The sequence below is a fragment of the Elgaria multicarinata genome, chromosome 5, assembly GCF_023053635.1.
Source record: "Elgaria multicarinata webbii isolate HBS135686 ecotype San Diego chromosome 5, rElgMul1.1.pri, whole genome shotgun sequence".
Taxonomy (NCBI): domain Eukaryota; kingdom Metazoa; phylum Chordata; class Lepidosauria; order Squamata; family Anguidae; genus Elgaria; species Elgaria multicarinata.
In genome coordinates this window covers 73,710,327-73,991,091 of record NC_086175.1, presented here as the reverse complement: position 1 = coordinate 73,991,091, position 280,765 = coordinate 73,710,327, and the positions used below count along the sequence as shown (strand labels likewise).

The 280,765-nt window shown below is 41.7% G+C and overlaps 3 protein-coding genes across 4 annotated transcripts; 2 read left to right on the top strand and 1 right to left on the bottom strand.

Moving 5' to 3' along the window:
• Positions 1-10,062: 10,062 nt before the first annotated feature.
• CLIC6 (chloride intracellular channel 6) lies at positions 10,063-35,254 on the top strand. The gene is made up of 7 exons (XM_063127698.1): positions 10,063-11,038; positions 11,234-11,667; positions 24,786-24,895; positions 30,544-30,669; positions 31,065-31,171; positions 34,255-34,436; positions 34,938-35,254. The coding sequence occupies exons 1-7, from the start codon at positions 10,063-10,065 to the stop codon at positions 35,097-35,099; spliced, it is 2,097 nt and encodes a 698-aa protein (XP_062983768.1). The 3' UTR covers positions 35,100-35,254.
• Positions 35,255-66,237: 30,983 nt separating this feature from the next.
• Positions 66,238-277,505, bottom strand: RUNX1 (RUNX family transcription factor 1). Of its 2 annotated transcripts, XM_063127570.1 has the most exons (8): positions 277,413-277,505; positions 277,098-277,216; positions 159,350-159,606; positions 149,227-149,383; positions 123,304-123,408; positions 108,331-108,522; positions 71,071-71,232; positions 66,238-67,145 (listed from the first exon to the last, which is right to left on the bottom strand). In XM_063127570.1, the coding sequence occupies exons 2-8, from the start codon at positions 277,153-277,155 to the stop codon at positions 66,652-66,654; spliced, it is 1,425 nt and encodes a 474-aa protein (XP_062983640.1). In that variant the 5' UTR covers positions 277,156-277,216; positions 277,413-277,505; the 3' UTR covers positions 66,238-66,651. The 2 variants fall into 2 exon arrangements, with proteins under 2 accessions (XP_062983640.1, XP_062983641.1); XM_063127571.1 differs by lacking the exons at positions 108,331-108,522; positions 277,413-277,505 and having other exon boundaries at positions 277,098-277,333.
• Positions 233,950-234,519, top strand: LOC134399505 (formin-2-like). Its single transcript, XM_063127569.1, has one exon. The coding sequence runs from the start codon at positions 233,970-233,972 to the stop codon at positions 234,441-234,443; it is 474 nt and encodes a 157-aa protein (XP_062983639.1). The 5' UTR covers positions 233,950-233,969; the 3' UTR covers positions 234,444-234,519.
• Positions 277,506-280,765: the final 3,260 nt, after the last annotated feature.

Here is a 280,765-nt window from a genome sequence, read left to right as displayed (position 1 = left end):
GGTCAGTACTGCGCCCCTCTGAGGTCTGCGCCCTAGGTGGCTGCCTAGTTGGCCTAATGGTAGTGCTGGCCCTGACTGTCATGTTTTATTTCAACCACTAAGAGCCTGAATGGGTTAGCAGCAGCAGCAGAAAAAAATGTAAGCATTTTACACCAGGCTTTTGCTTGAGGAGAATTACATTGTAAATATGGTGAACTGGCAAAATGACAGTTATTATTACCACTGGGAGATGAAAATGAAGCCAGGTTCAGTCTATTTTGTTTTATTATGATTTTATTAGAATGTAAGCCTATGCGGCAGGGTCTTGCTATTTACTGTTTTACTCTGTACAGCACCATGTACATTGATGGTGCTATATAAATAAATAAATAATAATAATAATAATAATAATAATAATAATAATGGCACCATCTGATTCCAGAATAACTAAACATTCTAAAGATGCCCACTGGTCCAAAGTATACACACAGGTGGGGGATGGAATGTTGGCTACCCCAAAGCTGATTGGCTGGATGGTTCTGACTATAGAGAATATAAAGAGATATGGAGAGACATCTGGATGGGAGGGGATCTGTCAGTTGGAGTCTGACAGGAGAGTTTTCTTAAGGAAGAGTTGTCAGGAGGTGTCTTCGTGAGAGGCTGGGGAGCCTGAAGAAGACATCAGTTGGGGAAAAGGAGCAACTACAAGACTGGAAGGTGGGCTGAGAGCACATGGGACAGAAGCTGGAGAAGTTGAAGAGAGGAAGACTTTGGAGGAAAGAGCTGGAGCCTGATTGTCAACTGGTGGCGGTGGTCTGAAGACTAAGCAGTTGCTGGACCAGACTGAAGACTTCAGGAGAAGCCAGGTGAACAGCCTTGAAGGTTCCAAGTGGAAGAAAGAAGACTGCCTGTCAAGCTCTCACTGTTAGGCCTGTGAGTTAACTGGAGTGGTGCTTAGGAGAACACTGCTGCCTTTGTTTTTATGTTGTTTCTTCACATCTCAAATAGATGATCAAACACTACCACCTACTGGTTGCTAGTGAAGGATACTAACAAATGGAAATAGTTTACAGCAGGATTTTGCTCCATAGAATATCATTACAGGCTTTGAATGTGCAAATGACATTTCCTGAATCAGCACAATAACATAAAAATGTGACATTGATTTCAGTAGCATTATTTCTACACAGTGCATTTAGGCAACAACTTACAATAGGATAAAATAATCTAAACTAAGCTTCATTCACTTTGCCTGTATTTAATTCCCCATATCAAAGACTCAGGGAAACTCACAAGTGAAACCTTCATGCAATTGCTCACAGACCAATACCTTAATTGTATCACATGGGAGGGGGGATCCTAACTAAATAAATGTCTAGGGTAGATAAAAGTCTGAGTGAGAGTGTTATCAAACCTCCCTCCTAACAGTCCTACATTCCACCTGATCTTCTTACTCTTGCAATATCCTGCTGAACCATTCACCTCTTTTCCTGCTTTCTCTCTGCTCTTCTCACTTACTTTTTCCTTCTGCCCATGTCCCTTTTCAGCCTTTCCCAACCTGTTGTCTTCCATACGTGTTGGACTGCAACTCCCATAATTCCCAGCCAGCATTGCCAGTGCAGTCCAACACACCCGGAGGGTACCAACAGGCCTGTATACAGAGGTGGAGTGGGCTGGACCTCTCTAAATTCTCTCTTCCCTCTTGAATTTATCTACAAATAATTAAAAACAATTTACAATTTTGTCTTTAAATGGCCAGATGAATTGACCCCTACCTTTTTGGCAGCCTCCCTGCACCTCTCTGAAAATTTAGGCTGGCTATGGGCCTTGGCATCAGGCCTTGGCACCATTTAGTGCACATTTAGCAAATAAAACAAATTGCACTGCAGCTTGGTTGAGTGTTTTCAAAGCCTTTCACTAGAAGGAGACAGCTCCCTCTGCTTAGCTATGGAGAGCTTTAGAACTGTGCTGGTAAACATAAAGCCATTTAAATTAGTGTAATGTTAAAAGCAAAGAATACCTAGTGTATTTGAAATGTTGTACTTGCTAATTTCCCTTCATGCTGCTCCACCAGTCTGCTTCCACTTTCTACTTACACAAATGCCTTTCTTCCATCTTATGAAGCAGGCTCCTTCTCAGCAGGATGAATTTAAGCAGCTGGGAAGGGAGCTGATTGCCCCTAATCAGCTTACTGAGGGGGAGCTGAGAACTCTATACACAGATGGCACCCTTTTTGGCCTTGCTACCTGCTTTTTCATAAGAGAGATTCTAGCTTTAGTTGTTTAGCCAAACTAGACCACTAATTAAACATAACATGATGGATTGCACCATTAAAAGAGTCGGAAAATGTAAGGTTTGGATATAAGGCACTGCCCAGAGGGTTCTTCGGGTATAACAGCCCAGTTTTCACTCCTCGCTGTCTAGGCAAAATCAGTGTGCCAGACAATTATACAAAGAGGGAGGCCTGTGCAAGAGTCCCATTTCTCTGGCAAGCCCTATTCAGGTCACTCAAGGAATGCAATCCCCAAACTCGTGTTCTATAACTGGACAGAGGGTCCCAGGCAATCATTCCCTGTAACGGTCTGATGTGATGTCTGCATGCATATCCTTATGCACTCCATTATGCCCTATTCTTCATGTGTGGCCATAGCATGGCAGTGGATGGGATCAAACCCATAGTAAACATTACATGCTGTTTGTCCATTAATAGCATGTTACTTTCCCTGCCTAACACCCCATGGCCAAGGATATAATCTCATAGTTGTGGGCCATTTTTCTGTCTAACAGATTTATTATTAGAGTTCACTTCATTAAGGCTTAAAATACAAGAGATACAATCTCTGATGTTTTTATGCAAAGCTAAACTTTATGTAAGATAAGCACAGTGACATTTACAAAAGCAGCCACTGGAGATAATATAATCTTACTAGCTTTGGTAATACTTATAGTTCTGCTGTCTATGCAAGACAAAAGGATTCCATGCAAAAGAACAAACTAAAATGTGATACTTAAAAAATCACAACATTTGGAGGACTGTGGGAAAACATTCCAGTCTCCTAGGTCATTGTGCTATTGACCTGAAAGTCAACATTCTTCAACAAAAATACTTCAAAGGAATTCTTTAACATGAAATAGCTCCTCTAGAATTGATCAGCAGGTTTGTTTGTATTTGTTTGGGGCTCAATGAGAAGCAGGTTTTTGTTGTTGTCCCACTACAGGTGTTAAATTGACATTGCAAAGATAAGAACATAGCATTATCACCAGTTACTGCTATTGTGAATGGTTGCTGTGCTTCTCTTGTATACTTTTTAGCTTTGCACAAAGATGCAAAGCTAAAGGCATTTCATGGCCTTTTCACCTCATTGTTTACTTTTTTGTTTACTGTCTGAGTCTGTAATACTTTAGGCATCTGATATAGATGGCTCTAGTCCATTAAAGCATATGGTATGATGAATTTATCAATCTTTAAAGTGCTATAAAGACTAATAAATTCATTGTGGCATACCATGGACTGCAAAAAAATTTTGTGAACCGCCCAGAGAGCTCCGGCTATTGGGCGGTATAGAAATGTAATAAATAAATAAATAAATAAATAAATAAATAAATAAATAAGACAAATAAGTGAGTTCTAGCACAAATTAATCCAGAACTCCCACTAGAAGCAAAAAAGTTGAAACTGAGTCTATTATACTTTGGACGTATAATGAGAAGAAACGTCTCATTAGAAAAGACAATAATACTGGGAAAAATTGAAGGCAGAAGGAAAAGAGGAAGACCAAACAAGAGATGGATTGACTCCATAAAGGAAGATATGAACATGAAGTTACAAGAACTGAATAGGCTGGTTAACAATAGATGCAAGTGGAGGTCGCTGGTTCATAGAGTCACTGTAAGTTGAAGCTGACTTGAAGGCACATAACAAGCTGAAGTGCCACAAGACCTTTTGCCATTTTTTAAAAAAAATCTTGAAATCTTTTTCTGTTCACATTTAGCTAGTTATGCTTAAAGAAGAACCAATGATAGGAAAATCCTTTGATAAAGAAATACTAAAAACGCTTCATAATTTTTAATTAACAGTCCTACTACTACTATATATGCAAGTCGTACAGCCAGCCCAGCCCTATCATTAGGCAGTGAGGCAACTGCATCAGGTGGTGGATGCAAGCGGGCAGCATTAGTGGTCCCCCAGTCATTCTTGCTGAGCCCCACAACCATTTCATGCTCTTGGAGGACAGTCCGAACTCCTCCTCCTACGCTATCCTGCTGCTGTCTGGTGTGCTAGAGGGCCCTGTCCTGTTGCCAGTGTTGAAGTAAAGTTCAACTGCCAGTGCATTTGGTTTCTGTATGTGACATGGTAGGCAGCACCGTTTTGTCCTTTGCCTCAGGCAGCAAAATGTCTAAGGTTAGCTACAGATTTGCCTTTACCACTTAAATATGCTTACGTCTTGCTCCTGTTGCAGCAGAAATCTCATGTGACTCAGGCCAGTGAGCAAGTCCCACTTGATTTTTTTAATATATGGATAAGGCTACACCTATTGTTGTTCAAATGCTTCTTTGTTGGCTTGATTGATTTCCTTGTAATTCCACCTTTGGTCAGATCAGGGGTGGCCACGGTGGCACACAGGCTGAATGAATCCCTACCTGACATCCTTCAGGAACTGCTGTGGGATCCAGCCTTGTGGTCTTCTACATGCCAAACATGTGCTCTGTCACTAAGCTATAGGGATGTGCTCCGCTTCTAATCGGACCGGAGAAGCAGGAGCGGAGCAGGGGGCTTCGCCTGCCCTTAAGGCGGAGGCGAAGAGGATTGGGGGGCCGGCAGAGCGTGGCGAAGAGGATCGAGGTGAAGGCGGATCCTTCGTCTCGATCTGGAGCTCCGCCGGAAAGGTAAGTGGGGTTTACCGGGCCCTGCCGCTGTCGCCCATGCGGCGACGGCGGCAGGGCCCTGTAACCCCCCTCCCCACCCTCCTCTCCCTTACCTGCCTCCATCTGCGGTCCGTCGGCGTCTTCAATTGAGCCCACGGTTCCACCAGGAAGTCTGGGGGAACCTTGGGCTCAATTGAAGACGCCGATGGACCGCGGATGGAGGCAGGTAAGGCCCCCCTCTCCCTTGGTCCCTTACCGGGCTCTGCCGCTGGGACTGACTTGAGTCTTGGCGTGCGTATGTATCCCTGGACAAGCATCATGGTGGCGAGTTTGAGGTTTCTAAAGTGCAAATTGACGGAGCTATGGAAAGGGGTGTGAATGGGGTGCCCGGTTTTCATAAATTCCCCAAAAATCAGGGGATGATGGGATTGCCTTGAGTCTTGGCGTGCGTGTGTATACCTCCATGAGGTGTCATGGTGCCAAACTTGAGGTTTCTATCTTTAACAGAAAAAAAGTTGTATACTTTTTTAGCTTAATGCAAGCCTATGGGGGGGGGGGGAACGGAGCACCGATCCGGATCCGGAGCTCAGAGCAGAGCGGAGTGGACATAGGCGGGGCGGGGGCGGGGCGGAGTGGCCCGATCCGCAAATTGTGGATCTGGAAGTGAAGCGGAGCGGGGGGTCCGTGCACACCCCTACTAAGCTACAAGCTTTCCCCTTGAAGGTTTACATACAAGACTCAATAGCAATAGTGGCACTAGAAGAATTGCATTTCACCTCTAACTTTCATATTGCTGTATGAGTGCCGAGTTCCCAATAACAGTAACTTAGTCTGGATGAAAGACCTGTGTGTCTCCTGCAACAGGCAGCTTTGAAAAAAATGAAACATTGTCTTCTATACAAGCTCTTAGATCCACATTCCACCTGGATATGACATTATTTACAGAAAATCTGGGCTCATCCAGGAAATAGTCCCACTAGTTTCCATAGGACACAGTTATCCACCTGCTTAACAATTGTTTAAATAACTGGGTCTTAAATATGATCAACTTTGGCTTGATTGTACCCTGTTAATATATTATGAAACCAAAATAACCTCTGTGAAAAGTCATTAGCTGAACTCTCTGTGACACTGTCCTACGTTCTTCTCCTTGGTTCAAAGATAATTTAACAACTCCTTTCAAATATCACTTTGCCTGACTCTAAGAAGTATTTGTAAAGCTAATCTAGTTTCATGAAAAACTCCTGAACTTTCATAAGCAAATACTACTTATCTATGTAACATTGTGTGTCTGTGTTTGTCCTTGAAATTCCCTGTCTCATTTGGTACCTACTTTTTTGTTAGTTGTAGTCTTCATATTTATAGGTAAGGAGCAGATTTTTTTTAAAAAAAATGTGTGTGATGTCAACTAATTTAGATCATTTATGAATTAGTTGCATTTAAGTAGCTGCATTAACATCACTGAAGCCACGTGTAAGGCAATGAGCTCAAGTTTGTGGCCTTTCATGTTCCTCCTCAGTGTTATTGACAAGCCTACTGTGAGGGATTCAGAGATAACAGAAAAATGAAAATCACATAAATATCTTACAATCTGATTTTACAGGTCACTGTTAATAGAAAAGCAGTGGGAATTCAGTAGGATGATCACTGTGCTAGCACAGTACACAACTTATGGTAGGTCACGTTGCTCAGCGATGCCATTCTGCTTGGCCCTATGAAGGGAGAGCTGGGGAGTAGCACTTCTGTAGCAGCCACTGTCCATTGGATGTTGTTGCACCATCTAAGAAACTATAGACACAAAAGCTTATGCCGTAATAACAGTGCAATCCTGTGGCATCACTCAGTGGTAGAGCACCAGTTTTGCATGCAGAGGGTCCCAGATTCAATCCCCGACATCTCCAGGTAGGACTGGAAAAAACTCATGCCTGAAACCCCTGGGAGCTGCTGCCAGTCAATGTCAACAATACTGGGCTAGATGGACCAATAGCCTGACTCAGTATAAGGCAGCTTCCTATGTTCCTTTGCATTATGACTCAGAAGTAAGTCCCATTTAGTTCAATGGAACTTGTTCTCAGGTAAGAAGATCCTCCACCTGTTAGTCCTTAAGGTGCTGCTGGGCTCTACTTTGTTTTGAAAGAACAGGGGGGAAGTGATGGGAAAAGCTGGAAAGAGTAATAAGTGTGGCTATGGAAGATAAGTAGAAATAAGTGTGCACCCATTTTAAGAATATGTCTGGAATCCCAGTGCTTCAGTGGATTTATTATTTATTTATTTATTTATTTATATAGCACCATCAATGTGCATGGTGCTGTACAGAGTAAAACAGTCCATAGCAAGACCCTGCCGCATAGGCTTACATTCTAATAAAATCATAGTAAAGCAAAGGAGGGGAAGAGAATGCAAACAGGCACTGGGTAGGGTAAAGAGGCACAGGGAGACCTTATTTAGTGATATATACTAAATCCCTGGGAAGCTGCACCATTTCCCCCCTTTATATATGATTCATTAGCCTTGGCTGTAGGGTTTGTGTTCCTTATTGTATCTCACATTGTAAACTTTATGAGCCATCATATTCTGAGAGGTGAACTTTATTTCAGATCTCTGGTGTGTGGGGTGGGTGTGTGGGGTGGAGAAGGGGGCAGTAATCCCTTAAATACAAACTGCTATAAATCAACACATCAAAGGTTAGGTACAGTCTTTACTGCCTAAACTACAATCCAAGTATTTGGAGAGACTTTCATGTCTATAAGCTGAGATATGGTGATCAAAGACCAAAGAATGGGACTCCTTCGCATGTCATAACCCAAGTTCTTCTGCTCATGGTGATAGTGATGAAACATACAATCCTATACATATACTCATGAATGTCCCACTGAGTTCAATGGAGCTTATTCCCAGGTAAGTGGGTATAACCTCTAACCCTAAACATGCTGACTAGGGTATAACCTAGGGATGTACAGATTTTGTAAAACCTATTCCGTCTGCATTTTGCAGATTGTCAGGTGCCTTTTGTTCTGTCGCCCGCTCATTGGCAGAATTGGATTTTTCCATATTTCCTGAATTTAGTGCAAATGTGCAACCCCCCAAAAAATATGCAACCCCCCCCCCCCAATGAGCAAATCACTCCCACCCAAATGTACATTTTCATGTTTAGCCTATGGAGTAATACCCATTTTTGGCTGGTATTATTTTATTTTGCTTAAGTTTCTATGAAATTTGTGTAAAATTCCAGAAAGTAAAGAAATGGTCCACAAGTCCATGGAATCCATGAGACTCAGGAAAAGCTGGTCCTTTGCTGAATCCATGAGTTGGATTCATAGAAATCTAACCTCATTTGATTCTGTTGCAGATTTCTCTGACATCCCTACTGTAAGCCTGAATGGATACTGTCTTACATCAGGTCAAATAATTTTGCCATCTGGCCTAGTATTGCCTACTCTGACTGTCAGGTGCTCTCCAAGGTCTTAAACAGAAAAAGGTCTTTCCCATCACCTGCTTTTTGAACCTTTAAAAATAAAAATAAAGAAACTACGAATACCAAGGATTGAAGCTGAGACATTCAGCATCCAAAGCATGTGTTCTACCACTGAGCTATGGCCCTGCCATCTTCCCACTGAACTTTCATAGGACTGCACTGTAAGAGATTGACCCAAAATACAGATTGCCAATAGGCTTGTGTTGAATTGAGTTGAACAAGCAGCCTGAACCAAGACAGTACACCAGTTTCTGATATGCCCTAATGGCTGTATGCTCATTGTTTGGTTAAGCACAGGCTTACCAACAATCTAGCCTTCACCAATAATCCCCCTGGAGCCATGACCACACTCTCACAGGCAATGCGCATGACCAGATTGGTGTGCAATCAATATTCAGCTACACAGAGGATTTTGGATACTCTTTATTGGCTATCCCATTTTATTGCTACTTCCCATTTTATTGCTTTCTTCACACAGTGCATTATTAAACTATGGAATTCACTACCACAAGATGTGGTGGTTGCCACCAATTTGGATGGCTTTAAAAGGGGGCTGGATAAATTCCTGGGGGATAAGGCTATCAATGGCTGCTAGTCATGATGGCTTTGTGCTACCTCCACTATCAGAGGCAGTAACCTATATACACCAGTTGCTGGGGAACATGGGTGGGAGGGTGCTGTTGCAATGTGTCCTGCTTCTGGGTTCCTGGTCGATAGCTGGTGAGCAGAGGGCTGGACTAGATGGGCCCTCGTTCTGATCCAGCATGGCTCTTCTTGTGTTCTTATATGCATGCAGGGGGTGGGTGGGGGGGAAGGCTCCAGCTGGAAGGCTCCAGCTTTGTAAACTTTCATCATTTCTAACTGTGAGGCTTGTCAGAACCTGGCCCTGCTGTGAATGTGGGACAGGTGGAGTGCATTTACTGTGCCACCACAAAGAACTACCACACAGTGGCCCAGTAAAGCAGGTGTGGCACTGTGAGTTGAGTGTGGATTAAAATGAATGCATGGACAATTCCACCCATGTCTCCTCAAACCACCTTCAGAACATGGCATGTAGATTGGTGCCCTCTAGCCCGGTTTCTATCAGGACAAAATTCCTGCCTCAGCTCCTACAGCTTGGCATAACTTTTCAAAAATAACAAGGAAAGAAGAAGCATCCACAACAAAGCATAAGAAATGTGGAGGAAGCTCTGTGTATACCAAGCTCCAGGATCAGGAGCTGCTCCACCTCTAACCCTTCTGTCCCAGTTTTGCCCATCTGCTCCCTTTTGTTCTTAGCCCTTTGCCACCTGTTCTCCTGCCTCTCCCAGTTGGCCCGTTTCCCTCCGTGTTTTCTGATGCCCTCATTTGAATTTCCCCTGCAGTTTACATCCCTCCTGGTTTCCCCTTATTACGTCTCCAGATCGACAGCACGTTCTTCTCTTCGTCCTTGTTTCTCCTCTCTGCTTAGACCGGGTTGCAACATCCCCTGAAGGCGAGGCAGGAAGAGGGCGAGGGCAGCAGCCTCATCTGTTGCTCTCGAGCATGCGCGCACCGCTCCAGCGTGTTCCCTGATGGGGAGTCGAGAATGTGACCCTTGGCGCTGGGCAAGTCCCAGACTTAATCCCCCTCGGAGGAGCACAGGGAGGGCAGAGTCGCCATAGCGGGAGCAGCCCGAGAGAGCTGAGGCGCCCAACGCAGCAGAGCCCTTGACGCGCACCTGTCACCTGCAATCAGCAAAACCTTGCCCTGAGGAGGTCAACATGGCAGAGGCTCAGGGGCCGCTTGAGCCAGCAGCGCTGGCACCGGATGCCGAGGAAGTGCCGGAGCAAGGCGGGGACGAGAACGGAGCAGTGATGGGCCAGGAGGCTGCGGTGGCGGCGGCGGCGGCGGCGACGGAGAAGCCCCCTGCCGCTGCCTCTGAGGTAACGTCCGAAGAGAAAGCCCGCGAAGAGAAAGGTGGGAGCCACGACGAGATGACAGAAAGCAGTAGCCCCGAAAGCCAAGGAGGCGGAGAGGCGCCCCCGAATACTGAGGGGAAGGAGGAAGAGGGCGGCGAGGAGAGGGCGGCGGGAGGACCTGGAGAGCGGGACGCGACGGGGCCAGCAGAGGGGCAGCGCGCGGAGGGCACAGCCAGCGCGGGCAGCCCGGCAGAAAACGAGCAGAGCGCGGGCAGCCCGGCAGAGAAAGAAGAGCGCGCGGGCAGCCCAGAGAGCGAGGCTGAGAGCGAGCACGCTGCTGAGGCGTCAGTCCCTGGAGAGGCTCCAGGCCCTGGGGAGCCCCTTCAGCAAAACGGAGAGCTGGAGGCAGCAGCGGGGCAGTGCGCGGAGGACACGTCCACCGCGACCAGCTCAGAGGATAGGACTGAGAGAGCGGACAGCCCCGAGGATAAGATTGAGAGCGAGGACACGGCCGAAGCTCCAGTCCCCAGGGAGCCCCCACAGCAAGAGGGGCAGCCTGAGGCAACAGAGGGTCAGAGCGCGGAGGGCACGGTCAGCGCGGAAAGCCCAGAGGGAAAGGCTGAGAGCGAGGACGCGGCCGAGGCTCCCGTCCCACAGCAAGAAGGAGAGCCGGGCGAGAGCCGGAGGGCAAGTCAAGAGGAGCCCGTCGTCGGAGAAGACAGTCCTGGAGGAGAGGAGTCCGTGACTGGAGAGGGCGCAGCTGAGCGAGAGGGCGAAGTCCGAGGGGATGCCGAGAGCGCTGGGGACGAGAAAGAAGAAGGGACGGTTGAAGAAGAGGGCGAAAGAGGAAAGCCCGAAGACGCCGAGGGAGAAGGAGAGGAAGGAGGAGGAAAGGGGGAGGAAGAGGAGGAGGAGGAGGAAGGGGGCACACAGCCGGGGGAGCAGCGGGAGCCTGCGGAGGAGCCAGCGGGAGAAGAGACTCTCAGGGGAGACAGCCCGCTAAGTCACGCCCGAGTCGAAGACACTCCCGCAGAGGAGGAAAGTGCTGCGCAAGGAGGAGACGCGAGCGAGGAAACCCAAGCTGAAGAGGACGCCAGCACCGCCGCAGAGGAAAGCGACGCTCGGGGAAAGCTGGAGGAGGCGGAGGAGACCCCAGCTTCGGGAGCCAAGGAGCCTCCGAGAGAGGAGGAGGCGGAGGAGACCCCAGCTTCGGGAGCCAAGGAGCCTCCGAGAGAGGAGGAGGAGGAGGAGGAGGAGCACAGCACCCACGGACAGGACGATGCTGCTGAAGGACCTGCCGAAGGGGCTGAGGACGCAGATGATGCTCTGGGGGTGAATGGCTTGCAGGGAAGGGAAGGGGAGGAGGCGGCGGAAGAAGAAGAGGAGGCAGCAGCGGCAGAGGAGCAGATTACACTCGCTGCGCCAGGGGAAGATAAGCAAGAGCATGACATTTCCCTCTTCGTAAAGGTAACGTAAGATTCGCTTGGAAGAGAAGTATTCAGGTAGTTGAATATTGGGGTTATTGGGGTCCAGCCTCTTGGAGAGTGAGCATCAGAAATGCGGATGCTTATGGGCTTGCAGATCCATAGTTCAACACTACTTGTGCACAGACACGCCTTTGGAGCAGGGGGTGCAGTTTGGTAAATTTAGACTCTGTACTAACGTTGCCTCTGTTCAGATGGTAATGTAGATCCCTTCCCTTTCTTCCAAATATGGCAAACCAGAGTGCTAGGTTTGGGGGCCCTCCCGCTTATTCTGCTGAGGGACCCTCGGACTTCTGCCCTATAGTCCCTGCCTTCACTGCTTTGTATTTCACTCATACTTGTAGTTTAGAATCCTCATTTCACATGCACCAGAAAAACCCAGCTGATTACTGTATTTGGAGTACCGCAGAGTAGCTTGCAGAATGTGAAGAAGTAAAATCCATTTTGCAGTGATCAGGGAAATGCACCCCAGTGTAAGATTCTGAAGGCTTCCACTGTTGTTCCTGATCACAAGAGAAAGAAAAATCACATAAATCAAACAAGTTGGACCAACTTTGGTTACTGAGCTTCACGAAGCTCTTCATCTTCCCAACAGCCCTCAGAAACGTTCCCATTCTTTCTGATCAACAGAAATTAGTCAAAAATCATTTGTATTTTCCAGTTTTGCCATCACAAATGGTAAATTGCCTCACCTGTATAAGATTTCTGTATAAGATTTCATTGCTGATGAATGTATAATAACCAAAAGATACATAGATCTTTTGGTTATTATACATATTATACATAGATCTTTTGATTATTACATTTGCTAAGCTAGTGCTGTTTAAATGTGCCAGGCGAAAATCCAGTTTTACTAAGATGATTTCATTATTAAGCCCTGAGATAAATCTACTTTTGACTTCATGATTAAATGGGAGCCTATTACGGAGTTGTGTCTCATTCTCAAAAGCACTACTTTCTTTATATAGTAGATTTGACAGGTAATATCTACAAAATTACAAACAAGAAGTAGAACCTTACAAAACTAAGTTATATTGCAGATGCTTTCAATATTACTAACTTTACTCTAAATGTATCAGGTTTTTGTTCTTTTTCATATGAAAAAGTACTCAGGTTTGAAATATAGTGTTTCTTTATTGAGCATTATTGCTTCTGCTGGTAGCTGTTACATTTTAAAGGTTAAGATGACTGTGTTATTCTGAAGCACAACAGATTATACTTTTAGAAGCTTATTGATAGTTGGAAAAAAATTAATTTGGGAAAATCAGAATTAATCTTTTTACCTGTAAATCAATGGTGCTCTGCAAAAGTTCTACATTATCAGTAAGCATCATACTGAAGGTTTAGGGTCTGAACATGCATGGCAACTTGAAAATCTAGTTTACTTTGGAGTGAAGACTGCAGTCCATTAAAAAGCAGAACAGTGGTGAAATATATGAAAATTTTTGACTAAAACAAGCCAGGTTTAGAGCTACTTCCCATGTTATATTTTAAAGTCATGTAAATCACTCCTTAAGTGATTGAAGAGAACTTTTTGGGAAGAATTACAGTTCACATGTCTAGCTGAGATCGATTCCCTGCCCCCCAGAGATACAAGAGTGTTATGTAGGAGTCATCTCATACTGCTGTTAACATGAGAAGTAGCCGTGAGAAGACCTATCAGAGATACTCATATTCATTTCTTATTTATAACACATGTAATATTAAAAAAGCAATAATAAGGTCCTGCTTGCAGGCTTACAATAGAGATTGGTCTTCTGCCTCCTATGTGACATTTAGGGTAGCTGAACACATTAGATGAATATGGCAAAAACTGACTGGAGAGACAATTTAGAGCACAGAAGATGTGGGAGTACGTGTACTCCCTCCACCCCCCTTCCCGGATTCTCTGGTCCATATCAACTCCCTTTAATTCTCTGTGGGTTTCCACAGGTGTACTATCTCATTAGAACTATAGATGTTTTCCAAAGCCCAGTGTTCCAGTGTAAATGAGAACAAAATAAAAATGTAAAACTCAGCTGGTGGTGTTTACAGTCATCCCAAGTGTGAGGAAACATGGAATTGGGGGCTAGGGAAGAAGGGAGGAAGAAGGCTCAGGAAGACCATCCAAAGATATTTTGCTGCTTTGGGCTACAGGAGCATACAGCAGCAATAACTCCCTCCCAGTCAAAGTGTATAGTACCCAAGATCAGTCAAGCTACTTTGACACCTGAGACAGACCCCCCCGCAGGGGTATCCCCACATCTAACAGTAAACATACAATAATAATCAACTAAGTATGTAACAATTCGGTGCCCTTTCATGACACCCATCATCAGTTGCCTAAAGCAGCCACCTTACTCTGCCTAATGGTAGGGCTGAGCACCATATAGGCCAGTACTGTGCATTTAGGGAGAGGCACTCTGTCATTGCCCTCAATGCTGAAACAAATCTACGAGCATACATGTCAAAAATCTGAACAGGGCACTTTTTCAGGTTTCAGTAGGAGGAAGGGTGGACAAAGAGATGGAAAGGGAAATTCTCTGCAAGGTTTAAAATCCTGCTCTTGGATATTTTCAGTATTAAACTACAGGAAAACTAGGGTGAATGTAAGCCTATGCGGCAGGGTCTTGCTATTTATTGTTTTACTCTGTACAGCACCACGTACATTGATGGTGCTATATAAATAATAATAATAATAATAATAATAATAATAATAGATATGGGGGCACAAGTAATTAGGACTGAAGCGCAATTTGAAGCTTTACGCCATAGAATATATCCCTGTGCAAACTGAGGCCCATCTTCATTGAAATGACCTGAGAGCTTCTTTATTCTGCGCCATCTGGTCCCCTCTAAAATTCTTAAGGCTCAAAATATGGCCACTATTTCCTTTTAGCATTTTCAGGCATTAATTTTCATGCTTCAAGTTAAAGGAATATTGAAAATACTTGTAACTTGCAGAACAATGAGAAGCAGAATGACTATGCTATATATCATAGTACAAAACCAGTAACTTATGGACAGAGTGCTTGGATGTCTTTGTGATTGTGTGGGTGGCCATCTTCAAGGGAGTAAAAGCAGAAGAGTGTGGCATGGGCCATAGAAGTATTGATCCCCAAGAATATAATTCAGCAGAAGGCCTTCATGTTGTTTAGCAGCTATCTACTGCTGGTGAGAAATGGACAACTGGCTCTTTGCAGAATCATATTGCCCATTGTTGGCAAAAAATCAGATATTATTTCAACAGTGTATCTCCTGCTTATGTTTAAATTGCCAGATGTGCCACTTTTAGTATTAGATTGATGTACATTGATGGTGCTATATAAATAATAATAATAATAATAATAATAATAATAATAATAATAATAATAGATGTACCTTTGCCCAGAAAGGATCTAGATAGGCTGCTTCTGATAAGTTAAAATATATTGAGAGATAAGGGGATCTTGCAAATATGCACACTTGCATAGTCATGTTGTTCCAAGAGGCTGTAGTTAATAGTCAAAATGTACACAGATTCACTCAGTAGAAGAAGTTTTTACTCACTCATGATGTTTTATTGATCTATGAGAGAGCAGCTTGCTTCAACTCAAAGCTGCCTGCAAACAGTTGCTGTTCCTTGACAATATTCTTGGGTCTGTTTTGGCTTTGGTTGTTTGCAGTTGCTGATCATGTTTTGGGCTAGCAATGCTTTTTGTTTAGTTTTGTTTTATTGCATCTAACTCTTGAGGGAAGTGGTTTTGATAACAGAATAGGAGTGTGAACAAAAAACAGCCAAACCCTGAAAGAAAAATAGAACAACTCCACATCACCCCCACTTTTTTCTGGTGATAGATTTTCTCTGACATCACAAAAGAAGAAAAATGGAGCATTAGATATTATATATTTATACAACTGTCTTTTTAACCCAGTGAGGACTTTTGCTTCCACAATAATTCTAGTGATATTATTTCAAATGGTTACAGCTCTAACAATAGAAAATCTTTGATTTCCAGCCTAAGTTGCTTAATATCTAGCCAGTTTTCTTATGTGTAAAGTCTTTGTAAACCTAAATAGCTAAGTCTCTCCTTGCCCCATAGATGAATTCCCTAGCCATTTTCCTCTCTGGGGAAAAAGAGTTTGTTTTAAAATTGTTGTTTTTTATTTGCAGTTGTTGCAGCATTACAATAGAATTACTTTATTTCAAATACGAAAATTTCATTGCAAGCATTTTCATAGTAAGTGAAATGAGAAAGCTCTTTTGCTACGAAAGGGGTTTGGAAAGTTCAGATAAGCCTTGGTGCTTATCCACAGTAAAGAAGATCCTTTGAGGTTTGCCTGAGGTGACTGGATTTTTTTTTAAATGCAAAACCAGGACACATCACTAAAGAAGCAAAGAACATGTGATGACAACGTTTTGAGAGGAGGCAAAGCTACCTTCTCTACTGTGAGATTGTGGCAACAGACTGCAGTTGAACTTGATTTCATAGGAGAGTTGAGACAGATGTTTTGCCTGTTTGGGAGTAAAGTTGCTTATTTATTTATTTATTTATTATTTATTCATTGCATTTCTATACCACCCAATAGCCAGAGCTCTCTGGGCGGTTCACAAAAGTGGCAGATACTTTCAGATGACAAACTTAATTAGCAATTCATTTTCTAATAATATAAGTTGATCAACAGGGATCAGACAGCCTGAGGGAATTCTAAGTCACTCTCCTATATGCTTTCTTGCTAGCATGTATTAAAGAAGGGTTTGTGTGCAGTCACTATCAGACTTGGCTATTTTTTAATGGACACACACACACACACACACACACACACACACACACACACACAGAATTATTTGGGAAAGGTGTGTAGCACGGGGGTAGAGAACATGCTTTGCATGCAAAATGTCCTGGGTTCAGTCCATGGCATGTCCATGTAAGAGTGGGAAAGAGTACTGTCTGAAACTCCGTAGAGTCACTGCTAGCCGATGTAGATTATACTGAACTAGATGGATCAGTGCTCTGACCTGTATACAACAGTTTTCTATGTCATTGTATTCCTGAGAATTTACTACAGACCTGTAAAATTTTATGTTAATAGGTAATAATTTCTTGCATTTCTCAAAAATATAATATACTGAGCCAATGTAAGTAACTCTGAGTATCAAACACATCAGGAAAGCTTTCTTTATGGCTAACTTTTCACCAATGTCCAGCCTTTTAGCAGTTTTATTATAGGGAGAGAATGCAGAAAACATGAAGTTCTATAAAGCAGCTTAAAAGAAGCTGGAATTATAAATTCCTTTCATAACTCTTCTACTAATTTTTGTGTTTTAATTGCCCCTCTCTCCACAGCTGATTCCTATAAACTCATTTGTTTATTAAATTTGACTCATCTTCCAATTGGTATAAGGACCACTTATTTAACAATCTATTAAAATTTCTTGTTATACATATCTATAGATAAGTTCTGGAAGAAAATTGGTTTTTCCCCCTACGCATTTGAAATTTAGGCTGCAAGCCTACACACTTGTCTGGAGTAAGGCCCTATGAACTTACTGGGCCAGTTCAGACAACACTTTGGTTTTTGTGGTTAACATAACCATGGCCAGCTGTGGTTACGCTAACCACATGCAAAACGGGTGCAGACAACACCATTAACCCTTTTGTGGTTAAATTTTCCTTAACCACAAAAGGGTTAATGCAGCACCTGAGTCCTCCATCAAGCAGAAATCATAGAGCCTGAAGTATAGAATGGTCGAAATTGCTGCGGCTGCTCTATACTGTGGGCTCCGTGCCCATCGGGGGTGTTCTGGGGGGCGGGCGGGGAGGCATGGGGTTTGAAATGAAATTGCCCATCGGCAATTTTGGCCACTCTATACTTCGGGCTCTATTATTTTGGCCCGTTAACTACAGACACGTGTCAGATGACACTTTTATCCATGGTTAGTGCCGCTAACCATGTTGCAGTACGTGTTTAGTGAGCCTAACCACAATGTAGTTAACGGACCAAAATTTTAGCCAAAACGTGTGTCAGATGACACACTAAACCATGGCTAAGGATTCCCTTAACCACTTTGTGATTAAGCAGCATGGTTTAGCATGTCATCTGAACTGGGCCAATGTAGCTTACTTCTCAGAAGACTTGTAGAGGATTGCACTGCACTGTACTCACTTGATTCTGCAAACCTCAAGTGCTGAAAAGGACAACTAAAATCATCAAGGGGCTGGACCAACTCCCCTGTGAGAAAAGGTTATAGCAGCTGGGATTGTTTAGCTTAGAAAAAGGGCAAGTAAGGAAAGACATGCTAGAGGTGTACAAAATTATGCATAGTGTGGAGAAAGTGGACAGAGAAATTTTTCTCCTTCTGTCATAATACCAGAACCCAGGCTCATCCCATGAAGCTGATTGTGGAGGGATTCAGGACAGATAAAAGGAAGTACTTCTTCACACAGCACATAGTTAAACTATGGAATTCACTTCCTCAAGATATAGTGATAGGCACCAATTTGAATAGTTTAAAAGGGATTTGGACAAATTCATGGAGGATAAGGCTATCAATGGCTACAAGTCCTGATGGCTATATGCTTTCTCAATAACTGAGGCAGTATGCCTATGTACACCAGTTGCTGGGGAACATGGACTAGAGGGTACTGTTACACTCAGGTTCTGGTTGTGGGTTTCCTGTGGGCTGTTGGTTGACCACTGCATGAACAGAATGCTGGATTAGATGGATCCTTGTATGTTCTTATATTTCTGCTTTTCCCTCAGGCATACTACCCATCTTAGTCCATGCTGTTTCTGTCAGCCAGAACCTTTGTGCTTCTCTACACAAGCTTTTATTGGGCACTCATGATTAGGCACTCATAGACATTTGTGGGTCCTTTACACAAAGTTGTCAACTTCCAGGGCTTCTCCTGAGTTTTATAACCTTTATCCTGACTTTTTTAAGATTGGAGGAAGTGCAGGATTTTCTCTAGAAGTGCGATAATCTGCTTTAACAGCTATGTGAACTTCCATAATTGTGCTATATCATAGTACCATCTACTGCTTGTATAATGAAACATATAGAACTTGCAGAGAAAGACACACACCCCTCCATGTAAAAGGGACTAACTTAATTCCACATGGTCTCACATGTGGTCCTGAGAACTTATGAATTAACTCATGGTTGGTCATTATGTGCAAACCTGGTCATAATAATCTGCAGCCTTTGGGCCCCCAGTTGGCTATGACTGCTATTGAGCTATGCATTCTTGCTCTGTATCCAGTTCTCTGAGGGGATCACACAGCTTTTGTTCTCAGAACTAAGTCATTTTGATTTGTGTTATAGAATGACATATGAAGGTTATCTGATTTTTGTGCTGATAATAAGTTCCCATGATGCAATAAAGAACTGTATGCATTTCCATTTGCCATGTTTGCTTCTGTAGCTGATGAAAGAGTTATGTGCCAAAAGATTACTAAATCATCACTTCAGCTGCTAATCAACTTGTTTTTCTTCTGCCCTCCTCCTGGGAATAAGAGTTCAAGCTCCAATTCAGAAGCAGAGGTAGTGCCTTTCCAATAGAGCTTAGATCCTACCCCAAGTGTCTCTAGACAGATGAAAAGTACTTTTTCCTTACCACTCATGCAATAGAGTTGGAGACCAAGAGTTTTATCCAATGTGAGTCTAACTTAAATCCCATTTATTTCAAAGGGTATACTCTAAGTAGGACTAAGATTGGCTAAAACTCTAAGGATGCAGGTTGGTTGTGCCAAAGAGTGCATCGTTTAAATTTATCATGGCAAAGTGTAGTCACCTCCTACTGTTGAAGCTCTTTATTCATAACAAGTACCCAAGGTATTTTCTATCTTAAACTTAAAAGTCCTGTCCATTAAGGGGAGAACAATCTTTTTAATATATATTTTAACTTCATCATTTTCCCCCAAAACAGGAATTAGGATTATCACTGCTAGATTGCTTTTTTCTCCATCTCATCACTGCCAAGTTTCCCCAGTTTCCTCCTACCCATGTTATTAAAAGTATTTGTTCATGGCAAATTATAGATTTTTATTTTAAATGTGGCTTCCATTTAAAGTAGTGAGAAAAATACAAAATGTGAAGTATCATATGTTTAACTGTAAAACAGGATGTGTAATTAAAATACCAGTTAATCTGCTTTTCCCACCCCTATACTGTGTTCCAGAATATAATGCTCTTTTGTTAAAATAATTCCTCTTAAGAATTTAACAAGGCTATCAAGGTTTTTTTCTTATTGATGTACAATGTTCAGTTGGTCTCCTGCCATGTTATTAAATAAGGATTAGAAATAGCATTGCCGTATTGAAACCATAATTCTTGTAACAGGATAAATAGCAAATAGAATTTGATTGGTTGCTTGTGTACTTCTGACCTTGTACTCAGTTTAGACAAAACACAAAAAGAACTGGCAGAGCAATCCTTTATATTGCTACCCAGAAGTAAGCCCCATTGAGTTCGCGGGACTTGTTTTCAGGTTCATAGGATTCATTCATTCATGGGATTGCAGCCTGAATCTCTCCAGAGAGTTTCCAGTGAAGAAGAATTCACTTTTGAGCTATGTAGGCTAAGAATATCACACCCTTTAATCCAGTGATCTGTTAAGGAGTACAATACCCAAGATTGGCAGCTACATGCAACACTTCAGAATTCTGAGTCAGGGGTTTGCTTGTCTACATTTCGTTTTGAAATTAATAATGAAATAATGCGGGCTTTTAGTAGGAATTGCTCTCTCTTTTCCATTGGGTATATATATTTAGCCAGTGATTAAGGCTGATTGAGTCACAAAGGGCTAAGGGGGATTTTTTGCTTCACATGCTGAGGAGGCAGGCACAGCTTGCATTAGGGGCCTGCTACTTATACAGTGGAAGGAAAGGAAGAAGTGCTTTTCTTCTTCTTTTGCCAGAGCAGGAGTATCTTTGCTGCCAGCATGTTCTTTTATCCCCACTGATATAATTCAAATGCCTGTGAATAAGCTGAAACACTTTTTAGAAATATCTGTGGAGAGCATCTAGCTGCACTAATATAGTATAGGTTAAGGTCAATAGTAGCTCTAAAAATAAAGGCATAAACCTGACATATCGGAGAGGAGGTTTTGCACCTGAAGATACTTTTCTCCAGAATAACAAATGAAAGTTGCCATTATAGTTCTCTAATATAGCAAATTTCAGATATTTCAGCACCACTAGATGGCACTTGGTTTTTTGTTTTTACAAAATCCAGGTGTTTAATCTGTGAATGTACATTGATGGTGCTATATAAATAAATAATAATAATAATAATAATAATAATAATAATAAATCATGTTGCTTACCTGGGGCTTTATGCCTCCCAGGCCAACCATTTTGTGGTGTTACCCAGGATAGTTTCTCAAAAATCCAAATTTGCCCATGGTCCCAAAAGGTTTGCCTATATGTTCTCCAAAGATGGATGAAGCTGTTTATGTACACTTTTTCTTGTCTGATTCAAGAAATCTTTTGTGTTCAGTCCATCAAAATGCATGTTCTAGTTAATGGAAGTTTGAGTCATAAATTGTAGTCCAGGCATTACAAGAAAAGGCATAATAACCCAACACAATTTATAGTTAATACCCATTGTCTGGAAATAGTACAGGAAATACTTAATTTAAAAGCCTGTGGGAGCTTCCAGATGGATGGTTCCTAGTGCCAATAAATAATTGCTCTTCCACTGTAAGCTACAAGTGGAATTTCAATTGACTTTCCACACTATTGGGGGATATTGTGGGTTTGTTGTGTATATCTAAGGTGACCATATGAAAAAGAGGACAGGACTCCTGTATCTTTAACAGTTGCATAGAAAAGGGAATTTCAGCAGGTGTCTTTTGTATATATGGAGATCCTGGTGAAATTCCCTCTTCATCACAACAGTTAAAGCTGCAGGTGCCCTGCCCACTTTTAAAATGGTCACTCTAATATAGCTCCTGCAGCTTTAACTGTTGTGATGAAGAGGGAATTTCACCAGGTTCTCCAAATATACGAAAGACACCTGCTGAAATTCCTTTTTCTATGCAACTGTAAAAGATACAGGAGCCCTGTCCTCCTTTTCATATGGTCACCCTAGTATATCCCCAGTTAAGTTCCACCCACACCAGTACCCTTAGCGTACCAGGGGCCTTGGTTTTGATGTGGGTAATGACTTAGTAGGCAGGTAAAGCTATTGCAGCCCAGCACCCACCCACTATACCCTTTGCAGCAGACACCATGTTTATAATTCACTGAGTGCCACATGTATGATTATCTGCCTGCTGGGCAGGAGTCATGGGTGTGTGCTCAGTGTAATGAGCTCCTGGCTCTCAGGGAACAGGTTTGTTCCTTTGAGGCCAAGGTTGCTGATCTGGAGAAGCTAAGAGAGGCAGAGAGGTTGATAGATGAGACCTTCAGGGACCTAACAGCACAGTTGAAGACCTAAAATATCTCATCACACAGTTTCTCCCTGGCTGCTCTGTTGAGTCCCTTACAATTACCCTACTCTAGGGTACCAACAAGTTAATTACCGAGCAAGTAGCCAAATTCCTGAACCTGGTCATCCTCACTAGCCCACTTATAATTTGCTTCCAAATCATACTCCTTGTGGAGACAATTTTACTGTTCAGTTCCTTAATGATTTTGTATCACTCATTTTATTAATATGTTTTAATATGTCTATATTTTATATGCTGTACTAGTGGTCTGTTGACTGTAAATAAAAGTTGATTAATTGAGTCAATAGTTAAAGAAAACCAATAATTAGTTATTAGTTCATTGGGTTTTGCAGTTTAATAATTAAGGGTGCAATCCTACGCATATTTAGAAAGAAAAAAGTCCTACAGTTCCCACTATGCCCCAGCTAGCCATGCTGACTGGAGATACTGGGAGTTGTAGAAGTTTTTTTCTATCTAAACATGCATAGAATTGCACCATAATTGATCCGTATTCTACTTTGCTTTTGCATTTGTTATGGTAACACATTCTTCATCTGTATATCTGCTTTTATTTATTAATATTTACACAGAAAGGAAGGTAGAGATTGCAAGAATGAAGGTAGCGATTGAAACAGCACCATCTAGTGGCAGAATTAATCCCATGATTGATTATTTTTGATACTGGATTACTGTTCTTGGGGTGGGGGTGGGGGTGAGGGAGGGGGAGATTTCCATGGGCAGGTGTGAGAAATGTCCTGGAAGTTGACGGAGTGATGTAATAAACTCACAATCTTTTGTGAGTAGCCAATCATAATGTGTAATAAATTGCTCATGTAGAGAAGCTCAGTAGAAGGAAGGGGAAGTCTGGATATAACCCAGATAGTCCTTTAAGATTCTTTGTAGTAAAAAACAATATGATTTACAGTTGTTTATGGTAAAATTACTGTTTGAAATTCTTTGTAATTATTGCTGATGGTTACAGTAATTCAAAAGAGACAGAACTTGGTTTTTTTTTCTTATGCAAGTCCCTAGAATTTAAATCAGGTTTTCGTTTTGTTTTTAGCTGACACCAAATAAATCCATTTCATTCTTGTAAAACTCAAATTCATATTAGACAAGTATGCACACTAGTTTTTGAACTGCTGCAAGGCAATGCTGGGAAGGAGAAAGCCAGAATGACAATTAGGCTGCGTGATCAGTTTTCTGGTTTTTCATACTTGACACCTACAGAAAAGATATCATATCTCACATCATGCCTTTTTAGGGCATCTTTCTCCAACCTGGGGATTGGGAAACTCCACAGGCAGGATTAGGCCCACAAGCTGGAAGCTCCCTGTCCCTGGTATAAATGAAGAATAACAGTTGTTTAATTTGTTCCATGGTATTGCAACTGTAATGGTTCTTGATGGCAGATGAGTAAAATGCAGCTTTTATTTCTTAAAACTGTATTTATATCCTATCTTTTCTCTAAGGCGCTCAAGGTGGCATTCATGGGTCACTCCTGTCCATTTTATCTTCACAACAACCCTGTAGGTATGTTAGACTGAGTGGCAGTGAGTCATGCAGTGAATTAGGGCAGTGAGTCACTGCCCTAAGTCATGCAGTGAATTTCAAGGCTTCTGTAATTCAGGGGTCTCTGTATGGGGTCTCTGTAAAACATAATTTGTGGAATTTTTGCCTTCTATTCAGTGCCTTTTGGAGTGTGTGCAAAACATATACACTTATACTGAAATGTGCATTAAACAATGAGCTGTACCAGTTATCAATGCCACTTTGTCAAAGCAGATCCATCACTTTTTGGTGTGGGGGTGGATGGAATGTTCAGAGCTTTGCTACATGAGTAATTTATTCACGTTCATGATTGGCCACTCAAAGAAGTTTGCAGGTCCTTTACATGATGCTGTCAACATCCAGGATGTCTGCTGTGCCTTCCCCCAGTAATCTCGCATTGAAAAACCTAGAGATAATGGAGTATTTAAAATAATTGTGGGATTAATTCTACCACTAGGTGGTGCTCTTTCATTGAACTTTATGGACCATTGACCAGAGAGGAAGTTTTCAATTACAAATCAGGTCCTTGCTGTTGGTCACTATCTAAAAGAACATGTTGTGAATGTGGAAAGACCCTGGGGGGTGGGGAAGACAGGTAAGGATCTGTTTTTCCCCCTTAATGTAGAGATGCCCTCAGTCAGCTATCAGTGAAAGGGGCAGGGAGCACCTTCCCTTCCAATCTCCCTGCAGGAAAGCAGGGATCCAGTGCATTTCTACACTCTCAAGTGAACATATTGCCAGCCCACATAATTCCCTCCCCTAGGCTCAGGGTACAGGAGTATCTGGAAGCAAAGTAGCTAATACAGTAACAAATTCTCATCACATCCCAGGATGAGTATTTCTTCTGGGTACACTATGGAGCAGGATACAGAACACTGGCACTAGATGCAACAGGGTTTTACAAAAATCACACCAATGGAAGTGGCTGGAATGAGGCAATGCGAAGATGCATGGGAACCTGACTAGGAAAATGCTAGCACCTCCGGTTTCATCACTTTTTGACTAGAAGAAGGATGGAAAGAAACTGCACTGAAATACATTATTTCAATGAGATTTCATTTGCTTATAGTAGGCGTAAGGTTTTTTTGCATTTTCTCAACAATTGATCATTTTCACATTCTTGTCAATAGTTTAATTAAAATATTATTTGTTGTAGGCTGGTAGCAATGGGGAATGTATTGGAAACTGTCCATTTTCTCAGCGCCTCTTCATGATTCTTTGGCTAAAGGGCGTCATTTTTAATGTGACCACTGTGGATTTGAAACGGTGAGTTATGGTTTATTCTCTTTTTTAAAATAAAAAAAATGTGAAGTCTTTTAAAGCCCGCACATCAGGTATTGACAGCTCAAATGAGTCTGAGAACCACTTAGGGCACAATCCTATGCACATTTAAACAGAAAAAAAGTCCTACAACTCCCGCTTTCTCTAGACAGGTATGCTAGCTGGGGCATGCTTGTAGTTGTAGGATTTTTTCTGACTTAACATGCATAGGATTACACCCTTATAGACTTTTATTATGTCAAGATTACCACATTGCTATTTTAATTGTGGGAAAGCATTTTGTGACAGTTTTAAATTGATTTTGTTTTTAACTCATTTGTTGCTAGCCCCATTTTCCTCTCTGTACCCTGTAGTAGAAGTGTGCACTCCACACCAAAAATCTGGGGGGTCTGATGAAAAAAACTGAAATTTTAAAAAAACTGTCGGAAACCCACAGTGCAGCTAGAAGATTGTTAGAGCCCTAAATGGATCTGTAGTTATCCAAATGTTTTTTAGGCAACGTGAGGGCACGTTTCCTGTTGATGGACAACTAATTGAACACTTCCATATTAGGAAGATGCTGTCACTGGTGGGTGAGGGAGGGGTAGTTTTGAGATTGACATCTATGGCTAACCTATAGCCATAGTCTCCTCCCTGTCCCCCTTCCAATCACAGTGCTTAGAGGGACGGATTGCAAATGATATAAACCATTTTTCCCTGCCCTGGAACTCATTTGTTTTACTCCGCATATGCACTCCATCTTCTCTTAAGAGAGCTTGCAGCACTTTCAGAAACTCACCTCCTACAAAAATCGAAGTCCCCCATGTGTGTCAACATGATACCATATGTTTAAATTATGGGAGCTGTGTCTGAACTAGAATGAAACTACAACCAATTTTCCTCACTTCTTGAAAAAGTGAAGTTGGCTGAAAGGAAGGGTTTAGGGAAAATAGCTCACATTATGAAAACCATTCCATGTAAATGAGTTGTCCCAGGAAGTGATGATGACTGGCAGGCAGTGTAGATCCATACAGTCTCACAAGCCAATATTAGGCTACGGAAAAGAATCTTGTCCCAAAGGCTGATCTGTGTACTGCAAGTATGGACGCAAGTCAGCCGGGCGTAAAATCAAAAGAAGTTTGCTATTGCTAGTACTAGTATATCTCCTGTTTTGAAGAAAGGAGTCAAGTTTATACGCTTTGAAAACATATATAAAAAATAAAGGTATTGTATTTATGTTGTCTGATCTCTCATAGGAAGAGCACACACACTGCATTTCACCTCATTAGAGCAAACGGTTAGGGAACAGATCTAAAATACCAACTGCGCCCTTATCTGGACAGAGATAGCCTAGCTACAGTTATCCATGCTCTGATAACCTCTCATTTGGATTACTGCAATGCATTATATGTGGGTCTGCCTTTGAAAACGGTCCGGAAACTTCAACTGGTACAAAACAGGGCAGCACAGTTACTAACAGGGACTGGCCGACGAAACCACATCACGCCAGTCCTTTTCCAGCTTCATTGGCTGCCAGTCCAGGTCAGGGCCCGATTCAAAGTGCTGGTATTAACATTTAAAGCCCTAAACGGCTTGGGGCCAGGCTATCTGAAGGAATGCCTCCTCCCATATGTACCTGCCTGGACCCTAAGGTCATCCTCAGGGGTCCTTCTCCGCGAGCTCCTGCCAAAGGAAGTGAGGCAGGTGGCTACCAGGAGGAGGGCCTTCTCTGCTGTGGCACCCTGGCTGTGAAATGAGCTCCCTAAGGAGGTTCACTTGGCACCTACATTATACGCCTTTAGACGACAGGTGAAGATCTTTTTATTCTTCCAGCATTTTAACAGTACATAAATACATTTTAACTTGGTGTTTTAAATTTGTAATTTTGCATTGCTGCTGTTTTTATCTGATTGAGCTTTTATATTGTATTTTATATTATGGTTTTATATTGTTGTTTTATACTTTGAATGGTTTTAATTTTTGTGAACCACCCAGAGAGCTCCGGCTATTGGGCGGTATAGAAATGTAATAAATAAATAAGTAAATATTTTATAAACTGAAGCAGATCTCTATTTTTATAAACTGAAGATGCACAATTGTGCATCAGCAAAATAAAGGATAAAAGGTCCTGCACGGTTTCATGTGTGTGTGTGTGTGTGTATGGGAGAGGGATAGTTTGAGGGGGATTGTTTTTTTTTTAAAAAAAATCCTAAAAATCAAGGAATGAAGGGATCTACTTTAAACTTGGCATGGATAAAGCCCTTTTTAAGAGTTACCAGGGTGCCAAGTTTCATCTCTTTACCTTTAAAAAAATAATGGAGATGTATGGATTTATGTTAATTCCCATGGATGATAATAGTGTGGTTCTCTGAAAATGGAGTGGGTTTCCAACAAGTAATCCAGTGGTGCAGGGAGACATAGCCACCCCAAAAACTGGGGTGGGGAATCACCTCATTGGAGCTCTGCCCTGAATTTAAGTGAGGAGCAGACCCGCTCTGCACCCCCTTACCCTGCAGCCTTGTCCTGTCTCTGACCTAATATAGATCTTTCAGAACTTCTTTCTCTGCTGCCTCTTTTTTTCTCCTTACCTTGTCCATAGAACTCTCTCCCTGTATCACCGCTAAGCATTTCTCGTTTCTGATTAACACTTGTTTTTTGTTTTGTTTTCATACCCAAAGGTCTCTCTGAATCCCCATTTTTCATTTATGCCTCTGTTTGAACATATATAGACATTTGAAGCAGAGTCAAATGAGTGCTTGGCCTAGCCCAGTATTGTCAGCACTGACTGGCCACATCTCGTCAAAGCCTCAGGCAATAGTCTGTCTTAACTCTGCCACCAGTAGTCCTTGAATGGGGATGAACACATTTAATTTAATTATTTCTCAAATTTATATAACACATTCCACAGAGGGATCAAAGCAGTGAATATAAAATGCAATGGCATTAAAATAATAATAAATATAACAATAAAACACAATCCCAATTAATCAACAATAAAACTGCACACTCTACCATGTTATACAAACCATAGCTCGCTGGGTCGCACTTCAGGGAAAGCCTGTGTGAAGAGATTGCTGAAGGAGACCCTACGGATGCCACATTGGGGACCCCTGTTCCAGAGGGTGGGTACCGCAACACTAAATGTTCTACTGCTAAGTGCTCTTGAGGCAAAATTTAGGAGCATGTGGCACTCTCAAAATTGCTCCCTCTGATGATTGCAAAGATCAGCATGGGCATAAGGAATGAGGTGCTCTCTAAGTTAACCTGGTGTCCAATTGTTTAGGCATATTCAGTCTTAGCACTTCCAAGGCACCTATGGAGCTGTCTGCAAACAGGAATTGCCCTGTTCTTTTCAAGTTAGCTATTGCCCCAGATTAGAGTGACCATATTTTGGAAACCAAAAAGGAGGACAACATGGCCGCCCCCAAGGGGGCGTGCCCACCAATATGTCCAGCCCCCAAGGGGGTATGCTCACCCAAACCTGGCCTTGGTCACATGTCTGATTTCACAGCACATAATTAAGACAAACCCGTTCTACATAACATCTTAATGTTAAAATCACTGGAATTAACAATCTTTTTTTAAAAAAAAATTTGTATACTTTTAATGTTTACTATTTTTAATTGTTGTAAACCACCCAGAGAGCTTCGGCTGTGGGGCAGTATATAAATGTAAATAAATAAATAAATAAATAAATTCCCCATCACCTTTCTCATGCCCATATTCACAGATTCAGCATACTGCTACCACTGAACAAATGAAGCAGTTGACAAGTACAGAAAAATCTAGTACAACAACCAAGCATTCAGAAAGAGTATAAACTACTATTACCCTGCAAACATTAGCCATGGAAGAAAATGGACTAAAGGCTAGCACCTCATAGCTTGTTTCAACTGCATCGAGACATAACAGTAAAAAACAACAAAGAAAAACATGCCTACCTCATTGACATAGCAATAGCTAATGACAAAAATGTTGCAAAAAATAAGAGGAAAAGAGAGGAAAATATACACCACTGGCTATGGAAATTAAAGAAGTATGGCAACAGGAAAGAGTTACAATTATTCCATTAGTCACATCGGTCACCAGCATCACGTCATTTAGTTTATTATTATTATTATTTTTACAGAAAACCTTAAGAAATTAGGCCTACCAAAATACATGACCGCCAACATCCAAAAAGCAGTCATACTAGTCAGGAAATTTCTGAATCAGTAAAAGACAGCATGACTTGGCAAAGCCCATCATGTTCATCTAGAAAAACCACCATGAGCAAGAAAAGAGAGATAAATGATGATGATGATAATGATAATGGCAACCCTATTAATTTTTTAAAAGATTTTTAAGAATGTTGAACAATTATCTGCAATTGTTACAAAATATATGTCATGCCAATTATATCAAACAAATTGGAGAGGAAGGTTTATGGGTCCCTCCCCCACCACACACTACCAACACACACACACACATCCATTCAGACAAACAACCAGGCACCCCATTCATATATCATCATGTCAATACACTCATCCACTGCCAACACACACACACACATCCATTCAGACAAACAACCAGGCACCCCATTCAGATATCATGTCAATACACTCACCTACTGCCAGCACACAAACACACACATACACTCAGGATCACCCACTACAAAACACACACAAACACATCTATTCAGTCAAACAACCATGCACCCCATGCACCCATACACTCTCTCTCACACACCTCTTATCTTACTTTACTTGCTTCTTCTCTGGGAGGCGCCGGGAGGGGAGGCACAGGAAATGCGTCCTTTGGGCCTGCTTCTTCTTGGTCAGTGCAGCCGGATCGGCGTGGGGAGGGGCTGGGGGACACGTTCCCAGAAGTCTGGGAATGCATCCTTCTAGGCCCTCCCAGTGCCGATCCAGGCCTTCTCATTGGCAGGCACAATCATGCCTTTCTGGGCCTTTTCCTGGTAAATTGGGCCCCAGCCCCGGTTGCCCTGGAGAAGCCTAATTTTTCCGGAGGTCTCTGGTGTTTTCCAGGTTGTCTGGTCACCCTACAACAGATACAGAACATTCCCCTGTATTCAAGAAAAATAGGCCAGGCCTACTTGCTTCCTAGATTCACTGAGCTTTGAATGAGCACAGCCTGTCCCATTTCCTTCTGCACTGAGGAATGCTCTATATGCAGAACATTTCTCAACATTGAGAAAAACAGGTTAGCTCCTGTTTTCAGGGGTTGCGTGGGTGCCTGGGAATTGGGGTAATGAGACATACGTAAATTGATTTTTTTCTCACACAGGTTGCAATCCATGGAAAACAAAGCTAAGAAGTTAACCTAAAGCAATGAGATTTAAGTTCTGCATTAATAATTTTATTAAGCTCAGGTCAATTTAAGCATACTTGACTTTCTCCAGATTGCTCTACATCTGATTATCTAATACCCTCAAATCTAATTTTTAAGTAGTATGAAGTGCAGAGTAAATCTAAATTTGTCTTCTCAGAATTCAATGGGATTTACTCCTGGTAGGTGTGCTTAGGATTGTACCCTTACTCAGTTATATAGGCAACCAATATTTTTAATGACAAAATAGATAGCTAAGCTAAAAATGGAAGAATGTACACAGCTGGACAGGTTCTTTCTCAAAATGGACATTTGCCTCTTTCTAGGAAGCCTGCAGACTTACAGAAGTTAGCTCCAGGAACAAATCCTCCATTTATGACTTTTGATGGTGATGTGAAGATAGATGTGAATAAAATTGAGGAGTTCCTAGAAGAAAAATTAGCACCACCAAGGTACTGTACTCTGCTGTGCTGGTTACAATGGGAGCAGTCTTATGTCACACAGAATATATGTTGAATGTTCTCTTAGACCATTGGATGTTATGACACCATGGTATACAGAAGGTTAAGACCAGCCTTTACCAACCTGGTGTCCTCCAGATGTGTTGGATAAAACTCTCAGCATCCTCTTGTGGCTTGAAGGGGATGGCTGGGGGGTGCTGGGAGTTGCAGTCCAAGACAACTGGAGGCACCAGGTAGGTGAAGTCCGGTAAAGATGGTTAATGACTGGTAAAGAGTTATAATTGACACCATTGAATCTTACAGAAAGATGAGATCAGTTCAGCAGTCTCCTAAGTAAATTGTTGAGAAATAATTAGGATTAAATTCTTATGTCTTAATTTTTTCAGATATCCTAAACTCGCACCAATTCATCTAGAATCTTACTCTGCAGGAAATGATGTGTTTGCTAAATTTTCTGCATTCATAAAAAACACAAGGAAAGATGCCAATGAAAGTAAGTACTTATAAACTTTGCATATTTACTGTTAACTATTTGTGTGTGTGTATTATATCCCACCTAACTGGCAGGTTGTTCACAATCATAAAAACAACAAACCCAGTACAGCAATAAAATAACCAAAACAATAAAAACAACAACGAACATACCAAAGTATTACAATATTATAATATTAAAAGTATTAAAGTTCAAGCTTAATTCAGAGCACCAGATTAGAAATGAAATGCCTGCTGGAAGAGGAAGGTCTTAACCTGTGGTGTCTAAACATATACAGGTGGATCTCCCTGGAAAAGACATTTCAAAGACAGGAGGCCACTGCAGAGAAGGCTCTTTCTCTGGTATCCATCCATTGCACCAATGTGGTTGATGGCAGCGAGAGATGAGCCTCTGAAGATGATTTTAGCAATCGGGCAGGAACATATAGAAAAAGCACTCCTTCAGACAGACTGGCAACTTGTGTAATTACACAGGAGTGGAATAATATGTTCAAAATGGCCAGTCCCAGTAAGCAAGCTAGTGACATGCCCATGGTTGTTCATCTCTTTGTGCTCACATTCATTTTTGACCCTTTGATTACTGACCTCTTCAGCACGACAGTTTGTATCTCTTCCCATATATTTGTTGCTAGGCATGCAAATATGTATGATATGGAGATGGGGATTGGTGCAACACCTGCTGGAATCATAAAGATACAAATGGTTCCTTAAAAGAAGGGAAAGCAGTGATATTGTTTTTATACTGTTTTTATGTTTTTAAAATTTTGTATACTTTTAATGTTTACTATTTTTAATTGTTGTAAACCGCCCAGAGAGCTTCGGCTGTGGGGCGGTATATATATATATATATATATATAAATAAATAAATAAATAAATAAATAAATAAATAAATATTCCCTATAGTTCCTAGGGGAAGGGACATTAGGGGTAGGGTTGAATGAGTTGATGGAAATTGCAGTTTCCCTAAATACAGTATTACCTTCTCCTTCTCTGTTTCCCACTGGCACCTCAGTTGCTCACACTGGCAAAGCAGTTCAGGAGAAGAAAACAGACAGACTTGCACTGGTATGGGTTATTTATATAGAATATTGTTGCTATAATTAGTGTTACATAATCCTACAGTAAGCCACTTTGTGTTATCTTTTGTAAGCTGCCTACTAGGGCTCTGCACAGAAAACCCCAATGAAAAACCTACAGCTGCCTCATTGGGTAGGATGGGGGCTGCTTCAGTTCAAATCCATGGACAGACCTTGTGTTTCAGATCAGATCTGAGGCAGAGCCTCATTTCAGGTTTTCCCCAAAGCTCTGGATGTCTTCTCCTTTAACTGTAATGGTGAAATCAACAAATGGGTGTAAAATTTTGATTTACAGGGAGAATTAGATAATATTGGCTAGCATAGTTGCCCCTTCTGTGGGGATGAAGCATGGCAAATTTCAGACAAATAGGTGTAGGAGGTTTTGTGCAAGGCACTTTTGACATTTGAGCATTTTTAAGGAGGGGAATTATTTATTTATTTATTTATTTGAAATAATTTTTAGATATACGTCTTTTAGGCTGCCTTTAAGGGTAAAGTCCTCTCATTGGGAGGGGAGAACTGCTCTTGCCACCTCTGCCCTTCCCAGAAACTGCCTTGGGGGCAAGACAATCTTTCCTATGCTCTTGCTTCATCCTTGATGGAGCGGATGGATAGATTAAAGTCTACACCGATATATGAAAGTGTTCACTAATGTTGTACCTGCTGCACACTAGCACACCTGAAGAATATGTAACAATCACATAACCAAGAACACAGAGACAGACACAGAGTGGGACATATAATAGTATATTAATAGTATACTCACAGTCACAGACCAAAAAATAAACACGGAAACTAAATCGTGTGTGTGTGTGTATGTGTGAAGGGAAGTAATTTACTTAATATGTAGTATAAATGGTTCCACAGTATGTCTGGGGTATTAATTGTGTTTAACACTTAACTTTAAATAATGCAAGTGGGCTCTACAACAAAATGTTGCAGTGTGAAATTCTCCTGTTCGGGGTGCCAGCCAGCCAGCCAGCCAGCCAAGCTATCCTCCAGGATACACCATCTCCTCTGCTCAGTTTTCTGTTTCTCCTTTCCAACTGATAGTATTCTGTGGCTACTGAGCTTGGTCAGTCCAGTTGTTTCTTGGGGGCGGGAGTTACCCCTTTAGTTGTTATTAAGTGTTTTGTGCCCTACACAAACCTCATACATCCTCTCTGTCTTCTTTCTTCTCTTTCATCAGTCAATATAGTTGTCGTCCCCACTACAATTTGAGCTTTTGTATACAAGGCTGTTAATCAGCTGTATGTACTTTTGGTTTCATCACAGAATTGAGATCTGAGCACTACATTAAGAACATTTGCCTGCTTTTCTGCTACATAACATCTAGGTGGCACTGTGGTGTAGTGGAATAGCAGAAAAACACAAATGAAAAAAGCAGTTTCTTTTGCTTTCACAATTAAATGCCACATTTTCCTTGCTCTAAAAAAACTAGGCAAAAGTTCATCATGTAAAGAACTTGTAAACAACAAATAGGGAATTATGAGCACATGGTACACACCTCATCTAGAAAACCCCTTTGAATCCAGCTCATGCTCTGAGCGGGCTGCTTGGCTGAGTCCAGTATCAGAAGCAGTAAGCCTCTGTATACACTAGGTGCTGGGAAACATGGGTGGGAGGATGCTGTTTCACCATGTCATGCTTGTGGTTCCCTGGTTGACAGCTGGTTGGCCACTGTGTGAACAGAGTGCTGGACTAGATGGACCCTTGGTCTGATCCAGCATGGCATTTCTTGTGTTCTTATGAGTAGCCTTGCGCTTCTGGATTCAGTCTTTGTTCCTTCCACTGCCCTTTCATCATCACATGCACAGTCTTGCCATTGGGGACACCCCCATATGGGTTTATTTACGCGAGATCTTTCTATTTCTGCCCACCTCAGGGTTCCCCAGGCATGTTGATTCCTTCCACTTCTCCCTCACTGGTGTCATTCTGGCTACATAATAATCACAACAACACTCTTAATAAGAATGATATTCTATTATCCCTTTTCCTTTGATTCTAGATTTGGAAAAAACATTGCTTAAGGCTTTAAGGAAACTGAATAGCTACTTAAATACCCCCTTGCCTGAAGAAATTGATGCCTATAGTACTGAAGAACTCACTGTTTCCTCAAGGAAATTCTTAGATGGTGATGAACTCACGTTAGCAGATTGCAATCTCTTGCCAAAACTCCATATCATAAAGGTTTGGCTTTTCTTCTCTTTAGTGTGCTTGCCTACTCTTGCAATAGAAGGGTAGCCAATAAAATGTGTGTCCTATACATTTTGCTTTATGGTGACTGAACATTGCAAGCTCGGCTTATATGTATGTCAGTGTAATGTTTATGCCAATTTTTCCAATAAGTAATTTTAAGGAAAAAAAAAATCTACCTAGATTTATATAAAATTTAATCTAGGAGGCATTTTTATATACTTATTTTAACCTTGTGTCCTATCCTATCCCTTTAGGATCAGGCCAAGTATTGAATGAAAATGTGATGTGCCATAAATTGTGAACTTCCCCTTTCTTCAAAACATCTGTTTTCCTAAAAACAACTACTTAGTGCTTTGTTAAAGATAATTGCCTATTGTTTTCCATCCCCATTTTTCTGCTTTCATACAATAACATATTTAAAACTGGAAGAAGATTAAGCATTTTATTGATTACTCATGTGTGTAATGATTTCCTCCTTTATTTTTTTTAAAGGTTGTGGCAAAGAAATATAGGAATTTTGAATTTCCATCTGAAATGACTGGAATCTGGAGGTATTTGAACAATGCATGTGCTAGAGATGAGTTCACAAATACTTGTCCTGCAGATCGGGAAATAGAGTTCGCCTATTTGGATGTTGCAAAAAGAATGAAATAAGTCAAGAATCTTTTATTTCTATATTTCTTCAGTGAGTTTGATAACAAAAAGAAAAGGAAAAAGCCAAGAACAAATGAAGAGTCCACTCAGCAGCAAGGTTTTATGTCCTGAAACTGATCAATCCCTGACATAATTATTTTATTGATCAAATCATTCAATCATAGTATAATTGTATATGTATTAGCTTGCCAATTTGTGCATATATATACACACATCTTATGGGTGTTATATATGGACAATGGATCACATCTCAAACATTTGCAGCAATATTAGAATCAAGACTACATAGTAATTGCATTTTTTAAAACTTTTATAAATTGTTAAAGATATGTTACTGCACTTTGAACTCCTGTGAAAAGGCTGCTGTATAGGAATGAATGAAGCTATACATGCTATTCTACATGTAATATGTATTATTGCAATGATCATATATAGATGTCTGTTCAAGTTCACCAGCCGTTGTGCACCAATCACAGCAGATTTCTATGCAAAAACTGATTTCCATACATCAATCAGTCTATCTTCTGCTGAACTCAGTGGGAGAACACCTACGGATTTTAATAAATGTGGACTATAGTATTTTCAGGGTCAGAAACGCTTCATATGATACAACAAAGACTGCACATGCCATCTCTTGAACCTCAACCAGGAGTAGTAGCTCTTACGCATGGGTTTATCATATCTTCTAGACTCCTTCAAACATTATGGTTGACATGCTGCAAACATCTGTTTACATATTGTGTGGCTTATAGCCCTACACTTTGTGTGTCAGCTCCCAAGTACATAGGATGGGACATACAACCAACGATGGCAATGCAAATCACAGAACATGGCACTGTAGCAATCTTACAGTGCAGTGGTTAATTTCTAAAAAGAGTCATGCCAGTGATGAAAGTTACCCACAAGCCAGGCCCTCTGTCCTCAAAGCTACTTCTAATTCCATATATTGACTGTAATAATGGTTATTTACTGGTGAGGGAAACTCATATTACATACTCAAAAGGGCTTATTACTGAAAATATTGCAGTGGTTGCCTGTCACATCCAAACAGGCCCAGGAGCTGAATTCATAAGTCCTCTTGCTCTGCCTGCAACAGAGGTAGCTGCTCTGCATAAACATTTTGAATGGGGGTAAAAAAATTCTTCTTTCGCATAGTTGTAGGTGTCACAATTTTTGTTTTATTTCAGAATTATTGCCAAATTTGTTCATTGACTGAAGTCTTTTACAGAAGAAATCAGCTCGTTTCTCTTTGAAGATGCATGTAACCCCCCCTCCCCGCCCAACACCTGTTCACAACATAATCTCTATACTGCCCTACATAAATAATGAAAAATAATAATTGAAATTATCTGGATACAAATCAAAGGGGTGGGTCAATTTATATTCTGAACACATTCCATCATTCATGAATTTCCCCATCTTTCAGTTGAAAAACTGAATAGATTCTGGATTTTGTTCCAGATTTAACCATAGAGTCTATACATTTCATAACTATTATCCCATCCTAGTGATCTAAGGGATTTTTTTTCTAAGCTAGCACAAAGTGAAGATCACAGACTAAGGGCAGATGAACACATGCATATCAACACTTGAAAACTTACAGCTCAGTTTATGAAATGAATGCAGTGAAAAGCATACTGTTTTAACATGATGCAAAAGTTCTATGTAGTTTTGCCCTATGTAGGCTTATTCCCACATGCTGCAGTCATCAAGTGACGAACATGGATGTGTCAACCAGGTCTAACTGAAAAACGTTTCCTCTAACTACTGAAATGTGATTTCTTCCTATCTGCTCACCACATTGTTTTATAACATTCACAAATGTGGCTCATTTCTGGAACAGGAGTCAACTAAGCAGGATACAACACTTTAAAAATGTTTTGAAAACTGTATATATAATGTGTCCTGGGCTTGAACAGTTGTCAAAACCATTATAAACCGTTATAAGTAGTAGTGTAGATCCTGCCCCAGTGGCCCCTGAAGAATGTGCTTTGCCTAGTAGCAAACACACTGGCCTGATTTGCACTTAATGCTAAACCATGCTATAGCACTATGTGCTGAAGCATGAAGAAGTTGCCATGAGCCTTGGGCATGCTCATTCTCCCCTCCTCTCTTTTACTCTTGTGTGGCTGGGAGGCAGACTTTGGTAGAGCTTAGTTTCACTGTCCACAAAAGCTGGGTTGCCATGTATGAACCAGAGGTCATGTTTTAAAATAAACTAGTTAAACAAGTCAACTTCATCATGCAGCATTTGAAGTTGGCTTGTTTAGTTCATATTCAGCATGTAAAAGAATTTAATGATCCACATCAACTACCATAACCCAACTGACTGGTTATACTGTGGCTGCTAGGAATCATTTCCTTTCTTAAATTTAAGAACGACTATTTTCTCTGTATATGATTGACTGAACTGTATATTTGCTAAACTGAATTTATTTTAGAATAGGAAATCTCTTTCATATCAAGATGTCTACTTTTCTTACCAATTTTAATACAGTGTAATTTTTTTTACTTATAAGATTTACTTCTGCACTGTATAATCATGAAAATATTCTTTGTTTATCTTGTTTCATATTACTTGTGATTACTTTTAACATGGTGTTAACTGTTGATTCCCTCCCCTTAAACTGTTTCACAATACAAGATTTAATGCGGAGTTTGATATTTTAGTACTCAAGATACAAATATTACTAATTGTTATACTCCATCTTCTGGATTATATATATATATATATATATATATATATATATATATATATATCTCGCATGAAATAATTGTAGTTATTTAATTTGCCTTACAAATTTGAACAGAAAATATACAGATTCTGACTTAAATGTGTTGTTCTGTGCTTATTTTAGTTTAAGCATGTACTGACATTAGTGTGCACTTGAGAAAGGGATAAAATCAAGAAACCATTTGGAGCACAACTCTGCCAAATTTAAACATTTTGTTTATTGATTTGAATGGAAGCATAAGACATTTGCCCACTGTTCTTGCATTGGAATCAATGGCACTTAAAAGTGTCTAACTGTAGTTTAAGGGTCCTAGTGAAATGGACACGGCTCCTTCAACTTTAATGGCTGTGTAGAAGAGAAAGCATTTCAGCCAGGGTACCTTATCATGCATAGAAACTGCACCTGTTGAAATTCCCTCTTCTACACAGCCATTAAAGGCACAGAACGTAATTACTTGCTTTGTTAGATTGCCTAGTAACAGATCAGATAGACCATTACTTTGGTCCAGTGTATTATTTTTCTTTTTTGGTGCATATTCACTGCCTCAAGGATTGATTTTCTCTCCACACTTCCTAGACTGTTTGGATTAGAAACATGGGGATCTGCATTATACTGTGTCAAATAATTGGTCCATCTATCCCAGTATTGTCAACACTAACTGGTATCAGCTCTCCAGAGTTTCAGGCAGGATTCTTTCATAGCTGTTCTTGGAGCTGCCAGGGTGTTGAATCTGGGATTGTCTGCATGCAAAGCTCTACCATTGGGCTATGCCCCCCCTTAATGATTACATTGCCAATTTTAAGTACATGGGAGATACAGAGGAATGATTGGCTGAAGCTGACCAGCAGGAGACTGGGAGCTTGGTTGGCAGTCACTTCCTAGTCAATAAGCTGTAAAGCTCTGTGAGTCTCGCTAGTCCTGTCTTAGGTTTGACAAAGAAACAGGTGGTAGCAAGAAGGGACTAAAGGAGTGGAGGCTGCATGGGCTGTCCAACAGAGCTGGGCTGGAATGACACTCCCACCAGCGATGATAACAACACCTTTCACCGCACCCATGAAGGATAACTCATCTTCACCTCTTATCATTGCTCAAATTCCCAACTCTTCATCTTTAGAAGATTGTGTCCCAGATCCCCTTCCCACAACCTCCCAGCAAGGTTCGTATGCTGCAGATAGCATTACAAGTTGTGGCTGATTACGGGTGGAGTAAGAATTCAACATACTTGTACAGACCACCAATTCCATAGTCTAGTTTTAGTGTTGGTATTACTTTCACTTAGATTTCTTATGTCTCAAACTCTTTGGCCTAATCTACACCAGCAGTATATTGCACCATGAAAGTGGTATATAAAAGGCAGGAGCCACCTTAGTGCTTTATAGCAGTATTGAAGTGCACTGACAACTGTTGGGGCCCATTGACACATACCATTTATAGCACTTTCATAGTGCTATATCCTGCTTGGTGTGGCTCCTGCCTTTTATATACTGCTTTCATGCTGCTTTCATAGTGCAATATTCTGCTTGGTGTAGATTAGGCCTTTGTTTCAGTATCAAGCGAAAAACAGTGAACAATGGAATTGATGTACATGAGAATGCACCATCATTCCATTGGTGCAAGTAGACATGCTAAGAGAGTTTCACAGCATCATCTACAGGGAATCTCAATCCTGGAAAAGTATAATTAGAAGAAACTACCATTTACCTTTCCTCCCAAATATTACCCACAAATATATCTTCCTGTTTATTCCTGTAGGTATTCCATTTACATAACATTACTTGTATAAAAATTATTTTATTATATTATTCTTGTAAATAAAAAATAACTGACATGAGTCTTAAATAATGACACAAATCTCTTAAATACATATATGCCCAAGGCAAATACGGTCAAATAGTTATTTTTGCTAATCACTGCTGAATCTTCACTCTGGAAAAAGTCTTCATATTTTGAAGATTTCATTGTCAGGCTTGAATTTCTTAATCACCAGAATGGTTCGTTGATTTGACATACTAAAATACTATTTGCTTTGCACACAGTATTTCCAAAAGCATGCTGGAATAGAACAAAATAGCATTTTAACAAAACAGTTAAAACAAGACTTATAAGAACTACTCTCTAATATGGGTCTTTGTTTATTCTGGGCATACTGTAGGTTCAGTTCACCACTATCTACCCTCCCCTCTCTCCCCTTCACAACTGTTCTGTTAATATTTCATTGTAATAGGTTTACATCTAGGGCCATTACACATTGCATTGTGACTTACCGTGCATATTCTCCAAGAGGAGAATCAACCAGTTTTTTGCTTCACCTCAGCAGTTCTACAGACTGTGCAATATGAGGCCCCAAAGTTGAATGTCTGCAAGCTCCTCTCACATTTTACCTTAAGGTTCTGATCATGAAGATGTCATGAATTCATCATCTAGTTAGCCTCCCCACCCCCTTCTCCTTCCCATGCTCTGCCCCAGCTATTCAGCACCAGCTCCAGGTTTTGGAGGGCTCCTGGGCAAAACACCCTCAGTGGACTCCTCCCTTAGTGAGTCTACCTCACCACCATTGCCACCAGCTGCCATTGCTCCTCATCCTCTTTCTCATCATCACTGCCACTTGCTTGCTTGACAGGCAGAGAGCCAAGCAAGCAGTGGTGTCCACAGCTCCTCCTTCTCACCACCACCCTTATCTGAGCAAGAGCGGGAGGCAGCTGAAGAAGCAGGCTGCCATGGTGAAGAGGAGGAGCAAGTCAAGGAGGAGGTTGACAACGGGCCCCTGCTGTACAGGGGCCCTCAGCAGGTGCCCGAGCATGTAATGTCTCAAGTCTCTCTAACGAGGATGGGGAGAGGCAGATTACAATCACTCCAGAGACCAATGGAATATATATTTAACAGAATTTACTTTAAGAAGATTTAAGAAATACTGAACAAAACAATTAACATCACTATGAATCAACTCTATTCAACCCTTTTCTTCAACCCACAGTTCTTTCAGGTGCCAGTGCCAGGTTTACTGGACCAGCAACAGAGGTGTATCCCTATTTGCTTGTCCCTCTTGCATAGGTACACTCTTCAGCAAACTGCAGCCCTTGATGTTGGCCCTGATGGTGTTAACTGTTATATTGCCTTCTAGTCTTTGCAGTTAGAACAGCTCTAATTTCCCTGTATAACTCATTTAGCAACTAATTGTCTGTTATCATGCATATTTTTGTGACCTTTGCGTTGGCCTAATAAGGATATTGCCCTAATTTGGATTTTGGAATTAACCAATGAGGCTCACTGTAGTATTTTCACTGACGAAAGCAGAACCAACTGAGCTCCATCTCCATCAGCCTGCCAGCAGTGCAAGGATGGGCAACTTGTGGCCCTCCAGATGTTTTGGCCCACAGCTCCCATCAGCCCTAGCCAGCACAGCCAAGATGAGGGATCATGGGAGTTGTAAGCTAAAACATCTGGAGGGCCACAAGTTGTTCACCACTGGAGTAATGGTACATGAGGTTTTTGTTGCCAGTGCCTTAGTGCAATACCATCTGGGACAAAATGGTGATTCGAAGATCAATCCGTCTAGTCTAGCAAGAAGCTTCAGCATTCTGTTCTCCATACTCAAAAGAGCTGGATTGTGGCATAACTGGATTTTAATTCAAGTCTCCATTGTTTTAGGCATCTACCTGGCACAGTCAAATGCAAAAAGGAACACAATTTCCCTGCTGGCAAACACACCTCTTTTCTTTGATTTTTTGGAAGACGGTGGTGCTGCTTTTCTGAAGTTTTTCCCACTTAAAGGATTTATTTTCAGGAGATCTTTGCTTGGTTTAGCAACACCTTCTTGTTGAGAAGTAGAAGGCCTGGCCTGGCCTTCATCTAACCCATCCTGTCCAGAATAAAGCACACAAGAGGAAAACAGGGTTTTAAATTTACATATAAAATACAGAAATGGGAGCCAGAAAGAAAATTGGAAAAACAACATCAAAACATTCTTGACCCAATGGTTGTTATGTTTTTGTTTCAGATTGTGGGTCAATATTCTCAAAAGTCTGTTCCATTCCAATCAATGGAGGGAACTGCTCTGCGTATATCTTTTGCATGCCCATTCTCAAGGTTAGCTTTCCTTAAATAGCCCAAATTCATAAGGACTCCATGTGTTCAGGGGGCCTCACAGGGAGATCTACATTGGGAAATTAATCTTTAAAGATCTCCCTGATAAAAGGGAACAATTATTCTGGAAATGGGAATAATAGTGGGAGATATTTTTTTAAGCTACCTTACCATTTTGATTGTCTTTCCAAATATCTTGGCATAAGCTGAAATACAAATGGGAAAATTATTTAGTAGATATTTCAAAGAGCTACTTCCACTTTATAACACACATAGCCACAGCCACCATGTTAGAGTGTTGATTTCAATGAGAACTAAGTACATCTAACTTAGTCTGGATCAAACATATTTGGAAATAATTCCTATTTATTTCAATAGATCTTAATGTTCAAGTAACAGATACAACTTGACTGGCAGATAGTGCATCCAAGTCCCACATGAATTAAATATATGCTAATATGGTTGGGCAAAGTTGAGCATTAAGAATAGTTTCTTTAACTATTAAAGCAAAGAAAAAGTGATAGCAAGGTAGAAGCTAGTCCTCAATTTGCATCTCTTTACTCATTTTATTTACCATTCAAATTAACTGGGACTGAAAAGTAGCCATAAATTGTGATGGAAAATAACTATAAGCCTGGTATCTAACAAGGAACTATGTCTTGTGTCTCCCTCAACAAGCCAAAGTCATAAACTATAGATTTGCTGTTGGTTTATGATTCTGGCTTGTTAGAGGAGAGAGAAGCCAGAGTTCCTTATTTAAACAAACCACAGTCAGAAAGTCTGTGGGTTGTTTAGCTGCTATCCCCTGTAGCGGGAGTGATTGGGCAGCATACACCAACATGCTGCTTCCTTCATGATAAGCCACAATTTTACATAGTTACATGGCGACTTTGATTGGCTGAACAAAGCATTTTTTTGGTACTTGTAACTATCTAATAACTACAAATCAGTGAAATCCGCTTGGGAAAGGTTAGTTTTATAGAAACTCTTTGAAGTTTCCTCAAAACTTCTCAGATGTTTCACCTGAGAAGAAGCATTAAAATTCGCTTTAGGGATGTGTGAACAATTTTTATTGAAAGGTCTTGGGTGCTTTGCCTAAGGAACACCCAAACTCATGATGAATGTTACTTTGGAAGCAACTTCCATGCTACCATTTGGATCATTGGTGCCTTGAAACTAATGATGTTCTGACCTCATCTGGGTTCAGCCTAACAAAGCTGAAAATTCCTCTTTTATTTGGCCTGATGTTTACCTGAACAGCTTCGTTGCCTTGACTTTATACCCTTTGCAGATAAGTCGCATTCACTGCTGCTTCCCATGCCAACTCTTACATTTGGTGTGATTTAGCATAGTGGTCAGTGCACACAGAGTCACATTCTTCCTTTCAAGATATCCAGTATCTCAGCAATAGGGCTACCATCAACTCTTCAGATAAGTCTGTGCACAGCGATCTGTTTGTACACTTTCTGTTCCCCAATTAAGTGAACACAGACTTCTCTTGCTTTTGTGTTATTATGTTAGCATGGGAGTAGTTTGATAAAGAATCATACATAAATATTGAACTCAAGTTGTCCTTGTAGCTTTATAATTTCAGTGTGCCTTATAACTTTTAAATGTGGAACTATGGAATTGGTTCTGGACAAAATATCAACATACGGTGATACAATGCTTTAACTCTCTCTCGCTTTCTCTCTCTCTCTCTCTCTCTCAAAGATACAGCACACATATGAGTTCTCAAGCAATAATTGCAATCTGTTATTGTAATGTTAAATATGCTTTGAATATTGCCTATATCCAAATTTGTCAAAACATGATGTATTCTAGTATTTGATACGTATTATATCATTATACATATATTATTATAATTATTATATTATACATATTAAATCAACTCACTTTTTTATGCAAGGACCATGAATAATTGAAACATGTATGTAAGACAAATAAGGCACTTGCAATTATTATTATTATTATTATTATTATTATTATTATTATTATTATTATTATTATTATTATTTCCTACTATATGGAGCAGACAGAGGGATAACAAGAAGGCACTGGTATTTGCCAGATTCATTTGGATTATGTGGTTCATTGTTTACTACAGAAGTACTAGTATAGTGATGAACTCTGTATGACACAGTTCTATGAAATCCTGCACTGACTTTAAGAACTCGAATCTAAAGCAAGACTTGGTTACCAGCCTGTCAGGTGCTGTCAGTATAGACAGAACTAGAAAAAAATCACTTAATGTGCCCATCATTTGGAAGTGTTTCTAGCTGTTTTCAAGTGGTTCATTATTTCAAGTGGTTTATTATTATGCAATATTAATTAATAATTAATTTAATTATTTTATTGTAATATAATTATTTTATATTGTAATATAAACAAATCATGCACTAATAATAGATCTGAAACTTAAGTAGTGAATTACCTTTCACGGACTGTAACCTGCTTGAAATAATAAATTAGCAAAATGTTCTTTAATATATTACAGATAATTCATTATGGCTTGACGCACCCATTAAATTTACCTATTATATGAATTAACTAATGCTTGTTTAATTACCTTGAAGTTGAGTGGACTTGAGAACAGAACTAGGGTTGGTACTTTTCTGTACCTCATCAAATGCTGATAAAAATTCCAAGATTTTCCTTTGTTGATTAGCTGCAGACTCTTTCACTGCTCTTTGGGTTTTATCTGAAAAACAAAGGAAATGCTCCATGGTCTCATGCACCTCTTGAAATGTTCCAAAGTGGGGGAAATGGTGAGTGATTTCATTCATATATGAAAAACATGGTAGTAAAATCCATATTTGTGATGTAATTTATATGGAAACAAATCTTTCTTGTACAAAGTCTGTTGGTATGAAATGTAATTGATAGAGTTCTATAGATTTATTTATTACATTTTTATACTGCCCAATAGCCAAAGCACTCTGGGCGGTTCACAAAAATTAAAACCATAATAAAACAACCAACAGGTTAAAAACACAAATACAAAATACAATATAAAAAGCACAACCAGGATTCAGTCTTATCTCTGCTACATGTTGCTTTTTGCTATAATGAAATCATTAAAACAAACATTTAAACCTTCCTTTTCTCAAAGCATTTAATTTCGAAAGCCATTAAAATTACTGTAGTGGGCAAGGCATTAAATCGAACTGGATCTTTGTTATAGGATTTTTACCTACCTCCGTGATGCTGTAGTTTGTCAGGCATCATTGAAGGAGCAATTGTCTGAACTGCTGAAGAAAAGGAAATTATGACCAAGAGTCTAACTAACAAGATGCTGGTTTCCATTGTAAGAGATTAAGAATGTTTGGGTTCCCAGATCTATGCCGTGATCGCCTTTCCACAAGGTTTGTCGCGACTCTTTCATCCAAGTTTTCTCTCTGGTCAAGTGCACTGCAGTAGCTATGGACTTTTAAACCCTTGTTTCCTTTCGTTAGCCAGAAAATAAATTCCCAATCAAATTCCACTTTACTAACCTGCGTTTTGACATTTGGCGACATGTCTCCCTGTCTTTTCGGAGGTTTGCTTTGTGCCCTTCTAGTGATAGTCTCCAACGTCAGAGCCCTTTTCTCTTCTTAAGCAAACACATTAACTTTGCGTTATCACTGCTTGAACAGGAGAAGCTCCAAAATGCGTACACAAACTTTGGGATAAAGTGGGAAGGGGAGGGGCGGAAGGCCAACTATCAGAGACATAGAAAATAACCTTATGTTTTGCATTGTCTCCATCCTGACTCTTAATGGGATGCTCATTAAAAAGCAACGTTTTGAAACATGCCCGTGACGCCAGCAGGTGACCTAGCAAACATCCCAGAAATTAAACAAATAGCAAAGACTCAGCAGTTAGCCACACGGAGAACAGCGCTAAAAGAAAGGAAATGAGATAAAAAGTAGGATGATTAAGTCAGCCCAGAAGCACTTGTTGGAAGTGGGTCCAACTCAACAAACATCCGGCCACATGCCAAAGCCGCTTCACCTTTTCTAGTAGGTCTCCCTTACCATGGTTTAGAGGTATTCTGAGGTCAATGCAGGGTTCCGAAGCCAAAATGTTGTCCCATCTTAGGAATCTGTATAACGTTAAAGGTGTAATGAGTGGCCGCCTGGCAGGTCAGCTGATTCTTTAACACCAATGATTGTACAAAGATGCCAAAATTCGGTTTTGAAGGTACAACACCCACCCACCCCTGTTTGCCAGAAAGCATTTCTCTTGTTAACAGGAGAAAGTAATCCAGATTGCAGGGAAGGACTCCATAGATACTGAATCTCTAGAGCCTTTCAGATATTATTCTAGGGTTAAATTAGGGTGACCATATTTTGGAAACCAAAAAGGAGGACAACTTGGCTGGCCCCCAAGGGGGCGTGATCAGCATGGCAAAGACTGAATTGCTTGTTTTTCCTCCTAAACCTTCTCTTCATCTCTCATTCTCTCTTACTGTCAATGATGTTACACTTACTCCAGTCAAGGAAGCTCGTAGTCTTGGCTTTATATTTGATTCCTCGCTCTCCTTTATTCCTCATATTGAGGCAGTAGCTAAATCCTGTCATTTTTTCCTGTATAATATTGCCAGGATTCGATCATTTTTGTCTGTCTCTTCTGCCAAGACTCTTGTTCATGCATTGGTTATTTCTCGGTTGGACTACTGCAACCTTCTTCTCACCGGCCTTCCTTCTTCTCACATCAGTCCGTTGGTTTCTGTTCACCACTCTGCTGCTAAGATCATCTTCTTGGCTCGCCACTCTGACCATGTAACTCCACTTCTGAAATCTCTTCATTGGCTTCCAATTCACTTCAGAATCCAATATAAACTTCTCCTGTTGACCTACAAAGCTTTTCACTGTCTAGCTCCTTCCTATCTCTCCTCTCTCATCTCACACTATTGCCCCGCTCGTGCTCTTCGCTCCTCTGATGCCATGTTTCTCGCCTGCCCAAGGGCCTCTACTTCCCTTGCTCGGCTTCGTCCATTTTCTTCTGCTGCCCCTTATGCCTGGAACGCTCTTCCAGAACATTTGAGAACTACAAGTTCAACCGCAGCTTTTAAAGCTCAGCTAAAAACTTTTCTTTTTCCTAAAGCTTTTAAAACTTGATTTTGTTCTGACTTTATACTGTTAGTTTTACCCTACCCAGTGCCTGTTTACCCTACCCTGTGCCTGTTTGCTTTCTCTTCCCCTCCTTATTGTTTTATTATGGTTTTATTAGAATGTAAGCCTATGCGGCAGGGTCTTGCTATTTACTGTTTTACTCTGTACAGCACCATGTACATTGATGGTGCTATATAAATAAATAATAATAATAACAAGGGGGCGTGCCCACCCAAACATAGCCTTCGTCACATATCTGATTTTATAGCACACAATTAAGACAAATCTGTTCTACATAACATATTAATGTTAAAATCACTGAAATAAAGAACAAGTGAGATATTCAATGTATCTGAAATTGACTTCACTTACTCCTACTTTTGTAGCTTTTGCTGTGTTTTGAAGCTTGTGCTATACTCTGTGTGATACAGTCTCTCCTTCCCTCAAATATCGTTTCTGACGGTATCCTCACTCCGCTGCAAGTTGCTGCTGCTGTTAATGGGGTTTGCTGTCGGCTGGCTTGCTGGCTGGCTTTTTTATTTCTATTTTTAAATTTCATTTTTAAAAAAAACTTGTGTATGATTATCACAAGTTTCTCTTTTGTAACATTAGGGTGGGTGTTGTGGGTGGCGGACACTGCTTCGCCCATTCACACTTATATACATTAGCTTCTCAAGGCTTATGTGTTGGCACCACTTCGCACATCCAGACTTTAAACTCCTGTCTACTTTCTTCACAAACATGTAACTCCCAGACACTCTTCCTAATGCCCTGCGTTTCATGCCAGCACCATGGGGCTAAGTTTCAACAGGCGTCTCTGAGTTGTTTGTGCAGCCTCTGTTGTCTCTCTCTCTAAGGCCATTGCTAGACAAGGGTTTAGCCCAGGCTGATTCCCGGGCTCACCCCTGTGCGTCCAGATGACACACAGGGGATCCTGGGGTCAGCCTGGGCTAAACCCTCCCTTGGCCCGGGATAACTGGCACTGGTTGTGGCCCGGTATTTCCGCAGCCCCGGGCTCAGCCTGGGGCTGCGGAAGGTCTAGCCCGCTCTGCAGCTTTTCCCGGCTACATGGCTTGCTCGCGAGTAGCTGGGAGAAGCTGAGTGCTGTGCCCATCGGGCTGGGGGGGGGAGGAGGATTGCAGGGGGGAGAGATGGGGGCCGGGGATGGGAGAGCAGATCTGATGGGAGAGATGGGGGGGAAGAGCGGAGCCAGGGTGGGGAGATCACGGCCGGGAGTGATTGGACATAGTGGGCGGGCGGGCATGGCGAGTGGGCGGGAGATCGATTGGCCGGACATGGCAGGCGGGCAGGGGAAGGAGAACAGGGCCAGGGGGGGAGTTCGTGGATGGGGGGAAGGAGAACAGGGCCGGGGGGAGATCATGGATGGGGGAAGGAGAATGGGGCCGGGGGGGGGAGATCGTGCATGGGGGTAAGGAGAACTGGGCCAGGGGGGAGATTGCAGACAGGGGGTAAGGAGAACGGGGCCAGGGGAAGAGATTGTGGATGGGGGGGGGAAGGAGTTTTAAAACAAAAACAAAAAGCCCCCCTACTTACCTTTCCTGGCTCCTGCGCTGCTGCCACCACTTTAAGAGTAAAAAAAATGGCAGCCGCGATGGCTCTCCTCCACAGCTCGTCATGGCTCGCGTGTGAATAAGGGCTAGATCTTGCGTTATTCATAACGCGAGGTCTCCCCTCCTCTCCCCCGGATTTTCCACCAGGTCTAGCAAAGGCCTAAGTCATTGCAGCTAAATCAAAGCCTCCAGCCTCAAACAATCTCCCTCTCTCTTTGCCAAAGTCTTTTGATTGTCCAGCCAGGCTGTACACTTGTGGCCGGGGGTATTGTAGCTTATTGCTTGGTCATGTCTGGTGAATCTTACTTTAAAAACCTCCACAACTAGCTGCCTCCACCTCCTCTCCTCCTGCACAATCGCTCAACTCTGATACCCTCTTAAAACACTCTGGGTGGCAAGCTATAGGTGCATCTGGGTTGCCTTCAGACTCTCTCTGCCTTATGCCAGCCAGCCCACGTCTCCAGCCTCAAACAATCCCCCTCCTCTCTCTGCAAAAGTCTCCCAACAGTCCAGCCTTGTCGCTGGGGGTAGGGTGCCAGATTATAACTTGGTCGCATCTGGTGACTCTTGTTTTAAAAGAGCTACACTCACTTTATTAACCAGAGCTGAAGCTGCCACTGACAAACAAATGTGGTGACATCCGAGCAATTGAAAAAGTCACAGTAAAACAACACTTTGAAAAAGTGCAGTTTTGTGGGGAAAAGCCTGATGTTGCTGCAAGTTGGTGACTGCATCATTTAAACAATGGGGCACAACTGCACCACCACAACAGGGTATATACTGTAGGGCATATAGACAAGCCCCAGAAGTATCGAACCCGGAGACAGTTCCACCACATATGGGCTAGTGTCCCAACCCTCTCACATTCCCTCCAGCAAAGTGGAAACAGGGGAGGGTTCATCGGATGAAGTCTGGTTCGAGTGAAGGGCCACCTGTATATTGCTTTAAAAAGAACCAGGTACATTTAATCTGCAGGTATTCTTCCTTTTGATTTGGGTTGCAATATTGGCGAAGAGTGCCCTCTGGTGATGCAAGTGCAATCTACTACTTAGAATTAGCCTTAAGGAAACAAGAGCCAAGAGGTGTTGAGAGTTTCTTGCTGGGAAGGATAAATAACTAGAGCAAGGGGGCGGGGTGGGAGCAAGGGCAGAGAGGAGAATGTGAGCCCAAATCCTACAGATTTCTCTTTCAGAGCTAGTAAACTTAATAACTATTTTAGGTACAAAGAAATCACAGCTTGCAATGGATAAACTGCTGTGTGAGGAAAAATAAGTAGGCCAGGCCAATCCAAAAGGCTCTCATTACTAAAGCCAAAAGGCATTTGCGTGTGTGTGTGTGTGCGTGTGTGTGTGTGTGTGTTGTGTTCAACCTATATCCTTAATTGCATGTATGGTATGGATTTATGTGTCATTGAAGCCAGGTGACTAAAAGGGATTTCAATGAGAAATAGAGGTTTTTAAAGATGGGCCCTTTCATCCTGTTTATTTCCAAGGCCGGAGGTGGCAGCTAGGGAGGGGGCAGCAGAGAAAAATATTTGGATTGGCAATCAGGATGGAAAGTGAGCTGAAAGATTAGAAACAGAAAGAGAAATGAGTCAGGGACTTACAGTTAACAATTTAAAATTGGCAATGGCTATTGTTGCCAGATGTCCTCCATTTTGTCTTCACACTTCCATTTAGTTTCTGAGCTTGTCTGTAGTCAAAAAGCCCATCACAATCCTTCTGTTGTCATGAAAACCTAACCCTAGGTTACCTGAAAAGTGGGCTCTTTTCATTATTTCATGGAATGAAAAAGCTCAGGAATCATTCAAACCTGTTTGCTTTCTTGGGATGATTTAACGTCAGCTTTGGTATAAAAATTGATTATGTTTCTATTCTGCAGGCTGTTTTTAATTTGTGATTACATTTGATTTTAAAATATTATAGTTGTGAGCAGCATTCAATGTTATTACATATCAGTCAATATGATATCACTATGTATTACGTAAATAACAATTTAATAAGTTAAGTTGGCAGGGGGTAGACAAAGATGCCCACAAAGTCTGGCCACTATCTTCTGTTGTCACGAAAAGGGAGTATCCTAGGGTAACCATATGGAAAGGAGGAGAGAGCTCTTTTATCCTTAATACTTATATAGGGTAGACAAAGATGCTGGATCAGACCAAGCACTCTGTTCCCACAGTGGCCAACCAGCCATTTGCCAGGGATGAACAAGTACAACATGGTGCAACAGCACCCTCCCACCCATGGCCCCCAGCAACTGGTGCACACAGGCCTACTGCCTCGAATACTGGAGATAGCACACAAACATCAGGGCTAGTAGCCATTGCTAGCCTTCACCTCCAGGAATTTATCCAACCCCCTTTTAAAACCATCCAAATTGGTGGCCATCACTACATCCTGTGGTAGTGAGATCCATAATTTAACTATGCGCTGTGTGAAGAAGTACTTCCTTTTATTTGTCCTGGATCTCCCACCAATAAGCTTCATGGGATGACCCCGGGTTCTAGTATTTTGAGAGAGGGAGAAAAATGTCTCCCTATCCACATTCTCCATACCATGCATAGTTTTATGCACCTCTATCATGTCTCCCCTTAGGCTCCTTTTTTTCAAGCTAAGCAATCCCAGTTGATGTAACCTTCCCTCGTAGGGGAGATGCTCCAGCCCCTTAATCATGTTAGTTGCCCTTTTCTGCACTTTTTCAAGCTCGATAATAGCCTTTTTTAGGTGTGGTGGCCAGAACTGTACAAAGTATTCTAAGTGTGGTCGCACCATAGATTTGTATAAGGGCAGTATGATACTGGCTGTTTTATTCTCAGTTCCTTTTCTTATAACGCCTAACATGGAGTTTGCCTTCTTTACAGCTGCCGCACACTGGGTGGACATTTTCAGCAGGTGTCATTTGTATGAGTGCAGCATTTGGTGAAATTCCCTCTTCATCATAACAGTTAAAGCTGTAGGAGCCCTGTCTTTTTGACCAGATGCAAAAGAGGGAAGAGCTCCAGCAACGTTACCTGTTGTGATGAAGCGGGAATTTCACCAGGTGCTGCATGCATACAGATGATACCTGCTGAAATGCCCTTTTCAGTACAGATATTAAAGATACAGGAACCCTGTCCTCCTTTCCATATGGTTACCTTACCTAAACCTAAGTGACCTGGGCTACAAGGAGAATTGATTTATTTCAAGCCCATTTAAATCAGCAGACTGAAGAACAGGAAAATTAACTGCTTTCTTTCCATCCCTCCTGCTTGATACTCTGGCTTGCTTTCTCCACTCATTCCCATCCTTTACCTGCCTTCTCTTCTCTCTGCTTGGACACCACTGTGCTGCCCTGATTCATTGCTGCACCTTCCCTCTTGGATAGTTTTCAGTTACTTATGGGAGTTGAGGTCCAACATAGCAGGAGGGTGCCAGCTTGGCAAAGATGTGTTAGAGCATGCAAAACAAACAAACCAACCCTGTGCCCCTACCCTGATATATAAAAAAGCAATACTCTGAGCATGTGCAGTTTTGTAGTTTAAACTCACTTGAATCACATCACTGTCATGACTACTGGAAGCAAACGGTGTTTGCTTCTGCTGTTCTGATGTGAAACATGTTTAGGAATATATTTCTTACTGAGTCTGACCCTTGGTCCATCTAGCCCAGTATTGTCAACAGTGACTGGGAGCAGCTCTCCAGGGTTTCAGGCAGTATTCTTTCCTAGCCCTACCTAGGGATGATGGAGATTAAACCTGGGGCCTTCTGCTTGCAAAGCAGATGTTCTACCACGGAGCTACGGTTGGGAATAAGCAGTGCTGTACACAAGAGAATCTATTTTAAAAGTTAAGCTAATAAAACCAATATCCATGCCAATACCCATGCCCATCCAGCCGCTCCCAAGCATAGAATGTCTTTTTAAAAACAAGGAAGGAAGATGCTGCACAACCAGCATTAGTCCTGGTCAGCCCCAGCCTGGCCATACTGGCCCAGGCGCTGATGATAGGCCTCTTTGCTGCTGTCCCCATCAACTGCTACTTTCTGGGTGGTAATTTGGGGTGGGGTGGGGTGGGGGGCTGGTCTGTGAGGTCCTGGACTTTGGCCTCAAGGTCTGCCAATTCTAAGGAGGCCACAAGGGCCCAAAGGTAGTTGGGGTGATGGTGAATTTCACCTTGATCAACTAACTGGGCAGCTGCTTCTTTGGCAACAAGCTTCTAGACATTTGTTGTTCCTCTTTAGAATTTTTCTCTCCTTGGATCTTTTCTTCCATTTCTCCATTTGCCTCATTTAGGCTTTGATCCTCTGAAATAATTTGCAGTGAATTAATAAGGCCTCCTTCCAAGTCAATGTGTTTACAATTATGGTGTCAGGGCCTGACCCACATCTCTTTGTGACTCAGCTGGATTTGGAGCTTTTGGACTGATTTTAGTGGAATCGTAGTGACATAAAAGCAGTCTGTCACATCAGAGCAAACGGCCACCTCTTGCTCAGCATCCTGGTTCTCACAGTGGTTAACCAGATGCCTCCAGGAAGCACACAGGCAAGACATGACGACCACAGCCCCCTCCCTCTGGCTCATCTTCCCAGCTGGTATTCAGAGCCAGTGTGGTGTAGTGGCTAAAGTGTTGGACTGGGCGTCGGGAAATCCGGGTTCTAGTCCCCACTCGGCCATGGAAATCCACTGGGTGACTTTGGGCCAGTCACAGACTCTCAGCCCAACCTACCTCACAGGGTTGTTGTTGTGAGGGTAGCATGGAGCAGAGGAGGATTATGTACGCTGCCTTGGGTTCCTTGGAGAGAAAAGGGTGGGATATAAATGTAATAAATAAATAAATAAAAAATAAAGTGGCTTCGTAGGTGGAGGCTCCATACAGTCATGTGAAAAAGGAAGTAGACCCTCTTGGAACTGTATGATTTTACATATCAGGACATAATAACAATCATCTGTTCCTTAGCAGGTTTAAAAATTAGGTAAATACAACCTCAGATGAACAACAACACATGACGTATTACACCGTGTCATGATTTATTTAACAGAAATAAAGCCCAAATGGCGAAGCCATGTGTGAAAAAGTAAGTACACCCTTACTGCTTCCATAGGAATTCAGATGCTAAGTAGCAGACACGTGCTGCTAATCAAATGCCTGTGATTAATTGATCATCAGCAAGTATGACCACCTCTATAAAAGCCAAAGTTTTTTCAGTTTGCTGGTCTGGAGCATTCAGGTGTGTGTTAACACAATACAAAGGAGGAAAGACATCAGCAATGATCTTAGAGAAGCAATTGCTGCTGCCCATCCATCTGGGAAGGGTTATAAGGCCATTTCCAAACTATTTAAGGGTCTTGCTATTTACTGTTTTACTCTGTACAGCACCATGTACATTGATGGTGCTATATAAATAAATAATAATAATAATAATCATCATTCTACAGTGAGAAAGATGATTCAAAAGTGGAAAACATTCAAGACTGTTGCCAATCTTCCCAGGAGAGGACGTCCCAGCAAAATCACCCCAAGGTCAGACCGTGCAATGCTCTGAGAAATTGCAAAAACCCCAAGAGTTACATCTCAGACTCTACAGGCCTCAGTGAGCATGTTAAATGTTAAAGTTAATGACAGTACAATTAGAAAAAGACTGAACAAGTATGGTTTGTTTGGAAGGGTTGCCTGGAGAAAGCCTCTTCTCTCTAAAAAGAATGTGGCAGCACGGCTTAGGTTTGCAAAGTTGCATCTGAACAAACCACAAGACTTCTGGAACGATGTCCTTTGGACAGACGAGACCAAAGTGGAGATGTTTGACCATAATGCACAGCGCCACATTTGGCGAAAACCAAACACAGCATATCAGCACAAACACCCCATACCAACTGTCAAGCACGGTGGTGGAGGGATGATGATATGGGCTTGTTTTGCAGCCACAGGACCTGGGAACCTTGCAGTCATTGAGTCGACCATGAACTCCTCTGTATACCAAAGTATTCTAGAGTCAAATGTGAGGCCATCTGTCCAACAGCTAAAGCTTGGCTGAAATTGGGTCATGCAACAAGACAATGATCCCAAGCACAACAGCAAATCTACAACAGAATGGCTGAAAAAGAAAAGAATCAAGGTGTTGCAATGGCCCAGTCAAAGTCCAGACCCCGGCTCCCTGGGAGCTGCCTCTGTTGGGGCTGAGGGAGGGGAGTTCGCCGGGCGGGCCAGGAGACCCTCGCCCCAAACCCAGATCGGCAGCATGGCCGAGTGGGAGGAGGAGGTGAAGTTAGGCAAGCAAGGGGCTGGCAACGCGAGGCGGAGCGGGCTGGGGGAACGTGATAACAGCAAGAAGAAGGGCCTCCTCCTCCTCCTCCTCCGCCTCTTCTGGCCAGGATAGGGGAGGATCTACAAGATGAGTTTCGGGGCGCACTGCAGGCGCACGCAAGCACCTTCACAACGATGTGTAGATCTCCCCATGATGTAATATGCCATGTGTTGTTGTTCATCTGAGGTTGTATTTACCTATTTTTTAGACCTGCTAAGGAACAGATGATTGTTATTATGTCCTGATATGTAAAATCATACAGTTCCAAGAGGGTGTACTTTCTTTTTCACACGACTGTATATTCAAACTACAGTTAGGCAAGCAAGGGAAGGAGTGTCAAATAAAGAGGAAATATAACACCTGCACAAAGAAATTAGCAAATAAAATGGGACAGAGAGCCTGAACTTAGCGGTAAAAACATTGGTGGGAGAATCATTCCTGCCTCCAACAGATTTGTAGGAACTTGCTGATCCCAAAGGATTTTCCAGGCTGTATTTTGGGTTTGCTTTCCTCTCCCTAAATCTTGTTGTTGCAGAAATGGCAATTCTCAATGTGAGATCCAGCTGCTTCTGTAAGGAGACAAGAACACCTTGTATGTGCCTTGAAAATACAGGGGGCGGAGTGCCCTTCCACATCGTAATCAGCGCTACAGACAGCACAGGCTGTGCAAGGTGTGCCTCGACATTTGCTAAAAATACGCCCCCCCAAAACACACACACATATTTTTGGAAACTATCAATGGGGAGTCATCAATTTTATTGTTCCTTTAACAGGCAGAAAGCCAGCAGGTAAAGTTTTTCCCAGCAATTCATGGTAATTGATAAGAAGTCCTGGACTTGAAACTGTAGTCAATCATTTTGCAATAGCGCATAAGAATTAGTGCATTCAACTTCTTTAGAACTACATACTTCTCCTTTCCCTTTCAGTGAGTGACAATCTAATCAGCTGGAAATGGCTATACTTTAGATACACAACAACATGCATTGCGCTACCTAGGCATACAGGGCCCAGGCATCTCAGTTTGCTCTGACTTCCCTTACACTAAGAGTCTACCTTCCTAGTTCTGCGTACACTGGTTAAAAAGTAACTGTTTTCTAAAGAAAGTGTTCTGTCTGTGTAATCTGTATATCAAGGAAATGCTTGTGTAGTGACTCTACCTTGTTCAAAATCTTTCCTGTAATTTGAATTTGGCTAATACATGCTATATTAAAACGCATACACCCTAGATTAATCAATATATGACTTATTTCAGAATATGTGGTTAACATGGCAGTTTTAGTGTGAGATATACCATTATTTTTCTTTCAGAGATCTTAACATGTGGGACGCAGCCTGCCCACCTAGAAATATACTTTGCTTCTTCTGTGTGCACCCCCCCCCAATTTTTTTTCCTGGTGCCGCCACTCACAGAGGCCATGGCTAGGGCAGGCCTATATCCCAGGATCGTCCCAGGATAATCCCTGTACATCCAAATGACACACGGGATACCAGGAGCAGGCAGGGATGACCCCTTCATTTGCCTGGGATAATCCTTAGGTCTAGCTAAGGCCAGAGAGAGCAAGAGAAATGATTTAGGAGCCCTGGTTCCAAATGTCACCTCTGTCCTGAACTCACTAGGTCGCCTTACGTGGTCTTGTGAATTGCCCAGAGAGCTTCAGCTATTGGGTGGTATAAAATGTGATAAGTAAATAAATAAGGCTTTCTCTTTCAGCTCCCTCTTTGTAATATGGGAATCATAATACTGACCTACATGACAGTTATAACCATAATAAGATAATGTATATTTCATTTATGTATTTAAAATTATTTTTAGGCCACCGTTAAGGGTGCAACCCTCTCAAGTATGTGAAGTACAATGAACATTTGAAAATGCTATATAAACACTTATTAGTAGTAGTATAGCAAGGGGAAAGCTGTAGAAGAGACAATTCTACTCCTAATCTAAAGCAGACATTTGAGTGATTTGCCCAAAATATTATCAGCTTGGTGAAAATTGATTTCCTTGCTTTTCTTTAAAACTTGTCAAGAGTGAGAGAGACTATGTACACAGCCTGATATGTCCAGATGTAGCTTGCGCTGTCACAGTCAGATGTCTGGAAGGAGCCTTCTAGAGAACAAAGAGTTGGAAACTATCACAGAACTCTGCACTTGATATGGTAATATTTCAATTGGCAAGGGAATAATCACAACTCTGGATTTATGACAGAGCCAATAAGGCATAATTGCCAGCAATTATATCATGCACACATATCAAGCCTGTGAACTCTGAAGCATACATGAGCTTCTTCATGAGCCCAGTTCTGAAAATCTCATATAAAAACAACACACCATTTTTATTTCTGTGGAGTGTAGTGGAAGATGACAGCATTTGGCATATCATCACAGCGGCCCTGTCTCTCCACAGTTGTGCCAATATAAATGCAAGTCTGCTTATTTGTTGGTTTGATGTATACCACTTAGATGATACAGATGTGTCTGCACAACTAGACAGACTAGTGGTTGTTCTGTTGCTGATTCAAAGATCCAATGTAGCCTACCACTTGTGCTGAAGAACCTATTTCCTTAGTGGGGAAGCAAGCACATGCTGGCCTAATTTGTACAAAACACTAACCTGTGGTTTATTTAACACATGGTTTCTTCATCTGCCAGGGTTTGTCTGGCAGATGATCAAACAAGCCATGGTTTGTTTTTTCAATCATTGGTTTGTTTGTTTCCCTCCTCCTTTGCCCACTCCCTCCCTGTATCCCAAATGCTTTTACCCTACCCAGTGCCTGTTTACCCTACCCTGTGCCTGTTTGCTTTCTCTTCCCCTCCTTATTGTTTTATTATGGTTTTATTAGAATGTAAGCCTATGTGGCAGGGTCTCGCTATTTACTGTTTTACTCTGTACAGCACCATGTACATTGATGGTGCTATATAAATAATAATAATAATAATAATAATAATAATAATAATAATAACAACAGTGCTGTAATCCTGGTATATAGAGCGGGTAGTTTTTTTTAGTTTTTTTTTTAATACCGCTTCCCCATCACCTCTGTAGCCTGGTAAAACCCATGGTTGTGGGTTCACCCATTATGACAATCCATGGTTTAAACAACCCAAGAACAAACTATGGGTTTTCTTTCTGGTTGTTCATGGTAAATAAACCATGGTTCATTAGCCCGGCTATGTTCACACATCACAATAATCCAGAATTCAACCTATACCATGAATTAGCTTTATGTGTGAATTGGGCCACTGCCATCTCCTACCGCACTCATAATGTAATCTCTAACAAGGTTTTTCCAGGTTGGTGTCAGTATATTTATTTATTACAATATTGATATACCGCTCCCTATTGAAAATTTTGGAGCGGTGTACAAGATAAAATGAAAATAAAAACAGAATAAAACACTTAAAACAGATTTTAAAAGAAGCAAATGGCTGGACATTAAGGAAAGGCTTCCTGGAATAATGTTTTCAGGAGGCGCCGAAAGGAGTACAAAGTTGGCGCCTGCCTGACCTCCAGAGGCAGGGAATTCCACAGAATTCTGTATATGCAGAAGCCTGAATTATGAAATACTTCCACCTCAGAAAAGAGGGAGAAAGATTGTACAATTCGGCCCGCCACATATATGGGCATCTATGGCCTTTTATCTTGGTTACTACTTTGATTTTATTCTCTTTTAAACTTGTTTTTATATTTTACTATGTTACTGTATTTTATGGTTTTAAGCTTTGTCTTGTAAACGGCCCAGAAAGCTTTGACTAATGGGCAATCTAGAAACATAATAAATACATAAATGAGTGAAGGGGCTGTGCTACACATTACATAATGAGCGTGGCAGAAGAGGACCCATCTACACACTTCTCTACAACAACATCTGAACATCTGAACGGGGCTAAAGTTTTCAATCCAGAATTCACTGCTTTTAAATTAAGAGTGCTTGCATACTACTCAGGCTCAAACACAATAGCCATTAGTATTCCCCAATATACAACATTATCAATATGAAATAAATAGTTAACATTCTCTTCCTTGGGAGTCTGAAATTAAATCAATTCTGGAAATCCAGCCTTTTAAAATAGGAAAAAAATCTTGGCCAGACATATTGAAAAGAGATGGGTTTTATTGCAATTCCATGATACCACATTTTTAAAAGTTTGAGACCAAACATTATTTATTCTATGTCAGAAAGAAACCTTCTTTCTAAAGCCAGTGTATTAGATTTTCTTTCTAATTTATTTTACTCTTTTCTTACAAACCCAAACAATTCCCAGACAATGACTCGTACTGACTAATAGTAGTCTGTGAAACTTTTAGATGTCCCTATAACTTCAAAATAGAGAGAAAACTCTTGAAGTCATAACTTAAATATTTCTGAGAAGACCTATATGGATTTGGGTTGAGGGCATGCTCCTGCCTCCAGCTACAGCAACAGCTAAGCAACAAGAGACTAAGGCCTTAGCTAGACCTAAGGATTATCCCAGGCAAATGGAGGGGTTGTCCCTGCTTGCTCCCGGTTTCCCCTTTGTGTCATTTGGATGTACAGGGATGATCCCGGGACGATCCCGGGATATAGGCCTGGTCTAGCCATGGCCTAAAGCACACTGGGGCGGGGTGTTGGTGCTGGGTGGGATGGTCCTTAGAAGTGCTTTTGTGCCTTTCATGTTTAAGTTGCAGATACATCCACTCTTAACACTGAACTGCAACAACCTAAGATCACTTCTCAGGTGTTTTGTGTTTGCATAAAAATACGACAGAACAAAATATAAATGTGCTCTGTCAGCTAGGAAGGATGATGAGTGCTTAAACCAGTGCTTTCCCATTTAAACTACAACAAAGTGGGGCCTGATCCTTTCCCATTTGCAGCTTTGGTGTGTGTGTTCCCCAAAGCAAGGTGTTATGAGAAGGGCAGACACAGAGAACTTAGGGGAAGTAAGAAGGTCAGCCTCTTACTTCCCCTGGGCTTTTGGAGACACTCAGAAACAGCAAGTTTCTCATTGCTTTTAAGAGTTTCCAAATTCCAGTGTGAAGAGAGAGATCGAGCCTTTCCTTTCCATGGGTCTTCTGTGCCAGAAGAATAAGGTGTGGGGGATAGGGCAACTTTAAATCATAGCTGGTAACCAAGGCCACCAAACATCTGTGGAACCTTGTGCAATAAAATAGTCTTGCAATATAATCCTATGCACATATCATAAGTAAGTCTCACTATGTTCAATGGGGCTTACTTCCTAATAGATGTGTTTAGGGTTGCAGCCTTAGGGAGCAATCCAACTACCTAACCCAAGTTCATAACTCAGTGAAAGAATGAAGCAATTCAACACTTGTATACTTCTCAGTTTATTTGTCATTCACACTAATTATAATATTGAATGTACAGAAGAAATTGTGGTACAAAGAAAGCAAGTTTCCATTAGACCAAATGCAGCAGTCCAGCTGCTCTGCATGCTACTCACAATGAATTCTCCTGGACACACTGACCTTGTTATGTAGAGGAAGTGCCTACTCAGATATAGCTAGAGACATGGTGGAGAGGGGGGGTGGGGAAATGACTACTGTTTTCTTCCTAATTAAAGAAAACAGCTATCATGGGGTGGGGGGAAATAACCCCCTTCTGAAAGTGATCCAAATGACAGTATCAGGAGAAGATGTGGCAATTCCAGTACACGGCGCAACTTGGTTGTAAATACACCGAGAAAATGCTGAACTCGCGTAACCAAATACATGTTCCAATGCGGCCCTGTTTGCCACTGTGTTCACCCATCAGATTTACCACACAGTAATTTCTCATTGAAATGTGTGTATCTTTCAGAAATTGTATCTGTTACCTTTAGAATACCACAAATAACCCACAGTTGTTTGCACATTCATTGTCTCCTACAACAAAACGGTGAAGAGCTTTTGATATGCCACACGAAACCATGCTGTAACTGTTTACAAAGTAACTAAAATAAGTTTATCTTGAAACCTAAAATAATTAAGTTGGAAAGAAACAAGTCTCCTACAGTATTTAGCAAAGGCGAGTTCAGAAAAGATGTAGCAAATGAAAAATGTCAAATACTTACAAGCATTAATAATATTTTTCTATGAAGCCTTTAAAATCTATTTACATACATAAATACAATTAAGTCTCCTGACACAACCCTTTTATGACAAGTGGAAAGAAAAATGACTAGAGGATAATATTGGCCAAGGGAAATCAAGAAAACCATCAGATGGTGTAACAGGTGTTGTAAAATAAAAGGTTTATAAACAAGACTTTTGAACACTGAATAATGAATGACATTTGGGAAAAATAATTACTATTTTGAGGGAAGATGAAATTACCTGCTAGTTCTGATTGTGTGATATGTCTGTGGGAAATCAGTTTAACCTATGTATTAAAATCTTAGTTGGCAGGAATAAATAAGATCCATTTGCACCATGAGGGGAAATGTTACTTCCAGAGTAGTATTAGAGATCATCTATCCAATCTTAAAAACATTCACGTTCTCATTTATTTTAGTAGGACTTGTTTCTTAATAAAAAAATTAGGATCTCATCTGTTTAACTCAACACTGAAGTAAAAGCAGGGTTGGGAAAAAAATTAAGCCAATTTAGTTCAGTCAAAGCCAAATTGATTTAAAATGCTTTAACCATGCTGCTTTGACTTAGCTCGGCTCCTCATTATTAACCTTTATCTGGTCATAATAGGTTTTAAAAGGTGATAATATTGCCAAACACAGTTATAGTTAACAAAAGAGAACAGCCAAACATCTTTCTTGGAGAGCAAAATAAAACAATAAATCGTTTAAACCGGAACATACTTTTCTTTCAGGATTTTTTTAATCAAATGGAATTCTAATATTTAGTTAGTTTGGATATACTTAAAGACAGAACTTCTCTTTCCCATCCTGTCTGTAGAGATGTAGCTCAGTTTGTACCTGCCCTAGAGCTACTCACCCATTCTTAGGGCAGCTCAACATGTGCAGATATGCTCCTATATTATGAAAGCCACAACTTTAGAAGAAACTGTGGTACCATTTCTGTGATAAGTGTGTTGCAGCATAAAACCGAATGTGATCAACACCTAGTAAAATTAAACTGCCAAGGAAGGAATCTTTTCTCCCCCCACAAATAATAATCAGGGAATGTGTACAACATTTTCAGCACTTGATTACCAAGTTCAAATTTCTCAGTCCAAAATACACTCTCTTCAAACCCCTGGCATTTATTTATGACTAACCACATTTAGGTTTATAATTCCAGAATTTACTGATGCTGGGCTATGAGGGGGCGGGAGGAAGAGAGCTTTTGGAAAGGCAAAACTGGTTAGTCTCTTGGGTAAAAAAAATAAGTATGAATTGTGGGTATCTGGATGGGGGTCAAGCAGGTTAAATATTAGGTGCAGAGTTCACCAGGGAAAAGGAAGACTTAGCATGAGGTGGGAATAAGTAACAGATTCTAGGGAGTGCTAAATAAACTTTATTCCAGGGAGCCAAGCAAAGTGAATGAAAGGTAGGCAGAAGGAAAAAGTGAAATGCTAGATGCCATTCTCCAGGCTGGTCCTTTATACATCAGTCCACTCCTTTTTAAAAAAATGTCTATGATATGCAAAAAGGAGAAGATGGAATGGAAGTAGAATGGATGTAAGAGGAAACCAGCACACCTGCAGAAACTGAATTGTAGCTCTCTGCCATAGCAAATGCTTTGCATGCACTGGAGCCTGGGAGAATTTCCTGCCATTTCCAGTTAAAAGAACAAGCAGGAGATGACATGAAAGGCTTTGAAAAGTAGCTGCCAGTAAGAGCAGACCTAGCTTTCCTTAATCTGGGGCACTCCATATGTGGTGGACTACAGTTCCCATCATTACCTGACATGCTGGCCAGGGATGATGGGAGTTGTAGTCTAACACATCTGGAGGTCCCCAGGTTGGGAAAGACTGGAATAGACAATACTGAGCTAGATGGACAAATAGTGGTATAAAGCCATGTCCTAAGTATCTACAAATTGACTGTACTTCTCATATGAAGATGACGTGCTTAGTTAAATGTGACCTTTTGCCTCCTGGCTGGGCATCTATGGTTCCATTTTAGTCCATTTGTAGAAGATAATGGCAAACTAGGCAAACTTAATTGGGAGTGAGACCCACTGAACAACGTGCTCACTCACACTCAGTGTTTGAGTGTGGGTTGTTTTGAACCATGGGTTGTTTGTTGAACTATGGGTTAGCATGTTGTCAGAACATAGCTATTTTTTTCTGCAGGGTGGTTTATCGTGTTGTCTGAATGCAGACAGGATTGCATGTTAATCATGCAGTGTGGTTTGTTAACCACCCTAGAATCATAGAATAGTAAAGTTGGAAGGGGCCTATAAGGCCATCGAGTCCAATCCCCTGCTTAATGCAGGAATCCACCTTAAAGCATTCCTGACAGATGGCTGTCCAGCTGCCTCTTGAATGCCTTTAGTGTGGGAGAGCCCACAACCTCCCTAGGTAATTGGTTCCATTGTTGTACTGCTCTTACAGTCAGGAAGTTTTTCCTGATGTCCAGCCAGAATCTAGCTTTTAACCCTGAACAATCCAACAACAAACTATGGTTCTCAAGGTGGCTTGTTCAAGAGAACAACTCCCTTCCTGAAACAAACTTAAATTATCCAATTGCAAAACACACACTAACTCAAATAAAGCCTGAATTACACCTTCAAGAACCAGATATTATACTAATCTGAACAGGGTAGAGATGTCATTGTGTGATATTTTGAGCTTTGGCTGAGATTAGCTGAAATAATTTTTTACTTGAAGTTGACCTTACTGATGACAATGAGTTGCTTAACTCTGTAACATTTTATACCAAAGTGCTACTGCATCAGACACACAAATAATGCAAAAGCAAAATCTACAAATATATATATAGATATAGATATAGATATAAAAGAAACAAGTATTTTAAATAAGTCCAGCTGTTTTGCTGCCTGCAGCCAAGGATCTTTCTAAACCGAATCCTTTATTAATTTTTTTAAAATACCCAACACTGATTTAAAGGCCTGCTTTCAAATACTCACAAGAGTTGACCTGCAATTGTTCCACAGATTTTTTTAAAAAGGTCCATTAATTAACAACCAAAAGATATTTCTAAATCTGTTGACCTCAGCAGTTTTCATTTAATGGGTGTATAATTGCATTCCGATCAAACCTCCACATAAAATAGTGCCTAATAATTTACAGTGATGTCTGATATGTTTGAGGTGTATTAGACAACAGTGAAAATTCCATAACAACAATCAAGTTGAGTTATTACGAAAGCAAAAAGTTACAAATGGGCTAGAGGGTGGACTATATCAGTCCACCTGCTTTGACCATTACTCCATTCTCCTTTCTCAACTATATTTGGGCACAGTTTTTTCAAGATGCAGCATATTCGAGTCTGTTCCAGAATCTAAATTTATGTGCAGCTGAACTCCAAACTGGATGTGACAAGTAATCCACCCACTCTTATTTTCAACCAAAAGAAACCTCAGGCGGATGCAAGTTTGAATGAAGGAATGGTGTAGGGGAGGGGCTGCCTAACCCTCCCCCCATCATTTTTCTAGTCAAAAGTGCCAAGTTCTTTTCTCACGTATGGTAGGAAATATATAGCTATCCATATCTTTTCTCTTACAGGGTGAAAAACAGCTGGGTATGGGTGAGTGGAAAAATGGCAAAGGGTTACAACCCCTCACCCATGCCATATCTTCACCCAGACTTGCAGCTACTTAAGCTTGCCTTTAGTTGTTGTTATTTAAAGCTGTGATGAAGATATTGTGACTGTGCCTCACATCTAGTGTAGGCCTCAGTCCTACTGATTTCAGTGGAACTTGTGTCCAAATGATTGCGCTGAGCCACAGCCTTAAATAAATCCCTACACTTCCAATTCAATCAGAGCAGAATGTCCAGCTTGTGTCAGATTCTGCCCACAATGTACAGACATGGAAGTATTAAGTAGAATTTTGGTATCTAGCTGGGTTTTATTTACTTTTTGCTTCTGTTGCCTTTAAGCAGGGGTGAGCAACTTGTGGCCCTCCAGACGTTTTGGACAACAACCCATCAACTCTAGCCAGCATGCCCAATGGTGAGGTGTTATGGGAGTTGTGGGTAGGGTGCCCACATACAAACTGGCAAAGAAGAGGAAATGCAACATCAAAAAAAGAGGACAAAGGAGGATACCGATTTGCATAAAATTTGCATATATAGATGCACATTTAGAAATGATTATTATAATTCAAATAGAAGCACAGTACATCTCACTGTAGAGTGGAAGACTGTGACCGGGTGACCCGTGTGCCTTGCTCAGTCTGTGGCCCAAGTGCTATTGATGAGCAGCTTCAAGGCCCAACTCTTCCTTCTGATGGTCCTTTATCTTTAAACCAGACTTGGACTGGACAGCCTTCTAAATAGAAGATGCTTTCAAAGGAAAGGACAGTCCTTCAAATAGAGGCTAAAACATGTGTAGGGCCACAAGTTGCTTATCCCTGCCGTTTAAGGATGTTGGTGCAGTATAACATGGAGTGGAACATCCAGCTCTCTTGAAACCTGAAGTATTCTTTCTTAGACTAATCCCTGCCTCTGGTGCCCCGTTCATGTTCCATAAAATGTGTTAAAACTGTTGGGATAAAATGGTGACAAAATGTAATACAATATATTTTTTAAAAGAATGGAAACACCCTGACACTACTTCCATCATACTAACAGTTAAAAATAATTCTAGGTTCTCAACTGGACGAAAATGACTTCATTGGGTATTAAATGACTGATGAAAGTGAAATGGAGCTAAATGTAAACAATACTTCTAAATAATTAAAAGTCACATTACCCATAATTATTCCAGCCATTTTATATGTGATAATTTTAAACTTTGGTTGCTACAAAATGCATGTGCTTATCTTTCAAGCGTATTTAAATAATAAAGGTATCACACACAAAAATTCAATGCTGAGCATAAATATCGAGCAACTCATCATATATGATTTCAGTAGTTGAAAAGGACTCTAGGCTGTCACTCTTTTATATTAAAGGAAAAATTAAATTATCTCCCTGGAAGGGCTTTTTTTTCTTTTTCTTTTTTGGATGCCTTCAGCTGACAAAGTATAAGAAAAGCAAGCACAATTAAAAAAAAAATTAAAATTGTTTTGCAAAATTTTAAGGTGCCAAAAATAAAATTTAAAAAATGATATGCAAAGAAGGATGAGTTGCATCCTAAAAATAATAACAAATAAAAAGAATTCCCATATTCTTTGGAACATACAACTTGGTTAAAAAAAAATTAATTCCAGGATATAAAACTTCTTATTCACAGCATTGCTAAATCAGAAGCATTCACAGTTTCTCTCTGAGAATCTTCCTATACTTCCTTTTAACTAACATGTCAAAATGATTGATTCAACCCATTAAGATTGTGTCAGGCTTTAAGCCTCAAAACTAGATGTCAAACAAAAACACTTTAAAAAAAAAGCTTTGAGGAGCTCCAAAACTAGTTTTGAAGGCTCAACCTCTGGAAACATATTGAGTATGCATCCTTCCCCATTTCTATAGACAAAGTGAGTGAGTAGTATACCATCTTAAAATGTCATCAGCTTCAGAAGTTCAGCCCTTGGAGAAGTGTACTTTTTGGGAATATTACCACCTCACTGAGCGAGATCAGTTGGATAACATCAGTACACCATTCCTAGAAACACTGACTTCTGGACTGTTTGCTTCTTGGTGTGATCTATAAACATGGCAGCATCCTCAACTGCTCATGAGAAAACCATGGACATCAGCAGATAAAACTTCTGAACCAATAATTCAATATGGCCGCCAAACTGCTTCTTCTAGCCTTGCTGTGGTTGCCATGTTGGTAGGGGAGTTGCTGTGACTGCCTTCTGTGTCCACAACATCATTTTGGTTTGGAAGGTTGGGATTGAGGAGAGTAGATCCTGTGGAAGCATTAGTGCAAGGAGGAAGGATACGTGGGGGTGACCGATCTCCTCCAGACATCATGGAGAACTGGTATGATCCTGCTGATGTTCCATAGTAGAGGTGGTAAGAAGGGGAGCTGGTCTGGAATGGGCCGCTTTGAGCCTGAGAAGAACCTGGGTATGGAGGGGGTAGATAAGTGTGGTATCTGGTGGCAGTGGTCATGGCAGACATACCAATTCCTATTCCTGAGCTGACAGGTGTTGGAGTATAGGTGAATGCTCCCGGATAGTGCATGCGAGGATCAGAAATCGAAGGAATGGCAGGGAAAGGACGATCGATTCCTACTCTTGGATCACTGAATGCTGTTAGGTCAGAAGCACCTGGTTTGGGCAAGAAGAAAGAGAAAATACTGTAAGACATAAGACTGATTTAATTGCACGTTAGAGTGGGGGAAAACAATGATAAAGATCTGTCCTGCATGAAAAGTACCAAAAAATTTGTGTTATCAAGAATGACACCTTTGCAATGCTCTGCATTTTGGAGATTGTGTTGTAAGTACAAATTGAATGAGCAAACCACATTCTCCAGGGTACAATATTTTTCTCCCTTGTATATTACGTAATCAAAACAATTATGTCTAATTAGGGTACTAACTGGGACTGGGCAAACAGAATGTATTTTACCAGTGTTGAAACACATGTACTGGCTCCAGATCCATTTTTTGAGGCCAATCCCAGGTCCTTGACTTAATCTTTAAAGCCCTAAAGGCTTAGGAGCAAGATATTTCAATGACCATTTCCTCCTGCACAGGTATTAAGGTACCCATTGGAAGCCCTTCTTGGATCCATCCATCAGCTGGGGTGAGGTGAGCATGGATCCAGGACAGTGCTGCCATTAGGGCCAGACATCAGGGCCAAAGTCCAGAAACTTGTAGCCTGGTTCTCTGCAGCAGGACCCTGTACTCCCTACAAAGAGTTAGGAACAGCTGATGGGGCTGCAGCAGTAAGTCACGGTGTATTGTGAGAGGTTGTTGACACCTGAAGAATGGTATGCAACACATGAAACAAACAAGACAGGCCATATTTGCCCTGTCAAAGTACAACCGACTTTTACCCTACAGTTGGATGACCTAATACAGGGGAGGGCACTTATATAGCTGTGTAGATAGAGGTGAAAAATTGAACATGTACAGCTTTTTAAAATTCTTACCTGGCAAGCTCCATCTGCCCAAATACTTCCACAACTGCTAAAGGTATATGAGCTCAATCCTCCCTTCCATCTAATTACTTAAGATGAGCTATTATAGGGGCAGCATAAGATAGTCAGGTAGTGAGAGAAAGCCCTGACAGGCTAGATTTTAGGGATGTGACAAATACTGAATACACCTATTTGGTATTCAAGGGAAAAATACTGTTTATGAGGAAGCTCTGAAATATTTCATGAAAAAATCCCAGCAACTGGGGATGTTCACCTCCCCCCATATTGCAGCCACTGTTCCTTGATTTTCTGCTCCTTTTGTGCATTTCCCCCTTTGAAAAGGGCTTTTCCCTCCTTCACTCTGATCTTGGCTAATCAGGCATCACACAGAGAATGTAATGACATCACAATCCTATGTAGCCAATCAGAGTTGGTTGTGTGCTGATATTGCCAAAGCCAACAAAGCTAATTTAGAGTGAGGGCAATGCTTGTGGACTGTTCAGATGGTTGTTCCTAACCAATCAGGAAAGTGAGGGCAAGGGCAGCCTATTCAGGGCAATTCTTCTCGAATGGCCAAACACTTTTGTTCATTTGGCATAAGATTGGCTAAGGAAGGGGCACCATTCGATGTAGATGGAAGTGTTTGTGAACATTGGGCTTCCCTCTCTTTTCCTGATCCTCCCAACCAGCTACAAATTTTATGTTGCCTGCCGCTGTCAGAAGAGACTGAAAGACTGAAGTATTTGGGATTGAAAATATTCCATATAACATGATCCATGTTTGAAATGATGGTTGAATTTCAACACTTTCCCTCTGTTGATTGAAGAACTTTCATTCGCCACCTCCCCTCCACCCCTCACAACAGATTAAAGAGATAATGGCCTCTTAAAAGAGAGCTTCTAGACAGGCTCCAATTAACAGAGACGGTGGCTCCTCTGTCTTGCCAGCTATTACAAGGCATTAAAATAACAATAAAGAAACCTTTCCTCATGGCAACACCTCCTGAGACGCAGTATAGAGTCTGCCTAAAAGGAATGTGTATGTTCAGAAAAAAAAGCCTCAGTAGGTGGGAGAAAGAAACAAAAGCAAGCTGCACTGTGCCTGGATTAAAAAAGGCACTGCAGGGACAATATGGTAGTGTCAGGTTCTGAAAACATGTCAGCCCAGCAGCTAGGCCTCTTTGACATATTTCCACAGTTTTCTCAGACAATGTCTGTGACATGCCATTGTCTTAATTCTGGATGTGCCAGATATAATCATCATCTGTCTTTCTCTTGAACCATGTAACTGAGCATCTGGACATCCCGCCCTAGCATATTAACTTTCAGTGTTGGCTGTAAAGAGTATTGCCACATTTTTTTACTCCCTAGTAGGTTTCCTCTGCCCTCAGAAGCTGTGTGATAGGCATATAGGGTGATGACGTTGCACAGCCTGGAGTACTGTGACAGAAGCTTCATCTGCTGATCGTCTGGTTGCCATGCAGCAGGTAAAGACCAAGAAAACATGCTAGAGAAAAGGCGGCCATACTATCTGCAAGGCACCTGAAGGATGCTTTATGCTGGCTGCCCCTCAACATCAGTGGAAAAGCTCACATTTCACTTCCTAATCTTGGTTAATTGTTCTTGACATGATCCATACTGTTTAATCATTCAAATATAAAAAGCTATGTTATGTCTCCTATTATTTAGTCAGTGTGTGAAACTATTTAAATATATATATATATATATATATATATATATATATATATCAAACACAAACTTCAAATTTGTGTTCTTTCTTCCTGCCAAAAGGAGAAACTGACTTTGGGTTATAAGCACTGCGAGACATTCAAGAGGCAGCTGGACAAGCATCTGTCAGGGATGCTTTAAGGTTGATTCCTGCATTGAGCAGGGGGTTGGACTCGATGGCCTTCTAGGCCCCTTCCAACTCTGCTATTGTATGATTCTATGATTCCATGATTCTATGAGGTGAATTTAGTGAGGGATTATGAAGATAAGAGGTGCTTAATGTGTGTACAAAATGGTGTTTAAAAGTCTAAATCATCATCCAGATGCAAAAGTGGGAGAACTTCTGCCCTGAAAGGCAGCCAAGAAATATTTCAAATAAACAAATAAAAGTTTAATTACAAAACCAGTTTCATTTGCTTCAGGACAAAACCCATCCACATAAAGTCTTAAAAGCAAGGAAATAGCAAGTGAAAAGATTTTTTAAAATTATTTTCCTCATGGGCAGATTCCATGCCTCCACAGGAAAATCACTTGTAAACATGCTACAAACTCACCATTCATCTGACTTATGTTGCAACTGGAAATAATTCTGGTCAAACAGAAGTGAGTAAATCCTAAAACTGACAGCTTAATATGAGGTTGGTGCGTTACCTCTTAGTGTTATTTACAATGTTTTCAGCTGTGTTCATTGAGGGAAAGCCAGCAGACAAAACAATGGTATACTGGGCATGAGTTTTGTGAAAGCATATTTTTGCATGTATTTATTGTTACATGTGTATCTCACCTTTTTGCCTTCAAGGAACCCAAGGTGGCTTACAAGATCCTTGCCCTCACCTATGAGGTAGGTTAGGCTGAGAATAAGTGACTGGCCCATGTCACCCAGTTAGTTTCATGGCCCAAATGGGGACTAGAACCCAGATCTCCCGAGACCTAGTCTAACCACTACAGCACACTGCTTCTCCATAAACCCTGATCTAAATGTGGAAGTAAGTCACTTATTTGGTTCCAGTTCAATGTGTTTTGGGTTGGGGTGCTAATCAATCACCACAGCTACTGAATACTTGACAGATTCAAGTCCAATTACTGATGTCTTTGAGATAATGTATATATTATAGTCCCCATAAATGAGGAAAAAGCAACGGCAATATACTTAGCTGTATTTGCTCTCATTCAAAGGGCTGGGGAATACAAACGGGAAGAATGGTAAAGTACTAAGACCACATGTGCCCATAATGATGCTTGAAGATCCATAAGAGAGGGATTCAGTGTGTGTGTGTGTGTGTGTGTAGGTAGGTAGGTAGGGGGTGGGGGAGTTGCCTGCTGCACACCTTGAGAATCCTGGGTTTAGCAAGATAAACCAAAAAAACTTTCCTAGACTTACTTGTCAGTCGGCTTGAAAGTTCTGCAGAGAGAGATGTCATCCCACTAGCCCTTCCAGGTGAAATGGGTGTTGCTGGATGAACTGAAGGAGTTGCAATTGATCCCAGATATTGATAAGACGGGTCATAAGGCCACGGAGGAGATGGCTGAAGTTGCCTTGTATCTGATATGGGGTGGGGGAGGTGGAACAGTATAAAGAATTGTTAATTTTTTTTAGCCATATACATCAGACTTTATTCTTTAAAGCAGAAGTGAAGCACTAGCAAATTTCTAGTGGACCACCGAGTGCCTGCTAGATGCTGAGATTTGTGCAAAGACCCTATGGAAAGAATATGCCTGCTGATTGCTGAAGTATGATACAATGTAGCAAGACTAGTGCTGTGCTAAAAATTTCAATTATTCCATTTTTGGCATTTCGTGGGAGTGGGGTGGGGGAAATGAAAATTCTGACAAAAGAGGTTGGGAGAGACGAGAAGTTTGAAGAATTCTCTCCTTGGGGAGGGGGACAGGGTTTCTACATACCTTTTTAAGTGTAAGAAGTTTTAAGGAGTCGTCTTTCTATTTTTTTGTATTTTTAAAAAACACCCCCGGCACTTGCAGGAGCCCAAGAGTTCTTCCTGAATGCCTATGGGATAAAGAGAGGTCACATGATCTCCAACAGGCATTCATGAAAAACTGCTGGGCTACTCCAAGTGCCAGGGTTTTTGTTTTTTTTTAAAAAAATAAAAAATAGAAAGAAGACCTCTCAACAAGCTGGTCCCCTCCCCAAAGGGAAAATTTGCCAAAATTCTCCCCCTCCCTGCAAAAGAGGTAAAAAACAAACTAACAAACAGGATCTTTTGCAGGGAGAGAAAATGTTCCCAAAAAATGGGGGCAGGATTCGGTACAGTACTAAGCAAGGCACTTATTTTCAATGGGCAATATCTAATGTGACATGAGTGCTAACGTAAATTCTATTGTGCCGACCTCTAGCACAATACCCATAGCTGGGCAATGGGTTCCCCCAGACAACTTATCACACCAGCTAATGCTATTACTTAGGCACTAGAGGTTGCTTATTGCCCATCAACTGATTGTTAGGATCCACCAGTCCCTTGAAATAACCTGAAGCTTGAAAGGATGTGGAAGAGAAGCCAGGCAACGTTATATAGTAGATTTGTATGGGAGGCACTATTGAAATGAGCTGTAACATGGACAGCAAAAATTCACTGATCAGAGATGCCTGCTCCCCCCCACCCCCACCAAACCTCTCTCTCTCTCTCTCTCTCTCTCTCCAGGTATCACTTTGTTGTATTTCTCCAAATCCGTTTCTCAGCCATACCTCAATCAGCCATAGCAAAATCATAGCAGATCCATTTGTATTTGCAGAACATGTTTTCTCGGGAACTGCTGTGCTAATCAGAAGGGCCATTGTTGATGGCATTGCACTACATAGTTCAATGGGACATTTGGACATTTATTTCTGTCCTATGGATCCAGGAATTTGGGGGCTATCCTTGCAAATTACATGTTACAAGTGGAATTACAAGTGGAAACAGAAGACCCTGCTTGGACAGATATCAAACACTGCGGTGTCTCTGGAAGTCTGGCTTGAAGAACTCAAAATTGCAGTGACAGCTGAGCAGCCACTTTGTGGTCTGCATTTGTTAGCGCTTCTGCACCACTCAGGGTGATGACAAACGCACGTCCTTTGAGCAACCCAAATCAAAGGAGCCTGTCTTGGGTTTGTGCTCAGTCCAGTTGTAGCCAGTTGTGACTACACTGAAAATCTATGTGGGGGTAGAAAGGGAGGGAGATTAGGCCAAGCAAGCTGCTTTTGTCAAAGAGAAGATCAGAGGAGGAAAGCCTGCATGCCAGAGTATTGGAAGTATCTATAAGCTTTGTTTTCAACTAGCATTGCTGGAGACCAGAGGCCTGCTGCCAAAGAGTGGCTAGTGATTTCAAACCAGTATGTGATAGTTTAGCTAGGAGTGGTCCATGCTCACCATTCACTCTCTCTTATTTCTATGTTAACCTGTGATTCACCCCCAACCCCACTCTCCCCACAAAAAACCTGCATGAAAAGTTATATTTATAAACATTTCCCTCCAGAATACACACTTTAAAACGTATTTTAATACAGTTTTTGAGCCTAGAACTCTGCCAGAACATTTGGGAAGTGCAAGAGCCAGTAGAGAAGTAAATTATGACCCATTTCTTAGAGCACTTCCTCTCCAAAGCATACTTTTCTAGGTGTATTTTTCTAGCACACTTTTCATTTGTTTAACTATCCAGGATCAGAGAAGTTTAGCCAATGTCAGAGGTCTTTTGAGCCAATCGGTACCAAGAGTCTTCTTCACCAGCATTGCTACAATATATTGAATACATTTTCTGACATTTTTGGACACCAAGCAAACAAATCAAATTAGAAGATTAACCCTCCCTCCCTCTCTTCTGTTGGCCTCATCAAGCACATCTTGTCATTAGATGCATAGCTAATGCATAATAACAGAGTGCATCGTACATTTCCCCCCCAATTTAAGAGCGATGAAAGTAATGGGATTGAGGCTCATTGGGTCAGACAGCAAAACAGGTTTTCAGAAAGGTTTAAAAGGAGATTAAAGGCACAGAGGGAGGGATCCTCTGGAGCAGGGCTGGCCTAAGGTATTTTGCCGCCTGAGACAAAGGACAAGATGGCATCCCCTCTCGTTCCATGTACAACAGCTGATTGGACTGGCAGTTGAATCTTTCTTTGACATTGGCAATGGGACAGATCATCCACCACAAATGAACAGGTCAGGCCAGCTAAGGGATGCAAGGCAGACCATGCGGCCCACAGCCCTCTCTCCTCCAACACCTTGCTGCCCCTTCCCACCATCTGCTGCCTGAGGTGACTGCCTCACTCTGCCTAATGGTAGGGCAGGCCCTGTTCTGGAGCAGCCTTTTTCAACCTGGTGCCCTCTAGCTTAGCCGACTGAGGGATTCTGGGAGTTGCAGTCCAACACACCTGGAGGGCACCAGGTTGGGGAAAGCTGCTCCAGAAGATCCTCAGAGTTACTGATTTGCACAATTAGCAGCCTATGTACACTACTCTCGGGGGTGTGTGTGTTCTCCGGTGAATGAGTGCTACCCATTTCTGCCTTTCATAGTGTGAGAAAGTCTATGTAAACAGTTAATTATTGCAATAAAACACTTCATTGTGAGAACTAAAGTACCATAATTTGCGCCATGCTTAGCTAGATACAAGTTCTCGGCCTCCAGCCTCACATTGAGCAAGCTATCGGATACGAAGTGCTATACCACCATTCATGCCTGGTCATGTTTTATCATCACAAAAATGTTGCGTTTGATTTCTTTTAAAAAAGCACACACACACACACACACACACCCATAATTAAGCAGTGCATATGTTGCTTAATATTTAATAATTTCACATAAGTTTTGATTTGTAAAATAAAAAAGGGGGCAGCTCCAAAAGTAGAAAAAAGACTTGTACACACTAATGTCGAAATCATCCACATTTTTGTACTCAAGATCAGAATAACTGGATGGAGGATGCCTTCCTTGCAAGCTACTGCTGCCTATGCCCAGCTTTTATGAGGACCAGTAGGTGGCAATAGAGAGCTTCTTGCACAGTCTTCTGCCGCTATTCAGTTGGCACCTAATCAATGCCATTCAGTACAGCAGTAGCTTCACAGTGCCACAACATTTATATGTACTTGATGTTTGCTTTGTACTACATTAAGCTTTAATCTGATATATCCACAAAGAGGGTGCTTTCATACATCCCAGATCTAATATGGCCAACCTCTGCTGTTTGGCATCCTAAGTGTAAGAAGGGGTTTGCTGCTGAACGACATGGCTGAATGGGATGAGAAAGCAGCACAACATGCCAAGGACGCATTACATGAAATCTCCCAGTGCTTAGAACTGCCTTCCCCATCCCAGCGCCCAACAGACATGCTAGACTACAACTCCCATCATCGCAAGCCAGCTGGCTGGGGAAAATGGGAGTTGTGGTTGGGGAAGGCTGGCTTAAGACATCAGGCTGAAGCAAAGATCTGAGTGAAGTTGGAGCACATGAAATTTGCAATCCAACAGAGAGCATACCAAACAGCAGAGTATTTGAATTTCACGGTTATTCAGTGCATTGTACCAGGGTGTGTGTGTTTTTTAAATCAACCTGTCAATGCCTTTCCTTTGACTTGTACAGCCCCATGCTGCTGCTGGGTCATGACTTACCCATGTACTGGTCATTTTAGAAGGAAAAGTAGTGGGAGTGGAAGCTTTTTCTGGAGAGAGATGGACTGTGAACTGAATACAAGACTATGTACTTTATCTTTCCTATGCTTAGGATATTTGTACAGCCTGAGCAGTTCAAAGTATGGTAAGCACTTTGCATAGATTCAAGATAATGGACTCTTAAAGTATGATGATGTGCAACAACATCTAAAGTTGTGCTATGCCGTTTGCTGCCATAATTTAACCGGGAGTTAAAATAAAGCCAAAATAGTCAGAGAAAGCCCAGGTTTAACACCCACCATCTCTTCCAGGCTGTCCCAAGTCACTTTGTTACCTGAGGTGAAGGACAAGATGGTGCCAAATCCCATTCCATGTAGAAAAGTCAATTAGACTGATAGCTGAGCTTTACTTTGACAATGGCAGGAAGAAGACTATTTTTTGGAGCAAAGAACATGCCACGCGGTACATAGAGCTCTGTCCACTCCCCACCCCTCAGGATCTGTCCCCTGAAATGATTGCCTTACTCTGTCTAATGGTAGGACAAGACTTGAAGGCACACGACCTCATCCTGAGATGCAAATTGTAAGAAGAGTAGTGAAGTGACAGTTAAATGTCTGCATAATGGGGGAAAACAAATATAATTTATGGCTGAAACAGCACTAAAGCCTTACTTAATGGGTTGAAAGAAGATTACACTACTCAGTATTTTAAAACTTTTCTCAAAATCCTATTTTTTGACATTAAAAATGTACAAGTTTAACACACACTCTGTGTATTTACACATCTACACATAAACACTTGAATGCTCTTGCTAGAAAGCATGGAGGCTGCAGGATGCATCTGGAATTCTTACTGTAGTGTGTGCGGCTTACAGGCTCAAAACAGAACCATAAAGAAGGCTTTAAAAACCCACGGGATTTTAAGATGTGACTTCTGTGTTGCAGCTCACAGTTCTGGCAATCTGGAGTTGCTATCAGTGCGCCTGTGTGACTGCAAGGAGAAGACACGTGAGGGCTCTATGAATGGCAATCTTCTGATTTCTTTGGAGACACAGGCTAACTTTGGAGCAGGATCATTTTGGCATTGGCCAGCTCACAGGGGTTAACTCCAAATCAGACACTGCCCTCTCCTTTGCATTTATAGCGGGTGAATGTGATACAATGTGATACAACACATTGTTGGAAGTATTTCTAAAACACGAGAAGCAGGATGTGAGTCAGTACTGAAGATGATATGCCAGTAACTGGCAAGATGACAGGCCTCCTTTGGAAGAGATTTGCGCCAGCGTAACATTGAAACCCATGTCCAAAGAAGCCCTGCAAAAAACACTCTTTCTCTCTCTTTTCTCAACGCCTATTTTCCAAAAAGGAATGTTCAATTAAAGGAGTGGGAAGAGGTGACACAAGCAAGCAATTAATTAGCCACATATCTATGTTAATTAGATTCCCTTGATAACAAGAGTCAATTGCTGCTATTATACGATTCAGGAAAATTGCAAAACTGTTTTCATCATTGTAAACCAGCAGAAATGCCTGCCAAACCCATTCTGCCAAGAACTGTAATTTCTTATTATCTTTTCAATTGTTTTAAAAGGAGGTAAAAAAACAAAACAAAAACATGCGTACCTCATTCTTTTCCTCAATCATTTTTTGGGTATCAGCCCAGTGATTTGTTTATTTGATTTATACTCTGCCTTTCAATCAAGAAAAATGGCACTCAAGTGCCTTGTCCAACTCCTAGGCCTCTCCCCATTTCATCTTCCCTCAGGTTTGAGTGGTTTAGCACCTTCTTCATCTTTTTATTTAACACCAATTGCTGGGGAACATGGGTGGGAGGGTGCTGTTGCACCATGTCCTGCTTGTTCATCCCTGGCCGATGGCTGGTTGGCCACTGTGGGAACAGAGTGCTGGACTAGATGGACCCTTGGTCTGATCCAGCACAACACTTCTTATGTTCTTAACCTACTTGGCTTCCTGCTGTTTCCTCATAAACTAAATAATACCCATGGCCAGGTTCTGCAAAACTTGGTGCCTACTCCTGCAGGTACTTCTCAGCACCTCCTGCCTTCACACCAAAGCAGTCATCTCGGTGCTATTTTATATCACAAATCTCAGGCTAAAATCTACTTGGTGCTCCAAACAATGTGTGTGAATTCTGCTTGCCCCTCCCCAACCAGAACTTGACCCCCTAAGATTTACAGTGGCTTTGGTTGATGGTAGGCTTGGGCACCAATTCTGAGCATCCGCTCTTTTCTTTCCACAACATCCTTCCATATGAATAATAAAATCAAGTCTGAATCCTTGCCTAATGCAGTATTTTGAGCAGCTGTGTCATTTTCCGGGAGCTAGATTACTCAGGGCTTCAGAGAAGGTGGGGCTTTCACCAAAGGACAACTTCATCTCTGGGAGCAGCAGACACACAGTACCAGCATTCCTCTTACCTTTCACAGCTGAGACACCAGGAGCTGGAAAATTACAGAGCCAGCAGTAAAATTCCACTCTCGGCACCTTTTCATTATGGAGGCTGCTTTTGCTAAGAACTTACAGCTTACGGTGGGAGGAAACCCCTGCTTTGGAGTTTCACATCACCTACCTGATATTTTATTTCCATATAAAAGTATTTCCGACTCGCCTTCCAGGCCCCAAAGGGCCCCTTGGTGATTTACAATTTAAAACTTTAGAACAATTTAAAAACTTTAAAAGAACTTCCCAATGGGAAATACAGATGGGTTGTGGGAGTGGGGCATAACGATTTATGGCTTATCACAATTGCTCCTTTTAATGGAAAATCCTAGCAGCTCCTGGGTTGCCTCGAATGGAGTCCAGCTGCAAATGAAACAGACACTGTTGGTGGAACAGAATCCTCAAGTCCCCCTGCAGCTTGCCACACACACCAGAAAACTGACCCAGAAGGTAGGGAAACAGGCTCATTAGGTCTTTAAAACTCTGACGTTCTGCTAAAGGTTGGGTTGACTCTTCCTGCTGACTCTTTCATATGGAAGTAGAAATCACTGCAGATAACCCATTAGCTACACTACAACTTCCACCACCCCAGCCACCTAGGTTGGCTGGGGATGATGGGGGTGCTAGTTGAACGCACCTGGAAAGCATCAGGTAGGCAAAGGTGCACTGATTTATAAAATTCACAGGACGTGGTGGGTTTTTGAAAAGTTTGACTTGCGTGGCAGCCTTGAGATGACCTCATTCAGCCCTTTGGTTGTGCTTCCTCATATAACTGAAGAGTACACATGGTAATGGTGCACATCAGGTTTCAATATCATTGCCAAAGTTACTTAGGCTCTTTTAAAAGGCACTGGTACCTTTAAGCAGTGACCTCATGCCCCGATGTTTGCTTTTATTTTAGAGCTGCTGTGGTTTTACAGAGGCATTAAAACCTTTTGAGAAGTCCTGGAGACGCTTGGCCCTTTGAAATGACTTTCACAGGAAACTGAAATTAGTCCATTTTAAATTACATCTAGAGTTGCATCAAGTCCTCGGGATCCACACAGCAAGCTATAACTGCTACGTTGCCTTTGCCTGTCATTTTACAGAGTCCTCCAGTATTTTGGAGATTCTTCTTAATGCTAGCTTTTTAAAATCACAAAGCTTGGAAAGTTTTATTGGACTTTCTAGTCCCCTTTAGTTGTGAAGCAACTCCTTTGCATCCTGAAAGTTCAAAGCCAAAAGCTTCACCATATTAAAACCTTAAAACCTTAAAAACTAGCAGGTTATATGGGAACACCTGACATGATCTCTCTCCACCGACTCCTGTTTTCTTTTCCCAGATCTGCTAGTACTGATGTGAAAACTGTGATTCTATATCCGGGAAGAGCTCAGACAAGTTGTTCTACACCAAAATCTACAACAGAAGCATAATTAATTTGAGAGGTATTTATTTACATACATTTTGTGTTGCATTTTCCAGTTCGCCAGGAGAGCTTAAACCATTACTTGCTGCAAAAGTCGTGAGTAACATATGTTGCCCAAGATTTCTCCTTATATGAGGGGTGGGCAACTTGTGGCCCTCCATATGGTTGTTGTTGTTGTTTTTGGCGGGGGGATAACAAATGGAAGACATTGTCAATTGGAAACACCTTCCCCATGCCCAGGTAAAATTCTGTGTTTGAAGCACAGTGATTGCACAATAATAGCCTAATCTGGAAGCACCACAAAAACAACGGCCCAAAAACACCAATAAGGAGGAGGCGTGGGAGAAGGGGAGAAGTAGCCTCTTTTCATACGTTCATTTTCAAATACATGGAAGAGAAGCACCTGTGCAAAGAAATGTACTTTGTTCTGTAGTGCTGTTCTGTCGGGGCACAGAACAGCTGAACCATTGCCAAGGAAAAAGAACATGAACAGAGTGTGTGTGTGAGATCCCTGAATGTCTGCTATAGTTATTTCTAATTTGCCACTGACATTGCAAGCTACAAACTGCAGCACTCACTGAGCTGTCTAAATGGCAATTTTGCAATGGATGTGCTGCTCTAGCAGGTTAGTTAGCTGAGAGGAAATATAAACCATCTCTCCCACTGACTAAGCACACTCCTCCTGCCTTGGTGTCTTGCCCTCCAAGGAGTAGGGCTATATTCTATGGAGACTCTACAGTCTTACAGTACCCACGCCACACAGGTGAGAAAATGGAAGATTTTCTCATTGAGATTATAATGTTCTTTGCCTTGATATTAATATTTAAAAAACTACTTGAATGGATCCTAAGGTTGAAAGGTCTGACCCTTAATGAAGAGCTGGAGTTCCAGACTCTTTTTAAAGTCCAGCACTTTTAAGATGCTCCCTTAGAATATGCTGCATATCTCGAAGTGGGAGACCTTGAGCCTAATCAGAAAGTACATGGATACAGCTGAATTATTTTGGTATATATTTATATAAACTAACATGTCACTAGTTGCTGGATTCATCTTGGGAGACTCTCTTTTTCAGAGATCTCTGCAGGCATTACTGCAGTATTACTTATGCTGGGCAGTTTGTGTGTGTGTGTGTGTGTGTGTTGTTTTTTATATTCAAGGATCTCTATTCTCTTTTATCTCCTTTGAAAAAAGAATAACAACATAAACTGAAACAACAGAATCCAGTCTTCGCCTAACCTTTGAGCACTGGATGAATGGAATACCCTTGGGCATATTCTGAAGTCACACAACTTTCTGACCAGATATGCCACATACCAGGTCTCCAAAACCTGTTGCCCTCCAGATGTGTTGGACTACAACTTCCACCATGCCTCAGCCAACTGTGAGGATGGGAAGAGTGCCACCACTGCTACAAAGCAAGCCCATAAGACAAACGACCCAGGAAAAGAACCAATGATTTGTTGTTGGGTTGTGAACTCTGGGTTGTTTGTGATTAACAACCCAGAGTTAAACCACAGTGCAGGGTTCACACATAACAACAACTAGTGATTTAAGAACAATCCAGGACTGAACAACCACCCATACTCAACCTGTACTCTGGCTTGTCAACATATATAAACCAGGACAATACCTGTTATTGGTCTTACTAGCCTTTTACATTACTGGGTGTTCAATTTACACATACATTTTTGGCTGAAGTCTTCAAAGAAATGATTAATTTTTAAAAAAGGGGTCACATCAGGATATTTGTAAGCTGGCTAGGTCTAGAACTTCTTTCAACAAAACTGTGTGTTAATTACACTACAAACAATTTGCTAACTAATTAAGGAACTGTTGGTCCAATCAAAGATGATTATCACTTTACTATAGTATATTGTATTGAGACACTTGCCCAGCATAGAACAGATAATTCAACTGAATCTACTGTCAAACAGGTTCATTAAATGACCTTGAATTGAAATATGAGAGAGGGAGCAGGAGTCGCTCTATCCGCATTCTCCACATCATGCATACATTTCAGCTGGAACCCAGTCACTTTTGTACATGCTTAGTTTGCCCTCAAATATTTCCCACTGCCTAACAAATCAAAATTCTTCCCCTTCACACCATCATTTCATCCACACAATCTACAGATTCTACAGCTTTGCCAGCCTAGTTGGCTAACTGGGGTGGGTGGGTAGATTTCAATTTCTGCCAATATATCCTACCCCAATTCTTGTCCATGATATGTAGTGTCAAACTAGTCATGTGGTCTCCCTCCCGACACAATTAACAGTTGCAGGAGAGGAGGGATCAAGATTTAACGTGCCTCGATTTTCGTCTTGGGGTTGGGTGGAAGACAGCATTAAGGATCAGGGCCATGGCACACATTACAGGGGTTTCCCTCTTCCTCCCATGAGGCAGTCCTGATTGAAATTGCTCCCCCTCTGCTGGCTTCAATTGAAGCCTCCAGGTCTAATAGTGGCTTATGGAGGATTGTCATTGGGACTGCAGTGGAGAAGCAAGAATTAAACTTCTCCCCATGGTGCTGGGCCCGATCTACACCAAGCAGGCTATAACACTTTAAAAATGGTATGAAAACGGTAAATGTAATGTGTCCTGGGCCTGAACAGTTGTCATAACCATTATAAACCGTTATAAGCAGTAGTGTAGAACCAACCCCAGTCTCAGTCCTGATCACTCCCTGCTCCTGCTGTTAGTTAGAAGAAAAAACAAGACACATCAAACGCCAAATCGCACTTAACATCATGTCTAGTTTGTCTTATGGACAACGTGCTTTGTGGAAGTGGCAGCACTCTTCCCATCCTCATGGCTGGCTGGGGGATATTGGGAGTTGTAATCCAACGTATCTGGGGAGCACAAGTTGGGAAAGGCTTCTATGGATGAAGGAATTTGAACAAAAGTCTCTAAAGGAAGTCATGAGGGCACACACCCTAGTAAAATTCATTGCACAGCGTGAACTGATTTGGAGCATATGTCTGAAGAGCAGTTAGTGTAAGGCTGAAAATCTCATGAGGTGTTAATTCCCTTAAGAAAGTCATAGCAGCAAAGAGGCTGAAGTGGATGTGAATAAATCTCTGCAGGCAAGAACAGAGTGATAATGATGACAACATTGCCTCAGGTCAGTGTCTGAAAGGTTACTCCTGAAGATGCAAAGCAAACTCATTACACAATATTACATCCTCTCGCTCATAAGCAAAAAAGGGTTGCTATCAACCTTGCCTTTCATATCCTCAGTGGTCCTCTCCCCCTTGTCTTCTACAGCTTTAATGTGGGGAAAAACTCCCTTTGTGGAATTTGCAGTGGGCTCATTTGCTACAAAACACTGACCTTGATGTGAACTAATTAGGATTGCAATAGTTAAATAATACAGGTTGGGAGTCGGAAACTTTGTGGGTATAAAAGGTGCCTTTGAACATAACAGTTACACTTTCATGATCTCATCCCTAGAGCTCAGGAGGGAAAAAAAGAGAAATACAAACCAATAAAGAGAACTTCATCTAGGGGCATTCTATACACGCAGCCGATTACCATCCCAGAAACCCTTATTCAGGGCACCAAATGAAATGTAACTGGATTCTTTTAAATTCCAGTATAGATCATGATAAAAATAAATCTTTTGGTAATAAGTAGACCTCTGATGATCTAAAGACATCCTGGTTCATTTTATTGACTTAGAAAAAGTAAATGTTAAATCAAATGCAAACTTCATAGTTTTAACAGCTGAGGTCACCTTGGGGCGGGGGGAGTGTTAACAAGCAGAGTAGTACAAAACTCCCTCCAGTGTTCAAGCTTGCTTTACAAGGAAAAAATAAGGTCTTCCTCAGATGCTGTAATGCATATTTTTAATAAGTTACTACTACTAGCCCACAAGTAAGAAAGGTCTGGTCAACTCAAGGAGTTTGAAACTGGGATATGAGGTGATTGGTTTAAAGCAGATAGCAGAGGATAAAGCGCATACTGTTCTGTAAGAGGTTTAAAGCTGGCATAACATTCTATAACATTCTCTGTTCACTTTTCACACAATCACTGAAAGTGTGCTGCAAGTACATTTAAGCATGGGTGTGCACTGATTACACAATTTGGCTCGGAATCTGGTTCAGTGCTTCAGAAAATAGCCCAATTTGACTTGCGCTGATCCAGGCTGTCCAATTTGGAATGAAAATCCCCCCACTTTGTGAAAAACACAATATGCTAACGTGGAGAAGTGCCTCCTTTCCACCACGCGATCCAAAAATTTATTTAAACTTCCCTTTTAGGAAATGTTCTCCAAAAGTTCTTGTTTAGCTCAAAACACAATTTTTTTGAGCTAATATAGAATATCAGAAATTCCTATGCAACCTATACAAGATCACACCACGAGTCATTAATTCTTTTTCAAATTCCAGAAACACCAACCCACCAGAAAATTTTCTTAGCGGAAATGTTCATAAGAAGTATGCTAAAAACTGTTTCAGTATATTTTGCAACCAGTTTAACCTGTGTGATTAGCTCACACTGTTATCTTTATGTCACTTTTAGACCTGATAATTCCTATGTAAAGACTATGTTGATTGGCTTCATGTCAGAGTATAGCTAAATCTTAGGGCCACGCCTGGTGCATGGAGAGTTACTGATGGGGAGGACAGTATACAGCTACAATGTAGCAGTGGGGAGGGCAGATTTTGGGCTTGCAGGATCTGCTTTGATTTTTATTAGAACTCTGAGATGTACCAACAAGAGCTAGATGCAAAATGGTGGTCCAGGGGGCAGTTGGAGTCAACAGGCTCACATTAGGTCCAAAGGCCAAGCATGGAAAATCCTGACTACGAATTTATTTATTAGTAAATAAATAAGCTGAAGATCTTTTTATTCTCTCAGTATTTTAACAACTAATTTTAACTTACATTTAAATTTTACTGTTTTAATTCTGTATTTTAATCTTATATCAACTTCTGCTGCGTGGTTTTATCCTGGTTGTGCTTTTTATATTGTATTTTGTATTTGTGTTTTTAGATTGTTGGTTGTTTTATTATGTTCTTCATGGTTTTAATTTTTGTGAACCGCCCAGAGAGCTTTGCCTATTGGGCAGTATAAAAATGTAATAAATAAATAAATAAATAAAATATTACATTTATATCCCAGTTTTGTTCTTCCTTAAGGAACCCAAGCCGGCATACACAACCCTCCTCCTCAATTTTATCCTTACAAAAATAAACTGGTGAGGTGGGTCGGGCTGAGAGTCTGTGACTGGCCCAGAGTCCCCTATGAGCTTCCATAGCTGAGTGGGGACTAGAACCCAGATCTCCTGACTCCTAGTCCAACACTCTAACCACTACACCACGCTGGTTCTCTAATGTGCCAGAAGATGCACTGGCCAAGTGGGCACCATACACCTGATCATCCATCCTTCATCCAGCAAAGTGCCAACAATCCTATTAAAGATAGCAGCACTGTTTTTTCTTCCACAGAAGTACCATAGCAAGCCTTTGCTTCATGCATTTAAAACTCTGCCCCTATTTGGGAGCTGTTGTCTAGAAATTTGTAAGTGGAGTACTTATACAATGCATTCTTTGTGTGATTACTTATTATTTACATGCATGTTATATTTTTAATCTTGGTACCAGAGAGACTCCTGTAATAGTCTTGTTTGAGTAATAGCAAAAGCAAGACATTAGAATCTAGAATGACCTAAAACAGGCTTCCCCAATCTGGTGCCCTCCAGATGTTTTGAACTTCAACTCCCCGCATTCCTGATCACTGGATATGCTGGCTGGGGTTGATGGAAGTTGAAGTGCAAAATATCTGGAAGGCATCAAGTTGGGGAAGGCTGACCTAGAAGGTTATTGTGTTTGCACTGAAGTACTTTAACATCCTTAAACACAACACTGTTTCCCTTGCCCTTTTACTTACATGTTAAAAAATACAAATAAGCTAAAGACTTGGGTTAGTATCTCTTCCAACTGGATTAAATACAAACGGGAGTGTTCCTCCCACCCCCGCCACCTCCTTCATTTTCAGAGTGCTGACGTATGTGAATCTCAAAGTCTCAGATAATGCTAAGATACTTGAAGGGAAAAGCAGACAATTACCATCCTCTGCAAGTATTTAAAAGATTTGGGCCCTGGAGCAAAATGCTGTTTACTGAAAAATGAATGTGCCACTTGTACTCAACACTGCCAAGTATGTCTGAACTCAAACATTCTGGCTACTGGCTACCAGTGGACTCTGAGAAAGGTTTATAGGTATAAGATAACATCGAACTCCTGTCTACATTTCATTACTCCAGGGCCTTTACTCTGTTTTAAAGCAAGAAAGTGCAAGTACCAACAGAGGTATATTATTCCATTTGTCTTTACGTTCACCTACTTCAGTGTTTAATTCCTCATCTATTGTGAGCATGATCATCTGTGAACCGCCCAGAGAGCTCCGGCTATTGGGCGGTATAGAAATGTAACAAATAAATAAATAAATAATTCTGTTGCTCTGGACACCCCCCTGCCCCGTCAAGAGATCCTGCTAGATCCTAACCCAGTGTACATAGGAAGAATTCTAGTGAGAGTGCTAGAGTTGTGCCAGTTGGTGTCCGCTGAGAATCTGGCCTATCGTCTTTGCCTATGCCATAGATGTGTATATTTTAAAAATTGCAACTAGTAAGATATTAGAGACTTGGGAATTTAAACAAAAAGAGTGACTCTCTCTCTCTCTCTCTCTCACACACACACACATCCCGAACACAAGTGTTGACATGATACTGGAAAGCAACTTGTGCATCCATGCATGCAGGACAATTTCATTCTCCAAGTGTCAAATAAGGGAAGGAGCAACAAGCAAGCTAAGGGAGACAAAGCAATGAGTACATCTTAATAATTCTACGCTGATAGGAGGCAATTCTAGGTTTTGGGTGAAACAAGTTCAGTGGACATCACCCTTGCCTGATCGTCAAGTAAGAGAATGCTGAATGAGGAAACAAATATTAGAAGGAAGCATTTCCTCTATCTGCTTTTTATATGTTCTCTGTCTCTTCCAAGCAAATGACAGATTCTTTCTTCTTCTTCTGGACATGTCTCTAACAAGGCTTTCATTGTTTCAGACAGGTGTGAAACTGGAACTGATTCACAGCCAACAATCCTGGTATCAGAGCCAGCTCCTGAGCTGAAAACATGCACCAACCATCCAGTAATACCAACATAGTCAGCCAGAGACTCAACATTTAAGGCTTAACACACACACACACCCGCACACACACACACACACACACACACACACACACACACACACACACCATAAATCAGATGATGGTGTGCCAGCCAACCGTCGGCTTCTTCAGCAGATGCCTGCAGACTGTCTGTGCAGATCAGACCCTGCCTGTTTGGGTTAGTGGAAACATTTCCCCCCCTTCTTAAGATGAGAGGCTGGGTGGAGCGACTAGTTCAGACACATCTCTGTTGGCCCTGTCTTGTCTCAGCCATCCTCTTGCGTATGCCTTTTGTGAGCCTCTGTTATTCACAAGTATGGCAGAGCATCACATGTACCTGCATTCTATTTGTATTTGCCTTCCAGAAATGCGGTTGTTTTATATATATATATATACACACACACACACACACACACACTGTATATATGTGTGTGTTGTTTGTTTGCATGTTTTTATGTAAATGGTTTATAAACTTTGTATACTGTATTTTTAAAGTTTTTAATCTTTGTAAGCTGCTGAGAGAGCTTCGGTTAAGGGGGTGTATAGAAATGCCAATAATAATAATAATAAGCCATAACTTTAGTAAACAGTAATGGTACATATACCTGTAACAAAACTAAAAATTAGTGTGGATGGGAAATTAATTCATTCATTCCATTTTTTTACTGCACAATAGCCAAAACTGTCTGGGCCATTCACAAAAATGAAACCTGATCCTAAACATAACCATCCAGGGGAACTGGCCAGGCTATCCAACAGCAACACTCCTTTGACTCACATCTGGGTCACCTAACTTGTACGTAACACTCTATGTCAAGAAGATGGATAGTTGAGCAGCAGGTTTCCCTACTGCATCTGCTCAGCTATGCTGGGTGACACCTGCCTGTATCATCCTGGTAGCTCCCCATTACATAAACTGCCCAGTCCTGTAAGCATTGTCTTGTCTGGTTCCTAGGTCTGGACAGAACTCCTGGACACCTTCACTGACTTCCCAACCTAGGGGCTTTCTTTGACATCTCCACTGGTTCACTTGCCAAAATTGTATCATACAGAACAAATCGACATAGCAGATCAGCCCAATTTGAGCTGAATGGGCAGTATACCCAGCAGGCAAAGGGAAAGCAACCACCCACCCCCAACACACACACACACACACACACACACACACACACACACACTGTTTCAAGGCCAATTAGGGCAGATATGGCCAAAAAACCCATCCTTCTTGGTCCCATGAAAAGTGACCAATTAGGTCACTTTTCATGGGACCAGAGAGCTTTGTGAACCGCCCAGAGAGCTCCGGCTATTGGGCGGTATAGAAATGTAATAAATAAATAAAATAAATAAATAAAATAAATGACCAGGCACAGCCCAGAGTGACCTTATCAGTGCAGCAGGTGGAGGATGTGGTACTGGTACAATGCTAAGTGGGGGAAGGACTTATACCAGCCTGTTTCCTATTTCTCACCTGAAAACTCAGGACCACAAGCCCTTGAAGGCCAGCCATCATGATATTTTAGGTTGGCCCATGACAGCTAAATGTTTCACATGTGAAGCATAAATATGGAGCCACCAATTCCTCACCCCTGCAACTATCTTCCCGTCCTTGCAGGCAACACCACTGAGGTGAATGCAACCGAAAGCACAACAAATCAAAGCCTCATCTTGGCTTCTCAAAATAAGAGCTTTCAAACTGACCCTTATACTATGAGCCCAACCCAAGCAAACACACATGAGAGCCAAGCTAGATCACACCAAAGGCCTATCTAATCCAGCATTCTCTTCCCACAGTGGCCAACCAGATAGCAATGGGAAGTCCATGAGAAGGACATAAGCACAATAGTGCCCTCCTGCCCAGGTTGCCTAGCAACTGGTATAGAGATGCATACTGCCTCTGATACTGGAGGTCATATATAGCCGACATGACTAGTAGCCGGTGATAGCCTTCTCTTCCATGGAAAATCATGGAGAGAAAAAGCAGCTGTGTGGTTGTGAGAAGCCCAATCTCCCCCTTCCTTCTAGAGATGTCTTTGAACAACCAACATGCTCAGACATCTTTAGGTTCCAAAATCTACTTTACTCCACATGAGAGACTTCACCCCCGGCCTACACCATGATTCAGCCTTATATTAAATAGGTACATGCTGGCTGGAATCAGCTGGAGGACACATAGTCAAGTCATCCCAGGCACTGATTGGTCAGTATTCATTTCCGTCCCTCACTGGGAGTTGCCCACCCACCTATAGAAATACCTTTGCTTGTAAACTCTCCCCTTGTCTTTGAATGACAGGCAAAGAGTCAAGTTTAAACTCTTCCATGCTGCAGAGTTCCAGGTATCTTCCACTTGCAAGATGCTTTGGTGAGTTATTCTTAGGATATAGGTTCCTGATAGTAAAGTCTTAATTGAGATCCAGTGTGGTTTAATTATTAGTTGGATTAGAACTGGAGAGGTTACTGGGTGATTTGGGGGCAATTACTGACTTTCATCCTAACCTATCTCTCAAGATAAAATGGAGAGGAGGAGGATCATGTATGCTGCCTTGAGTTCCTTGGAGGAAAAGGCAGAATGTAAATGTTACTACTACTATTGCTATTACTACTAATTCTGCACTTCATTTTATTTTTAAAACAACTGACCATTTCTGAACTTCTTCCTGCTCGGTTCTGGAATAAATATACCCATCTGGAAACAAGCTGATTTAATTCTTTGGCCTAGACTGAAGGTTGGTTTTATTCATGCCTAGAACTACTGGACATACACACTAATCTCATTTTTAAGGAATTCAAATAATGTGCTTCTCTTTTTCCATAAGTGTAAAAATCTGACTTCCCATGTGTCCAGGATAAGAGTTATCAATCATGTGGGAGGTGGTGGTTTTCCCTCTGAAAGATACAACAAAGGGAGTCCGGCAACCTGTCATACCTTGCAAGATTGGAGCTGTAGACTCCCCTTTGTAACAGAGCATGATCTGGAGCACAGCAGCGACAAGTGGGGAAGGGGTCAAGCATGCTCACATTCTGCTTTTCTGCTCTGCATCACCTCTCTCAAAGCCCTTCCTCACTATGTACCATGCACTGTCGAGGTTCATCCAACAGCTCTGAAGGATTCGCCTCCAGATCCTCAGAAGGAATCTCTTCCTGAGGTTCATTTGTTTTATTATATGATGATGATGATGATGATGATGATGATGATGATGATCAGTTCCCCAAAAACAAATAGGTTGTTTGCTGCAGCTTCCTCAACAAAGGCCTTAGCTAGACCTAAGGATTATCCCAGGCAAATGGAGGGGTTGTCCCTGCCTGCTCCCGGGCTCCCCCATGTGTCATTTGGATGCACAGGGATGATCCTGGGACAATCTCGGGATATAGGCCTGGCCCAGCCATGGCCTAAGAGAGATGATTCTTGTCCTCGCCAATAACAGAGCAACACCTCCCAGCTGTGGCCCTGCTGGTAGCTGTTTTCCTGTCACAGCCACCTGTCGGGTTTTATGATTTTTGGCTGGGCAATCACAACCACAGCTGCAAGTGTGGCCTGACATGAGATTCATGAATGGAAGCAGCAGGAGAGCCTCACACAAGTACTGAAAACTGTGAAGAAGATAAAAGTGGGTTTAAAGAAGTATTTGGAGGCAAGATTTCTTTCTTTCTTTCGGGCTGTGTTTATTCTAAAAAAACAAAACAGATAAGACCACAGTGCCAGTGACTGATGGCTAAACAAATATTTTTAGACAACATATGCCCGCGTATATACTTTGTTTCCATACACACATATGCATATATACACTTCTTTCTTCTGAGAGAGACAGATTTTTGTGTGTGGCATTTAAAGTCATTTTATTTAGTTAATGCAAGTTTTAAGATAAAACTGGGTTGTAATTTAAGTCACACACTAGGTAAATTCAGTCTCTAGAGGTCTGTCGCCACCAGCTCTAGCTTGCAAGCTTTTTGAAGCCAGGAAATGGTGGCTTGGTTCGGACGACACGATAATCAATGGGGGTGGGGGGGAAGAGGCAACTGTCCATTGAGTTGATTATTGTGTTGTATATGGGGACACACACACAATGCACAATATGGTATTTTGTTAATTTAAACAATGCGGAAAAACAACAGGCTGCTCCATTGCGTATCCAATAATCAACTGATTAAAATATTATGTGGAGGGCTCTGTTGTATAATCTCCTCCCGTTGAGTGCACTATTCGATAGGTCATAGAGTTCTCCTGCAGGAGCGGCCGAAAACATCCCGGCTGATCCTGTTCAGCTAGCAGAACTTGCAATGGCTGATGGGATAGGGCCAGGAGGACTGAAGGAGGAGGGAGGCAGGAGGACCAGCCACCCAGAAGGATGCCAAGACTTTCAGCCGTGCAACAGGAGGAGGGGCAACATGTCATGTGGAGAGTATCGGCAAAATAACTAACGATGAGTGTGCTATTCCCCCCTCCATTGCCTAATATGTCATCCGAACTCGGCTGGTATGTTTGCAGGCTGCGACATACCAGGAGATGGTGTGAGCCACCAGTGGAGTCGTTGCATTGTTTCCTATTAATGCAGAATGAGGGAACTACCTGAACAGAAACATGCCCCAGCAAGCCCATAAGACTTTGACTTTCCATCCACTTACTTTGCATGTCATCCAATTTACCTTCATGAAATTGCCTTCATGGTGGTGTGGACGAATGCTGGAAACCCCTATGAGCAGCAGATTCTCAGCTTCAGTGCAGCTTGTACATGGCAGTCACCACATGATGCATCTGTTGAGCATGGTGCACTTCCATGCCAACACCACCCATTTCTGGTAATGGCTACTTCCCCTATGTCCACCTTTTCATGCTAGGTGGAGGAATCACAGGATGGATTGTAGCATATTGGGCAGCACTGAAATGGAGCATCCATCATATGGAAGCCTTTCCCCACTATGTAACAACATAAGAAGAGCTATGCTGGATCAGACTAAGGCTCCATCTAGTCCAGCACTCTGTTCACACAGTGGCCAACCAGCCATTGGCCAGGGACCAACAAAGCAGGACATGGTACAACAGCACCCACCCACCCATGTTCCCCAGCAAATGGTGCACACTGGCTTACTGCCTCGAATACTGGAGATAGCACTTCCATGTGACAAAGATCATATCAGAAATTTTACGTGTTCTACTCCACCTCCTCATATCCCGGTTGTTTTCTGCGCCTCCCTGTTTCCATTTATTCCTGGGCCTTCAAGCCTCTCTCACCCTCTATTTTGTGCCCTAAGCAAGGTGAGCTACTTTCACCCACCCACCCCAAAATGCCAACTTTGATTTTTAAGAACAGATGTTTCCTGGGAAAAATAAGAAGCACAAAACTTGAAACTGTTAAATTTATTTTAAATTTAAAATACACACGCTCAGCATCACTCACTCCAAACAAACACACGCATGAACAATGCATTCACTCAAAGATCCCATGCACCCCATTCACCCATACATTCTCTCTCTCTCTCTCTCTCTCTCTCTCCCGGGTGCGTTCCGGAAGTCCGAATGTGGAGCCGCCCCACCCCCACCGTCCCTGGCTTCGCTTTGGCTGGGCGGGCGTGGGGCGCCATCTCGCCCACCCAGGCCCAGCTGAATCCTTGGGCCGGGCCGGCTCACAGCCAACGTGCGTGAGTGCTGCGCTGTGCCCGGTGCCCCTTTTAGCTTGGCACTCCAGGTGGCTGCCTGAGTGGCCTCTATGATAGCACCGGCCCTGCCTCTACTAGGCACTTTACCTTCTCTGCATACTATAAGATTCTCTAGTCACAAACACCTAGACAGCCACAGGGACTGCTACTATAGCAGGATTCTCTGTTCTCGGGGGAAGGGGACTTCCAAAACAGTGGTGGGGAACCAATTTCTGCGCAATGGCCAAATTCAATTAAGGAGGAGCTTTCAGAAGCCACGTTCCAATAGTGGGAGGGTCTGTAAGCAAGGAGGTGGCATCAAAAGCAATGGGTTGGAGCAAAATACCAGCATATTGTAGCTTAAAGGAGTATTTCAATCTTTTTAGAATGGAGAAAAAACTGCACAGTGGTTGGGGAAAGGGGCATGGTCTCTGGGGCACCCCAGAAGGCCAGACGGGGACCGATACAGAGAACCACGTTAGAAAGGGACACTAGCAACGGTATAAGACTAGTGTAGATCTGGCCCAGGAAAGGAAAAGCTCTGTGTAGAGTTCTGATCTTTATTTTGCAATGGAACCAAACATGGGTTCAACAGATGAGCACCCTTGTGTAGAAAAGCTGTCAGTGGTACCGTGCTATAGCAGAACAGCACAAATAAAGTGAAAAAGCAGTTTCTTTCACTTTTATAATTAAGTACCACAATTGCCCTGCTCTACAGAAAATTCACCAAAAAGTGCTCTTTAGATACAGAAACGAATCTGGAGGGTCACGTTGTCTTCCAAATAACTGATAAACAACATGATAAATGCCTCTTGTAGAAAAAAAAACCTTAAATAGTTATAGCAATTTCAGTTTACTAAATTGCCAATAAATGGTTATTTTTATGTGTCACCAAATATTGTGCAACATAGTTTTCAGTGTGTGTGTAATCTGCTAGAGTTGATAACTTTGACAAGGAGTAGTTTAAAATATATATTTAAATTAAGATAATGCAGTCCGACGGCTTTCATTCAGGAGAAATAGTTTGGGGTGCCTCTTTTTCAAGATGAACACTGAAATCTGTGTACATCTAAAAGGATATTTAGAGCCTTCTAAATATCCAACTCTATTTTAGACCTCTGGATTAAGATAAGCAAGTTTCTGAGACAGAGACTGAAAGAATTCACTTGAAGTTGATAAAACAACACCTAAAGGAAACAAAGCCAGGGATCTTTCTTTTTTATATTGAAGTAGAATAGGATTGCCAGCTTAGTTCACTAAACTGAAATGTGTAGAAATACTATACCTTTTCGAACAGTCCCAAACCTCACCATTTGGCACTGGGTCAGACTATGATTCTCCACCCTCTATTTGGATCGTGAACTGAAGGTTATAACAGAGAAAGAAGTCAGGCTATCAGTGGGTGGTAATCTAAATAATCATGTGTGGGCATGAATCTAACACTTACTGACTTCTATAGAGAGAGAGAGAGAGCTGGATTGATTTCAACAGGATCAAGCTCTGGTCAAGTTCTTTATGTGCCTGATTACTCACAGTGTACCCAGGGAGGGAGGGAGGCATTTCAAGCATGGCAAAGTTGTCTTGTGAATCTTGGAGAGAAAAACCGTACAAAATAACAAACAATGCCATACTTATGATTTTGCTTTTTCAAGTGATTATTTCTGTATCACTTTTCTTTGAGGGAGGGGATGGATTAGGGACTTAACTCTGTGGCAGAGCAGAAGCTTTATATGCAGAGGGTCCCATGTTCAGTCCCTGGCATCTCCAGACAGGTGGAAAAGAGCCCTGTCTGAAACTCTGGAGAGACACTGTTAGTATGGACAGTACCGAGTTAGATGGGCCAATGGTCTTATTCAGTAGATGGCAGCTTCCTATGTCCCAACATAACACATAGTTTTTGTCAGTGTGGACAGTAATGCACCAGCATCATTGCCCTCTCACAGACACGCCATGAATTTCAGCATTTCTCTACTTGAAAATTTCAAGGCTTAATTAATCCTTGGAGTATGATTATGCTGGATTGGATATTCTCAATCTGTAAACCTGAATATATCTTGATTTAAACATAGGGTATTTGTCTTCCCTTCTGATCTAATATGGACTGTTACTGGCCCTGCCAACTAGGGATATGGCAGGGCAGAAACCTAAAAAAAAAAAGTTTGAATAAGCACTAATGCCTATTGACATGAAAAGGCTTCCAGCTGCTGCTTCCTTCAGAAGAGGTAACTGGTTACATTTTGTTTTGACATCCCTTTATGTCAGCCTTGCCCAGCCTGGCACCCTCCAGATGTTTTGATCTACAACTCAGCCAATGCTGGGTTGAGGGCAGCTAGACAACCACCTGTCAGGTATGCTTTAAGGTGGATTCCTGCACTGAGCAGGGGGTTGGACTCGATGCCCTTATAGGCCCCTTCCAAAGCTACTATTCTATGATTCTATGGGGGCAAGCTGGCTCAGGGCAGTCATTGATTTTTCATGAGTCAGGACCCTCAACTAGTTGCCCAGTAAGATTACTGTAATGCACTATACATGGGGCAGCCCTTGAAGATTGTCAGAAGCTGCAACTTGTGCAAAATGCAGCTGCCAGATTAAGAACAGGGACCAGAAGGTCTGAGCATATAACCAGAAGGTTTGAGTGTATAAAGATAATTCTGGACCGCTTGCATTGGCTATCTGTATGTTTTCTGATGCTGGCTTTAACTATAAAGCCTTACACAGGTCAAGATCACAATACCTGATGAAGCACTTCTACCAACTTAAATCTACCTGGACACTACAATTGACATCAGAGACCTTCCTTTGAGTCCCTCCTCTGAGGGAGGCTTGGAAAGTGGCAACAAGCAGAGGGCCTTCACAGTGGTGGTCCCCTGATTATGAAATTGCTCCCCACTGAGGTTCACCTTGGGCCAGGACTGTCATCTTTTTGGCACTAGGTTAAGACTATCCTCTACTCCCTGGCATTTGATGACATATGATGGGGCATTTATATCAGTTGATTCTACCAGGTCCAATATCTTATTGTAAATGGTTTAGCTGTTTAAATTGTTTTAAATTCTGTATGTTAGAATTTTTTTATTGTTTTATATTGCGATGTGTATTTTTAGTGAACTGCCCAGAGAGCTTTGGCTATTGGGTGTATAGAAATGATGATGATGATGATGATGATGATGATGATGATGATGATGATGATGATAATATTGCAAATTGAGGCTAAAGTTGAAGACTTTCCTTTGTCTCAGCAAAGAAATTCTTCACTTAGCATTCTTGGGAATAATATGCAGCAAAATTGCTGGATCTAATCTCTATAGCTGCAAACCTTTGGAAGCACCCAAAAATTATATAAATCTAGGGGGAAATTTTACTTAAAAACTATTTGAACAGTGTTTCTATCTTTTACATCACAGACTATTTATTTTCAAAGATAAGGGTCATATGGATATGCTAGTGGTGGCGTTCAGAAACCAAACAAATCAAGGGCACCACGGAGCCCATGGAGCTCATAAGTTAGTTCTTTCGACCGTGTCCCAAATTGCCAAGAAAATTCATGCCACTGAGTGCTGTGTGTCAAGCTAGATTCAGTGAGTGTTTGCTTTTAAGGTAAGGCATTTTTATTTATTTATTTCTGTTGTATTTACTGTGGGAGGTAATTTGAACCCTGCTATCAAACTATGAAGTGTTCTGCCAAGAAGGGGATTATAGTTTTTTTAAAAAAATCTATGGAGAGAAACTCGATTTGTCAGTGAAAGACTAAGAGAGATTTTATTTACCAGAGTTTTGCAACCAGTACCTTTAATCTTCATAACAACTGGGTTATTCATGATCCTGTACTGTGCTTCAAAAGCCAATAAAAAAAGAACATTAATACTGCTGGCAAAAGGTCTCAAGTCTGATGTGTCCACAGCCCCTTCTGAGTGCGTCTGAAGTCCTCTATAAGAAACACACCTGCTTCTGGTTATATTTGCACAATAAGGAAAAATTCATCTGACGCTTTTATCCTACAATGAAGCAGTCAGGCAACATATTCTATTTATTTCCTCTTCCCCCACTTCCTCCAAAGAGTTCAGGATATATGGCTTGCCATTTTATCGTCACTTCAGCCATCTGCAATGGGTTAAACTAAAGGCCATGACTGGCCAGTGAGCTTTTGCAGAGGAGTGAGGTCTAATGCAACAAGGGCATTCATTAGCCATGGCTAAGGCCACGCCTCTGGATCAAGTCCTCCAAACTGACAGAGCGATAAGTGGCAGGGAGATCAAAAACAGAATGTTGTTTCTCTTGGTTCAGTGAACTGTGTGAACAAAACATGGGGGCAAACACTTTAATTTTTGGTCAATTCATGCCAACCTAAAACTTGCCTTTAGTTTGGGAGAGAACATAGTGGGTACAGAGCCGTGCATCCCAATCTTGACTTCTTTAAGGCTGCAGTCGTAAACATTCCTACAAGAAGGAGGTAAGCCGACCGTACTGAGCCAGTAAACATGTGGAAGGTAACAGTGACTAAAACTACTGTATTTATAAGCCTTTTATGCTGCACCTGGCTAATAGAATGAGGTGTGAGCCTGGAGGACCCATTTTTGAACCTCACGCCAACGTTCAATTGACTAGGCCAGCCCTCCCCAACCTGGTGCCATCCAGATACTGAGAAACCAACAAACAATGAGTGGTTGGGGAAAAGGGTGTGTGGTGGTCTGGGGAACCCCGGAGGGCCACATTGGGACCCCTGTGTTACAGGACAGTGAAACCTTCTGCTGGTGTTCTGTCATAGTTGTCTCAGTCCATTGTTTGCATGAGAAAAAAGGGCTTTGGGATGCAAAGAACTGTGGATTTCATCTCTCTGACTGTAGATTATTCCTTGACAGTGTCCTCAGCAATACTTTGCAAATTAATCAGTATGCAAATGATCATATTAAAAAAAAGAAAAGAAAGCCATGCTGTGGCTGTCTTCACGGCACTGGGTTGGTGCCGCCACCCTCTTCAACCCCTCACTTTCCCTCTCCCAGGCACCACTGGGTAATCCTGACACTGAGGAGGGTGTGTGGGGTTTCTGGGCAGCCATCCGGGTCCTGATGCTGCCTCCACCCTCTTCTTGGTGGAAGGTGACCAATAACTGGTCGCCTTCCACCAGACTCCGACCCCGGGTTGACTCTGGAGCAACATCACACGTGGAAGCGCCGCGTTGACATTGTTGCTTTTGAAAAAGTTGGGGTAAATCCTCAACTTTTTCTTATTGTGGCATCGCAGGAAAGCCCCGCAGTGGCTGTGAAGCTGCACTTGCATTATCTAACTGATGTGGCGCATATTCACAGCAACTGCGGGGCTTTTCCTGTTTATAGTCAGCCTCCTGGTCCATTAGAAAAAGGACAAAATTCAGTCAGTCAATAGTATCCAATGGTAGTCTAACTTGTCCAATTCATTCCAATTGGTCTACTTTAAGAAGGACTAACATTTTGACCAACTAAATATGCACAAAATTGTAGGCAAGCATTTGAGGTCTCTTCATTAGGCAAAATGTTACAAGAAGCAGGTGAGGTTTGAGGAGGGGGAGAAACGACAGACAATGTTGAAGTCGTGAGGTCTGCATGGTCAGAGTTCTAGGATGGAGCAGATGAGGGGGAGGCACAAATTTAAATGGATTAGGCCAGGTATCACACAGGTTTCATGTTACACCTGGACTGCCAGGGCAAACAAACATGTAATGGCTGATTTCCCAATTTTTCAAAATATAAAATCCAGACGTTATTCAGATTTGTCTCCAACCTTAATCAAAGCACACACATTTCTTGGCAAGCAAAGAACAAAGGTAAAGAGAAACATAAAGAGGTTTGTATATATATATATATATATATATATATATATATATATATGCAAAGCTGGAGATTAATTTTGGGTGGTGTGCTAGGTTAAAATAAAGTCAATAGAAGCGAAATTGGGAAGCTCTACCTAGCAGTTGAATGGAAGGTAGCCATCAAAGATTAAAGTCCATAATTAACTAGACTCTCAAAATGGAGAAAATTCTATAAGATCTGTGAAGAGGTAATCCCTTGTGTTGGGAGAAATCTCTTCTCACCTTGTTGCCAAACAATTAATTTAGTTTTCTCCAGCTGATTACGTGTAATAGCCTAAGCAGGAAGCAGAGTTGTTGCAGCTTGCCAAAGAAATTCCATCAGTCAAATGTGCACACATAAATACAGCAGAATGGCTAAGATAAATAGCACATGGGCAAAAGGTTTTCTAACCTATTCTTCCTGTGTCTTTTCAGAGAAGATGCTCCATTAATCATCTGCAGTATAATGCCTGCTGGGATATTCCCTGATCTGGCCATGTTTACTACCTTTTAAATATAGAGAAGAGGTTGTTCACAGTCCTGTTAGGAGGAATAAGTTGAAAGGGACAACTGTTAATTGCTTGTTACAATTCAGCACAGTGTTTGAAATGACAGAAAATTGCTGGAAGGAATATCTGCTGCAGACTTTTATTGATTAAGAGGGAACCTTTGCCAAGAGGCCTGTAGTCAACCTGAAACTGGAAGTCATTGGTTTCTATGGAGCATTATTTCTCCAGGGAGAAAGTATCACAGCAGAAAGCTATGCGCATGCTACTATGTTCATGACATTCTGACGTTTGCTCTGTCACTGACAGCAACAATCATCCCATGTAACCTTTCTCAACCTGGTGCCCTCCAGATGCGTTGGACCACAACTCCCATAATTCCCAGATGGTGAAGGGTTGGGGAGATGCCAAGATGCAGGCTGTGCTCCTCCTTCTGCTATTCATCTAACAGGTGCTCACCAGTTGATTGGGAAAAGGGAATGGTGTGGAGCGAGGCAGGCAGGGAGGGAAGATCATGAACAACCGAAGCGAAAAAACATACAAAACTCAAAGGAAAAAGTAATTCCAAGGAAAACAGAAATTACACATAATTAAGAGATATGATTTTAAAGTGCATATTAAAAAATACTTTACACTGCAAAGATTATTTATGAATGAAGACAGATAAATACCTTAACATTCTACTTTAGATGGAGTATGGTGAAACTGAACTGTTGATAGATATAACCTGAACCCTTCTGAGCACTAGCATTAACCATCTCTATCAAAATCAAGCAGATTCCAAAGCTAAAATATTTTTAAAAATCTATCAAAATAGATCAGGCTATGGAAACAACACTAGTTCAAATTCCTTGCGGTCAACCACACCAGTGTGTTTCTTTAGTTCATGGGAACTATGATAAAGATGGATGTTTTCAAGGAAAGATTAAGATACGGTAGACCTTGGAAAACCTTTCTTAAACAAAGCTTTTTGCACCTGGGAGGCAACAAGAAAAATATTAGCGTGAAAACCTTGTCCAATAAACTGATCAGCAAATAATCTATCTTCTTTTGATAGCAAAATGTCATTTTGTTTACTGTTGTTTACTTTTTTTTAAAAAAATGACAACATATGTGGAGCAAGCCTTTTAAAAGGCTTAGCAGAAGTGTAAAAAGATCCAGAGATATTGCATGTAATGAAAAAATTGGGTTTTTGGAGTGGTGGGGAAGAAATTAGTAGGTAATTAGTTGGTAGTTAACAGTTGTATTGGCAGCACAAATTTGTTTTCTTCATCTCTCTCTCTCTGTATAACATATTCAGAAATGTAAATTTTTAAATTTTCAAAACATTTTTGTTCAGAAAAAAACTGTGTAACTAATTCTCTAAGAACAAGGGAATTTGGGACTTATCTTTCCTGAACAAGCAGCCTGTAAGGGAAACAATTTTTGAAACTGTCAAGAGTCTCAAAATGGGTTTGAGATGGGTACAATGGTCAGCTGACCAAAGAGGGAACTGAGCAGGGGGAGAAGTTCACCATTTGACACACCTAGCAATGTATAGGATTGCACATTGGCCTAAGCCACTAAAGATTGCAATTGAGAATAGGCTGGGATGCTAGGGCCTTTCCAGATGACCCATAAGCGATATAACAAAAATAGTTTTTGTGGGGATCTGGCTGGGTACATTCCTAGTTGCATGCTAGGAATGTTGCATTTACCCAGCTCTCACCCACAATACAATGCTACAGAGCTACAGTTCTCTCCTTTGTCCAAGCTGACACATCCACTGCAACAGACAGTGTTGACTGGAACACAGTTGCACTATTACATAGAGCTCATGACTGCAGACACATTCCCCAATCTTCTGTGCCTCAAGCAGTTTTTTGGGGTGGGTGGGGCAGGGGGCTTTATGAAGGTTTCCCCCCCTAATGTTTTAGACTTCAATCATGCACACATTTATCTGGGAGTAAGCTCCACTGAAAGCAACAAGCTTTACTTCTTAGTAGAAATGTGTTTTGAATGTTTTCAGTCTTTGTAAACCGACCCATGGGGCGGCATAGAAATGCAATAAATAATAATAGGATTCCGCTTTTGGGGGCTGAGAAATACAGGAGCAGCACTAATGTCAGAATGATGGCAAGGACTGGTTACTTAGGCCTTAGCTAGACCCTAGATTTATCCCGGGATCGTCCGGGGGTTGTCCCTGCCTGCTCCCGGGATCCCCTGTGTGTCATTTACATGAACAAGGATGACCCTGGGATGATCCCGGGATAAACTTTAGGTCTAGCTAAGGCTTTCGTCTTCCTTCAGTAAGAGCTTAACTGTAATTCATTCCACTATGCATGGGGTGGATTTTGTGCCATTGTTTTTCAGTTAGAACTTCTTGGACTATCTCAGAAAGAGTAAAAAACACTTAAGTCATACTTTGGATTACCCCTAGGTTGATTGGATTAATCAAGTGCTATGTCAGGTCCTCTTTAAAGCTCCTTGAGTAACTACCACCAATGGCAAATTATTATTTTACTCTATATAAAGATCTGCTCGTAAAATCACATAGATACATACACACAAAATAGTTTTTCAACTTGAAAGAGTAGTTACTCCCATTCTCCTCTCCCTTGTGAAGACATAGGTTTTGAACTTCTAAATGGACAGGTGTATTTTCTTTCTTATATATGAAAGAAACCCTGAAGTCAATTATAGTAATTTATGGGCACTAACCTGCATGGACTTGTTTTCATCACACAAACTGCTTTCTGTTTGAAATTTAAAACCTGATTTATTTATTTTTTAAAAAGGAAGTCTATTTTCCCCCTGTCAGTTCTTATAGGTGGAGACCTCCACAAATAAACTAATTTTATGGTATGAAAATCTCTTGGCCTCCTCCTTAATTCATAAACCTACAAAAATATCCCTAAAGTGTTTTTATTTATTTGTTTTGAACTGCAATTTAATAAGGGCTTATGTTTTTGTGATATTTAGGAACTACTACTAAAAACTCTTTTCTATACCCTCTCTATGTATTATTTTTTTTTTAGGTTATAAAAATGCACAGGCATTTAAGCATGGCATAAAGCTAGAAAGATGCTCCAGCTATTTCATTTCTTTGGGGCTTTACTTTAAAGATTAACAACCAATCAGGAGTATCTCCTACACATTTATTTCAAATGGTTCGCTTGGCACCTACATTATATGCTTTTAGACGCCAGGTGAAGACCTTTTTATTCTCCCAACATTTTAACAATCTATAAATTTTAAATAACATGGTTTTAAATTTGTAATTTTGCATTGCTGCTGTTTTTATCTGGTTGAGCTTTTATATTGTATTTTATATTATGGTTTTATACTGTTGTTTTATACTTTGAATGTTTTTAATTTTTGTGAACCGCCCAGAGAGCTCCGGCTATTGGGCGGTATAGAAATGTAATAAATAAATAAATAAATAAATGAGTGGGAGTTGTTGCAAAGGCAATTTCTCATACTTGATTTAGCTGTTATTGCAATTTAAAACAAATCCCATTTATCCACCAATACACATTCATTTTTATATAAACCAATTGATTCTCTAAATATTTTAATAGTTATCCAGGGCATTTACCTAGACAAGTTCAATAATAATAATAATAATAATAATAATAAGTGATACATTAAATAATTTTACCGAGCCCTTAGAGACCAGTCCAACGGATTTCATCAGGCAGAGTGAGGTGGCTGTCTCAGGCCACAGGTGTTGGGGGTGGGGAGCACTGGTGAGGTGTTGGGGGACATAGCTATGTATGTGCCACGTGGCTGGCCCTGCACCTGCTAAGCTAGCCTGCTGCCCTCAGGTGGAGTGGAGGATACTGTACAATCATGAAGGTTAAAGGAAGATTCAACTGCCTGTCCTGTTGGCTTTTGTGCATGAAATAGTGATGGCGATGAACGTCTTGTCCATTACCTCAGACAACAAAAGGTCTTGAGCTGGACTTGATAATACATGATTAACTTCATGTTGTGGGTCAGTGCATGCAAGAGACCCCCAACATTGTTTTTTGTTTGTTTAAAAAATCTGCTTAGAGAGGGTGAAATTTCTAGTGGACAATGAACAATGAAGATACATAGACTGTAGTCCTGTACACACATTCCCGAGAATAAGTCCCATTGAACTCAGTGAGACGTATTCTGAAGAGACACACAGGATTGCACTGCTCCAATATTTCTCTACTCGATTTCAAATTGTGTCTCCCTATAGCAAAACACATGGACATTAATGTTCACATACACTAATGGGCTTCATGCTATCGTTTATTTTATATTTCCTCTATTTTCCCCTCTGAGCTTAACAAATAAGAGTTAGCTGTAAAATTTCAGTGAAAAGTACTTGAGTTTTAAACCATAGGAAGCCAACCTATTGCATGTTTGCTTCCTGCTGCATGGGGCTTGTAGGAAAGGTGCAAGATTCCCAGCCCAGCTACAGCATAGAATCCGGCTAATAATGTAGTCTACATGTGGATAGCCAGAAGTTACACTGAAATCAATATCTGCCCAGACCACAAACTAAAATATTCTGCCTTATTATATTTCTTCACCAACCCCATCATCCCTCAACAAGGTACAGATTTACAAAAAAACAAAAACCATCACCTTGACAATAACAATAAAATGCTATTCCTTGTGAGAACCTACTTATTTCAGGTTTCTCCCTACCTCTACAGGGCTATACCCTTTTATGGGGCTTAAGCTCTGCCCTCCCCCAGGTATTGCTTTCTGAGAGTAAGTAGGGCCACAGCCATTTCCTGAGCCACATAACACTTTAAAAAGCCTTCCTGTCAGATAAGCAAGACCACATTGCCTCAGTTATGCTAAAACCTTACCCACCAACCCACAGCTCAGTACAGCCCTCTTCAGGGACCCACAAAAAGGACATGGTACAACAGCACCCTCACACCCATGTTCCCCAGCAACTGGTGCATATAGGTTTACTGCCTCTGATACTGGATGCTAGAGGCAAAACTGTCACAGCACAAATATGTCCTGTATATGCACTGTAGTAGCCACTTTGGTAGCATTACCAGGTACTTTGAGTTGACTGGAAAACATTGGCCACCACTGTTTTAGACTTCTTTATCTCAATCTTCTTCAAAATTATTATTTATTAAGATTTATTTCCTTTCCTTACCTCCCATAGCTGACGCTCTCTGGGTGGTTTACAAAATGTTCTGACAGAATGGGATACTGCACAAAGATTACTTGCCTGAAGCTCTGACCACTAAAAGATATGGAATGATCATGAAGTAGCTCCTTCACCCTACCCTACTCTTTGCAATGGAGAACAGAGATCATGGCAGGTGCCAGAGCATATCCAATGAAGAATCTATCCAAAATTCATGGGGTTGAGCCTGGTGCACAGTATGATTCTCTAATTCTCTGCCAGTATTTGAGAGACCAGTGGAGATGTGTCTGTGTGAGCAGTCATAGAAGCGATATGACTACCACATATGTTCCTCTGTGTGCAGGCAGTGAGCCCTTTCTGCCATGAGAATACTTCATACACATTGCGGCTGCTACTGCGCAATTCCTGATCAGCCTTCCCTGCCGTTCCCTTAGGAGGCAAGAGACTAGATGGAAGGGTAGATTAGGAAACAAGCAGCATGCTGGAGGACCGAGGGAGGGACAGATTTCTTGCCTAGGGGCCTACAAAAACCTTGAATCTGCCCATGGGAGGCAAATCAGCTTCCTGAGAATGCAGTCTAACAACATAATTTGTACGCTTACTTGTAAGCCAAGGAACTGTACAACTGAAGTGCACTTAAAAAAAAAAAGAATAAGGATAGATGGACACTTGATGTTGAACCTAATTCTGTGGCTAATCATACAGTGTTCCAAAGCAGCTGAAGAATGCAAGATCTCCAAGATATTATTCTGCCCACATTGCTGCTTGCCGCTGCAGTTATAATATTGTATTTATTTTACTTGTATGCAACTGCAAGCATATAATACAATGGTAAGGAAAATCTAGTTTACTGTGAATTGGTATCAGAAACACAGTTTTCAAAAGATGTCCTTGTCCAAGGCCAGGACTAGGATCTGACATATATTATACGTATTTCATTGTATAATGCAATATATTATTAGTATCTTATCATGCCGCCACCGCCACGATCCTAAACATTTGGACTGGCTTATCTTTGATGCCTCTGTAATGCTACTAGAACACTACATGGTGTCTTCTAGTTTGGCAGTATAAGAATGTAATTGTTGTTACAGCTCAACCTAAGAATGTTATGGACTAGCACAGTACGTCACTGAGATATTTGCTACTTATCATAATGGGCTAAGGAATTAAAAGCTTTTCTACATGAAACTATTAATCTGCTGTGTCTACTTTTGGTTTCATCACAGAACTGAGATCCAAGCTCTACACAAAGAGCTTTTCTTTCCCTGCTTTTCCACTACATAACCTCTAGGAAGTGCTGTGCTATAGAGGAATAGCACAAATACACAAGTAGGAAACTACCTTTTGTTTCACTTTCAGAAATAATACCCCATTTCCCCACTCTAAAACAACAACAACAACACAACAGTAAAGTGCTCTTAAAAACAGAAACAATAATGGAGGATCACTGTGTTGGCTAAACAACTTGTAAACAACTGTGAGTAAAGGAATCATGAATATACAATAAATGTCTTGCCATAGAAAAGCTCTTAATCACAGCTATCTAGTATATAGAATCCTTCCTATATCATGATATTTATTTTTAAGTAAATTATTTGAACAGTCTAAATCAGGGGTGGGGAACATGTGGTCTTCCAGATGTTGGTGGACTACAACTCCCATCAGCCCTAGAATACAGAGCCAATGGTATGGGGTGATGGGAGTTGCAGTCCAACAACTGGAGGGGCACACATTCCCCAAACCTGGTCTAAATTTTGAGTTCATCTTATTTGATTTCTGGCTGTAAATTTTTAAAAGTTTTATCCACGACAAAAAGGGGATTAAAATATGCCTTGCGACAAGCAAATATCAAATTCTGACATAAAGGTTGGGCTCAGGCATGATGTAAAAAACCCTGTAAGAAGTAATTGTTCTGCCTCCACTGCGTCCCATACTGGTTAGTCTGCATCTGGAGTAGCATGTCCATTTCTGGGTGCCACATTTTAAGGAGGAAATGACAAACTGAAATATGTCCAGAGGAAGGTGTCCAGGATTCTCAGGGCTCTAGAAACAAAGGATGCTTCCAGACAGAATGTTCTAAGCACTACCCTTCAGGAGCCATTGTGCAACCAAATGCGTTTTACTATGTTTAAAGCATGCCTTGATGCTAATCATAGTACTTGGAAGTAGATTTTATTGCCATTGGTGGGGTTTAAGTAAACATTTTTATTGCTGAGGACTTACTATCCAGAATTGACCAAGTGATTGCTCAGAGCAAATAGCTTAAGGCTGCAATCATATATACACACTTACTTGGGAGCAAGTCCAATTGAATTCAGTGGGACTTATTTCGGTGTAGACATGCATCAGATTGCATTATAGTTAGTGCAACATAAGGGAATATTTATTCAGAAATAACTAACACTGAATTCCATGGGACTTATGTCCAAGTAAAAAATGCACAGAATTGGACTGCATATGTAATATGTAATAATGTTGTGGTTTGAGTTTTTTGTGTATTGTTGTGAACTGCACAGAGAGCTTTAGCTATTGGGCGGGATAGAAATGCAATTAACAACAACAACAATGCTCAAAACTTTGTTATACTTTTTTTGTGGTGGAATACTTCCAGGTTGGAATTATCACCTGTTTAAAAACATATGGCTGCAGTTTTACTACTCATGAATCCACTGGAATAAAACCTCAGATTCATTTTTAAGAGTTACATATGAGCATTCACAAGAGGATGAAATTTCCCCTGACATTTCAGTTACAGCAGTGTTATTACCATTTTGCGGTACTTGTATTCATGTGTGTGTGTTTGTGTGTGTATTTGTTGCTCCATCACCATCATCATCATCATCATCATCATCATCATCATCATCATCTTATGAAGGCAGTAGTAAGCTGATCTAAGAGACAAACTACAGCCATGTGACAAGAACTGATTCAAGGCCATTCTGGAGATTTTGTAATTAAATTTTAAATTAGTTTCTAGTTAAATACAGACGTCAGGGTGCTCTCCTGTTCTGACCATACAGTTGTTTACATAAAGTGGCACCTTCTTAAAAACAGTTTAATTATTCTTTTCATAGTCAACATAGTTAAATGGGTAAATAATTGGCCCATAGTAAATCCAAAGCAATTAGTTCAAATAAAATGGTGTGGCCTGAGGCACTCACCCCTAAAGAATTAAAAACTTTACCCATAAAAGAATGTGATGTCTATCTATCTATCTATCTATCTATCTATCTATCTATCTATCTATCCATCCATCCATCCATCCACCCACACACACACACACACACACACACACACACTTTTCCATTTGTTCAGTGCACCATTATGTACGGAGTAGGGAATGTGCATCCACTTCAGATATGAGCTGCTTCACAGCTATTCAGACCTCATCGGAAGCAAAGTGGAAGCTGCTCTGAAGGTGCATATTTGGGCTTTGACAGATGCCTTCATGCATGTCTTCAGAGCCTTTGTTTCCCCTCCCCTCCACACACAAAATATACATGTCAATGGAGGCAGTGCTGTCTCCAATAATTTAAATAGGAGGATAGTAAAGTTTGTACCCCCAAAATGGTTCTTGGGAGGGAAGCCCACCCTTCACCAAGGAGCCTTCAATTAACAGGTTCCTCGCTGTGGGTGGGCTTCTGTTTTTGGGAGAATAAACTTTATTTTCCATCAATGGGGACAGTGTTATCTCCATTGACTTACACAGTGGGAAAATAAAATCTGCACCTTCGAAAACAGCAGGTGCAGCGAGAGGGAAAGCAACACCACCATCAAGGACCTTCAATGCGAAGACATCTGAAGCTTTGAGAAACCAAAACAAGGCTCTGCTTTCATTCCAAAGTAAAGCAGGCATTGCCCAAAGTGGACCCCCACCTGAAACATGGGTTACAGAGTGAATGCACATCCCTTATTCAGAGTAATGACTGGTCAAACATACTCAATGGGTTCAATCGAACATGTGAAAAATGGCATGTGACTATCCCATTTGGCTGAGATTAACTATGGGTATTTCACTGAAATCCATGACCTCAATAAACATTTTACTCAAAAGTAGCACTATTGAACTCCTAAGTCCAGAGTAAGAATTTAACTAGATGCTACACAAAAATGCTTGTACTGAAAACCCGATGGCTGCCAGTTTTCCAAGAGAGAAGCAGCCATCAAGAAGGGAATTTGGAACTATGAAGTGATGGGAAGCAGGGGAATGTTTAGCATTTTCCTTGCCCACAGCTTCTCTGGTCAGAATTCCCCGCCTAAGGGTGAGACCCTATGCATGTTTAGACAGAAAAAAGTCCTACAACTTTCAACATTCCCCAACCAGCATGGCTGGCTGGTGGGATACTGAAGGTTGTAGGCCTTATTTCTGTCTGAACATGCATCGGATTGCACCCTACATGTGCTTTCCCTTAGGAAACGTAGCCATTAGGCTTTCATTGCACGTAACATGAAGCTCTACTCAAAGTTGTTTGAGAACAGAACCCTACGCCGCCTTTGTTACACATGTCTTTTGTAGTATTGTTGTGAAATGTTTATAATTTTGTTGCTACAGTGGCCAGGAAAGGGAAACCCCCACAACGGCTGGTGATCGTAGAAATGAAAGAACATTTGTAAAGGGTTCTGGTCTCGTTTCGTTTATGCTGTTCTTTACCAATGCTCTTGTACAGCTTTTTGAAACTAAGACACGCTTTTTCCATAGTGTTCATTTGCAGTTGCTGCCCCCAGCCCCCGCTCCATCCTCAAAACTGCTGCTATATGTGACAAATAAAACCCACTGAGGGGAAATAACCTGAAGTGCCATCCTGTGCAGCCGATTAGGCTAATTACAATCCCAGTGTCCGATGAATGACCTTCCCCTCTATGCCAGGGGCACGGGTGGGGAGGAAGTTCAGGTACTTACCCTGAATCTGGCTCTGAGGCTGAGGGTTAAAAGCAGTGGTGTGGTTCAAGGAAGCTCTTGGGTTAGGTGTGGGGGCTGGGTGGTGTGGGCTGACCCTTATGGCCGTGCGACGCAACTGCTCCAGTTCACTCAGACGTTCTGAAAAGGACAAACTCCCAGGCTTTGTCTGCTCGTCTATTTTCTGACGGTGTCCTATTGTGGGAAGGGGTGGAGGGGAAAGAAGATGAGAAAATGTCTGACTGACATACCAGATTTTGATGATCTGCACATAACCTGTTACTGGTTTTAGAAAGTAAACTGCCTGTTCTAGATTGGCTAGAAACATGAAGGCCTCAATCCAACTAAAATCCCATTGATTTCAGTGGGACGAGTATGACTAACTTGGGTTGTATTGGGTTGTACAAGAGCTATCCCAGTGTAATAGGACAATGTCCTGGCAATGCAAAGTAATAGGATCTGGGATTAGGTACCCCTACACACTGCCACACTTGTGATGGAAGGGATGAACACATCAGATGGTTTGTGAAGAGAAGGATATCAGTAAATCTTCTATCCAAATATGGAACTCATATCTCTTTGCTGTTTTCCTCTCTACTAATTCCTTTGATCTTCTTTGCTTAGACCAGTGAAATTTACTGTTTTTCCAGGGCAGCTTTTTGACACCACTCCATTTCCTGAGCTTCCTCTGTATTTACTGCAGGGGTGGGCAACTTGAGGCCCTCCCAACGTTTTGGCTTAAAGTTCCCATGATCTCTTACCATTGGCTATACTGACTAGGACTGACAGAAGTTGCTGGCCAAAACATCTGGAATGCCACAAGTTGTCCACCCCTGATTTTCTGCAATGAATAGTCCTTCCTTTTTGAGGAACTTTCATTCTGGGTAGAAGGTCCCTATAGTTTCTGTGATGAAACTCTTGAAGAGGGAAACTCATTCAAAAGACATCACAGAAATTCGTGCATCTTATAAGCAACGAAATCATTCCAGAGCCTCTGCCTCTCATTCTTTTGTTCCTCAGGGTTTCACGTAAAACTTGAACCCATCATTGCCATTTATTTTTACCTGAGGCAGGTCATCAAATGAATAGATCTGCCTGTCTGAAAAATTAAGCATGTCCCCTGCTCTGCAGAACATTCTTTCATACAACCCTAACATAATTTTCATGACAACATGAGATTAAAAAACAAAAACCAAAACCAAGAGGGAAAAGCACACACTTAAGAGCAAGCCGAGTAGCTGAAATTAAATTGTATAACTTGTGCTGAGATTCCAAATCTGAGCGATTCATCTCTTCTTCCTTGTGCCAGACCCTTTGGCATAGCTTGCTATGTCTCAGATTCCACACTGAGCTATAAATTATCACAGCAATGAAAGGGGAAAAAACCATAGGATCTAAAAGTGATTTTATCATTACACCCATTAGCCCACCCCACTTCCCTCCTGTTCTTATAAAAAAAGAAAAAGCAAGCAAACAAGCAAGAAGAACTTTTAGTTCAAATGCAAAAGTCTTACATTTGTCAGTAATGCAAATCTGAACTTGGACTGAAGACACTTGACTTGAATGCAAACACTTGGAGTCAGACAAGTTGTGTACATATGTAAAATGTCTTCTACATGGTGATTATTTTCAGCTTGATGGCCTGGGGCCAGTATCTAGATTCCGGTTTAAGGCATGCTAAATCTACCATTGTCATTAGAAATTATATCGAAAACAATTTGTATATTTTATTTAGCCTGTTCTGTCGAATGACTTCCTTTCATGTTTTCTTCAGTTTGTTTTTTGCAGGATGATTTTCATGTGGCTTTGGGAACTGCTCTCTTCTGGCAAGGGAATTTATCTACATTTCCTTGAAATTTATAAGGGTATGCATAATGGTTTCAATGGCCATTTAGCAAAAGTCTTGGTGACCATTGGGCATGCGTGTATGGTGCATTTTTACAGGATTGACCTCAGGATTGTTGCCAACTTTCTCCATTTCAGGCTAGAGCTGCTTCACAAGTTACCAAATGTACTTGTGTGAATGTCATGATTAGCTTTAACCAAGTGCACATAATCATATGTGACAATTACATGTGCTGGATGTTTTTGCTGCACTTGTACAGGGAGATGGTGCTTTGCTGCAGCCTCCTAGCCTGTAAATGCAGTAAAAATAACAGCTCCATGGCTATCATTGCACATGACAATCCACATGTCATTTTCACCACAGAACATGCTTCTTTGAAGAATGTTTAAAATGCATGAAGCAGCCAGAAGTGATAAGAATGCAATGCCACAAGCTGCTAATTGTCCTTTAGATCACCAATGCTTCCAAGAGGTAACACATTTCCTTTTGGTGAGAAATTTAGGAGTAAATAAAATTTAATGTGGGAAAAGCCCCCATACAAATCTGCAAAAATAGTATGAATTTGTTCACTTTGCTAAAAACAACAACAACAACAACAACAACAACAACAAAAATGTGCACATTTTTTCATATTCGGAACAGAAGAACATGATATTTTTTTAAAAAACGACAATGGGAGAAAGTGAAACTGGCAGATTCGTCAATCCCAGCCCAGGTTTTGAGTGTTTGCTCTTAAAAGTCGAGGTTTGAATCTCTGTGTATTCAACCACGTAAATGTTGAATTAAGGTTGCCACCTCTTTTTTCTGACATGTTCCCCATCTTTAACAGCCTCTCCTTGCTGGGAATAGCTATACCTACTGAATTTGGCTATTGGGGTGAGTAAATATTTCATTTCATTTCGTTTTTTTTTTAAAAGAATTAATTAACATTTCCAATTTTCTTTATATTTGGTATAGAAAGAACTTGAGATTTTTAAAAACTGAATATGGGAGAAAGCAAAAGTGACAGATTTATCCATCCCAGCAATGATGAGCATTTGGGGAAATTGCTGGCTTTTCCACAAAAGACACTTCAGGCATGATGATGAACAACAAACGTAGATGGGAGAGAGGAATTCCGCTATCTTCCTCACTCTTGCTGGGAGAGGCTACATATAGGTTGCATGTGCATAACTTCCAGAGGAGTAGCTGTGTTAGTGTGTTACAGCAAACCCAACAGAGAATCTTGCATATGTGCACAGGCTCTGTATATGCAAATGGGAAGGCAACTGGATAAGGCAAGATCTGTGACTATTATGCCTAGGCTCTCTCAGAAGTTATGCTGAATGCATGTGAGGGTGGGAAGAGGCCATCTGGAACCATCCCCGTTCCGTCCTCCAAAAGTGTTCATTGTAATGTGTGAACAGAGCTTCAGCTTATGAGTAGTATATGAATGAAATAAATAAAGAGTCCTTGAGCCTGAACTAGGGATCAGAGAAATCTGCAACAGAATGAAATGACTTTGGATTTCTATGAATCCATCCCACTGATTCTGCAGTGGACCAGCTTTTCCTGAGTAGCACAGATTCCATGGACATGCAGATTGAAAATTTAGTCCTAGAAAAATAGGTAAAACGATAACTTTTTTTTTTAAAAAAAGTACAAAATGTGCATTTCCTCCCCAGGCTAAAGAATGAACATGCACATTAGGGGAGATTTGCATATTTTTGCAAGTGCAAATTGATGCAAATTTGGGGGGAAAATTGTAAATCAGTAAATTTAGTAAAATCAGTAAAAAAAACCTGATTCTGCCAAGGAGTGGACCACTGAATGAAAGTCACCTGACAATCCTACATAGGCTGGCAAAACTGATTTTACAAAATCCATACATCCTTAGTCCGTACACCATTTGTGTAAAAAGGCACTGAAATGGCTTTTGGCTAAAGTGCAGTTATTTCATAGGTTCTTGTTTGGAGAGAAGCCTGTTCAATGATGTAAATCATGTGAGCAGGCTTAAAGAAAGTCTAAGAAACAGTTATCTGTTTGACAGCTAATTTAAATCTCTATCTCAGTCTAGATATAGATAAAGCAAGTATGAATGCCAGCCATATATATATATATATATATATATATATATATATATATATATATGGTTTGCTTACATTTTGTATCTCTCCACATCCGCCAAAAATTTGTTCTCAAGCAATAGCTAAATAAATGTGTAAGAACCAATCTCTGAAATAGACACTTAAAATCTCATCAGAAGCAAGAGTCACATGTCTCAGGAGAAGTATAGGGCAGTGCATGCCTTGCTCCTGCTATGGCATTAACCTTACATTTCAGAGTTTGCGAAGAGTACCCTGATTCATAACTTTGAAAAAGACACTCTGACATAGAACATCAAGAAATTTTCTTCAGGTCCGATTGTCTGTGGTATTGGAGTACTCTTTTTGTCCCATGTTGCATAGCAAGCCTGCTAGCATCACTTATACTTGGTGTTATTTTGTGAACTGCCCAGGGAGCTTTGGCTATTGGGTGGTATAAAAATGCAATAAATAATAATAATAATAATTATAATAATAATAATAATAAATGTTTCACCAGCACATTTGACAGAAAGTTGATTGAAATGGGTATATTGCTTTTCAGTACATTCTATGACCTGAATCACACATAATAAACAACCCAGAGTATGGGTTGAATATGTATTTTTGTTGAATTGTGGGTTCTTATTGAATTGTGGGCTATTATTATGTGCAAACTCTGCAGTATGGTTTAACTATGGGTTATTAACCATAAACAACCCAGAGTTCACAACCCAATAACAAACTATGGGTGCTCTTCCTGGGTTGTTGTTACATACATATGTTGTTACAGGCCTATAATCAGGATAACTTCCTTGCACTTTGATTCCTTCTGATTCTTCTGCCTATCTAATACCCATTACTGGTTGGTCAGTCACACCATATTGTCTGACAAATGGAGAATGTCTGTCCTCTGGACACTGCCTCCATTCTATGTTTTGAAAGGTGCCTAGCCCTTTAACGACATAGTAGAAATAACAAGAGTGGCAGCATTTAGGAGGGACTTTGTGTGAAAATCTTATGGTGCGACTTGCCTTAGCCTTCAAACAGTTTTAAATAATATAATATAATATAATATAAATAGGATTCATTTCACTGGTGCATTTCCATGAAGTTATTCAGAAGCCCTTCTACAATCTATGTGCACAGTTATTGGACTTCTGCATGCAGAATGAATCCTGCGGATGCAGTTTAAGTTTTTTCTCACACAAGTTTCTTGCCCAAGCTGCTAGAAGATAGCTGTCTCACATCTGGAAGCCTGTTGTTACATGCAAGATAGAATCTCTGGATCACGGCAAATGATGCCAGTCATTATGGTAGATTTGCGGCTAGGGTGTTCCCCAGAAATAGAACAAGTCTATTTCATTTCCAAACTGCCTTTGGAGAGTTAAAAACAGTCACTAGCTAAACTGATGTAGAATCAACAGGCGCTCGACTGATGAAAAGGTCCTCTATTCCATTGCTCACCCATGCCCTGAGTCATCAAAACTTTGCTTAACAAATGGGGTGGTGGAAGAAAAAGTGGATTTTCCCCTGCTTGAATGTTTACCCTTACAACACGTACCAAAATAGCCCTCTTCTTGCGATAAAACTAGTGACCTTCTCTCTCTCTCTCTTTGAAATAAACATCTTTGCATTAGGGACTGGAGTGGCTCAATATTTTCTCCTTTAACTTACTTAACAGTCTCTCCATTGTAGCAATGTTTTGTTACATACAAGCAGGACTTCAGTTCAATTCACTGTGATCACTTATGTCCTGAATGGTTCTGCTTAGTCTTATGCATGTTAGGCTATTTTCTTCCTTTTTCTTTGCAGCTGCAAAGAGATATAGTAAGCTACTGTAGAGCATTTTGAAAGCAGAGTGTCTGAGAAGTTTCCAAACTGCATACAGGCAGGTTATTCTTCCCCTTGTTTTCTTTGGCTTCATGTGAACAGCACAGAATGAGTCAACTGGTATTAATTTTCAACAGTGAAGTGGTGTGGTCAACCAAAACTGTTGGTGGCTATATTGAAAAGATAGGGTCAGCAGGTAATGAAGACCAGCCCAGAATGCCACATGTGTGGGTGAGTGGTAGGCAAAAAGTAAGCCATATGCTTTTCTATTTAGGTGGCGTTCACATGTTTTGTTTTGTATTTTGTCAATGAAAAAACAACCACTTACTGTTTCTGAATACTTTGTCTTAGGGGTTGCTGGGCCAGACAATCTGGTGCCCGCCATATGTTTTGCACTACAGCTTCCATGATCCCTTATCATTCACAATGCTGGTTGGGAGTGATGGGCATTGTAGTCCAAAACATCTGGAGGGAATCAGATTTCCTATCCTGAGCTCAACTCAAAGTGCTAGTGATGATCTATAAAGCCCTAAGAGGCCTGTCAATGTAACAGAGAGACCACCTCCATCCACATGTTCTGCCACAACCTTTAAGTGCCATATCAGGCCTTCAAGGACATGCAGAAAGGTATTCTGATGGCTACTCCCCACCTTAGAATTCTTTTCTTCTGGAGACTCCACAAAGCTCGAGCCTATATGTATTCTATCAAACTGACTTTTGGAGACCATTGGTGATGGCATAATTAGTATGTTGTCATCCATCCTGAGCCCTTAGGATGGGACCCAATGACTCAAAACTGTGTAAACATTAATAATGGTACATAGCCTCAGTGGATCAGAGTCAAGGATGCCCAGATTTAAAGCCCAGTTCACGGTGATGACTTTTTGCCCCTTACTAAGGCTCTTGTGACAAAATGGCTCCCAGGAAACTCTCAGGTTGGTGTCCTGGGACACAGGGTGGGTGGAAGAGAACCTGCCTTTGTCCAGAACATTTCCTACTCTGCTTATTTAAAAACTGTAGTGTTTTTCTTTCCTTCTGCTTCTCAGGTAACTGCTAGATTTTATATTTTCAAAAATCAGAAACTGAATATTTTCTTTGTCTCAGCGCCACAAGGTGTAACCGGAAACTTGGATAACACGAAGGACGGCTTAATCCAATTAGGGCTGCAGCTTCTTCCTATACTTCATCTTAGGACTGTGACCAATGGAGCCTTTATGGCTTTAATGCAAAGCCAGCTTCTCACCACCTGCCTTACTTAAGAACCAGGGGCTGATGAAGAGTTCCAGTAATCTCAAAAGTTTATTCACTCTTTTGTCACATTTCGGTTGGTACTTCCTTAAGGTGGATTCTGGATTTGTTCTTATGGAGGAACAAGGCTGCTTTTGCTTTGGGTGTGTTGCTCTAGTTATAGATCATTGGGGTACTTTCACACATAAAGAATAAAGCAGTTTTGTTTCAGTCAGTGTATTATACGTGTCAAACCTACACTGTCCAGGGTGTTCACTCATTCTATAAAGAGCAAGGCAAACACCTGGTGTTTTCTCTTCTGCATTATCAACAATCAGATACCCACATAAATAGCAGATGAGAGGGCTGCGAGGGCATTGAAGCCTCATATATGAAAATGCCCTGTTGAGCTCACTGAGAAATGGCCATTTGGACAAGTCCTCAGTGCTGACATAAGAACCTATTTGTAAATGATGTTGCTGTGAGCCAAATAAAGAGATCCAGGTGTGGAAGCAGGATCCCAGGTGAACATCACTCCTTTTATCAGGAACCATGAGCAATAAACCAGATGCTCATCTGAATCCAGAGGTTGCCTATTTGCATGGCATTACATTCGACTGGATGAGAAACCACTTCTATGCACAGCCACATCAATCTATATTCTAGCGCAACTAGGGCTAGATTGGAGCACCAGTGTTTGTGGATGGGAGGGTGGTTATGAGAAGGTGCACTAAGATTACTTACGGCAAATAATTTACTAAAAATGCACCTAAACACTCACTCACTCACTCACTATCTATCTATCTATCTATAATACCACATGCTCTCATTGCCTTCATTGGCTGAACCCTCAATTTGCAGTTTTGTATTATTTAAGATTTGGTGACATTTTTTGCTTGTTTGCAAAAAGCAATGCAGTGCAAAGGTAGAGAACTGGACATTTAATAAAAAGCGACTGGAAGCCACAGGGCCATGTAGCGAATAGAAATTCCAACCCCCATACACTGGGGCCTTTCAGACATGTTATTATATTTTCAAAAGCTGGGGGGGGGAACAAACAAAAAACAAACAAAAACAAAACATAAAAGCAAAAGAAATGAAGACTAGGGTCCTTGGGGTTCTGTTGTAATAATCTGCCAAGTTCCACAGGAGATTGTTCATTTGTGGACCTGATAAATCTGGCTAACAGTGCAATCCTATGGATATTTAGCCCGAAAAAAGGCCTACAACTGGGGAATGCTGGGAGTTGTAGGCCTTTTTTCAGGCTAAATTCCATAGGATTGCCCTCTAAAGGTGATTTTATAGTGGATTTTTTATACTGGATTTTTTTCCATTCATAGGAAACCACATTTAATATCAGAGTATATTTCAATAGCTAGAGAAATCAGTGTATGGGAAAATATGATTTCATCTATTTATTGAGATTTTTGCCATTTCTTTTTCCCAAGCACGAAATACAAGACCAACTTGGGCCTGTTACTCATATGAATCCTTCTTTAGTAATTGCACTTATCTCTTGATCATGGCAAGTATAACTGGCGGGCAAAACACGAAGCTTTTCTCTTTGGAACCTTTTCACTTTGCCTTAGCAAAGCACCAGGCTTTCATAAGCATTGCAGAAAGGCTAAAGAGAGAGAAAGAGAGCTGCCAATTGGGAAGGGGGGGGGAAGTGACAATAATGTGAGGAAAGTACGTCCGCTCATAGCCATCCAGGCTTCACGCTCTTTTACACCTTCTCTTGTCTCTCTCCACCCACTGGAACCCTCACCCATTTACCACCACAAAGTTTCTTTGTCTCCTGTTCTCCGCATCTTCACCACTCTCTGCATTTGAGTCAGGCTGTTTACTCACTGGCTGCCAGCAAGGGAAGCACTGAGAACAGAGAGACACTCTTTCCGTTCTGTGGTGCTACCGCAAACCTACTCAAAATGGGAGGAGCAATTTCAGGAAAAGGCTTACTAGGCTCTAATCCAGGGCCTGATCTGAATGTGTCTTTTTTTTTTAAGAAAATGTTCAGATACCTCTAGTGTGAATTACAGTGCGCAGAGGCAACGAAAAGGGCAGATGTAGACCTTAGCTAAATTGCAGAACTAATATGCATAGTGGAAAACAAGGATTTCTGGTTTAAGACCCCAAAAGTATCCATCATCTAAATTTACAACAGTGCCATGCTTCCCACCACCACCACCCCCATTTTCTGAACAAATATATAGGAAGGAAAGAGCCTTTTCGTGTGCCCACGCTGCCCCTTGCAACACGGCAGCAAAAGGATGCCTTTCTATGACAAAAGGACGAACTGTCTCCGATCTTCCCATGAGATCAAATCATACATAATAATTGTGCATAAATCACTAAACAGCACTCAAAAGCACGGACTGATTGTGGGTGGATCACACTTTATGTAAACTGGAAAAATAACCAACGAGCATTCTTCTTATTAGTAATATTTCCCAGATGTCACAAGGTCGAGAGCGTGTCTATGCAACTTATTTTTCCCGTTTGTTGTTGTTCTAGCCACACTCAGCAATTTAGGATTTGGAAAAGTGATTAGATGCATGCAAGAGAGGAAGAGAACAACAACCATATATGGAAATGAGGAAACAGGCTAAACTAACGTAACCTTGACTTATAAAACAAAACAGCCAACTCATCTGAAGAAGAGCAGGAAAGATGGGACCATACCCACCACACCTTCCCATTTGTAGAACTCAACAGTTCCTTAATAGAACAGCAGAATTCTCCCTCCACCCCATTATGCTTGGATCTATGATTTTCATTCCAGGAGAAATGGGAAAGTGCAAGACTGGATGATGGGAACAAATTGATCCAAAGGGGTGGGTGGGCGGTTTGAAAGCGGTATATGGAATGTGTCATGGGCCCCAACAGTCGTCAGTGCACTTCAATACTGTTATAAAGCAGTAGTGAAGATCCTGCCTCAGTGTGTCCTTATGAAGAGCATGACATGGAGTTGTGTAAATACTGCTGAATGAGGTCAGATGAAGGAGGTAGCATTCCTTATATTTGATACAAGGAAACATTTGTATTCTGCCTTCCCTGCAGCTTCTGCTGCAACTTTCATCCAAAGTTATATCGCGGATCCCGAGTAGGGATGGCCAATCACTGTGGGTCTGGGGTCTAATTTCCCCTGCAACTCACCAGAGGCTGCACCTATGCACCCCCCAATGCCAGCAAAATCAGCAGTGGGGGCCACAAAACAGACCAGAGGGGTGCGAGACATGTGTTGCCATTTTCATCTAAATGAAAATGAGCTCCAAATATCATACTTCCTAGAAAGATGTAAACATGATTAAAGCATTTGATGGTGAGCTCTCTAGCACATATATCTGTCTTGGTGCTTTATATTTTACTACCTTTTGCCCTTGGGATAGGGTAGTCTATAATTTTATTTAAAGCAGAGTGGTTGAGAGAGGATCCCCACTTCTGCTTGTCAAGCAGTTAATCAGTGATGGCAGTTCAGTGCACCATCAGTGTTGGTGGTGATTCAACCCGTCCAAGTGCCACTTTCTCCCAAGCCCCCCAAGGATACCTAGTGTACAGATTAGCAGTTCCTCTAATTCCTTCCCCACAACTATCTTTTGCACCCCCAGTACGGCAGATCTCTGTGAGTGGAACAACATCCATGAACAAATGTAATGGGTCATGGCAAAAAGGTTCAGAATTAAAGAGCATCATCACACGGGGTAAAATTGTGTTTCCTTACCATCGCTTTCACCCCCTCCCCGCTTCTTCCCCTCATTACTTTCTCATTCTTTCCAGCCAGGAAAGAGGAAGTAAACAAACACCATGTGGCCCATTCAGGAGCCGTTTTTATTGCACTGCTTTTCCTGCACACAGGAGGAGATTGCAGCACATTTTGTTTTTGTTTTTTAAAAAAAGTCGGATTAAAAGGGGTCTATTTTGCGATGGAAAAACAAGCGGAAGGAGAAAGAGGCGCGCGAGAGGTGGATGACATGTGCACATCCATAAGTGGGCAATAGTGAACGAGTGATAAAACACTCATCTGATGACACTCATAGAGGTTAAAACAAATCAAGAGAAGCATTTAAAGAAGCAATCAAAAGTCGGAAAATGCATTTTTGTTAGCTGACAGATACAATAAGTGAAATAGCCTTGGGGGGAATAGCTAATTTATGAATTCTCCTGTGTCTACTACATTTCTTGATCTAGGTAATGTTTTTCTTCAAAGAATTAGCTCATAGAAAAGCAACTTGGTTTCTGATTCAAAAGTTCACTATGATAGAAAAAGACCTTTTAAATTATACTGGCACTCCCTTGCCCAGAATATATCTAATAAATGCAAGATTCAGAAGCCTCTAAAATAAAGAGAGCATAATTTCATTTTTATCATCATCATCATCATCATCATCATCATCATCATCATCATCTGCATAGTTCTGTGTTTAGATGAGTTTTATTGAGAGAAAAAACCAGACTGTAAATAGATAACTACTAGTAATTTTACAATAAAATTTGTAAATTTTGGTGCCTCTTCACTTTTTCTACACCAAAAGGACATTTTAATACTCAAGCTTTTCCCTGAAATAATGTGAACAAAATGTGCATACTTGAAGGAAAAAAAGGGGTCCATTTTGAAAAATGTGTATGAAAACATGTATGAATTTTTATGCGACCTAAAAAGAACAAATTCTCAATCTGATATGGAAATAGGATGAAACCAATTTAGCAGAGGAAAAGTGAGAACCTGAGCAAAATTGAGCTTGGCAGACTCACGCATCTCTTGGGGCTATATGTGTGTGTTCCAGACAGCCATAACAACAAAGCACATGTTTATTTGTTTGTTTGTTAATGCTGTACTAGTGCTAGACCCATGTCACCACTGACTGTCCCAATACTATGTCCCAGTTTGCTTGCTTGGCTCATCAAGATCTGTTTAACCTATGATGAACTGTGGTACATTCATCATAGGCTGACAATTTGAATATCCAACCCTGATGGGGGCAGTGGGTTGCCAAGTCTTGTGAACCTGGCCACTATGGGTTATTTAAGGGTTAAACAACCCTTGCATAACCTTACCACAAATCAAAGGTTATGTGAAGATTGTTTAACCCTCATATAACCCATGGTGGCCAGGTTCACACAACGCAGCAGCCCTGTGATTGCCACAATCGGGAATTACATATTCAAAATGTCACTTGGCATATGCTGCAGCTCATCATGAGCTAAATAGTCCCCAATGAGCCTGGTGTGTCATGCAAACTGGGTTTCTGAGTAGTCTTCTGCAAGCAAGATAGCTATGCTGAGGAAACTGTTCCTTTAGAGAGGCACAGCAAGGAAAGACAGCAGCAGAAGTAGCAGGCTGATAGAACAGCAGCAGACCCACCTTAGAGGTCTCCTACTCATTTGTCCTTTTCCAAAGAATTTCATGACCAGCACTCTATGACGCAATTGATGTGCCCACAGGGCCACCCACAGGAGACAGCAGAACAGCCACCCTTTTCCCAGTAACCCTATCTCTAACTGTTGCCATTGCAGTAATCCCAAAGGGCATGTATGTGTGAGCCAGCAGTGGAAAGAAGACAGGAAACCATAATAAAGGGAAAGAAAAATGTCTGAGATGATGAGGACAGACATGTAGCTCATCATAACTGATGGATCCCCAAGACACTCCTGCAGCCGCAAACTGAACACATTCTGTTGTTTGTTTGCTTTTAAGTGCTAGAAGGTGAGAGGGTGGGGCTGCATGTTCTAAAGAACTTGATATTGCGGTTTTGGCTTGGGGAAAAACTATTCTGCACTAATGAGGAGTTCAATTTAAAAACATCAACTGGATCCCATGTAATAACTAAGCAACCATTGTGAATTCCAAATGCAAATACACACTTACATGGAAATCTATGCAACGTGTACAAAGAAAGGTGTGGTGATTTAGAAAGGTTGGGAACCTGGCCCATGCCTAAAACGAGGACAAAGAAACAGTTCTAAAAAATAACAGTGACCCAACAACAAATAAAAATTATATGTGCCTTCATAGCTCCATTTAAATCAGTGACACTACACCATTGATATTAGTGACTAAGGCCTTAGCTAGACCTAAGGTTTATCCCAGGATTGTCCTGGGGTCATCCCTGCCTGCTTCTGGGATCCCCTGTGTGTCATTTACATGAACAGGGATGACCCCGGGACGATCCCGGGATAAACCTTAGGTCTAGCTAAGGCCTAAGATTTCACACTGAGATTTTTATGTGCAGAACTGATTTAAAACTCAATAATCCCAACTTCCAATGATCTCTGTCCCATGGGTGTTTGCTCTCCCTGTTTTGACTTCTCTTAAGCTACAATTGCAACTTCTGCCAAATGTGAGCGGGGAGTAAAAGAAGAAAACCACAAACCTCAACTTACAAGAGGATGTTTCAATGCAAATATGAACATTCTACACTGAGGTTAATTATTGCCTTGGGTAATAATAAGGGAACATATTGCATAAACTCAGCCATGGGGTGGCTTGGGGGAGTTTCCCCTCCTCCAAACACTGTGCCGATGCGAATTTTCTGGATTTGTCTCTGGAGATACCATTTATTATTTACGCGTTCTTAATTGTTAAAAATGCAAAAATTGGCAGGCACGACTGTGAAATCTGTGCCTCGGTAGAATAAATTCCATCTGTCTGCTTAAAGTGCTGCCTTCAACAATTACTGTTTTCTTAAGTTGGAAACTAGCAGGAGATACAATACGCTGCATACAAGAGCAACTGGTTGTCGTCTTTCTGACTCCTCCCTGCCCCCTTTTCACTTCTGTTCTGTCTGCCAGTTTTGAGAGGAGTTAAAAAGTCTGAACTATTTTGTTTCTAAAATTAAAATTCCTATGAATAGCTGAAAGCCAAAGTGAGCAGGAAATGCTGAATAATATGCATGGGATTTTTTTTTTATCCAGCATCTTTTGTCAGCTCTTGCATATACTATATATAGTTCATTCTCTTCAAGTAGAAGGCATTTTGATATTTCTTCCTAATCTATAGTCTGCATCCAATCACAGCTCTTAGAAGCCCCAACAAATCCACACCCACTCCAACATGGTAGGGCTGTTTTAAAACTTTATAACTTCCAAATGAACTGATTTCCACAAACGTATATAAACATATGCTTCTGGATATTGAAAAAGAGGCCAAATGTCTATACAGTTGAACAGTGCAATCCTGTACATATATACTCAGAAGTGAGGCTCATTGAGTTCAATTGGGACAGTGAGTACAGGACTGCAGCCTTGGGGCAGTATCCAATAGGGCTGCTCCATCACTGCTGGTTCCACCATACTCATGGGACCCACCACTTATGCAATGGGACTTTTTTACTTCTAAAAATAATCCCAGAAATGAGTAGGAAAAAAATGTTCATTTCCGGATTGGGACATGTCATTGGAGCTCCTTTTTGGGAACTCTTCTGACCTGTACAGTTCTGCAAATTAACATTTCCACTGATTTAGGGTTATTTTTAGAACCACAAAACCGTGTTGAGCAAGTGGCAGAACTCATGAGTGTGTGGGCACGATGGGATGCTACCCAGAGTAAACTCAATTAAACATCTGAATCAAATCTTATTGAACAGAATGAAATATTTCATGTCAATTTCTATCATTTGGGATTAGGACTGAAACCCTATTCCGGCATCCCCCTGCTCACATGATTCCAATGGTTTGAGTGGGGGGGACGGGACAGCAGGAGTGCACTCCCTGATCCTATTGTCTCTGTCATATTACCCTCTCCCCCACGTATTAGGGGCTAAACATTTGCAATGGAGAGCCCTCTCTACTCATTTAGGCTCATTGTGTGATTTAGCACCCAGATCTTTCAGATACTAAATTGTGCCTATACAAATAGAGAATGCTCACGTTCCCTTCCGAACACATGGAAGACTTGGAAGCCCAGCATGTGATGACGGAAGTGGTGGTAACGGCCGTGTCCCCACTCACCTCCTCATTGTGTGAGGCTTGAACACCCAAAGAGAGCTATAGCATCATCCAAATACTTACTTCTTGGCTCTCGGGGTCCATCCACTGTTATCTTGATGGCTCTGTGGTATGTGGCTACTTGTGGAGGATTTGTGAAGACTGTGATAGTCAAAGTGAAGCTCTTCCCTGAAACAGGAAAGGACAGTTACTTTTATACCTGATGAGAAGGCATCCCTTATCTTTAGTTGCCTTTAAAAGCATTAGAAGTATTTAAGAACTCAATGTACGTTATACAGGTTAACTTAACTGGAAAAAAATCTCAAAGGAACACTCAAATGAATAGGTGGCGAATCAAATGTTCAGATAGACTGCAGTGCTACATTTGTGCTTTTTGTAGGACTTACATTGCTTCCTTGTAGGACTTACAATGGGTTCTGGGAATAGGAGTTTTTTTCCTAATGTGGAAGCATTGACCCTGTTCAGATGACATGCTAAGCCAGAGTGGTTAAGCATTTTGAGCTAAACATTATGGCTTAGCGTGTCATGTGAACCATGACTTAGTGTGTTGTATGAACCATTTCTAACCATGATGGCTACATGACCATGTTTTAAACACGCTAACTAGCCATTTGCTTCAAAAGTGTTAGCAGCCTAACCATAGCTTAGTGTGTCATCTGAACAGGCCCATTTTGTGGGGGATTTTACTGAAACCATGGATTGAGAGGGAAGGCTTAACCTCCAAATGTCCTGCAGTATTGATGCCTATGCCCCACCATGCCTCGTATTTAATTTCAAACAACAGCAACGTGGGTAGTTAAGCCCTTACTCATGCCCCAAATCCACAACTTCACTGGAAGTTGAGCATGATTTAACTTCTTTCTAGATCTGGGCCTAGGAATTTAAGATGGTCATTTTCACATTACCTCATATTTGTGACTCATTGATGGTGGTTTCTAGAATAGCCTGGCAGTTTCAGAACCATTCCACCCATGTATATCATGGAAAGCTGTTTAACCATGCAGTGCCAAAGTGGTTGAAGAAAGGAAGGTCATGACTTTTGTAACTATGTTTGAGCCCTCTAAGTGGAATGGAAAACTAATGTCTAGCTTGCTTAGATTTCCCTGAATCCTCACCTCTTTTCCTGTTTTATGTGGTACCTATCCCTAGTCCAGCTACAATACATTGGTACCTATCCCAAAGAGTCCAGGTACTTTTTGTCAGTTACAGAAACACAGACAAAGAGCATGCAAAAATATTCAACTAACTAAACAATTTAGACAAATACAAAACTATAACTTCTTTTCTCTGTAATTTTTTCTGATGACTCAGGTTCCCTTTATTTGCAAAGATAAAAGAGAAAAACTCAATTTAACCAATAACCATTTAGATAAGAGATATAAAGTTTAGATTTAAAATATAGAAAATTGATTTCAAGATACATGGACGGGTTGTTTGGTGGTTTGGAAAGAAAGCAGAAGTGGCAAGCACACAAGAGACAGGTCGCTTGATGTGGTGCACCCCCCCCCCCGTTAACTATGGGTTGTTCAACTCATATTTAGCCATTACATGTCAATCAGGGCAGGATCTACACTACTGCTTATAATGTTTATAATGGTTATGACAACTGTACAGGCCCAGGACACATTACAAATACAGTTTTCATACCGTTTTAAAAGTGTTATATCCTGCTTGGTGTAAATCAGCTCCAGGTCAATGAGTATATTAGCAGCAATGAATGTATTTTTGCTTTCTTGTCCTGAACTAAGAGCTGCCCACTCTGATCAACAGCAGCTCTTCTACCACACTGCCACCTGAGATATTTTTTACCAGAAGATGTTGTAGAGTGAAGTAGGGACTTTCTGCATGCAAAATATTAGGGGCCTTGGAGAAATCCACAATGAAACCCAATGTGTTCAGATTTTTATGGATCTGACAGACAGATCCTGCAGTGAACCAGCTTTTCCTGAGTTGCACAGATTCTGGGGACTTGTTGACCGGATTTCCCCCCTGGAATTTTATGCAAATTTAGTCATAGAAAAATATGAAAAATATAATAACACCTGCCAAAAATATGGGCTAGAGCATGAAAAGGAACAGGTGGGGGGGGGCGGGAATTGTGGATTTTCGCAAGTGTGAATTTACATGAGTGTGAATTTGTCCAAATGCAAATTTGGACAAATTGGGGAAACTGGAAAAAATCCCATTCTGTCAAAGAGTGGACAATGGAATGAAGCAGTACCTGACAATCTGCAAAATCCAGACGGATTGTCAGGTAGCCTTTTGGATGTGCCCCCCCCCCCCCGATCTACGGATAAAGCATAAGACTCCAGATAACTGCAGTTAATTCCGCCAACCTCAAAATTCAGATGGTGCCTCTGCAGCCAATGGGAGGCTGCAAAAGGTCTAAACATAGTTAAGCTTGGCTTCATTAGTAGCTTCAGTTGGGGGGCAGGGTGTGGTGTGGGTTGGGGTGGGGACAAGGGAAGAAAAGCATTTCAACCGCTGCTATTGAAATAGCAGAAATAGTTTACTCTTTGTTCATTCAGATATTTGTGAGATAAAGACCTAATTTAAGGCCAATTTACTAAAAACTTCCTTTGGCATGATGCCTGCAACAAACTGAATAAGGTCCTCTGTTAGTGTATTTAATCCTGTACCTATTAGTCTGGCAAGCCTCTTCTCATTGTTTCTTGGTATAAGTATTTATATTAGCATTTTTGAGGTCAAAGGCCACAACCCTGGACACAGTAATATGCACACACATCCCATCAAAACGATAATTGCTGACTATGCTGTGACCAAAATATTTTACAGGCTTCAGCTTGTTTATCACCACAAGAGTCATGTGATGTGGGTCCTCAACTTCATTCCCATTTTATAAACAGAGCCATCCCCGAACCAGCAGCTTGTAGTCACCTTTGGGTTTATGAAAAATAATTTAAGATTGGCAGATTATAGTGTGTAACTAATTTCCTTTAAAGAGAGAGAGAGAGAGACAGAGACAGAGACAGAGGCAGAGAGAATCCTTTTGTTAGCAGGCTTAACCATTTTATCAACAGGGATTCTTTCCACCCTAGACATGAAAAAATCTAGGGGGAAAAAGTGTGTGTGTGTGTGTGTGTGTGTGTGTGTGTGTGAGGAAACAAAATTTAAAACACATGGTTCCAACCCCGCCCCCAGGGATTATTGAAAAATTTGGAGAAAACCATTCCGCACGCACTAATATATCTGGCTCTTTTTACACACACACACACACACACACACACACACACACACACACACACACACGTCCCCCCAGCCCAAGCCTTCACATCGCTATTCTGCCCTACTGGAGACATGTCAAACTGGCACTCCTGAACCATGCATGATTTTTTTTTAAAGTGCATTAAACCAGAAATAAAAGAATTCAACCTCACAGAGAGCTTCAAGTTAATGATCAAATGAATATTTACTTCAGTAGGAAATTGCCTTTTACTGAGTCAGACCATGGGCCCAACTAGCCAATGATTGCTGACACTGACTGGTCATGGCTCCCCAGAATTTTGAGCAGGACACTTTCTTCACTGTACTTGGAGGTGGCAGGCATCGGCCCTGGGCCCTTCTTCATGGGAAGCATGTCCTCCACCACGGAGCTGTGGCCTCTGTTCATGTTTAAGATGCGTACAGTCCTTTCCCATGAATGTTCACTCAGAACTAAGTCCAACAGTTCAATGAAGCTTACTCCCAAATAGCGATGGATGCACCAGTATATTTCTCTGTTGTTTTCTCCTGGGTTTATTTATAATCCATGCCTACATTTTAAAACAACCCACATGAAAATTCATATACGAATGTGTTTATAACTTATATGTATTTTGAACATATTTTCTCACAAAGTACACATTTCTAAAAGTATTTTTATCCAAATGTAAGCATGTGTAAATGTGTTTCACCTTAATATACACATTTTAATTGAATTGTGTGAGGTTTGTTGATCCAAGAACTGTATTGGGCCAGTCACAGATTCTCAGCCCAACCTACCTCACAGGGTTGTTGTTGTGAGGATAAAATGGAAAGGAGGAGGATTGTGTACACCTCCTTGGGTTCCTTGGAGAAAAAAAGGTGGGATATAAATGCAATGATAAATACTACTACTAGTAGTAGTAGTAGTAATAATAATGTGATAACTGTGACATCTAAGAAATAGTTATGTTCTGATCTGCACATGAACCAAGTCAGTCTGCTTTGGAATTTGTAAAAGATTGAATTCCTCAAACATCCTTTCTCCTTATGCTTGCATAAGACTGCAAACAGAAATTAATCCTGTATTTTCAAACACTATCATGATCGCTCCAGAATCTTCTTCACTTCAGATCATGCACGTTTCAATGGTTCACAGGTTATATTTCTTCCATTTCACAAAATTGTCTTTAACTAGTGCAGGAAAAGAACACTTGTTTTGTTTGCCTATTGTCCTGCAACTGAACTTGGATGACAACCCATTATGATATGCTTGGTGACAGTCTGAACGTGTAATTCCCCCCCTTTCTCCATTACTTGCCCAACTGCTACCACTGCTGGCACTAGCATTGCTTTGCCCACCAGCACTGGTAATCCCCTTTTGAAGAAGAAAAACACACAATGGTGATATTGACAAATCTTTCTCCTGACCTAATCAGTTTTACCAGAAACTAGGGGGTAGGAAAGAGCCATGCTGCAGATGTCCATGGTCTTGGACAAAGAGGAAAATCCAGTAAGGCAGTGGTTCCCAATTAGCTACGTACTGTGGACCCCTTGTTTTTCAAATGCCAAACCATGGACCCCCTACTTTTGAAAAAATTGTTATCTCTATGGTAGTTACCAGTGCAAAGCAATTTTTTGGAGAAAATAAGGGGTAGCCCCTAATAAGCAAAGGATTTTAGTAAAAAGTGCTACAGATACAATGCATCTGTTCACACACACACACCCCAGGAAGATCAAAATGCACTTGTAAATGCACCTTTCTACTCCACCATTAACTGATTTAAAAAATATGAGTGCATTTAACGTGCTTATATGGGCAGATGTAAAACTACTTTTCTGTCTTTCACACATACACACCAGTCAGATCAATTAATACCTTAGTAATCTGATGAATATCAAATTCTGCACAGGCAAAGCAGGGGCGCCACACTAAATGGGAGTTTTACATTTTCCATACAGATTCGCTAATATTTATATGGCTTACAGCCAGAACCATTGAGACCATTAAGGAGAAAGAAATTTCCTTTTTGCTAGCGGTTACTCTATAATTCCCTCCCCCACATATTCATTTTAAAAAATCAAATAAAAAAGATGTCTGAAGATGAGCTGACTGGGGTTTTAATTTTTTTCTTTTTGTTTTTAGAAGAGGCTGCGATCCCAAGCATAATTTACTAAGCTGTAGGGCTCTACTGAACTTAGTGAGAGCTTCAAGGAAGCGTGTTTTAGACTGGGCCAAGAGAGCTACTTTTTAAAAGTATACTTGATTCAAGTATGCTTCTTTGAGGAAAGGATAAATACACCTGGGCTTTGTTGTAGTTCTCAAGCGCTCTGCCTCTTTTTAAGGATGAATTAGCATACTACTGGTTGGCTTCTTTTAAGGCAATAGAAAAGAAACAGCCTAAACCTGGAATTAGCCATTTTGGAGGATAGGTGGCTGCTACCAAAAATGGCAGCCCTGCATCTCCTTCCTCCCGTCTCTTCTCTAATGTCAAGTAAGACTACTTAAAGGAAACAGGGCTTTCGACATCCCTGCAACTTGTGGGGCTGTGGAAAACTGGAATTGTGATGACATCATATGGCATGTTTTAATAATAATAATAATAATAATAATAATAATAATAATAATAATAATGATAATAATAATAAGCCGAGGGGAGAGAGGAAGAAGAGAATAGGGGTTGCAGTTTTTGGCAGTAGTAACATGTCATCTGCAATGTCTCCAAGTTGCTCCAGTACGTTAGGAAGTTATAGAGGTATCTGGTAGCAGAATGCCCAAGAAAAATATCCCTTTGACCAGGCTTGAGTTCTCTAGCCACCACTGTGGTCTAACCGCCTCCTCAACTGATTAATGATACAAAAGAACAGCTACTTTGAAAAAGAATGAGGAAGTGTACTACGATATGCCATTGCATCCTTTTGTGAACTGTGCTAGGGAACACCCACAAGGCTGCAGGGTTTATTGTATGAGCAAAGAGACAAGAGGGAATATCCATTCTCTTCCTGTTCCTTATCCTTCTTTTTTCTCCCATCCGAACCCGAATCACATGCTTATATGCACTGAGCCTTAATGCACACAGGGCCATGTATGTATTCTCTAGTCAGGTCTCTATAAAGGCTACATTGTCTGGCAAAATTATGAGTGATCTGTGCCTCATCTGACTCAGTCTCAGAAATCATCATTAGCTAGTCTGCAGCTTAGCTGCAGGCTCCCGCCCTTCCACGTAATTTTTGTTCCCTGCAGCAGCATTACATAGTGAACTCTCACATGTGTAATCCGTACTTCCACTTTTCCCAAGACAGCCACCCACCAGCTCTTCAACTAAACAGGGAAAGCCTCTGCGGCTGATGGGGCCATTCCTTTGCTTTCCATGCTCAATTTGATCACTTCACTAATATTGGAAATGGATTAAAAAGAACAACAGGGCTTGGATCATTTTGGCTGAATTGTGAATGTTGCTTCAAGAGACAATGGACCATAGACCCTACCTTGTATAACTAACGTTGCTGGTAACAAAGCACAGACAACTAGAGTATCGCTATGAACTACTCCTCACCCCAGTTTAGTTCTGAAATTTAATTTTTTCTAAGAAGCCATAACAAGACTTATTCTTACCTCTAAAAGTGTTTGTATAGACAATTTTTGGAGCTAGGCAGCCTTTTGGGGCTCACTGGCACATGTGACCCTTTTGCCCACTGGCATTTCTTTCTGGGCTTCTAACCTTCTTGCCATCCTGTCTTCTACTTTCTCCCCTCTTCATCCACCTACTGCCATTCTGCTACAACTTCTCCTCCTCCTCCTCCTCCTCCTCCGGATTTCCTCAGCACTACTGCCATTGCCATTACCCTTTGACCTCCTTCACCACATTTGCTGCCCACCACATTTTCTGTGCCCCCCCTGCATTCCCCTACCACCACCGCTGTCACCTGCCATCTCCCCACCACCACCACCATGTTGGCACAAAAGTGCATTTGATGTACATGGTGGGGGATGAGGAAGGGGGACTTGATGGGTGCAGTCAGGGGCCTTGGTGGTGCCAGTGCGACTGCAGGCACTGTGTTGCCAATCCCTGTTCTAGACATTCATTTTAACCAAATAGCCTTTATATACCTGTTAGTCTGCCATAGTGAGATCGTTGTTAGGTAACCATCTGATTATTATTAAATAATCCATGTTTAGTTGATCTATGATAGCAGTTTGGCTTGCTTTCCAGTTAGGGTGTCCACGTGTCCTGCTTTACAGAGGTCAGTCCTCTATTTGCAGGGCTGTCAATCCTCTATTTGAAAGCATCCTCTAATTGAACGGCTGTCCCATCTAAGTTCTGTTTAAAGATAAAGAACCATAAGAAGGGAGAGCAGGGAAGGGCTTGGAGGGGGCCCATCAACCATGAGCAGCTGGACAGCAGACTGAGCAGGTGCACAGCTCACCTGATCAGCGCCTTCCTTACTATGGTGTGATGTATTGTTTTTCTTTTTTAAATGGTCATATGTCTGTCTAAATGTTCATATGCAAATACATATGCAAATTATATGCAAATCTGCGTCCTCCTTTTCATGGAGAAGGGGTTTGATACATTTCCTCTTCTTTGGTGATGCATATTTGTAGTCATTCTGTGACCAGTATGGAATGTGTGCTCTCTGTAGAGTCTGGATGATATGACTTTAAGGTGATGAAAATGTACGTTGTTTTTTTTTTAAAAAAAACCCAGCTCTATTCATTTGGTTACTTTCTCCACTGAGAGTGTGTTTCGGGTACAGTTTCATTTCTGCACTGAGGCTGTTTCACTTCTCAGAATCGTCATGCCAGCTAGGCAACACCGGCCTCAGTGATGGCTGCTCCAAAAGACCCTAAAGCTGTTGCTCTTGCCAGTCACTCACAGAACACAGGCAGCAGTACCAACATCTACAGGGAAGTTACCCTGAACATTTAAAGAACCTCATACGTTATGAATTTTTAAATACTGCTGTTTCAACAGATAAGCAGTTCTTTGTTTCATGTCAAGCTTGGCTAAGAATTAAAAGGCAGCACAATGGAAACAACTTGGATATATCATGCAAATGGCATAGGTTTTGTGGCACAACAGGAGATGACAGACCCAGATGTGATTGAAACTTAAAATGATTTACAAGATCAACATCTCACAGTTCTTTTTACTGAAATCTTATTCATTTTGCTACATTTCTTCTCTATCAACCCTAATTCCAGTGGTCAAGTTTCTAGGGCTGCTAAGACTCAGACCATGAAATGCAGGGCTTGTGACTGGCAGAGCAGGGAGTCTGGTGGGATCAGTACCCAGCCAAGTGGTTCCTGGCCAAGGGAGGAATCACCTGGCCAATCAGGAAGATCCTGCCTGGCCCTAGCACCTCAAGATGGAGCTTTATGGACGTGAGGTGGTTGGGCAGAGCAAATGGCAAAGGCTCACAAGGCAAGCAGGGAAAAAGCCCACTCCCTTGATTCTGCCTCCTCATCTGTGAAGTTTTACTCCTTCCGATGAAGGATCTGGGAAGAAGGCAAAAAGGCTGAAACTTCGGATCAAACCATTGAGCAGAGTGAGACAAGCACCTTTTCTAGAACTGCCTTGCTTTAAAGTGTGGCAGGATGCAGAGTGCAATCAAGTTGTCTTCTCAGATGCATCTAAGACAGGCATGTGGGGTGTATTTATTCTACATGACCAATTTCAGCCCCCTTTCTTTGTAGGCTCTTTGCTTTCCTGAGACGAGGCCTTCTTTGTCTCTCTTCCATTTCTTTTGACCTTCCTACCCTTGGTCGAAAGCGACTGCTCCATCATCCAACATCTACTCCGGTTTTTTTCCATGAAGGGAAGCTCAATATGGTCACACCTGTTGTTGTTTTTAGAATCTCTGCTTCTTCTCTAGTGCATCCAAAATCCTTAAATCGTATGCCAGCATTAATAAAAGCAATGTCTAGAACTGTGATGGGAAGGTGGCATTGATAAAACCTGCACAAAAGGATTAACTGCCTACACAGTGGATGGCACTAGCATCTGCAATACTATATAGAAGCTCAGCATGTGATAAGTTAAGGTTATTATTTCTGCCTAACTCCATTGGTGAGGATATCTGGATTTAATGAAAGCAACTGGCAGGCTGTATATATTTGTGTGAGACCTTCTTTAATTGTATCCACCTGCTTCCATGGCCAAGGGAGCTGCAGTTGTTAAGGCAGCCTCAACATCCTCCCCTGGTTTGCTTGTTTATTTCACTGTTGCTACCCCAAATCCTAAGGCAGGCATGGGGAAGCTGTGGCCTGTTGTTAGACTGCAACTCCCATAATCTCTGACCAGTGGCAAATCTGTCTGGGGCTGATTGGAGCTGGAGTCCAAGTGCATCTCCAGGGCTGCATGTTCTCCATTCTTGACCTAAGTAACAAGCCAAGGATTCCAGAACACAGTGAGAATGGATGAACCCTTATTTGGGAAACAGGCTCAGCCTTGAGACCTGGTGCCACTGAAGCCATTCAGACGTGTACTTACACCTTGATCATGTAGTCAAACTTGAGATTGAAAAGAAATATATAAAATAATAGGACTCTTCCATCTTACAATAACTGATCACATAAAAAGACCTGTGTGTGGCATGTCAAGGCAGGAGCATGGTGAATATAAGAAAGGGCTGTGAATGCTGCTCAAAACCAGGAAGAGGGGGGAAAGGAAAGGATAAAGAAAAAGAAAGATTCCCAACCTTAATCTAATAAACAACAACCCATATGAAACAAATGTTTAAGAATAGCTTCTTTGGCCAAAAGCCTTCTGCTTTTAGGGCTTAGTTGATTCTTTTAAATAAAACCAGCTCTTAATGGAGAAGCAAAGCAGCCTTTAACTATTAGTGGAGCTGCTTCTGTAATACAATGATAATAAAATTCTTTTAAGCATGGGTGGAGACACTAATTACAGTTCGAAAGGAATGTAATGCTGTTGGGTGCCCTACACCTCAAGAGCACCATGGCAGTACAAAAGGATTATGCAGCTTTATTGTTACTGTGTAATACCTATTGTGAAAATATTATTGAGGGGTGGAAGGCATGGGAATGATTCAGACATATTTGCATGATATTAATGTCTGAACAAGGAAGATGGAAAGATTAGCTAACAGAGGAGTTACTGTTTTCATGAAGAGCAGCCTAATGCAGTATAACACTGGAATGGATTTTGCATCAGGTCTTTCCCTCTTCCAGGACCTGAGGAATCCTCAGGTCTCAAGTCATTGACAGTGTGACCTGAGGATTCCTCAAGTCCTAGAAGAGGGAGAGTCTTGATGCAAAATCCAACAGGATGTGGAGAATTTCATTTAGCCTGCATTTTTAAGTGAACTGACTAACGTCTTACTTCCTTTACTAACATGCAGGTCAAAACACAGTTATTCTTTGGATTGCACACTTCAAATTTTGTGACACAGTTCTCAGCTCAAAACTTACGTACAAAATTGCAGGTATTAGGGAAAGCTGTGTATGAAATTTGTGTTAGGAAAATCATGTAAGAAAATAAATGTGACTTTTTTGTGGATTTAACAACAACAACAAAATAATATCCAGCTGATGAAGAGATTGGATGGAATTCAGATGATCGTAAATGTGCAAAACTGACATGGGCGAGAAAGAGATGGATTTGTCCATTCCTACAGTTATCCATTTGGCTTGGAAATGGCTGATCAGTTAAGTGTTTTAATTCTACAGCAATTCTCTAGAAAGCAAAGTCTGAAGTCTTGCTTTATTTGTTCAAGGCAGGGTTGTTGATTTGTTTTAGGATGGGAGGCCAGATGACCCCTGCCCATCCATGGGCTGAATGAAATAAAGTCATATCTCCTGACATCATTTAGTCCCTGGCTGAAGTATTGGCAGGGGCACCAGCTGGTGCTCTGGCTTCACTGTACACAGGCTTTTCCTGGATGGGGAAGGTCTGCAGGCAGCTACACCCACCTCAGCTGAGTTTCCAGGTGGCTTAGCCTGATAACTCACAGGCAGCTAAAGCCACCCGGTAACTCCCCTTTGAGGAGGATATGGGGCAGGCAAAGTCAAGGGATTCAGCTGGCACTTGAAGAAATAGCTCCTCCAGGCGGGGTTGACAAGGTGCTGGATTCTGGGTGAGATTCCCCTGGAATGGGGTTGACTCATAAAGGAAGCACCTGACTTGGCTGGGGCATGGAGGTGTGATCCTTCATGCTCTTCAGACAACAGACAGCAAGTGGTGCCATCCCTGTGGAAAATCTCACCCAGAATCCAGCCTGTGGAGGGGAGCATGAGGGAAGGACAGGGCATGGGAGGGAAACCTCTGTAGGCAAGACTGGGACCTCTGGTGGGTTGAATTTGGTCCATGGGGACAAGGTTCAACACCCCTGATTGCTCTGTTGCAATTCAAAGAAGCAGTACTGTTGCAATGCAGAGAACCCAACCAGACCTCCGGAGCAACCAACTGGGGCCTGTCTGGTCCTATTGTTGCTCCAGTCCTGACTTCTCGTCCTTGAGATAAGCTGCTGAATAAACTCCTTTTGCCTTGCCTCACCTTTTATCTGCCTGTCCTGAACCTTGACCCTCTTTCTACCCCAGCTTCCTCCCACTCCCTCCCTTGGATCATTGTCTGCCTGCTCCAGAACCTGACCACCGACCTGTCTCAAACTTCACTATCTTCAACTGGATCCTTGTTTGCTTGCACTCTATCTGAGCCACCAGCTGGTCCAGGTCTCCATGACTTCTTGATGAGCTTGGCCCAGGCCTAACACACAGAATCTTACCCTGTCACAACAATGTTGATGCCACAGCTAGCAATAAGGGCTGCATGGCTATGGATAAGATGGCAGAAGCAAGAAGCCTATAGCAGGCCTAGAATGGCTATATGCCCTCCTTTACAAAGGATAGTCTGTTCCAAGGGTGATTTAAAAATAAAGAACTATAAGAAGGGAGAGTATGGGCCTTGAAGCAGCCCCTACAGCCTTGACAGCCACCTGAGCAGAAGGCACATAGGTCACAGTCTGGTCATAGACTTCCCTACTACAGTGAGATTTATTGTATTCCTATGTAATAATATTATTTCCATATTTGTATCTACATATAAATTAGCAGGTGAAATATACATTTCATCTACTTTGCCCATGTGTAAGTGAAATATAACTGCATTTCACATTGTAAAATCACTCCCCCACCCGTGTGTGTGTGTGTTGAACACACAACCTTTGAAAGCAATGTTAATTTTGTTAAGAGTGAATCTCTGGGCAAAAGGTTAAAATCTCTTGATAAAAAATGGTAGCATTGTCCAGGAGGTTAGACAAAATTGCTTCATTGGCTGCTGCTTGATCATCCCAGAATTACGTTGTGCTCCTGGCATTGCTTTAAAAACAATAACTTCAACTGGGCCCGGTTCTTTGCTAAAAAACACAAGTATGTAAACGAAAGTGTTATTCTTTATCATAGCACAGATGTTAGTTTAAACACCTCCCTGTAGCCAAAATACTAATTATTTTATCATAATGGTCCTATTTTTAACTACAGGTCAGCAGCTGCTGTTGGGGTGGTATTTATTTTTCCCAGGCAGATCGGCTCTAGAAGATGACTTCACCATGGAGGCACACAAAATGCGGATCAAAAGTAAAACCAAAAGAAGCCGACATTGCTTAAGCAGACTATGTAGCCTATTGATTCAGTGAGGTAACTTGGGTTTTCATAAACACAGAACCTGCTAAGCTGAGCTGCTTTTACAATAACACAAAATAAGAAAAAAAAAGTTGGAAGATACCACACTAACTCATCCTCCTAAGCCTCAGTTAAAACAAAATGTGCAAGCACAGCCCAGCACAACGAAAAACAAGTAGATTTATTGTTATTGGTATTAGGGTAGCAGCTCAGCATTTGGCGTGATATCTGTTTACCCTTATAGTATGCCTAGAGACAGGAAATTAAAAAAGAAGAAGTCACTTTTCATGATTAAGATTCTCACAGTTGCAGTCAGCAGTTCTGAGACTAACGTGGCAAAATGTGCCTTCCCAGGAGAATTTATCTGGTTGGTACAGCATAAAAGATCTTGGCCATTATTTGTGGATAAGCCCTTTTATTCCCAGTTTAGGGAAAGATGTTTGTACGTAGGCAGAACAGCTCTGACATACTGGTTGGTCAACGAAAACATATATAGGGATGTTGACACTTTGGTTAGGGAGTCCTGCTGTAGAAGCGCAAGCAATAAATGTGAATTTAAAAGAGTTCTAAAGCATTTAAAAGAGTTACTGTAAGAGGCAGTGCTTGTATTCTTACATTTGATATATATGTAGATCGGTTTAGTAAAATGCCACAAAAGAAACAGGCATGGTTAAATAGGGCTAGGAGAATTTTAATCAGTTTCTAGATGATATCACCTCACTTAGGCCATAGCTAGACCTAAGGTTTATCCCTGGATTATCCAGGGGTCAAACCTGTTCATCTAGGTGACACACAGGGGATCCAGTGCTCAGGCAGGGGCGAACTCTGGATGATCCCAGGATAAACCTTAGGTCTAGCTGTGGCCTTAGACTGCTTATTAGATCAGACCAGAAATTCACCAAGTCCAGCATTCTGGATTAGATCCAAACTTAGGTCAGAGTAAATCCATTGATATCAGTCTGACTGTGCGTAGTCATGACATAAAAGTACCATTGATTTTAATGGGTCTAAGAGTCGGACTGAACGAATAAACAACAAACTCTAAGTACAATTCTGGCTTAACCTACACCAAGCAGGATATTTTACTATGAAAGCGGTATATAAAAGGCAGGAGCCACACTACTGCTTTATAGCAGTATGGGTCCATTGACACATACCATATACCACTTTCATACTGCTATATCCTGCTTAGTGTGGTTGCTGCCTTTTATATACCACTTTCATTCCACTTCCATAATGCAATATCCTGCTTGGTGTAGATTAGGCCTGAATCCAACCCTCAGCCTCTATAGTGGGAAGCAAGATGTCTTTGGGAGAGCAACATGGAGGCTATGATGGTGATGACCATCATCTTGTTTGGTCCCCAGTATCCAGTAGACTGAGATATGCTATTTCTGAATATGGAAGGTCCATTAAACTACCTTGGTTAATAGTCATGGATAGGCCTAATGTTCATTACATTATCCACTCCGTCTATAAGACATTTAAGCTCAAGACCATGAGTGATATGAAGAAGTACTTACTTATCTGTCTGTAACCTATTGCCAAATCAGTTAAATCAATGGCTCTGTCTTCAAGGATTGTAAGAAAAAGTGAGAGACAAAATAACAACACTGCAATCTCTCCACACTTTTCATAGTTTCACAGACTTCAAGTATTTGAAAACCAAAAAGCCCTTTTCATAGTTTCACAACAAACCTCTATTACAACCTGCCTTCAAGTATTTGAAAATCAAAAAGCCCTCCATATTTTGCTAATGTATCTGAATGCTACAGCCTTTCACTGCATTCATCTGTGAAATTACATTTTCCTTCTTTGATTCCAAATTCATTAATATCATTAGCACTTACTTTGTTAATGTGTATATGCTTATAAAGTTATTGGTTTGTAAACATATAGAGTAAGGTTTTCTTCTTACACTTTGCCTAAATTAACAAAATGGCACAAATAATTTCCTCTTTTTACATCCAATTCTTTTCACCCACTGAAAAGTCAAGACATACAAATTTGTTCAAGCAAGACAGACAAGGATTGGAGGGGAACTGGAATGCATTTCCTGCAATGAAGCCCAAGATCTGTATGCTCTGTAAGCCATCACACTAGCATAACCATAAAACCCACAGCAGTATCTACTGCCACCCACACAAAAAATGCACAGCTACCCTTTGAGGACACTCCAATAACACAGGCTCACTCTCCCTATTCCAAGAAAAGGAGTTGTATTGGAGTGCATCAGCGCAGTCCTGAGGATTTTATCCTTTGAAATTCTATCATTGATCAAGAATGGACAGACTCAGAAAATTAGCAGAGAAGAGGCAAGAAGGAAAACAGAAGACATACAACTCAAGATTAATAAACTGAACAGATTTAATTTAAAGCTTTTCGATCAGGAAACCCAACCAATGCCCCAAATATCATCTGTGAGTCAATTTGGCCCTGGTGTCCATACCAAATTTTAATCAAGGTAAGACAACAACATTTCATTTGTAAGGAATACACAAGCTGCCAACTTATGCCTTTGATTGTATTGCTCATGCATGTTCTAGAAAGGCAAAGGATCACAGTTCATTTGTCACTCAGTGGGATCTTTTCAGGAACACATTAGTTCCTCAGCTTCCCAGTCAATGATTTCAAATTCATGTGGTCCATACATACAAAAAAGGCCCATGCTACTAGGCAATGTCAACTTGATTATTCACTGATCATCCACTGATGAATGGGTTGTTTTAGACTACTTTCTGAAGATGAGCACAGAATTTGGCTAGCCAAGCTGCGAACCATAGCCACAATACAGATTTAGTCATATACAATGAAGGCTTGCACATAAAGGCTTGCATGGGGGAAGCCATGTGCAGAGTTCCCAGACAGATATGGATCAAGAAATAACTGGAATGACACACCTTCACCTGCATGTCTAGGTCTGCATATCTGCATGCAGCTGCACCCAGTGCTGAACTTCAGATACAGAAAGTTGATCTTTAGAGATCTGCTCTTTTTGCCTGTGGGAAGCAGAATCCAATGCAAGACTACATGTATAAAGCAGATGATACACATTGCTGGGATACACATTGCTGATTGCTGGGATGGTACCTTGTTATCTATCTATCTTTACTACATTTCGATACCACCGAATAGCTGAGGCTTTCTGGGTGGTTCACAAAAGAGAGCTAAAAACCATAAAATACAAGAATACAACAACAATAAAACCTGACGTAAAATCTAAAACAAATTAAAACAGGCACAGAATAGCGGCTGTTAAACAAAAGTAAAATAAAAGTAAAACCAACAGCAGTGCAAGGATCTAAAAAGCACTTTAAAAAAATGTACTGAAAAGCCTGAGAATAAAAAGCTCCTCACCTGGCACCAAAAATACACTTACGTGTCAGGTGAGACTCTCTGGGGAGGGCATTCCAAAATCAGGATGCCATTACTGAAAAGGCCATCTCTGTGGTTACCACCTTCACTGGTGGAATCTGGAGAAGGGCCTCAGAAGATGACTTCAGACTTTGGATAAATATGTACAGGAAGAGGTCCCCTTCAGATAATCTGATCCCAAGTTATTTATGGCTTTAAACATTAAATATACTAGGAAGTTACCACACCATGGATAACTGTACCAAAGCTATCTCCTTCCAGATAGCGTCACGGTACATCAGCCTAAACTGATTAAAGGAGCTTAGAGCCACAGAGGCCACCTATACATCCAGCAACATTGCTAGATCTCTATCATTTTTGGTTGTGTAAAACATTACATACATACATACTATTTGGGTGGTGCTCTATATATTTAAATAGCTGTTTAAATCAATCAATCAATTGGGAAACATGATTTCTTTCATATCTCTTTAGCATTTTAAGGGGGTATTTTTATAGGTTATTGAAATGCAGAAAAAGAAAAAAAATTGATCAGTCCAGGGCCATCAGAATATATGTGAAATTAGGATTTTTTGCTTCAATATGCTTCACTTTACACTTCCTTACACTGAACAGAATAGACAATGTCTCCCTTCCTCCCCTGACTCTGTGTCTTTTGAGTAACTCCTTAAACTGAATTCTAAAAGAATACGGAGTCAAGAGAATATGGAAATAAATTGAATTCATATTCACCTATCAAATCTTAACAAATGGATTGCATTTTTTCAATAAGCAGCAAATGTTTATGTCCTTAACCAAAGAAGATACATGCCGCAGGTAAACTTTTGCAACCATGAAGCCAGAACTAGCAACTAGAATCTGGAAATGAACCAAGACCTTGTGGCTATAAACATATTATGGAAATTTCAAATTTCAGCACCAGACGATCTTGAGCAACCACCATGCCTCTTGTGATGCATCTTTCTAGAACTACATTCTGCATATTTTATTCAAGCATATTCATGCTAGTGGTACAGACTCTTCCTTCATTTTGTTTGTCAGATTGGAAAAAACTCAACCTGGCATCTATTCCTTACAAAATTGTTGGCTTGGTTCTTTCATTTGTAAACCTATTTTATAATAATTCAGTACAAATGTATTTGTTTCTCACATGCCTCTATCTCATTAACTCTAGACTGGCAGCTACCAGGCCTTCCTCAACATTCTTCAGGATGAAAGAAAGGAAATGGTAGGTTTATTTATTGCATTTCTACACTGCCCAGTAGCTGAAGCTCTCATCATGGTCTCACCTGCTCCTGGCAAACTGAAGAGAAACAGTGGGTGGGCTGGCTTCATTTTCCATATGAAGCATGTGCTGTTGAAAGTAAGTGAAACATACTGCATATAAACACACACACACACACACACACACACACACAGAGAGAGAGGAAAACTGCTGTGGCAGAAAAACCACAAGCTTGGAATTTCTGTGAAGTAGACCACATGTGAAATAGACCACATTAGCATTCAGCCACTGACAACACCCACCCCACCCTTTAAAGGAAGCATAAGTACATTTTAATCTTTTTCCTTTGCCTTTCAAGCCTGCTTCTTTATACACAGGGACTATATTTGTGGTAATTTGGCTTTTATTTCAGTATGGGGATAAATAAAGAAAAGTACATGTAGCCAGACATCGGTACAAACAAGAGTAGTTTTCCACAAAGTTATGTAGTCATCACTCCCTCAGAGACCCCAACATAAAGACACATGCACTCAGAACTTTAACAGGATCAGAACAAGCAATGTTAATGGTAGGGATAGGAGGAAAGGGAATTTATCTTTAGTTTATGCCGTCCTAATAGACACCCAGGTGGGTTTGATGGTGGGCTTGAAGGAAGTGTGGGAAGGAGATTTTGGAAGGGAATTAGATGACATTAGCTGGAATAAATTATGGAATAATAGATCATTTAAATCAATATCAATTTCTATTCTAGAAACTTCTCTGAAAATACTACATAGATGGTATCGAACGCCAATACAGCTAGCACATATTACTTCAACATGTAGTCCCCTATGTTGGAGAGGGTAAAAGGCACGTATTTTCATTTATGATGAACTTGTCCACATATACAGGGATTCTTTATGTTAGTACATAAAGAATTGATAGTTATTACTAGAGAAAGGAGTAATGATCCAGAATTATTATTATCAATATACAAAGGATCTAATGTAAGTTTGAAATGTAAAGATTTATTATTATTTTTATTAACTACTGCTTGCCAGACAATTACACAGGAGTGGGGAAAATTGGACAATATGAATTTATCAGCATGGTACTGAAATATATGGTCAGTGGCAATATCAGAAAAAATAACTCATGACTTGCTTCTAATCTAAGGAAAAACAGAACCACTATCTTTTTATGCTATATGGTGGAGATTTATTCAACATACATCACAACTGGACCTACAACAATATATGCCCGCTTCAGCTTTGAGCATTTGGATATCATAACAACCAATGAAGATCATACAGCACATTTATTAATTAGTTTATTTGCTTATTTAATTAAAAAAGAAAAAAGGGAAAAATCAGTTTATACTGGAGAAATACAGTGGATCTAAATAATCATGTTGGCTATTAAAAATTTGCATAGCTCTTGCATTGTTCTATCACGTAAACCAGGGGCTGATTTTGCAGCAGAGAAATGGAAGCTCATATATTAGGGATCATACTGTATTTAGTGATTATTCTCTTTAGGAATCGAAAAGGGCTTTCAACTTGACAAAAATTTTGAAAATGTAACACTCAGTTGGCAGGTAGCTTTTGGGGGGATTGATTATTCTACAAAGATGTTGGTGAGCATCTAGTGACCAATAAAAATTTTCTATCCAAAACAGGTATTTTGCTGAGATTTGACAGGCTCGCTTTCACAATGGTTTATTTCATTGTAACTCATGTACCTTGGTTACCTTTTACATGATTGAGATGCAATGCACAGGTAATAAATAGTTGGTTCTGAAATCTATGTAAAGGAAGATGAAGTTAAAACCTCTGGAAACTAAGGCTGCTATCCTATGCACACTTACCTGGGAATAGGCACCACTGAACTGAAATGGACTTACTTCTGCGTAAACATTTATTTGAGCAATTTTTAAAAACAGTTCTTCAGCTAATTCAATTATTATTATTATTATTATTATTATTTATTTATTTATTTATATAGCACCATCAATGTACATGGTGCTGTACAGATTACACAGTAAATAGCAAGACCCTGCCGCATAGGCTTACAATCTAATAAAGTTGTAGTAAACAATAAGGAGGGAAAGAGAATGCAAACAGGCACAGGGAAGTGTAAACAGGCACTGGGTAGGGTGAAGCTAAACAGTATAGAGCTAAACAGCTTTAAATAGAGAGAGAGCGAGAGAGAGCACACTTCCTTAAATATAAGTTCTATTGAAATCAGTGGAACCTACTTCCAGGTAAGTGTTTAGGGACTGAGGTGCCAAAAGTACAACATAGAAAATCAGGTTTTACCAGTAATAGGCTAAACAGGGTGAGAATTGCAAGTTTCTGCCAATTTCTAAGCAGAGCTGTTTCGTACTGGAAGCCAAGCCAAAACTGTCATATTCAACATCTTTGCTTCCAAGAATCTATTCTCATCTTTTGGGTTTAATATGAGGAGAATAAAGTCACTTTTAAAATACATTAAGGTTGAATGGAACACAGAAACATCTAATGTTTCCAAAACACATGGTGCACATCCAAAACATTACACCAATAATCCTGTAGCCAATTATGCTTAAATCCATTGACTTTAGTGTGGGGATAAGAAACCTGTTTCCTGTCAAAGGAGTCATTCCCTGATGGGTAAGCTGCTGGGGGCCACATTCTATGCCCCCCCTCTCTCTAACACCCCAATAGTTTGTCAGAGGCTTGAACTACACTGGAAGCTGCACCTCTAAAATCAGTGGGACAGTGAATCTGCTCTGGATTTCAGTCAGAACCAGTCAAAACTCTAAAGAAGCTACCCTATCCGTAGCTTCTCAGAATGGAAACTCAGAACGGATTCACTGCCCCATTGACATTGGAGCCACGAGCCTCCACTGGTGAACTGATCACTTAAGGAGGGCTTTTGGAATTAAGCCAAGAGCCAAATGTGGCCCTAGGTCCACATTTTAGTGGGACAAAGCTTCAATGACATTAAAGTTCGACCCTACCCCCAGTAAGCTAAAGTTTGGGCAAATTAAATAGGGTGACATAGACAATTGATCAAAATGGGGGGGGGATAAAGAGGGGATGGGGGTGACTAAAATAATGGGGGTTGTTCTATGCTTAGCAAGAGCAGAAAAGCCAACTGTTTCAAAGCTAAATGTAAAATGCAGTTTAGCTATACAAGTAGATATGATCCAGAACTTGTAATATGCATTTGCTACAGTAAAAATACAGCTATTTTCTCAAATACACTAAACATGTGTACATAGATATAAAAGTTCCGCAAATTGCCAGTGGAAAGCAGATTAACAAGGGGAAAGGACTGACACCAGCCGTGTATTGAAGCACTAGCCTGGTAGCCATGGGCAACAAGGAATTGCCTGCTGGTGGATGAGCTGGCTGGCAGAGGAAGGATGGGTTCAGTGCTGGCCCCAGGTTTTGGGAGGCCCTTGAACAAGGCTCCTTCAATGGTCCTCCTCCCTCAATGAATCTGCCATTATCACCACCATTATCACCACCATTATCAAGAACTGCTATTGCTCCTCCTCCTCCTCTTTCAAATCATTGCTACCACTTGCTTGCTTGATAGCTAGTAAGAAAGCAAACAGTGGCATCATCTGCTCTTCCTTCTCACCACCACCACTGTCAGAGTGAGAGAGATGTGAAGAAGGAGGTTGCAGTGGTGAAGAGGAGAAGCAACTCCAGGGGGCTCTTGTCAGTGGGCCCCTGCTGGGGTGTGGGCTGTTGGCAGGTGCCTGGAGATACCTACCCATGATGCTGGCCCTGGATGTGTTGTTCCATCTCTCCTCTGTGCTCAGCACAGAAACCAAGCTGACTGCCAAAGGAGGCACCCTGCACCGAAATACAGAGGGCTGCTGCAAGAGGAATGGAATTCTCTGACCCTCCTTGTTCAACCCCCAGAAGGTTACTAAACATTTTTTGCAGGCTAGTAAGTTCTGTGGATTTTTTTCTGGGCTGTACTAACCCACTTACTTGGGCTCGTTCAAGTGTCACCAAAGTTGACAAGCTTATTCAAATTATACGGAAATGTACAGTGGTTGTGATTTATCACCTCCTATGGAACATTAGGCTAGCAATATGTCTGTGAGACACTGAAAGAGAGAGATGAACTTGCATTGCCCGTGCTTAAAATTGTTCTAGACAGCTCCACACAGGGCTCAGCCAAAACAACCCACTGTTTCCCATTAGCATTTTTGGCAGTGCCAAAAAATGCCTCTTTTGTTGACGATTTTTCAGCACTCTTTGTATAAAAAAGAGCTTATTCTTCTAAATGGCCTCACTGGTTTCAGTGGCATAATCATGCAACCAAAATATGGTTGACTACCTAGAATTGTGACATCATCACATTCACTATTAAGGATCACTGATTGGGTGGGATCACCCATGTAACTAATCCTGGGAGGAGGAGGAAGTAACAACCATGGGAAATGACACTGCTGATTAAGATGGACAAAAATGGGATATTCACATGGCCTAAGAATTTTTCAGGTGAAATTTCCACTTCATGGAAATCCCTAGATTTTACTGGAAATCAAAAGCAGAATATCCAACACAGTTTTAATTCCACAGCAAATGAAATCAACTAATTTCAGTTACAAACCAAAAACCATATGCACATACCTAATTTTCAGTCATCCTTTGGATCACGTTTTACATATTGCTTATTCTTCTTACTGCTTTTGAGCAGCTAGCTTCATATGCACATAAACATCACACAGCTCTAACAGAAGGTAGCGTTCGTGACCTTTGACGCAACTAGCTTAGTCCTCATGCTTTAAGCCAATGCAATAAAAGAATAGCAGAAACCATGCACTCTAATGCAAATAGCCACACCTTTAGGAAACAGTTCAGGATTGTATGAATAAACAAAAGCATATATTAGTCACTCACTCAAAATTGGTATTGTCCATAGAAATAAAACCTTCAGACCTGAATAGTTAGCATGCAATGCCTCCAAGATTATCTCTTCCTTAAACTTAACCTGACAAGTACAGTCAATCTTTATTTGCATGTCTGCTTTTGTACATAAGTCATCAGTGCTGTATGTGACTGAATGGAATTAGCAAAATAAAGGACTTATGATTTTCTTCTAAACAGCTCCTGTTTCTTCCTTGACTTTCCCATTCTGACCTTGGAAACTGCATAGACTATGATTTCGAGTTTCACACACAGAGCCAGCTACCAAAGTGCAGGCCTGTTTTTATTAGCTTCTCAAACACTTTGCCAGCGCTACATTTAAATCTTCAAAATGTTTTCTAAACACTTTGAATCATAATGAGAATTCCATTTACTGAAAAGGTGCAGCCTTCCATATAACAACTGAACATGTTTAATGACTGATCCTTTTATACATTACAGCATCACTCATGTTTTCAGTAAATGGATATAATTTTCTCAGCTTTACCCTATTATTATCATTCGTTAGCATCACCAAGCTACAATTCTAACTGCAGATATTTCTCCCCCAGCAATTATCTTCTGCACAGAAGAAACTCAGCTAAGTTTAAAAGCCATCTAATTCTGCATATCAGCCTAAAAATGCAGCAAACACATTTCAGAAAAGAAGGAAAGGTCTACAAAAGTGAGCTTTCTTAGAAAAATCAAATAACGTCTGCTGTTACAAATCAAAGGACGAATCCCAGTCCTAATATAGTCAGCACATTGGTAGGGAGCAAGAATCAGTGCAGCTATACAATCTTCGAAAATTATATTTGAAACCAGGAGGAGCCAATTCATGCAATGTTTCTTTGCCATGTGTGCTGTCCTAGTCTCCCTCAGGCATGTGCTCATGTGAACATAGGGTCAATTTAGTCGTTCATCAAACTGAGAATCTTCTCCAGAGAGGGAGGAGCAGGCATGCACCACCACCATCCTGCACATAAAGTAATGTGTGACCTGAATGTTTGATTTTAGGAGATTCTTCTTAAAATGGGGAAGATTGTCTAAATCAAATGTACGCACATATTGGCTCATGTACAGAGCACTCAGATCTTACATTACCATATAAAAGTTGGATGTGTGTATGTGCCTACTTCTCTCTATCACATGGAGAGAATCCTCAGCCAGATGAGCATTTGAAGAGCACCATAATGCCTAGTTCTCACTATCACAGATAAGTCTATCACCAGTTCCCATAATGGCAGCATCATTTTTCCAGCTGCCACTGTTATGGGAACTGCTGTTGACCATATCCACGAATGTCTACACATAAGAGCCAGTGTGGTATAGTGGTTAGAGTATTGGACTGGGATAGGGGAGACCTGGGTTTTAGTCCCCACTCGGCCATGAAGCTCAGTGGGTGACTTTGGGCCAGTCCGTGACCCTCAGCTTAACCTATCTCACAGGGTTGTTGTGAGGATTAAATGAAGAGGAGGAGGCTCATATAAGCCTGAGTTCCTTGAAAGAGGAAAAAAGTCAGGATATGAACGTATTAAATAAAATAATGTTTGTCCATGCAAATGTATAGATATGGTTGGCTGAAATTTGTCCCATAGAGAGAAAGAGAGAGAAAATACTGTATAAACCATTACATAGATTCCTTTTGGATCAAGGGAAATATACCTTTACCAGTGCCACAGACTGGAGAATTTCAGCATTTACTTCTGGACAATGATGGAGTAATAGTTAAAACAATTCCTTCATCACAACTATTATGAACACAAGATCCCCATTCCTTACTGAAGAGGGAAACCCAACTTGTACCTCCACTGATACATATGGCATTTTTATACACAAAATAAAAAGGGTTGGAGCCAGACTTACGCAGACTGCACCAATTAAAATCAATGGGACTGAAATTAGGCATGACTAATATAAGTCCCATTTATTTTAATTGATCTACTCCAAATATAAGTCTGTATTGAACCCAAACTATTACCATAGTACTAGTGTACATGTACTTCCACTGAAATAAAGGAATTTTACTTCCAAGTCAACATATTTAAGCTGAGGATGCCAATATGTCATTCTGCATATTATTAACCTCAGTGTTAGGAGTAACCCAGCTGAAGCTACAGTAACAAAGCTAAATGCATACTGAAATTTTGTAGAGGCTCTTAAACAGGAAAATTAATGAAGAACAATTTGATTTAAAATGCTTTCAATAGAAGATCACCAATGTTACAATATACAACAGTCTGGATTTGCTCTTTTTAGCAGTCACCAAGCATTAACCAGCAATGTCTTATTTTTTTGTCACTATAATTTCAATAATTTCATTTATTAAGCCCCTGCCAGAAATAGAGAGATAAGTTATCTATATTGCAGTAAATGTGAAATATTTTAAAGGCCATTATATCTTTACTTATAAAAGTGTACTAGTGTGTGTTATGGGCTTCATTTTAAAACCCTTTAACTACAAATAAGTGTTATCTGCATGAGTAGTCAGAGAAAATCATTTAAATTTATTACATAAATATGAATGAAATGTAAAATTATTTCAAATTAATTTGTTCTACATGAAGTAGTATAGTTAAACATTATTTCTTGCTATAGTAAAAATGAATTCAACAGAAAGGGTTTTTTTAGTTCTTTTGGATGATGAAGCGTAATCCATAACTATGCAGTTTATTATTCTCTATATGATGAGTATAACTTGTGAGTGTGAGACTATTATTTATGTGCTTCAGCACAAATGTATAGATTATACCATATATTCAGAAAACCTTAATCACAGAACATATTACTCCAACTCAATAGGATCCTATTGCTTCAGAAGGCTCCAATACGCACCCAGGGGCCACCATTTGCCATAAGATTATAACATCATAGCCAATTGAATGAGCATGTCTGAAACTATCAGAAGCAAACACTCTAATCTGGTGAATTCCCACGTGCAGGATCACCTCCATGCACACAATAGCTGGCTTCCCCATTCACTTCAGCGTGAGGCTTGTTCCTTGAAGAGTTACCTTCTCTGGGCCTGTTCAGAAGACACCTTAAACTCTGCTGGTTAAGCAGCAGGGTTCACGGTTCCTTGTGCGATGCATTTTGCTAAACCCTGCTCACTCACTAATCACAGTTGAACTGTCTGCAGCAGTGTTAGCGGCTCTAACCACGGCTTAAAGTGTGACGTGCAACAGCATGGCTTGTGGTTAGTGCTAACCCCATAGAACCAGTTTCGCTAACCACAAAACCTGAGGTGTCATCTGAACAGGCCCTCTGCTGAAGTGAATGAGCAGTCCACCCACATGCGACTTCCATGCATGCATCTGAGCACTCTCAGGGCTCTGTAGCTATACCATTGGACAAATAATAAGCAGATATAAATCATATACAAATCACACTGGTACCTAACTCGGCCAGCACATTCTACGTTCTGCAGTCATTTGCTACAACAACACCAATGTGGACTTAGATTGGCCTCATAAATGCTGAAAATCTCAAACTGCTTACTTAATATAATTCTACTGAAATGAAAGTGATGATTACAATAACAACAACAAAATGACTGAGATCTGCAGCAAAGAACTCTGCAAGCAGAGTTTTCTTCTAAGTCTAGCAGCTAAGGTATGACTTGATTTTGATATAATAAAAAAAATGCTTACCTCTTCCACTTCTACCCACAAATCTCAGGTCATTGAATCTTGCTACTTGATTCTTCATGGCAGCAGTGGCATTTCTGAGTTCTGCGGAGTAGTTTTCATCATTTCCAGCCATTACTGTGACCAAGGTCCCATCAGGGACATCTCCTAATGCCACTACCTAAAAGATTAAATGGATTAAATCCTGAGTTTCCAGTACATAATTTAAATACGGAAACTTTAAATACATTAATATGAAGAACCCACCTTGTACAAAACAGGAGTGGGTGGGGAAGCATTCAGGTGAATCCAGACTAAATTAGTTGCACTTAGGACCCACTGAAATCAACAGGGCTTAAGTGATGTCTAATTTTTCCCATTCATTTCAACAGAACCTAAGAACAAACTTAGTTTGGATCCAACCCACTGAATAAATTAAAAGTTGTGATGGAAATACAACTAGCTAGTACAGCAGAGCACAGTAAAACCCAAATCCCATATATATGTAATGATTTCATTTCAATAAAACTGGCATGATTGGTTGTTACAGAGAGTTCTTGCTATTGGGTGGTATAGAAATGTAACAAATGTAACAAATGAATGAATACATCAATGTAGTGTGGCATTTTGGAGTCCTGCACTGATGTGGTGACTAAATCTAGGATGTCATACTGCACTGCTACTATGCCAGCAATAGACTTCTGATGCCAGTTAGTGGTTCTGTACAAAGCTATAATGCTGCAAAGAAATGGCTGGAGAGAGAGAGAGAGAGATGACACAAGCAGGGGTGGCAAAAGACTGGAGAGATTGCCCATATGGCATCCTAAAGGCCTTCTACCTACAACAGATTCAACTAAATCAGCACAACCTCTGTCTGGTCCAGCAGATGATGTAGTGACTGACTGTAGATCTAGGTTCAAGTCCCTCTGTCAAGGACTTTCTGGGCTGGATCCAGGCTTAAGCATTCTTAGAGTAGACCCACTGAAGTCAATGGGACTTAGATTAGCAATGAATAACTTGTCCCATTTGTTTCAATGGGTCTACTCTAAGATTGTCTAAATCTAGATCCAACTCATTGGGTGTGGCTTTAGGTTGCTAAGGGACCAAAGAAGCCAGTTGTACATCTTCCCCATGACTGTGCTCTTGATGCAGGGGCTACAGAGCCCTCTCTCCTACACTTCTGCCCCCTGCATTTGCTATCAGCTGAAGCAGGTTTCCCAGCCTTACTTCTCCCAAATACACAATGGAGAGAAGATGGATCTGCCTCACCAGGCAAGCAGAAGGGTGGCTGTAAAGATCCTTGCCCATCAAAAGTGCAGTGGCAATGACTTGCAGAAAGCCAAAACAGAGTGTACAAAGCTGCCATCATGCCGCACTTGCTCTCAGAAGATGCTACTGCAGCTATGTTGGCATCAGCTGAAGAAGACACACAAAAGAATGATTCTGCTGCCTTCACTTGGTATTTTCTGTACATTTCCATTTATCTTTGATAATTTATCTCTCCCCCTTATTGGTGAAATAATGACTTTCCTCTTACTATTTTAATGTGTATATATAACCACATTGTATCTCAGTTCCTCTCTAACAGAACTGAACAATATGCCTTTAGAGGTGCTTGACTTTCCCTCCCTTGTTCCTGTTTTATTGCTTTAATCTTTAAACGTATTCTGTCATTACTTTTCTTCCAGCACGTTCCCCCATCATAGTGCTATTCCTGATCAGCCCTAGAAATGGTTTGCCTTCTCCTCTCTATACTCTCACCTCAGTCATGAACAAACTGCATGGGCATCCAGTTGAAATCCAAATCTCTTACTTCCACACTTAGAATCAGGGTGCTGAAAGGCCCTTAACTGCTGAAGGTCCAAAAATGTCTCCTTTTAAATCTGAAGTTACACTCCCCACTTGAGTTTGGCCCATATGTCTAAGTTGCAACTTCTAAAAAAACATTTTCACTTCTGCTGAACGCTTGTTTGTGTTGAAATTTCCGCTTAGCGTGGACATTCTACTTCCCTCCACCCAGTCATCTTTTGTCTTCCTCTGTCAACGGAATGCCACAATCAACTCACTTTTTCACATTCTCCTCCTCCTGTGCCCCTCTTTTAAACATTCACATTGAAGTTAGTCAAATGTTTATGAAAGAAGCAGGAACCAGACAAAGGTGGATGGACAAACTAGGTAGGAAAAATTCTTGGACATAAGATCCTTCTCACAGTGAACTATACACAACTTTACTGTAAAATGTGCCACTCAGTTTTAATTCTGAAAGTATACAGAATTCAAAAACCATATCTCTGCCCACTCGTGTCTCTGTTGCCTAAAAGGCCCAATTCAGGAAAGCATCCTGAATTAACTACCAAAGATGTTCAGGCTCTCCCTTAAACTTTAGGCAAGTATGCCAGAAGTGTTTGGGCTCCCCCCATCACCTGAAGCTTCTAGAAACTTCTTGAATGAAAGGCCAAGACAGTTCACCAGGTATGTTGTGGCATTATTTGTGCTCCCTCATTTATTTATTTTTGAAGAGGAAACAGGCCTAATGCTGTACCTATGTATGAATAAATCTGGAATAAATCTGACCTCAAGCACAGTTGGTAGAGAGTAAGCCCCCTCTAACACAATGTGACATATTTGAGTAAATGTGATCTAGCTGTCCCAGTCATAACCCTACTTATTGAAAAGAATGAGACATGCCTCAGAGAGACTTCCTCCCAAAATAAAATTTAAAAATGCATTGGATTGTACCCTTAATTACTAATTATTATTTTTCCTATTCAAATTATTTTAAGACACTATCAACAGTTTTGCAGTCCACCAATATTGCTCCAGATGTAATATTTTACTTTTCCAGTGGTGGAACAAATCATTGTTATATGAAGTCAATAAACTGCAGTGTTAGAAAGAAAAAAGGAACACGCTTTAAAGAAATATTATTTGACACTATGCATGTCTCTCTGTATGTGTATACTAGTGGTTCAAATAAAAACCTCAAACACAAGAGGAACAGTCTCTCTCTCTCTCTCTCTCTCTCTCTCTCTCTCTCTCTCTCTCTCTCTCTCTCTCCAGAAAAAGTACATTTTCAATTCTCCGTGTTTACAACATGATACAGGAAACTCTAGTGAACCACTAAAGAAAAAGAAATCTGTGGGCCCAGGAGAAAGCAACTGGTAAGTCAAGTTGTAAAAGAAGCATAGAAACACAAACATTTACATTATAAAACAGACTAAACAGATAAGTAAGAACTTGCTGAGGGGAGATAGCTAGTATTTTGCTAGACTGCTCGGTTTATAGAAAATATATTTTACGCAAGCTGGATGGAATATCAACAGTTCAAAACCACAGCACAATTAGATCTTACTGTTTTACCCCATTCAACGAGCAAAAAAAATATTATTTGAAATAGGAAGCAGATTGCTACCTTACTCTAAGTTATACTATTTATTACAATTCCTAAAATGTAACCAATAGTTATAGTTGATTTTCTTCCTTTTTCACTTAATTTATGCATTTTATTTGGATAGAAAATCCTGAATTTCCAAAGTGATTTTAGGCAGAGGTATGTGGCATTCTGTCTCTGAAGATGTGATGAGTACTCAGATTTAAAATGATTTAATCCCAATGAAGTTTAATGCTCTGCATTATTATTATTACTATTATTATTATTATTATTATTATTATTATTATTATTAGTATTTTACAATAATGAATAATTCTGCATTGTAAAGGTGCAGTGAAAGATCCTCAAGGAAATTAACTGCAGCAACTGGCAGAATTACCACCGACTGGCAACAAATCATGGGCAATCCAGTTCACAATCCAGTAAACAGCGACTGAAGTGTTATCCTAAATATACTTACTTGGAAGCAAGCCCTAATGAGTACTACCCAGCAGAGCTTTAGCTATAAATAAGTCATGTTGAATCCAGCAAAACTTACTTCCAAGTAAACATACTTAGAACTAGTGTGCAAGGCTGTGATCCTAAGCATGCTCACTTGGAAATATATGTTAGTGAAAAATAACAGTGTCTACCTCAAAGTAAGTGCATTTAAGAATGGAACGCAAATCCAAGTATTTTGACTTAGCAAGTTTGGGCTTTGTGGGCGGCAGCTATGCGGTTATTGTAGGTGCTCTAGTAAATAATAACAATGCCAGGAAACTTATCAGTAGTTTATTTAAGAGCAGAACCAGTTGAGTCCTTGACTTTACTAGAACTCTTTTACAAAAAGCTGATTGTTGATCTGCAGCCCTAGAACACTAAAAACCAAGCTCTTGTGGAAACAAGCATTTGAAACCATAACTAAGATGCCACAATTTTTCATCAAAATTATTCAAATGCTCCCAACAACAACCACCGCCTTTGTGGAAAGTATTTGGTTATACCTACAAGGAGGAGTTTATATAAGCAGTAGCAACAAAGTAAACCCAGGTACAGCCTTCTTGAGGGGGAAGGTTTTTATTTATTTTTTAAAGGTGGGGGATAAAAATATGCAGGATGAGAAGCTGGAAAGAGGAACTGCTAACCACACCACAACTCTGACTTTTTCTTTTTCTTTTAAACAGTATTCTGCTTTAATCTCTCTTCCCACAGATATTCTATCCTCTTTGTTTTCAGGTTGAAAGCCCATATTTTGGCCGTTTTAGTTTGCAGTCCTGTACATATACTTACTTTGGAGTAAGTATGCTTTGAATTCTATGGAACTTACTTCTGAGTAGATATTGATTTATATATTTATAGTACTTCAAAAAGGGAGAGACCCAAGACTAGAAGAACAGCAAAAAAGAAGACATTCTTCCCATACACTACACCTTCGCCCGGTGTGAAGGTTGCTTTCTGCAATCCTCATATGACTGATGAGAGTTTTGCTTTTGTTTTGTTTTTTAAACCTCAACCCATTTCCTATCAATCTTGTTCTTCAAAAGCAAGAACAAGCCGGGTGGGTTTGCAGTCAGCTCTCAAAGCTGGGGTAGGTCGGAGAGCAACACATTTCAGGGCAAATCAAAGGAGAAACGGGAACGGCGGTTTTGATGCCCCTCGGCTGCTACTGAAAACAGATCCGGGCAGGTAATCGGGTTTAATACCGCGGCCCTTTAAAAGCTCCGCTCCAATTCGAAGGTAAAAGAGCGAAGCGCGTACCGGCTGCTGCCAGCCTACAGGGGAGCGAGGAAAGTGAAGCCTGACCGGCAAAGTAAGACCCTCGCTTCTTAAGATCCCCTCGGAACAGAAAGGGAGTGCGGAACATTTGAAGTGGTTCAACGCGGCCTCCTAACAGAGCAGCTTCCCTGCAGTGGCCACGTAAGCTAGCTAGGCTAGCTAAATGGGGAAATAATCAGAGCGCGCGGGGTAGGTGTCCCTTGGTTCATAACCAAGATCCCCGAGTCTTGAAAGTGACCCCCGTTGAAAACCAAAGGCAGAAGGAACGCTGGTTTCTAAGGCAAGTGTCATCGACGAGTGTCCGGGGCTGCGAGGCGACACTTCACCCTGAAGGGACCTGGCTTTGGGTTGCGATTAGAGAGGCATGCCGTTGATCCCATGGACCTCTGTCCAAGCCAGTTTGGGGGACAGTTTAAAAGCACGGCATTCGCCCTCACCCCCACCACCCACCACTCCCCAAGCCCCGAAATCCCTCCTCCGCGCCGCAGTGGCACCTAGACTCGTGGCTGGGAGACGGCGATTCACAAAGGTCCAACGAAAGCACGCTTCGGAAGGGCCTCTGGCAGGCAAGCGGCCGGATTATTCTCCAGCCTGCCTCCGTTTCCAAAGGAGCTGCCCTGGATTTCAACGGGATTGGTGCTTGTCCCGAGGAAGCGCACTTAAGGCCAGGGCAACCGGGCCCTCTCGCACGTCCTTGCGCAGAAGTCAGCCCCGCTTTGCTCAGTGGGACTTTCGCTCAGCGAGTCCATCATGTCCACAGGGCTGCAGCCTTGCCGAGGAGGTGGGGGAAGCTGGTGAGTATCCTCCCGGGGAGAGACGCCTCCCTGCCAATTAGCGGCTCGAGGTGGCGCCTGCCCCGGTGTAACTGACTAAGCACCTGCAGCCCCGGGCAGTAGCATGGCGGCCAGGAGCGCTGCTCCCAAGGAAGCGTGTCAGGGAGAGGGCGGCAGCCTGGAGGAGGTTTCTGGAGGCAGCGAAGCGCTTCAACGTTTCGTCCGGGATGGTGGAGCGAAGCCGGAGTCACGCCGAATTAGGCAGTGGCAGACAGAGACCACGCAAAACACAAACGATCAGCAGGGTCTGATGAATTCGAGAAGTGTCCTGCTCAAAGCTCCGCCACCCCCGGAAAGGTCGGATTTTACGGGGAGGGGACACACACGCACACACGGGCACCTGGCCTGGGTCTTCTTTGACTCAGAGCTGGTTAGGGGAAATCGCACTAGCACCAAAGGATGAAGGTGGCCACAGCTAGACCTAAGGTTTATCCTGGGATCATCCAGGGTTCACCCCTGCCTGAGCACTGGATCCCCTGTGTGTCACCTAGATGAACAGGTTTGACCCCTGGACGATCCAGGGATGAACCTTAGGTCTAGCTACGGCCGGTGTCACCGGGCTAAAATGCCTTTGCCACTGAACTCTGTGAGCCGCCTTTCTTCCAAGTCAGGGAGTTCAGAATAGGGACACACCGTTTTTCTCTGGTGAGGCTTCTCCCTCTGTTATTAAGACTAAGGCCCGAGATCAACCCTCCACCCCCCTCGCACAAAATCAACTGTTTAAAAACAAAAACGCTGAAGTACTACAAAGGTCAAAGAAGTTATTCCAGGGGGCTTCCTTCCGCCATACCTTTTTGCAAAGTAAAACGCTCTGTTGGACTGATGCCAAGCTTTGGATCTACAGGCAGACTCGTTCGTCTGGCGTGCTTCGATTTAACTCGTTCGTGGGCGGCTGCTTAGTAAGGCCAAGGCAGCTTACTTACAGTTCCACGGGAATCAATGCGAGTTTTCCTCCAACTAAAGATATTTGCAGGGCAATCCTAACGGCATATCTACTCAGAAGCCAGCCCCATTGAGTTCAACGTGACTTAGGGCTCAAACAGACCTTACTTTAAATGTGTGTACTGCAGTTATGTCTTCTTTTCATTTTTACTCTAGAGTCCGCCGGGTGTGTGTGTGATCCAGCTCTTAAAAGCTTCCTCTACCTCCCACATTAGGGTCCCGATCCAGATCGGTGCTCCTGTGCCTGCTCTAGAGGAGAAATTTTAGAATAACCTCGCTTGAACTTGGTCCAAGCTTTGGATTGCAGGTGCCCTCAAACTGTGGGATTTAAACAGAATCAAAGAATCCGCGCTAACCCTGAACTTTATATGTTAATCCCTTTGGGTACACTGCTGCCACTGCTGCCCCCTCCCCTCCACAACTTCTGCTGTCTTCCGTTACAAAGAGGCTTTTGCAGGTGTTTCAGTTTCAGCCAGAATGCAAATAACTGGACCCTTCACAATCTTGAACTTGCATCCCAGAGAGAAACAAACCGGATCAAATAAATGGCATCATCTCTATTAATTTCATCTGCACGTGGTAGTGAATCTTCTGTTTGACTCTGGACTGAATTCAGGGCACAAAGAAAGCTATTCTGGACCTTTCAGGTGGAGGGGGAGAGATTGGGCTCCTTCATTTCCAACACCAAGCAAAACCCACACCAATAATTAAATACACCACCACCACCACCCCGCACACACAGTTCTTTTTCTACAGTACTATTCTTGCAGCCCAGTCTTATTAATGTTTCCCCCGAAATATGTTTCACTGAGTTCAGTGGAGCTCTTTCCTTATGTAAGTGTGCTTAGTTTGTAATCTTAGATTGATTTGTGAATGAACTGCAGGGGCTGGAAGGAATGTGTTCCGGGAGCAAACTTTTTCCTCCTACTCTAGTCTGAGTAGGCGGAAAGGACTATATGGGAACAAAATTAGAATTGGTATATGAAATAAGAGGGCCCTTGCTAGGTTTGGAAGAGGCAGTGAAAATGATTTAGGAAGCACTGGTGGAAGAAACAATGGAAGATAAATTAGATAACTAAAAAGGCCAGGCCAACTCCTGTGTGTGTTTGTGTGTGTGTGTGTGTGTGTGTGTGAGAGAGAGAGACAGACAGACAGACAGACAGACAGACAGACAGACAGACAGACAGACTACACTCATGATGTTTCACTTTGTCTAAAGAAGCATTTACTTGGAAGTAAGGACCTGATCCTAGGCACACTTGGAAATTTATTAGAATTAGTGGAATTTGCTTCCAAATTCAGGAATTTCGGTCTGATCTATGAGTAGATTCCATTGCCTACAATCGACCTTTAATCATTCCAGGCAAGCTGGTCCAGGATTAGTGTGTCAATATATATACTCCCCTTTCACTACCCCCACACTGTGAAAAAGTTACAGTGGACAACACTACTCCAACAAAATAGCTCACAGATTTACTACTCCATTTACAAGCCAGCCACACCGAAATATTGAGTTGTAACCCCTTTGAAAGTATGTGTGTGTGCGGTGAAAAACGGAGATCTCTCCCAGTGCATCCGTGGGAATCCGCTAAAGAGGGAGAGAAAACCAACTCTGGCCAAGTAAAAACAGGCCTAGGATCCATCTTCCCATGAAATATTTCCCTTCCAATCTATTTACTTACATGTGTCAATTCTTGTCCTCCAGGCACCCCTTGGCAGGACGTCCTTTGATCCCTCCTGCTGCTTGCTTGTGGCTTATTGACATGCCTGAAGGGATTTATTTAAGAAGGAAGTCCCATTGCTTCCAATGACATTTCCTTCCAAATACTGTATGCTTAGGACAGCAGAGTTAAAGGCCTCAGGGTCAGCGTGTTGGAGCTGAAAGTGTAAGATTATGATGGTACTAAGCAATAGGAGTAGTGGCAACATCTCAGTCAGGTCCAAGCAAAGGGGAATAGAAAATAGACTATGGCCCAATTCTGGCCAGTTTGTGCAGGACCTGTTTGCCCTGCAATTTGCAGGGACTCTTGAAAAAAGTGCTAGACTAGGTGGAGCTTGGTCTTGGATGCTACAAAGAGTTGGACTGGAACTTGAGAGATCTGGGTTCTAGTCCTTGCTTGGCCATGAAGCTCACTGGGTGACTTTGGGGCAGCCAGAATCAGCAACTTTGGTGAACTCTTAGCCTAACTTACTTCACAGGATTGTTGTGAGGATAAAATGAAGAGGAGGAGGATCATGTAAGCTGCCTAGGGCAGGATATAAATGTAATACATAAAGAAATCCTTACTATAGACTAGTCATGCCTTGGCTGGGAAGAGATCCAGCATATCCATTCCCTCATTTTCAAACTCCAAAAATAAAAAAGGGTGGATGGGGGGAGGGAATCCCAGTTTTGTTTTAAGGTAGACCAAATCAACCCACCCCTTTATTAGGGAATGGGAAGATGGGAAGTACCTACAGAGCAAGTTATTGCCCAGTAATGACGCATAGGACTGTGGTGTTAGGCTGCAATCCCTTGCACACCTTCTCTGGAAGTAAATCTCACTGAGCTGGGATTTATTTCGCTGGAAACATTCTTAGGGCCACCTTACATGGCTGCCCTGCTGCAGACACTTATTCGGGAGTAAATCTGGTTGATTTCGTTGAAACTTCTTCCATGCCCACATGCATGGGAGCCTGTCTACGGGCCCTAATTCTATGCCCACTTACTTGGAAGTAAACCCCACTCCATTCACTAGGGCTTCAGTCTAAGGAAACAAGGAATAGGATCTGGGTACATCTTTCTGAGGCCCTTTACGCCTCGGAAAACCTCATCTCAGTCCATCCCGGGGATACAGTCCACATGGCTGGGAAGTTAACGTCCAAACTCTGCAGGGCACTTTTAGGCTCCGACCCTAAAGCACGAGTAGTCGGGATAAGCACCATCAATCTCAGTGGGTCTTACTTCCAAGTAAACAGGCAGAGGCTGGGGCCGCAACGCTGCAACCCTAGAGGGATAAAAGGTCTGTTTGGAAGCACAAGTCAGGATGTCTCCGAATGGGGAGAGGGAATGCAAACTGATCGCTTGCAACGGGCATCGACCGCAGAGAAATCCTACTGGGATACTCTCTTAGCCACACATTGCTCCCTTTAATTCGGTTTAGTTGAACTCCCCCACAAGATATGTGCATGCATACACACACTGAGACCCACTATGCCAGCCCTGCCCTTCTCCCCACGCTCGTACCTTGAAGGCGATCGGCAAAGTCTTGTTACACCTCCAGTGGGTCGGCAGGACGGAGCAGAGGAAGTTGGGGCTGTCGGTGCGGACCAGCTCGCCCGGGTGATCGGCCAAGACTTCCACCATGCTGCGGTCTGCGCTTCTCAGCTTGCCCACCAGGGCGCCGCTGCTGTTCTCCTGGCTCACCAGCGGCAGCGTGTCGCTCATCTTGCCCGGACTCAGAGTGGTGGAGGGCGGCGTGAAGCGGCGGCTGGTGCTGGTATCTACGGGGATACGCATCACAACAAGCCTTTTGAGTGAAAAAGTTCCGCAGAGGGCTTCGGACAAAGCGAAAGGAGCGCAACTCTTCAGCCGGCGGCTCTCGGGAGACCCACATAAAAGGACAGAGGCTTAGGGTCCCGGAGCGGGAGGGGCGAGCGGAGTGAAGCCAGTCCCGAAGTGAATTCGGATCAACAGTTGGACAGAGCAGGGGGACTCTCTGCTTCCTTGTCCGGCCACAGTTAATCCAAGCATCCAGTTTCAGGCTGTCCTGGAAATGTGTCTGTGCCTCTTTAAAAACTAAAACAAAACAAAACACCCCAACCCTATAGATTTGGACAAGTTCTCTCTTTCTCTCTCTTTCTTTCCTCCCCTCGGGGATTACCAGTGTTATTAAAATCAAAGGCCCTTCCGAAATCCCACACACTGAGAGAAGTTTTGAGCAAAGGAAACGCAAGACATCCGTTCGAAACCACACGCACGCAGAGACAAAAGGAGGGAAGGAGCGAGACTTTTCAGTAGTTAATTTCCTATCATTTTCAAGAGCGAGCGATCTTCTTCCCCTCCCACCGCTGCGATAGCCGAGTTAGCATCCAGATTCAAGGCACCCGCCTCTTCTCATCGAGAGAGGAATCCGTTTTAAAATGAAAGGGGCAAACGGGCTTCAAAGGAGGCGACCTGAGGTTTTCAAAGGTCAACTGGCTATCACAGCTTTATATACGGTACTTCATCAAATATTTACAATCGACTCTATAGAGAATTTAAACACAACAGAAATCCATTAATGTCTCTTCGGCCTCCCCCGCCCCTTCTTCCCAAAGCAGCCTCGGACCCGTCTCAGTAGTTCGCTTCGCGCCGCCCCTTAAGTCCTGACGACGCTTTGGCCCCAAATTACTCAGTGCGGCTTGGGGGGGGGGGTCGGTTTGATCGGAAAGGGTCTGAGGCGCAAGTCCTTAGGATGACGCGCGCCAAGAATTTGAAGCGCGCAAGGCGGGGGAAAGAGAGGCGAGTCCAGAGAAGAAACAGAAAGGAAAGCGGGGGGCGGGGGAGCCCTTTGGGTTGGCAATGCTGGTTGGATTGTGGGTTCCCGCTGTGGTTAATGCGTGCAGCAACTTCTAACACACACGCACACGCCTGCCTCACAAGTCACCCAACGCTCTGCGGCCGCTGTGTGAGTCACTGCCAAACTCTGAGGGGAATATCTGAAGCGATCTTCCTCAAATTCAGCCACAGGGGCCGGCTTCCCTCAACTATGGTTTAACCACAGCAGGTGGAGCTCTGCTGTCCGGACCATCGGTTTCTCTCTCTCTCTCTCCCCCCCCCCCGCCTTCCCCTTTCTCGCTCTTCTGGCTTCCTTTCCTCTTCCAACTTCACACAGCACGAGGCGAAGCGAGAAGCCTCTTCTTCTGCCCAGTCGAGTCCGGCCTCTTCACCGCCGAACAAGAGGACTAGCAGCACGCGCGATAGGCGGTTCAAAGCAAAACAAAAACTCAACCCGAGCCGCCCTCTCAGATTCAAGAGCGGGGGGGAAAAAGGAGTCCGGACGAGAGAGAGCCTGCTCGCTCCTAGCGCGGTTCACGTTTCCAAAGCGAAAGAAGTCTTCACGTGTTCAGCAGACTCCACCAGCGAGCTTTCCCGATGGCTGCTGCTGCTGCTGCTGCTGCTGCTGCCTACAGAGGCCAGGCTCGCCAGCTGTGTGTGACCTTCTGTGAGGCGCTGTTTGTTTGCTCATACTGATCTGAAAAAGCATCGTTCCCGTTTCCCCGCCGCCGCCTCTGCCTCCTCCTCTTCCCCCTCCCTCTCCCTCGCGCCTTCTGGCTCTATGAATGGAGATTGACTGGAAATGAATTTGCTTTTACAGTAAGAGAGTCCGGAGGAATGTCATTCCCTCAGCTCTTTTGCATAGGGGAGGACGCGGGCCAATCACAGGCCTTTCCGGTACTAAGCAGGGCGCGGCTCCAACCCAACTGGGCTCCTGGAATTGGCCTGCTGCGCACCGCCGTTGGAAGCTACTGTAAGGGTGGGGGGGAAGAAAAGGCCAAAGAGAGGCCCGCGTGTCAGTGGGACGCCGCGCTCACCGCAGCGCGCGCTCATCGGGAGGCTCGGAGCAAACCGTGTGTGGCGGCGGCGGCGGCGGCTTGTGTGGAGACTGTGTGGCCGCGAAAGGCGGGGGCGGGGAAGCGGGCAATGGCCGTGAAGCGGGCGGGCGCGCGCTCAGAGCTCTCCCTGCGCGCTGGGGCTTCGCGGGAAACAGAAAAGGCCGCGAAAGCAGCCCTCGAAGGAGCCCAGGCGCCCACTGACTTGACGAGGAAGCCTGCCCCAGCCCCAGACTGCTCCCCTCAGGCTCGGAGGCACGGACGCTCGTCTCCGAGACTTTCAATCTCGCCACGCATTTCCATTGGAACGAGCGGTCACTTGAGTGACTTCTTTCCCTAACTGGAGGGAGACGCGTGCGTGCTCATTTGCAAGCAAATGCATAATTGTCACTTTGTAAAATTACTGTGTAGATATGGGTAAGAAACAAAGTGAGAAAGGGCACCCCAAGAATAGGGCTGCCTCCTCCACTTCTTCACCTCCGCTCCCCTCCCTCCCCCCAATTCCGGGCACAATCAGTGCTATTCTGCCTTGACCAGCTGCATTAAAAAAAAAAAAAAGCAAGCAGAGAAATTCAACACGTGAGGCTTTCTTCACCCTGAAGATAAAAGTGGTGGGCAAAGAGTCACCTGCTGCATTTCTGCCGGTTCTATGCAGCTGTTAAAGACACAAAAGGGAAAACACAAAAACATGGCAACCCAAGAACCAGTTACACACATACTTCCTGCCTCTCTTTGTGCAGAGACAGCCAAAGGGTGTAAAATGCAAGTGCACACTTTTCCATACACTCTAGGGGAAGGTCACAAAGAGAATGTTGTTTTTTTAAAAAAAATCTCACTTCATTTCTCCGACCTACTCTTCACATCTCTAGAGATTATACCCAAATTTCAATATGCAAAAGCCTGTGTTCTTTCTGAGACTTAAAGAAAAAATGCTTTCAAAGAGTTGGCCAGGGCAGGCGTAGTCACTGAGGCGTTTTATAGATCAGTTATACAGATAATGGCATTTTGTTAACTCTTCAGAAATGCAGTGCAGGCCATAGGTCACAGACAAGATGTTTGGGGACAGGGCAGCCTGATGCTTTCCTAATGTGTTGGGCTAAAACTCTCATAATCCCCTGCCCATGGTGGCTAGGGAATTCTGGGAGACTAACACATTGGAGGCACCAGGTTGGGGAAGGCTAACATAGGGTCCCTGGTCCAAGCTACTATCCTTCACTCTCTAGTCTAAGCTTTTTTTTAGCTATCCAGCCCTGGGTTTTCTCTCACTCCTTCCTTTCTAGAATTTATTTCTGCGCAAATACAATAGTAGGGCAGCCTGGAACTGCACAATTACAGTAAAACAACACACTAAGCTTTTCCCCCTAAGATCACATTGAACAATATAAGTGAACAGAAAGTATTACAATTACTTTTTGGAGAAGCTTGTGATCAGTGTTGGCATGGCAACGGGAAACTGACATTGTTCTAGTCAGGAGACCTAGACATGCCTACTCAGGAGTAAGAACCATAGAGTTGAATGGGACCGAGTCTGGGCAGGGCAGGGCAGTGGCCTCGCTGGCCTTCTCTGCAGGGTGTTTGAGCACCCTGTCTCCCTCCCCCTTCATGGCTGAGCAGTTGAGCGGACAACCGCGCTGCCCTCCTCTTTTGTCAGCGGGCACACACACTCACAACAAAAAATTGGATGGTCTGATATAGCGCAAGGACAGCAATACACGGGACAGAGGAGCAGATTTATTGAGCACAGCGGGGACAAAAAGGACTTTCCCTGCTCCAAAATAAGATGGAAAAGGGAGGGGAAGAAGTGAGATGAACACAGGACAGCGATGATGTCGTGTGAGTACCATGCTGCAAAAACACATACCAGGCATGCCGAGAGTGTGATAAATCACTGGTGTGATGGAGCTCAATGCAGTCCAGCAAATAAGAGGACAGGAAGTTGCCACAGACTACCCAAGAAGTCCATTTCTGAGGTAGGATGTAGATCCAGGTTTCTCAAGTTTTGGTTGAGATTTTTATCTGGCACCTGCTTGACACATAGGCCACAGCTAGACCTAAGGTTTATCCTGTGATCATCCAGGGTTCGCCCCTGCCTGAGCACTGGATCCTCTGTGTGTCACCTAGATGAACAGGTTTGACCCCTGGATGATCCAGGGTTAAACCTTAGGTCTAGCTATGGCCATAGTCTTCAACCATTAGAACCATATTTTTGACCAGGCCAAATGAATCCATACCAGAGATGCTTTGTTTTGTCTATATTATCTGAGCAGAGCACATATGAAAAGACAAATATCATTTCTTTAGTTCTCTGGCATTGGCTCTTTTCCATGCTCTGCTGTCATACAGCAGTAAGGCGGTTAGCTGAGGCTGAGTGATCGTTGACCTCATGTGTCAGAAATCTATGATTTTCTATAAAGGTTCTTTGTGAAAGCCTGTGTACTGGATAGAGCATTGGACTAGTAGTGCTGCTTATTTATTTCAGTGCTGTGTTTTTAATCTATTTATTTTTATGTTGTGGTTTAATTAAGATTCTGTTTTTAATCTGAATCTTATTGTTAGCCACCTTGAGTACCATTCGCGCCCCCCCCCCCCACCCAGAAAGGCAGGAAAATAAATAAATAAGTGCTGGGGTCCTGGGAAGATGGACAATTTTCCAATTCCCTTCACCCATCAAGGCCACTAAGGGACTTTAGGTCAATCACCATCTCTCAGCCTAAGCTACCTCACAACTACTAGAGAAAAGACCATGTACACCACCTGAGCTCTTTGGGAAAAGGGTGGGATAAAAATGTCAATATGCAATTGCCACACATGGGGTGTGACTATAACTAAGTGTAGAAGTCACGTTTTGCATGCTGAACATCCCAGGTTCAATTCCTGGTATCTCCATTTCAAAGTTCTGGAAAGCAGGTGTCATGAGTACTACTGTCAGTTGGAGTAGACAGTATTGGACAAGATGGACAAATAGGCTAACCCGGGTATGAATAAGACAGGTGATGTTCTCTTGTTTGCAGGACTGCTCCACTGGAAGGCCTGTATGTCTTAATATAGCCACTCCACAAGTCTCTTTGCCAGATGCAGTGTTTGTGTGTGTGTGTGTGTGTGTGTGTGTGTGTGTGTGTATACAGACACCCTGTTTCTATTTTTTCAAGGTGTGGTTGAAGGTGTTTTCTCACTAAAATAAAGCAGCTCTGTGTAACCAAAGGAAAATTACAAGAGAAAGCTGCTTAGCACTCACTTCCCCTATTGAAAAGGAAAGTTTACAGCCTACTGCTTTTGTTCCCCCTTATTCCTTTTGTGTTAAATTCAAATTATCTTCTGTTGTATCCCACTGTGACCCTTGAAGAGGACAGCATGTACATAAATTATAAGTGAATGTTATTTCATGAATTCATGGACTCAGCCAATGAATGACCTCTCTGAGATGACTTCATTCAACACTGTTTCCAGAGGGTAACACAAGGGAGGGCATGACAGACATGCTGCCCTGCAAAATTGGTGTGGGGGCTTGGGAGGAAGAGTTCGTTCAAAACTTAAAATCCAGCACTTAAAATCCAGCCATTCTTACACAAAACTCACAGGCAAAGCTCCATCACAGACACTACAAGCAGCTGACTTAGGCTCTCTCCTTCCTCATTTCCCCTTTTCTCAAGGAAGACCATTCATACAGGTCAAGGGTGAAATAAAAAAAAACTTCAAGAGTAAATAAACACCTGTTTGGTTGGAGGCAAAACTTGGTGTGTGGTTCAAGCTGTAACAAAATTGTTCTAGTTGCATTTTTAGGGTTGAATTAGTATGGCCTACCTTTCATTTTTGCATCGAGAAGTTGACCCATCTCTGAAAATCCTTCGGGTCTAAAATTTCTTCCCTTTAACCCAGCATTTGGGTTAAACATAGGTTAGTTTTACTGAATGGAATCTTGGTCGGATCAGGACTGTTAGGTTGGTAATTTTCGTTTTCCTGGTACAAAGTAGTTTCACGTTGGTGGTGAGAACAGATAAGTGTCCCCTCTGTCTCCCCTCCAGGCCTGTTCACTTCTCCCACGAGAGGCAGAGTAGAAGCCTAAGAAGACCAAGTATGTGTGGGGTGGGGTGGGGTGGGGTGGGGGGAGATGGATGGAAGAAGGGAAGCCTGCAACTCCCGCTTTACTCAATTTACTGACAGTGGGGGTGGAATGGGCAGAAGCGTATATGGAAAGGGGGAAATTGTTTCTCAAGAGAGTGGAAGGCACGTTAGTCCGTTGCACAAATCTGCAACATGGGAGAAACCACAGCGGTCTGGCGTGGGGGCAGGGAGGAGGGGGTGGGCTGGTGCAGTCGCAAAGAGGAAGCGGCGTCCTTTTCAAAGCTTGTTATTTCTCGGGTCTCTGGAGCTGCTGCCCACAGTTGGATTGCGCAAGGGCGTCCGGAAACCTCAAGCCCAGGCAGCTTGGGTTGAGCAGGATCCAACGCCCGGACGAGCCGCTCCTTCTGCGCTAACGCGAAGTGGACGCTAGAGGGGGCCCAAAGCCCTTGGCGGAGGCGCGCCGCGGTGGGCAAAGCCGCCGAACCGGGAGTGGGGGTGGGGGGAATCCCACCTGTCGGTGCCCCCTTGAGAGCCCGCCACTGCCTGCCTCTGCTGGAAGCGGCTTAAGTTCAACGGGCGCGGGGGCGCGGCAACATCTCCAGAAACAGACCTAACGGCTTTGCTCGGAGAGAACGCTGCGATTTCCAGGGAACTCTCTCCAGAAACGTGCGCTGTCGCAACTGCATCTCGCTCGCTCGCTCACCCCTTTCCCTACATCCGCCCCCGCCCAGCCCCATCAGTTCTGCATTGCCACACAGCAGCGCGCCAAAGCTTGGCTGGTTCACCCGCCGCATCGCCCCGGCAGAACCCGCGAGGCGAGGCGACGGACAGGGGCGTCTACTCTAGGGAAGGGACTTATTCATTCTCGCCCTGATCTGGCCTTTGTGTGAGATCAAATGGTGCAGCCCGGAGGGGTTGAAGTCACTCCTCGAAGAGCCTTCACGGCGTGGGACCAGGCAGCCAAGCTTGGGGGGAGGACAGATTTCAGGTGCGATCGTAACCCAACCTTCCAAGGCCAAGCTGGTGCCCTCCAGATGTATTGGATTGCAACTCCCATCATTCCCAGGTAGCATGGCCAATTGGCTGGGCATGATGGGACTTGCAATCTAACAGATCTGGAGGACGCCTTTCCCCTTCAGATCCCCTAAGGGCGCAAACTTATGCACGTTAGACAGAAAGAAGTCACATCGCACAACGCAAAGCAGGGCGGTCGAGCCCCCTGCTTCGGATTATTCCAAAAGAGCCAGACATCCCGGCGTAGCGCAAGTCGAGGCCGCGGTAACCGAGCAGCTCCGGAGTCAGAAGATGTACTTCCAGCTGACTGAGGAAGAATGTCCTTACTTAGACAATCAAATGAGAAAAAAGTCGATCAAAAACTCAGAAACAGCGTGTGGAAGAAGGGGGGGGGGTTCCATCCAAAATCTTTTAGGGCGTAATCCTATGCTTGTTTACACAGAAAAGAGCCCCACAGCTCTGGGAGAGTTTTAGGAGGTTTTTTTCTGTCTAAACAGGCATAGGATCGCGCGTAATCGCTATAGTGGGTGCATGGAAAGGACGCTTGAGGCTCTGTGATGTGATGCAGATGGGGGTTTCTAACAGGTCACAACAGCCCCTCGTTCATTGCTTGCGACGGGGTGGGGGTGGCGGCGGGGACAAAGGACTTTTTCGGTCCCGATCCTACGCACAACCGGCACGCTGAGCTTCGACAGAGCTCTTTCGTGGGTTCCAAGCGCTTCACAGACACGACCTAAGCGATCTCTGGAACTACTCTGGGAACTAGCGCCGTCTTACTATATGCCCAGAGAGCCCGTAGCGCAGGCGGAAGGAAGCAGAGCTGCGCTCTAAGGCCTCTGAGGCCACAGCTAGACCTAAGGTTTATCCTGGGATCATCCAGCGTTCGCCCCTGCCTGAGCACTGGATCCCCTGTGTGTCACCTAGATGAACAGGTTTGACCCCTGGACGATCCAGGGATAAACCTTAGGTCTAGCTATGGCCCTAGTCAGTACATTGCGTTACAGCCCCCCCCCCCCCCTCAAGAGGGCAGTAGATTTGACTAGAAGGGCTTTCCAAACTTTGGCGACCACCAGGCAGTTGATTTCGGGTGTTACGAAAAGGGCAGCAAATTATTATTATTATTATTATTATTATTATTATTATTATTATTATTATTCCATGTTTACTTTCAGGGCGAAGCATTTGGGGGATTTTGTGTGTCCCTATCAAAATGACTTGCCAAACCCGGAATTTAAATGAAACAAAATACTCTGAGCCCGTGCAGCTTTGCAATTCAAGTTCACCTAAGCACGACCATGACTGCACGAATAGCTCTGAGTTTGTTTCTGAAGCTGTTGCTCTTTAGGGAGCCATTCTATCCTCTGGGCGGGGTCTTGCAGGGCCCCCCTAGTCCCTGCACTTTGGACCCACGATCCTGCCCTCGGTGCAGAAGGTGCTAAAAGCCAAAGGAAAGCCAAAGCGAAGCTAACACGGCGGTCCTTTGGGGCGGCCAGAAGCGGCCCTCCCCACGAACGCCACCGCGGGATGCCGCTGCCCATCGCGGTGTTCGTCGGAACGATCCTTTTTATTCAAATTGCCTTTTGATTGAACATGTCCACTCGACGGTCTGGTCTGGTCTGGTCTGGTCTCTGGGGGCCGAGATGCCAGGCCAGGCCATGGTTGGTTTGGAAGCCCGGAGCTCAGCCTGCGGACCAGTTCAGGATGAGCCCCCTCTGCTTGCTCGAGAGACCTTGGGGGGGTGTGGGGGGGGGAGGCAGGACGATGGAAGAACCTTCATCCGGTTCAGACGGAAACTCTGTCGGCCTGGAGCATTCCCCGCCGTGTTATCCAGATGAACCCCAGGGGGAATTCAGGGTGCTCGGCCTGAGACCGCGGTGCAGCCCGATCTGACGCAGGTTTGCTCGGAAGCAAGGGCAGTGGGGCTCACTCCCGAGCAACCAGGCTTGCAGCCCTAGGCAGGGTTGCCGGGCCTCGATCCAGGGGCTCGCCCGGCCTCCAGCCCGCAGCTTCTTGCTGGCTAAACTACTTTCCTGTTATGATGGAGACCTGGCATGCAAGGCGCCGGCTTGCAAATCAACTTCACAGATCTCAAGGCCCTTCACCCCCAGCTGATCACGGGCGGGCAGAGCCAGTATTTCTTAAAATGAAGCTCCACAAAACGCACCGCCATTTACAACGACCCCGTGAGGTCGACCTGCTCCTGTCACCCCACCGAGTTTTGCGGGGGAGTTGAAAACTGCGCCCCCTCCCCCATCCAAGGGCAACAGGCGATCTTCCGACGACGGAAGAGATGCATTGAGCATTGAGCTGCACTGAGCAGGGGGTTGGACTCGATGGCCTTTTAGGCCCCTTCCAACTCTACTATTCTATGATTCTAAGATTCTATGAGCTTGTTACGGCAGCCAATTGCCCAAGCATTTCGGCCTCACTGAGCCCTTTGGAGATCGGGCTCGTGGTGCCTTTTCCCGGGAAACCGGACCGTTGCCAACGTGTTTGCGGATCGCAAAGGGGCGCAATTTGGCAGACCCGTCCATTTCGCCTTTGCTCGACCCAACCATTCGTCCGCATAGCCCGGGGAATTAGTTACGCTTCCGAGTTGGTTCCCTGTCCGCCCCCGACAACTCTTTTGAGGTTATTTTGATGAGCTTCCCTAGAAAAGATATAACCCCTTGTCAGTTGCTTTAAAGGATCGATCCGGCGCTCCTTTCGTTTTCCTTCGAAACTGGCAACGGGCTGGGATCTCCCAATCCTTTCTACTCCCTTTCCCCCTTTGCTAACTGCAAAAGATCCCCTGGTTCTTGACACTTTTTAGTAAAAGCACGGGCTAATCGACTAAGCCCGGTCCCAAGCGGGGTGCGCGAGTCTGCATCTACACCTATGGCAAAAGTGAATGTGATTTATGTTTTGCCTGTCGTGACGCCATTTCCCTTACTTGCAGGTTTGCGGTCGTGAACAGCGCGATTCCCTGTTCGCTTCCAACTGGCGCAGTCGGCGGCTTTACACGTTGCGGGATCCCTTTCCGATTTATTTGGAAGTAAGTCCCATGGATGGCATGGAAGTTACTTTCAAGGAAGCGTGGGTAGCATTTCAGCCTAAACTGGTTGCCTTTCAACGACTGAGAGCCTAAACTGAGATCTATGTTCAAAACCAATTTTGAGCCAGAATATATAAAATCACAATAAGCGCTGAATGAATCGAAATTGTCTACAGCGCTGCCCTTTCTCTTCAGCAATTTTTTTCCTTGCTTGATTTCCCAAGTAAAAAATAAATAAAAACCAAATGAAAATCATGAATTCGAATGCAGAATCTACATATGATCTATATTCCTAATGGGCCCTCCATTCACAGAAGCAGCTAAATTGGGGTGACACCCCAGTAAGAACATTGCTCAGCGCGATCGTGTGGATCGTATTTACTCGGACGTGAATCGCGCTTTGTTCAATGGGAGCTGAACCCAGCTGAGTAAGGGTGCCTGCAGCCTTACGCGGTTAACAAACGCACCTTCATCACACGCGTTAAATGAATGTACCCCGAAATATATTTGCACCTACTGAACTGACTTCCGAGAAAAGAGTCTTGTGGCACCTTAAAGGCGAATAGATTTATTGTGACTTAAGCCTTCGTATAGAGCCTATTACTTCATCTAGCTCACGAAAGTTCATGCCACAATAAATGTGCTATTGTTTTAAAGGTGCCACAAGACCCCTGTTTTCGCTGACTAACGCCGAACTTGTTATTTCAGAGAAATGGGCTTAGGATCCGAGCCTATTAAAGCTGTTGTTGTTTTCCTTAAAGAATTGTTTTTGACACACCTAACAGTCTACGATTTTTTATTTTATTTTTTTTATTTTATGATTTCTTGGAATTCAAGTTAGAAAACCAGATCGCTTATGTGGAGGACAGGAAGAAAATACATCGATTTAGAAATGATCCCTCCCTTTCTTTTCAAATACACCCCTCCCTGTCAACAACAACAACAACAACAACAACAATAATAATAATTTACCCCAAAGGAAGTTCCGTGGTGCAAAAGAAAATAATGAAGTAGTCAATAAAATCCCAGAATTTCAGTAGACAATATATTCCCTCAAGAATCTCGCGGGAATAGTACGAATGTAGAAAATTATTTTTTGCCATGAAGCTGATTTATGCATTTTTTACACTTCAGTTTCATTGACGTGCTGTACTTGTTTGACACTTCAATGCGTTTATAGCCTGTTGCACGTTGCAGAAGTCAGCCGGACTGAATTTATTTATTCATTTTATATATAAGCTTATTTATAGCCCACCCTTTAAGGCATACCCTATATTTATTATTTCCAAGGAACACCCTTACGTGGGAGTAAAGCCCCATCGAATTCAGTACGAGTTACTTCTGAGTAACTAGGCTTGTGCTGCAAGTGGGTTTACGATTGCAGGCGTATTTAGAAGCAGGCCCCATTGACTGCGATGGGGTGCGGTGGAGAGGAGCGCTAGAGCATTTGGGGGGGCGAGAAGGGGGCCGGTTCGAATCTCTCCGCCAAGGAACGGAGGCAGACCAACCCACACCTCTCAGCCTGTTGCACGATTGTTCAGCGGCTGTCATCCTCGGTCGTAACCTTCGTTTACCTGGCTGTAAATTGCACGCAGATATACACTGGAATTTACACCCAAGAACCGACTAGAAGAGGCGCGTAAAAGGGATTCAGCATAACAATTCGGATTCACGGCTGCGCCCCTAAACTGATCTATAATTCAGTTCCTCCCTCGCCTCCTATTTCATGGAATGTACAATGGAAAGAAAAAAAGAAAAGAAAAGCCACCCAAACGCCTGGCTCTGCCCTGAACATCACAGGGTTAAATGTGCAGGAAACAGCAGAGGAAGAGAAATTCATAGAAAACTGCAGAAATTGTCTGGAAAGCCGCTTCCGGTTTGATAGCCGAGTCGACACACCTTTCAAAGAAAAATAATGATATGCAATGGCAGCAACCCCCCACGTTTTTTAAAAAAAGAAAAGAAAAAGATTCTATGGGTCTGATGCAAGAAACCGTCCTGGTTTGTAGGATCTGCTGGTCTTTTTTTCCCTGGTCTTTTTTTCTTTTTTTAAACGAACAGCAAATTACCATTCATTGCTGAACAATTTGCATGCTTAAAACTGAGCTTCTGGTGTTGTAACTCCTGCCCTTCCAGCCTACCCATATTACAGTGGCCATTAAAGAATGCTTCTGTCACAGAGGGTTAAGAGGGTGCATATCCAGCTTTTTAGGTAACAAAGTTAAGCAAATCCTTTGGAAACGTGAGAGACCAACAAATGATGTTTAAAACAGGGCATGTTGCGCAGAGAGAGAGAGAGAGAGAGAGAGAGAGAGAGAGAGAGAGGAGCATGAAATGTAATTGAAGACTCCGTAATGACATGCCAATACTGTAAGGGCTGTGCTGCCATTAGGACGGGTATGGCATTGGATATATTATACAGAAGGAGCAAAGTAACATATCCCTTGCAAATTAGAAAACAGACTAAGAGGGGGAAATGATCCAACCTCAGGCAACATTTCTCTCTTCTCTGAAGCACATGAAAGTGTACAGCAGCATACTTGAGGCTTACAGGATCTACTTTGGGGTTTTGTGTGTGTGTGAGTATGGGCTTTTTTTTTTTTCCCAGAACCCCAAGATTCACCAACTGGACCCAAATGGAAAAAAAAATAGCTTAGGGGCCAGACTTAGAAATCAAAGGGACATAAGTTAGTCATGACTAGCTTAAGTTCCATTGACTTCAGTGGCTCTACTATACATATGATTAAATCTGAATCCGACTCGAACAGGGTATGTCTCAGCATAGGAATTTATTTTCAGTACCAGAACTGAGTGCACAGTGTTTTCATCCACAAACCCACTCCACTTTTCCTTTGAAGCATTGTTCAATTTGGGGGTAGAGGAGCCTTTCTTGATTTACTGCAACTCACTCAGAGACCTACCAATACAACCTGCTCTACCTTCTGCCGCATTCATGATAGTTTTGTTCCACTGATCCTGTTTGCATAAGGGGTGCGGGTGGGTGGGAACTGTGTTCTGGATCAGGAACCTGAGAGAATGGTTCCCCAGAAACTTATCAGGTTTCCTCAATCAGAAGAGCAGGAATGGTGGAAAAACTTTCCTCAACAACTTGCCGACAAATTCTGATCCTCCATTCACATGGTGCAATGGGTTGCCTGCTCCCATGGAAGGCAATGGGCTGCCATGGCAGATCTGAAGCCATTCTTTGGCAGTTGAGTCAGTATGATGTGTGAAAACTACTTCCTTGAGGTTAATAAGTTATTCAACCATTTGACAGTTTGCTCTTAAATTATTACTCTTAGCATTTAGCTCTCTTAGCATTGGTGTGTGTGTGTGTGTGTGTGTAAGTGATTCACTTCTCCTGCACTTGCTATTTTGGTAATTTGTAGGGAAATGGCATATGGCATAGGAAAGAAACATGCAAAATTTCAGAAGAATAGGTGCAGGGGTTAGGGAGCTATGATGAATGAGCACAATTTTAAACGTCTTTGTTTTCTGCTCAACTGGCACCAGAGTCACAGAAAATGCAACAGGACAGGGGTAGGTGATGGACGTGGAGCATACAGTGGCAGAGGCAGAAGGACTTGGACATCCAGCATTTTCCAAGCAAGCACCCAACGGTACACCCTCCCACTAAACCTCTTTTAACGTGCCTGCTCCTGGGAGAGAGAACTAGCCAAGAACAATGAACAGTCTTGCAATATATTTAATCAATATCCCTCTCCCAAAGAATTGGGATTGGGCAGCCCTGGTAAAGACAGCCAGTCACAAAGCTACACACACACCCCTCTTCTCCCTCCCCTGATGTTTTGCATATATGGAGAGCTTGGGGAGTAATGTATCCATTTTTGGAGACATGCTGACTGTCTCAGTGTTCCCCCAAATACTGAATCTCCAGGAGTGCTCAGATTTGGATTCTGCCCAGGAGCCTCACTTGGATTCAGCTGTCTCCTGAATCTGTTCAAATCAGCCTGATTCAGTTTGGGATTCAGCCAATATAAATATAACCAGCACTTTGAATTGTGTCCAGAAATAGACAGGTAGTCAATGAAGCTATTGTAACAAGAGAATCACATACTCCCCATAACTGATCCCAGTCAACAATCTGGCCACAGCATTCTGGACTAGTTGAAGTTTCTGAGCACTTTTCAAAGGCAGCCCCATGTACAGCACTTTACAGTAGTCCAGAAGGGATGGAACTAAGACAAGTGTCACCATGGCCAGATCTGACACCTCCAGGAACAGGTGCAGTTGGCACATGAGCCTCAGCTGTGCAAACACACTCCTGGCCTTTGCTGAAACCTGGGCATCTGCAAACCTGAGTTTTCCAGTGGACTGTAACCCCATCCAACACAGGCTGAATCCTTACACCCTAATCTGCCTTTTGATTAACCAGGTGCACCTCTGTCTTGCCTGGATAAAGCTTTAATTTTTTTGCCCTCGTCCAGTCCATTATGGTAATCAGATACTGATTTCGAACTGGAACAGTTTCCTTGGATTTAGATAGAAAGGAATGTTGGAGTTGGATGTCATCAGCATCCTAGTGGCACTAAAACCCCAGGCTCCGGACAACCTCTCCCAGCGGTCTCATGCATAAGTCAAATAGAGTAGACCCCCTGATTTGTATCTCATCACTATGCTATGCCAACCCTCTGCTCAAATTTGTTTCTATTTTGGGTGTTTAAATATTTCTAACCCACCTCATAACAGTGGATGTAAGGGCAGGATACAACCAATAACAGCAATTCGACTACCACCACAACAAAAATAAAATAAAAGATCCACAGTCTAATACATTCAATCAATAATGGTAAATCAGCACCAAGTTCTGGACCATGAGACCCCAAAACTTGGGTAGAAAGCCCTTCGTGCTGAAATGAAGCCAGCATTGGTGCTACCCAGGACCTTGGGGGGGGGGGGGGGAGCCAGTGGAGGCTGATGACTCCTATTTCAGTGGGGCAGTGAATCTGCTCTGGGTTTCTGTCTGAATCAGTCAGAACTGTAAACGAACTATCCAAACAGCACCTTGGATAGTACCTTTACAGTTCTGACTGGTTCAGACTGAAACTGGAATGGTTTCATCGTTCCACTGAAGTAGAAGCCATCAACCTCCACTGGGGCGGGGAGAGCATTCCATAGCCAAGAAGGCCCCCTCTCTTCTCCATAAAATATACAGCTACCAATGGTGAGATGCAGAAGTGAGACCCCTTGACAGTTCTTAAATACTCAGACAGGTGAATGCAGGCAGAGGTGTTTGTATCTCTGCCCCTTGTCTGCTCTGGCCACCCTCTAGCTCTTTAGTGCATGGCTCTTCCCAGAAACCCCAAATAAAGCACCTACTTTCTTCCCGAAACTGACTGACTGATTGGCAGGACTGGCTGAAACCACTTACATGCATGTTATTAGGTTTCCCAATAAATCCCAGGAATCGTCCCCATTTCTCTGGCACTCACTGCTATTTCAAAGGGTGGTAAACAAAGGCCTTTGAAATGAGAGCTAGAGATCACCAGCTCTCCATGTACTTGCCATCAATCAGTCAGGTCATAGTAGGTACCTGTCTCCACCCCAAACCGAATTGTAATATTCTATCTGAGGTCTAATGAGTGGCAAATAGCATGGCATGGCAGGGTTACAGATTTAGCACATCCTAACGCAGTTATATGATTTGGTACAGGCATCATAGTGCTGCTTCATCTTCAGATAGGGAATCACTGGTGGTTTTGTGGTGGCGAGGTGAAAGCAGGCTCCTCCACCTGGCAGATTGGTTCAGATTCACTATTTGCCAAGTGACAGCAAAAGCCACAGTGCTGCTGATACATATCAGCTCTCTGTTGCTTACAATACCAGCACATACATGGTTATAAATGACAGATGACTTCTTTTGAATGTCTGATACCCCTATTAAGTTCTATCAGGCCTGGGCAAAGATGGTAATAGGCCCTGGGCCAGATAGGAAATGTAGGCCCCATTTCAAACTGCTCATTAAGTATTTTTTAATCAGTTCTAAATACATATGAACTAGAACGATTTATAAAAAAAGGTAATGGCAAGCACTTTTATTCGAGATGTATATAAGACATCACTTCTTCACATTCAGAAATGCTTCACGTGCTTTTCTTTGGGCAAATTCATCATCAGCAACAGAAAAATCAAACAACTTTGCCCAGGGGGACTCAGAGTAGGCCCCCTCAAAATCTGATGCTATACTGTCTAAGCCAGAGGTGTTGAAGCTCTTCCAGCTCAAGGGTCAAATTCATTTCAGAGGAGCTCTCAGGAGGCTGCATTACCATGGTGGATGGAGTCAGAGGCAAAATGGGCAGGGCCAAAGTAAAAAAGGGTGGGGCCTAAGACCCCCAATATCAGCATGTTTTAATTTAGAGCTCTTACTGCATGTAAGTAAGTCTTACGAGAGGCCTTTTAACCTTTTAGAATGGGGAAGAAACTGTACAAAAGCCACAAAGCCACAAAATGATTGGTGGTTGGTGAAAGGAGGTGGAGCTGTGATGATTCCAAGCCCTCCCACTGCGGAAGACCAAAAAAAAAAAAAGGTCTGCCAAGTAATCCACAAAACTTTATTCAGCAAATAAACTTCTCTTCACACCTGAAGGGACTGTAAACAATAGGAGCTTTCCTAAAACTTGGCTGACTAAACTAGAGAATTGTCCTTTCAACAAAAGGTAAGTTTTTCCCTGAGCCACTTTTGCTTCAGGGAGGATTCTTCTAAAGAAGTCTTTGGAGTAGCTAGCTGAGATGATCGCTTCTCCCCTGCTTTCAGCTCCGCCCACTTGACCCTGTAGCAGACTCTAGGATAGGTGAACTCTGAAGTCCCTTCCCCCTCTGAGGAAAGCTGAGTTCCCATGGACTCTGAATTATTAGCATTCTCTCTGATAAAGTCTGGTGAAGATTCATCCCTGGCTCCTGAAGAGCCTGGGAGAATCTCCTCTCTCACTTCCTGTGTTGGCTGGTAAAATTCTAGTCCTGTTTCTTCTGGTTCAGAATCTGATTCCAACTGATAGTCTGAAACACCTTTCCCCACACCAGGGAGAACAGATCTCATCCTGACAGGGGCATGACTCTCTAGGGTATTTCAGAGGACCAGATTGGGACCCTGGGAGGATTGGATTTGGCCCCCAGTCTAATGTTCTGCATGTCTAATCTAGGCAAGCTTTTTATGTATACTTCCTGAGGCATAAAGGGATAAATCTTACAAAGATGCATAGAAAGAATGGTGCTTTGCTGATGAGCTGCTAAGAGGCCATTCTCAAGATCTTCACCACAACATCAGCTGTCTACATCAGAGGTGTGGTACGAAAGCCTCCCTGAAATGCACATGCCTATTAACCACGATCAACACCACTAATGCATTTTCAGAGACACAGTCAAAGCCGCAAGTTAATGTCATAAATCGTACTTTTTCCCACTTAACATTCCACCTGCAACTGACTACTCGGAGTGCCACTCTGATGTTCCTGGCTTGGATGATATATTGTGAGTAGTCACATTTAATAGCCATTTTCCTGTATAAGTCAGCTTCATCTGTTTGAAACTGGTGAGGTATATACCACAGGATTCAGAAGAGGTAGGACATGTGTCTGATCATAGAGATCCAGATGTCAAAGATTCTGACCATTAGAAAATAGTGACTCATTTTTATGTTTTGTTTTACAATTCTGCATCCTGAATTTTCAAGCGGTATTAGAGGTGATTGGTTGCACTCTAGCAGAAATTAAAATGTATGAAGTACAATCCAGACAAAGTTATGAGTAAATAAATCGCAGTGTAGTGTACAATTGTGTGCTGGATTGTTGGCATGGTCTGTAATAATATTTCTAACTTCATGGAAGGCTCTTTGAAAGAATTGTTTTTCAGTCACAGAAGGAAAGGGAATGTATAATTTATAGAAAAAGGGACTTATGCCAGATCTACACCAAGCAGGATATAACACTTTGAAAGTGGTTTGAAAATGGTATATGGAATGGGTCATGGGTCCTAACAGTTGTCAAAACCATTATAAACCGTTATAAAGCAGTAGTGTAGATCCTGCCTTATTCAGGTGGTTGCAACCCACCGATCCCTCTGTTCATTTCAATGGATTCTTACCAATCTCCCATGTACAAATCATTGACACTATGTTGGAACAGCTGCCATACTAGAGAGATGGCTCTCTAGCTCCTTAATCCTAAATGTATTTACATCCCAATTCCACTGAATGCAATGTGTCATACTTCCAATTAATCTTGCTTAGTGTTAGAATAGAAGCCATCCCATTACCTTTTCAAGGAAATGCCTCTTCTTATTGGGCCTTTGGGCCCTTGTCGGGCTTATTTTCTATTAGTCACATCCCTCAGGGGTGGGCAAAATAGATGTTGTTAGTCTACAGTTCCCATCAACCCTCACAAATGGCTATGCTGGCTAAGGCTGATGGGAGTTGCACTCCAACAACATACCTTGCCCTAATCCCCTGCCCTAAATTATATGATAGTGTTAAAATACATAGCATTTACATACTATGAATATTTGGTCATATACCTTGTGTCAAGTACCGAATACAACATAAGGAAAACACGCACTTTCCAAAATTCACCATAGCATACTTTTTCTGATCCTTTCTTCCATCTGTGCTTTCTTCCATTTCTGAAATGGACAGGATAAAGTGCCCCTTCTTGTAAAGGGGGGGTTTGATATACATTGTACCTGTGCTGTCTGTGCTGTTATGCTGTTCACACAGTATATAGAAGCAAGACCCTGGCAGACAAATTAAACAACACATTTATAATCAATAGAAAATGAATGGCAATAATTAATCTGAACAGCAATTATTTTAAGAAGACACCTTCTGATTTTTCAGTTACTTAAGGGCAGAGTGTTAGCATAGCACTCGACACAATCATATGGTACTAACTTTTAAGGTTTTGCTCCTTCCATCATGAACTGATACCCCGCCTATGCACTCGTTTTCAATGAAATCTAAATTATTTCAACCTATCTCTATTTCTTTTCTAATAGTTCAGAGTTGGTTTTCATTGCAGAGCTCATCTTCTATCACAACCATTAAAGAGATGCACAAACTTGAGAAAATGGATGAAATGTAAATACTATAAGATAGCAGAAACAGTGCTTAGGCCAAGATTTCAGAGTGGTGGGGGCGGGGGCATTCTTATGTGTGACACAAAAGCTCCTTGGTCATTCATCTCTAACAAGTTCATTAGCTCATGACATCGTGCCAATTTCCAATGGACTGGCGAGTTGCTTCTTAAAATCATTAAAGTAATTACTCAACCACTAGACTTTGCACTAAGGTTATTGTCAGAGGTTTTTTTTTGGGGGGGGGGGAGGGATCTCACCCTTAGATGTGGATACAGCCAGGCAAGTGATGGTGAGAAAACAGTCAGGGCTGGTGCATGCATTGCATAGGATTTCAGTTCCACAATATGTCACTACAGTTAAACATCTCTTATTTTAGCCTCGGTTATATGAAATGATTCTTACATAGCCCATTCATCCAAATGGCTGATTTTGGTATATGTTTCTGGATATCTCCTAAGAAATTTTATAAATGATGCTATGTTCTTAATGGTTTGAGAGTGTTTATAACATGCAATTGCTTCTTTTGGGTCTCTATAGCCCTATTCAGGCATTCTGAACATTAATAGAGCAAACACATGAGGAGAGGGAGTGCTGAAGCCCTATTTCCTTCTGTTGTCACATTTGTTGCCCTCAGCTCATGGAAGGCAACTATCTGAAGAGGAGAGTCTCTCCACACAAGCCAGAATGCTGGAAAACCAATGTCCTGGCTTGCATGGAGAGCCTTCACAGATGCAGAAAGCTCTCCTCTTCAGGCATGTATTTGCTCTATTTAGGATCAGAATGCCTAAATAGGGCTTATAGTAATTTAGATTCCACAGAATAGGTTTTCACATTGGGCCTGGCAGTTGACTTGAAACAAATAGGACTAGTTTGGTTTAAGACTGGGGCCACAGCTAGACCTAAGGTTTATCCTGGGATCATCCAGGGTTCTCCCCTGCCTGAGCACTGGATCCCCTGTGTGTCACCTAGATGAACAGGTTTGACCCCTGGACGATCCAGGGATAAACCTTAGGTCTAGCTACGGCCTAAGTCCTCCCAGTGGGTCATGGTGCATATTGTCAATGTAAACCTAGCTTCACTTGAGTCCGTGGCGAACCTTCCTTGACTTTGATGGAGCTGGAATTGTGACATTCATATCTAATCTTCTACCCCCATCTGTCAAAGCTGAGATCTGTGTGCATGAGTGTGAAGGAAGAGATAGAGTCTCCTATGAATGAGATATGGAAATTGCCACGAGGAAGTGAAATTCTCATCTCTTTGAGAGAACCTTAGATGAGCCTTTGCTAGCTTCTTATCATTTGGTGCATTCACTTCCCAACACCGATAGAAAATCTAATGGGTAGATGTTGCTTCTGTTACTTGCTTGAGTTAACAGTACTTCACAAAATCCCCATTCTTTACTTATATGCATGCAAAGGTTAAGCCAAAGGTAGACAAAAGTCATAGGTTAGTATGTTGGCTCATTAAAAACAAAAATCTTTCCCTTTAGTTGGCAGGACTAACTAAAATGGCACAATTATCATGTGTTGGTCCTAGTAAAGATATTACCATATTGCGATAATCTAGAGCAGGTGTGGGTAGAAGGTAGATTGCTAGATGTTTTGGACTTCAACTCCCTGAAGCCCCTCCCAGAATGGACACGGGTCAGGAATGCTGGGAGTTGAAATCCAAGACATCTGGAGATCTACTTGCTGCCCACCCTTGATCCAGAAGATAACATACATTGTCCAGGGACATGCACAGGCCCAGTGGGAGTTTAAACTTGTTTTCTTCTTACAGAAGCCCTCCAACCCCACATCACAATTTTTGGGACACACTCCTGAAGTTTAAAAGCAGTACACATCACACAGAATATAGAGAGCCACTCTTCAAAAAACTCAAATCCAAAGCTGCACTGGCAGTGTGGAATTACTTGAACAATTCTCTGAAGTGTGGCTCTTCTCTTTAATGGAGTTTCTATTTATTCGTACTTTTTTAAAAAAGGAAAGGGAGAACTAAGATGCTTGCTTAAATGCTATGCAGAGAACAGAATTGTGAATAGGTCTGACATGCATTAAGCACCTGTAAAACCTGATTTCAATGGAAGCTACACCTGATCGACTGGGATTCACATGGTGATCCTTAATAGGTTCCATATATCATAAATAAAATAGCTGTGGAACATGAAAAAAAAATGTAAAATAAGCCCCTTTAATTTCCATTGGTCTTGCTTCAATGAATTATGTTTAAGTCAGAGGTAGCCAGTATGGTGTAGTGGCTAAAGTGTTGGACTGGGAGTCAGGAGATCTGGGTTCTAGTCTCTACTTGGCCATGGAAACCCACTGGGTGATTTTGGGACAGTCACAGACTCTCAGCCCAAACTACCTCACAGGGTTGTTGTTGTGAGGATAAAATGGAGAGGAGGAGGATTATGTATGCCACTTTGGGTTCCTTGGAGGAAAAAAGGCAGGAAATAAATGTAATAATAATAATAATAATAATAATAATAATAATAATAATAATAATATAAGCATTAGGTTGTGGACTCACTTTGCAAACTAAAATATGACCATTTTTGAAACAGTAATCTAAATCTTAATTGCTTTCTACATTCAATATATATTATTTAGCAAACTCACTAGCCTATTCAAGTCACAAATATTCAAACAGCCCTTAATCTTGAAGCTGAAAAGGATCTAAGTTTAAGAAGGGATGTTAATGCAAATGAATTAACCAAATTTGGCACAGAATGGTTATTTGTCTGGTTTCATTAGTCAACACAATAATTTTAAAAAGTGGCAGAGTGGATTACTGAGAAATCACCACACTTACTTAAAAACAAAGTGCTACAACAACTCTATTTTTCTTCTTCTTCTTTGCTACAGTGATCATAGTCTGGCATCATATAGAGAGGACAGTTACATTTTATACATTGTTTTCTTAGCTGACACTATTTTGTTTAGATGGTTAAAAAATGTGAGCCAAAAGTACTTCAGAACCCAGCCTTCGAAATAAAAGTCAGAATCACAAAATGGAACCTCAACAAAGCAGGACAAAGCCATGTTAACTCCTCTTCTGGTTTGATGCATTAAATAAATCACTCACCACAGTTTCAACTTCATCTGGAATCTATCAAAAGGACCATTTGAGATTCAGAATTCTTACCTATTGATCCAGAACTAAGAACATTCATTGAAATCTAAATCAAAACTGAAGTATGCCATAAAACACTTATATTAAGTGTATTAAAGTAATTATTAGAATATATTTATTTCTAAGAATAATTATATAGTGTATATTTTAATATTCATTAATGTATCAGGAATTTACCTGTACAGTGACCACACTGTAAAGGAAACAGTTAATTCTGCTGGAACCTGATGCCACTTTCACACTGCTCAGTGTCATCAACATTGGCTGTGATCCTTAGCACATGCATGCACATAAATTAACATGCCACCAACTGAAAATATTTCTAAGAGCAAATGTGTTAGGATGGTTGTGCTAGAAATACAGACCATTCCTTAATGAAGCAAGAAGCAAAAAGTCTCACTAATTTGAATAAGTTCAATATCTTCTTTAATATCTTTACAGTTACCACAGAAAAGCCAACACGATGAGTTTCCCTAAAAGCAAATAATTGGAATTGTAAATGTTAACAAATCTTTCTTAATAGTGCAGTTGTTTATAAACACAGAGCTGGCTTTCTTTAGCAGTTGTGTTAATGGCAAGTGGTTCCTCAGACAATTCCCATTAATGAATAGCAACAGAGAAACATCCATTATCAAACCCATCCCTTTTGAATAGAAAGACAAATAAACTTTTACCAAAGATGCCAGCCATGGCTCTGTTTTTCCTCATCAAGTACATGGCCCAGGATAGGGGAGATGACATGCAGAACTGTCCATGGTTCATGATCAAATTCAGTAGGACCACAACCAAGCAGCGTAGCCAGACACAGCGAATGGCCAGCAGAAGCTAAATACGAACAGGGCAGCTCTCTATCTTTCCCCCTTCCCTTTTGTGCTACCCTAGAGATCTTTATTTAAATTGAAAAATGACATGCAGTCATGCCTGGTGTGTTGTTTTTCACTAACCAAACTCACAAGAGACTTCACTTCTTCTTCTTTTGCCCTCAGGCATTTTTAGACTAGTAATTTTTATTTAGCTACTCAAATGATTTTTTTCCCATTGCCCAATTAGAGTGGAAAGACTTGATGGTGAGACTTTCCACTTTGGTTGGTAAAAGAGTAAGGACAAACAATTTGGACAATCTGCTGTTATTGAGGCATTTTCTTCAGGAAACCAACATCTTATGCTGATAGAAAGTGGGGATTGCCTCTTTTTTTCAGTAGTAGATTCATAATCACTTAAACCCTCTAAATCAAAGCTAGGTGCACATCTGAACACTATATTTTAGGTTGAGCAGGAGAGCGTCATATAGAAACCTGCCTAAGAATTTTTGAGACCATTGTAACTCAAGAAGGAAAATGACGTTTCATAATACCTTCACCCTGCCTTGAAATTTAGGGGGCTGTGATCATTCACATAATTCTACACATTAAGTCTCATTGAAATTGATGTATAAAACTGCATCGTAACATCTGAATCCACTAAGCAAATAAGAGGGGCTATAAAGATAGCCTAGCCCTGCTAGTCTCCAGACTAGACCACTGAAATGCGTTGTAGATGGGTTTCCCACTGAAGACTTCTTGAAAATTTCAATTATTCCAAAATACTGCTGCTACATTCCTGCTGCTAGGTTGCCAGGTAGCTGTTGAAGGAGAAGTGAAACTGAGGGTGGCATACAAATATTCTAACTCAAGCAGTCAAATAAATATGTCAGTTGCAATGCCAGCATTACCATGCCAAGCAGAATGGATTATGCCACTAAGTAAATAGTTACTAGTATAGTTTTTGACTACTTTCATGGGGACAACAAGTAGATAGAGAAGATTCACTAAATCTACCCAATGAAATATACAGCAAGGATTATGTAGGTCTTATAGTACAGCTTAGAAGAATCTCTTTTCCTTCTCCTTCTTTGCTTTGATATAGTGCATTGAACACAAAGGTTAACAACCAAATTCAGAGCCAAATCCATAACTTTAAGGAAATGAAAATGAATTAAATGGAATAATTTTTGCTTAACCGTGTAGTGGATTGGTTTGTAATATAATAATTGTGGTCAGAATAGGAAAGCTTACCTTAGGCTTCTGAGGGCCCAGTGGGATTTTTAATTTTTTTAAAATTTTCTCCTTTTGAACACTACACACCAATTTCATATCAGAAAGTAATTTCAAAATTCTTCTGATTTAAAGATGGTTTAAAAGTTGTTTGGAGGGAAACACTCTCTCTCTCTCTCTCTCTCTCTCTGTGTGTGTGTGTGTGTGTGTGTGTGTGTGATCTTGTAGAAACTTCTGTCATTGCAAGTACAACACTCTAGAAGGACAAGTACAAAGCTATGGGCTTTTTTTTTAGGGGAGAACCAATAGCTCAGTAGAAGAGTTACATGCTTTGCACGTAGAAGAAGGTCCATGTTCAGTTTATGGCATCTCCATTTAAAAGGACCAGGCAGCAGGTGATGCAAAAGACCTCTGCTTATGACTTTGAAGAGCTGTTGATCAACAGTAAATAATGCTGGGCTAAGGTGGCCCAGTGGTCTGATTCAATATAAAGCAGCTCCTAAGTTCAGATTTCTTGTGGGGAAGGGGTCATAGCTCTGTGGAAAAGCACCTTCCAACTCTTGTAGGCCCCTTCCAACTCTGCTATTCTATGATTCTATGATATTTTGCCTGCAGAAGGTCCCAGGTTCAATCCTCAGCTTCTCTACTCCTTCCTAAGATAATCTTCAGTGGTCATTCTCCAGGAGCCCCCTCAAATCAAGTGTGGTGGGTGGCTACTAAGAAGTGGGCCTTTTCTGTTGTGGCACCCCAGTTGTGGAATGAACTCCCTAGTGGGGCTTACACACCCACATCATGCTGTTTTTGGCACCAGACCTTATTTTCTCAGGCATTTTAGTCTTTCAGTTTCTGTTGTTTTAAATCTGTTACTGTATTTTAAATCTTTGCACTGCTGCCAGGTTTTGTTTGATATTTTTATTTTTTATTTTATAGTTTCCTTTTAAACTTCTATTTTATCATGTTGCATTTTATGGTTTTAGTTGTTGTAAGCCGCTCAGCAAGCTTCAGCTATTGGGCGATATAGAAATGTAGTAAATAAATAAAAAAGGTAGCAAATGATGCGAAATACCTCTCCCTTAGGCCTAGGAGAGCCACCACTAGTCAAGGTAGGCCAAATAAGATGGGGAAATTGTTTTACCTATGAGATAGATTCAAGGCTTCCTATGAATGTTACCACACACACTACACAAAAATCAAATAACTCGCTGCTCCTTTTTTTAAGATTGTGGAAAATGGACAATAAATTAAATGTGGATACTTTCCTATTGTTGTCATTGTATGAGGTAAAGAAAAGCTCACATTATTTTGTCTGCTATGACTCCCCCCCTCTCTGTTTCTCGTCAGCGTTAAGAAGAAAAGAAAAGAAAACTTCTTTACAAGAAATATTCTACACTTCCCCAGGAAAAATATGGAAGAGGAGGGGGAAGAAGGTGACATGCACGATACCACACATCCTTCACTATCCTGGTAACTGTTGCACAATCTTATTTTGCAATGTTATTTAACTGTAACAGAAAAAGGCTATTGAGGCCTTAGGCAAAAGTTTTTGCAACTCCATGGCAAGCTGTTTCCTGGGTTTTTCAGTAAGGGTGCAATATAACAGCCCATCTGGTAAAGGGTAGATAAAAGTCTTCCTCACTGTCATAGTCTTATCCTTTGATATCTAGGCAGGCCATGGTCTTGAATGTGGGATTTGGAATTCAGAGATCTTATAAGATGCTTTCATGCTTTATCTTGGTTTCCCATGGTCTTTCAGCTTCAAAAAATCAGAAGCATTATAGATGCTTATTTCACAGGAAAATAAGAGCTTCTGAGGAAAAAATGGTTTTCCTTTAAAAACAAAAACAACAAGTTTTGACAATTGTTAGAATTGGGCATGGGCATACAAAAGGCCTGTTCAGACAACACTCTAAGCCATGGTTAGGCAGCAAACCCTTTTGAAGCAAATGGTTAGTGAGAGTGTTTAAACTGTAGTTTTGTAGCCACCATGGTAAGGAATGGTGCTAAGTGATTGTTCAACATTCTTAACCACCGTGGCTTAGCGTATTTTCTAAACAGGGTCAATATATGGCAGCCTTCCTCAACTTGGTGTCTTCCAGAGGTGCTGGACTACAACTCTCAGCATCCTCCAGACAGCCTGATAAATATTCAGGAATTTAAGGGTCAATGCTTCATTTGGAACAGTTCAATCCTAACAGAAACCTATAGGACAGAACAGCTTATTTGTAATTTTATTTGGCACCTGACAGAATTAATAGGAATGATAAAAAAAACACCCAATAAATTTGGACACTTTGACAGAGAGAGAGAGAGAGAGAGAGAGAGAGACCCGTTTAACTCAAAGGGACTTACTTCTGCATAGTGTTAGGCTGCAGCCCTACACATGCATACCTGGAAGTAAGCTCCATTGAACTCAATGGGGCTAACTTCAAAGTTGACATTTATTGGATTGCACTATTTGGTTGCAAAGCTATGTTTGCTTGGGAGTAAGCCCCACTGAACACAAGGGAACTTACATCTTAGAAAATATGCATAGTATTTGGTTGCATGACAGACTCAGCTTTTTGCCAGTTAGCAAAACCAAATACATTCCATATTCTGACACCCATTTTAATTCCTTTTGCTGATGTAATTTCATATAATTTTCAACTATTTTGTATATAATCAAGAAAATGTCGTCTTTTCCCCATACATTTTATCAAAATCACTTGACTGGAATGTGTGGGAAACAAACATTACAAAATGAAGTTGACTGTTATATGTTCACTAAAACTAATTGTCCCTCACAATGTAATTAACCTAATATCTTTTAGACTTAATCAAGAAAGATTATCTGATGCTATTACAAAGATATGATCTGAGTTCTTTGTCTCTGTCCTAATTAAGGTTCCCCATAACAGTTTTCATATTGGACTTTGGCACCTTGAATTACAATCCAGAAATATTTGGTTTCTATGTCTTGAAATTAACCGGACTGATTTTGCTTAAACTAAGTCCACCCAGAGAATTCACTCAAGTCCATCAAGTAAGTAGTGTTATCTAATAATGTGAATATAACATAAAGAATATAATATAATACAGAACTTACAGATAAGATTGGGAGTTTCCTTTTGTGGTGAAGATATTTATAGTTCCTCTAACCTTAGCCAAATGGGTTTTGCAGTATAAATTAGAAGACAAGGCAGTTAGAAAAAAATGCACAGCAAAAACCAGGAGTTCCTTATTTCACAAACAGCATTTCCAATTTCTTTCAAAAAATAGGTTATTATCAAAAGTAAGCATCAACTCCTTAGGAGAACAAAGTCATCACCCATAAGAACATAAGAAGAGCCATGCTGGATCAAACCAAGGGTCCATCTGATGCAGCATTCTGTTCACACAGTGGCAAAACATCTGCCCATGGAAAACCCATATGCAGGACATGACTGCAACAGCACCCCCCTACACACGTTCACCAGCAACTGATATACATGGGCTTACTGCCTGTGATATTAGAGGTGGCATATACTGTAGCCATCAGGACTAGTAGCCATTGATAGCCTTATCCTGCATGAATTTGTCCAGTCCTTTTTAAAAACCAATCCGAATTGGTGGCCATTGTGGTAGCAAATTCCATAGTTTACCTATGCACTGTGTGAAGAAGTACTTCCTTTTTTTCTGTCCTGAATCACCAATCAGCTTCATGGGATGACCCCGGGTTCTAGTATTATGGGAGAGGGAGAAAAATGTCTCCCTATCCACCTCCTCCACACCATACATAATTTTGTACACCCCTATCATGTCTCCCCTTACTTATCTTATTCCTTCTCACCCACCCAGGGCTGACCTCAGGGGTAGGAACAGTAGTACACCTGCCAAGGGCCCACAACCCATCGGGGGCCTACTGGCAAGAGCCCCCTGGAGTTGCTCCTTCACTTTACCCTTGCAACTTTCTTGTTCACCTGCCTCTTGCTCTGGACCAGACAATGGTGGTGGTGGTGGTGGAGGCTTCCAAAGGCAGCGGTGTAGTGGAGCCAGGGCTTGCAGGGATGGAGCACTGTTATCTTTTGATTAGCAGGGATGCTGCCATCATCTGCCATCCCCTGCCCTGAGAATTCCCTGTTCCCTCTTAGCTTAGTTGCAATCCTCACAGTAGCTGGTGGGGGCAGGGCAGGAAATGAATCTTCTAAGCGACAATATATGCTTGTGAGCTATCCTTGTTTTAATGAAAAATATTTTGTGGTGGTGGTGGTGGCTCGATGAAGAAACTGGGCCTCCAAAAGGGCTATGATGATTTGCCAGAAGATGGTACCCAAAGAATGCACTGCCCTGGTCAGCTGTGCTAGCAAGCCACAGGAAAGTGTAACTCATTGTCCAAGAGCTTCCTAGCCAAATCCTCCATCTGCTCCTTGGTATCTTGAGAAAACCACTTCCATCTGCCCTCAGCTCAGATCTATTATGAGTGTGGAGTGGCTAGCGATTATATACCATTATTGTTATTTATGATTTATATATAGAACCTTTAAGGTGCAAAGTACTTAAGGACTCTTATCTTGTTTGGCTTTGCTGTAATCCTGTGAGGCATATCACCATGGCTCCCAAGTGGGTCTGGTATACTCCTGCCATGATTTAAAATTGATTTAAATGTTCATGCTTCCGGTTATTTTGCCAGTTGGTCTTAGTTATATTTGGCGAAGCTTTAAGAGGCTCAGCATGACCAAACATCCATACTGCTGTCCTAGTGAAAGCTAGCTTAACCTGGGTCCAACCAGCGGGTACTTGTCATAGGATTCCCTGTGTAGGCATATTCTGCAATGCATTTGCTTCTTTTATGATCCTCTCTGGCTGTCATGTCATGCATTTAACATACGTTCCTGTTAATGCTATTTCCAAACTTCTTACAGTGTGTTGTGCTGAATGCAAGGCACAACCTGATCTGATGTGGAGAGCACCTACTTTTATACTGTATTATTTGGGGAAGGCTCTCTTAATGTGATCAAATAATTAAAAAGGGGCTCATCCTCATCCTTAGCTTTTGCAATAAAAGATAAAACCCCACAATAACGCCGTCTTCCCCAACACCTCCAGATGTTTGGACTATGGCTTCCAGGATTCCTAAGCACTGGACATGCTGGCTGGGGCTGATGGGAGTTAAAATCCAGAATATCTGGAGGGCGCCAGGTTGGGGAAGTCTGCGTTAAGGAATTATCTTGCATTTTATGTTCTTTGATACATGCACTGCATAACTGTGGCTTCCATCCTCTGGAGAAATTCCACTAATTTCATTTTGAAGTAGGTGTGATCCACCACTAACTTATTCCAGAGTGGTTCTAGAGACATGAAGCCTTCATTTACACCAGAGGTGGGGAATGTGTGGCCCTCCAGATATTGTCAGACAGCATTACCTAGCCAGCATAGCTAAACAAGAGGAATGATGGGAATTGTAGTCCAGTAACATCTGGAGGGCAACATGCTCCACATCCCTGCTGTACAATAATGTATAGGAAGGACAAATACCTTTCATCTGACCTGCTGAACCATTTTCAACTGTATTTCAACCATTTTCAATTGGGATTCCACTCTCAGAAGATATTCTCTATGCAGACAAAGATTTGGAAGGAGAACTTTGATTTTACACCTGCATTTGTTACTACTTTGTACCTTCATTTTAACCTACTCCCTCCCTGTAGCTTTGCTCCACATGTGATCTTTTACTCGGAGATGCCATCGATGGAACCTGGAACTCTGAGTGTGAAGCAAGTACTCAGCTAGTGATTTTGGGGTCATCTTAAATGGTGTGGATATTTTCATTTGGAGGCTGCTTTTTTTTTTTTTTTTTGCTGGAGAAGAAAAGTTTCACCTTCCAAACTTTGCAACTGGTTTGCGCACACGTCAAGCCTTTCTGTCTCTACCACGCAATCTGCCCTCGTTACGATTTAGCACTCTTCACCACTCTTTCTGCCCCTGTAGCCTATCCAATAACGTTGATTAGGCTTCAGGGCAGAAGCAGCATTTTTCACTTTCTTCGAGGGCAAGGTTTCAGTTTGGGAGAAAACCCGACCTTCCTTTCTTTAATAATTCAAGTGATAGTATTGTGTAGATACTCTTAACTGCTACTTAAAAGTAATTAATTGATTTTCTGACATATCAGTTGACAATGTATTGCACTGACATGAAGTTGTGATTCGGCCGTTGATTAGGCTGGATGACTAGATGCATCATGCTCAGTTCAGGAGTTTAGCGCGAAAGACTCTAAAAATATTCACCTATAAAAGGAAAGGAATCTTAAGGGTGATGTTGTCTAAAGCTCTCTAGACTCATAGGCAGCACCAGAACAAAATATTGCATTGCTATTTACAGCACGTCACTAGCATTTACATTCAGAAAACCTAGTAGACATGACAATGCCAGAAGACCCCAACCACTGGCACATTTTTTTTTAAAAAAATTGTACCCACAATGGGCCTTTGATCTGTGTCCCTCTCTGCAGCTTTCCCCCATCTAGGGCCGCTAAGAGGTAGAAACAAAACATGGGAAAAGAATAAAGAAGGAGCATTATGAAGCCAAGCTCTGGTTTTCCACATGGAATGACTCAACCCTTGGTGCCAGGAGCAGTGGACTACAGAGGTGTTCCAGAAACTAGCACACCCATCTCCAACCTGGTGCCTTTTAGACATTTTGGACTTCAGCTTCCATCCAGCATGGCCAATGGTCATGAATGCTGGGAGTTGTAGTCTAAAACATCTGGAGGGCACTATGTTGGGAAAAGCTGGGCGAGCAGGACCTCAGGCAATATGAGCATCTGCCTGGCATGGGAATGTGTATGTAAGGTGCTCTACATGGGCAACATTTCAAGAGTCTTCTGCACTTGGTCCAAAATACAGCAGCAAAGATGTTGGGTTAGAGTGGGGTGGGTGCGCATTCATGGAATCATGTAACATCCATTCTGTAGTACTAAGCATGCTTATCAGGAAAGATGCCTTATTGAACTCAGTGGTACTTCCAAATCTGGATTAATTGTTTAGTAGCTGCCAGGTTCATATCCTTTGAAGAGTTTAGGGCACTTCCTTGTAAGAATTCTAGTCTCAATAATTGTAATAAAATTACCCTTCAGACTTTTAGTAGAGTTGAAGATTCAAACCTTTCTTGAACTTTAGGGTCAGATTCAGATTTTGTCATAGATAGAGTCCATTGAAATCATGGGGACTTTAGTCTCATTGGATCTACTCTAAAGGAAGCAGCCAACAGGGCTGCTCCACGTCCAGTGGTTCTGTTGCGCTCATGGGGCTTATACAATGAGACTTTTTATTTCTAAAAATAGCCCCAGAAACAAGCAGAAATGTTGCCCCATTCTGGAAATGAGAGTTTCTGCTTGTTCTGGGTTATTTTTAGAAGCATGAAAACCCTATTGTGCAAACAGTTGTTCCTGCAAGTGCACAGACCCAATAGGATACAATAATAATTATGATTAAATCTGGATCCAACCCAATATATGTATATCATAAATTCAATCAAGACCTGTTAGGTGTAAGTGAATACACACAAGTACACACACAAACCATACACACCAAGGTATGGTATTTGTGAAATTTTATTCCCATGAGTAGATCTCTCTCTCTCTCTCTCTTTGTGTGTGCGTGTATATATATACACACACGTGTGCGCTCTCTCTCTCACACACAGACACACACACAGGATTAAATATAAAATATTAAATAAATTATGATTGTCCTCCTTTCAAGCTTTGGCTGTTACATTCCCAGATATGCTATTTTGGCATATTTTTAAGCTTTACAGAAGGGTAACTGGAAACTCCTGGCAGCTTCAATAAATGTATATTCTGTGAGGTGTTTAGGTTAAGAATAGGAGGAAGCCTGAAAAAGAAGAGCGGCAATGAATAATTAATGCCCGCTGCAGATGAGAGAAAGTATCAAGATTTTGCTGAAGTCACTGATTGATTTTCTGACACAACTACTGAAAAGATGGGGAGGCACACTCTCAGAGTGGAGTGTCAGGTATACAATCCATTGTTAAATGGGATTCTGCAGTTTAGTTACTAACACAATTTGTGTTTCATTGATTACAACTGGAGGCCTGTTAGAACCATGCAGCGTCAAATATAGGCCAAAGTGACAGACAGCTGTCAGGCTAAAAAGCAATATCATAACCAAGTGTTGTTTTCTAGGGTGACCATATGGAAAGGAGGACAGGGCTTCTGCATCTTTAACAGTTGCATAAAAAAGGGAATTTCAGCAGGTGATATTTGTATGCATGCAGCACCTGGTGAAATTCCCTCTTCATCACAACAGTTAAAGCTGCAGGAGCCCTGCCTAGGGTGACCAGAGAGAAAAGGGCTCCTGCAGCTTTAACTGTTGTGATGAAGAGGGAATTTCAACAGGTGCTGACTCACAAGTGTCATTGTTTTCAGTGGGTCTACTCTAAGCTTGACTAAATCTGGACCGAGCCAGAGTGGTGTAGTGGCTAAGGTGATGGACTGGAAGTCGGGAGATCCAGGTTGTAGTCCCCACTCGGTCATGGAAACCCACTGGGTGACTTTGGGCCAGTCACAAACTCTCAGCCTCACAGGGTTGTTATTGTGAGGATAAAATGGAGAGGAGGAAGAGGAGGGGGATGTACACCACCTTGGGTTCATTGGAGGGGGAAAAGGTGGGATATAAATGCAACAACAACAACAACAACAACAACAACAACAATAATAATAATCACCACCACCACCACCACCCAGTATATCATTATTGCATTTTTACTCAATAGAAATGTGTTTGTTGGATTTTCTGCCTCAGGTACCAAAATAACTTGCCTGATTGTGGGTATCCTGCACTTGACTGGGGTGGGTGGGGGTGCTTATGTTGGTGGGTTTACAAGTCAAATGGTGTTCACAGTTATATAGAGTGACCATATTATACAGAGTGACCATATAAAATGGGGTTTGTGGAAGAAACTATGCACCTTGACCCAGGGCGGGGGGGGGGAGGGGCACCATTTGCTATTCTTTCAGTCAGCAAAATGTCTTGGAACCTGAAAATGGGATATATCTAAATCACATAATTTTCAAAATCTCAATCTCTTCCCTAATGTTATTTCCCTTCCCATCTCATATAATTTCTCTGTTGTGGCACCCTGACTAGGGAATGCCCTCCCGTTGGAGGCCTGACTGGCCCCAGCTCTGACTTCATTCCTGCGCCAAATAAAGACATGGCTTTTTAAACAAAGCCTGTGATGCTAATTTCACCAAGCATGCACATTGTTTTAACTGTTTTAATTGGTTTTTACTGCTTTTAAAATTTATATTGGTTTTAGCTTGATTAATGGTTTAATTTGTTTTTAGCTGTGTATATTTATTGTTTTATACTGTTGCATAATTTTATATGTACGCCCCCCTGAGATCCTAGTGATATAGGGCAGGATACAAATGTTTCAATAAATAAATAATTGTGGAAAATGAGTGGCAGCTGTAATTTCCATCTACGCCTTCTGCCCACACACGTGAACGCATGTACCAGAGGTTCACACAGCTTCTATTTTGCCAATGACAATGTGTATTTTCACTGCAACAGGTTTGGTTGTATAGAAGTGGAAAAATATTTGTGATTCCTCCTGTCCCTGAAGTTAAATTATAGCCAGGGATGCAGCCTGTCTCCTACTGAAGTCAACAGAAAAGAACTCATTGATTCAAATGGAACAGGAATGCTGCACCCCATTTTTCCCTTCTGATGCCTGAGTTATGTCTACTACATGCAGTACAAGAACAAATACTTCCAGGCATGAGTATGATCCCTATTTACAAGGTTACTCCATGAGATCTGGGGATAAGTATCATTGCCAGTTATTGCAATTGTTAGAACTTCTGCTTTCCATTGAAAACAAAGGCATGCCGTGTTTTGAACCTTCACTATAATGGTAAGCAAATGGCTGTTAGGAGACGGTATGCAAATGCCACTCAAATAGTCCAGGTTTCTTAGCAGCTATGAGTCTGCTGGGTGATATTTCATCAGGCAATAAAGGATAATGCATTTCCCAGGAAACACACATGTACATACAAATGCAAATCTTGAAGTTTTATTGTAGGCCTCCATTGTGTGTGATATCATGAATCTCTTAGGTGAATGTAAATTCAATATTTCAGAACTGTACTAAAAATAACTGAAAGAATGATCACCTTGCCATCTAAGCTGATTTCTTTGTGTCTCCATTCTTGTAGGAAAATCAAGAAAACCCACCCTGTATGGAATACATTAGTGTAAATTGATTTTGTTCATTCCCCCCGTTAGATTAATGCCATCTACACAAATTGTTGCCACTGTCTTGTACAAATCAGCTGCCTACTACAAATAAGGATGATAGGAATAGGGACAATGTTAGATATATACAATATAGTGCTATTTGAGTATTTGTATTTGCCACTTCAGTTCAAATGCTGCCAATGGCTCTGCTAGGTGTGGACTTTGGGGCCCAAACCTAGGTCATGCAGCCCCCCTCTCTTGATGGTCCCAATCCAGGGGTGGGGGTAATGAAACCTAGTGCAAAATTGCTGCTTGGATTTGGTAAAAAATGCACTTTAATATTTAGTCGCACTGCTCCCAGAGGCAGTTTAACTGAGATCTCAGCAGCAGCCTGGGCGGTTGGCTGCTGCCTTTTTTGGAACTGAGAGACAGTTAAGGTACTTATGCATGACATGATTATGCAGAGTAATTCCCTTCCCAATTCCTGCCAGTGTCATGTTCACATCAGCAGCAAGCTATCTGGGCTGCTGCTGCTGAGACCACCAGCCTGGGATGATAACGTGGTCAGCTGCCATGTCTGCCAAGCAAGTAAACAAGCTGGTAGCAAGTTGGGGTGGGGGAGAAATAGTGGTGTGGAAAGAGAAATCTAAGCAGTGGCAGGGGGAGAAGCCCCTGAGCGCCCAGTGCTCAGGCCCCTTGAAACCTGGAAGCACCACTGACAGTTGCCATTTGAGTAGAGTAGTTGTCAGTTCATATTTGATGTTTGTATTTTAAATCAACACTGGGGGTTAGGGAGGTGGTCCTGTTCCTTCTTCACATTATCTGGAGCAATTTCAGCTTTATGGAAATATATGCTTCTTAATTAGGGCTTAATTACCAGCTATATTTTGGGCAACACCATAATGAAGGTGACTCTGTAAAGGAAACAGCCATAGCAAGAAAATGTGTGTGTATGTGTGTGTGTGCGTGCACGGGAATTAGAGATAATGTAAACTAGAATCCCTCAACCTGGTGCCTTCCAAATGTTTTGGACTTCAACTCCCATCAACCCCAGTCAGCATAGGCAATGGACAGGGATCCTGGGAGGTGTAGAGGGAATGGAGAGGAGGAGGAGGAACATTTATGCTGGCTTAGGGTCCTTGGAAGAAAAGGTGGGATGAAAATGTAACAAATAGATAAATAATAAATACTTGACCTAGTCTATCATCTTGCTGGTGATGGTAACCCAGCAATAAGATGGTGACGTGTGATGGTGAAAAGTGGCATGTCATTCACCCTTAGCGGAAGTCAATGGCAGAATTTTCACCGTTTTGAAAGGAATTGGACAGCACCCAGAAATACTAAGCTCTCATTTATTACAACGGGACTGACAGAGTTATGACTGGTTGGTTTATTGTATGCCTTGAGTCATGCAAATTTATATCCATTCTACATTTGTTGCTTTATCTGTGTATCCTATCTAACCATGGAAAGACTTTGAATTAATTTAATGGAAGCCAGACAACATGATTGAAATATGGGCATGCTTAAATGGTTTGCTGCTTTGATATACATAACTTTCAGCCTTGGTTCATCCTTGCTCAGGATAAATTGGAAGGTAAAAATGAAATGCAATATATACTGTGTATGAAGTCCTGGTTGTTTATTTATAAACATGTGGCATTTACCTACAATGGTTTCTAAGAAAGAGTTCTCTCATTTCTTTAATATGTTTCCTATTAGCGCTTATCTTGGCTAAATTTAAACTTTTCTGGAAGAGAGACCAAAAAAATCGTTAACTGTTTAAAGAACAAAATACAAACCACATGAAGCCATGGAACTTGCTGGCGCAAAATCTAACAGTAGTGCTTGGTAGCAAACTTGTCTCCTGTGGCACAGATGTTCATGATTGTAAATGGAAATAGAATCTGTATTAACGCAACAGAGCTTAGAAACAGATTAAATGTTAGAATGATGTACAGGCCCCATACCCTACTTATCTTTTTCAAGCAACCAAGTTTGCTTTAAAGAACACTAGTCAATCACTGGGTTGTTTTTTTAAAACAGTAAAAAAGAAAGAGAAAAGAAAGAAAAGAACCCAGCATGTAAAAGCTGCAAGAAATATTTACTGACTACTTTGAAAAACGGTCTAGAATTGTTTCTCTACCTTCAGGTAGTGTTTTTTTTTTTTTTTTTAAATGTAGTCTGAATGGCTAATTATTGCCAGGTCTCTAGAAAAGCTGGATTGCAGACACTTGACTTTAAGGCCCTGGAAGTATTATGGGATGAATTTAGCAGAGCTCTGCATAGTACTTAGAAACATAGAATCATAGAATAGTAGAGTTGGAAGGGGCCTATAAGGCCATCAAGTCCAACCCCCTGCTCAATGCAGGAATCCACATTGCCCTCCTCTGAACCCCTTCCAGCTTGTCTGCATCCTTCCTGAAGGGTGGTGCCCAGAACTGGACGCAATATTCAAGATGAGGCTGAACCAGTGCCGAATAAAGGGGAATCAGTACCTCACGCAATTTTGGAAGCTATACTTCTATTAACGCAGCCCAAAAATAGCATTTGCTTTTTTTGCAGCCGCATCACACTGTTGGCTCATATTCAGTTTGTGATCTACAATTCCAAGATCCTTCTCGTTTGTAGTATTACAGATTCTACTTCATAACCCTTATGCAAATACTCTTGTTTTGAAGATGTATCTTTTGGTGTCTGATTTGGAGCTGAGAGAAAAGGAAGTTACATTTTCTTTGAAGAGGCAATTTATTTGCTTATATATCCATTACGAATAAACCAAAAGCAGGGGTGGGGTTGGGGGGAAAGTTTTGTGAACACCTCTGAAACAAGACTCTCCCTTTTGACAATTTGTCACACCCCTTTGTGACAGGATGCAAACACTTACAAGGGGATAGTCATTGGAGGGGAGGGGAGAGCAAACATATCCTCCGTGTCAAGGTAGGCAGGCTGACGTTCCCTTAGATTGGGAGAGGCACGTCAATATATACATTCCATTGAAAGCAATGCAGCACAGAGGAATGTACAATGTAGACATTGTTCCTTTGTGCTGTCTTGCTTTCCATGGGATAGTCATATTCATCTAAATTTGAAGGAGCAGCAGGCTCTTCGCCTAAGCAATGGGAATGGGTGTCAAGAAGCCTGAACCTGACAAGGCTGACAGTTTAGTGGCTGGAATAGTGGCAGCCTCCATTTGGAGCAATCCTTCAAGTCATGTCCCGTTCCACAGCCCTTGAGATGTACCATCCCGCAGGAAAGGACTAGCCATATCCTTCCCACTCTTCACCTTCCTAAGTTAAACCCTTGCGCTGATTGCCGTTCTCCTTGGGCACATCCTTTGACCCTGGGGCTGCCTTGATGGTGCTGCATGCCCCCTAAACACCATGGTTTTGGTATTGTGGGGTGGCGCTGGGTAATCCCCATGCTGGGAGAACTTTGGATTTCTGTCAGTCATCTGGGTACTGGAGTTGTCCTCTATCTCCATCCGCCCTTAATCTGGCTTCTGGTGACGAATAGGGAGGTTATCTTCAGCCAGGGATTGCTTCCACAGTGAAGCTGGGGTGATGTTAGATGGCGAAAAAGCCATATTTGACTCACTCCAGCCAAAAAAGTCAGGGTCAGTTCCTGATTTTTTTTATTTTTTATTCACAGCTTCGTGGGGAAAACCCCGTGGTGGCTGCGAGGTGATGCTGCATTGTATAACTGATGCAGCATCACCACACAGCCACTGTGGGGCTTTTAAAGTGTATAGACAGTCCCCCTGTGTCCATTTGTCAGTGAGGTTGCTACTGTCAATCAAGATCATATCAATTAGACATGACATAATGCCCTCTTTGAGCGGTCCCCACTACATCCATCTTGACCAGCACAAAACCTCTTTGGGGGCACACATTTCTGGGAGTGAAAATGAGACTTTCAGGGGGTTCATAATGTTTACTCCCCCTTGCGCATGCTTGCTCACTGCTGTTGAGTGCTGCTTTTTCAGCTGCTTTGGTGCCATTTTTTGTTTGCTATGCAATTCTAACCAATCAGGGATCACACAATTGGCTTATGATGCCTTGAGGCCAATCAGATTTAGCTATGTGGCAATATCACTGAGGGACAACACACCCCTCCACTTGCCCTCCTAAATAATAATAATAATAATAATTTGCATTTTTATACTGCCCAATAGCCGAAGCTCCCTGGACGGTTCACAAAATGGGGTAAGGAAGAGAGAATACACTAGCCCATTGCTGAGGCAACCAAAACAACATTTCCTATTTTACTGAATGGTGCTGGATAATTCACTGTCTGCTAGCACAGCATGGGAAGACAGGGAAAGTCTGCCTGTTGCATTAGCTATGGGCTGACATATTCTTTCCTCACAGTAAATACTTTCAACCCCTTTCAAGCCCTTGAAACATTGCCAAAATGAAGACACTTTTGGTTGCATGTTTGTCTGTAAAATGATCACGATCATTGCCCCACAGTTTTGGCAAAGCAATATTTTTCTTTTCTTTTATACCATTGATATAAATACACCTAATCCATTGGAGTTCTGGCTTCAGTTGTATGCTATTGAGTCATTAATACATTGGAAAGTAGGATTCAGGCTGAGTAGTCTTATTAAATGCAAAGCATTTGCTTCTAATGATTTATAAAACATAATGCTGATACAAAATCAAACAAGCACTGTTCACTGCACAAAAGTCTTATTGTATCTCATGAGGTTATTTCATTTAATCTCAGAAAAAAATGGGGAAGATTTAAAATACAGCAGCAGGAAATACGAATATTCTCTGTGGGTGTTCATGAATTATACCACCAGCCGCATGATGCTCCGCAGTTTCTCTCAAAGAAAGACATCAATCCACCACATGCACCCACCCAAACAGCCAAACAGATGTCATAATGAGCCCACATCACACCAACATTTTCCAATAGTTGAAAAAGAAACATCGGGCCTAATTTAAACTCATTAGATTGACACAGGCTTTTACTTTGATTCAATTATAGAATGAGCAGCATTTTCCCCTTCATATTTCAAATTTAAAGAGATTATCTGTATTATAATTATTAGCTACAGTGTGTGTGTGTGAGAGAGAGAGAGAGAGAGAAAGAGAGAGAGAGAGAATAATTATAATAGTGGAAAACAGAATATAATATAATAGTGGAAGGCAAGGAAAGAGCCTTAATGAACTGAAGTAGCATAAAGAGCTCTGGAAAAATATAACCAGATTCTGACAGTGTAACTTGAGTGGAGCCAATGGGAGGGGTACTTACACAAGGCATAACCTAGATAATAGTGCAAAGTTGGTCCACAGATCATATAAGATATATACCGATATTAAATAATGTTACATTCTGTGCTTATTTTTCTAGGTTTGAAACAATTAGACATATTTTCAATGTGGTAAATGGAAAGACAGGTATTAGTTCTGCCAGTAAGGGCTGGAGGTCAGGCAAAGTTGTCTCTCCTTGCCTCTGTGGCTGTAGCCTAACACGGTCAAGCACATTCAGCCACATTCAGCACATTCAAAGCTCCATCCAGCAAGCGTTTTACTGCACGCTCGTTACTGGGCACTCACAGATTGCTCACATGACGTCGTCTGCCTCTCTCACGTCTTCCATCCCTTCTGGCCTTCATTGCACCGCAACTCCCCCTCCCCAAAAAAGTCCGGTTGCTGATCTCTCCTACCGGACTGAATGGGCCTAATTACTTCCTGTTTTCAGGAAGCAACTTTGGAGTGATGACAGAGAAGCGACGGGAGCCATGCGTTTCGACCTAGATGTGATGGGGCTATCAAGCACATTCAGCCACTAGCCTCCTCACACGGGGGCTAAAGGAACTCCCCCTTCCACTGGCATATTTCCCCCCTCCCTGTTTTTTTGTGTGTGTGCATGTGTGGGTACAATTTAGAAAGGGAAGTTTTATCCCCACATTTGCAGTAGTCTCAATCCAAATCAGGGCTCCATGGGCTCACACTACAGTAAAAAAAAAAGGAAAACAATTAGGATCAGCTACTCGCTAAGCACTTAACGTAGTATGTAGTTTAGCTCAGGCTATTGGCTAGTCTAACCTAGAACTATCTACTCTGATGGGGGAAAGCTCTCCAGGGTCCCAAGATGGCTTCTCCTCTGGCCCTGCTACCAGAGATCCTTCTAACTGGAGATGCCAGGAATTGAATCAGGGACCTTGTGAGTGCAAAGCATTTGCTCTAGCAGCACAATAGCATAGGGTTCCCTCCCCAATCTCACGTGGTTTAATAAACGCTGAGCTTTTTTCATACAGCTTAAGTCCCTTTCAGTAAATAGAACACTGAATCAGATCTATGCATCTTTTTATTTTCTTTTAGCCTTATCACATTTATCTCAACAACAACTATAACAACGATGGCTGTGAATTTCTCTATAAGTGTAATGCATTATTATTACTTGCTTTCTCTCCATGAGTTTTTGTTTGGTATTGGGCTCACAAGCGCACACATGAAGCACCTTACTGAGCATGTCACACATGCTTAGAGAAAGACTTAAATGAAAACAAAGTAACATCACAAGAAGTTCCCATTCCATCATGGCAGGATCCTATAACAGTCACTTTTCTCTTTTTCCATGAACTGAGGCATTTTGGTAGGAAATGAACTATTTGTGACCTGCTGTTTCAGGACATTGATATGAGGAAACCTTACTGTCAATAGGGAGACACTTTTATAGAGAGGGGGAAAGATAGCAGTTATTCAGTGTTATGCAAATAAATATTTTGTAATTGTGAAGCACATAGAAACTTGAACTGTGTCCGGAACTTCAGACCCTTCCCAGAAATGCTGTCTTTGAAGTCCCCCCCCACCACCATTTTTAAAAACTTCTGGTTTAGAATATGGTACATTTCGAATGTTTAAAAAGCAATTGTCACATTGCAATGAATGTGAGAGGAAAAAGTACAGACCACCCGAGTTCAATTCTTTATGTGGATATTTAATCCCCTTTCCCTGACATCAAAGCCAGGAGTCCAGCATCCAATTGGATTTCCCCATGTGAAATTCCCAGTTTGTTTTCTCTTTCTCCCCACTGCCTTTCATTTAACCTAATTAATACTGGATTATTAAAAGGAATATGTTTTCCTGCTTATGAAGTGAATCTACCCTTTCAGCTGTATATTTTTACTGGTTTTAGACAGATGGTTTCCGCTGCCCCTCCCCCCCATCCCCTTCTGTAGCTCTACATCAGAGAAAACAAGCAGAGCAAACCCACACTGGTGACTTGGCAAACCAAGAAGTTAAAGCAATATTCCCTCCTTACTACCTCCCCTCCCCACACCCCAAGCAGAACTATAGGACCTGCTTGAAGAAATACCAGGCTCTCAATTTTTCAATTACTTCATTTAAATAGAGGAACTCCAGAGGGTACATTGCAAACGCAAGGCTAAGAACTACTTCACCCATATTCAGGAATACAGCTACATTATTTTGAGTGTACATAGAATGTGTGAATGATACATTGTTGTACACATGTGTAGTCATTTGGGTACTTAGATTAGGAAGTATGTATTTATTTATTTATTTATTTATTTATTGCATTTCTATACTGCCCAATAGCCGAAGCTCTCTGGAAGCAAGACAGCAATTCAAACTATAAAAAACGAGTTGATCAAATACAATATAAAAATTTTAAAGTTTAAAACTACAGTATAAAAAATTAAAAAGAATAACCAAATAGAACCTAGTGGCAGTGCAGAGGTTTAAAATTCAGTGCCAGATTTAAACAGAAACTGAAAAACTAAAAGTTAGGATTGGCTCCCTACTGCTTGTACACCCTGTGGCAATTCTGGGTTTGCCTCTGTATATTGTGTAAAACAGAAGGACATTTGAAACTCTCTCTAAGGCCTTTTGTATCATGTATGGGATACTGTTAATATGAGGGAAATGGTACGACCATCTGTCAGGGATGCTTTAGGGTGGATTCCTGCATTGAGCAGGGGGTTGGACTCGATGGCCTTGTAGGCCCCTTCCAGCTCTGCTATTCTATGATTCTTTGATTCTATGGTAAGAAAATTGAAATGCATAATCCTGGCAATTCAGGTTCTATATTGTTTTATATTATATTTTATAGGTTTTATATTATGTTGTTTTTAAATGGATACTGTTGTTTTTATACTGTTTTTATGTTTTTTAAATTTTTGTATACTTTTAATGTTTACTATTTTTAATTGTTGTAAACCGCCCAGAGAGCTTCGGCTGTGGGGCGGTATATAACTGTAATAAAATAAATAAATAAATAAATAAATTATATTTACTTTAGGAACTGAATTAAAACAAAGCCAACTTAAGCCTCAAATATCAAAACATAAGAAGAGCCCTGCTGGATCAGACCAAGGTTCCATCTAGTCCAACACACAGTGGCCAACCAGCTGTCCACCAGGGACCCACAAGCAGGACATGGTGCAACAGCACCCTCCCACAGATGTTCCCCAGCAACTAGGGTATACAGGCTTACTGCCTCTGATAATGAAGGTTTCACTTAGCCATCAGGACTAGTAGCCATTGATAGCCTTCTCTTCCAGGAATTTATCCAACGCCCTTTTAAATCCATCCAAATTGGTGGCCATCACTACATCTAACACATGCCTGATTTGGGGTGGGGTGGAGGAACAGGCCATCTCTGTAAAAGGCGCCCTGGATCTGTAATCTCACAAGAACATGATATAATAATGGAAGAGGTATCACTCCCACTTTACAGATGAGACCAACCTATGAAGGACAAGATGTAAAAAAATTATCATAAACTGGCAGACAGATGCTTTGCACAGACACTTACTGTATCACTAATCCAATATTTGAAGCTGGGGCATCACATGCAAGGACAGTTCACAGCTCTGCAGGCCATTCAAGCGAATCCAGAGACCCCACAGAGCCAGATGCTCACATGCAAATCTCAATTTTCTAGAGGAAAGAATGCCATGGTTAGCTTCTCTCCTTACTGCAGTTATTAAGAGTTCACCCCCCTCCCTCTGCTTGGAGTAGCAAAGTGTTTGAAGATTAGAAGTATGGGAGGGTGAAACAGCGAACATGTGTATATCTTTCCTTCCAGGCCAATGATGGCTTGGGTGGAGTGGGGGAGAAAAAGACTCAGTTAAAAGGAAAACCCAAGCTTGGGTAGATCACTGGGGTGGGGGTCCTGTATGTGTCCTCAGCTTCCCATTCCTCATTTGCCATCTCCAAACATGAAAGTCATGGACTGACCCATTACATTGCCTGAACAGTGAAGGGAAATAGCAGGATGGAAGGCTGTGGATGGTACAAACCGTACATTCTAGTGCTCTTCTGCCTTTGGGACCAAAAGCTCTCTTTCTGAAACTGAGATATATGGCAAGAAAAGGAGGAATAGGTGAAGCTGTCATTTTTTATTTCTCCCAGTTTCTCATTGGTCTGATCTGAAATATGTTCTGTCCTGTTTCTGTATCAGGTTGTCGTTTTGTTTAAAAAAATAGCTGCACGAAACTTGGCACACATTTTCATGCCCATTTCTCCTAATATACACATTTTTTGTACACAATTTTGCTTAATGTGTGCACTATGGAAGCATTTTTCTTTAACAGAACACATTTTTGGTATGTCCCCCCCCCCTGAATATCCAATTTGCATATGCATTTTTTTAAATCAGAGAACTGCATTACAAAAATCAGAGAAAGATGACTGTGTTTCAGTTCACATATTGGTTCAGGAAGTACAAATTAGATGGATTCACATTAAATGTGAACTAGACAAATTTCTCCCCCATTCCTAGGGGAAACTGGCAGTTGTCCATGAACCACTCATTGTTTAGTTCTTATCTAGGAAGATTCATTTGTCTCTTTAAATTATTATTCCTGAACAAACAATAAATCATTAAAATTCATTTTTTGGGAGGGGGATATACATTCAGATTAGAAGGCCGATGGGTCTTTTATATATAGGAAGAGTGCTACCTCATCTGTGACCCTACTTTTTGGTGATGTCATTGTGTACTTTTTTTCATATGAGAACCTAAGACCTGTACTGGATCAGACTTATGGTCCTTCTCGTCCAGCTTTGTGTTTCCCATGGAGACTGGCTTCTAGCCTAGGGGTGGGAACCTCAGGCTCAGGGGTCAAATCTGGTCCTCCTGGCATTCCCCAGATGACCACACCCCTTCCCCTGGCCCCACCTCTTTTCCTCAACCACTGATCATTTGGTGGTTTCCAGATTTGTTTTCCTCATTCTAAAAAGCTGAAATGCCTCTCATCAGACTTACAGTAGTTACTAGTTGTAAGAGCATTAAGCTACAACATGTCTTTTGTATTTTTTGATCCCAGCCCTTTTTTCTAAGGCCTCACCCACCATTGGAATGCAGCCCTTGGGCTCATCTACACCTAAGGGTGTAGCGGGTGGGCGGGAGGGGGAGGATCACAGACTTAACTGCTTCCGCAATCCTCCCCCAGCTTCTATACGGCCATGCAACATCCCAGAAGGGAGGAGGAATGTTGTGGGCACCATTTATTTCTTTTAAGAAGAGGAGCCCTGTCGTGAGGCCCCAATCCGGGGGAAAAGGTAAGTTTTTTTATTTTTTAAAAAAACACCATCTGTGGCCAACCCCCTGCCATCCCAGGGATGGCAAAATTGCTTCCCTCCCACCCCTGAAGGGCATAGAGCCCCCCCAAAAGCTCAGTGTCCATTTTGAAAGCCAGAGGAGGTGGGAAGGAGCCAGGACGGACATCCATACCCTCACAGAGTTCGGGATCTTCCTGAGACCATGGGGGAAACTAGGATAACCGAGGTCTGGGAAAGTCTCTGCCCATCCCTGTTTCCCCCCGGGATCCCTTGTGCACCATATGGACACACAGGGATGCTCCTGAGCTGATCCCAGGATAACTGCATGGTATAGACATGCCCCTTGAAAGTTGCTTCAAAATGTCTTTTGGTCTTCAACGTGAAAGAGTTTTCCCACCCTTGGTCTAGGCGGAAGCCACAAGCAGGATATGGAGGAAGTAACCCTCTCCTGTTTTTGGTCCCAGCAGCTGGTATTCAGTGACAGTCTGCCTCTGAAACTGCAACCAGCCATCAGTATGAATCACTATTGTTTGATCTTCCCTTTACACATCCATATTTGCCTGCAATGCAGACTACGCCCCTTTTCCAGCTACACCCCTATCTGGATAACCTGGCTTCAGTCGTCCATGCTCTGGTAACCTCCAAGTTAGATTACTGCAATGCACTCTACGTAGGGCTGCCTTTGAAGATGGTTCGGAAGCTGCAGCTCGTGCAAAATGCAGCGGCCAGATTGATTTCAGGAACCAGAAGGTTTGACCATATAACACCTGCTCTGGTCCGCTTGCACTGGCTGCCTGTATGTTTCCGAGCCCAATTCAAGGTGCTGGTTTTGACCTATAAAGCCTTACACAGCTTGGGACCTCTCCCGAAGTGAATATACCCGGTCACTATGTTCAACATCTAAGATCCTCCTCCGGGTGCCTACTCCGAGAGAGGCTCGGAGTGTGGCAACGAGGGACAGGGCCTTTTCGGTGGTGACTATGGAATGATCTCCCTGATGAGGCTCGCCTGGCGCCAACGCTGCTATCTTTCTGGCGCCAGGTTAAGACTTTCCTCTTTGCCCAGGCATATGGCAGCACATCTTAATCACCCACATGTCCACCTAGAGAGCTCTGGCTATGGGGGCGGTATATAAGTGTAATAAATAAATTAAATAAATAAATAGTTGGACCAACTTTAAGGTCAATTAGACTAGCAGGCACTATGGTCAGGGCCTTCTCAATTGTGCCCCCTAACTTATGGAACTCCTTCCCACGGGATGTGTGGTTGGCTCCCACAGTTGTGGCATTTTTAAAAGTTTTGAAACCCTACCTGTTTCAAGTGTATTTATTTATTTAAATTAATTTATGGCACTCTATACCATCTATTAGCTAAAGCTCTCTGGATTGTTCACAAAACAAAATTAAAAACCATAAATATAATAACATAGTAAAACTTAACATAAAAACTATAAGTTTAAAACAGAATAAAACCAAAGTAGGAATCAAGACAAATGATAAAATGGCTTTTAATTGATATGCTGTTTTACTGGTGTCATGTTGCTACTTTTTATTGATGTTTTATTTCCATCTTTGAGGGGCTAAAAGTCAAAATAATATTTCCTATAGAACAATTTTTATTGTTAATCTGATATCTCTAACATTCATGTGAAGGATTTTGTGGGAATATGAAGCATTTTTCTTCAAATATGGACTACATCATGTTCTCTTCCAGAGTGCTCCAAGTGTGCAACAGGGGCACATGCATATGGAGCCGTTCCCAATGTTGAAAGGCCTAGTTAGCACGGACCTCCATGGACGCCTCATTCAGAGCATCACTGAGCTTTGGGTTATGGCCAGTTATGAGAACTGTATCCACCAGACCTTGTCAGTCACTAGATTTTAAATGAAACCAGGAGAAAAGGTAGCCTTGATCATAACACGATATGACTAAGTGGAGGCCTGATGTAAAGCATTATGATGTGTTGCATATTCAGGAGCGGAGAAACATTCCGGAAATTGATGAAGGAAAAGGTCACTAGCACACCAGAAAAATCCCTTAAGGTGCTGAAGGCTTTGCTGGGTGCATTTTTAAGTGCTGATGGAAATGCATTAATGACCATGTAGAGATGTGGTCAGATGCTGGCCACCAGATCCACAGCCCGACTGCAAAATTATTGACAGCTATATTGCTTATTCCTGTAGCGGTTAGGAAATGAAATGCCTCTCTCTAATCAAGTAATTGTGTTAAGGAACTACTGGGAACATTTGGTTGTTTTTCTTTAATATCCGAGAAGGCAAGGGTATTTCATTTTTGCAAACTGTCAAGATCATTTGTGTTCACATACATTTAGAACTAAAGGAATGTGTTTTCCTCATTCTGCCCTCCCTGTTCTTAATGAAAACACATACAACAGAAGAAGATGTTTAAGTAGAAAGTTGGAGGGCTTTTGAAATGTCAGCAAAAATGGTATCCAACTTTATGCAACACAAACTGAAATACTGTGCCATGAGATTAAGAATCATAATTAAAGACATGCCTTTGTTAGCTCCTTCCATGCTACATATAACTTCCATGACATATCCATTCACTGCCACCAACTTAATGTCTCCCCTCTTCTCCTGGAGAAGGCTGCCAATGGCTACTAGTCCTGATAACTATGTGCTACCTCCAATAGCAGAGGCAGTAAGCCTATGTATACCAGTTGTTCTGCTTATGGATTCCTGGTCAACAGCTAATTTACCAGTGTGTGAACAGAATGCTGAACTATATGGACCCATGGTCTGATCCAGCGTGGCTTCTCTTATGTTCTTATGTAGCATTCGAAGTTCAGAGTTTCAGTGTTTTTCTTTGAATGAATTATCCAGTAGAACTTTTGATTGCTTTCCCAGTAGGCTACCATGCATCATATAATATGGCATACTCTGCACCATTGTTTAGTAATTGAAAATATCATGGACATCACAACCAACCCCACAACCTTCCTTTTGGATTACTGATAGCTTTATCTTGAACACAGTGTTGAATGTAAGATTAATTCAGTGGGATGAAGGTATCTGCTTCAAACTTGGCATGCCTAAAGCCCTACTTAAGAGCTATCATAGTGCAACGTTTCGTCTCTTTATCTTTAAAAATGACAGAGATGTATGCATTTTTTTTGGTTAATTCCAATTGATTATACCAGCACCGCTCTCTGAAAATGGAGCGGTTTTCTCATGAGTAATCTGGTGGTGTAGAGAGATGGGCCCCCTCTGAACAGCGGGGCAAAGAATTTTTTTTAAAAAGAAGCACCTCATCAGAGCACTTCTCTGAATTTCAGGGCGGAGAAGACCTGCTCTGCACAATCCTAATATGTATCCATTCAGATTTTTTAAAAAATCCTAGTGGCATTTTTCTTCAGTAAAATTTAAATTTTGTCGTTTGAAATTTTGTGCTCTCTCTTTCTCTCTTGGTACTCTCCCTACATCTAATAGCCAATCCTCCACACTATCTAAATTAGATTCCTGACAAGCAGAGGGGTTTAAAGCTGGTTTGGTGGAAACAGACAGAGAAATAAACAGTTCCATCTGGTAGCATTGGAAATGGCCCTGGGAAGGGAAGAGCAAAAAGGAGTGTGGGCGTATTGTTTTGTCTGCTTTCTCTTCAGCTCATGGAACAGGGCCTTGCTGGACCATGACAGGAGGAAAAATCTATTTTTGTCGTTAGCATGAACCAACTTGTAGAACCTTGACAAAAAAGTTATAGAGGGCCTGGGTCACACTAAGACATGATTAGAACACTAAGCCTTTTGCAGTAAATGGTTAGTGAGCATGTTTAAATCATGGTTATGTAGCTACCATGGTTAGGGATGGTTCATATGATGCACTAAATCATGATTCACAGGACACGCTAAGCCATAATGTTTAGCTCAAAATGCTTAGCCACCATGGCTTAGCATGTTGTCTGACACTTGCTTTTTGGGTCAGACACTTGCTTTTTGCCACCCTAGCTTACTGCACACAGTACATTAAACACACACACACGCACTGAACTCAGCTTGTTGCCTCACTCAGCTCTGTGCCCCAGTTAACTGCCCAGCTTGCACACCCCTAATGCCAGTGCTGATAACATTGAAAATTTCACGACTTCTCAGGAAAATGGTCCCATGTTCTAATCTACAATAATATCATCTTTGAATCATTGGTGAACACTCTTTTTTTCTGTACAGCACCATGAAAACTTGATGGCGCTATATAAATAAATATTATTATTAATAATAATAATGGAGGTTATCTGTGGGGAGTGTATAGCTGGGAAAGGAGAAATGGATTCATTTGGTCAGTGTTTAGAGTTCAAAAGGAGACTTGACTACCCAACTTATTTTTCACATTGTTATTACCCACTTGTTATATCAGCTAACACAATACAATATTTCCGTAGCTTAAAATTTTAATGGCACAAATATTCCTTTGGAACGGCATATTTTTCCTGAACCTGCATATTTTGTTCCTGGTTTTAACATTTTTTAAAAGAGCCCAGATAGCATCACAGAAACGGCCTATCATTTCTGAGAGATCTGGTGACTGAGCACTGCGAAGGCCTGGGAAGCAAGTCTACTGAGATAGGTACACTTGAAAATTTGTACACCAGATCTACTCCTCTGTTTTTTCTCACATAGCGTCCACACAACATCTTTCCCCCTGTAGGTGAAACTCTCAATTATTTCCCTTCTTTTTTCACCCCTGCAATGTCCTTCAGTGTGATTAATATGGAGGGTGAATTTACCTGCTCAAGTTGGCAGTCCAGGAAACACAAGAGACTGCTTTCCAAGAAATTCAGGTACTTTCACAACAAAGTTAATACATGAGAAAACACAACTTATGGGGAGTAGCATGGCCCACTGCCTCAACTCCAAGGTTTGCACTGAGAAAGAGAGGGAGAAGTTCTATCCAGTCCTCCAGGATGAAATAAAAAAATGAAACTTGCAAGTTCTCTTAAACCTATATACATATATGCATTCATCAGAATCCCCTCTAGCCTTTAATAAGTTGCACATGTCCTACCATGAATGTCACAGCCCCACATTCGCTGCATGTCCCTAACAAAAGTGGATTCTAACTAACCCCCTGCAGCAAAATGGGCATAACAACGCTGGGCTACCTTGCAGGACTAGTGTAACACACGTTCTCTCAACCATATCTCTGCCACCTGCAATTTGGGTACAAATGATAGACATCTTCTGCATCTATTGGCATGCTAATTTTTAAAATGTTTACAAACTAAGAAATAATTGTTAAAAAAAGGAGATCTCAGCAACAAACACCATGAATTCCTGTCTTAGCTGCTCCCTTTATGTTTGGATAGACACACTACTGCCCAATTACAGTAACACTAAAATCTTCAATTTCTGACTTGCTTGTTATGGGCCAGTGATCACTTCCCACCCAAAGTTTTTAAAGTGAACTAGGAAGTTATCTCTCTAGACTGCAGGTGTGCCAATCATCGTGTGACTTCATTCATTGGCTAAAAACACTGAAAGATGCAGGTAAGGCTAGTTTCTCTTCAAACAAATGGGAAGAATAGTGCCTGCCCATTTAATGTCATATCTTGGGACATTATTTTGTCCCATTGAAAGCTGGGAATCTGGGGATTATGGTTTATCCGGAGGGGGGCAACTCCTCCCTTGCTGTCTATTGTGGACACCTATGTATGCTGGTACATCAGCAACTTTATTTCAATAGCATTCTTTGCACTTGAGAATTAAATGATTAAATGATTTATGTCTGGATCAGAATACAATTAGTTTATGAGCCTTACAACTATGCTGGCAGAGAAGTTCAGAGATCATCTGCAGCTATGCCTATTTCTCCTTGGGATGGCTAAGGCTAAAATTGGGCTCATCAATGGCATACCTGAAAAAACATTAAATAGGAGAATGCACCTGAGCATGTACAGAGGGCACAACTTTTGTACATCTGTGATTTTGTACATCTGTGATGGCTTCTGGGTAGGCTTGAAACTAACCAGTGAAGATGGGGCAGCACTGTTTAATGGACAAACCCTCTGGTCACTTCAGTCATTGTTTATGTTGATGGGAATCTACTTCAACAGTTGCTCCTTTTGAGGTGAGATGTACAGCAAAGATGTAAGAGTGCAATTAGTTGAACTTCAGTCATTAGTAAGGTAATTATAATGCAATAAAATAGATTGCTCTTACAATTCAGGAATTCTGCTGCGACGCACTTTCTCTGTGTTAAGTATGCCATAGCAGGGACCCTAATGATCAATTAAATCTCTATCGTTCAGTCCCTTCTTCCCAACATTCAGCTGCTTTGGTGACCTTTTCTACGCTCTTTAGAAGGCTTTCTAATGCAATCACAACAGAGCTGATGTGTCTTTTCTAGCGGCCACCCAGCATGATATACACCAGTACGACAGCCAAGATTTTAAAGAGCCTTTTTAGACTAAATAAATGAGAGATGGAGTGCATGCAATCGTCAATCACCTTGGAGGCTCACTTCCGCTTTCTAAGTTAGTTCATGCTTCCTTTGAAGATTAGAGCATTATATTTTGGCTAAAATTTGGATACAAGCACAGGGAACGAAAGGACTCAATAACGTGGGCCATTTGTGAATGATCTCAGTTAAGTCCTGAGCCTGACCATGAATACGTTCTTGTAGTCTAGCAGTTTTCCCTCACACAGAAAAACAACTGGGCTGTTACTGTCCAGTAGCACTGAGCCTTCGGTTGCAATCCTGAAGATGCTTACCTGGGAATGGGACATACTTCTGAGTAGACATGTATGGGATTGCAGTGTCCCAGTCCCTTTGCTTCTAATCTGATTGAACTTGAAAAGGAAGTTGAGTTTTCATTTATCTCATCTGGCCTTTGAAGTCCGATCCTCTGTCTTTGCTTAAATTGTCTACAGTAGAGATTGTACAATAAAAATATTTTTTGGCATTGAAAGAAAGCCTAAACAAGCATTCATTTCCAAATATATCGTTGAATTTGGTTTGATGACACCTAACTTCATTAATCATCCTCGTCATCATCATCATCATCATCATCATCTTTCTATTGTATTTCCAAGTCCAAGTCCAGTTTGTCGTAATTAGCATTCAGCCATTATATAATTTCGCATAGATGTGTTACTTTCATTTGTCCCCTTGGTCTGTGCGTGCAAGAGCAGGGCCAGCACAAGAAATTTAGCAGTTCTGAAAGTTACATACTTCGAGAGAGCTTCGGCTATTGGGCGGTATAAACATGTAATAAATAAATAAATAAAAATAAATATGTATTAAAATTGTTCAATAAAAAGCATAGCTTTTCAAGGGATGACCTTGAAAGTTGTGCTAAGTTCATTACATTCCTAATTAGATTCATACACACACACACACACACACACATACACACACGGCAGACCACTGTGAATTTAAAGATGGGAAATGAGTTTGAAGGAAAGTAACACATTAAAATACAATAAAGTTACAGAATAAAGACAGCACCCATCCCACAGGCACACTTACAGTCCAAAGGCCTTCTTGACTAAAGTGGTCTTTGCCTGCTGTCAGAAGGATAGCAGAAAGGGAGTGAACCTACCCTCCCTCAAAAGGGAGTTCCACTGCCTGGGAGCAACCACTGAAAAGGCCCTCTCTTGAATTGCCACCAAACACACCTCCGAAGGCATCAGTCTAAAAAAGAAAGGAAAAAAGGGCCTCTCCAGAAGATCTTAAGAATTGGACAGGCTTATACAGGAGAAAGTGTCTTTCAGATAGCCTGGTCCCAATCCATATAGGACTTTGAATTCTGCCCAGAAACAGACGAGTAACCCAGTTAAGTTGCTGTAACAAGGGAGTCATGTTTTCTGTAACTGGCCCCAGTCCACCTGGGCTGAGCAGATCTGTCAACCACTTGTAGATATGGGTCCTTACGTGACTAATCAAGTAGACTTATTTACAGTGGCTGCTAAAAAGATTAAAGGTATTAAAAACTGTTGCTGTAGCTTATGCACGTGATATACTGATCTGACTTGTTCTGCCTTTTTCCTTTTGTGACTCCCTCTCTCAGCAAAATTGCAAGAATCTATGATTATATGCAATAAAACCAACTCTCTCTGTGTGTGCGTGTGTGTGCTTGTTCGTGAGTGCATTCATGTGTATAGTCTTGAGGGTGATTTGTCTGAGGCTAGTCAGCCATTCCTAGCTCAATGGTATTTAAATTCAAGTTTTCTCAGTCCCTATTTACTTGATTCCATTGGCTCATAAAAATTGAGATTTGATGTGGAACATTAATACAATAGCAGGGAAGTCATGGAAAGGGTTCATGTTCAAAAAAATAGATCAGGGATCTAGAAGAAGGGGATACGTACAAGACAGGGTCCACGTTTGAACTTTTCACTATGAACTTACTGTTGCTCATCAAGATCATCTGAGCAGGAAAAGAAAAGAAAAGATGAAACGAGAACATATAGGAAAAGGAAATGAAAAGAGCTTTATTAGTCAGTTTCTTCTCCTGCCTGACCCAATTATCAGATTTTGCATTTAAATTTAAGACAGTAGATCAAACAGCAAGAGCCACTTTGTACTTTTGCCAGAAGACCATATGATATCTCTCAGTGACTCTCCTACATGTCAGGGTTTGGAATAAGAAGCCAGGCTTCCAACTTAGTTTGTTTTACATTACATATGGTGCAATTTGCTAACTGGACAGACAGACAGAGAGAGAGAGAGAGAGAGAGAGAGAGAGGGAGGGAGGGAGGGAGAAGAAGGGAGAATGAAAGAGTGAAAACTCATCAATGGCTGCTCTCATGGAAGATGTCCAGGATTTATGGTCCAATTATCAATTAGGACAAATAAAGAACAAGAAAAAAGGAAATATTCATCATAAATTTCCACATAAGCTATAATGGGAGGCAGCTTAAGAGTGTCATCATACTAACTTAAAAAACAAAGCAGAATCATGAATTGGCCAGAACTATTTCCAATAGGCGTGTTTAGAGCGGAAAATATCCTGGGTGTTTACTCTCCCCCCCCCCGAGATGTGGGGGTGGGTGGGAATCCTAAATTAAGTGCAAGCGTGTAGAGCTGAATGACAGCTACTGTAACTAGAAGTTTACTAATAAAACTATTTGATGAATGTTTAGGAAAAGTCAGATTTTAGTGGCTGAAGTTTGGGATTCTTCCGCTCTGGTATGGGATTGTATGCTGAATGGAACAGGAAATTCTCCTTTGTTGTTTCATTGGTTGTATCCAGTGGTGTCATTCCACTAGTGCAAAGCTTCTACTACTTGCCGAAATCCTGTTTTCATCCTAGCCAAATACAATATTTTGCCATATCAAAATCCAGTATTTTGATTCTGCACAAACCATTCTGCAAGCCATTGCTCAAGCTTCCCACGGGTCATTCCACAAGGTGTTGCACAAGCTGTTCCATAGGCATTGTTCAAGGCATTCCACAATCCACTCCACCAGGCACTGCACAACTCATTATACTAGGTGTTGTTTCCCTTAGTTTTTCTGCTAGTGATCATGCAGCCACTAGCAAAACAATGCCAACTGTTGTAATTTTCCTGTTAGCTAAATATTGGATATAACCAACAATGTACACTTACATTAATATGATCAATAGTGTGCGCTGGAAAACCATAACATTCAGTATTGAGAACTTTATATTCCCTGTTCAGATTATGTGGGTATTCCTAAAAACACCATATGTTGCTTTCACTGTTGGAGCCTGAATGGATTTCTAAACAATAACAACCATTCTTGTATGAATTATTATAGTCTAACCTTGTTAGCCATATTGGAACACTCCTTAATATTTACTGCTGTACATGCTCTTTTAAATTTTCTACCTGCCTCCTGGAAGTTAACGCATGGTCAGCACAAACAGATTCTCTATGCTCTTCTGACAGCTAAAAGACTATATTACAACATTGGATGGATAAATGCTCACCTCCTATAATGCAATGGATTGAAGATCTTACAATGCTTTCAACATTTGAACCAGCTGTGTATAGATGCCACCTGTGAATGGATACTTATTTGGATATTTGATCTGCTTTTATTAAAGTTTATGTACAGTTCTTAGAAATCTGTATTTTCATACACACACACACACACACACACACTCAAAACTATGTAACCACATTTCTTTCTTTTCTTTGGCCAAAATTTATAATAAACAATAAGTGAAAAATTCTCTTTTAATCTCTTGTTCTGCAAAGTGCCATTCCAAGCAAGCCCCTATTTCAATATCTTTATAACTGTCAACAGCATGTGTACAGCCTCAGATGTTGAATGTGAGGCACCTTCTAACATGCACAGGGTCTGATCTGGTGTGTATTTTGCACATGGAAATGTGATTCTGCATGGAGATAGACCACACTGTACCAGGATACTTTTTCTAAACTTGCTTATTTCTTTGCTTAATTTAAGAATCTATCTATCTATCTATCTATCTATCTATCTATCTATCTATCTATCTATCTCTATCTATCTATCTATCTATCTATCTATCTATCTACACTTAAAACACAGACCTATACATGTCTACTCAGAAGTAAGTCATACTGACCTCACGTGGGGCTTACACCTCGGTAAGTAGAGATCTAGGATTACAGCCACAGTATAATTCACTTCAGTCTGGCGCTCCTACTGTTAAAAGTGCATTTGCTTTTTGTTTAAGCTTACCTTGACTGGTCCCAAATTTCACCCATTATTTTCTTTTTTCTACCATGTCAACACATCTTAACAAGTCTTCTGGAGTAATTGGAATGAACAGATGCCTTTCTAGACCATCCCTTTCAAAAAATCTCTTGGGAGAAAAGTAGAAGTGCTGTTACGTATTGCCACCATGTGCGATGGCTGTGTGCCGTGGTATTTTTTAATCCAGAAGGATTCCTCCCTGAAAACTGGAGAAGCATCTATTGGGATGCTGCTGTTAGGCTCCCACAGAGACTATTGGCTGCCATATGAAGCAGAGGTTTAAGTTACTAGATTTCAGTCTAGGTTGCAATCTTGGCATTCAATCCAGCACAAAGTATGATTTGCTTGTCTTTCCATATCATTCTCAACAGCCTTGGCAAAGGTTTTGGTAAAATGCTCTCAGCTTTTCTATGATTATTCCATCGGAGGTAGCATTTAGATGCAGTAATCTATCCATCAGTTGCAGATCTTTTGGGTAAGTGGTCTTGGTCAAAGGAAACACTATATTTTAAAACAAGTCTTGAAATACGATTTTGAAATTGGCCAATGCTTCTGAGTCATAAAATGATAAAAGAAAAGAAAAAAGATAGCTACCATGTATTAGGCACATGCATGTCATGGTTACTGCAGATGTCAATTTCCTAAATTATGAGACACCGAGAGAATGCAAAGAGCGTTTGTATGTATGCTCTGGAAAGCCTAACTGCTAAATGGTAGAGAAGGAGGCTCCTATCCAAACTAGCATTTTGTTTCAGCCAAATATTCACTTCCAAGCCTACTTGCAGTGTTCCAATGGGAATAGTTTTCCCCTTGACTGGCAGAAATCTAGGCTTCCTTATAGGAAGGATTTTCCTTCCAGAAATTGCAAACTAGAAAAAAGCAAAGCAAAGAAAGGTATCAGATGAGATTACTTTGTGCTGGAGAACAGACATTTGAATGGAATCCTCTCTTTGTTTTATATTACAGGAAAAGTTTAGACTGTGAAAATCAACTTCAAATTATAAGCATAATGGGTTTCTTATTTTATTTTCACAAAGGCACACCCTCCCTCCCTCTGTTCCTTTCTCTCCATTTCCCTCTTACTCCGTCCTCTTTCACTCCCTATTGCTGCTTCTTTGTCCCTCCCCACTGCTTCTCTCTCTTTCCAAGAAGAAGGAGGAAGAGGAGGAGGGGGACGGGGAGGAGGAGGAACCAAACAGTGGTCCTGCTAGGGATGAAGCTCAGTTTGAAACAGATAGGGCAGTGACAAGTGTTGATTGGTAGACACCTGTGGACATCATTAACTACCCTCTCCCTAAAGCATTTTTCCAGCTTAAAAATAGTTTTTAAAAATCAAGTTTAAATGCATAATTATTGTTTAAATGCATAATTATTCAAGCAGGGCGGGCAGGCAGGCAGGCAGGCGAAGAAGAAGAAGAAGAAGAAGAAGAAGAAGAAGAAGAAGAAGAAGAAGAAGAAGAAGAAGAAGAAGAATCATAGAATAGCAGAGTTGGAAGGGGCCTACAAGGCCATCAAGTCCAACCCCCTGCTCAATGCAGGAATCCACCCTAAAGCATCCCTGACAGATGCTTGTCCAGCTGCCTCTTGAATGCCTCTAGTGTGGGAGAGCCCACAACCTCCCTAGGTAACTGATTCCACTGTCATACTGCTCTAACAGTCAGGAAGTTTTTCCTGATGTCCAGCTGGAATCTAGCTTCCTTTAACTTGAGCCCGTTATTCCGTGTCCTGCACTCTGGGAGGATGATGATGATGATGATGAAGAAGAAGAAGAAGAAGAAGAAGAAGAAGGAGTCCACAAGAAGCATAGGAACAGGAGCAAAACTGAAATCAGCCTTTGCTGCAGAGGTATGTATATCTGATGAAAGCAGAGGGAATTCAGACTTAACCCTGTTGGGGAAACTGCCCCACAATAAAACTGTTTTATTCTGTTTTTATTTTCATTTTACCTTGTACACCGCTCCGAAATTTTTTCAATGAGGAGCGGTATATAAATATTCTAAATAAATAAATAAATAAATAAACAATGATTCCTGTTTTTAATGTATGTCTGCATGCACCCTTGGGGCATGATCAAGTTATGAGTCACTGACCCGCTCCAAGTAAACCAATGCATCAAACCACAGTGTGCTTTAGATGTCTCCCCTTGTGTTAAAAAAAGGCTGAATGCTGACTTGATGGATTCATAGTAATGTGTTCTGAGCCACCCTGAACACAGAAGGCTTCTGGAATTTTGGGGAAGAACTCCGCTTTCATTCATCACTCTGGCTGTGTTGAGGTCTCCCATGTACTTTCTCCTTCCTTTTGTGCTGTATGCATATGTAGCCCAGCACACAATGGAGGTATTCCTTCACTATTAAATGCAGGATTTTTTTTGTTTTAAAGATGTTGACTCTACTGGAAAGCATTTCATCTACCCCAAACCTTTTAGGATGTCAAAATAAGTGGATTTAAAAAACACAAAATCACAATACCATCATAATTTGAGGGATTCCATTACATTTGTGATTGCAATAACTGAAGCCAGACATCATGATCTGAGACAAAGTGGATTCAGGTGTAGTTTGATGTTTACAAGACAGACTATAAATGCATTTCAGGTCCATTTAAACCCAGTGAGAGTCCTCCAATTGACTTTAGTGCTTAGCAAACAATAACTTGGCTTTACAGACTATGCTAGGATTCAAGCACTACTCAAAATTAGTATTACTACTCAGGTATATTTAGACACTTGCAAATGTTATACCCAGGTTGTGAAAACGTAATTCTAATCCCACCTAAAATTATAATATCACCGAAGGTACCACAACAGTTTTGGTCTCATCTTTCTGCACTGTCATTTGCCTCTTTGAACTGCAGCCCATGAAGACTAGTAAACTTCATTTCGTCTGTGTCGCGCTGACTGTCCCACAAACTTCCGGCTGTGAAAAGTTCCAGGTCAGACACAGTCAGATCTTTGTTCAGTGAATCACTCCCTAAAGATTATATATATATATATACAGTTCTGTCTGCTCCGCAATAGCAATGTGTGTCTTCGTGGAGAAACGAGTGTTTAACAAGTTGCTGTGGAAGAGCTAGACATGCAGAGGATCCAGCGCTCTGACACAGGAGGAGGAGCGCACGGGGATTAGGCCTCTGTGATGTGTGTGGCTAATGAAGTCACCGTGCATTCTGCTTATTAGTTCCAAAGACAGCTGCTGGTTCCTGACACGCTGTCCCAAAGGAGAAAGCACACGAGAAAGGGGAAGAAATCCAACCATTGTTAAATCAAGCATGGAAAGTTAAACCTCAGGAGAAGAGGGGAGGGGAGCATGCATCTTTGCTTTAAACGGGGGGGGGGGGAATCCCTGCACTTCCATGTAAAATGTGAATTTACTTCCACAGATAAAATGTGAATTCATGGTTTCAGATAAAAACACACACACACACACACACACACACACACACACACACACACACGGTATCTCCTGGCAAACTGGCAGAGGTAGCAACAGAGCAGTAAAATCCTTTTGAGTCAAAGAGTTTGGAATGGTTGTTTTAAATTAGGCCTCTTCCACTTGAAACAAAATCATGTGACCTGATCATTAGAATTCCTCTTGGTTATCTGTTTGGTATTTCTAATGCAGAAATGGATGACAATATGGCGCTCCGACCATGAAAGCTTTACACAGAATTTCATCCAACATTCGCTGTGTCCTTTAAAGCCAATAATCCAAAAGAAGTGTATCTGGATCTGATGTCACATGAGGGTTATTGGATATAGTTCAGTTCAAATATTTATTTCTGACTGTGGAAGCTAGGATGGGCGGGGGGGAGGGGTAGCCAGTGTTGTGTTGTGAGGGTAGCCAGTCGTGTTGCACCCCTGTTTGCTTCTCTTCCAACTGCCATGCTCATGTACCAGGCCATCAAAGGAACCGTGTAAACACAATCCTCCCAGGAAACCTTTAATTAAATCTGTTAGTTTTCATCCCTAACTGATATATGTAAAAGCATTTGCATATATTCCTCCTCCTCCTCCTTTCCCTTCCTATCCTTTCTCTGTTGTTTTCCCCATTGTCAGACTGTAAATAGCATGGTCCTCAGGGCAGGGACCTGTTTTGTTTTTGTTGTTGCCACTGTGAAACATACAATGTACATTAGTGGCTGCTACTACTACTACCTGTTTTATTGGTTGCTGGATTTTTAAAAAGAAATTCTAAAACTGGAACCTGCAACAAAGGCCACAGCTAGACCTAAGGTTTATCCTGGGATCATCCAGGGTTCGCCCCTGCCTGAGCACAGGATCCCCTGTGTGTCACCTAGTTGAACAGGTTTGACCCCTGGATGATCCAGGGATAAACCTTAGGTCTAGATATGGCCAAACTGTCACAGTGCACAGTGCTCACACCTCAATAGCATTCATTTATTATTTAGTTCTAATTTTTTATATACTGCCTTTCAAGAGAAATCCTTCTCAAGGTGGCACACAGGGTAGAATTTTAAAACAAAAGACTATAAAAGATAATTAATTGAAACAGCAATCTAGAACATTTAAAAGCAATAAAAACCTCAGATTTATAAAAAAATATATATTAAAAGAAGCATACATTCACTGAAAAGCAGACTGGAACACCTGGGTCTTTAAGGCCTATTTGAAATGGTTGGAGGTGGGAAGGTGCAGAGCGATTTGCCTATAAGGATGCGGCCATCACAGAAAAGGCTCTATCTTATTCCAAACACCCTAATAGATCATACTGGTGGGCATGCGAGGAGAGTCTCCATGGTTGATCTTAGGGCCCGCAGGCGGTCCTTCAAGGTTAAATGGTTAGTCAGAGATGGGCAACTTGTGGCACTCCCAATGTTTTGGCCTACAATTCCCATCAGTCCAAGACAGAATAGGCAATAGCAAGGAATGATAAATGATGAAGGCCAGAATATCTAGAGGGCCCTGGGTAAAATTGTCAACGTTAAATGGTGTTAACTATTTACCTATGGATAGTTAATGGCAGGATTGCTCCCTAATATGTCATTGATTTGGAAGAGCAGCCATACAAAGAAAACAAAAAACATGAATGTTTTAAACAGGAAAAGAACCACACATTTATAATGTAGCTGCATAAAAGGCAGCTCATTCAGCTGTGTTTTAAATCCCCAGGCAGAGAATAGTGGGGAAGGTTTTGCTCAAATACTAGGAACTCAAAAGAAACAACGTTTGCACAATAAATGGCTCTCTTACAGGGAACACAGTGTGCAGTACATGTACAGGCATTTGAACAAAAATGCCCCAATATAAATGTACGTCTCCAAGTATTCCTGTCTGATGAAAATTGCCAACAACATAACCATAGCCTGTAATAATAAAGCGGAATCTGCTGCTACTCAAGAAGTCCACCCTAGTAAATTGTATGTGAAATTAGCATGCGTTTTTGCTTACTTAGCATGGCCCATGAATGTAAAAAGGACAAGAGAGCCTCTATCCTAGATTCCCGTTATATTACTTTGCTGTGAATATAGTCCAGGAACAGTGGGTATTAATTGCTGCCTAACAGAGAAAAACAGATAGTATGTGATCATAGCACCATGGTGTTTTTTTTTACAGAGTTTACTTGTGGAAGAAAGATAGCTTTTGAGTGCGCAGTTGGCTAGAAACATAGGATACTGCTTTACAATGACTTAGACCATTGGTCCATCTGGCTCAGTATTATCTACACTGACACTGATTGGCAGTGGCTGTCCAGGATTCAGGCAGTTTTTCCCAGCACCTCCTGGAGATACTGGGTACTGAATCTGGGACCTTCTACATGCCAAGTAGGTGCTCTTCTACAGAGCTATGGGATCTCCCATAAAAAGGGCCTAGACAAATGGTGCTTTGTATTTGCGATTCTAGAAGAACACTAAACGGAAACATATACACACTTTCCCTCCAAACCACCTTTAAAACAGAAGGTAATGGATATACCATCAATTACAGTGTTGCTCAGTTTTTCCATGTTTCCAACCTTAAGTTCATTTCATCCCCTTTTTACATCAGTTTGGGTGGGGGGAATTGTGTCCACATGAAAATTCATACACAGTTTCATAGAATCATAGAATAGTAGAGTTGGAAGGGGCCTACAAGGCCATCGAGTCCAACTCCAAGCTCAATGCAGGAAACCACCCTATAGCATCCCTGACAGATGGTTATCCAGCTGTCTCTTGAATGCCTCTAGTGTGGGAGAGCCCACAACCTCCCTAGGTAACTGGTTCCATTGTCGTCTTTCCTCTGATGTGCACATTTTTGTAAGCATTGTTTGATGGGGGAACTGCATCCCAAAATTCAGAAACCGCCAAATATCGAAATGTACTTGCATTTTGGTTCAGAAAGTATTGGTTCAGGAAGTTCACATCAAAATGCAAAACAAATGGATTTCACCATCATCCCAACCTAACAATGAGTTCCTTCCATAATACAGCATCCTAAGCACAAAACCATATGGGAGTATTTATAGCTTTGGCTAAACACACACAGTTACTTTCAAAGTCTACCCACGCAAGTCCTGACCCAAACCTGTGCTCAGAATGAATAAGTTTGTTTAAATGTATTTAATTGATATTTATTCAAATGGCAGAGTTTGGACTTCCACAGAATTAATGCTCACTATCCCCATAAATTAGAATAGAGGGTGGTGGAGTAGATGGAAATGACAGGGTAGAATGCAAGGATTGACAATCCATTGATTCTTGTGGGTTTAGGACTCCCAATGATCACAAAGAGCAATTCCATCCAGAGAGCATCACCTGTTCATTTCTAGGGATGTATGAGGATTATGTTTCTGTTCACACATCATGTGAACAAGTTCCATTTGCAACACCTAATTCAAGCAGGGGTGCCTTTTTTATTTTTTAGAAATATTGGCAAATTTCCAAATTTGTGACTGGATTCAAAAAATGAATATTTTGGGGAAATGTGCACTATGGAGTGTGCATTTTTCAAATAAAATACATTTTTACACTTCAAAAAATATGTACAGAAATGTGTACTTCCCTCATTTGATATGTGCATTTTCCCCGTTCGAATGAGCTGAAAAACATGTCAAAAATATAGTTGGAGTAAGCCAAAACAAACTTCATAGTGATTTTCAGAGAATTTTGGCAAGCTCAACAACTGGTTCTCCCATCCCTCTTCATTTCAGTGGATGGGACAGCTCCATAGGTGCAAAGGTATGTTTGAACAGGCACCCTCTCTCTATCAGTATGAGGCCTAAACTACACCAAGCAGGATATTGCACTATGAAAGCAGTATGAAAGTGGTATATAAAAGGCAGGAGCCACTCTACTGCTTTATAGCAGTATTGAAGTGCATTAAGATGCACCATATACTGCTTCCATTCCACTTTCATAGTGCTATATCCTGCTTGGTGTAGATTATGCCTGAGTGAGAAAACCCTACACATCCAGAAGCTTGTGCATTACAGTGCTCATGAAGTTCTGGTCTGAGGTGAAGAAATATAATCCCATAGGAATAGACAGGGAGCGGTGAAGAACAAAAATGTCCCAATTTATTTTATTTTATTTCATATTTAATTACAGGGTAATCTTATTCATGTCTACTTGGACGTCTTGTTAAGTTCAGTGGGGCTTAGTACTAGGTAAGTGCAGCCTAACAGAATCCACTTTCCAGAATCCACTGAACTCAGGGGGACTTATTGCTCAGTAGCCATATTTTGGACTGTGCTGTAAAAGGATCAAAATCTGTCTTCCACAGATCACCCTTCAGTATTGATTCTTGTGACTTATAGAAGTGTCCTCCTTTTCCCTACAACCATCGCCTACAACTTCTGACCAGCCATGAAAACTAGCATCAAGTAGACTGTACTAGAGTAGTCTAGCCTATATGAGCTCTTTTCCCTATAAGGCCAGCAGCATCATTATCCAAGCTTATGATCACTTTGCCTTCATTGCTTCAGTCTTCTCAGAATGGCTTCAACCATTTGGAATTTTAATGCAACTGATTAAAAAAAGGACAGTACTTTTTATTTTTAGCTTTCTACATTTTCCAACCAGCTCCAATAAATAAAATACAAACAGACATTTGAGTGTTCTGTCTAGACTTCACAAAAATTAGGAATGCACCTTTTAAAAAAAATGACTGTGAATTATTTGACTATCAGGAAGGAAGCCAGAATGATGTTTCAGTCACAGTTAACACACAGGATGGTTACTCATAAGAGAACCAACTCAGTTAAAGTTTGGTAGTGCCCAGTAAAAACCTGCATACAAAAAGAAAACTTATGTTGCATTGAAACTGTTTACAGCAATACATCTATGACATGTTTGCTTTATGTTTATTTTTTCATTTTGCAAATGTATAAATCAGGATCATGCTCAAGGAAATAATACATGAACTGAGTCAATATTTGATCCTCAGTTCACCAAATTCAATTAGGTATGCTGATTTTGCCTTTGGTCTAAGAGCAATATGATCAGATCAGCCCTTATATGACTAGATGCCTCTTTATGAAAATGTGTTTCTAGGCATTGTTTTTAAATGAGGGGTGGTAATCTGTCAGGGCCAAAGGTAATAGTGGGCAGAACCAGAGCCAAAAGTGGGTGGACCTAGAGATGTACAAGAATGTAATTCCTGTTTGCAAGTCATGCAAACATATCCCATTTGCAACCCGAATGCAAAAGGAACACTAGTCTCAGGATTTTTTTTTTTTTTTTTGCAATTTCCCAGACATGCATTCACAATCAAAAGTGTGCAAATGCGCGCTTCCCAAAATGTGCATTTGCACAAGCATGTATATGCGCAAGTGCATACTGAAACATGCATATTTTGGGCTGGGAAAATGCACATTGCCCCCCCCCAAATCAACACATGCACATTTCCGACCAGCCCCAAAGGTACTCGCATTTGGGAACACGAACAAGCTGACACAGAGAATGAGGAAGAATTCGGATAACCTTAGTGGCAAGCCCATGTTTTGCATGCAGATGTTCCACTGTTCAATCCCTGGCAGCTCCCATTAAAGGCAATAGGTAGTAGGTGGTGGGCAAGCGTAAGACCTTTCGGCTTAATCTGCTGGAAAGCAGCTACCAGTCAGAGGATTCCATACTGGGCTAGATGAATAAATCATCTGACCTTGTACAAGATGGTTTACTATTTAGTTGCAATGTCCCCTTCAGAGTTCTGAAGAGAGGAGTGTTCAAACCAAAGACAAGTTGGTCCCTAAGGAAGAAAATAATAATGGCACCTGCACGGTGGTCAACTTTTAAACTAGCAGTACAATCGATAGGTCTACTTAGAAGTAAGTTCCGTTGAATTCAGTGGGACATCATCCCAACTGCGTGTGAAGGGTTGCAGCCTAAATAACAGGCAATGTGTTGTCTTTCATGGCACCTTAAAATCTGCCTCATCAGACCAGCTGCCTCATCCTGCCCCGATAATGAAAAAATGACATCTTGAAAAACTGGACCCTGAAAGATGGGCTGTGGTGAACATGAAGACCATTCAAAGAGTGGATTGGTTTAATAAGAAGCCATCCCCATATCAATCAAATTATTTAATCTAAACAAATATTTTCATGCAAATGTATTAGGATGTTTTTATGATGTTTTAATAATGTATACTATGTTTTTAATTCAGTTTAATGTATTTTATACTTATTGTTGTTCCTCGCCTCGATCCAAATGGAGGTGGGTAAGAAATAAATTTATTATCTTCTATTATTATTATTATTATTATTATTATTATTATTATTATTGTGCTTCAATTATTTCTCGTACCCCCACCCTCTACCCTTGTATAACCCTGCCCTCTGGGTTTAGTCAGAACTAGAAATGGATGCTTCCAAATACTGGGATCTTCCATTTCTGATTCACCAGGAAGTCTGGAAAGAAAGTTCATGTAAAATCTCATTCTCATGAAAACATTCGGCCCTGTTTTGATGTCCTGTGAGCTCAGCAGAGTCTAGATATGTAGCATATCCATGCCAAATTCCAAATGTGCTGGAAGTTAATACATCATTTGCAAAGATGCTTCTATTTAAAGACAGCTGTTTTACAACATTGGGAGTGGGGCAGGGGGAGGAAGAAGAGCAGCCTGTTTTTTTTTTTTTTTAGAACTGTCTGTGCAAAAGATATGTTTTTGTGCTGATTTGAAAAACAGGAGCAATGCAGTCCTCTTCTGCAGCCATTTTGGCAAGCTATATATCAGCAGTTGGTAAATATATGCCATGAAGGGTGAGTAGGGAGGAGCTATGACAACAAAAGGGTATTATATTATGCTGATTATACCAGCTCTGGAATATTAAGAAACTCTTGGGAGTGTACTGGGGGTGAGAAAATACAGTATTGTTGGATAAGATGGGCAAGCAAGTTACTAGCCACAACTCTGGCCCTGATTTCAATCCCAAACAATTCTGCTTACATACTTTCTGGAACTATCATTTGCAATATTATAACAGTATCATCTCTTCTCTAGGGTTGCTACACTGGAGACTAGGAGGCACTAAGCTGGCCCATTGGGGAAGCCAATGCCCTAGAGCTCCAACTGGCCAGCTCCCCAGCCAATCAACTGGCCAACTACTGACCCAGTCTTAGGTCAACAGGAAGTAGTCCTGCAAGTTTCCACATCAAGTGACAGCCCAAGTGAAAAGCCCCCAAAACATACTTCCATAAGATGCTGGAGCTTTCAACTGAAAGTAGCATGATAAGAATATAACAAGAGGGATGGTCGATTGGACCAAAGATCCATTTAGCCCAGTATCCTGTTTCAAATGGTGTTCAGTCAGATACTTCCAGGAAAATCCGAAACAAGACTGGAAGGCAATCACCTTCCCCTACTATTTCCCCCTTAGCAATTAGAATTCAGCAGAATACTACCTCTGATCATAGTGATTCCATATAGCCATCATGGTAAATAGCTAAATCTTGATAGGTTGCACATCTCCAAAAATAAATAAAATGACACACCTTACCGAAATTGCAAATTTTCCTATAATTTTTTCATATGCTAGCTGATATATAGAGATGAAAATTTTAAAAGAGTTGCTATAGCTTACATAGAAATACAATATATCTCACAATAGTGGGGAATCCTGTGAAAAGGTGACCTGTGTACCTGCTTGTTCTGCTGACCAGGTGTTAACTGTTGATGGGCAACTTCAAAGTCCTTCCCTGCTCTCCCTTCTTATAGTTGGTCTGGCAGGCCTTCAAACAGAGGACACCTTCAAAAAGAGAGCTATCCCTTGACAGACAGAAGACTGTCAAACAGAGGACTGTAAAGGTGTGGCCACCCTACCCCTTTAACATAAAAGTCTCAAACACATTAGCCTTTCTCTGTAGACAAGATGAATAGCTGAACTTTCATTCATATGATTGTTATGATTGTCTCCTTTGTTGGCCTTTGAACAAATGCAACATCTTTCAGGTGACTCAATTTTAAGCCAATTGTTTGAGCACTCTAAAAGCATCCAAAATTTTGCTTATAAACAGTATTTATGGATCTAACTTGACTGCTGGATGCGATTTGTATTCCTCTTATAACTGCTGATTTAAAACACATTCATATGTGTCTACTGAGAAATAAGTCCCACTAGCTTGGATCCAGGATCTGTTTCCCCCCGGCAGAAGGGCTCTGTTCAAAGAAGGTGCTTCCACCTAATCTGGGTGGATCCCACCCTCTGCACCAAAGTTTGTCCCATCAGCTGGCTTCCCTGACCCTCTGCATAGCATTTTCAGAGGGCTGGCGTGCAAAGCAGGGTTGAGGAAGTCTAGTTCCACCAGCCCAGTTGCACAGGCCTACATCTGAATCCAACCCTCTGCATTCCAGGTAAGCGCTATAGGACTGTAGCCTTAATTATGCTGATTAAAAGCAAACAGGAAAATAACAGCACTCAGAATGAGCCAAGGGTATGATAATCTCTCCTGCATTTCCTAAACAGCAATAGAAGGCATTAGGCATGAAGCCCTCATTGAAACATGACTATAGGCTAAGGTGCCCCGTCGATTATATACACTAAGGCAAACCTCCAGGCTCTAAAACGTGCATGAGCAAATTTGGGATCTTTCTAAGTTGCCAGACAGCTGTTACTGAAATCACCAATAGATGTGTTAGTGAGTCAGACTGGAGTGTGGGGGCGAGTGGGTGGGGGTAACTGGAGACTCCCCATGAGTGGGAAACTTGGTACATTTCTGGACAACAGTGCCAATTTTTTAGGGGTTTTTTTTTGGGTTTTTTACAACTGCACATTGTTCAGTTGTGATTTGCACTTCCATGACGAGTAAATGTGAAGGGAGAAAGCTGCCCATAAGAAATGAGTCATGCTTCTCTCTCTCTCTTTCTCTTTCTCAGAGTTGTACAGCAGTGTCATTACATGATGTCACTGACATGACAAATGCACAAATACCTTGGCTACAAAGCAGGGGCTTTCTCATTTCCTGCACAGCCCAGGGTCACGACTAATTCACAAGGAGACATCTCAGACATTGAACTCAAGTTATAATCTCATTGACTGAATGGTAGTGAGGACACGTTCATTTTTCAAACAGGTACTGATGGTGACTGAAAGGCATCCACTCAAGCACTTGTCATGAGTAATTCGGGCTGGCAAGGGAATGCTGGGACTTGTAGGGCTTTTTTCCTGCCTAAAGATGAATAGGATTGCACCCTTGAACTGTATCATAATAACATTAGTGCAGTGTGCACTCCTCTACGTATCCTGGCCACAGGCAATAATGTGAAGTGTGGGCAGAGAAACACACAATATAGAGACATCACTATATGCCTCGATGCTACAGGGGAAATCAGTAGGATGGTGGTTCTGCTATATTGAGCAAAATGTAGTTCCTCCCTAAGTTTACTTTTTTTCTGTGGAAGCCAACAGTGATCGATGATCACTGCACAGTCCTCACTGCAAACCTGCTGGGCTATGCATGTAGTTCTTAACTATAGAATTGGCTTTGACTTCAGTGTTGCTGCTATAAAATTAGGAGATCACACCAATTAGTAACAATACTAACAAGCAAAACAGAAGCAGGTAATATAATGAACAGACAGAGGTTGAACGGCAACCATGTCATGAATGCGATGTCCCAACACAGTTGAGTGAAAGCTATGGAAGTCAATGGAAATTCGGTGTGCTTTACAGCAGATCTATGACATGTTCTCTATTCTTCCTCCAAAATTGGGAACGCCTTTGTGAAAGAGGACTGAGAGTGGATGGAGCATGTCTGCCTGGCATGCTTACTACAAGCAGAGAGATGTCCCCTCTACTGCCCTTTTTTCTCCTGCACACCAGGGGGCAGGATTTATCCATCTGCAGTCTTGGGTTCTAGTAGTCTTGCATGGTTGTGTTACTATTTTAGATTTTCAGAAAGCTCCCAGTCACTTGGAGATGGACTGATAGTCCACATAGCTGACAGTGCAGTCCTGTGCATTTTTCCTCAGAAGCAAGTCCTGCTGTGTTCAGTGGGGCTAACTCCCAGGTACTGTACATAGCACTTCAGTTTTCACTGGGTGGGGCATAAGTGAACAATGAGTTTGTCCTCCTGGCTTTACTGGGACAATCAGTGGACCCTCTCAGAAGGAGATTCGGCCTGTAATAGCCCATTAATCTTCCTTTGCATCTGTTAGGGAAATGTCTTTGCTGAAGTGCAGCTGTGCCTCTGACTCACCTTCCAAAAAGAACAAGCAACGTCTTGGTTACTCGGTGCAGTTATTGGTCATATCTCCAGCCTGACAATTGTGGTTCTTTTCTTTCTACATGGGTTCATGCTGTCAGACTGACTTGTAACCTGATCGCTTCTGAAAATGTAATCTCACAGGGAACCTAATGAATTTTATAACAGTCTGCCTCAGTGTGTGTAGTCTATTCTTCTTTGATGCAATCTCCTGCCAAAATAAGTAGACAATTATTACTAAGAATAATACAGCAAATCTTTGTCTTCCTTTGCAAGTCCCATGCGTTGGTCTCTGAAGATTCTTTTTTTAAACTCTCAGTGCAGTTTATTTGCAGCATTCTCCAAATGTTCCCTCCTCTTCCTGGCCAAAGCAGTACAGGGAATAGGGCTGGCTGAATCTATTTCTGGTCTATGTCACTTTGCATGTTTTTACCCATAATTCTATTCTGTTCCATTTCTGTTCTAAAAAAAGAAAAAAAGAAAAAAGAACATCCTCTTGAAATACATTATTTAAACTGTAATCCTATACACACTTACCTGGCATAAGCTCCATTGAAAACAACGAGACTTACTTCCAAGTAGAGAGGTACAGGATTTAGGGATGTGTGAATCTGTCCATTTCAGGGTCTCTTATTGTCTGATTTTCCCTATCTTAAACTCAGTTTGTCCTGAACTTTGAGGGGAAATGTTCATGTGCAAATTCACATGCATTTTTGTACACAGTTTCCCTTAATTTACCCATATTTGCATGGGATTTTCCTAATGTTTAAATGTTATTCTTACATACATGCATTTTCAGTGCACCTTCCCCATACATTTTTGTATGACTTTTTTTAAATTAGAGAAGTGCAAATTGTAAAGATAACTGAGCTTCAGTTTACTGATTGGTTCAAAAGTGCAACATTAGGTAAGGAAAGGAAAGGAAAGGAAAGGAACCTCTCGTGCAAGCACTGAGTCATTACTGACTCTTGGAGGGACGCCAGCTTTCGCTGACGTTTTCTTGGCAGGCCTTATAGCAGGGTGGTTTGCCGTTGCCTTCCCCGGCCGTTATTACCTTTCCCCCAGCTAACTGGGTACTCATTTTACCGGCCTCGGGAGGATGGAAGGCTGAGTCGACCCGAGCCGGCTGCCTGAAACCAGCTTCCGCTGGGATCGAACTCAGGCCGTGGGGAGAGTTTCGGCTGCAGAAACTGCTGCTTTACCGCTCTGCGCCACACGAGGCTCATAACATTAGGTAAATTCACATTCAAATATAAACCAAACAATTTTCTCTCTCATCCCTAACAGGATTGCACTGTTTCCCACTAACTAATCCCAGGGAAGATGCTGAAGTCCTGAGTAGGTGCTTTGAGGTAGCTTTCAGATGGATAAGGGAGACCAAGCTGAAGCTTAATTAAGACAAGACAGAAGTACTGTGGATGGGGAAATTTGCTGATCTGGATAGAGGGATTCAACTAGCATTGGACAGAGTTGCACTCCACATGAAGGACCACGTTCAGAGCCTGGTGGCTCCTTCTGGATTCAGAGCTGTCTTTGGAAGTATAAGTGGCAGCAAGAGCCAAGAGTCCCATTTACCAACTAAAATGGTTGTGTTAGCTGTGATTATATCAAGAAAAATCAGACATAGTGTCAGTTATTCATACTCCAGTTATATTCAGACTGGACCACTGTAATGCACTCTATGTGGGGCTCCCTTTGTAGATGACTTGAAAACTTCAGCTGATGCAGAATGCAGCTGCTAGAGTCCTAGTTGGAGCTAGATGGATGGATCAGCTGTATTGGTTGCCACAGTGTTTCTGGGCCCAATTCAAAGTGCTGTTCTCAACCTTAAGCAGTTTGTGTCTAGGTTATTTGAAGGACCACCTACATCCTGTCCCTGTGTTAAGATCATCGATGGAGGCCCTACCCTTTGGCTGACATTAAGATTGTTAATAGTGGCAGGCACTAGGAAGAGAGCACCTTCTCAGTGGTGGGCCCTGCTCTATGGAACTCATTCCCAAGAGATATAAGGCTGTCTCCATCTATTACTGTTTTTATGAGATTTTTTTAAAAAGTAATTTGTTTTCTTTGGCTTTTGATGGAAATGTTTTATTATACTGGGGTGGGTTTTTTTGGTTCTGATTCATTCATGTTAAACTGCTTTTATGAACTTGTTACATTGATATAGAATTGTCTGTTTTATTTTGCAAGCCACCTTGGGAAGACTGCAGTTTTGAAAGGTGAGTAAGAAATGCACTAAATAAACATGAAATAAGATTGAATTCCTCACATATCCCTAACATGGAAACAGTAGTAGGCAACCTGGTCAGCCCACAGCACATCAACTTGAATTCCGACACCTCACTATTCAAGAGAGATATCATATTGCCTTGTGTTTTACATCTTTCCCTCTTTAAAAGGTGCAGAGGTCCAGCTGGGAATCAATACTTAAAACCGGGTGTGTGGGTGGGTGGGTTTGCAAGCCAGCATGGAGAGAAAGTGTAAAGGAATCTTAACTTTTGGGGGGTAAATGTAATCAGAGGGAAGAAAGTAGCCGTATGGATTAGGAATTGATAAAGTATTCCCAGATTTTGCAGGCAAGTAGCTTGCCTCACCCAAATAGGATAGCTCTGCAGTTTAGAAGGAGCAGCCAAAATCGCTGTCAAGATCAGCTTTACACTTGGGCTGCAGTCAACCAACCCACACACTCATCTGATTATACTGAAGGACGATTTCCAAGGAGAATTCCGTCAGTGTGGCCACCACCGAAACCTCCGGATGAAGAACAGGGAGTGAAACCCAGAGAAAAAGAATGGGAAGCTGCTGCTGTTACAACAAAGACAGAATGTACAGAGGATGTTCGGCAGGTACAGGAGGATGTTGCAATGAAATCAGAAGAGCGTCCAAGTGAAATTCAACATCTTGAGCAGACTATACGAGATCTGAAAATAAAAATTGCTGTTAGACAAACAATTTCCAGCAGCAGAGGTACTGGTTTCTAGTAGAAATGAATGGAATGAGAGTAGGCTGCCAACTTGTGAAGGACTCTCTAATGCAGCTCTTCAAGGACACAAGTCACACGCCCCACCTAAAACTATAACTGCAAAATCTGTACAGACTTCACCAACAGGTGATTGTTTAATGCACACAATGCCTTCAGCCAGGACACAGCCACAAGCACCTCCCCACTTGAAAGGGAATCTAAGTCAAGGGCCAACTCAGCCGTTGCCAACATTTGAGCCACAACCCACCTTTTGCTCTGAAATATCCTTAATTCTATCATCAAAATGGATTTCTGTATTATTATTATTATTATTATTATTATTATTATTATTATTATTATTTATATCCTGCCTTTTCCCCAGTACTGGGACTCAAGGTGGTTTACAAGATTAAAACATGTACAATTAAAACATATAAATATAAATTACAAAAGTTAAAATAGAATTAAATCTACAGTAAAATTAAAAACATGTTAAAAAATTTTTAAAACTGTAACAGATTAAAAGGGGGGATCCAATACATTAACACAGTTGGATGCTGTCCAAGGGGGGGGGGGGAAATGTTACAGCCTTCAGAACATGATCCTAATTTGTTGTCATCTTTATTTCAAGAGGAATCAGTATCATCAGCTCCTCATCCAGATCTAAGTACTGAGACTTTTGCATACAGTGAACATTCCCCTTCCTTATCCTCCGGCCCTGTTTCTGGCTCCACACCCCCCCCCCCCGGACTGTCTGGCACAGGAATGACTACTTCCCTGCCTGGAGCAGGAGGCCGGTTTTTAACTTCATCCTCATCTAGTTCAGGTGTACTGCCTCCACCATCCCTGCCTGCCTCAGGGCAATTCCTGTCTTCTCCTAGCACAATGCCACCTCCTCCCCCCACCATTGCCTTGTGAAGGGATTCCTCCTCCACCACCTCTGCCTGGAATGGACGTGTCACCACTAGCCCCTTCTTTGACTTTTGCAAGCATGGGTGTACCACCTCCTCCCCAACCTTTGCCTGGTGCAGGAGATCCCTCCAGCTCCTCCTCCTTTGCCTGGTATGGGTGTGCCACCTCCTCTACTGGCTAGCCTTCCACAAGTTCCTGAGTTTCTTTCCCCTCCCTTGCCAGCTGGTTTATTTGTAATGGGGATGAACCAGGACAAAGGTAGCAGGAAACATGCATTAGAACCTTCTTGACCAATGACAAGAATTCAACTTCATAATAAAAAAGATTCTAGTGCTTCACTTGTGTGGGGAAAATGGAGGAGCCTCCCATAGATTATTGTGAATTTGAAGGACTGTTTTCTAAAACAGCTGTTAAAGAGAGGGAAAAACCCATTTTTGGACACCATCACAAAGACAAAAAGCAAACAAGTTGTCAAGCTATTAAGCAACTAAAGATCGCAAGCAGTTGGAATATTAATGTCCAGTCTTCATTTAGATATGAAAGACATACAGCACGCTGTTGTGAACTTGGACAACTCTGTAGTTGATTTAGAGACTCTTCAAGCCCTTTACAGGAATAAAGCACAATTGGATGTACTGGAAAAGATAGGAAAACATGGCAAGTCAAGTCAAGAAAAAGAGAATGCCAAATCTTTGGACAAACCCGAACAGTTTCTTTATGAGCTGTCCTTAATTCCCAACTTCTCAGAATGAGTCTTTTGTATCCTGTTCCAATCAACATTTTCTGAAAGCATTTCCTCTATCCATCGTAAACTTGAATTTTTGCAACTGTGTGAGACACTGAATAGTGGCTCAGGAGTTATGTGGGTTAGGACTGGTCCTTGCTTTGGGGAATTACACGAATGGTGGAAACAGGACAAGAGGACAGGCGGATGGGTTTGAGTTAGACGTACTTCCCAAACTGAAAGATGTCAAGAGCAGTGACAACAGCAGGAGCCTTCTATCATATATTGTCTCATATTTTGATGACGATGCTAGAAAAGAGCAATGTTATCTTCCCTCTCCTCGAGCCGCAAGACCCTTTTCAAGCTTCTCAGTTAAAATTTGAAGAGTTCCAAAAGGATCTTCGCAAACTTGAAAAAGACTTGCGAGCGTGTGAGACAGAAGCGGGCAAGGTTTGCCAGTTTTCATTTAGAGGAACACATCCAGCCTTTAAAGACAACATGGAGAAATTCATTAGTCAAGCTAAAATTGACCATGAATTGGAAGAGAAATCCCTGGCAGAGACGCATAAAAGCTTTTTGGAGACTGCAGCTTATTTCTGCATGAAACCAAAAATGGGTAAAAAGAAGGTGTCCCTAAATGCTTTCTTCAGTATTTGGCATGAATTCAGTTCCGATTTTAAAGAGTTCTGGAGGAAGGAAAACAAGCTTATTTTGTAACAAAGGCTTAAAGAGGCTGAGGAAGTATGTCGACAGAAAAAGGGAAAATCACTTTACAATATAAAACAAAAGCACAATTCTGAAATTAAAGCAAAGATAAGTATGAAAATATGAAAGAAGAAAGACACATGTCATTGTCCGCCTCTTCAATAAACTCAATATGTTTGTGGGGAAAATAAGGAAACTACATCACACAGCGCATTTGTTTCCTAGACTTTTTTGCATTTGTTTTCTGTCTTCATTGCCTGCTCTCTACGACGCATACATTGATAAACGGATATGCCTTTCTGCTATGCTCAGCATAGACTGGGCACGGGGAGGTCATTCAGCAGCACTCAGAAGAGGCGAGGCAGCAGCGCCAACCTTTCTCACCCATTCAGAGTCAAGCGGCATGGGGGGGGGGTGACACCGGAAGGTCTACCACCCCACAATCAGCCTGGCTCAGAATGGCTCACCCTATTGAACTAAGGCTTACACCATTTTAAGAAAGACACCCGTTTAGGTTTCCCTTCTGCAGATCCATCAATAAATGTGTCCCTGTTTAAACCCAAAATACTTGTGTCACCTCCTTATTTCCATACTCCACTTTCCCACAAATGCCTTTCTGCCGTGCCCGGCATAGCCTGCGTGAGGGGAGTCCATTGCGGGTGGGGGTGGGCATAGGAGGTGTGGGGTCTGCCATTGGTGGCTCAATATTGTGCCACTGAGGAGGGGAGGGGAGGGGACATACAGCCTACTTAGGAGCTTGTGCCCCTCCCCTCCTCCTCTTTGGAAAAGCGGCTCCCTCCCTCCCCCGTATTTTATTTATTTTTATTTTATTGCATTTTTATACTGCCCAACAGCCAAAGCTCCTGGGCGGTTCACAAAAACTAAAACCATTCAAAGTATAAAACAAACACTATAAAAACATGATATAAAATACACATTAAAAATTGATTAAAAACATACCATACATGATTAAAACAACTTTTAAACTTCCTTAAAACATCCTAAAAATTCACTGGATAGGCCTGCCGGAATAGATCAGTCTTTATTGCTTTTTTAAATGCTAAAAGACTGTCAAGGAGGCAGTGGGGGCTTGCTGGTTACCCTTTTGGGGGCCAAGTAGGATTTTTTTGCTCATAATCTGTAATTGGTTATGAGTTTTTTTTCTCCTACTCTACACTGCAAGACAGGCTAGGGAGTAATAAATAGACTGGAATTAATTCGGTTGATAATACAGAAGGGTAATGGCTTGGGCCCACTAGGCGCTGTTGTTATTTATTTATTTATTTATTTATTATTTATTTATTTTATTACATTTATATACCGCCCCCCCCCCCCAGCCGAAGCTCTCTGGGCGGTTTACAATTAAAAATAGTAGACATTAAAAGTATACAAAAAATTTAAAAAACATAAAAACAGTATAAAAACAACCACAGTATCCATTTGAAACAACAATTCTGGGGTCCATTAAAACAAACTTAATGTTATTAAATGCTGTTAAAATGCCTGGGAGAAGAGAAAGGTCTTGATCTGGCACCGAAAAGATAACAACGTTGGCGCCAGGCGAGCCTCATCGGGAAGATCATTCCACAGTCGGGGGGGCAACCACTGAGAAGGCCCTCTCCCTTGTTGCCATCCTCCGAGCTTCCTTCGGAGTAGGCACTCGGAGGAGGACCTTAGATGTTGAGCGCAGTGTACGGGTAGGTTCATGTTGTGAGAGGCATTCCATCAGGTATTATGTTGTTGTGTGAGAGCTGCAGACCATCCTCATAGTCACCACCACTCCTCCATCCCACGTGTTTGCTCACTCAGCTGCAGCCATACATCCTCCAGTTCTGCAGCTGCCGTTCGAAGCGCTGGCCAAGTCAGCAAGGAAGCAAGTCGCTGCCCACGCGACTCTCTCACCGTTTTCTTCACCTCGCACTGAGCAGGGCCCCGCCAACGCCACTTCTGGAAGCTGCTCTCGCTGCAGCCAAGGACACCCCACCATTACGGACCTCGTGCTTCTTCCCTCTTTCCTGTTCCACCCCTGCTTTAAGGTGGAACTGGCTGTGCTTAAAGGCGTATTAGTGGTGGCTCACTCACTTTCCTGTATCCCTTAAAAGCCTCGATTCGACAGTGGGGGGAGGAGGAGAGCTTGGGAAAGTGGAGGCGGTCCCAGAAACATTAGGGTGGGTGTGCCTAAGCACACTTGGCGCACCCCCTCTGCTCACCAACGTATAAGCTTAGTATATGGATCTGGCAGTTGTGAGTGAAAGGAAAGTGGGAAATAAAGAAATGAGACACGTATGTTTTTTGGAATGAACAAATCAAGGGTCACAGTTATTTCAAATCTTCAAGGAAAAACCTCGGCGGGTCACTAATCTACACTAGCAACTAGCCAGGTATTATATCGGGCAAAACATTCTATGCCTGTTGAGTGACATCTATAAGATCGCCACCCCCCAGGACTTCCCCATTTAGGGAAGGGCAGCCTTCCCAAGTCACCCCCTCCTGGGCCATGAAACACTGGGTGGATAAGGTGAGTTGGCCTCACAGGTAACCCTCAGCCTCTGCCATCACCTGTGACCGAAACAGTGCCTCAGAATGATCACCATCCCTGTTTAGCCATTAGACGGGCCCCCCTCAGGGTAATAACACCTGGTAAGCCCCATCCATGGCCAATAGCACCATGTGATCACTCGAGTAGTCATCGCATAGGTCTCTTTCCTCCCAACACCACAAGCAATGGCCTCCCGTGGCCAGGCAAGCTGGACACGGGTCGGGGCAAGTCATTTCTGCTTACATAACAGCCTTCCCCAACCTGGTGTGATCCAGATGTGCATATTTTTGAAACATTTAAATGGTCCTGCTGGCTGGGGATGATGGAAGGTGTAGTCCAAGAGTGAACTAGATTGTGGAAGGCTGCTCTGCAAGATCTAAGCATTAGGTGCAAGTCTGTTCATCTGCCATGATGAAAGCCCTTTCCTTGGCAATGCCTACACCTTTTTGTACTTGCATCATTCAGATGCTGATTTAGACATATGCTGCTGAAACCAATGCTGGGTCTTTGCTGTTTATGGGAAATGGTGATTTGGTTTTGGTCAGTTCAAAGCAGATCGCCACAGTAAGCAAATAAGATTGACTTCCATTTCCAGCCCAACCCATCCCTTGGGCACCTTAAAACACACCACCAAGAACATAAAAGAACCCAGCCAAAATATAAAATACTATTTATTTTTTATATATAAAAAAAACAGATTAAAAGAAGTTCTCCAGAACTGCTTAACACCAGCTGTTAAAAGTCAGCCCAAACAAAATCTTACAACACTTCTGGAAAATGATCAGGTCTAAGCTGCAATGAGCCCCCTGGGAAAAGGATTTCCACTTGTTGTGCAGACATTTAAGCTTTTTCAGATGATTTAAACACACACACACACACACACACACACACACACACACACACATTTTCCCCTTAGTACAACAGCCACATTAGTCCTGATCCAGCAAGACTCCGTTGGCTTGTATCCAATAGTGTCAACCTGCTAACTTCTACTGCTTGTGGAAAACCGTTTTTCATCTTTGTGCAAGTGTTAAATCAATTCCACTTGCACAAGCCTTTGCACAACTCATTAGGAATTCATTGGTCTTTGATTGCACTTGTTGGGCTTGCTGTTCCATAAGTGTTTGCACAACCACTTAGCAGAATAATGCCATGTTTTGTATTCTATTAGAGACAACTGGATACAACCCATTGTCTCTTAATATTATTTACTGATTGAAAATATATCTGAATCACTCTTCATCAAAAGGATTCCAGGGCTGTGTGCAAAAGTATGAATAGAAATATTCACATGGACACAGAAATACAATATAATTAAAAATAAAATAAGAGAATAGCAACCAACAAAGAAAGATAAAAACAGAATAAAGCATCAAAGCCAACAGAGAAAAATTTCATCTAAATGCCTGGGCACATAGAAAGCTCTTAGCCTGGTACTGAAATGAATGTCTGTGCCACTTGCACCACTTTGTGGAGAGCATCACAGAGTCAAGGTGCTATCACAGAAAAGGGAGAGGTTAAACGCACAGGAGCACTTAACTAGAAGACTGCCAATTCCCAAGTGTTTCGTCAGTAGTGAGTGACTAGGATGAAGAAAAATACAAGGGAAGGAAATTCTCCCCATAAAGATCCAGAAATGTCATATTTCAGCCTGTCTGCAATATTCCTCACCAGGTAGTACTGGGTACGTATCACCTGGGTGACACCAAATATGTGTAGAGGTCCTCCACACATGCAGATGACACATCTAAAAAGGGCTCAAGTGTAAATGCTTCCTGCTCACCTTTTTCTCAGTCAGCACTTAGTAGAGCAGGAGCTAAGTCTGGAATGGATTGCCCTCACACATGTTTATGCAGGGATGGCTCTACCATTAAGCGGAGTGAGGCAACTGACTTAGGGGGAAGTTGCTGGGGGACCACAGTGGCAGCTCCCCAGCCATTACTCCTGAGTCTGTTCCAGCCATTCCCCTCTTTTGGGGGTCACACCTCTGTGTGCCATACAACCTACCTGGCACCCCCAAAACTAGCCTACTCCTCTCAGGTGTGATGGAGGATGCTCTCCGGCTTCCAGTGTTGTGGCAGGGGATGGGAGGAGGCATCTGGCCCTTTGTCTCAGGTAACAAAATGTCTTGGGCCAGCCCTGTATTTATAGATAGTAACCAATTACATTTAAAGTACTTGAACAACAATTGAGGGCCTATGTTGCACCTCCCTTCTTCGATATGCTCATCTAGAACATTTCTGTTAATGTACTAGTCTGCTAAAAATCTAGTTATGCAAACTTGGATAATACAAGTATTTTTGGGAACAATGAGCTTCTTTAAACAAGCATTTTAAAGTGTACTTGTTATTGGCCACTCATGGATGTTTGCGGGTCAGTCTCCTGTGCATCTCCCGCTCCATTTTCCCATTCTAGCGCTATAAATAAAACCTCAGAAAACCTGACTCTTCTGGGATAAATCAATATTTGTCGGGTTTTCCTGCTTTGTGCAGGCAAAGTTATGCTATAAAATGGCCACTAGAGGGAGATGTCCCATTAAACTGCATTGAGGCTGTACAAGCCACACGGTCACTGCTCTCTTCCCTACGTAATTACAGCTTGTTGCAGAAGCAGAGGAGATGCAGGAAGCAGAGCCACTGTAAGGGAATGCAATTACCTCCCGGCTGAAGGAGCTCAATATAAGCCTGATTCCCCTAGACTCTATTGGTGCCTACTAAATCCTGAAGAAATATAAAATGTTATTTGACCTTGCTTGTTTATCACCATGCTAGCTGTGTTTGGGAAAGCTTCAAGATATCATCATCATCATCATCATCATCATCATCATCATCATCTCCCTTTGATTCTCTCTGAATAATTTAGAGCCATTTCACACATGGTATTCCTGGCTCACAGAAGTAGTGGGGGCAATCTTACAACCGTGTATGCTGCTAGGGTATAGATCTCTCTCTCTCTCTCTCTCTCTCTCTCTCTCTCTCTCTCTCTCTCACACACACACACACACACACACACACACACTTGTGATTATATTTGCTGGGAAGCTAAACCTGGAAGCCAATTCCCATTGTGCATTTGTGCAGTGAAACAGACACGATCAGTCTTTACCTGTGCTGATGAAAAGCTTTGGAAGTGCGCGTACCCATGTAGAAAAACTGTAATGTGTAAAGTCCTCATAGAACATTAAGTGATGTATTGTTTCTTGCTTACCTTCCTTTGGATGTAGGAATACTAAGAGAAGTCAATTCCCTCTGCTACTTATACTTTCTGCTGAACATTTCTGAGGATAGTGTTCCTCCAAGTAAGCCTGCTGATTTGGAACTTGGGATTCTGAGTGTGATGACAGCTCCCCGTTACCACCCTCATGTGGTGTTTAAAACACAAAGGCTTGCAAAAATCCTCCCCCAGGAGATGATGTGTGTACCTTGGCACCGACTCTGCTCAGAACATTATTAAACTCTTTGGAAATCATTCAGAAACGTACGTTTATTTGTAAAACTTTTAACGGTTCGTCTTTTAAGAGCAACAGCTTGTCTGCAGTCCTGGAAACGCCATCAGGGGTCTGTGTGACTCAATTTATGACTCAGGAAACTGCCCATTCTGTCCTTCAAAGCACATTTTTAGTTCCACACTTCAGTCAAGCTGAAATCAGATCAAGCCCAGCTTCGCCCCCTCAGAGCAATTGGATTAGGCCACACGTACCACATGTTAAAGCAAAGAGCTAATTGCTTTTATTTTTTACATTGAGGCACTCTAAGATGCTTCCTTGTTATTGCCAAAACTCTCTCTATGGGCCTAACCATATATTATGGGGGATGCATAGCTGCTGTCAACCCACAATCTGCTCCCCTATTCCACCAATCCCTGCATTTCTTCAGTAATGTTTTGTAAAAGGATTGTATGACAGTGTCATCACATTAGTTATTTTCCTGCATTTCCATGTCTTCTCTCTTACAGTGGACACTCCTCTATTTGAAGGGTTGCCAGAGGATCTCTATTTGAAGGCCTCTTTTATTGGGATGGCTGCACTGACCATGTCTGATTTAAAGATAATGAACCACAAAAATGGTTGCCATTTCACAGCTAGCACCTAAACAGCAGACTTACCAGGTAGATATAAAGGTCAAGTGGTCACATTTTTCCACACTATGGTGAGATGTACTGTATTTCTACTTAAATTATGAGATCGCCAAGTTCATATTCCAAAATGGCTATCAGAGTTTCACTGATTCTGGAACTGTTTTTAGGCTTGTCTGACAGCTTAAAGTTGTTTAGAGTTATTTTTAGATGTATATTTTTGTGTATGCTGCATGTTTTTATGGTTTTAAATTTTGTATATCATTTTTAATTGTTTTAATCTTATGTAAACCGCCCAGAGAGCTTTGGCAATGGGGCAGTATAGAACTGTAATAAATAATATTTTTTGGCAGCATTACTAATTCTACACAAGTACAGAGAGCTGGGCCAGATCTACACCAAGTAGGATATAACACTTTGAAAGTGATTTGAAAATGATATATGGAATGTGTCAATGGCCCCAACAGTTGTCAATACCTTTATAAACCTTTATTATTATTATTATTATTATTATTATTATTATTATTATTTATTTATTTATTTATATAGCACCATCAGTGTACATGGTGCTGTACAGAGTAAAACAGTAAATAGCAAGGCCCTGCCGCATAGGCTTACAATCTAATAAAATCATAGTAAAACAATAAGGAGGGGAAGAGAATGCAAACAGGCACAGGGTAGGGTAAGCAGGCACAGGGTAGGGTAAAACTAACAGTAGAAAGTAACAGTAGAAGTCTGCACAACATCAAGTTTTAAAAGCTTTAGGAAAAAGAAAAGTTTTTAGTTGAGCTTTAAAAGCTGCAGTTGAACTTGTAGTTCTCAAATGTTCTGGAAGAGCGTTCCAGGCGTAAGGGGCAGCAGAAGAGAATGGACGAAGCCGAGCAAGGGAAGTAGAGGCCCTTGGGCAGGCGAGAAACATGGCATCAGAGGAGCGAAGAGCACGAGCGGGGCAATAGTGTGAGATGAGAGAGGAGAGATAGTTCCTGCCCTGGAAGGGTACAAAAACCCGGTCCCTTAACGCTTTGAGAACTATGAGCTAAGATTAGCAAGGGATGCTAAAAGCAATAAAAAGGCTTTCTTCAGATACGTGAGTAGTAAAAGACAGAGGAAAGAAATGGTGGTTCAACTGCTTAATGAGGATGGCAAATTGATAACAGATGACAAAGAAAAGGCTGAAGTGCTCAATTCCTACTTTGCCTCAGTCTTCCCCCAAAAGCGGGTCTATGACCCCTCTGGAAAAAGTGAAGCAGAAGTTGAGGGGGCAGGATTGCAGTTTGAGATTGATAAACAAATGGTCAAAGAACACCTAATTTCCTTGAATGAGTTCAAATCTCCAGGGCCCGATGAACTGCATCCTAGAGTAATGAAGGCGCTAGCGGAAGAACTCTCAGAACCTTTGTCTATTATCTTTGCAAAATCATGGAAGATGGGTGAGATGCGACTGGAGGAGGGCTAACGTTGTCCCTATCTTCAAAAAGGGCAAAAAGGAGGAACCCGGGAACTACAGACCAGTCAGTCTGACATCCATCCCTGGGAAAATTCTGGAGCAGATTATAAAGAAGTCAATCTGTAAACACCTTGAAATCAATGCAGTGATTAGTAGAAGCCAACATGGATTTGTCAGGAACAAATCCTGTCAGAATAATTTGATCACATTTTTTGATCAGGTATCCTCCCTTGTGGACTGTGGGAATGTGTGGACATCATATATCTTGACTTCAGCAAAGCTTTCGACAAAGTGCCCCATGATATTCTGATTAACAAACTAGCTAAAAGTAGGCTAGATGGAACAACTATTAGATGGATTCACAGTTGGCTACAGAATCAGACTCAAAGAGTACTTATCAATGGAACCTTCTCAAACTGGGGAGAGGCAACGAGTGGGGTACCGCAGGGCTCAGTCATGGGCCCAGTGCTCTTCAACATTTTTATTAATGATTTGGACGAGGAGGTGCAGGGAACCTCCTCGTCCAAATAATTTGCTGATTGTGTCATCTGCAAATTATCAAATTTGCAGATGACACAAAATTGGGTGGGCTAGCTAATACCCTGGAAGACAGAAACAAATTTCAAAGTGATCTTGATAGGCTGGAGTGCTGGGCTGAAAACAACAGAATGAAATTTAATAGGGATAAATGCCAAGTTCTACATTTAGGAAATAGAAACCAAAGGCACAGTTACAAGATGGGGGATACTTGGCTCAGCAATACTACAAACGAGAAGGCTCTTGGAATTGTTGCAGATCGCAAGCTGAATATGAGCCAACAGTGCAATATGGCTGCAGGAACAGCAAATGCTATTTTGGGCTGCATTAATAGAAGTATAGCTTCCAAATCACGTGAGGTACTGGTTCCTCTCTATTCGGCCCTGGTTAGGCCTCATCTAGAGTATTGCATCCAGTTCTGGGCTCCACAATTCAAGAAGGACGCAGACAAGCTGGAGCGTGTTCAGAGGAGGCCAACCAGGATGATCAGGGGTCTGGAAACAAAGCCCTATGAAGAGAGACTGAAAGAACTGGGCATGTTCAGCCTGGAGAGGAGAAGATTGAGGGGAGACAAGATAGCACTCTTCAAATACTTAAAAGGTTGTCACACAGGGGAGGAAGGACAGCATCTCTTCTCGATCCTCCCAGAGTACAGGACACGGAATAATGGGCTCAAGTTAAAGGAAGCCAGATCCCAGCTGGACATCAGAAAAAACTTCCTGACTGTTAGAGCAGTACGACAATGGAATCAGTTACCTACGGAGGTTGTGGGCTCTCCCACACTAGAGTCATTCAAGAGGCAGCTGGACAACCATCTGTCAGAGATGCTTTAGGGTGGATTCCTGCATTGAGCAGGGGGTTGGATTCGATGGCCTTGTAGGCCCCTTCCAACTCTGCTAATCTATGATTCTATGATTCTATGATAAATTGCTAATGGAGTTGGCCCTTTCTCTGCAACTATGAATCCCATTTGTAGAAGAAGGGCAACGGGATTGCTACCAAAATGTCTTCTGCTACTGTCACAGCTAGGGAACTCTATGGAGATCTTCTGTTTGCTGACTCTCCAGTTCCTCATCATTGCTTCTAAATCTTTAACCAGCTTTTCCAGCTGCCTCACACAGATACTGTCTGCCTGGAATGGGAATTATGGATGAAACAGAAGGAAAGAAACATTCAGCTGAATTTTAGGAACATTTGCTAACCCAGCAGTCTACTTGGGCTGCAGAACAATCTCCTGAGGGAGATGGTGGGAAGCCCCATTGCCTGAGTCATTTAAAACTAGACAGGATAATACAATTGAGAACACACAGTAGGAAAGTATCCTGCCTTGGCAGAAAAAAGTTTGGATGACTGTATGTAATTTTTGTACTGAATTTCCACAAGGCTATGAAAACATGAGGAGATGAAAACATTAGACGTCTAGCTCTTTGAAAACAAAGCAGAGAAATCGCCCTTGAGAATTCTGGCAAATATCCATCCAAAGACAACGTCCAGGTCTCTCTCTCTCTCTCACTCTCTCTCTCTCTCTCTCTCTCTCCCCCCCCTTGGCTTTATCCGCAAACTGGAAAAACAGTAGGCAAACCTAGAGCTTTATCAATCAAGAGTTTGTCAAGTTAATCTAGAGCTTGTCATCAAGTTAATTGCATCAGTCTTTTCTAGATTATGCTGACTGCTTTGACACTTCTCTCAGTTCCTTTACTCATGCCTCTCTCCCCCCCCCCCCACCCCCAGCCTTTCTTTCCCATCTGCAAATAAGCATTATTTTCTCTGTATTTTGTCAATATTACTTTTCTGGTGACCGTGGCACACAAGTATACTTACTATGTGCCACAGCTGGATCACTGTAAATCAGGGACCTCAGGCCTGGGGGCCAAATCCAGCCCTCCAGAGTTTTTCAGATGGTCATGCCCCCTTCATCTTGTCCCACCCCCTTTTCCCTGGTCACCAATTATTCAGTGGTTGCTCAGCTTTTGTGCACGTTTTTCCCTATTCTAAAATATTGAAATGACTCTCCTAAGGCTTAGCTACTGGCAGTCAGAGCTTTAAGCTAAAATATGCTCTTCGATTTGGTAATTCTGGCTGCACCCCTTTTGCCTTTGTCCTCACCTCCCACTGGAATGCGGCCTCTGAGACCTTCTCCACAATGGAATTCGGCCCTTGAGCTGAAAGAGGTTCAACACCCATGCTCTAAGAATTAACATTTTCAAAGCATAGTTTTAGATGATGTCTGAATCAGGCAATCTATTAAAGAACATCATCCTGCTTTCCCTAAAATTTGCTCAGAAAATCAGCAAACTCAGGAATGTCCACCATCACTCGTCCCTGTTCCCTAAGGCAAAACAACAGGACAGGATATTACTAATAAAAAAATAGTCATAATGATGACAAAGAAACACACACACACACACACACACACACACACACACAAGACAAGGAAGGGAAGGCAGAAGCAGCTGCTGTAAAAAAAAGCTCCATGGTGGTGATAGTGGTGTGACTCCCCTGAGTGGCACAGAGTTGGCTGCCATTTGCATCCCAAAATGGAGGATGCTTGTAGGTACTCACCATTCAGGGTGCAAAAAAGCTCCATCCCACCCACAAACAATTCCCAGTACTGGCACTCTCTTGGGCAACCCACAGCTGGCTGACATTTGGAGGGCTTGGAAGCCACCCAATCTCCAGCTGCAAATGAAGATTCAAGGCCCAGTTCAAGGAGGAGCAAGCTGAGCCCACTTTGGACTAGGCTTGCCCCCCTGATTAGAGCAGGAGTGATTGAGTCATCCCACCCCTACAAAGCGTGGCTTGAGCATATCATAGCTTGCTCACTTCAAACACCACAGCAACTTATGCTGTGCTCAAACCAGATAGAGCGTGTGTGTAAGTTCAGATCACAAGAGGGAAGGAAGGAGTGTGTGAGCCCAACATAAGAAATGTTCAGAACAAAAGCTACACAATTTGCTCAAACATCACCTTATAACAATATAAAAAATACCTGGATTTAGTTTGTTGTGAATTTTTACACATTGCATTTTATTATTGAGTTTCTACAATGTCTTGTGTTGATATAAAGAAGGTTTTTCTTTAATAAAAAATTGTAGGTTTTGTTCTGTTGTGTTTTTTAACAATTGTGTTTTAATCTTGAGCGGTCAGGAACCCATTCCTCTTGGTTTGACTCTGCAAACCATACTTTGGACATTACATCTGAACTGGGCCTGGGACTTTCAAGTTGGTGTCCTCACTTGCTCAAGAGGGTGTCAGAATAGACAAGGTAATTTCCCACATACTTGAAGGTAGGAATTTGTTACGTATAAATTTATTTAGTCAAACTCAGATGCCCTCAGGTTTCTCATTCAAAACCCAGGGAATGAATTTGACCCTAAAATAGTAGCCAGCACTATAGCACAGAAGAAATCAAACGACACATACAATGGAAGGGAGAGATTTTGAAAAATTGCTTCACACATAGGTTGAGTGTAGGCTGAAGGGGGATTTTCAATTTAAGCCATGAATTCAAGTGTGAAAACAGGCCAACCGAATGGGGACTTAAAGGTGTTTCCCCTGGGTGCACTTTGGTAGTTGTATGGAGGTCACCCACACATTAGATCCTAAGTGTGAAAACTACAGGCAGATAGTTTAGGCACCAAATGTGATTACTGCACATACATCAGTGTAGTACTAGGGTTTCCCCACAGCAAAAATGTATAGTGTAGTTGACATACCCATGTATCTAGTGGAATGTATCCCATTGGGAAGGATGCAGCTAGATGGAAAGATCACTGCCTTAGATTTCACCATGTTCAGCAAAATATTGGTGACAGATGATGGAAGGAGAAGAGATAGGGCAGGAGCTTGAAGGAGAGGTGGACTCAAAAGTAGTTATTTTACAGTTTGTAATGAAGATTGGCATATATTTGAAATGAGACAGGATGGATCAAGAAGGACAAGGAGAACTAGAAGACAGGAGGGGGCGAGTTGAAGGAGAAGGAGATGGGGTCAAGTGCTTAGTCATGGAGTCAGAGACTAAGTGAGGAAGAAGGAAAGGGCAAAGTATAGAAGATGACCATCAGATAGGATCTTGTGCAGCTGCTCCTTAAAGAAGATGGAAAGGTCTTCCATGATGTGAAGGAGTCAAGATGGGGACTTTCTTCAGGGACTTGGGCTTGAGCCATAGACCTTATAGCCTGGGATGTAGGCTTAGGCCTCAAAACCATCTACAGGCATGGAAGGGAATGGGAGGGAATGGAAGGGAATGGGAGCAGAAAGAGTCATCCGGTAATTGGTGCATGGGGTGGAGCCTCCAGATAGATACATATACTAAAGCCTGGCCTCTAGCCTCATGTTCTGCCTGCATGCCTGGGCAACAGAACTCTGGCTGCTTTTGGTCTAGCTAGCACTGATTCCCAAGAGTAATTGCTCAGGGAGCATCTGGGCCAGAGTGTCTACTCCCTGAGATAATGGAAGAGTGTTAGCTGGATCAGAATGTGAACACAAAGCAGTGCTTCTCACTTGGCCACAGGGTGCCCACCACTGAGAAATGCAATGAGTCAGTGGGGGCAACTTCCCACGTCACAATGGTTGGAGTACCAGGAGCAAGTGCAGCATGATTTTCTTGCACAGTTTTTACCTTCCACGCCACCAGACTCTTTTTCCTGGGTGGCCAATTTGCCCTCTGTCAAGCTACTGAAACTTGGTGATGACATAATCTCTGTGTGTGATTATGGCCAGTATTACGGCCAGTATTGGCATGGCTGACATGGTTGGACCTGCTCCTCCTCTTCACCATTGCAACCCATTTGTTCACCTGCCTCTTGCTCTGACCCACACAACAGTGGCATTATGAAGGAGGAGGAGTAGAGGCCATAGTTTACATGCTCATTGGCTTTCTGCTTGGCAAGCAAGATGGTAGCAAGAGGAAGAGCAGGCGCAGGTGACAATGCTGGTGAGAAAGCAGAGGCATGGAGGGAGAGGGGCTCTCCAAAACCTGTCTTGCCCAAGGGCCCCCCAACACCTGGAAACAGCACTGTGTGAGTCATCCCCAAGTAGCTTTCCTGGGAGAATCCCAGCCCCCCAGGCTGCATAAGTTTGCCATTTTTTGTCTACACCCTCCATATTGTATATTTGGTCTACATCTTCAGTGCTGCATACTTCAAGTGGGGGAAACAGTGTATATTCTAGTATGCTTACTTCTGTTGACAAGGTAATAACAACATAATTAACTTCTAACACACATGGCAAGCACGTACATACTGCTAAATCATACTGTTCTGTAGACAGGACTACAGGGATTATTTCTATGATAATTGATGGTGTTAGGCTTGGACAGCAAGATGAAATTTCACTATAAGAGGGCATCAAACATAAGCATGAATAATAAGACCAGTGGTCACTGAGAGTATAATTGAGAAGCAGATGCATGGCTTTTGGTAAGAAAGCAAGGTCATGTGGGTTTTGAATAATGGGCAATTATCAGTGGTTAATGTTTGCCCTAAAGAATTTAGAGAGCATCAAATGGAAATGTGATCTATGGAAAGGAAAATACTATGACTACATCTTGAAAACGATGCCAAGTTGGCTGAAATGGGACCTAATTTGTTTTTGTAGTGAAGCTTATTCTTTGAAAGTCAAATACATTAAAACAATAAAGCTCTGGGAGATATGAAATTATCTGGAACGGGCACATGGTTAACAGCCAATATTTCAAGGAAGAACTGTTAGAAGTATCTAAGTACACCAGGAAAACAGCAAGAATGACAATGTGAATAACGGATCTAACTCATCCAGCTTGTAGCTTTAGTGCAAAGGGCTGATCCAGGCTTGAATGAAAGGAAGGGAAAGATTCCCTTTGACAGTGGATTTCAAACTACTGAGGCCCTCCACAGAGTTTGGCATCAAGAAATCCTACAGAAACATCTGCACAACTCCAGTAATTACTGCTTGGTGATGCGAACAAAAATTAAATTGGACAAAATATTTACTTGGAGTCTTTTCATAAGGGGTAGGCAACCTGCAGCCCTCTGGATGTTTTGGACTACAACTCCCAGAACCCTTGACTATTGGCCATGCTGAGCTGGGTCCAAAACATCTGGAGGGCACCAGGTTGCCCATCCCTACAAGTTTATCTACTGTAGTCATGGGCCTGATCCAGAGAACTACAAGCAAATCAGAAGTCTGGAGTCCCATATGATGAGTTGCACTTTTCATAGGGCGATTGTGGCTGGAGAGCAGAAGCTACTCACAGCTGCCAGGTTGGAAAGGAACCACCAGACTCAGTTCAGGTGACTTTTTCTTCTTCATAACAGTTCTGTGGAACTCAGTCCAGACTTCCCTTTAACTGTTGCTTCCCTGCTACCTAACAGCTGTTTCATGGTGTTAAGGGGTTTGCTCAACTGTGGAAAGGAGGTGTCCTGAGACGGCTCCCGCTCTCACCAACAGCAGTGACCAGTTGCTGAGCATAGAGAAGAATAAGTCATCACTAATAAAAGGGACATTTGCTACCTTGTCATACTGTCAAGGGATGGGTGAAAATGTTGTTCCAGTTCAAGTTTGATGAGAATTTACCAAAGTTTGCAAAGTTTTCCATATTTGGGACAAAAATAACTTGAGATTTAAAAGAAACTGAATTTGAGAGAAACTGAAATAGACAGATCCATCCATCTAGGCCCAAGGCTTTAAATACTAATAGCTCTTGAAAGTCTGGGTTTGAATTGCCATGCTAGTGCTGAGTTAGGGTTGCAACCACTTTCTCTTGACAGGCACTTCATCTTTAACAGCTAGATAGCAGGCAGGTATAAGATTGTTGCCTCCATGCTGGGAATAGCTATACCTATTGAATTTGACTGGTCCCACTTGGGTAAGGATTTCATTTCAGTTTGCTACTGATAAGAATTTACCAAAATTCACAAACTTCACATTCGGGAGAGAAAGAATTTATGATTTAAACAATCTGAATGTGGGAAAAAGTGAGGTAGCCCATTGCTACTTACAACCGGCTATCATCATTAGTAGGAGAAATGCGCTTGCAAACTCCTCTTGCTGATGAAATGCCCCATATGATTTCATTTAGGCCTCGCATTTATTCCTTTTAGAAAGATGTGGGTGGGAACCCACCTTTAGGGATTCTCCACAGCATGCTGACAAAACTGGCAAATCCTTTAAAGGTGAAACTAGTTTGCAGTCAAGTCTATATATCTAGCCACAAAAGAGATCAGGGCCAATTATTTCTGAAATGGAATGGATTTTTGCTAGCAGCTGGCTTGTAATTTGAGAAATGTTGCAGACTCTCTTTTGTATGTTTTCCGACAAGTTAAAGAACAGGTTATTGGATGTCCTCTGGCAGGTGCTGACGGATTAAGGTGGTCGCTGGTGAGGAACAAACTTTGAATTAGAGGTTTTTGTGTGTGCCGCTAACATGAATATGATCTGTTGGCATACACACACACCCCTTATTTAACACAAGGTTCGTGTGCGATGGTTTCTCTCCCACTTCTGCATATTTTGCAAATGATGCTATAATAAGTCAATGGCCTCCTGGTGATATTTCCGAATGTCAAAGTAAAACTTAGAGCAGTTCAATTCTATTTGGCCCTTGAGCTATCAGATATAAGGCACCAATAAAGAAATAAACAAAGTATCATATGCTCCAACCAATACTCTGAAAAACATATTCAGGAATTGGCCCAAATATTACACTTTAGCATGTGTGTGTGGGTGGGGGGATATGGTTGCATCCTTTGATTTTATCATTTGTAAAAAACAAACAAACTACCTGCAATTAAATGGAGAGTTGTTCTTTGAGTTTTTGGAGGTGTTTGTTGGACAGAAACTGGGGCAGGATCTACACTACTACTTTAAAATGGATTATAACAGTAGTAGTAACATGCTTCCCTTTGCCCCGAAATAATCTACTCTCTAAGAAATTTGGAAATAGAAAATTCCTGTTTTTTACAATTCTTAAAAACATAGGGCTGGTTTTGTTGTTTATTCATTCCGTCGCTTCTGACTCTTCGTGACTTCATGGACCAGCCCACACCAGAGCTTTCTGTCGGCCGTCGCCACCCCTAGCTCCCCCAAGGTCAAGTCCATCACCTCCAGAATATCATCCATCCATCTTGCCCTTGGTCGGCCCCTCTTCCTTTTGCCTTCCACTTTCCCTAGCATCAGCCTCTTCTCCAGGGTATCCTGTCTTCTCATTATGTGGCCAAAGCTGGTAGAGTATTCATAATCTAGACTAGCCCACTATCCTAAAACAGGAGTCCTCCATTGAGATGATACACAAACCAAAACTAGGAGCATAGGAAAATGCCTTATACTGAGTCATACCATTAGTCCATCCAGCCCAGTATTGTCAACACTGACCGGTTGTGGCTCTCCAGAGTTTCAAGCATTATCTTTCGTAGTACTACCTGGACATGCTGGAAATAGAATCCGGGACCTTGTACATCCCAAGCAGGTGCTCTACTACTGAGCTATGGCCACTTCCTAACACCGTTAGTTCTAATGCTTCAGGGTACATCCGGATTAGCATTTCCCCCTCTGAAGAGAATCTGGCCTTCAGATTCTGCACCCATTGCTGTAGTTGCTAGAAAACTGCATTACAGTTATTGGTAACGGTTAGAGTGTACCCATGAAATTGCACCCTTGTAATCTTGCTGTCTGCTAAGCAGAAAAACAGAACCTGCAATTCCAAGAAGAGGTAGTATCTGTACATGGGAAATATGCAAAAAATCATACTGGCAATGCAAGGGGAAAATGTACATGGAATGAAATGTGACAATAATGTTTTTGAGTGGATACATTAGTGTAGAATTAGGTTAATACACGTGTTAAAATGTGTTCCGTGTAAGTCAGTTATACAAAGCATAGCTCCACTGCCCCTGTTCTTTTTACTCTTTTGTTTTTCTTTTCATGTCAGCCCTTGAAGATTTATGTTATCTTATTTCAAATAAACTAAAGCAAAAAACAAAACAAAAACAAAACACACCCACAAATAGGTTCAGACCAAGGAAGTGAAATAAAAAGTGTGCCGGATGTTCTTTACAAGTATTAATGACTTTAGAAGAAAAAATAGAAAAATGCTGGTGTTTTGTTTTTGAAGGGGACCTTCTACCCTATTACTCATGGTTTAGGCCATAGTTATATGTTACCCCTGCCGTGGAGATCCCTATCCCTTTAGATGAGTTTCCCACCTTCTGGTTATATTGTTAAATCACTGTATCAGTTCATTTCATCAGATGATGGGGTGTTATCCTGAGTTGCTGGTGTATATATTTATGGCAGAGGAGAAGAGGAAATGGGGGCTTGTTAGAGGATGGGCAGGATTCACATAATGGGTATTATTGAATTATATGACCAGGAGGTGGAAAAATGTCCACAGTCCTATGGATCCTGATGATAATTAGCTATGCCCCAGTGTTATGTTCTGATTGGTTAATGCTGCTACTGGGCCCTGCCCCTTGCAAGCTCAAATACTGTACTGTATTCCCTATGTCTTTTGTCTGATTGCTCCCTTTGAAGAGACCAGGCCTTGATTACTAATCAATAAAGCGCTTTTGAACCCTCTGTCGCTGGAATGGTGGAGTCGTGCTTAAGGGCTATTTGGATTTCATCCTTGGGTGAAAAGAACATTGATCTAACAAGTGTAACATGTGCTAAAGCTAGAGATGTACACAAATTTCATTTGTGCTTGCAAAACAGTCAGACAAGTCCCATTTGCAACCATGAACATGGATGGGTACAGGAGAACATGTTCTACAAAAATGTTTGCAAGCTGTTGAGACTGGGGCCATGTTAAAAGAAATGCACAGATTTTTGTGGAACAAGCAGTTGGGAATTGCACAGTTTTAAAATTGTGGAATTTCATGCTTTACTCTTAGAGATGTAAAATTTCTGGAAATTTTGAAGTCATAAAAAACCACATTTTTTTCTAGAGGACTTTTGGAAAAAATGGGTTTTCGTTTTTGGAAAAATTAAATTAATGTAATATTAGTACTTTTTACAGATTGAAAGTCACTTTGTTACTTTAAGAACAGAAAATGCAATTATGTCCAAGTTGGTTTGTCATAAAATTATTACATTTGGTATATTAAAAGTACAGTGTATTCAAACAATTATTACAAATTGGATTTACTTTTTATTTATTTTAAAATGTAACAAATGGAGCTACAACCCCCTGAACTGTTAAGAACCTCTTTGGTTTTGCCAGTTTATGAGGAGCAGGCAAATAAATAAATAAATAAATAAAACAGAGGAAACCATCAATATTAGCAACAAAGAAAATTATTTATGTCTCCTTTAGTCCTCCACAGTGTCAAGCAGACATAAAGCACCCATTCCCATAAAAAGAACTGAGTAAAAGGGGGGACCAAGATTCTATGAATATGCATGAAATTTAATCAGACTCATTTTCTGAGCTAAAGGTATTACTATCAGTTTCAGTCTCTGCTTCAATGGCAGTGCCCTCTAGAGGCAGAAATGCATCTTGCTCTTGCATTTGAGAATTGTAGTCTCAATTTGCAACCTAGGACTTGCTTGTCCTTGATGCACAGAAATTGCAATAATCTGATACTGTATATAGTTTTTAGAAATCATTTGGAGAAGTAAATATTTGAACACCTTGTCTTAAACTTTTTATTCATCATGCTAAAATAAAACATCCCAAAATCCATTTTGTCTTAATTTTTTTCCAATTTTTCAGAAACCCCCCCTAAAAAAAAGGCTTCTGAAAAAACAGGAGGAAAACGTTTCCACCCTGAATTTTTCCATTTTTTTCTGGGCCTTGTCATGTCTATTTCTTCTATGAGTGAAGTTGCACAACTTTGGGAAATATGCAAATTTTGACACAATTTCCCCATTCACTCACGTTCGAGATCACAAACGACTGCGGTAAACGAGATGAGAAGAACATCAAGCTGATGTTCGGAGAATCTGGGTGAATATGCACATTGCTCGTACACTCATTCCTAGCTCCAGCCCCCACACACCTGCTTTTATGACATAAGCTTGCTGCACTCAGCAATTCACTCAACTAGGCTGTGGGGCATTCAAACATTTTTTTTTTAATTATTTATTTATTTATTTATTTATTGCATTTCTATACTGCCCAATAGCCGAAGCTCTCTGGGTGGTTAACAAAGTTAAGATATTTTCAGACATATTTATCACTTTTTCAGAATGTGCTAAGAATAAACCCACAGAAGGGATTCCTTCCATCTTGGTGTATTTAAGCAGAAATATTCCATACTACCTGGAACTACAGCTGAGCCAAATTTTCTCAGGAAATAATTTTCTGACATATTTTCTGAGAATGGAAGAGAATCTTGCCTTCACCCTTAATAAAAACTTGACAAAGTTTCCCCCACTCCAATTTTGCCACCTGCAAATAGGGTGCAAAATGTCAGACACAACTGTGGATCTGGTTTTAAGATGGTATCAGTTAGCCCATTGCTTCCTTCATCCATCTGCATGAACTAACAATATAGTTTCATTCAGAATTGACTCCGCCACAATTTTTCAGAGGAGAATTTTCCAGGAGAATTTCCCAATTATTTTATTTCCCCCCACCCTGCCACGTATTGGAGAATTTTACTTTTCTCCTGGGAGAATATCGGGTGAATCCCCTCCCCCAATTTTGCCACCTGCAAATAGCTTGGAGGATTGTAGGAGGCCATTTTCACTCAGTCATACCTAAACGGCCTAACACCTAATTTGCAATACTTATAATATTACTCTAAATGCAGTTTACAATACTTATAATATTCCTCTAAAGAGCCTTTCTCAACCTTGGGTCACAAGCTGTTGCTAGATTACAACTAGGTCATTGGCCATGCTGCCTGGGGATGATGGGAATGTAGTCCCTATGTCATCTGGGGACCCATGCTTGGGAAATGATGCAGACCACACCAACCTAATTGAGGATGAGACAAAAGAACACATCACGTTTCCCAATGTGTCTTATCTAAATTGCTTCCAGCAAAGCTCCCTGTAAATCATCTCCTCTAGTCATCATCTTCAAAGAAAGAGGCCAAACATTGTGATGCTTACCAATGCCAGGCACCAAGAAACATATTTAATTTGAAAGAAGCCAGTGGAAACTTTTGCTAAACAGCCTCTTTTTTAGCAGTCTGCTGGCACAGATTCCCTGTTGCAAAGCTCTATGAAGCTGGCCAGTAATTCGATTTTTGGACAGTCTTCTGATAAAAAGAATAAACAATTATCTGAGACCTATACTCAGAGAGACGAGTTATGCTGCCTCAAGTTGTCATGTAAATTTCTCTACATGGGAAATAGTCTAATTTTCTGCACCTGTCTACTCAACTAAGCAGCCAAACTCTGCCATCTTTGTGTGTGCTCAAATGTTGGCTGCCGTAACCCTTTCCTTACTGAAAGAAATGACAAAGTTCAGTTGCACACAGAATGATTTTACTTTTAAACTTTAACCATGTAATCCTATACTTGCCTACTCAGAAACTCCCCTTAAATTCATTAGGACTTGCTCCTAAGTAAGTGCATTTAGGATTACAGCCTAGGTTACTCTTTCCCAAAGGAACCAATCAGTTTAGAAGTTTTGATCTGAAACCAGACAACAGCCAATTACATTTGAAGAAACAGCCAGGTAGATTTATACCTACCCATTGTTCTGTGTCAATCTATCACTTATACAAAGCATATGTGATAACAGCCATTCAGAGAAGGATGTATCATGATACATGACATCGTGACAAACAGAGCTGGAAAACACCATTAGACACTCCATGCTCCTAAGATGTACTTCAGTGATGTACATGCACAAAAAATGCAAAGATATTACAAAACCTTGTAATAACAGAAGTTTTGCCCCAGTTTATAATCTTGGATTTGTAATTCAGCGAGCAATTTATGACGGGCTAGTTCAGCCTTCACTAACTATGATGTTTAGCCATTCACTCCCCAAGATCAACCCTGTTTCACAGCACTTCATGTCAGGGCAATGTTTGCAAAATGCATGGTATTTCTTTCTTTGTTTTAGCCGTAGATTTCTGTTGTTGTTGCAATCCCACAGCTCTCTTGGAGCTCTGCTGGGCACACAACAATATTCTGGGAGACAGCCTGCATTAAATCTGATATGTTTAAGGGCTGAAGTATTGTCAGGAAAACAGAAATGAGGTCAACCAGTAATATCTCTGGCCTAACACACAGCACCCTGTTCCTTGCCACTCTGGCCTATCAGCAGCAATGAAGGAATGATTGTGGTGGCATTGGCGGTGTACGTGGCTTTTGCCTTCCCACAAGAGAAAAAACCATTTGTGTGCAGCTTCTCTTTGTAAGAAATTCGTCAGTACCAATGCGAGGCATTTCTGTAGCTATTGCTAGACAAACTCCAAAGCTGGAAGCAGCCTAATAAAGAACGACGGAATCAGAAACATCCAATTATTTCAAAGAAGCATATTTCTCACACAGCGTGGATACTTAGAGGCTAAAACAGTTTTAATTTAAAACAAATTATATTGCCAAAGAGAAATATGTTCACTGTTTTGTTCTACTATTTACTGAGTGAAGTCATATACTTAATCTGTTTTGGGGTGCAATCCAATGCATGTTTAGACAGAAAAAATACTACAAGTCTGAGCATTCCCCAGCCAGCCTGGGGGGCAGTGCTCTTCAACCTCAAAAGGTTCCCAGAGCACTGCCCTCAAGAAACAAAAGATTAAAACAATAATAAAATCACCAATAAACTCCTCCCCCAATCTGGTGTCATCCAGCTGGGACTGATGGGAGTTGAAGTCTAAAATGTCTGGAGGGCACATGATTGTGGAATGCTTGACTATATAGTTATAAAATGAAAGGAGAACAGTACAACCAAAAGAACACTAAAAGCAAATATTAAAACTAGAGCCCAGTAAGCTTTAAGATAATTTGTTAAAACAGCCCCTAAAAAACATCTAAAAAGCCTGGGCATCATCTAAAAGCTTTATCACACCAGCGTTATACTGTGCAATCACTGTGAATTGCACGCAAAAGACTCCATTGTTTTCTATCTTATAATCTGCTGTTACAGCAAAGAACTCAGATGTGTCCTGCTTTGACTGCACTTTTCCCCTCAAAATAGCAACGTATTTTGGACCTCGGAAAGTGTGATTCTTTTGATGTTCTCTGAGTGGCCACTGGGGGTACGAAGGATGAGGAGGAGCAGAGCCACCCACAAACGAGTGCCGCGGAGCCCTACTTTTCTCAGCCCAGAGCATACCCAGCCGTCCCAGGGCAAGCACCAGAGCAGGAAGATGAGCCACCCAGCCACCTCCCTGAGCAGCCCCCAAGCATGCACCGTGGAGCCCAGCCAGCCCAGCCCAGGGTGTGCTCCAGAGCAGGGCAGAGGCACAGAGGTGGACTAAGGCTGGTGTGATGGAGCTCGCAACAACAACAGCTTTCGTACGCTATGGAGATGAAGTGTGATCATTCGAGGGAAAATGGGTAGGTGTGATGAAGCTCAAAGTGGAGACAGTTTCCAATGTCATTCTGTTTTAAGCCGTGGTTTTAGGAAATCAGATTTGCTCTTTCCATGGGACATACAGTCAATTACAGTGGGTTATCTCTCCCCAAAAAGAACTACTTTTGCGGGGCAGACAGTTAGAGCATGAACAAGCATCCTAATAAACAAAAACAACCCATAGGCTCACCCTTCTCTCTTAGCCCCACTCTTAAGGGCAGTGAGAGAAGTGTGCGTGCGTGTGTGTGTGTGTGTGCGTGTGCGCACAACTGGATGCACCTTCCTCTCACAACACTTTGAAGCAGCATGCTCAGCAGGAGCAGCTGGGCCATGGGGGCCGAGAGTGGATGGCGCAATAGAGGATCTGTGGCGCCCCTCTCTCCCATGGCAGTGGCACTCCAGGCTCCACAGACGCCCTTTCCTGGAAGGAAGAGGAGGATTCAGTAGCCCCTCCTCCAGCCCAGCCTTTTTCTTTTTATCCCCACCCCCCACCCCCCACACACTATTGTAGCTGTGAAAGGATGGAACTTCAGGGGAAGTTAATAGGAGTTGACATGTTTACCGGGCTGTTCTCAGAGAAGAAGTGGAGATTTCCAAAGAACAGAAGTAATCTCAAAGGGCAGGCTCGTCTGAGGGAAAACAAAGCACCTTTTAAACTGATTAACCCTTTAGCGAAGCTCAGCACCTCTGGATAGGTGCAGATTCAGAACAGTAACCTTCCCTACACTCATGTAGATGGGTCCTTGGACAAGGTCTTCACCTTATGCTGAAAGGCTAACTCAGTCAGCCTCCCTAGGAAGGGCACTCCAAAACAGGGTCTTTTCAGTGGAGGCACACTCTCTTCAGGGCACATGAAAAATGTCACTGTACAGTGTGGAAAGCTTACCCAAGGTGTCTTCCTACCATACTGTAGTAATGCTTGGAAGCTGGATTCACATTGGTTGTCCAGTTCTGTGTGTCCTTCCTACTCTAATTTCTCCCAACCAGGAAGGAGGGTAGAATGGAGGGCTTTGTGAATGTGACCCATGTGACTCTAGCTTCCAATAATTACCACAGCATGGGAAGAAGCTGCAGGGAAAGGGCTCTCTGGTGTGTATCTAGAATAGAATAAATATAGTAGTGTGTTGTTGTTTTTAAAGGAAAGTTGGGTTAAAGTGAGAACCTAATTTACTTTTTATCACCAAAAGCCTACTACAGAACAAATTGAATAATTTTCTGTACTGAAGGATGAAAAACAAATCATGCAAAATCACCTCTATACTTTCTAGAGTAGCCACTCAAAATGCATGCTAACTTCCTTATGAAACCATTTCAATATGCCTCAGCCTGTCATTCCACCCCCCTTACCAAAAGTAAAGGCCACTACAGAAAATGGATGACTATACGTTTTCATGATAAGACTGAATCTGAAGTCACCCAGATCTACATCAAGCAGGATATAACACATTGAAAACTGTTTGAAAACTGTATATGTAATGTGTCCTGAGCCAGAACAGTTGTCAAAACCATTATAAACCATTATAAGAAGTAGTGTAGATCCTGCCCAGGAGAAAGAGAATCTCAGAAGGCTACGTGGATTTCTTTCTTAATCGAAGAATAAGCAAAAGATGTTGGAGAGAGTGCTTCAGTTGACTTGGACAGATGCCAGGTCTTTCGAAAAGGCCCCTGAACAAACGACTGGTAGATGAGTAAGAAAATATAGGCTACTAACATGACAGATGAGCATGTAACTGAAAAAAGTGTTGCAGAACTTCAGCAGCATGAAATAGCAAGGCTAAAAAAGCATGAAACAGGAAAGAACTAGTGACACTCAAGCATATTTTCATCAGTATTTTGGAGGGACGGAACTTCTGCAAAAGCTGCTGAGGCCCGTTATCAGCTCAGCTCAGAAGGCTGTGGTTTTCTCACTCTCACAAGCCTGCTTTAACTGACAGTTGTTTTTCACTGAACAGGATGCCTGCATGTAAGGTGTCTGCTTCCCTAAAACTTCACAGAAAGAACTAAGCAGTGCAGCTCCGCCTCACACGCAACCATTTCGTTGTTCTTGATTGCAAAAAAAGGCTTTCCCTACCCAGTCACAGATGGACCAAAATGCAAGGAGAAGGACCAATAAACATGTAAAAATGGAGAGGCCTTCAAGCAATATAAAAACCGTAGATTTCAGACATAGTGGGTCTAGGAAAAGTGTGATACTATGTATGCTTGCAATTGTCTGTCTTTTAATAATGGATGAGCAAAACACCTATTGTCATGACAACATGGCTGCAGGTAAAGGATGGGCCTCTTCATACTCTGCACACAAGCACATGTTGCCCAGAAACCCCTCTCTCCTGTTCTGCCCCCATGCAAGAGCCTGTCAGGAAGAGCCTGGCTTCACAGTACCGGGGATGGGAGGCCAGCTTTTGTCTTCACCACAATAACAGCCAGGGGCAGCCCTACCATTAGGCAAAGTTATACTACTGCCTCAGGTGGTAGATGCCAGGGGGCAAAGAGTGGCTGCAAGTGTTGGAGGACAGAGCAGGGTGTGCCACACAGCCTGTTCTGCACTCCTCTAAGCTAGTCTGATGTCTCAAATGTGTTGGTGGACACTGCTCTAGCACCAGTGTTGAAGTAACATTTAACTGTCATCCCATTCAAGTTTTGTACATGGAATGTATTCGGGGCACCGTGTGTTTTGCCTCAGGCACTAAAATATTTTGGGCCAGCCCTGAGAGCATCCTCAAGTTCAATCCTTAGCACACAGATGGCTCCGATGGCTCCAATCAGGTAGAATTTTATTGATTTCACCAGTAAAACTGTGAGCCTGGGTCATTACTTTTTAAATCAAGAATTGGTAGTCTGAGTAGAAGTGAGGAAAGGCTGGTTAAAATCTATAGCTGCCACTATAGATTTTATAGATTAAAATCTATAGTTGTGTGAAGCATGGCCCATGTTTTTCTAACTGGAATAGGTGGAGGGTTGGTCACATGTTTATGAAAACATACAGTTATTGGTTGAGAAAAGCATCCCTAGAATCTGATGCCATCTAACATTTCAAGAAACCATGCCTTAGACCAGGGTGGGGTGGCATAGCTTGGCCAACTTGTGGCTCTATAGATGTTTTGGCCTACAATCCGACAGCCCTAGCCAGCCTAGCCAAAGGTGAGAAATGTAGGGTGACCATATGAAAAGGAGGACAGGGCTACTGTTGTATTGAAAAGGGAATTTCAGCAGGTATTATTTGTCTATATGGGGAACCTGGGGAAATTTCCTCTTTATCACCACAGTTAAAGCTGCAGGTGCCCTGCCCTCTTTTAAATCTGGTCACTCTAGTATAGCTCCTGCACCTTTAACTGTTGTGATGAAGATCACCAGGTTCTCCATATATACAAATGACACCTGCTGAAATTCCCTTTTCAATACAACTGTTAAAGATACAGGAGCCCTGTCCTCCTTTTCATATGGTCACCTTAGATTAAGGGAGTTATAGGCCAGAACATCTGGTGGGCCACAAGTTGCCCACTCCTGTATTAGACTAACTTAGTATCAAGTACATACTGTGATACTTAGGAGGCAAACATGAAAACAAATAGTTGATCAGATAACTGTAACGGTAGGCACAAGGCATTGCAAACATGCCAAAGAGCTTTAACTAATTGTATCCAATGGCCAAGAATCTCATACATTTCAAAGCACCCTTATTCATTATCATCTGATTTTAAGAGTTAAGATTTGTATTTATCTCATTTTATGATGCTAAGAGCTTGAGATCACTTATCTTTAAGGCTGTGGTTGAGTACTGTGGGGGATATGAATCTAGGTCTCCAAATCCTCCACTGGACCACGTAGGCACTATAACAGGAGGAAGTGAGCTCCTTCCTTCGGATCAAAAACTGGGTCCCAAATCCCATCTATTCTGCAGAGTGCTAGAATTCAAACAGTGCAGTATAAAAGAAAAAAGAAGGTAGAACAAAACGGAGGTAGTTTGGTTTGGGCATGTACATGACTGCCCCAGTTTTCTTCTACCTTCTCTTTTCTTTTATACTGCACTGTTTGAATTCTTGTCATTTTGCCATAATTAACTTCCGGTAATGATGCATCAATGATCTGCATGCGTCATGACAAATATCGAAAACAGGGTAGGCAGCAGATGGGATTAACACTCCTTTGCAGGACATGAAGAGGAAAACCCCAGTTACTGACTGTTCTCTGGTGCCTAACGTTGTGTACTGTTGTACAAGACTCACTAATCCTGCCTGACACAGAAGGGGTTGTCACACCTGAACCCTAGCAACAGTTTGTAGTGTGAGCCTATTGCATTTTATAATTCTATTTGCAGGAGTGGGGATTGGGTTAGCTGACAGGCAAGATGAAACAGTCTGAAAGGAAACACATACACACACACACACACACACACACACACACACACACACACACCTTCAACTGTGTCTGTTTAACTAATGCGTTTGATCTCAAAGTGGTACGGTTTAGGCCCCAGCACAAGAATGCACAAAGGACTTGTGAACATGGGGTTCAGAAGCAGCCTTGTACAGGGTGAGAGGACCTACTAAAAGAAAGGAGCTGTTTTTGGAGAGAGATGGAAACAGAGGGAGTCAGTGAATAAAAGAGGGGGAGGGAGGAAGAAACTATAATAAGGGTGTTAAAAGGGGACTCACAGTTAGCAGGCAACCTGAAATGTGATCACTCGTTTATACAAGGGAATTTTAATTTAATAGGTCTTGCCAAAAGGGCAGAGAGAACTGATCTGAGGCAGCTCAGGAAAAAAAGGGGGCAGCTTTTATAACAAATGCAATTAGCTCATATAGGGTTCCCCCCTTTTTTTCTTCATACAGGTGTGTGAAGTAAAACATTCAGAAACCAATTTGTGCCTTTTAGGTTGTCAATGGGTGGATAGCAATTGTATTGAAATCAATGCAACCTATGTACCTGTCCACCCTGTGCTCAGTATTGTATCCTCCCTTAGGGAGCAATTTAGAGACCATATGTGCTGGTACAGTGTTATTGACATCAATGAGACCAGTGAAAGTGGCCTGTTAATTGTCTTCTTGGTCATAAATGGCAAGAAAATGCAACATTGCAAAACACTTTTTAAAGTGTTTAAGGTGATTTTCTATTTTAAAAATACACAAACTTTGTTATAGAACGGAAAGACAGTAGCATCTGAAATAACAGATGAACACTCCAGAACAGAACTGTCGCCACCTTATACAGATTCAAGGTCCTGTGAATCAAAAAGACGCATTGGAATTTTTAAACCTGGAGAGGAATATTGCTGGATTTGTAAAGATTTTCTGAATAAGTGATTTTCACACTGGTCTTTGTCTAGAGATGTGGTGTGGTCACAGACCATAGGAAACTGCCTTATACCAAATCAGACCAGCTCAGTTTTATCTACTGTGAGTGACAGTAACCTGGCCAGAAAATGAAGCCCCCCCTGGGAGGCTGCTCCTCTTGCTTTGCAGGAAAAATATCATGGCAATGGGTAGACCAACATGACCCCATACCTCAGCCAGAGAGGTAGCTTGTTTCACCCCTCCCTGCCAGAAAGAACACTTGTAAGAACTGTGAAACTACGAATTAATGCCTGAGTTTTGTTCTTTGCTTCCTCTCTTCCAATTCGTTTCCCTTTCATATAGAGTGACCATATGGAAAGGAGGACAGGGCTCCTGTATCTTGAACAGTTGCATTGAAAGCGGAATTTCAGCAGGTGTCATTTGTATGCGTGCAGCACCTGGTGAAATTCCCTCTTCATCACAAGAGTTAAGGCTGCAGGAGCCCTGCCCTCTTGACCAGATACAAACAGGGGTAAGTAGAAAGAGAAGGTCAACTGTATGCTATGTATTCAGCGCTTGGATTGCAAACCAAACCAGACACCAGGCTTGTTATTCCCAGGGTTTTAAATGAGCAGGCAGGCCTCTCATCCATAGTTTTCCTGTTTCTTTTCAACTCATGCTCTTTCTTGCTCCTGTTGCCATTTCTGCCATCTCACTGCCTTTCTAATTATTTATTCTCACTCTTTTTGCTCCAAATGTTCCACTTTTCTTCTGTGTTTTGGTGGCCACATTAAAAGTCCCTTACCTTCCAATACAGCTGGTCCTTTAGCACTGAACTAGAAGTAGGCAAGCAGCTGCCCAGAAAAAGAGTGGTAGCCTACATGGGGACTTGTGTAATGGGCTGAGTAAAACAGGGCAGGTCGCCCCACTTATTCTTCTAGCAAAGTTGTATTTTAAGAGCTGCACAGCTTTTAACAGAAGCAGCTTTCTCCAATGTGGGCCAAAGGTTTGAAAAAGGTGACAATCCACATGGAGGGATCAGCACAACTGTTGTGAAACTTATGGAGGTTAGCCATGCTGACAGCACATCTGATGCCTGAGAGGGAGAAAAAGATCTTGGCTATAAGAAGTAAGGAATTCAAGCATTTCTCTCCCCAACGCCCCACCCAGTTTACCAGTATGTGTGTGTTTGGTCCTTGCACCTTTATAAATGCTCAAGAACAAACCTCCACCTTAACCCCCAACGTGGTACTTTATTAGTAAAACTTCACTTCCACATAGCTTTTACTATGTTATCCAATTCTGTAAAAAAAAATTAATAAGCCTATCTCTCAATGGTATGCATTGTTTGCAATGCACGCCACAGATGTGAACCATAACCTTGTTCTAAAATGTGATGAAGGAAGATGGGAGGGTGACCATGTTTGAGAATGTGTCATGCATTCATCATTGGAATAATGCTTGCATCTGTTGCACTCTGCAGGATTGTATTTGTGGCTCTAAAACTGCTGTAGCAGGTGGCCACCTCTCTCCTTTAAAGACCATGAAGAAGCAAATTAAAAGGTCAAGCGGCTACATGTTTTTATATTCTGCCACCATCAAACAACTGAAAGGGCAAGGTGCTTGTCCTTTACAAGTTAGGTCAACTGAAATGATGAAACAATTTACTATGGCTACAAATCTGTGTCATATCTGAACCTTAAAACTATTATGTGTCTTATGCATCTTCATGTAAATCAAGAAAACTTTATGGCTTTAAAGGAAAACTAAATCACAATTACTTGAAATTGGGGACAATGAAATTTAAATGTCAAAGTATGCTATGGGGGTGAAGTGGGGATTCAAATCTCTCTATCAAAACCCAAAACAAGGATCTCTTGGATCTCTATGAAACAAAACTGCCAAGTTTCACACAGCTTCACTTTCATGCTAAAGTGGTAACTGCTGTAAAACTAACAAAGGACAACTTCTGAGCCTCTCACAATATGTTCACCAACTGCAGGTGTTTTCTGACTTAGCAGACATCCCGTCTAATATGCACATATATTATTTTTAGCTCTAATGTCTACATGAAATATACACCACTGTTTTGCAGTAATAATGATCTAGCTGGTTGTACTAGAATTCACACAGCAATAAAAGCAATTTAATTGGAAACGTTTATATTGGCACATCCTATTTTAATTTCTTCTTCTTCAATTCCAGCTACAAATCCAGTAACACACTGGGGGCAGGAATGCTGGTAACTGAGCTTTTGGAGGCTCCCCAACAATACACAGTGAGGAAAGATGGGAGATTTCCATTAGACAGCCATCCAAAGTTAACACAGGCATACTATTCAGAGAGGGATGCAGTCTGCAGCAGTAAGTAAGATGTGAGGCTGGGGCATGTGGATTCCGAACTGAGATCCAAACTGGCTCAGTTCAAGCCTATGCAGTTCTTACCTGAGGCAGCTGGGCAATGCATCCGTTTATTTCTTGTAGATGTCATTTCATTCCATTATTGTATTAATATATTTTGTAACCAGTTGTAAGCACAGTGCGAATTATGTGCAGGTTATTAGCATAAATGCTCTGCTGTTGCTGTTTTAAAGCATTGTAACCAATATTTTATTAATCCCTCAGTGATTATGTAGCTTTTTTCTGCCCTCACTGCAGAAACAAGCTCCTTGGTCTATGGATAGCGTCCATGGAAAATGCCCCTGTGGTTTACAAATGATTGTGCGTAGCTCCTTTAAATAATTGCAAAAGAACTATATGTATTTATTATTATTATTTATTTATTGCATTTCTATACCGCCCAATAGCCAAAGCTCTCTGGGCGGTTCACAAAAATTAAAATCATTCAAAGTATAAAACAACAGTAGTTCCCAACTTGAAAACAATGTGAGGTTGGAATTACATATCACTTCAGCAAATGCAGGGCAGGCCCAGGAGTTTTTGCTGCCTGAGACTGAGCAACAAATGGTCTATTCCCAATAATAATAATAATAATAATAATAATAATAATAATAAGAAGAAGAAGAAGAAGAAGAAGAAGAAGAAGAAGAAGAAGAAGAAGAAGAAGAAGAAGAAGAAGAAGAAGATCTGCCTGGAAGAAAAAGGGGGCACTTACAGGATTTTCTGCCTCAGGAGCCTAACAAACCTTGATTTGGGAAGATACTACTATGAGGCAGAGTGAAGCAGTTGATTTGGAATGTCATGAAAATAATAATAATGATCAATAATAGACATTCCATGCCTCACTCTGCCTCATAGTAGTATGTTCCCAAACCAACATTGTTTCGGTAAGGCAACTGCGAGAGAATCAGTCTGTGTGGGAGGGAATGTTTAACACACTTCTTATGTTAAACTCTCCCCTGTAAATGATCTTCACCACCACAACTGGTGAATCATGAAGAGAAGGCCACACAAAATATCCAAAACCAACAACAACTCCAATAATTAAAGATTACACTGGAAACTGGAAGAACAGTGCCTGAGAGCCAACTGACTCAGGTACTTCCTAGTATGGCCTGTTAGGAGAGCCAAAACACCACCACCACATTCTCCTTTATTCATCCAGGGTTATTTCTGGTCTCGGTGGGAAAATGAACTGAAATGGCCTGAGGGGAATTTCCAAGGGACAGTTAGCAGGCACAAAATGGATTAAGCATATCCACCAGCCAGCCAGTTTTCCCCTGCAAATATCCCCCTGCCCGATGTTATCCTGTATTTGCTTTGTAACGCATAGTTCCACTGTGAATCAGGATCTAGTTCAGCCATTATACTGAGTGAGAACAGGGATCACTGCAGCCCATTATGTACCCTAGCAGAAAGCCACTTTCCAGTCTCTCTCAGCCATGAGTTCCTTTAGCTAGACACCTGGGCATTGAAGAAACGAGACGATCTTTTGCTTGCAAAACTCGTATTGTACCACTGAGCTACAACCCCATGGCTTTTGGCACCATACAGAACCCAGAGACTGTTTCAAATTTTCTTCTGCTGATAGCAATGAGGGATAGAATTATGAATTAACAATCCTTGCCAAATGCCAGAAGAAAATACATCACTATTTCAATGCCCAGACATTGGAACTAGTTTTCAGACCTTGTTTGAATTGCTTGTCAGCCTTTACCAAATAAGCATATTGTTTTCTTCCTGATAATTCACCCCCTTCTTTCCAGTAATTCCTGTGATTGGTCTTTCAGAGTTACCCGGGCCTTTGAAACAAAAAAGAGAACATCTCAAACAGAGAGAAGGCTGTGTAAATCAGACATTGTACAATCTTTCCTCTCCTTCCCAAGCATGCCAAGCCTTTTATGAGTTTCTCTAGCTCAATTTCCTTTCCACAAGATACAGTTAGTGTATTTCTGAGTAGCCCTTTGTTACATTTCAAATATTTAGCTTCATATTTAGGAACAACCATGTTGCAAATATATATCACTACCCTCGAACCTTAGCATAAAAAAATTAAAGGACAAAGACGAATGGTTCAATGGCTAGGTTGTCTGAGGGTTATGATTAGCCTTTGCTCTATTACAAATTTCCTGTATGATCTTGGATGCTTCTATGATTCATTCCACTATTTCTGAAACAAGGATGACAGCATTTCTATACATCGTAGAGGTTTTGAGATTATATGAATGTGTTTTATATATCCAGATGCTGGATATATAAAACACATAGGCAGCCAGATGAAATTTTAGTTTATGTATAATTAATTATATTTACCTTATTAAAGACATTAATTGAATAATTCAAAGCAGTGAACATTAATTTATTCATTAATTAAATGTGTAGCCCAACTTTCCACCAAAAATGGTAATTATTTGAAAAAGTAGGGATGGTTCCAAATGGATAGCTCCTAGTGCTAACCGTGAAAAGGCATTTGGAGCCTATTCCATCTTTTCCTCCTGAATGGTGTTTTTGGGGTGTTTTGGGGTGGGGTGGGGAAGACAGAAGAAGTGGTGGGAAAACACAGGAGGAATACAAGTGGAAGACAATATCTTCTGGGCCAAACTACAAAATCCTGTGAATAATGGCATGATAAAAGCATCATCTGGAAGTACCCTAGGTGAGCACTGAACAATTTGCAGTAGCACAGGTGACCTTTTTACTAGATCAACAAGCTACTGAGAATGGACAAATTCTTAAATTACTAGTAACAGTACAGGAGTTAGTATGGTGCAGCTGCTCACATGCCATTTTAGTAACATTTGAAGGAAACAGATTACATACGTAGGTTTGATGGTGTGCATATACTGTTAAAATGGGGCCAGAGAATAGCGGTTTTCTCATTCCCCAAAGCAGGACAAGAGGTAATTGCATTACCTTTCAGCAGTATTTACTTTGTCTATTTAAATGGAACGTTCCCCCCATCTTCCCTTCCCATTCTTTTTCCTTGTGTGTCATGTCTTTTTAGATTATAAGCCTGTGGACAGGGGCTGTCTTGTTTTACTGCTTTTATGTAAGCCACTGTGGGAAACTTTTTTGGCTGAGAACTGGAATAAAAATGCTTAAACAAAATGGATAAGGGTGCAATCCCATGGATACATAGACAGAAAAAAGTCCTATAATTCCCCAGAAAGCAATGCTGGTTGGGGAATGCTGGGAGTTGTTGTATTTTTTTCTGTCTAAACATGCATAGGATTGTATATTAAATTATTCAGTTTATATCCTGCCTTTCGACTAAAATTCATGCTCAAGGTATATCTAATTTTTCAGCCAGAGCTGAAAGTTTAAAGATTTTTTTAACTGTAGGAAGAACAGAAAAGTAGCACATCTATCATCGGAAATTTGAAAGGAAAGATTAGACTGGCATCTGTTGATATTGCTTTATTTATTTATTTATTTATTTATTTATTTATTTATAACAGTTTTTTGGCTGCCTTTCAGGGCACAGGCCCTCACAAGACAGCTTACAACAATAAAATACATAAAATATTCAAAGCAATAAAATATTATAATATTAAAGGCAATAAAAGCATGATCACAATAAAATAACAATAAAAACAATAAAACCAGCAGGAACAATAATAGCAGCAATAACAATATTCATCATGGGAAGGCCATGGTAAAATAAAATGTTTTTAGGGCCTTCTTGAAAGCCTGCAAGGATAGTTAGTGCATGGCGGACCTCTGATGGAAGTTTGTTCCAGAGGTTTGGGGCTGCCCCAGAGAAGGCCCACTCCCATGTGGGCCCACCTAATTTCTCTACAGGTGGGCAAATGAGAAGGGCCTCTCTTTCTGACCATAGAGTGCAGGCAGGTTGATATGGGTGAAGGCGGTCCTTCAAGTAACTAGGTCCCCAAACCGTTTAGAGCTTTAAAGGTCAAAACCAGCACTTTGAATTGGGCTCGGAAACAAACCGGTAACTAGTGCAGTTGGCACAGTATAGGCATTATATGATCAAATCGCCTCACCCCTACCAGTACTCAGGCGGCTGCATTTTCCGCCAGTTGAAGTTTCCGAACTGTCTTCAAAGGCAGCTCCACATAAAGTGCATTGCAGTAGTCCAGCCTGGATGTGACTAGTGCATGGATAACTGAGGCAAGGTCCGTCCTCTCCAGTTAGGGCCACAGCTGGTGTACCAGCCTAAGCTGGTAGAATGCACTCCTGGACACTGCAGCCATCTGGGCTTCCCCAGTTCCCAAACTTCCTCAAGAAGAGGATAGAGTTATTCATTTAGCCCTGTATTTCTAGTACAACCAGAATAAAACTGAACTGCAAAGCAGAGATTTAAAATACAGATTTAAAATACAGATTTAAAACAGCAGAGCTAAATGACTACGATACTAAAATACTTGGAATGATGATGATGATGATGATGATGATGTATTATTTGGAAGATCTTTCAATAATGTGCCCTTAAGGATGTTGGAGGACATGTAACACCATTGCTGACTAAACATTCTGGAGACAAATGTTCCTATGAGTGGGATGGACTTTGCATACTCAAGAGAAGTTTATTGAGTGACTCACATTTGTAGGAATGAGTGAGATGTGCTTAACAAGAAAAAGTATCATATTTCACATTCAACATATAGTATTTCTCATTCCTTATTACAATGTTGGATGCTTTCAGTGGGCCTTCAGTTAATTTTGTGAATACATGATAGTGCTACCCCCCTTTAGGTGTGCTCTTTGACCACAACCCGCCTTTAAGGGTCCTTCAAGTTCCAAGTTTAAAGAATCATAAGGCATGTATCCTCCTCTGATCCTTAATTTCCCTCCCTTCCCTATGAGGGGAGAGATAGAGGACCATCTGCAATGCAGCAGCTGCATCTGGAACTCTCAGTACTGCTGCTGTCTGGGCTCTCTTCCCTGCCAGTAAGGAAAAGAGGAGAGATGAAGTGAGTTGAATGTGAGGTATAGGCGGGGTTGGCAGTTGGGAAGGAGAATGGAACTTGAGGAGGAGGCTGAGGGCAAGCAGTGAGAAGGTAGGGAAGAGGGGTTGAGGATGAAGAGAACGAGGAAGGGTGGTGAAGGGAAGGTTTGAGGGTAATGGTGGGATGAAGGTAATGGGAGGGGTGAGTGCTTAGGGTGAGAAGAAGCTGAACAGCAAGGAGATGGAAGAAGGTAAATGGGGATGATTTATGGTGAAGAGTGGGGGGAAAGAGCTAATCGGGGAGGGGGCAGGAGGCAGGGAGGAAAGAAGACAGGCATGACTTTCCCCATCCCTCAGCACCCCATCTCTCACTATGTCATATTTTTTCCAGGTCCCACACAAAAAGCTATCAAAAAATGAAGAGCCACAGTCCACAGAATCAAGTATTTCAGTTTAGTGCAACTTGTTGTTTTTTAAAGGTAATACATTTCAGGAATGTTTGTTTACATGTTCAGTTTGAATTGTCAAATACTAATATTGCAGGGAACTTCTGACATGTACAGTTTAACACAGAATCACTAGAGGCAAAATATCTTCACTGGGGAAGATTAGCATCATGATCCATAAATGACTTCAACTCGCACTCATTGGGTGTTGTAGGCAATGGCTCAAATCCTACTGGCACTTAAGAAAATAATCATCTGTTGGACAGTAGCCAATGAGACGTAAAGACTTGGAGATTGTCAGTGGGATTAACACTGCAGTCCTATTGATCAGCCTTCCCCAACCTGGTGCCCTCTAGTTGTGTTAGATAACAACACCCATCATTCCCAGTCAGCATGCCCAATAGCAACACTGGGAGTTGTAGTCCAACACATTTGGTGATGTTTATTTGGAAGTAAATCCCATTCAGTGAGGCTTATTCCCAAGTAGGTGTGTATAGGATTACACCTTAACCCTATTTAGACTGGAAAAAGTCCTGCAACTCCCAGGATTCCCCAGGCAACATGGCTGGATAGGGAACGCTGGGAGTCGTAGGTCTTTTTTCTGACTAAACATGCATAAAATTGCACCCTAAGTCAATCACCTGTTTAATGATAACTTTAATTATTCTGGGCTGCTCTTCATTCTTCTGAAGCATTTTATTTCTTGTTACTTTTAGTTTCAGCTCTCTGTTTTTTTCATATTCTTGGTCTACAGTTACTGTAAGTAAAGACTGTGGTTTATACCTAGAGTACAGGGTCTTTATTTTATTTTATTTTATTTTTAAGAAACAGGCTGTGGATTACACTGCAAATGAGGTATATTAGGTGATTTGCTTTTTGCTGGTGGCATAAGTATCTGCATCTTTAGCAGGAAATTGCAGAAGTCTACTTCCTGTTCCTGCTTGTTCTTTCTGCTTTCCCACTAAGAGATGCTGTAGATAGCCCTGTTACCTATAATCGAGCCCAATTGCATTCTTAAAACCCTGATATGCTTCCCTGATTCTGGACCTTGCTTAGAATCTGATCACAATAGGGATGTACAAATCTATCAAGTTTGATATTTCTCAGTTTCTGCATCAGTATGTGAATTTTCTAAAAGACCACATGAAAATGTGTATTTCATTTTTGTGTACATTTCTAAAAATGTATGTATTTGTACACACTTTTCCAAAAATATATATTTTATACACGTTTCCAAAAATACACGTTTTTGCAAGCATTTTCCTCTAATATAATGCATTTTGTGTGCATTTTCTACTATAATATGTAGTTTGTGCATTTTTTAAAAAAATTGCAAACTGGTGATATTTCAAACAGTGCAAATATTGCTGTATCAGTGAATTCTGGTCCATGGGTAGGTTCGAGAAGTATGAATTTTGTTAGTGTGCATTCAAATGTGAACCAAATAAATTTTTCACCCATCCCTAATCACAAAGGTGTGTGCCCCTGAACCCACAAGCCAGTGAATAGAGATGCTGTACTCATGGAAGCACAACTTCTTGCTTCTAGCTTGCTTACTTTTACAAGAAAGTGAAATTATGGTCATTGGTTTTAAGCTTAAAAGGCTTAAATGGTTTGGGCCAAGTTTCTTGAAGGACTGCTTTCAACCATACCTTTTTGCACTCTGAGGTCATTATCAGAGTTCCTTCTCACTTGTCTGCTACCAAAGGTGGTTAGAAAAATGTCCTACACCTCCCACCATTCCCCAGCCAGACAGGGAATTCTGGGAGTTATCAGACTTTCTGAACATGCATAGGATTGCACCGTAGGTTGATGAGAGGGCCTTTTTAGTAACTTCTCCATGCCTTTGGAATGAGTTCCATCAGAAGTTCATCAGGCCCCTCTGAAGACCCACTTATTCCTGCTGGCCTTCTCTTCATTGTACTTTTGAGCTGCTGGTTTTATTTGTAAGTGCTGTTTCAATGGATTTTTAATTGTTTTGCATTTCTCTTATTATGTGCACCACCTTAAGTGGCTTTCACCCTTAAAGGCGGCTCAAAAATAATTTTAAATAAAATAAATTTTAAATAAACATTGTACTGGGAGCCAAACATGGTTTGGGGTGTGTGTGTGTGTGTGTGTATTTGATCTACTTATTACACTAACATCCCACCTTTCTTCACTGAATCACAAGGCAACAAACATAATAGATCCGAAGGAATAATTCCATTGTGAAGACACAAACTTGTTTAGCTGCTGAACCATGTACCTACAGACTATACCCTGACTTAACCATAGGTTGAATCACTCTGTTTGGCTGTTACACCTGACCATAGATCACGTGAGCACAAGCTAACTAATGTTAATCATTTTAAAGTCCCATTAATGGAAGAGAACTAAGCAATGGGAGTTAACAGTGTTTAATTTTCACTGTTTTGTAATCTGTATTTCTTCTGCATGACCCCAATTGTTCTTAATAGAAAGAAGGAGCTGAAAAATTAACAGTATAATTCAATAGGGCTGTGTGTGTATAGGACTGTATAGACTGCTATTCTATACCAAATTACTTAGGGGCATGTCCCATTGAACTCAGCTGGACTTATTTCTGAGTAGACATGTGTAGGATTGCTCTGTTAGTCATGTCTAAGATTTCTGGAGGTTTGAAGCTATCTGGCACAGGATAGCTAAATGCAGTACAGTGGGTGTTTTCTTACCACACACTTGTTATTGGAAAACAGAAGCGTGACTTCCATAATTATCTTGGTATGAAAATGAATTTGTGAAATTCAGGATAGTTTAGGGCTCCAAAGAAGGTTCAATAGAATCTTTGTTTCTTTACCTACTAGTATAAGGGAGGACCTGGTGTGGTGTGATAGAAAAAGGGTCATATCCTTTGTGGTGTACCACATCCATTTAATATGACAAGCTTTGTGATCCTGTCAGTTTTCATTGAGGGTGGGACCAGTGTTTGCTTCCCCACTCCTCTTTTTTTCCTCCAAATTTTCAGAGTATCGCACTGAAAAAGAATTATGGATTTCCGTCTGAGAGGACTGCATGGACTGATAAAGTCAAATCTATGGTAGAAAACAACTTGTTTTTTTCCACCCTTTGGGCCATAATTTCAGTTAAGAAAGAAAGTGTAATAAATTTTGGCGGGAAAAATAACCAAACTATTTTGGACATTTCTAATGACTAGCCTGTATAAACACTACTGAGAAATGGGGGTGAGAACAATTTGACCAAGGCAATGATTATTTTTCTTGTGCCAAACCCTAGGTATTTGTCAAGTCAAGTCTTTTGAAATTATCCAAAGCTCAGTAAAAGGAGGAAGCAGACACATACAGAAAGAAACTTTTGGATAAGTCTTCAAGACTCAGATTTAAACCCTGTACACTTATATTAATCAGTGAAGAGGTGCAGAGCATTCACTATCCACTGAAACTATCCACTGCAATTAAACAATAAACAGCATCAGATGTATATTGCTCAAAACAGGCCCAGTTCTGGAATTAAGGCCTGGTCAATAGGCACATGTAGTAGATTGAGGTGGTCTAGTCTTAAGGTGGTAGGGTGGGCTGTACTACCTCAGACTCCCATGTTTGAATGCCCCCCCCATTAAAAAAAAACAAGAAACCAAAAGATCCCTGCAAGCAAAAACAAACAAACAAACAACAAAAACAACTACATCACGGAGAAAGGTTCTAGCCAGACTAATCCTTGCAATGTCAATTTTCTTCTTGTTCAGAGCTATTTAGGTATCGCAAGATCTGAAAATGTGGTCCCTTGCCAGAAGTCGATTCTACCACCAGAGAATTCTGCCACCACTATTCCTTCCTCATTCTGTTGCATGTGTAAATCTTGTCTGATGTTTCCTTAGAATTAGAGTACACACTCACCACCGTTGCTTCCACCACTACTTTTGTCGTTTATCGTTTTGATTGTAATTAAAAGTAACAAATATATATCTCCCATGTTTGTTCAACTTCTCTTCCAAGGCTGCTTCACTGGCCTGGGTGGGAAAGCTACCACTGAGAAAGCTGAGAAGAGGGGGAGGGAAATAACCAATGACAGAGGAGACTAGGGCCTCACATTTTTGGATATGCCCTTTTCCCCTAGGAACTGCAGTGGGAGCTGAGATTCAGCATAATCTGTCTTTGTGCTATTAACAGCCACAATAACCTCTTCTTATATCTATTTGTAGGGTTAGAAGTCCCCAGTTCCAACTGACAAGTGGTTTCTGTGCATTCCATGATGCTAATTCATTTAGTAATCAACTTGGCCACCACTCAGTCTAAGCTATTCACATCTGCTGAGCCCTAAGACTAATTCTGCAGCTGTCAGGGAACCACTTGTACTAATATTTGGAGGGGAAAGTACCAACAGAAAGCATTCAGGAAACTTACTAGGCTGAGCACATGCCCAATACAACAACTGCTTATCAGACAGAGCCACAGAGAAATGAGAAGCTCACAAGATGTGAAAATGTGAACAAATGAAAGTAAGCAGAACAGAATTACTTTTGAACACATTCTGCATGCACAATACACTAGTACCAAGATCAACTGAATGGCATGTGAGTTGTATGCAGGATGGGACCATTCCTGCTCCCCATTTTTCTATCCTTTTAATGGCTCTTGCACAAGACAGGCTTCCTGTTCATTGTGCCCTTGGATTTAATTGGATTTTGTGTGTGTTCTCTATGACGGAATATAGGTTTATTTGGGTTTATCGTAATGAAAATGCAGAGAACAGATTATTCATTTTGCAAAGAACGAAAACAAAACTGCTATGGAGCATTAAGGCCCTGATTCACACCATTTCAAAGTCTGATTAAACATCTCTCTTCATTAACGGCCCTCTTCCTGTCAGAGTTCAAGAGCAAACTGACTGTACACTACCGTGTCAAGTAGAGCACTACAGGGTTCATTCTTTATTACATTCCAAATGAATAAAATTTCCTCAATAAACCCTTCCTGTCTTGTAGATAAAAGAGCAAATAAACATTTGGATGAGCAAAAGAAAAGTAAAGCCAACTACATTCAGGAAGACCCTTGTTATTCTACTAATATTGCTTCCTTTGCTTGTTAGCAACCGAAAGGAAATGAGTCGGGGAAGATTTAGCAGTTTTTTCTTACTCCATGCTCAGCCTTGTTACCAAAAGTTGTTCCAAAAAAAGGTGTGTGACTCAGACAACTCCTAGTGATTAAATTCAACTAAACTATTCTCTGATGCCAGTAAAATGTTGTTTAAAACCTTTATAGCTGCAGCATAAAGGAAAGCATTTATACCATTCTTCTCCCATACTTTCATCGCCCACCCCCCATTTCCAGTCTATAAAGGAGCTTGTTGTGACAAAGGAGTTTGAGACCCTTCCGCATTCCTCAGCCTGCTACTTAATACAAATAATTGGTGACTCATTTTGACACTCCTGAGGCATCAGAGTCGGAGAGTTTGGAATGATTTCTCCTCCCAGCACCTCATGCCTTTCCTGACCATTGTAGGTATGAAATTGCTAAGAGTTCACTTTATAGAGTTGTATTTATTATAACACAAATAGGCATGGCATTCTACCTGTTTTGGAATGCTTTTCCAGGAGAAAGAGTAAAGCCTTTTCATATACTGTTGAGGAAGGACCAAGCTTACTGAACCATCACAGTATTTATTTATTTATTCATTACACTTATATACCGCTCCCATAGCCAGGACTCTCTGGGCGGTTTACAGTATTTCTCACACAGGGTGATTTGCTTACTAATAAGGATTTCTCACAATTAAAATGTCTGCCCAAGGATTGCAGATCCAAAATGAAACTAAATAAGACAAAAATTTGCAGTTTGCTTATTACACCCCCATCTCTGGACTACTTCATTATTCTAAATGTGTCTGTTACATGTTACTTCTAATCACAGAGAGCAACATGGCTTTCAGAGCAATAAATAAAAAAATGACTCTAGTTTGCTTCATTTTCCCCATCCTTTGGTTTACAAGTATTTTGGAAGTTCCTTTTTTAAAAAAAGGCTTAATAAATGAGTCTTCCAGCTTGATATTATGCATGCTCACACAGAAGTAAGTCCAAATAATTAAGTCCCAATACACTATTCACATGATAACTACAGCTCTAGGCTTCTTCTATTAACTGTATTAATACATAAATGGGGCAACAGCATAATTCATTGGCTTGACACTCAAGTTTGCTCTTCCCTCCATCTATCTACCATATTTGTGTTGGTCTGTGATGCATGCAGTCTGACCATGGCTGTTTAAATTGTTGTAGTTCCAAAGCCTCTGATTCTGCCAGCAGTTACAGACGCCTTTGGTGGTTTGTGCCCCTGCTGTTGCATGAAGTTTATATGATTTATAACAGCCACCAGCAGAACACTGATGGTTATGTGCTGGTTGAACAACTGAAAGAAATCTTCAGTACAATTGCTCAACGGAAGCAAGCTGGTAACCCATTCACATTTCAGATTTTGTTAGAGTCCAAGAAAATGATCATGGAAATTGGAAAAGCATGTGCTGCTAAGAGCTTCTTGAAAAGTGCAAACATGCATTTTCCTAAACATGGATGAGTCAAAAATATATTTAAACATTTGAGTGGCACTTACCTCGCACGAAGCACTGCTGGTAAGAAGGAAATGACTCAAATATGCCGCTTGAATCCATGGTTTCCTCTTTAAAAACTTATTCTCTCTTGTAAAAGGGGTGGATATGTGATTTCTTTCACCTTGGGAAATAAAACAGTCAAGAATGGTCATTGCACCAAACCTCCTCTCTGGCACTGAACTTTGCATGTTTGTGTCTGCAAAGCAAAATAAATTGAATAAGGTTCTTTTTCTGCCACACAAACACTGAAACTATTTTGTAAAAAGAGAGACACACAGAGAGAAATAGCGGATCACTTGTGGTTTCATGATGCTTACCACTCTACGAAACTCTTGTGGTTTGCAGTCAAAATGATTCGCCCTGCCTGCTGACCAATATCCCGGACCCACTCTTGTGTGACTGCCTCTGTACCCAACTTGTGGTTCTGTGGTTGTTTATGAGGCCCAAAGAAGTGTTTCACTCAACCAATATTACAAATTTAACTGTTCCCCTTTCCACAGACTCTTCCAATTGGTTCTTGGCGATCACATGACTTCAGTGATGTCAACTTAAAAAAAACCCAACCACACACACACGCCATTCTGAGCAATGTACTTCCTACACCACCTGCCTGCTCCTTAGATTCAACAAAGAAATAGTATGCAGACACACACACGGAGAGGGAGAGAGACTGACTCAGACTCACAGCCCTTCTTCTACAAATGGTCTTTGCTGATTAAGGACAACTCTTCCTTGTTGTTGCTTGTGGTTTCTGGACCTACTGATTATTTTCATAGATATTTCACTGCTGCTTATTCAATAGTAATTCAAACCCTGGCATTAGTCTGTTGCTGAAAGAGGATGTATACAGCATCATCTAAGTTGGGGATCACTTTTCAAAAAGTTCAGCAGGTGGGGAACAGCAATTTTGTTTTTGTTTTTAAAACAGGACAAAATCAAAAGAGGATAAGATGGATTAACTCAACTGTACTCTTTTAAGACAGCCTGAAACTGTGTGCATCTTAATAAATCAGAGACTGGCATAAAATTAGATGGTTATTGTAAGTAGTACTATGATACTCCATATGGTGTTATTTGAATTCCTCAAGTGCTATATGAATGCTTATTGTTATTATTTACTCTCTTCGTTATCATTATGCTGTGATTGTTACTGGGAAAGAATGTTTTTTGTGTGGTGAGACTACCAAAAGCTATCATATCTTTCTTATTTTGAAGTTATCAGACTCAAGGTACTGCTTGAGGAATTTGATATTCTAAAAATGTATCACTCTTTCTTGTGGGGTAAAAAAGGAGGTCATTTATGCCACACCATGTGGTCTGAGTGCTAATTATAATCTTTAAAGAAGGAAGGAAAGAAAGAAAGAAAGAGAAAGAAACCATTTAAGAAGAAAATCATATAAGGAAGATCTAAAGGAAAGAAACTATGTTAAAAATAGCCACAGAAATGAAGGTTCAAGAGGAGGACACGGTGACAATTTTCAAACACTTTAAAAGGTACTGGAAAGAACAGGGGAAATTGTTTCACTTATCCCCTTAGAATAGGACAAGATGCAATCTAAAACTATAGGAAAGTAGATTAAGATTAAACATTATGTTAACTCTTAACCTTAAGTGTGCTCTCTATGGGGTAAACTACCTAGAGAGATTGCAGAGCAGCCTTCTCCAACCTGGAACCCTCAAGATGTTTTGGACTATCCCTTCCTTGATCCTTGACTATTGGCCAGGATGGCTGGGATTGATGGGGGATATCAGAACAGGGAAGATTGTGGTAGCATATTTGCACACACATCTCTCACGGATGTTCTAAATAACTGGGAGTGAAATTCTGTCTTCCATTTTTTTTGTATTTACTTTGGTTTTAGGACTTTATAGAGTTAAATCTGTGTGAATGGGTATCTGTTCATACACACAAATCAGTTTCAGACAAAAAAATTAATAGTTTGGAGATAAAAAAAATTAGTCAGAATGTAAAGGTCAAGTTATTGTAGTCTGAGGAGCATGAGAATATAAAGTTCAAGAAAAGGGAAAAGAAAAAAAACCATTTTAAACTCAGGAAATAGAAACTTAGGGCATGTCTACACCAGCCCTATATCCCGGGGTAATCCTTGGATTGTCCCTGTGCATCCACATGACGCACAGGGGATCCCGGGGGCAACCCGGGATGAGCAAGGACTTTCCCCAGGATATAGGGAACCACGGAAAACCTGACTTTTATGTGGTCCCAGAACTATCCTGTGGAGCATAAGCCATGCAGCTGTTGCTCCTGGGTCATCCCATCCTTCCTGTGAGTAGCAGGGCACTTGAAATGAGCAGGGAGCTGCACGGGGGCAGTCAATGCCCATTGGTGGTGGGGCTAGAGAGCGGGTTTGGTTTAAAAACAAAAAACAAAAACCTTACTTCCGTGTTGGAGTGCGAGTGCGATCCTCTCCATTGTTTTGTTTTTTTAAAAAATGGTGGCTGCCTAATTGCTAGGGGAGGATCACGGAAGCCAGTAAGTCCACGATCCTCCCCCTCCCTCCCTCTACACCCTATGGTGTAGACATGCCCGTAGACCTAATCCACACCAAGCAGGATATAGCACTATGAAAGCGGTTTGAAAGTAGTATATGTTACGTGTTAATGGGCCCCAACAGTTGTGAGTGCACTACAATACCGCTATAAAGCAGTAGTGTGGCTCCTGCCTATTATATACCACTTTATATACCATGCAATATCCTGTTTGGTGTGGATTTATTTATTTATTTATTTATTGCATTTATATACCGCCCCACAGCTGAAGCTCTCTGGGCGGTTCACAAAAGTTAAAACAGTAAACATTAAAAAGTATACAAAATTTAAAACCATCAGAAACATAAAAACAACAGTATAAAAACAAGAGTATCCATTTAAAAAACAACAGTTCTGGAGGCCATTAAAAAACAAACCTAGCATTGTTAAATGCTGTTAAATGCCTGGGTGAAGAGAAAAGTCTTGACCTGGCGCCTGAAATATAACAGTGTTGGTGCCAGGTGAGCCTCATCAGGGAGATCATTCCACAGTCTGGGGACCCTCACTGAAAAGGCCCTCTCCCTTGTTGCCATCCTCCGAGCTTTCCTCGGAGTAGACATTCGAAGGAGGACCTTAGATGTTGAGCGCAGTGTATGGGTAGGTTCATGTCGGGACACGCGTTCCATCAGGTATTGCAGTCCCAAGCCAAACTTAGGCCTAAGTTTGAAGAAACAGGGATGGATGGACTCACCTCCGTATTGTTTACCCAAGTGCTTACCAAGACCACTTGCCAGCCTGCAAGAACTGCTTGATGGCCTGGTGAGCACCCAGGGAGTGCCACAGGGTCATTTCCTTAGTGAGACGCCATTTTGCAAAACAATGGCAGCTTGAGTTTTCTGGAAACCCAATGTTATGTAAATGGCTGCCATAGTGGAGTCATTTATGCAACATTATAGGTGTCAACGGACTATTTACACCTATAATGTTGAATAAATGCCCCCTTTATGGTTGCCATTTATGCAACATTAGATTTCTGGAAAACATGAGGTGCCATTGTTACGCAAAATGATAGCTCATAGGAGTTCCTGTCACTGCCCACCAAACGCTCATTCTCTCCTTGCAAGTACAGAACGAGGGGTTGGTGGATGGCATGGGACTCCTGTCCCTGCCACCTATCAACCCC

Excerpts from the sequence above, each read along its gene's own strand:
- CLIC6 (XM_063127698.1), top strand. The coding sequence starts at position 10,063 with ATGGCAGAGGCTCAGGGGCCGCTTGAGCCAGCAGCGCTGGCACCGGAT. Across the intron at positions 11,039-11,233 it reads AGGGACGGTTGAAGAAGAGG|AGGAGGAAAGTGCTGCGCAA; the intron begins GCGAAAGAGGAA and ends ACACTCCCGCAG. Across the intron at positions 11,668-24,785 it reads ACATTTCCCTCTTCGTAAAG|GCTGGTAGCAATGGGGAATG; the intron begins GTAACGTAAGAT and ends TATTTGTTGTAG.
- LOC134399505 (XM_063127569.1), top strand. The coding sequence starts at position 233,970 with ATGTCAAGAGCAGTGACAACAGCAGGAGCCTTCTATCATATATTGTCT.
- RUNX1 (XM_063127570.1), bottom strand. The coding sequence starts at position 277,155 with ATGGATTCAAGCGGCATATTTGAGTCATTTCCTTCTTACCAGCAGTGC. Across the intron at positions 149,384-159,349 it reads CTTTGCCGATCGCCTTCAAG|GTAGTGGCATTAGGAGATGT; the intron begins GTACGAGCGTGG and ends TTAATCTTTTAG. Across the intron at positions 71,233-108,330 it reads GCCTCAGAGCCAGATTCAGG|ATACAAGGCAACTTCAGCCA; the intron begins GTAAGTACCTGA and ends ACCCCATATCAG.